The sequence below is a fragment of the Lonchura striata genome, chromosome 5, assembly GCF_050655825.1.
Source record: "Lonchura striata isolate lonStrDom1 chromosome 5, ASM5065582v1, whole genome shotgun sequence".
In the NCBI taxonomy this organism is placed as follows: Eukaryota; Metazoa; Chordata; class Aves; order Passeriformes; family Estrildidae; genus Lonchura; species Lonchura striata.
The window spans coordinates 18291735-18535527 of NC_140707.1; the positions used below are offsets into that span (position 1 = coordinate 18291735).

Below are 243793 nucleotides of genomic sequence, written 5' to 3' on the forward strand. Positions count from 1 at the left end.
CATATGCGTAACCACTGCTCAAAATAGTTGCCTCATTAATAAATAACATTCATCATTTAAAGAAATGCACACAAGGTCCCAAAAGTTAAATGGCATTCATTGAACTTGTTTTACTGAAACTGAGGGTGTAGAAAAATATAAGCATGCATCTCCTGGCTCTGAATTCTGAGGCTTAACTACTGTATCTGTAGCAAGTGAGTAAAACCTGATCCTTTAATTGCTCTGCAGCCTTTGTGAACCAAGACTGTATTTGCTATTTTCTTCCCAATTCCAGGTCCTTCCTATTTATGGTCTTTTTTCTATACCTAGTAAGAAGAATCCAGTTAATGAAATGTGGTTAGAAAAAACAAAATTAAGGAATCTTTTAGCCTGGATCCAAAATCCTTTGGTTTTTTATTGTGTCTTCATCATAGTGCTATATATTCCACAGAAATTGTTTTTATAGCTATATATTTTGTTACATTATGCTTACCCTACTATCATAATATTTCCAAAAAAACCCTCAACCAAATAATATACATAAAAAATAAAAAGTATGTATTATCCACAAGTATGTATTGCATTATACAAAGGAAGGAAATAAAAATTCCCAATCAGATATTTTTGCAGTCATTCAAACACTCATCAGCTCTGTCATAACGGAAGATATGTTTCTAGAATAGATGATTCTTGTCAGGGCAGCTGTTGGAGAGAAAAAGGAAATGAAATGCAGTTTTATCTTTTTGGGGGATAAAGGGGCAGCTATTTTATTTCAACTTAAAATTCATCTTGCTGCCATTATGCTAATACAAAGGACAGTGCTGAATTACAGCTTTATTGAGTTTCTCTGAAATATTTTCGGTGTTACTAAAGTAATTAATAAATACAAAGAAACATGATTGGGGAAAATATCAGTCTTGACTTCAAGGTCATGACATAGGCTATTGTGTGTAATTATGTTAGATGTAAAAATAGCTTATCCTACTTGTGCTAGTTATCTGGGACTGTATTCAATTCAGTTGCTACCTCTCATAAGTACTGAACTCAAAGAAGACTTGCAGCAGAGCAGAAGGTGAAAATTCTAGTAGAAAGTTTTTGGTCTGTCATCAGCAGGTAGCTTTCATTCAGGTGGATTGTATAAAGGTGTATCTACATACATTGTATGATTTGATATTGTTGTACCTGGTTGCATGGTTGTTTAAATCTTTCATCTTTTCTGTGAAATCACAAAGGACACTAAGCTTTTAAACAGCCATGAAACTGATGTTCTTGCCCCTTTGGGCAAGTGTTCTTTTTTTGGCTAACCAGTACTTTTCTCTTTATGAAAATTTTGGTTATCAGCCACTGTTCACACACTGGATCCTCTGTGTATGGGGTTTATCATTTTTTATTTTTTGCTGTTGTTTTTAAGACATGGGCAAGGTTGGTGGTGAAAACTCTCTATGAAAAAGAGCGAGGGATGGGAAGTGTGATCCTGTGTATCCTCATGGGCCCCCCATTCTGTTGGATTACTTAGGGTCTGTAAGATTTTCAGACCTTTCTGTGTTCTGACAGTTGGTACTGGAAAAATTCTAATGCTTATAATTTATTCCATATATAACTATTCAATGATTTGTATGCAAGACAAGTTCTGAATATAACAAGGCTTAAATTGAAAAATAATAAAAACCCCAGCAGTGGAACTAGCATGTGCAGTCAGCACTGAGAGAAGTATGTGTCAATAAAAAGAGGCTCTGACAACAGATTTATCTCTGAATTTCATTGTGGAGAAAATCTAACAGACATAAAGAAACATTGGTATGGAAAGAAGAAATCAAGGAAATTAGTCTTGCAGATTGTTTTTTATTGCAGAAATGCATTCAAATTACACAAGACAAACATTTACCAGTGAATGAGAGCAGAACTATACATTGTAAAAGTAGGTCACTGTTGCTATAGGTCTATACAGTTCAGGATCAGTCTGACTATGGTATAATTTTATTTTTACTTTGCATAATACCATAGACTCAATTCTCAGTTTGTCATTGAATTTCAACTTACATATAAAACTGGAATATTTCTTCTTTTTAACTACAGTTAAAATTTGAGTTCAAGGCACTAAAATAGCCTGGAGTGTGCTGTGTTGGAATACAACAGAATTATTGAATGTAAAAAGTCCTTGACCAGAATCAAATTTAAGTTATGATTGGAACATATTTTGCCCTTTACTCTTGATCAGTATACCGCCATACTCTGGGGTTTCTAGCTGAGTTGAGGTAATGATAAATTATATGTAAAAATCAAATGTATGGCAAAAACCAGCAAGTAAAGAGTATTTAATAATATTGAAGGCTCAGAACTTGAAGGGAGAATAAAAATGCAGAAAGCGAAGGTGAAAATGACAGGAAGATTTCAGAAAGGGATATGGTAAAAAGATGGAACTTATGAGCAACAAAGGTCAGTAATGGAGACAGCTAAGCATCTGTTCAATTGCAGTTCTGATTTACTAACAAAAGAAATTGGAGTGCTAAGAAATTAAATGAATTCTGTTTCAATGCTTGCAAAGGCAAAAAAAAGTGAATGCCAGAACCAGTAATAAATTTCCTCAGAGCGAATAATAGAACTGAATAATCCACAGGTTGTGCCAAATGAAGCACTTTAGAAATTAGAATTTCTGAACCTGTGAGCTAGATAGATTGCAGAGCTAAAGCTAGTCCAGAGCTGTGCACAGCTCAGGGAACCTTTGTCCTTTTCTTGATAATTTTTATTTTTCTCCTCCCTGGAGGGGGTGTCACTGTGGTAATTGAGGGGAGGTTCTGCAAGGTCCCCTCTGTCTCCAAGCAGGAAGGAACACTTTTATCCTCACTTGGTTTTTATATTTTATAGAGAAGTAGTTAGGATTTTTTTTTTTTTCTAATACAGTAGTTGTGCCAAATATATTATTCCTATAGCTATACCACACCTGGTGGGCATTTAGTTTGGGCAGTTAGAGAACAGAGAAATCTCTCCAGGGAAGTAAAGGAAATGTGGTATATTTTGTCTGAGAGAGAAATAGGGCAGTTGAAGATGAATAACCAAGTGGGAGTATGAGTGTGTGTTGAATACAGAATAGGAAAGCTTGAATAAGAATGAAGTAGAAATTCAGAGAGGTAGAAAATGTATTTACAATTTAGGGAAGGGTAAAAATGTTCTACAAGGTAATTGGCTTCCTTAAGAAAGAGGAAATAATAGGAACAGAGGAAACGTGGAACGCTTTTGGAACATGTTACAGTCTTCCTGCTGAAGCTGAGCCAGGCTCTTCACTTCCATTGGTTTTCACCCTTCTTGTTCTTTAGGATCTGAGTTAGAACTGCTCTGGCTTGGGAGGGATCCTGGTGGTCTGAAGGCGTTCATTAACAGCCTTCCAAGTCTTTTGCTTTTCATGACAGTCTGTGGAAAAGTGCAATAAAGCTTGAAGCACTAGCTTTAAAAGCACTGCACTACCACCTCTGGTGGAGAGGACTTAACAAAGGATTTAAATACACTCACCTGCAGTAGTTAGGAATGAAGCCATCTAATTAATCTTGTATTCTTTTCTGTGGAGAAGATTTTGTAAGTCATCTGTGAAAGAAAATGTAAAATATTTAAATTTTAAATTATTTCCTACAAGTAAAAATATATAAATGTACTAATAAAACTTGTGATAAAATATTATAAATTTGAAGAAATCGTCATTGTTTTGTCTCTGGAGAAGATGCAGCTTCATCTAAATAAGTCTATCCATGCTTTGATAAGACATTTAGGGGAGGAAACATTATCAATTATTTGTTTGCACTCAAGAGCTTCCAAGCTTCCTCTTCCGAAGTTTCAGTTTACAATCTGCTGGATATGGAATTAAAAATCTCCATAGATCTTCCAGACAGTCTGGAATTACTGGTTGGATCCTGACATCTTACAACTCTATTTGCTTAGGGTACTCACAGAGGAAACCTATTTGGCTTTTAGAGTGTGTGGGTGGGAGGGGAAAGGAGCTGTCGTTTTCTGGTTTTTAGCAAGAGACCTCTGAATTCATTGTAAAATTGGAAATGTAAGATATAGCCAGACAAAACCTTTACCCACAGAATATTAATTAAAACATATTAAAATGGGTGGTCCTTCATGATAAGTTTTTTGATAGTGGTAGCAGAGCAGTCTCACGGCATTGTTAAGCACTTCAAACTATCACTAGGCAATCCTGTCTAGTGTGCATCATTATCATGTTCGTCATCATAGTCAAATTAAACAAGCTGTGTGCTTCCACCCACTCAGATCACAAGGTGTGAATATTTTATATATGTATATATATAAAAATAAAATAAGTGTACATTACATATATCTTTTTAGCAACAAGAGCAGCATCAAGCTTTGATTAAACACGCTGGGCAATTCTTGCTCTTACTGTTTATTATTTTATGAAGTAATAAAAAGACTGCTCTTCAGTGAATGAAATCTGACCTGGTGTTGAAAACCCAAGTATGGTGAGAACACATTATTCTGTTTTGCTGGTGCTCAACTGCTTTTTTAAAATTTGTTGAAGTTTAAACTTTTGACTCTGGGAATGCAGAGAACTCTGTGAAAGTCATGTACAGTTAATTGCACTTGACAAGGAACTTGGGACTCTAGAAAATGAAAGATCTTGTCTTCAGTTTGTCTGTCTAGAGTGTGTGAAATCAGTTGTCCTCTGTAGAGGCTTCATTGACTGTAGCAATTACAGGGAGGGTTTAGACTTTACTTTAGGTGTTTGTAATTGGTGTCTCCATTGAGCTAAGATGAATCTCTCAATATCTTTGGAATAAGAGAAACAAAGCAGACCTTGCCATTGTAACTGTGACTTTCCTAATGGCTACCTTGCTTCATATTGGTAGTCTTTAGTAATTGCTAAATATATTTGGAGGACTACACCAGATGAAGATTAGTAAATAGCTTTGGAGGTTTTTTTATTATTATCAGTTGCAGTAATTTTTTTTCCTCATTCTGAATGATTTTTTTTCTTCTTTTGCTGTTTTGTCTCTCTTTGATTTTTTATTTTTTCATCTGTCTTCATTTCCTTCCCTTATGCTTTTTTTCTGACTCTATCCTTCCTTTTGCTTCCTGGCTGGAACATCCAAATTGGTGTTTTAATCAGTGAAGAATCGCAACATAAAACACAATCTTTCATCTGCAAAATCACAGATACATATATGCTATGAAGGAGCGTGCTAAGAAGACTTTCGATACTGTTTCAGGTGCTGTTTAAATCCTGTAAATAAGTGTGCAGCTAACAAATGTTTGGGTGTCCTGGGCATCAAGAGGAGAAGGAGTTCATTGTGCAGTATTTCTTTCCCTAAGAGCACATGAAAGGTCACAGTTTTTAATATTTCAGTTTCCCCTGCACAGATGCATGAAAATTCTTTTGTTTTATGTTATTTTGGACATTATTTTCTATGTATAAAGGTTTATCCCATCTCTGTTTTCTGATAATTTTTTTTTTAATTCTGGCAACTGAGCTTGTAGCTTCAGTTTTCCTCACACAGCATTGTTTGGGGAACTGCTGCCTCTTAGACATACTAATGTCTGTCAGACAGTTGATTCATTCTGCAGCCTGAAACAGTTTGAGCTCAGCAGAGTGCCAGCATTCCCAGAGTGCCATGGACTCCCATTCCAAGGAGCTGTCACACCACGTCACTCACAGCTCCCACATAGTATTTCCCATATTAACATCTCCTCAGAGCTTCCAGTTGGCAGCACTGGCTTCTCAGCACCCGAGACTCCAAGGAAAGAAAGCAGCCAGTAAAACATTTGCCAATTTTTTAAAATAAGGAAACCCCAGCTAAAGTGAACAGTAAAGCTACGCTTGGGTAATGAATAAACATTCATTCAAATTTAAAGTTTGTTGCCTCACTCTATTTATTACTGAAGTTGATTGGTGCTACTTAACTCATTGGAAATGAAGCGTGGTATGTGTCAACAGAAACAGAAGAACTGGGAGAATGACCATAATTTTGCAGAGTTATGTGTTATGTTTGATATTCAAACATAATGGTATACACTTGAAGAGCTGAGAAATGAAAATGAAAGAAGAAATGTCTTCAACAGTGCCGAAATGCTGTGATATTGTGATGGAAATATTTCATCAATGCAAAAAGAACTGGTCCACCCAGAGGTTGCTAATTTTTATATATTTTAAACTGCAATAGTATAGGGTATTATTTGTGTAATGCATTGTTTCTGTCCTTCCAATATTTTTCAGAAAGGCTGTGGCCTTCATTGGGGGAATAGAATATTCACCTCTCCCATTTAATTTTGTAGTAATTCTTCTATATTTCCTATGCATTTTTTTAATGGCATATAAAATCATCTTTTGTTTGCTAAGCTGGGAGTAATTATTTATTTAGTAATATTGTCAATTCATTTGAACCAAAAAAATGGAAAGCCTTTAATTACAATAGAAAAATATGATATTTCTGAGGAGTTCTGCATGTCTTATGTGCTTATATAGAATATTTCTATAACATCTTGGAAGCTGTTGCACAGTAACATTTGATCTCTAAGTGTACACAGCACAAAAAATCAACTACAGTCTGTGTCTAAGAAAAATCTGCAAGCGATTCTCTATAATTTTTTGGTATTGATATATTGATGTTAAGATGCACATTACTCCTCTCAAATGAATATTATAATTACATTCTATTATATTGGCTTTTTGCAAATATTAAAACGCATACTGTATGTTTAATGTTAAAGTAACTTTGCTATAAAGATACAGCTTCTATTTCTGCTATTAACTAAACTTAGACATAAAATAGTAGTGAAATAGCTGATGTAGTTATGCTTGTGGTAATTGAACTGCCTGCTTGGTTGGGATAACATCCAGTGAATATATGATGAAGACCCCTGCTACTGACACACCAACTATCAGCACCTACTGCCTGTAGAAAGTACGGACCAAAGTCCAAGCTGGAAGTGGGAATAAGAATGGACTAAAACCACAGCCCAGGAATGAGCATCCTCTAAAAAGGCAGCCCTGAGGAGGAGCCATGCTAAGCAGTTCTTGGAACATGTAATCTAGTTTGGGGAAATGTTATATGCAGAACTGTTTATGAATATGAAATGCAAAGGTATGTAAAGGGTGGCTCTGAAATAGCAGGTGTGCCCTTGGCTGAATGCCAAGCACCTGGCCATTTAGCTTTGCTTTATTTTTGAATCCTATTGTCCTTTATTAAACATATAAATTTTTCCAGGAGAGTGAACCTCGTTTTTCACATAAACAACTGACCAACCAACCAAAACACAAAAACCCCTCCAACTTGTCAAGATCAAGGTGATTTATCTCAATAGGAAGGAGGAAAAGGATGCTTTTTTTGTGTCTTTAGGCAAGCAGCTGGAGTACAATCAGGTCTGACAAGACCAGCATTGAAGATTAAGTGCCTAGCCCTTAATTACAGAAATTTGCTTCTAAAAGGGCAGGTTTTCCTTTTTTCCCACATGCATTTACTGCTAAGCATTGTCTTCACAGTGATGCAATTGTACCTGTGTCTAGCTCAGTATTTAGGGGTGCAATTGGTGCAGTCTCTGCTTAGCCTGGCTGTGTATATGCTGTGCTCAAGTTGATTGAGGGTTCCTGTGGGCCAGTCTGAGTTGGGAAAGTTTGTTACAAACCCTGTACGCTGAGTTCTTCAGGTATTTACAGGCTCAAACTGAGCTGTGATAGTCTTTATAGGATATTCACATCAGAGCAGAACTAAAGTCACATTGCTGGGAAGCATGAAAGCTTCCTCGTTGTTCAGTCAGTTCTGAGCAGGATGGAGAAATTCTGCATGGAATGGCAATGTTACGTCTGGGTGATGAAGCACTGTGAGCTGCAGATTGCCCGTGCTGAAGTCACTCCACCGCTTGTGGAGAGTCTCCCATGCAAGCCTGCTAAAACCCCTTGAGGTGAAACCAAGAAGCAGCAGTAGGCCTCTCTATTCCATCCCCCACTTCCCAAAGAAAGGGGCAGAGCAGTAACAGGATTTAAAAACAGTTCCTCAAGTTGAAAAATTTCACAAGGTTACTTAAGACTACTCAGCATTTTTTTACTGCCTTGATGCACCAATACCTTCCCCTCTGTTCCACCCTCTAGGAATGCACATAAAAGGAAGATAAAAGAAGTATTAGCTGCTGGTAAATTACTATGAAGTGCCTGGTAGACTGGAAAGGCTGGCTTATTCTAGAAGAGAAAATGACAAGCTAACAATTCTTTTTATGACCTTTTTACCATGCTATCATAAGTATCCATGGTAACATGACTGTTCATTCAAGCTGGTACGTAGCATCAGCATAACAATAAATAAAGTTTTAAATGAATGTGATTGAACAGAATGTACTGCCAGGTGTGCTGGAAAAGATACTAGAGTTGGGATACAGAAAGTCAGAAATTAATTATTTTGTTCCTTCTTGGCTGTGTATATCACCTTTTCATTTTTTCTTTTACCTCCCATCACTCTCAGTTTGCTATTGAAGGATGTAATTTATTAATTTTGTTTGTATTCACCATGTACCTATCTTATTAAGGGACAATACTAATTTTAAAAAGTCTTCCATTCATTTCAAACAGTGAATTTCTGTTTTCTGTGATGGAATACAAAATTACTCTGCAGTAAACAGCTGAATGCAAATACTAACCAGTTTAAGCTAAGGAAATTTTTGGTTTATGTTTGTGATGTATAATGTAGTTTCTGATGTATAATGGATGTCTTTCGTAAGAGCAGAGAAGCCCATAGGTGGCCAGACACCTTTCTTGTAATGACCACAATTCATTCACTTGGAGACAAGTTTGTTTGATTGGGGTTTTGCAGTATTGCAGAGAAAGATTCCTTCTGTTTAAATGTTACACTTTCATATGATTTGCAATCAGACGAACCTGTGCTAAGGTAGGCACTTATCTACACACTGAAAACATTTTGAACCAAATTTGCTGATTTATGTAATTTATGATTAAGTTTGGGAGAATACAAACACACGAAACGGGAAAAAGGATATTTATTTCTTTGAAGGTCTTGTATGGACAAGGGCTTGTATGTTTCATGTTACGGAGGGCTTAAGGATATTTATTTCTTTGAAGGTCTTGTATGGACAAGGGCTTGTATGTTTCATGTTACGGAGAGCTTTTAGAGATGGCATTGTTCTAAATCCTATTCTGGAAGCTATTTGTGCTCCTACCTTCAATCGATACGGGGTGAATGACTGAAACAGTAGGAGTAGCAGGCTGCGTGTTCCTGCTTTGCAGATGACACGTGGCTGTGTGTAGTGCCGGGCTCCTCTGGGGCTCCTGCCTCTGGATCACCTGTCCTGTGCATCACAGCACATAAAGATACTAACTGCAGAATACTGCTGTTTTTACTGCGCTTTCTCAATTTTTTAATTTTGTTTTTTTTCCTTCCAGGAAGGATTCTCGGCCGTGCCCCGGCGCTCCCAGGGAACCGAGCTTGGAGCAGCGCACGGGCGGGATCCCGGCGCTGAGGGGCGCGGCCTGGCGCAGCCCGGGGGGCGAGCTGGAGCAGCGCGGGGCGAGCTGCGGGCTCTGCGGTTTCTCAATGTTTAAATTTCTTTTTTTTCCCTCGCAGGAAGGATTCTCGGCCGTGCCCCGGCGCTCCCAGGGAACGGAGCTCGCAGCAGCGCGCCGCGATCCCGCCCCGGCCGGCGCTGAGGGGCGCGGCCTGGCGCAGCCGGCGGGGCGGGCCGGAGCGGGCTGGGGCGGGCCGGAGCGGGCTGGGGCGGGCCGGAGCAGCCCGGGGCGGAGCAGCCCGGGGCGGGCTGGGGCGGGCTGCGGGGCGGGCTGCGGGGCGGAGCAGCCCGGGGCGGGCTGGGGCGGGCTGCGGGGCGGGCTGCGGGGAGGGCCGGAGCAGCCCGGGGTGGGCTGGGGCGGGCTGCGGGCTCTGCGCTCCGGGCTGGCGGCTCTGCCTCCGGTGACACGCCCGCAGCTCCGGCCCCGCTCGGAGCTTCCTCACGCCCTCCGCCTGTCCGCGGTCCTTCCCTCGGAGAGGTGGGCTCGGAGGAGCGAGGAGCCGGTGTGAAGGAAGCGGAGCAGGGCCGGGATGAAATTCCTCGCTGCTTACTGCGTGCTGCCCCTCTTCCCTGCGCTGGTCCTGGGCTCTGGGTGAGTACCGGCAGCTCTTTTCCTTAGAGTGCTCCTGCTTTGTTTCCTTTCTCGGATTCAGCGCTTTGAAGAGAAATAATACAGATTTCAGGTGTTACTGAGGTATTAAGTTTAGAGCAAAGATCGTCTCTGATTCTTGTCTCGCGCCGGCTACTGATCGTGTCAAGATTGATTGCTCTTGGTTGGTTTTTGTTTGTTTGTTTGGGTTTTGGCTTGGTTTGGTTATCGGTTTTATTATTGTTATTATTATTATTTTAATGCTGAGAAAGAGATGCTCCTGTGTAATTTGATCCACAGCTTGTGGGGTGTAACAAGGCAGTGACAAATGGAGGCTTTATATATAGAGCAGTTAAACCAGCCGGACTCTGTTTCATTGTGAAGAACGACAGACAGGTGAAACTGAGAATTGCTAACGTTTTCCCTTATAGAGTGCAAAAGATTAAAAACACTTGAAAAATCTCATCTCAGGATTCTCTATCTGAATAATGACCGGGGACTTAATTTTTTTTTTTTTTTTTGCTATAAGGTATTTCTAGCATTATCTCAATCCCAGTAAATGTATAAAAAGTTGCTGCAATCTAGAATAATTCCTTTCTGTGAAAGTGTAGGTGTGAGGAAAACATGAACAAAATCTGTTGCAGCTTAAAAATAAACCTGATCTGACCATGCAGTGTTCTGATAAGATTATTTGTTCTGCTCAGTTGCTCAGAGATAGTATATTGTCTATGTTGTCAGCAAAGAAAAGGTGAAGCTTTGTCCCGTTGTCTTGATGTACACAGATGAGAAATTAATGTTGGATACAGACCAGATCTATTATGATACTACAGTTTAGACTGCTCAACTTCCAGTTCCTCATCAGTAGATCAAACCAAAATTTTGACTATGGTATTTCTCTGCTGTGTTGGAATAATAACACAGAAATAAGTGTGTAATAAATAGAAATTAGTCTCTAAGGCATGTTCTTGGAGCATGTTCTTGTAAAGCGTGTGCACATTTTTTCAGGAAAATGTGACTTTTTCTTTTATCCTGTGTCTCTTCCTGTGAAATGGGCATCAAAGCAGCCTTTTGCAGAAGCACTGCATGTTTTAAGGCTTAAAACATGAGGTGTTCACTGAGATGTAAAAAGGAAAGAAAAAATATGTGTGCCTGCTACATAGTCAAGTAAGGAGCAGCAGGAGCGCATACACAGGCAAATAATAACTGAAAATTTCTGAACAGGAAAATGTCTGAATGCAGGAAGAAATCAGGGCATTGCTTCAATTATCCAGTAACAGCCTTACTTTAGAATGAATGTTTATTGTTATTTTTTGGTGACATTTCTGGTTAGGGGTTCCACAGTGCTGGTCTATGTGAGCCATGCTGATGTGCTTTGGAATATATGCTTGGAGAAATAGATTGTGGTTCAATTCTTCTGATTTAATAAAAGGTCTAAGGAAACTGTCACTAGCAGTCATGTGAATTAATTTGGATTAATAATTTTGTGCTCATTAAAGAGTGATGCATCCTTGGAAGAAGAATTAAAATGGAGAGGAAGCACCAAACTGGCTTTTGCAGACTCAGGTTTGTATCTTTCATGAGCTTGTGCAGATTAACCTGTACAGAAAAGAGATATAGAAAGCTTAAAAACTGCCTGAACATTCATGAGAGTCAAGGTATTTAGTGTGGAGCCCTAAATTGAGTCCTTATCTTTTTGAGCAAATGTTACCAGTATGAGAAATTAAGCTGGATAGTTCTAAAAAAACTTAATGCATTCAAATCCTCCCTCAACTTTCAAAAAATCGTTGGAAAGAATATCAAGAAGTTGAAATTGGCATGTGGATGCTAATTATGGACATCATAATTCTGAGGAGTATGTCTATTTTCATAAGAGCACAATGTTGTGGCCTGTGATGGTTATGTAATTGAGAGATGAAAATGATCAGTGGGAGAGAAATTCCCCTTAAAATTCCACCCAAGTATAGTATGTGTTGCAAAGTGAGTTTTGGTACCAGATTGGTCATCTCATTGCAAAGGGGACTGAAATTCTGTCGTAGAGTTGGAGATTTATAAAAGTCCTGGTCTAATCTCCTCAGCAGTCTTCAGACAGTTTTTAGCTGGCTGTGTAGAAGATAGAGCTCAACATTTCAACAGCACATACAGGAGTTTAAAAAATGCAATGCTGTCAGCATGCCATTTAATGGAAAGAGATTATGCTTTAATCTCTTTCAGCAGAAGGCAATTCTGGCTCTGACAATTAATGCTTGTTGTAAACCTGTGCCTAATTGATTGGTTGGACCCGACAAGGTAGGTTTGCAGGACTAGTTGTTCTTGAAGTAAAGCAGGGTACAATATCTTGCCATGTGAAATTGTTTAGCTAAGGCAAAATACTAACTTTACAGGACAGAGTTTTCCATCATGAGGATTCATTCTGGTAAAAGTTTGTACTCCATTTCATACATTGGTACTGAAAATAGTGAACACAGTACTTGCTGCAGAGGTTGGACAACTCCTGGATTTTTGTTCCTTGTCAGGCAGTGATGGGATCCTTTTTACATCATGTTATGCTGATAGTTTTGAAAGATCTCAGCATGTCTTCAAGCCTAATTGCAACCAAATATGAATTAATGAGTTAAGCTACGTTAAGGCAATATGTAATCTTTTTTTATTTGATACCATTGTTAAGAAGAGGAAAGCTATCACCATTATTTCATAATTGTATGTAACTTCTAAACTTGGTCTAAAACCATACGCATTAATCAATTGCCCATAAAATTACAGAAAGTTCATGATTTTGAAATGAATGATCTTTTCTGCATTATCTAAACTGGATTTTGGTATGGCTTTGAGACACAGTGATAAGTCTTAATCATATTTCTGGTTGGTTGTGGTGCCAAAGTGGTCATAAGATTGAACTGAATTTGCCTATCCAATTAAACATGTATGTTTTGATGGCAAAAGTAAAAATTACTGCTCTAAAATCTGTCTTTCAAAATGTAAAGAGGAACATTTTTGAAGATTAATTTAGCTTGGTAAAAAATATGAAATTGGTGTTTTCCTGTCCACTTTTCCATTTCCTTTGACATTTCAATTTTGGCAGATTTAATGTGGTGTTATAAATTGATTTTTTTTTCAAATGATGCTGAAGACAATAGAGGGTTTTCATATGGCATCAGAAATGAGTCTCACTGCTCTGAGAGTTCAGGGGGTAGACTTGGTGCACAATAAGCTCAGGGTCTTATTCTGTGGCCACTTGCTTGCTTTTGTGGCCCCAGACACCTGAATGGTCTGGCTGGAATGCTTGTAAAAGGGAATCTTACATGAAGGCAGTCATTGGGGTCAGTAACTATGGTCCAGATGATCTTGTCTAGTGAGACCTCCCTACTTTTAGCTAAAAGGACAGTTCTCTGAATATTATTTGAACATTACTATTGAAATGCTGTATACCAATTTTTTTTTTGCCTAAACAACAAAATACAGCTCCTTAGAAGAAGCCTCATGTGAAACAGAGCTTCCCTTTTCTTTTTTCCTTTTTTTTTTTCTTGTGACAGTGCATTCCTTTCTGTCCACATGTGAAATATGACAAAGGTACAAGACACTGAATAATTTGATTGCAGTACAATGCTTCTTACTAGAGAACAGGACCATAAATGCAACAAGATGCACTTCACTAACAATTGTAATAGTTCTGCTACAGCAACTCAATAAATAAATGTAAAAACAACAGGGATGTAAATGGCAGAAGTTTTTAATTGTGGAGAAGTAGCTGGTAGTAATTTTTTTTCCTAAAAGTATAGTTCATTGTCAGTCTTACTGCACTGGTGTTACAAAGCAATCTGTAATACAATGGCTTAAGAAAAATGCATCTTCTGTAGCAGGATAAAAGTAGTGTGCTTATTTCAGGCTGATTAATGAATGTACAGTGTTGATCTGGTATACGCCTATTGTTGGAAGTGATAAAAAATTATGAATTTCTTATTTAACCTTGAGAATGGTTGAGCTTTCCTTGGATGTATTTTTAAGGTCAGCTATTTTCTGTGCATGTGTTGGGTTTGGTAATTATTTTTAAGGGACTTGAAAATAATTTTTCCCTCCTTTCAGATAAAGGTGTGTAAATAACTCAGCCTGTGACTTGAGGAAAAGATACAGAGGAACCTGTCTGATGTTACTGTAGTGGCATGGAGAGAAAGTTGAAAATCTTTGTTTCTAGTTTTTAAGATCATTTTGGTCATAAAAGCATCATCAGATGTTGAAAGTAGCTGTTTTTCATTTAGACTGATATGAGAGTAGATGGAGCCTTTCTTTATAAACTTTGAAGTAAGAGGCTCATTGAATGTTAATAGCCAGAACTGATTCTCACTTGTGAGATCTCAGACTGAGGTCCAGTAGTGTCCCTTCTCTTCCCTTCAACTGAAGAGTATTTCTGCACAGTGGTAGTAGGCTGCTTATTTAGGAGAAAATGTGATACCATTTTTTCTGTAGGTTCTTAACATGCTTTCTGAATTATTTCAGAAATGCAGGGTAATAAGTACAATTTTTCTCCTGTGTAGGGTTCACAGTTTTGTTGTCCAGATTTTCTGGGCCCTAAAAGCTTTCTGATTTCTATCAGTGTGGATGATGATGATTGTTTGGTTAATGGCTTGTAAATATTTATTTTTTAAGTACAGACGTAGTATTTAAATGGGATGTGACTTGTGGCCTTACTAGACCTGTAAACTTTGTGCTTTTGTTGTGGACTGTGTTTAAGTATAATGGGTGCTTAAACCAGTGGTGCAACTACATAATTTCATGGCATGTGATTGGCTTGGTGGCTTTATTTTGATGACTTACAAGAAAGTGCCTAATGCAGCAAACAAGAAGTTACTTGCACCTTGCTGCCAAAGGAACGGAGAAAAATGCATTGGCAATATTGATGGTGCTCCATATACCTAAGATGATGAACCTAAACTAAAAATCCAGAAAGAAAGTCTCAGTTTGGCCAGAAAAACTAATAAAAAAATTCTTCTGTGATGCTGGAATTCTGCTTGTTATGCTGTGTATAATGCACTTCTGCCCAAGAGACTTGCCAAGGAGTTACTTCTGACATTTTAGTGTATTCTTTAGTGTTTAGAAAAATTAGATTGCTGACACTTTTCTGTGTCTCATTTATTAATTTACAGTCAGGACATAAGATAAGGATATATTAACCTGAATTGTAATCCCTTTTTCAGTGAGATTGTGAACTCAATAGTATTTTCTATATTTAATAGAAAACTGTTCACAGTCAATGTTCCTTATGATGTACCACTCTGCAGACAAAGAAATCTCATTTATGCCACTTGTCAAAGCAGTGTTTCTTCCCATTGTCTAGTTTTGCACAATGCGTGTGCTGTCTGTCTTGTAAGGGTCAGGTTGTAAATATTCTCTATTTGGAAGTCAAGGAATATGTTCGTCAGAAAGCAAAAGAAAATTTTCATACCATCCTTCAGTATTAGTATTGTGCAAAGGTTTAAGATGTGCATTGTTATATTTGCTATTTCAAACACATTGGAGGGCAAGTACATTTTAGAAAAACTGAAGAATAAATATGATATTTCATCAAATAGCAGTTTTTATGTACTTTTATGATTTTCTTTACTCTTTCCTTACTTGCTCATCTTCCCCTTTACATAGTTACGGTGTTTTTTTAATGTTTACTTTTACTGGTTTTTATCTTAGCAGTATTTTTTTTGTAGTGTTCCCTCTTTTTCTGCTGTATTTGTAGCTACAACCAATACTTCAGTCAGTCATTAGAAAAATTAGTACATGGATGTTACAAGCTGAAGAAATAGGTGTGTACAGAATTTACTGATATCTTACTTGTTGATATTGGTTAATAGTTTCTATGGAAAAAAGTAGAGAAGTGTCAAAAAATTCTGGTGTATTTTTCATGTGCTGTCTTAGGAAGAAAAGACTCATTTGCTGCCAGCTAGGGTGTATTACCCAAATTGTTGATTTTTCCAGCCATTTACATAGTCTTGTTGTTATTTTTGAATGGTCATACTTGGTCAATTTGTGGTCAGTTTCCTTGCAGGAAATAGGTAGATTTTCTTTGTTTTTCCACTTTCATAGTTAGCAATGCAAAGTAAATCTGCTTTGGACAAATTGAACACTTAGAAAATGGAGTATGTATTTTCTGAGTCACATGTAATTGCAGAACTAAAACCTTTCCCTTTTAGCTGGAGATGGAACTGCAGGAGAATATCTTTCTAATGTCTCCATATAGAAGTCTCCCAGGCCACCACACTTCTATCCATGACCCAGATATATGCTCTTGCTTTGACAGTATCAAAACCTTCTATGCAACTACAGGGAAACAGGGATTTATGGTGGGGCCCAGTCTCTGTAATTTCACCACTGTAAAATCATACATAAACAAATCATCAGTAGTTTTTATGGGTGTTTATGTAACTTCCTTTGGTAGTGAGAGGGAGACAAATTACCTGGTGTACCTGGTAAACAAAATAGTTTACTCATGCTTTATATTTGTTGAGTTCTCTATAGTTGATACAGTTCTTCAGGTGGTTGTGTTGTTGTTGATATGAAAGACTGCAGAAGTAGGAGCTGTGACTTTGTACCTCAGAATTGCTCAGTGAACCGAGAGCAGCAATAAACCCAAAAATTACTCTATGCCCACCATATATGCAACATACTCATCATGTTTGAATGACTTTGCAGCCATGTGTTTGTTTCTAGTCTGTGGCAATAAACATGGGGAAGAAAATTGAGATTTTACTGAAATGTGGAAGAACAGAGCTGACAAGACTGGAAAGCAGCAGCTGTGCTCTGGGTAGCATTAGACTGTTAAGGAAGTTTCTTCCTCTCGAGGCAGTGTAATGAAATGTGTGCTCGATGTGCAAAGAGAGACTGTCTCACTTGAAAAGGGAGAAATAAAATTAATTTTTATACTGCTTCACTTAGTTTTTTTTGTTAAGAAGTATTTTTCAGGATGAGGTGAAACTCAGCAAGAGTGCAGTAAGTTTAGGTGCTTAGTAGCTGAACCTTTGAGATACTATGCTGAAGCGAATCAGTTGATAATTAATTGTTACTTTCAGTGCCAAAATGTCCAAAATAGCCACTGTACTCTTACTGCTTATCAATGGCTGCATAATCCATCAGTCCTGCTGTACTTTTACCCGTCTGTTCTATGAAGAGTACAGAGGCTCCTGTTACTTTTGTCTGAAAATAGATACTGTTGATTTTTTTGTTGGTCTTGATTTGTTTTCTTCCTCCTTCTGTGACAGGAACCAACATTTGCCAAGGGCTCAGATATTTTTGAGAGGCTTAATACCTGTAATCTGCAATGGATTTTCTTTCAAGTGAGCTGAAAGAGTCTAATCTGGTGATTTTTGAATTTCAGAAGGAGACAGCTGGTTGACTTCAGTAACCTTTTGAAACTCTGAAACAAGAGCTATATTCTTTTAAACTTACACTATTCTTTAGGTGCCAAATGGCATGGGGGATTCCAAATAGTTGTGATTGTTAGGAATTCATTCTGACCTCTTTTAGGAAGTTCAGCCTTGCAGCTGTCTTCATTTTACCCTCAGCTGAGGAATAAGATTATTTGGCTTAATGGAAAGGGTAAGGCTTGGGTAATTAGTCTGTACCAATGGTGCCTCAATGACAGTGAAGTGAGGAATAGTCAGAACCTATTATAGCATTGCTGCTTTCCTTCTGTTTCCTTAAGCATATTTAATGTTGGAATTAGTGCAGCCTATGCAATTTAATTTGGTGAAAAATCAGTCTCAAATATTGCTTTCTGTGAGATCACTGCATTCATATATATGTGAATATATGCTTTCATATATTAAAAAACCACTGTCCTCAAGTGCATAGATAGTGAATAGAGACTCATCTGCTTTTTTGTTTACTTGTAAAATCACCATCTGCTCTTTGGTACAAAGATGTGCTGTATTTGACTCAGGGAAGTTCATGAAAGCAGACATTTAATTTAATTTAATGAATTTCTTTTACTCTGTTCCTGTTTCAAACATTCTAGTTTTTTCCCTAATTTTTACTCAGATGGAGCTCCTTTGCCACAAGGGCAAATTGTTATCTGTTCCTGGGCACAGAAAGAATTAAAATGCTGTAAGAATTAAATAGTAAGACTAGTTTTAAAGAAATAATAGTCCATTTGACTCAGAAAAAACCTTGCATTTCTGTCTGTTTTAATGTCCCAGTGTGTACTATTGTCAGTTGCATATGTACCGAAAACTGACAACATTTAAATAGCTTCTGAAAAGAACTAGGAAGAGATACAGGACATGTATAGCAGAACCAAGGATTTAAGGAGTATCTGTTTCCTTTGTATGAGATGACTGCTACATCACTGGCTTATAAAACATAATTGTAAATGTTTAAGACATTCCCATAAAACAGGCGATGTACAGAAGGTGATACTGCAGTCAGGTTTTAATATTTTAGTGTTCACTCAACATTGTTTGTTTCTTTGCTGCTTAATCTTGCTGGTAATGTCACATGTTAAAATGGTATTTTTAAATGTAATGGGAAACTGTTCACAATACTATCCAGTAATTACGAAAACATGGAAGTTTTTATCACACTAGATTAAACTTGATGATACCTTGGAATCAGTATGGAATAATTTAATATGCCTTAATTATTTTAGTGTTTTAGGGAATTAAAGGATCCTTAATGTAGCTTGCACGATTCCTTTAGAAGAATATTCAGTATCTGTAACAGAGCCTTTGTGTTATTATGTGCATGGACCTATCTGGAGAAATAAGCAGATGTGTTTTCAGAAGTTTAACTGCCAAGTAGGCCAGAAACAAACATACATGTCTGAGCAATCCCCTCAACCACCTGATATTCAAGGAAACCATTGAGAAAAATCACTTTACAAAGTCAGATTTGTGAAGCTGCTAGAGCCATTCTAGGACCTGATAGGATGAGGTAGGATATGAAAGGATGGTGATGGGAAAACAGTCTAATTTCAGTGCCTATTAGAAGGAGGTAGGTAAAAAGGGACATTGTGTAGTGAATGAATAAGTTGAAATATCGCTGCTATTCTGATACTATTCACATTATTTACCTGTATCTTACCAGATGCTAAAGGTATCTGGTGCTGCTCTTTATAAACAAAGATTTTTAAAAAATGCTGTTTGTGTAGAGAGACAGTATTGGAGAAGAGACTTGTTAGGCTCTTCATGTTACTGTTCAGGACTTAGAAATTATAGTATTTACATAGCTTTATTCTTTAAAAGCTTAAAAAATGTTTTAAAAATATGTCTTGAAAGTCTCCTAATAAGAAAGCTGTAAAAAAACTAGCACTTTCACTTCAATTTTGGGCAATAGAACAGGTTCTCTTGTGCTACAGATATCTATTCTCCATACATTTTAAACTTCATAGATATATATAGATTATATATACCTAGTGCTAAAACTTTAGGGGTTCTACAGATAAAACTGTTCTATAGATACTGTATATGTGTGGAAATCTGAGTGTTCATTACTAATGAGGAGGGAGAGAACTCCTACCTGATTCTTGTTAATTTAATGAAAACAACTGGCAGTAAGACTCCTCATCTGGAGCAGATACCAGAAGGTCATTGTGTAATTGTGTATGCTGGTAAAAAGAAATTAAGAATTGCAGAATTGTAATAATTTTCATTGGTATATATCTGCTTCTACAGAATTAAGTACCTCAAGACAGCTGAATTTTTTTTCAACAGCTAAGGCATCAAATTTGACTATATTTTTGCAGATAAAAATACCAAATTATTTCTACAGGTAACATTGAGGGTTTTTATATCGTACTACTTCCTTCAAATGCAAGAAGTTATATTGGAGACAAGTATGGTTTCTGGTAAATATATTAACCTGGAATTATTCTGCCAACTTCCACTTTTGCAGTCTTTCAGTTGGACAGTCTTGCATTTCAGTGTATAAAAAGATGTACACTTTCTTTAAATTTCTTGTATTTCAACAGAGTTTTATATTTATGTTGATGATGGCCATTAGTTCCTGTCATTATAGCATAGGTCACACTGCTGAAAGAGAAACTAGCAATTGGTGTATTGTTAAATGCTCACTCAGCTATTGGTAATTTTGGTGTGTGTTTCTTCGTGGCCCAGTTATCAGTATAACCTCTTGTTGCAGCAGCGTGTGACATCCTGAAGTTGTTCCAAATAATTCTCACAGGGGTGTTAAGCAAAGTCTCTCTTCTTAACAGGCTCTGAAGCTTTTGCAAGGTTTGCTTGGAGATAACCTTCTAAATCTTCTTTATAGAAAGATGTGAATCTTTCCAGAGCTCCAGTGCTTTTATGCTTCAGCTGAATATGGGGAAGAGCTTCCTTACTGTTCAGGCGACTGTGCACTGGAGCAAGTGGCCCAGCCAGATTGTGGGGTCCCCCTCTCTAGAAATCCGGAAGAATTCTCTGGACATGGTCCTGTGCCATGTGCTCTGGGATGACCCTGCTGAAGCAGGGAGGTTGGACTGCATGACCTGCTGTGCTCCCTTCCAACTTTACCCATTCTGTGATAATGGGTAAGAAGAGTGCTCATTCATTTACCATCACTTCATTGACTTGCAGCATAGTTTTCAGTCAAGATAATTTGTAGCAAATGAAGCGGCTTATGTTTGGCTTCAAAATCTTACTTGTGTGGAGGAGAAAAGCGAGATGATTGCTTTTCCTGTTTTCTTTCCTTTATTTTCTTCTTCCAAAAGCTGGTGTTGGAATTAATATATAAAGCTTGTTTTAGGTGAAAAAACTGATGAAATCCTGCCTTTATAAAGAGGCAGCTATGGTTGTTTATGGGCACGGTAAGGTTTGCTTCTTCTGCATTTGATTTGTATTTTCATCTTGGAGCTAATCCAAGGATCATTCTTAATAGGCTTGTGTTAATGCCTGTGTCTTAAAATATCCAGAAGACCTGGAATTTCCACAACAGCTTCATTTGGAGTATAAAAATTTTTTTTAAATGGTAGAAAACAAAATTAATTTATGTTTTTTTATGTGTCTGGATAAACTAAACTGATTCTCTGTTTAAACCTGTATAATCCATGTTTGTTGCTACAGTCTAGGCTATGTATAAGAAATGGAGATTGGTTTTGGAGGTTGTTATCTTCTCGTTATTGAAACAGGAATAACAGAATAACTCTTTCAGTAATATATTAAAACATATATATTTATATATTCATAGTGAATGTCAAGATGCAGTCTTTAAAATACTAACATTGAAAATGAGGGAGGACCACTGAGTTTAGATGTTTTAGCCTAAAAACAGCAAACCACCAAAACTCTTGATTTGCACTATGGATTAAGGTGTGACATCCCAACCTCAAGTGGAAGGGTGCACCCAAGATCCATAGGTGGTTATGGTTAAAAGAGGTGACAAAAGTCACAGAGACCACAAAATCTCACCAAAGTTTTATTCTTAAATGACACAATTGGCATGGAAATTGGTATTTTAGCGCCTGTCCTACTGTGTAAGGACATGGGAGTGTGGTAAGATGAAAATGAGAGGGAGGGATGTTGAGCTTAATGAGGGGATGCCTTTCTACAGGTAGCTCTAGGGTGGGAAAACCTAAGCTCCTCACTTTCTGTTCAAGTTAGTTCCCATACTCAGTCCATTCTTTCAGATCTTTCTGGAAATGGGTCAGAGGGCTTCAGAGGTCTTTGGTTGTCTTAATCCCACCTTTATAGTCCGTGCCCACTTCTTGGCCTCATTCTTGCCATTGAGTTGCGCTGCACTGTGCTTATTTCCAAGAACTAGAATAAGGATGTTTGCCCTGGAAAAGTGCTGCCCTGCCTCTGCACGGCTCCCTTCTCCAGTAGCCTCTTTTTCTTTCCCACAGTGTGTTGAAACACATTATACCATCTTTTGGGATTCTACACAAGGTCATGGGAATTTGCCTAGTTCAGATGATGTGTAGCCTTGAGAATATTAAGTGGCTTGACAGGATTACACTAAAGTAAGACTTGAATAACAGTTTGTAGTTTTAAGTAAATTATTTGATTACCTTCAATAATTACTAAGTAAATCACATATTTGATCCCTTTGTAGTCATTGTGACATCCATTGAGTTCACAAATCCCTGCTGATGGTATAACGATATCCTAGCATATTCCTAGCACATGTGGAAAGAGAATAAGAAATTAGCATTCAGTTTAACAACACCAGAACCAAGACAACACTCAGACTTTTTAAAAGATATAATTATGCTCTTATTTAAATACAAGAAAGTTACAGACTTTTTTAAATTCAGCCTTTGATAATTTGCTCTAATTTCTCTAAAATCTCAGGGTTAAAATCTCAGAAAATCTCAGGGTTAAAGCTTCTTATGTGAAAATCAGCTTTTTAATTTTTTTTTTTTTAATTTGCTTCATATCTAGATCCTTGAAGTACTGAGACATACATTGAGTGAATTCCAGTTCTTCATTCTCTATAGCCTTTATATTTTATTAATGCACACTGGATTTACTACTCACTTTAAAGTCTGTGGAACAACAGTAACTGTGGAATGCCTAATATACAGATATGTCTTTTTTTGGTCAACAGGTTTCTTGTTTTGTAACCAGCTAGCATATTTAACTTGAGTTCTATGGGAAAAGTTCATGCATCTTGTTCATTTCATTCTGGGGAAATAAGGAAAAAAGGGATGCTCTTGATGTAAGATTTTGTCACTTATGTTGTGGAAGTACTCTTTCAGGCTTTGCCCTCTTCCCATTTTACTTTTAACATTTGGTATTCTGACTGTTCTTCAGCAGTCTTACAACTTATTTGTGTAAGGAGTTCAAGAATTATCTGTCCCAATTTTATGGCATCCCACTGCCAAACACACAAGAGCTCTCAGGTATACAAACCTTTCTAACTTGCCTTCCTTTTATATTTATCTGAGAGTCATCTTATTCTGGGAAATAAAAGGCATTGTTCTTCCAAGTTTGTGCAATTTTTTTTTTATTTTTCTCAATGATATTTATGAAAATTTTGTGCTTAATGAGTACCTTAATTTTGCTCTTAATTCAGTACCTTAATGAGTACTGAATGGGTGTTGCAGTAGTTGCAATGCACCTAGTGTCCCAGGTACAACTTTAACAGCTCCAGTTCATTTATTAATTTAACATTTTAAGCCTTTGTTTTAGAAGTTGTTTTCCTTTTGTTTTTCTAAATGTTTTCTGTTTAAGAGTGAAATAGGATATTGCTAGCCCTCTGCATAATATAAGTAGGGAAAATACCAGCACTCATCAAATTAGTACTGAGTTTAACAATGTGCCTTCTAATATGATAAAGTGAAGAATGCAGCCATGGCACGGCTGTATTTCCATTTCTCTCAGAATTAACAGGCAAGGCAAAAAAAATGGTATGTATCTGTAAGTAATTGGGCATTGAAGTCAATAGGAAGAGTTGCACATCATAGCTGAAGGATGTTTCTGTTGAAAATTGAATCTAGATATTTAATGTTTAGATTGTGGCACTGAGAAAAGAAGAAAACAATACTCCGCATATAAGACCCACTATCTGAGGTCAGTGACATGGTGCTCTGTGGAGGGCACTTGGAGAAGGAGTCATCCCTGTTTGAAAGAAAAAAACCAATATGCTAAAAAAGTCTACAGATACAATTGTCAAACTTGTTCATATAGCCTGTAAAATTTTCCAGTTACAGTATAGATTTAGACCTGTGAAAGTGCTGTAGAGGTGTCAAGTACAGGGAGGAAAAAATAGCAAAGCAGTCCAACTAGTACTTGTGCTATGCATTTAACCTGCACAGCATTCATGAAGTAATGAGGACTGGGTAAGGCTTTTAAATAAGTTCACCATGAAAAAGTCTAGCTTTTAAACTCGGGAATCTTGACAGTTTTTAAGCCACCCACTCTTCTGGTTAGATAATACCAGCTGTCAGCAGTAGGACATGATGTAGTTGCCATCAGAGAAGTGTGTTGGGATGACTTACATGACTGGAGTTCGGCAATGGAGGGCAACAAGCTCTTCAGACAAGCAAGGAGAGGCAGTGGGGTGGCTCTGTACTTTAGGAAGTATTTTGACTGTAAGCCTTATAGGATTGAGCCTCTGTAAGAATTAGGGGAATGCTAGCAAGGTAGATACCGTGACTGGGAGTCTGTAATAGACAATCCAACCAGGATAAAGAGGGAGATGAACTATTCTGTACGTAGCTGGCTAATGTTTCATGATTCCTAGCCATTTTTGTTTTGGGAGACTAACTTGCCAGATGTCTGTAGAAATGCAACATATCAGAGGCAAGGTGGTCTAAAAGGTTCCTTAGTGTGTGGAAGGGAACTTCTGGACATAGCTGGTGAGAGAGCCTACTGGGGTGGTGCCTCACTAGACCTCCTGTTTACAGAAAGAGAGGAGCTGGTGGGAGATGTGGTGGTTGGAGGCTGTCTTGAGCACAGTGACCCTGAAATGATTGCTTTTGTTTTGTGGGGAGGTAAGGAAGGGTGTCAACTAAATATCTATCTTAGACTTCCTGAGGGTGGACTTTGGCCTGTTCAGGGCAGTGGTTTGGAGAATCCATTGAGACGCCGTCCTTAATAACAAAATGGTCCAGGAAAGCTAGAAAGAAATACTAAGAAAGAAATCTTACAGGTGCAGGAGCAGGCCATCTCCATTGTGCAGCAAGATGAGCCAGCAGGGAAGAAGACTGACCTGGCTGAACAGGGAGCTTTTGCAGGAACTCAGGGAAGAAATAAAAAGAGCTTAAGACTCAGAGTACAAGAATGTTGTTATGCCATGTAGAAAGAAAAGCAGAAACTCTGAAGCTCAACTAAAACTCAAATCTGGCCACTGCTGTAAGAGATAATAAGAAAAGCTCTTATAAATGCATTAAAGAAGATGCATGGAAAATCTCCATTCTCTATTGGATTTAGAGGGAGAACAGTGTGACCAAGGATGAGGAAAAGGTTGAAATACTTAACACATTTTTTGCCTTGTTCTTTAAAAGCCCGGTATCTTCAGGGCAATCAACCCCATGAGCTGGTAGGCAGGGCCAGGGAGCAGAATATATTCCCTGTAATCCATCAAGCTGGGTGGGGGTGCTGATCTGCTAGAGGATCTGGACAGACAGAATGACAGACAGATAAATAGGTAGGTAGATAAACTGACCAACAGAGGCCAGTGCATGAGGTTGAACAAGGTCCAGGTCCTACACTTCAGCCACAACAACCCCTCCCAGCACTACAGGGTTGGGGAAGAGGGGGTGGGAAGTGGCCCAGTGGAAAAGACACTGGGGATGCTGGTATGTAGCCAACTGAACATGAGCCCGTGTGTGCCCAGTTGGCTGAGGCAGCCGGTGGCATCCAGACTTGTATTAAGAACAGTGTGACCAGAAGGACCGAGGCCTTGGACAAGCAATTGTCCCTCTGCACTTGGCACTGCTGACACCACACCTTGAGTCCTGTGTCCAGTTCTGGGCCCCTCACTGCATGACAGATGTGGAGGTGATGGAGCGAGTCCAGAGAAGGGCAGTGAAGCTGGCCAAGGGTCTAAAGTCCCATGGGAGACAGCTGAGGGAGCTGGGGTGTTTAACATAGAGAAAAGGAGGCTCAGGGGTGACCACATCTCTCTCTGGAGCTACTTGAAATTACAGCAAGGTGGGGATCAGCCTCTTCTCACAGGCAGTTAGCCTCAAGCTGTGCCAGGGGAGGTTCAAGTTTGATAACAGGAGCAATTTCTTCACAGAAGGGGTTGTTAAGAATGGGAATGGCCTTCACAGGGAGGTGGTGGATTCACCATTCCTGGAGATGTTCATGAGTGACTAGATGTGGCACTCAGTGCCATGGTCTAGATGACAAGGTGGTGTTCTGTCGAAGGTTGAACTCTGTCTCAGGTGTCTTTTCCAACTAATTGATTATGATTTCCCGTGCAGGTGTGGTTTCTCTAGATTACTAGAAATAAACATAACTAATAAAAGGTATGAAAAAAAAGTCAAGTGCACAATATGTTCCTTATGCTTAATAAGATACATTTACATTAGGGATCTAAAGCAGTTGTTACAATGTCATCCAAGAATCAGAAATTAGTAAGATGTAATATTGTACCTTTCATTTAAATCTAGCTAAGATTTTAAGATCAAGATTTTATGTTCTGTCTAGAAAAGCTCTAGGAAAACCTGTTCTCACAGGAATATGCATTGAAATTCGTGCTATAGCTTTACCATAAACATTTGCCAGTTTCAGGAGTTGTAGCATCTTGTGTCAGCCCTGTTCTACACTGTGTCTCATGCTACTAGTATTATGTACTGTGAGTAATGGTAGATCACGTAAATGTTACATAAAGATTGCAAATTAATGTGACTAAACATCACAGCATATAATACTGATTTTCTAGTAACACTGTTAACTAGAGCCAGGGTGAACAAATCTTCAGAACATTAATTTGTATTTATAATTGTGCTGTTTAATACAGACTATAATGATATTGACCTTTGTGCACAAGGATAAACTAATCCTCAGGTTTAAAGTAATTGCCACACTATATTTGGTATTGACTAAACAGTTACATTACCTTCAGCATCAAACAGAAGCAACTTGCTAGACTTAATCTCAGACAATTTTAGTTTAGCAAATTCTGATTTTTACGCAATTATTAAGATTGTAGACTTTGAAGGATACCACAAAAATAGGCCTGACTTTGAAATTTAATTTAGACTGGTAGACCCAAACTATTTGGGAAGATACTGTCTTTCCCACATACAGAGGAGTCCATTTCATAATGGGCTCCTAGCTTTCAAGCCTATTTGTCAGAGGCAGAAGAACTAATTTTTATAATTTCTAGGCTAAATGTTTGGTTAAATGTATATATATATATACATGTAGAGGATAAAGGATTAAGCATATGCAAATACTTGTAGAGAATTCCTGGAGTGTACTTAAAAATTGAAGAGAGAAAATACAAAGACTGTATAATGACGTTTCCTTTCTCATGTTGGATGTTTGGCTATTTTGGTCCTACCTCACTTCTTTTAAGTGAAAATGCTGCTTTTTCTGTTTCATGGTGGCTCGGCTGTTGCTTGTAATAATTACTTCGGACGGAGGGCTATTCAGCTTTGGAATAAAAAAATCTGTCTTTAATTTTGGCTATTCAGGGGACCATAGAAACTCTTCTGTTGAGAACTAAAAAGAAAAATTGTTTGAACAATTTGAACAGCTGATAACTGTACTGACTTCCCCCGTAAGGTTTTCTTGATGATCCTGTGATGGGAGTAGAGAAATTGACCTGAAAGTGAGGAAATTTTGTGCAGAAGTTTTGTAAATGTTAGAAAACATTATTATAATTAATGTATTAACAAGAGTATTAACTTTCCATAGTTTTTTGTTATGTTTTTTCATAACTTGATTGTGCAGATTGTGGTTGTTGTGGTGTAGAAATCTATCTGTGCTGCTTTCCTTCATTGCAAAAACAGATCAGCTCCAATTCTTTCCCTTTCAAGGTGATAGATCTACTTGCAAATAACTGACTTGCAAATAACTTCCATCACATTCTCTAGTTCTATTTTTTTTACACAATCAACCAGTTTTGGAAGACAGAGGGCAGGAAAATGGGCCTGATTATTAAATGAACTGTTTTAGCATATATGTTATTAGGGTATTAGGGTTATTAGGGTGTTATGGGATTAAATGGGGATTATGACTTGGCATGAGAGAGGCATTATGTAGATAAACAGTTTTTTTCATGACTTGTTCATTTCAATTTAGTACTTAGTCATTTGGTTTAATATCTTCCAGTTTTTCAGAGAAGTGTTTCCTAGTTAGTACTAAGATTCTTTTTTCCTAAACCAAAGAAGGGATTTTTTGGTGGTTTACGAACTTCCTTGGAATGAAAATACATTATTTTCAGAATTAAACAAAACCAAACCAACCAAGCAAACAAAACAAAACCCTAAACAAACAACAAAAAACCCAAACAAAAGCACACAAAACTTTCTAGAAGCTCGTTGTCAATGGTAGGGTTTTGATTGGTTGTTGTTTTTTCAGGGTGCTGGGTGTTGTTTTTTGTTGTTGCGGTCTGGGGTTTTTTACTTTGGAGGAGGTTGTGATATTTCTGACTTTGGGGGGTTTCTTTGGAAAGAGGTTTTTTTGCTGTGTAGAGGGAGGGTTACTGTCTGGAGCAAAAATGCTGTCTGGAGCATTTTTATTGGTAGAGGAATTCTTACTGAATGAATGGCTAACAAACATAATGATCCTTGAAAGATTGTTTTTTCCCCTTCCTTCTGTACATAGGTGTTATGGAAGTAATGTAGTTCTGTGAAAGTATGTTTGTGAGCTCGTTTAAGGCAGAAAATATTTAGGGTTCTCACTGAAGGCTTAAGCAACTTGACTCCTTGAATTGTTGAAATTATGCCAGAAAAAGTAATTCATGTACTTGGATTGTTCTGGTTCTTAAGAAGGACTGGAAGTGTTCAGTAGTACCTCTGCTAGGATTCTCTGGTGGCACCTGCTGTTTCTTTAGTTTCTGTGTATCATTTAATCTTGTCTTTACATTGGGGTTAATCTTAGCGTAAAAATACTCTATAAATGTAAAATGTGCTTAAACTTGCTGTATAAGAAACAATAGAAAACAAACCAGCTAGTTTTGCTTTTACCTCTTTTGTTGTGTATTATTTTCTGTATTTCTTCCCATAAAACCTCCTCGCATAGAGTTACATAAGGACTGAAGTAATTTCAATCTCTTGAGAGAATAATAAAGTTCAGGAAAAACATCAAATAGTACGGAAGACAAGAATTCAAACAATGTGGGGTGTATTTCTAATTCTGCATATTTTTTTCTATGAGATTGTTATTTTTTATTTATTTCTTCTAGTGTTTCTACTGTTCTTTAGAGTATGTTTATGAAAAATACTTGAGGGTTCAACAGCATTAATTGACTAGACAAAATGCTTCATGTAGCAGAGGACATATCTGTTGCAGCGGCAAAATGTGAACTAGCAGACCAGTTGAACATTAAGTTATAAATTATCTAAGAGATAGCAACTAAATTGTGGGACTAGAGACAAGCTGCTTTTTGGTTTGGGGTTAACCTGAAATCTCTGTATTCCATTGCAGAAAAATAGTAGTTTCAGGTCCAGAATCCATTCCCTGTACTTCTAGAATACATTTGGATTGAAATAAAAAAGAGAATTTAATGTATCTGAGCAGAATGGTCAGTTGTTCTCTTCAAGCAGAATGAAGTAAGAAAGCACTGTCACCCACCTTGCATAAAGCTCAGCAATCAGTTTGAGGCCTGTAATATTTTTCATACTAATGTATTTGTAAGACCTTCATAAAAGTAGTGTTTTGAGTTGTTGGAATTATTGCTTATATATTGTTACACTGAGTCCTAAAAGTTAGACCTTATTTTATACTCCAGAAATTATTCAAAAATGCAATTTTGGAACACAAAGTAATCTTGGTTAAATATAAAGTGAAGCTGAACAGTTTTTTATAATTGGTGTTAGTAGGGAATTAAATTTTTCATGCGTTCCTTAAGGAAGCACTAAAAGCTATAAATTTTTTTTTTTTTTTACATTGTATATGTATATTCTATGTGCATGTATTTATTGTGTATATATATTCTAAGTAAATGTGTTTATGGAAACTTAAAAACTCCAAAAACTCTGCTCGAAGTCTCCAAAGCACCTACCCATAACAGCTGGTGCAATGCTATTTGCATTAATAGAAATACATGACAGATACAAATTACATGACAATATTCAATTCTTGAATGTTCTATGTTTAAAAATTGACTGAGTACACATTTGATTGTGGAAACCACTGAAATGTGTTGAGTCTCCCCCTCAAAAAAAGAAGTCATAGTTAGTGTGTGTTTGCAGGAATTTATCTTGGAGCTATCCTGAACTGGTGAACATGGTCAAGAGACAGGAAGAGTAGTCAGGAAGATCACCAGTGCAGGCAGCAGAAGAGTAAAAACCCAGGTCCTGAGTCACAAGATGAGGCAAGCATTCCTTTCATCAGTAAAAAGTCATTTCCAAGAATATCTGCTTCTGCACAAGACACTTCAGGTTTCTGGGATTGATTTGTGAAAATGCACTGTGAAGCAGTTAGAAATATTTCAAATATGGAGCAGTCCTGCTGTCAAACTCAATGGATATCACCAAACCATCCCATGAAATATGCACATTGCAAGCTTTCTTCCACAGTTGTTCTACTAGCTGGAGGATATTTAGGATATGTTGTATGAATAATGTATCCCCCGCAGTGCTTGAAAAAATACTAAGCATAGCAAAACCTGTTTATTATAAAGAACCACAGTAAAATAGAAGTAGCTTCTTGCACAGCTGATGCTGTTGAGGGAACAGACTGCTTTCAATATTCTGCCTGAACAGTGTAAATTTTGTATTACAGTGTAAAGCAAGTATTTAGAAAATATAAGAATAAGATCTATGTGGCAGTGTTTGGCAGTGACTCTTCATGTAGTATGAAAATAAAAAGTGTAAAAGTTATGACATTGACAGTTCCAGGGAGAAAAAATTCATCAACTATCTAAAGTCAATATTGCAATGGATTTTTTTCATTTATTAATGAGCATATTAAGCAAAATGACATTATTACAAATCATTACATTACATTATTAATCATTACAAATGTGAATATATTGGTCAGGGAAATGCTAAATTAGAGACATTCACTTTGGATATTTTGTTTGATTACTATTTCAATACAGTAAACAAGTTTTGTTTAAAATTCAGTGTGCACTAGAGAATCTTGACAAAAGAAATCAGCAAATGAAGCTATATGAGCTTCGTGAGATTGAAAATATGGAGAATGTGTACTGCAGAGCACAGTAATTTGCTGAATGTTCATACTCAGAAAAGTGATTTAATGGAAAGTAAAAACAAAACTCCAATCTCCTCAAACCCCAAACCATTTAATGTGTTTTAATTGCTGAATTCTTGCTTAGTGCCATGTTGTATTCAGTAATCTTCACTTTATGAGATCTCAGCTGCTCACAGAATTCTTAGGATTGGAAGGAACCTTTGGAGATCATCTGGTGCAATCCACCCTCCAAGGCAGGCTCACCCAGTGCAGGTGGCACAGGAATGCACCCAGGTGCGTTTTGAACATTTTCAGGGAGGAGACTCCACAACTTCCCTGGGCAGCTGTTGCAGTGCTCTGTCACCTTCAGCATAAAGTTCTGCCTCACGTTGGGGTGAAACTTGGTTTATGTGCTGTCACTGGACACCACTGCAGAGAGGCTGGCACCATCCTCTTGGCAAGTGACCTTGAGATATTTATATGCATTATTGAGATGCCCTCTCAGTCTTCTCTAGTTTAAATAGCCCCAGCTGCCACAGCCACCTCATAGGAGAGATGCTCCAGACCCCTCATTATCTTTGTGACCTCTGCTGGATCCTCTCCAATGCCTTCTTGCCTTTCTTGTGCTGAGTAGCCCATAGTACTCGAGATGCTAAAGCTTACTAGAAATCTGATTCATATCAATATGCAAAATCCCTTTTTTACCCTGACTGTTGCTCTTGGGGCAGAAATTTTGTACCTATAAATTTTGTTAACTTAGAGTATAGGTAAATGTTAAGGTTCACTTTTTACTTTCTGTAAGTAGATGTGAAGGATAGAAAAGAAGTTTGAAAGCTCATTTTGACAGGTTAATCACTGTGTATTTGTAAGAAACTAAAAAACCAATTTTGTTGGAAGAATAGATTTGTCAGTTATTTAATTCTATACATAGAATTAACTGTACTTGCTCTGATCTAAGTAGATATGGTTACTGGACCTGGAGCTTCTTGAAAGGGCTTTTAAAAAGAAATTGAAGCATGTTATGTGTTCTTGCAATGTAATTTTAGACTGGTGTTTTAGGCTTTAAGGTGTTAGTGGATTACCTTCTAAAAATTTTGCTGAAATGTGGAAATCTGAGTAATAGCCACCCATGGTTACTTTAGCATTGTAATACTGAATATGTCTGTAAGTGTTTAAGGCCAGGTTGGATGGAACTCTGAGCAACCTGGTCTAGTGAAATATGTCCCTGGCCATGGCAGGTTGTTTGGAATGAGATGATCTTTAAGGTTCCTTCCAAACAGGCCATTTTATGTCTGGTTGAGTACCACTTTTTCTGGTTTCTCTCAAATCAGAAAATATACTTACTTGATGTGATAACACTTTCTTTTGCTTTTTCCCTTTTCTACTCAATGAGCAATTAAAGAATTATCATTTTAAGTTAGATGGAGCAAACATGTTAGAGCAGCATACTGGTCATGGATCTGTACCCTACAGAAAAGCATTCAACCAGTTTATCTAGAAGCTGCAGCCAGTTTTGAGTCTGGAAAATAGCCAGCATTTTGTGATTTAGTCTGAGGTAAAACACCAACTTAAGCAATTGTAGTTCATAAACTATGAAGGAGGGAGGAAAAAAAATACTACAAACAAATCAAAACCACACAAAAACAAACCTAAGGGGTAAAAATCCTATCAAATTCAAGTAGAGGAATTAATAAAAGTTGAGTTTTTCTGGTGTGGAGTATTTTGAGATGCCAACTAAATTTTCTTGTCAATTTTAAGATATAAAATTATTTTTCAAGTGCAGTATTAAAAATATTATGGTCTAACTGGCGGTTTGAAATACCTTATCTTTTGGAAAGACCTCTTTTCTATGCCTAAGTGTCTTTCCAACTGAGAACATGTCAGATTTCATGACTGTACTTTAGTAACTGATTGTAGCATATCAAGCAGATTAATTAGGATCACATCTATTTCTTCATATTTACTAAATGTTTTTGATTGCATGTACATCTACTGTTTTCCAGCTCTTTATGTGTATGGTTCATTTTTCTGGTAATTATATCTCTCCCATAAGGAGACTCTTCAGTGTGTTAGCAAGTTTTCTGGCAATAGAAAGTTGCAGCTGAGAAGGATGTACTGATGTAAGAAAACATTAGGAAAATACCATGAGGTCCTTCTTACTTGTGCCATTTCTTGTGCTCAAGCTTTTGCTTCCTCTGTGAGGGTGGGCTAGTGAACAGTGGAGATTTCAAAGTAAATAATGTGTATGTGATTGCCTAGCAAGCCTCTCTGTCCCTGTTTTGGGGACCAAGGCTTTCCGACTGTGTGAGTCCGTAGAGCTGAATACAGGCACTCAAAATAGCCAAGAGTAGCAGACCTTTTAGCAGAATTATTTTAGGTCTGTGCACTAGCTGCACAGGTTTTATTGTTGCACAGGTTTTATCTTTGTAAGCAGACCTTTCAATTATTTGAGCAAAAGTTGTCAGAAGAGAACTGGGTATTGATGGCTGGGCTCATGATTGAACAAGAAAAGCCCTATTACAATTATTTCTGGAGGAAGGGGAAGAACAGAAATATCTTGTAGCTTTGTATCAAATATGTAGTAAGATTGTGAGGCTGTAAGGAAATACCTTATTTACTAACACAAAAAAGAAGAAAACCCAGCCTGCTTGTCTGCTTTGCACATGTGAAATGTTTTTTCTGGTCTTCATTCTGATGGAAGCTCCTAGGGTTACAGGAATTGTACTGTGTTTTAATAAATAAGATTGCATCCTGGTGCTAACAATGCTACATAGAGAAGTGACAGTGCTCTGCATTCAAATGACTCTCCAGAATACAAGAAATTGAATATCCCTGAGATGGTCAAGGAAACGGTAGAGGAATCCATACAGTCTGCCTATTCAATGCTGCTCTGTAGAAAAGAATGAATAATGCTAGAATTTGGCATGATCAACTAGGTTCCTAAATGATGTGCTAATTAGGAAAGCAGACAAAACAAGAACTGTAGAAGCAAAAATGTAACTTTAAACTAAAACATCAGTTGTATGAGTTGATACGAATAGGAGGGGTTTTTTTTCGTTAAAGAAGTCTGCACTGGGTTGATATATCGTTTAGTTTTTTAAAACCTGTTATTCCTTGGCAGGCCTTCTCCAAGGAAGAGATAATCAGCTATTTCTTCAGTTAGAATGAAAAATCTGTGTGGTGTGATTAATAAACATGAAGCTGCAATTAAGTAAAAGAGAGAGGTTTGCGTGGTAAAATAAAATAGGAAATAAAAAATGGTCCTTCGCTCATTTTTGCTCTTACAGGTCTCAGTGGAGTTGTCCTTACGTACAGGGATCTACATCTCTTTATTTAGTACCTGCAATTATAGACATGAAGTACCATGTGAAGAAGCACTAGAATAAGACTTCCAATCTTTCCAGTGCAGAAGCAGAGAAAGTGTTGTCCCAAAATAGGTTCTTTCACCTGGTGTGCAATAGGCCAATCCACACTCAGAGTTGGGGTATGATTTATTTACAGTTAAGCATTAATGTTCATTGGATACAAGGTACCTGGTTCTTTTGTTAATTCATATTGTCTTACTGTTGGTCAATATTTCTCTCACTTCTCATTCTAAGTAGTCTGTAAGTACCTCTTTCTCTTTTGTGTTGGTTGGTTTCTTGGGTCAGTGGCTGTGATCTTTCCTTGCCAGAATTATTTTTTACCCAGCCAGAGCTGATTCAGCAGTTGCTGAGTTGTCCTTACTAGTTTCTTCCTTGGGGGTTCTGCCAAATGTCCTTCTGGCCTGTAAATTTTGAATTCTTTGTGTCTGCTCTCAGTGGTACATCCTTCTTCCCAAGCTTTGTTAACCTCCCCCTAGGTCTGAGCTCATTGAAGCATCTCCAGTCCGAAGTGGTAACAAAGTAATTCTGCCAACAAGTAATTTGCCTTTCTAACACCTGGATCTCACTTAGATATTATCTCCTCTCTGTTCCATGATTTAAATCTCCCTTCTTGTTGATGAGGCTTGAAAAGTGTATAAAGAACAAATCATCCTTTCTTAAGAAAATTTTACATCAACCAAATTTTGCAACAGGAGGAATGCCCTTACAAGTACAAATCACAGCTATAAGAATGTAATATAAAACTGTATTCATAATGCTTGCACATCCATTTTTCATTTTATATTTTAATCTTTGCAGGGGAATAAGTTCACAGAACTGTACAGTAGGTAGTGCTATAAATCAAGCAAGGCCCAGAAAAAGCATTCTTAGAATGTTGAAAATTTTAAAATCTGTTTTGAGAGCAGCTATCAGTACTCCATTGCTCTTAGCCACTACCCATAAAAGCTCAAACCATCTCCTGTGCAAAAGGCACTTAAGTGTCACTAAAGCTGGACCATAGAATCTCTTTCTGGATAGATACTGAGGCTTGTAAAAGCACAGTTTACCCTAGTATAGAAATCTGTCCTCTCAAATATGAAGTTGGATGTGTAATATAAAAATTCCAATTTTTTGCTAGTGTAGAGGGTTTCTCTGAGTACCTTAAACTGAGGAAACTATCCTGAGCAAGGAGCTGTACTGGCTCAGGCACAGTACCTTATTTCACCTGAGTATCTTCTACTGCAGTATAGGTAACCTGCACTTCCAGAAAGCTTGCCCAGATTGTCTTTATCTCCTTTCCCCTTTTTTGGCTCAACTTTTCCATCTCACATAAAATCTCAGTAATTATTAATATGAATGTCAGCTTTCAGGTAGGTGCAACTGTGTTGTTGATGTAATTTCTTCTATTTTGCTTGTGATCTCAGTGAAGTAGCTGTTTTCTGAGGTATTAGTATAGCATCTTGGGAAACCTTGATCCTTGTCAGACAGGATTTTCATAAACAGTAATAGCAATATTTGAAGTAGAGAGACAGAATAGCTGCAAATGGAACTTGATAGTTATAAACATTCCAGATGCTTACAATTCAGTTTCTTTCTGAGTGTTCTCAGGGTTTTCTCATGGCTGTGGTTTGCAAGGATTTTTTTTTTGTCATTGGTTTGGAGTGGTTGTTTTCTTTTTCAAACTAGCACCTAATTAAAAATGAAGGCACTTATAATGTTGGTTTTTTTTTTTTTTTAATTGCTGTTATAATCAGGTAATATCCTCTAAAGGAAAGTAATAGGAATGTTAGTTTAGTAAAGCAATCTCCCCTATACTTTTAGTGTATAGTATATAATTTTAGATATAAATCCTGAAAATTTTGGAATGACATTCAGTGCGTAGGTTTTTGGCCAAGGTTATGAATTAGTAATCATCCTCAATGTAATTATTTTAGAAGTCAACGGCCTTTTACATGCATGGAGACTGTCATTTTTGTACATCCTTTATTAAAGAGTTCTTATCTAGTGAAGCTATCATTGTACCATCAGCTTTTGAAGGCTGGAAAAGGAAGATGACTGCTAATCCTAGACATGGTGTTGAAATATTTCTTCACTTATCAAAACCTTAATTCTATAAAGGACACACCTTTTCTATCCACTTGATCGGCTTATTTTAGTAAATACAGTAGTCCAGTTGATACTAAGATACTCAGTCCCTATCCTCAGCTCTACTGCAGACCTGCTACATAACCTTGAGCAAGTTACTGCACTCGCATATGCCTCTCTGGGCTGTTTGTCACTTGTGTGTTTTATCTGTTAAACAGTGTAGGGTAGAAAGAATTACTTTTCATATGATATGGAGTTAAGCCTTTGTTATAAGTGCCTAAAGAACAATGTCAGTATTTCAGTCCTATGGTCTCTACTGTTGCGCAACTAAGTTTAATATTAACAATAATAGTAGTAGAATTTTGGATGGTAAAGTGGAAAGAATACCTGAGTTCTAAGTTTTTCACAATAAATTATAACGGAAACTTTATCTTGCTTTTACTGTATATATTAGAAATTGTTCCCTTTCCTTTGTTTACCTGCAAACCTTGGTTATTGGAAAAACAAAATCAGAAATTAATAGCTTTAATTTTTAAGGCTCGAAATTTATCAATGAGGCACCTTACCCCATTGAAGATCATGCCACCTTAGATTTTCATTATCTTTGAAAAATTATAAACTTTATCTTAAATCAAGACTAGACAGGACATACATTTTCAATGTATTCTTAGTGTTATATATATGTTATATATGTCTTCAATGTCTACATTTCCTGAAAAATCTCTTTGAGTTCTAGCTAGTGCTTGTTTTAAATTCAAACTCGTTGCTCAGTAAGACTAGTGCAGTTGTATTAGTGGGAAGTAGTTAACTGTGGTACTTCATTAGTAACAAAGTTGAATAGACTTTGCGTAGCTTTTAAAATAATGTGACTTCTTAATGGATTTGTCCGCTGTCCTATTTTTGATCAGAATTAAAAGCTTAATTCAGGTGAGATTAACATTTAATATTTGTGGCCTTTTAGCATTGATATCTTTGTGTTGTGTTTAGGAATAATACTCCTCAATTCAGTGCCCCCACTGAGATTCTCCCAAAACAAACGGCATTCGCTCACTCCCCCTTTCCATTCCAGTGGGATGGAGTTGAGAATTGGAGGCAAAAAAGGTGAAAAATCACAGGCTGAGATAAGACCGATTTACTGGAAAGAGCAGTGATATAAGAAAAGGAATAGTAAAGCAACAATATTAGTAACAAAAGGTATATGACAAAGAAACTATTTACGTGGAAAGACTGTGACAAATCACAGCTGGCTCTCTCCCATTATGCTTTCTCCGGAACAGAAAGTGTGTCCTTCTGGGAAGCACGAGTCTCTTACTCCTGCCCCTGGCAGTGACATGGTGGTATGGAATTACACCCACTCTGCATGGCAGACCAGAACTCCTGGGCTTCGGTGATCCTATGGGATCATTCTCAGTAGCTGGGACTGCAAGCCACTATGCCCAGCTACTGTAAGCAATTTAGCCGTGTCCTGGCTGAAAGTAGGACACTCTGGGAAATGGGTTTGGTAGTTCTTTTCTTGTAAGGCCTGTTCTCATTTACCCACTCACCCAGTCTTAGGTTGATGTTATGGTGTTCTGTTCCTGATGTCTGCTGTGAGTCTAGAAAAGGTTGCTGTGAATTTAAGGTGGGTCCTGGGGAGGGACAGGAGCTGTGGGGGCTCCTGCAAGGGCTTTGTTCAAAGCCTTACTCCCAGGATTGCTTACTGTGGTGCAGATCGGTGGGTACTTTGTTGCTTAGCTAACTTGGGGTTTTATTAGCTGAAGCAAGAAGTTTCTTTTTTTCCCCGCATTGGCCTGTAGATAGTGCAGCAGCAGTCCTTCAGCCAGCTTTTGTTTTTTCTTGAGCTGTTTGGTGTGCTCTCAGTCCAGTATCAGACAATCTCCAAGAGATTGTCAGTGGGGACCTGCAGGGAGTTATGGCAACCACTCTGCCTGGCCCTAGACCTCAGGAAAAGCTGAACCAACTAGAGAAAGATCTCCAAAATCCACCTGCTGTGAATCCAAAAGCACAAATCCAAAATCACCAAAATTCATCTGCTGTGAGGAGGAGACCAGTGCCAGAGGTTCAGCAGGTTCCCATCTGTTTTGCCTGAGCTGCTGCATGAACTTTTTTCCTTCCCTGAGAGAAAAGCAGGGTGCCATTTGTTCTCCCACCATGCAGCCAGCCAGTTTGTTTCCTCCCCTGGAGTTTTTTGCTCTGCTGTGGGTGGGTGTGTGGGGGCTGGGAAGTGGGGTTCTGATGGTTTAATATCTAGCATGTATTCAGTTTTTTTTCCCATGCCATGCCTGCACATTCTCAATAAACAGTTGGGCTTTTTCACTTTCATCTACTGCTGTTCATTTTCACTTGGTAGAAAAGGGATAGCTGAAGCACTTTTTCTTTGGAGGAAACACTTGTTCCAGAGTGTTTTCCCCTAAACTTGCCTCTAAACCGAGATGCCCAGAAGGATTAATTCTGGGATAGCTGAGAGTAGCAGAGTGAATGAAATGTCTCATTTGATTTGTTGATTCTGGAATTACACTTCAGCTGTTGTTTGCTGGAGAAGTTTGCAATTGCTGTTTTAGTTTAAACTGAAATGGAGAAAAATGTCCATCATGTACAGCAAATCCACTGCAGTACATTGCTCCTGGTTGGCTTTGCTTGAGTTAACTTATTAAAAAGAACTTTAAAAAAAAGAGAGGAAAATCAATTCTATACGTTATATGTAAGGTTGATAGTTCATATGATGGAAGAAAGGCAATGCTGCTATGCTTGGACAAATATTACTTTTTAATGTTTCTAATCTGAGATAAAACAGTAGATATGAGCTTCTCAGATAAGAAATTCAAGATAAAAATCATACTCAGATGATTGTAATAAGCTTCTTATCACCTCTGTTTTTTTTGCTGTGCATTGGAAGGAGTAATAATAAACAAGTTCTATAGAAAAAGATCCAGTACTCCAGGAACAAGATTTACCAATGCCATGAAGTGAGAATGCCATGGAGACAGAATGTCTGTATTTTCAATTACTTGGAAAACTGGAATCTTTGATTTTATGCTGAATTATAGTCCCTTCATTTAAATGAAAGAGAATTAAAGACTAAAGTGACCATTTGGAAGGGGGAAAGTCTTCTTTGTGTCTGTGCCTAATAGGGTTTTATGTATAACAATATTAGGTACAGCTCTTGGGTTTTATATCAACACAAAGTAAGTATGAGTCCAGGGTGACTAAAAAACATGGAAAATCTCCAATCTCCTTGTACAAGTGTATAACTGCTTGCATGAAGTAGAGAATGGTTGAGCTTGTTTTCCTGCTTATTTATTTCTTAATGATTTATTGAGACCTTTCTAGTACACTTTCCTGTTCCCAGTATAACATCATAGTTCTGCAGGAGAAAGATCTGTCTGCAAAAGACACATAAACAGTTTTGGACCGATTCCCAAAGTACTTTTCCTGAGTCTCTTCAGAAGATAAAATGCATAGCCCTCTGCAATTCCTGTCACTTAGCTTTGGGAAGTATGAGCCAGTACACCTTTTGTTAAAGTTCACATGTAGGCCATATCACTTCAGAGTGGGAGAAAATTATTACAAACCCAAATACTTTTCATGAAGCATGTAAACAAAATATCTACTCATTTTCGGGGATGTGTGAAAACAATTTTTTTGTTAGTGCTTTTTACAGTGTGGTTTTATTTTTTTTTTTACATTTTCTTCTGGGGAAAAGTTTTTCAACAGCAGGCTCAGGGATGCAGGTTGGTCACTGGTAGTAGAAATAAAAATGGAGCACTATGGACTAGTTTCCAGTCTTTCAACTTGAATCAGAAAATTTGTGTTCTTGATTTATCCTAACTTTTTCTTCTGTGTATTTTCTGGAATGACTAAACCTTGAAGGCAGTTATTTTGGAGCTGAACTCTGTTTTGTAGTTATACAACCATCCCTTTTTGAGTTCCATGATATTGTAACGATTGAAATCTGTTAAAAGGACTTGCAAGTCTTTTCCTTTCTGGTTGATCTGTTGTGATTCGTCATCTCTACTGCAAGTTCCTGGAAGTGCTTATCAACAAGACAAATGGTGGCAAAGGAAATACTTGTTTCATGAGGCATTACATTCAGTTTCAGCAGTGATGAGACTTTTGTGCTTCCATAGGAAAATAGTTCTCAACCCCTCTCAAATTTTTCCTCTAAAATGGGGCACAATGTCTGTGATTTTACTCTCCTCCAGCACCCTTTTGCTTGCTGAACTGCTCAAATTTTGTTACTCCATCTGTATTAGCTCTCTGACTGTCTTTTAAATGGCAATTCTGGTTAAAGATGAGGTTGAATTTTCATAGCTTCTCAAAAGTAAAGATGCTTCATTTTTTTTGTGTGGATGATTTTATTCATAGACTCACTGTCTTTTATAATTTTCCTTTTGAGTGGTGAAATGTACTAGACTATTTAACTTCTACTTGTTACTGTGTCAGACATTTGCTACTTTATGTCTCTGACATTTTTTGATACTGGGTCACCTAATAGATGCTGCCTTTTGTTTTGCACTAATTGATTGCAAATTATGCTACTCATGCATGTGTATGATAAAATATTGAAATATTGCCAGTTATGTAATTTTTCTGATGCTAGAAAGAATGGCATTTCCTATATATTCTTGTTTTTCATTAACTGGGGTATAGAAAAATCTTTATCTGAGAGATAAAGAATGGCAAAAATCTCTTCATCTCTTCTGCCAGGTGATAACTTGACAATCATTTTATATTTTCCTACATATGCACATTAATTTCGAAAGAGCTTAATAAATATTCTGATTAAATTCTCAGATTACAATTAAAAACTTAAATAACCAATTAAAAATAGAGCAATGTGGGAAGCTCTTTTTTTTGTGGGTTCTTTCTTTAATTCATTGGGGTTTGGTTTGGGGGGAGGGAGTTGCATATCATAAATATAATAATATTTGCAATATAGTCCTGTAACTAAAAAAAGGCAGGACAGCATTAAGTTTCAATTTTATTTATTTGGTACATCCACAGATAATTTGACATAAGATTAATATAATAAATATTTATTAATATAACAAATAATGAATTTGTTCATAAAATGTATTGAAGTGTTTGAATTCCACTGTACTCCTACCGCATAAGCTCCTAGATGATGTGATTTTCTTTCCTTTTAAAAATTGTGTGAAAATATGCAACCATCATCATTGCCTGAAGTGTGTTTATATATGTGTATCCCCATACATTATTTTAATTTAAAAATACTCAAAAAGAGCTCTTTTTTTCAGCAGGTTCCCATTATTCTGTCTCTCATATGTCCATCACTGTGCAAATAATGTGCAGGCAAATTCTTCCTGTTATCATAGTAATTTTTATTAAAAGTAACTTACAGTTGGTACTCAGGGTAGGCATGGCACTAGAAGTGAAAGCAAACTCGCTTCTGTAAGACAATACTTTGCCCTACTGCTGTGGGAGTTCTGTAAACACCAAGAATACCGTGTCACGAAAATTGATTACATTAGTACTTTTGTAATTCTGTCATGTACAACTGACATAAATCTGGCACCAATAGGTGCAGAGTTAGACCTTAAGTTAGCAAAATCAGAGGCATAGACATTAATCTAGATGTTTTGATTACATGATCACTGAGCAGCTCACTATAGGTCCTTTTGAATGGTAAGAGTAATTCCATACAGAGGTCTCTTGCTTGTCTAGTTTATAAACCAAAATGACTAACTCTCAAAGCAGACACAGCTTTACACCACTACATTTGTGTAGTTTAATTAATGAAATGGAGGAATTAACTGCATTTTAAATAAAATTTTAAATGCACTGGGAAATATATCTGCTACTATCAACATCTGAATTGCTTGAAGAATATGGATTTATGCTTAATGCGCAGTACTTGAGTCTTTTTAATTGATGAAGAGATGGGTGTTATGACCTCTTAATTTGTTTATCTGTGCAAAATATGAAATACTGCTTTATAAATGGAGTAATAGCAATGGCTTAAATTCATGTTTGCAGTCTTTGTAACTGTGGAAACTATAGGGACTTGAGAAGCTCTGAAATTTACAGCCTTTAGGAATATTAATTGTAAGGATATTATAAGGTTTGGTTAAAACCAAGAAAAAAACCTAAACCAAAAACTGAAAGGAAAGGAAATATATATAACTTCCATTCTAAAGTTGTATCTTACCGTTTATCTCTTGTATTTCAGTATAATATTAAAAAAGGATGTTTAATACTGCAGAGGACCTAGTTATGAAAGCAATGTCATTAAGTTATTGAGAGCCATCCATCATTTAAAAATAATAGAATCTTCCTGAGGAATTACCTGCATCATATTTTTAGAGAGATTCTGTTTTTCAGAGTGACAGGGACAAGACTAAGAAACTAGAAACAAGCTTCCCAGCAGTAGGATCTGTATGTGGAATGTGTGTTTTTAGGTATTTACAAGCTCTAACATAATCAGATTATTTTGGAGTGAAATTTTCGATGCCTCACTTTGCTTCCTAAATATTAAGATTTTTTTTAATATTAAGATGTATCCTTTCCTAATTTATAATAGGAGGTCAGGATGTTCTGATTGACTTTGGGTGTTTCCTAGGTAAGTGACACCAACTAGTTTGAATATAGCCTTGGCTCAGAGCTTGATGGTATGCTACAGCTCAGTTATGTGTGTGATGAGCATTCTAGGAAAGGATCACAGTTTATATTTAGCTCCAGATATAATTAGCATATCTCTGCTTCCCTAGAAGGAGGGAGTAGTAGCAACATCATGTTATCTTGTAGATTTTGTGGTGTAAGGCTTGGTCTGTTAAAGGTTGTCACTGGCCAAAATGTCAAAGAACAAATACTGGAATAATGTAAAAAAATTTCCCTGTGTGTCCTATCTTCTGTGACTTCTGCAAGTGTTAGGTCTGACAGACATTTTGAAACATGGATGAGGATGTCGACTATTGTCCCTCAGAAGAAAATATTTAGAGATATCTATGTGCAGTCTTGCCTTTCAAAATCAACACCACCACCTTTTGGGTGCTCTTAGTTTAGTTGCTGGGTTTGGTTCAGACCCTTATTTTCCTTTCTTCCATCTCTATATGTCTTCTGGACAAATGTTTTTTTTTACTTGATTTCATATTTTTAAAGTACTGAAAAAGGGGAGAGAAACCTGAAGAAATTAAAATCAGTAATTCTAGCTATTTGTATCTGCAGTTTATTTGTCCACATACATATTAATTTGACTCTGCTATGAGATTACTAATATAAAGGGCTCCTTATCAAATTTTGAAAATGCTGTTTCTCCATTAAGAGCCACACAGACCTGGGTACTTCAGCAGATTCTTTAGCAGAACTGATGACATTTGCTTTGAATTAACTGTAACTGATAGTTCTGCAAATTATCCCATTCAGAAAAACAGTGTAAGTGTTAAATTTACAAGGTGGCCTTACAAGGAGTCAGGAATGAGGAAAGGAAATTGAAGTTTTATTAGAATGTTAGGTATGATGGCTGAATTTAATTATTTTTTTTTTTTACTTTTTTTTTTTTTTTTTTTTTTTGTAATTTACACATAGTTGCTGATCTGTATTCTTGCTAGGGAATAAGAACTGATTCTTGCCAAAGGGCCTAAATAGTACTAAATCTCTTTTTGGTCAGTGTTAATAAACATAAGTTGTATGTCTTCCTGGCTTTCATTTGCAATGAAAATGAAATGTGTAGAATAAGCATATTGTAACTATTGTAAATGAACGGGTCAAAGATCTTCTTGCTAGCATATACTCATGGAATAAATGAGGCAAGGGTGTGGTTGTGAAAATCAAGAGGAATCTTAGTTCTGTTATAAATCTAGAGGGATGCTGTTTTTCTAGGCACTTGTGGATATGTTTCACTGGTGAGCTTGGCAGTGCTGGGTTAACAGATGAACTCAGTGATCATAAAGGTCTTTTCCAACCAAAATGATCCTACGATTCTATATTGAGTTCAAAAACATTTATTCTAGGTTTAGTCACTACTTGATTAATTGCAGCTGCTGTGTTCCCCTGCCTGCTCAGTGATGTAAAGGAGTTAAACAAACTGCACCTACTGCTTCTCATTGCCTTAACTTGTGGGACATGACTTAAGTTTGCAGACATTGTCTGTAACTCATATTAAATCTCCATAAACCAATCTGTAGACCTGCAGCAAGACAGAATGTGCAAAATGTACGTTGTCTTGTATATTATAAAATATATTTAGTCTGCTTCAGAGAGCCTTTATGTCTGAATTTACTAAAACAAATTGCAAATCAATTTTTGGTGAATATTTGTTAAACTTCTCACAACTTCTGTGAGTATATTGAGTAGGGTTTAAAAGTTTTCTGAGGCACAGGTTTAAAAGTTTTCCCTGCACAGGAGGAGGACACAAACTCTTGTGTGCTGCTTCTTCTGGTTCCATTTATAGATGTAAACACTCCATCTCCATCACATGCCAACATTGCAGCCTATTGGAGATGGTCATATATGTTTAAGAAAGGGGCAGGAAAATGTTGCTGAAGATGTGGAGGAGGTGGCCTTGGAAGTTGACTGATGAAGATGAGTTGCCGTAAATGTGGCTGGAAATGTGTAGTGCCTAAGGGGGCATTTCTGAGGAGTTACAGCTGTGGGTCACCAGCACTAGGTCAGGGACACACCTGAGGAATGGCACCTGTGGGCCACACATGTCAGAGTGGGACCACCCCGGGTGACTTCAGTCCATGGAGAACTCATACTGGAGTGGAGAAAAAGCACCAACAGACCATGAGCAGCAGGGGAAGGTTGCTGTGCACTGCCCCAAAATCCTGTGATTCCTGGAGGGGCTCAAGAATGACCTGCCTTGCACATATCAGAAGTTGAGATAGGGTGTAGGAGAAAGAAGAGATTTGGTGCAGGGTGATATGGGGAAGAGGAAGGAAGAGTATTTATAGGAGTTGTTTGGTTTGTTTTTTTAATGCTCCACTCTTTTCTAAATACCCAGCTCAGCAATCAGAAGTGGAGGCTAAATAACAGTTAAATTAAGAAAAATCTTCCCAAACTAAGACAGTTTTGCCATTGACAGCCCTTAGCAAAAGAAAAACCAACACTTTGATTCAATTACTGCAGAAGCAGAGTTCCCAGATTCTCTGCTGAATGAACATGCAGATAGTCCTGACTTAAATTTATATCTCAGCAGGAAAACTTTTGCTACTATGGCACCATTGGGAGCTGTAGAAATTAAAAGACAACTTCAAGGTCAAATCTTTATTTCAGTTTCTGATTCAATGTATTTATTTAACCTGAAGAAAACTAAGGAGATATAAAGCATTTGAATTCTAATGTGATTCTTTTACGAGCTGATATATTTACACTTGTACAAAAAATATCCAGTATAAAGGGCAGTTGTCAAAAAACTATTATATAATGAAGCTAGATTTCCAATTCTGATTTCAAATCTAAGATCTTAGTCCAATTAAAAAATAAATGGCAAGTGCCCTTGAAATCAATCTATTTTGGGTCAGGTCACCTTTCTGGAGCTCTTAATTTCATGATGTCACACAAATTTATGGAGTGATGCTCAAAAGTACAGAAAAATTTCATGAAATTTCATTTTTTGGTGAAAATATTTTTGATATTTTCACGTGTATGCATTTATTCTTGTACAAATGTCCTTTCAGTAATGGTGTATCAACAATATTACTAGAATTTGTCTTTCCTTTGAGAATTGCAAACAAAAAAGCTGAAAGAATTATTTGTAGCTAGTACAAAAGGCAAGCAGATCTCTCAAAATAATTATTTTTGTAATTAAAACTATATAGTTCGTGTTTGGTGGAGATGCTTGTTTGGTGTTCATTGAATCGCTAAAACAAATGTTAGCACACAGATTTCACTTAAAGAGGTAACATCAGCTGGGAATAAGGTCCAATGCTTGTTTCTACCCTTCCTAAAATTTCCTAAATAATGCAGTGATTTAGGAATTGTGATTCCAAGGAAGATGTGAGTCATCAGGATTGTGAGAGTATTTTCTTGTGCATGAGATGGTTCATATGTGTCTGAAAAGACAAATAGAAATGGCTGGTTAATGGAAGCAAATGCTGAATGGTTCTTTGTCTGAAACTGTCAATATGGGAATTTAAATATACATATATGCATATATACTTTTGTTGTAAATATATATATTTAAACTGTAAATGTATTTAAAAGAATAGCTGAATTGTAGAAAACCCCGTAACAGTGTCTGAGCCTCTCTGAGAGGAGATAGGGAACTAATTTCTGTTATGTGCAGGCACACAGCTAAAATATTTCTACTTTGACTTGGTTCTGTATTAAAGACTTATGATATGCTTTATCAAATACTGCAGGTTTTTTTTCTCCTTTACTAAACGTGGAATAAGTATTTAAAAGCCAAGTCTTTTATTCCTGTCAGCAAAATATGAATTGAGAACACTCAAGGCGGGTAGCAGGAGTAGGACAGGGAACCTTTATAAAAACTAATTTTGTGAAAATAGGAAAAGCTTTGAGAGATTCCATGATGTACCTAAAAATCAATGCATAAACAAGAAAAATGCTTAACAGATTGCTGGGAATACGTAAAAATCCTTTGACATAAATGTGTATGTACATGTAGTTATTGGTGTGGCTGTATTTGAGTGTGTATGTATACACATACATATACAAAGTAATTGTGTTCCCCAATGGGAAAAAATGTTAGAAACTACAGTAAAAGCTAGTACTGATGAAGAGTCTATATGAAATATTATGAAATTATTTATGATCACGTTTATTTCTCCCATTGAATGCTGCAGAATACCAGCATTCCCAGAATACAGAATTCCCAGACACTGGCAGAAGATGATCATGTTGAATTTAAAGTGCCAGCATATTCTAAGAACAGAAAATGAATTAAGGACAAAGGGCTTGAAACAAGAGTCTTCTGTGCGAAGTCAGAATGTGCAGAAGTAGAATATCCTGTTGATTTGATTAACAGAAAATCTTCTAGTGTTTTATGTATATGCAAATGTTATATTCATGTGTGAGAATCAACGTTTGTCAATTTAAGTACTTCTGAAGATGTTTTCATTATTAAATTTGAGAAAAATTCTACTTCAGTGTACTCTTGAATCATCTAAAGATACTTGAATTTTCAAAGGCCAAGTGCTGCATGAAAATCAGTTTGCTTTTGGCATTTTTTTCTAAGACAGATTCTCTAATAATCTATAAAATAAGTTCAGGTCAAACTTACAGCTTTTCAGCTTTTTCAGTAAAGGTATTGCTTCTGAACTTATGTTCAATCCCTAACCTCCTCTCTGTTGCAGAAATCTGGAGGGATGGTTGTATAGGAAAAAGCTTTTGTTCATGTACATCTAATAGTGAATTACACATCTCAACAAAGGAAGTGGAAGAAGAGGATATGGTGACTTACTGATGATGAAATATTACTGGGATATCTCTGGTTCTTAATGTGAAAGGTAGGAAGGGTGTTACAAGATGAGTTATATCTATTATATATAGTTATTTTTTTTTTAACAACTTTAGCTGTCAGAGCAAATATCTGACAGCTTACATAGCTTTAAAATTATCTGTATTGATTTGATCAGGTTGATTATTATATTTAGAAAAGTATTTAGATGCCAGTCTTCTACATGGTCTAGTTCAGATTGTCTCAGACATAAGTTTATTTCTGGGGTACTGTAATGATCCGATTAGCATAATCTTAGTATTATGTTATGAAAATAAATTATTAGTGTGTTTTGGGGAGAATTTATGAGCAAAATAGTTTTCAGTAGGTGAAAGGGAAAAATATGATAATGGGAGGGGTAAATTAACAGGATTTCAGTTAGAATTCATTAAGTTAAAGTTTATAGATGTGTGTTCTGTATAATTTCTGAACCTATTGAATTTAGAAACCAGCAAAAAATCTATTGATTTGTTCTAATGGTTCTTGTGCGGTTCCTGAGGTTTAGCACACAGGGCAGAAGGTGGTGTTAAATGTCAAAATCAATATACTTCATGTGATGCTCTTCAGGGTTTATCTTATCATTAATAAACAGGTCTATTCACTAACGATAGAAGTGGTAGGCATTATTTCAAAGAAACAGATGAAATCTTGTCTTTTTTATGGCAACTACTTACTGTGGTATTGGCAAGGCTCTGATAAGGGTGAGGAGTTAGGTTGCTTCATCTAATTCAAATAAATTTCTTGAGCTAAGTAATCAAACCTCTATGTACTTTATGTTGTGGTTTCTTTTTTTTCAGTCTAGTTTTTTTTTCTTTTTTTATTTTCCTTTCTTTCTTCTGCATGTGAATTCCTGCCATATGAATTTTAGTTTCTCATTACCGGTCGTAGGGAATTCAAGTAAAGCCTGGTAGCAGGCAGCAGAATGAAGAGTTTCCTGGAAAGGAGAGGGGACTCCTTAGGTCTTTAAATAGATGAGAGTTTTCTCTGTCTCTTGCTCAAATACAAGGATGAACAGTACTGGTAATAAGTGGGATATCTGTACCCTTCTTAAAAAATACTGTGTAGCTGGAGACTTCAAAATAAATTGGAACATTTTGGGGTGGCAGTGAAACACTTCTCCTGTTAACTTTGTGTTAAACTCATGGTTCTGCAGTGGCAGGAGCTAAGGGTGACTCTTGGGGATCATCCTTGGCAAGGCCAGGGGCTAGACTCACTGATCCTTATGGATCCCTTGAAAATCAGATTATTCTGTTCTGCATTCTTTCAGTTTGCCTTTTTTTATTTGGTAACCTGATAGATTCTGATCCTCTTTTCTCTTTCAAGTTAATGAGTACTATATATGTTCAGTACAGAACAGAAAATAAAGATTAGATTGTTAGATAGATAATATTTTAAATAAATGCTTCTAGGTCAATATTGGGATGAAGTTGTTTCTTTGTTACAGATCTAGAACATAATAATTGACAAATCTACTCTCTCCTAATTTCAGAGTTTAGGTATACCTTTTAAATCTGTGTATCAGAAAAATTTGTGTTTTCCTTGGTCAATATAAGTGCAAAATATGACTGCCATCTTAATGGTGCTTCTGCATTTTGCTTCTTTTTTAATTTAAAACTGTTTTTAAAAATTATTTATAGGGAATGAAATAATAGAGCCTATATTTTATCCTGTTGTCAATTCATGGTTTCCTAACTTAAAAAAAGAGAATTTGAGAGCTATACAGATTTACATTTCCTATGTTTTCCACACCATAATTATTTGAATTTAAAGCAGACTTACAGATTCATAATTTGCATAGTATCATATTAGCCTCCTTCATTGTGTTTGATAGTTCTCTGAAGGTGTCCTTCACTATGATGGAAGTCATAACATCGTCTGTTTTCAAGCTAGTGGCCATATATAACATAAAAATTCAGTTCCTTGGGGTGTAAATTGTTTGTACAATTCATATTAGATGTCAATTCATAGTTGTCCAGTGTACCTGGAATGCTAATTATAACAGTAATAAAAATAGTCTGTTTGTACCTCTGGAACCTACAGTCTGAGAACATCTGAGGTGGGTTTATGTATGAAGAATTTGACAACCAGGATCTGAATCATTAATAAACAGATTAAAGAAATTAGCCTTTGCACCTTTTAGCATAAAATTAATAATAAAATCCTAGCTCCTGAATACAGTGCATTTTTATTTTTTGTTCAGTTGCTAAAACCCTGATGACAATTACTTTTTTTATGTGTTCCTTGATAGTGTGATGTGCTTACTTAGGGGGGCTGTAGGCAGTGCATCTGAATTCTGTGAACTGAGTGCAACAAAAAGAAAGTGCAGAAAACCTGCTTAACATAATACTAGATCATCTGTTAGTCTTTAAAAATATCTTTTTAACTGATAGCAGTATTGTGCTCAGGATTGTGAAAATAAAATGGACAATACTTCCTAAAAGAGACGCAGACTTTTTTTTCTTTTTTTAAATAAGGTTTTATTTGCCTGTTTCTTCCATGATGTACTTAACAATTCTGCTCCATTGGTAGATGAAAGAGTAGTTGCAAAAAAGGCCTCCAGGCCTTAGGGTTCTGCTTTCTGTACCTATCATCCTCACATATACTTTAAATATGATGCCGTTCCAACTGTTTTCTGGTTTTCAACTTTCAGAGAAAGAGGGTAAGAAACATGGTGGGTGGACTTAATTGGCACAAGGTGCTTCACTGGCTTTGGATTTCACAAGTTAAATTTTATGGGAAAAAAAAAAATTGTAATCTTAACCAGACATTATTATAGCACCAGGAATAGGTTCTGTCTTGCATTTAATACCTACATATTACAGAGCAAAGAAAACTTCCTCCTTGAGTTTGTCTCATTAGATGAAAATAATGTCTGTGAAAGATATTCTGTTTTAAGATTCATCTTTGAAGCCATCATACCCAGAAGTTTCTCCTTTTCCGCTCAATTTTTTCTGCTAATGTAAATATTTTTCATGCTGTTCTAATTAAAAATCTACACTACATAAACAGATAGCTTTGCTAAAGATATTTTTAAGTGCAAATTATAATCGGGATTTACAGGGCCAAGCTTAAATACATAGATGAGAAAATTGCATTTATCAGGAAGAGTTCCAGTTCATTAGACAACTAGATTGTTTTTTGCTGGGAGCAATTAAAAATGTAGCTCCACAGCTCCCTCTGCTAAAAAAAGAAAAACAAAACAAAACAAAAAATCCCAGAAAACCTAAAACAAAACAAAACCAACAAAAAAAACCCAACGAAAAACAAAGCAAACAATTGTACCAGCAATGTTTTTCCTTTTCCTGTCTTTTTTCCCTGGTAATCACGTGTGCTGAAGAGTCTTAACTTCACAAACCATTTCAGACTGTGCAGTAGAAAATGAATCATGAATGATGTTTTGAACATCAGTTTTTGAACACCCTGGGTTCACTGATTATAATTGCTTTAGTTTTGGATACATTAAAAGCAGTAGCATTAAAATACTTAAATTAAACTATATGATATTAATACCAGACTTTAAAAAACAGATCCCAGTGTGACTGATAATGGCTGTTAATTTAAAATATCTTTGGAAACTGGGATTAGGGAACTATTAAGAGATCTCTCAAGGAAGTATAAGCTTTCTGAATGCAGCGCTAAAGCAAAGGCTACATGCACATAAAGTTTATATAGAAATTAACCATTTACAGCTGTCCTGTTGAAAATAAAACTCTCCCCCACACTCCTCTAATTTTTGCATGTCTGATGCTAGCCAAAGGCACTTCAGCTGTGAAAGTTTGATAATGGTGAATCACTTCTGTACAGTTTTTATTGTAAAATGCTAGTGTATTGCTGATAGCAGAGTGCTTTGGACACTGCCAGTCCCTCTTTTCCCAAAGAAATTTATATCCTGTATAAATGATGTTGGAGAAGCTATCTGAGAAACCAACCACACTTAAGATACTCGTTAGATATCTTTTACAGAAAGTGAGGGTTATTATTTTATGGACTGTTCTGAACTAATCCAGATTGCAGTTCATGTCTGTCTTAAAATTTGCAAACACTGACTTCTGTAGCTGTTAAATAATGCAGAAGGGAAATTTGCTTTCTAATTTGTAGATCTGAATTCAGAACAGTGCCCTTTGAACTCATCAATGCGTTCAAAATTTGGGACTAAACCAATAATTTTGTAAAATAGTTGAAGAGATTGACAAAAAAAGTTATTGAATTTTCTTTTAAATTACTTATCAATATTTGATTGCTTTCCAAAGGTTTGTCATACTAATTAGTGATGAATAATTAGAAATCTTTTCAAATTACCTGTAAGAACAGTGTGTATCAAAAAGTTGCAGTTGAGGAAGTTCTCGCTTCAGACTTGGAAACACATAGACACTAGGCTGCAAACACAAAATAATTGACTGGTCCTAGTCCACCTGTCTTTTATCTTCCTTAATCTTCTATAGCTAAGCAGTAAAAGTGAACTAATTTGAGAAGAATTTGAAAAGTCTTCAACAAAAACTTGGTGTCAAATGTGTTACCTTCAGTGAGCTGTGCCATCTTACATAATGGGTAGTCTTTCCTTAGGGCTGAAATAAAAAATTAGCAGAAGATGCCAAAGTTGCCATTCCCCTAGGAGCATGCCTGGGAAGGGTTGTGAGGAAGAATTAGTATCGCACTGCACTTGTTTCTGAAGCACTGTTAGCAGGGCCCTGCATGCCAGGTTTTGACTGTTTTAACTAAGTATTTCAGGACTAAGACACTTTTTCTCCCTTCCTCAGACATACTGTACCAGGATCTTCTGCCAGCTGGCTGTTGATTTCATAAACCTTTCTTCCAGTCATACTCACCTAAAAAGAGCAAAATTATTGAGCCCAATTTTTTATCTACCTATGAGTGACATTTGTTTTTCTTACCCTAAAGGTATATTGGAGTCTTGGTGTGATTACATCCGGTGAAAAAGTGTATCAAAACAAAGCAATCTTAGGAGCGTCAAAGGAAACTCCTCCTCCTTTCTAGGGTTAGGGGTTTTACAAATAATAAGCTGCATTAAGCATCTCCTATTTTTAAGCATAAACATTTTAATATGGGTTAAAAGTAGCAAGGAAGAATGTTAATTGGTTCTGATTCCTTAACTACGACATTCTCGCCCTCTGCAATGTTCCAGAATCTTTGAAGTGTTCTCTGTGTTGTGCTGGGTGTGGATTTGTACTACGCTTGACGTTTAATATATGAAATAGAAGCTGCTCAGTTACTTGCAAAGGTGTGATGAGGTACCCATTGATCCCATCTATTTAGAGCTGGTTTACTATTTTACCAAATAGGCTAATACGTTGCAAATGGTTCTTTTTCAAAGAGCCATTCACATGAGATGAGATAGTTTTACTCCTTCCATGACGAATGCTTAATTCTCTATGAAGTGTGAGCCACATTGGCAAGAACTCTGGTGTTACCTGTAAGTGCTTTAAAACTGTGTTGTTTACATTATTACCAGAGGTAAGAACTAAAGGAACTGCAATATTATCACACATCTCCTACATACTAATAACTGGGTTATTGAATATGAGGGTTACAGCTCTTCCTCCTTCCTTACAGATTTGTTGAGACTTTTTACTTCCAGCAATAGCCATTTAATGAATCAGATCAAATTAAAATAGTTTTGAAATTGCTCATACCTCATCTTTTAATGTTGTAATCTCTCTTTTCTCATATTTTTCCAGCTGGCAGTAAAAATCTGTGTGCCTTCATAAGACGATTTATTGAGTGCAGCAGGCTTCTTTGGAAAGCATCTAGTGACGCACCATGACACAGTGTTGCATTACTGCCCACTTTGTGCATGCAGACACAGCACTAATAATAGTGAGAATGGCTTTAGGAGCAAGAGTAGTTCAGCTATAAATTGTTAGAAATAAATAACTGACCCTTTAAGAAAAGACATTGCCTACATGCATTATCCTAAAACTAAGTGTTAATTTAACAGGCTGTGTAAGGAAAACAAGGGAAATGCTGTCATATTTTGCATTCAGAACATCAAATGCACAGTTGCTATGGGAAGGCACACTTCTTTTCATGTCTAGAAGGGCTGTGAGGGGAAAAAGCTAATTCTAAAACTGTTCCTGTTTTTACCTCTTATGTTCAGAAAGTTCATCACAATAGAAGGATAAACATAAGAACTCCACATTTTTATTTATTAAAAAAACCCCAAAAGATAGTAAGTTAACAATCACAGAGTTGTGTAAAGACTATGTAATTTTTGGTGACTGCCACTGGTTTTGTAATATAAACAGCACATGTTACACTGCAAAACGTTTGGATCTATTTCACTCAAGCAGATTTAAAGAAGTTCTGCCCCTTCATGTCTACAAGATGTGTACATGTTTATTTTTCTTGCTAGACATCTTGTTACTGAAAAAATGTTCTGTATAGTATTATTTCTGTAAAATTCCATTAAAATATTTAGAATACTTATTACCCTTAATATGCTGAACTGTCTGGGATTTTACTGATGAAAATGGAAGATCTTGACTAATAATGAAAAGTTTCATTATGATTGCGACAAAATGTTTATTAGGGTGGTATGGTGCTCAACAAACTTTGACTTTAAAACCTGACTTTTGTTAGTAGCAACCAGTTTTAATACTAGGTGAACATAAATTATTGATGCATAAGTATTCATTCAAACAGTCACAGATTGTTGTATAGCTCCTAATGTACCTTCCACTGAGGTCAATGTCAACCACACTGTTGACATAATAGGTAAGTTTTCCTCTTTGCTGTAAATGATGTGGAAATATAGTCAGTTTTGTTGAGAATGTGAGAGATCTTGAATAATCTAAGTGATTCATGATTAGATCACCAAAATTTACGGTTTTTCACTTGAATTGCACTTCGTTAGTTTAAATAACACAAGTTCTTACTGTAGAAATTGAGGTGACCAAAACAGATGGCTTGATCTGAGGGTTTGTGGGTTATCACATGGGTGCAGGGTTGAATTTCGCTGTATTCAAATTTATGGGTACTATTCTTGGACACAATGCAGAGTCAGAGTTTGATGCTAGAGATAATATTGCCCAGAACAGAAAACCTTTGAGACCTCAGTGTTAATTAATTACTCTGTCTTGTATCTCCATTCCTGTTTTAAAAAAAAAAATCTTCTAATAGTTTTGCAACCCATTCCTGAAGGCAGGGTAACTGAGGTTTGTGAGGTATCCCTTGGGGAAGCAGATTAGAGTGAAAGAGCACTGAATGAGTTATAGATATATCTATTAGAACAATTTGATTGCAACAGGAAGGAGGTATGTAACCATTATTATCATCATCTGTAGTAATACACGTATAAAGATATCATTTAAGAAAATGTCTAAGGGAAAAAAAAGGAAGTGTTAGACTAAATAGTGGAGAGAAAAAGTATCACTACTTGTGGATCCAGTAACGAAACCTGATTGTTGCAGTTTCAGTATCTTGTTAAAAGTGACGGTCACTGTCCTGATCAGGGTTGGGGGAAACCCATGAGACAAAGATTTCAGTGTAAGCTTAGGTGGGAATGCCCAGCCCCCTCCCCTGAGGAGGTTTTAACACTGTGGATCATGCAGAGTTCTCTGGTGGAAGACTCCAGAAATGAGTATGGAGATGCTTTGATGGTCATGGTGGCTGCAGGTGACATCTGTCCCAAAACTTGGGGTGATATGTCCATAAACAGTGGCTTCCTTTCCCACAGTTTGCCCCAGTGGGAATTTCTGTCTGCATGCATTAACCAGGATGTGCTCACCAGATCTCACACACACCTGCCAGGCCTGGAATTAGAACTTTCCTGTTGTGAATCCCTCACTTCTGTGCTTATCTGAAGTTTCTGTTGTGGTGACTTTCCTTATGGCAGGTTCCTTCTTGGCAGTGTTTGAGACAGGCAGCTGTGCTCTCTAAGTCCTTACAAACAGTTCTGAGGGTTTGATTTGGTTTGTGACTCACTGTGGTAAATTGGTGGTTGGCTTTTTATCTGCACCTTTCTTCACAGTGTGTCATAGAAGATAATATGAAGGAAAAGACAAGTGCATGCATAATTGAATTAAATTTTTAAATTCTGTAAATCTCCCAGGTTATGCAAATTGCTAATTATCAGGTAATAGAGCAAAACATGAGCCAACTGACTACCCATGGGGCAGCTTGGGATGGACAGATGACCATTAAATGCTCAAGCATGTTTAGGGGACAGAGTGTGGTACTTCAAAGTGATTGCTAAAACACAATGTTACCACCAGCATGTAATTATGTAATTTTTTTTTTTTTAAAGCCCAACATAGCAATAGGAAAAGGAGACCATCAGGACTAATACACGTTTTTCTATTACTTGAAAAGGAATGGAAGTTATGATCTTATTCAAACTACCTGATCAGTTTAGCAAGAGGTAATTCCTCCTTGAACTCTGTTTATAGGCAAATTAAACTGACGGTATTCTCTGAAACGTGTCAGGCTGACTGCACATAATGTCAATGTTAAGGTAAGGCAGCTCTATTACAGTGATACCTTCTTTAGAATCATATGTAGCTTGCATGGAAAAAAAAAAACTGTAGGTGTTCCTGTATTACACAGAATATTTTATATATATTGCAGGTAATAATGAGAATGCTTATATTTATCATTTATATTTATCTAGCACTAGCTAATTTTGAGTCATATTATTTTATTTATACAATTCGGTAGAAAAAAAATTGAACCAAAAAAAGAAACTATAAATGTAAATAATGCTAAATTTGGAAGGTCCATAATTTTGGCATACACATTTCCTGTAAACCCATGTGAGTTTTGCTGCATGACCTCTATTAGAGCTAACTTATTTTTGATCATAGGATCATAGGATGGTTTGGATTAGAAGGGAATTTCAATTCCAATCCCCTGTCATGGCTAGGGAAACCTTCCACTAGTCCAGGATGCTCAAAACTCCATTCAGCTGGCCTTGAACTTGTTTTGATAACATCCAGTTATCTAGTTATTTTATTAGAAAAGTCAAGTCACTGTCATCACTTCTAGTTACTTAAAGTATCATTTAATATAGAATAATTTTCTGTTTTGCTAAGTCTGTCGTATTTTGTGAGGTGGTCGTTTGCTAAAGTAGATAGTACTGATATTAGATAGGACATTTAATTTGCTTTCCTAAGTTTCTCTGCTGAAGTGTGTATTCAAAGTCCATGAGTGTTAAGATCCCTGCTTAATCTCAAGGTCCTGAATCTCCAGGTAAAATACAACTTTTGTGCTGCAAATTTGAGATTTTTCCCCTTCTTTTAGAACTAGAAGTACTGCATGAAAGAAAAAGAAATTAAGTTGCAAAAGGAAAAGGTCTTTAAATTCGCTGTTTGGTGTTTATCAAAACAGCAATTTTAAATTAAAAGGTATGTTGCGTTAGCATTAATTGTGAAGTTTACCTGCTTTTCTGAAATGGAATATGAGAGCTTGATCTGCATTTCATTTAACCTCAAGCAATATGGATTGGATTCATTTCATTGGGGATTTTATAAAAACTTGAAAATAAAAGGTTTCATTCCAAGTAAAAGTTCCATTTTGAAAAGGATAGGCTTTTTTACTTATCCATTAATTAATAACTAAGTTTGATTCCACTGAGCATATTTGTCAGTTCTAGTTTATACTGTAAGATTTAAGCGAGAAGAAATTATAGAATGAGTTAAACTTTATGATTCAAAGAATTCCAGTCCACTGTAAGGAGCTGTAAAGTAAAGGACACCTTTATTGGCCTGGTCAGTGGGAGCATGTGGCATGCAGGGGGTTGATACCCAAAAGATAGGCTGGAAATAAATCCCCCAAGACTGATGTCTATAGAGCAGGTATTTGCTTATTGCAGCGCTGGTGGGTGAGTGGGATATCTCCACCTTGCTCACCCACCTTTGTCAAGTGCTGTGGTATTTATACACATTATGTAGAAAGTTTATATCAGGTTATATTGGTATAAAAAGCTATGATTCAAGTTACATAACCTATAACCCTTTTATATTTATATAAGTGTATAAAGTTATAATTCAGGTTATATTGATGTCTTGTTACTCAGGTTGTATAAGCACCTTGTAACATTGACCTAAGCTGTATAAGCAGCCTGGTTAACACCACACCTCCACATGCATCTCTGTTGTGCTCATCTTACAGTGGTTATTTATTGCTTTACAAGTTTGGCACCTGCCCTGTTCATTTATCTAAAAGTTGCAATCTTAAGGAGTTGGAGTCAGCCATAACTTGTGGTTTTCTTATCTTACGTTACAAACGTGACACACTATTCTTATCCAATACTTTCATCACACCTATTTTCCTAATGCTTACTTGTATTATTGCACACTTTATTGCTGTATCAGTTATACTTCATCTGAAATTGTGCAATAATTATGTTCCTATTCTTTTATTACATTTTTCTGTGCTTTGTGACAGCTCTTCTATTAGTCATAAAAACGACCAGTAGCAGCTAGTAAGCGTTCTTCAGTATTGCTTAGTGCATGCGGGCTAAGCCCTTGTCCTGCAGAAAAAGCAGTTAGCCAAACCCATTAGCTCACATTCCTTTCCCTTATCATCTCAGTCCACTTGTTTTTGTTTTTCTCCAAGAGCAGTTAGCATTAGGCATAGCACCTACCATTTGCTTATCATCTGGGACTAGGCTTCTTGTTTTGCAAAAGCTGCTGGTAACACCTGATTTTTATTAATCTATGCTTTATACTAAGGTGTTTGTGTTGAAGGAGTGCTGTGTTTCATTTAGCAAGTTATAATAGATATGAATTGTTCTTACTGATGTCTCAAATCTTCATACTTACCAAGTTTTTCTTTGTTTCTTGTATGGTATATGTTTTAAGGTAAGAAAAATCCTCACACTGTCACTCATGCTAAATACATCCCTTTATGTCTCCCGCTCATCACAGACGATCCATCATTTGCAGCGTTTCAATCTGGTAATTTGCTCACACAAAATCAGGACATCATTTTAATGTATAAAACATCTACTTATCAATATTAGGAAAAATTAAGTTCTACAGGTGAGCAAGGGGACATAGTGCCCTTGAAATCTACACAGGGTGTTGGAATTAAATTTGGATGAACTAAGATATGTTTTCAGTTGCATGGACAAATGTTGTGAAATGATCTCATGTTTTTATTCTTTGTGTTAGACAGGGCTATGAAGAGCTGGAAAGACAACTGAAAGAAGTCTTTAAAGAGAGGAGCAACATACTTCATCAACTGTTAAAGACTTCTAAAGAACTTCAGGGAATTAAAGTAAACCTCCAGGTTAGATTCTGTCTCAGTTTCTATAACATTACTTAATTACCTCAACATTTTCTTTTTGGTGTTTTTTAATTACAAAAAAATATGTTTCTTTTTAAAAATCATTAAATATTTGAATAGTTATTATTTTGTTTATTTTGTTGATCTTCTATTAAACATAAACCTGATCGTTTCATAGAAAATTTCATCCTAATGTGTTTGGGCCTTTACCAACTCAATAAAAATAAAGAAAATATGAAAATAGAACATACAAGGAGGAAGGGAAGGACAAGAAATACAGAGTATTAATGGAGCTGACACATTTGAAGCACAGACAGATGACTCTTCAACTACTTAAAGTTGAAAATAAGGATATTTTATTGCAGTGCTGGACACATGTGGAATCATTTCTAGATACATGTCCAGGACTCCTGCCCTCTATTTTTACAGAAAAGATTTTACATATCCAGGCAGTTTCTAAGGACGCATAATACATAATCATTACGTGCCCACTTCGTATTATAATCAGCTGAATATTCATTACAGCTGAATTGTGTTGGTGGGAGTTTGAAGTCAGGGAGGGGTCGTATGGGAGGAAGAAAGTTGTCTTCCTCATGGTGAGCTCTTAGCCTACAGCCAGTTAGCAGGACCTTTTGACCTGCTGGTCACAGTCCGAGCCTCTCTTAACTGTTGGATTATTCTTGAGGCGAGGTATTTCTATGGTCTCTGCTTCTTCACAATTGCTTCATCTGTCTTTGTCACTTCTAGCTTCTCTTTCTTAATGTATTTGTTACTCTTTAACTGAGGTACGTGGTCTTTGCTAGCTAACTTAGTTTCTTAACTCATTTTAAAATCTTAAGTGAAATTTGTAATCATCTACCATCCCAATTATATCCCCAGCTGGCCCCTTGCCTCACATTTGTACTGGCAGCTACTGAAAAGGATGGCCTTTGCTGTTGCAGGTTGGATCTTTGCTGCTGAATTCCATACACTCAACTTAATTTAGTTGCTCAGTTTACCTTTCTGACATGCCATCTACACAGTCTGACTGGATTTACTGCAGGGCATTGATTTACAAATTGGCTGACAATCTGTGCTAGATGAGCCTGAAGTGAGAGCTGAGACTCGTCTTCATTTAACTGCTATGCCATGGTTAGGCTGAAAGGGCAATAAAATAACTCTGAACTCAATCAGCTCCTCAGAGGAAAAACTAAATTGAAAGTGCTTCCCTGGATTTGAGATATTCAGCTGAGGGAGCACCTGTCTTTTCCCAGTAGAGTCTGTTGGTCTGGTGAAAATATTTAGACTCATTATCAGTTAAAATTGGTCTCTGTATTTCATGCCATTTTAAAGCAAATTATTTTTCTGACAATACGTCTTTGTAAGCTAGCTGGGAAAAATAAAAGGAGAAGAAGCACTCTTATCTGTTCCCAGGAGAATACCAGTGGTGTGTATCAGTACTGGGCTATATTATAGTATTGTGTTATATTTTCTTATGTTCCAGACTTCCCTGGTTTTAATTAATCAACCTTTTGATCTTTGGGGTTTTTGGTTTGGGAGTTGGGTTTAATTTGGGGATTTTTTGAGTGCTTTATCACCATTACTGCAGACTTTTTTTTTAATAGAAATATGCTCTCCTTGTAGCAAATTTATTTTAGAATGTAGCACAGTTGAAGGAAATATTCAGCAAAATTACACTGTGAAATATTTTAAACTCAACACTACAGAGATCTTGATATAGGCAAAGAGCTGTAGTATTCTGTATATATACATTTACTTGGTCATAAAATTCTAATGCTTTCAGTCATTCATCTGTTTCTAAATCTGCTTGTATTTATCTCGCATTTGATGTTTCAGAAATACAGAGCTGTATACAGTTAACTGTGTTTGAGCTACAGTAAAGAAAAATCAGACTATTCTTCCAATTTTCTTAAGTGGTAATGTCTGCAATTCACCAGGACCATTTTAGGAACAAGGGCTAAATACTTTTACAGATTAATAATAAAAATGATCTCTTAATAGAGTTTTTTTGTTGTTGTTGTTGTTGCTATCAGTCTTTAAAAAATGATGAAGCATCAACCAAAAATGATGTACAGAAACTTCTGGAAATGGGCCAAAACCAAAGGTAAGACCCTCACTTCCTTCTTTTTCTTTCCATTTCCTGACTAAAAGCTGTCAGACTAGCAAATTTCACCTTTCCTTTTACTATAAACACTGCTGTATTCCAGAATCTGCTAATTGTAACAGTAAAATAAAGGCAGGAAATACTCTTTCTGAAACAAATGATGATTTTACTGATGTTTGACATATGATAGGAAAATATATTAAAATGGTATGGTAAGGTATCTGCTAAAGAAAGACATTGAATTTTAAAGGAAAATTTAGTCATGAAATATTCCTTAAAAAATAAATTCAGGATTTTTAGAAAACTAAATTACTGAAGTGTCTAAATCTCTAAGTTTGGATATGATGACATTTATTCAAAGCTCTTAATTAAATGTTTATATGTGTAGACACTCAAAATCACTAGTCCATGTGCAAACAGGAATACTTCCACTGGGTATTAGTGATGAATGGAGTTAGAAAGAGAAAGGAGTATTTATTTCAAATTATTCATTGAGCACTTAAAAAGTTATGTCCCATGGCTGGGAATGCAAGTTCCCAGCCCAGTCCTTAGTCTCCATTTCCCTAGTGCTTCATTGTGAGTAAGTCTCATCATTCTGTGTCTCTTCATTTTTAAAATTTAGTCCAAAAAATAGCAACATCAATACAATTTTAGTAACAAGAAAACATAACTAATGTAGTGACCACTTTTGCTGGAAAAATAGTACATAATGAGTGCATCTATACTTCGTATTTCTCCCTAGGAAAAATGTTTAGTAAGAAAAATTATTAAATTCATACTTCCTTCATTGTTGGAAATGCAATAATTAAATTCCATGGCCATCTTACGTCTACATTCAGTGTAGATACACACATGAAAGTATAAATAAAATTGCATTGCTATATAGAAACCTTGTGAGAAAATTATCTTCATATCTTAAATACCCAATATATAAGGTCTGCAATACAATACCAGTGGAATTTCTTATTTTTACTGTGATCCATAACAATCTTTCAGGTATTCCAGACAAATAAATTCTAGAGGAACGTCTTTAGCTACTGTCCTATTTAAATACTTACGTGGCTTGAATATGACTGAAGCTGTAACATCTCAGCATCATAGCTGTCCTTCACACAGACAAAATCCTTCATCATACATGAATGCAGTTTTTTGGTGGTTTGATTGTTGTGCAGTTTTCCTTTATGAAATTGAGACATGAATTGATGAGAAGTATTAATGGACTCTTTAGTAAATAGATCTTAGTTGCATATGGGAAAATTGAGTCTGCTGAAAGAAAATTTTATTACATATTTCAAATATTCTTCCTAATCTCCTCTGTAAATCACCATTCGCTGTCTCTCAAGTTCCACCCTAAAATATATCTTGATTTTGCTTCTAGGGCATCCAGACATTGAGTGTACTGCACAAGAGCAGTTCCCAGAAATAAAAAGTGGATCAGTGCAATCTGCTGCTGAGCAGCCTACTCCATCATTCAGAAAATGAAAGGTTTTTACAGTATACTACAAGGAAATGCTTTGGGGCTATACTGTTGCCAGCAGTTTACAGACTTACTAGATTTCATTTCCAGAGAGGTGTAAAAGTTCAGTGTATGAAAGAGGAATTTAAAATGTGCCAGGCAATCTTCCTCATAGAATTTCACTGGGGAAGGGTCACAGTTTATTTGCCAGGGTCCTCAGGCTACCTTATATCTGCAGTAAGTAAATAAAAATGAACATAGTATTATGCTTAAATCTATTGCATTGAAGCCAAAATTCAAAATACATCCCAATATTAATGTTGTAATCTTTCTTTGAACAAACATGAGCTGCAGACTTGGTCTGAGCACAACTTTGATTATACTCTACAGTACAGTAAAGTTTAGAGTACTAGAATGTCAGCTTTTGTAAGTAAATGTTCTGTTGACTTCAAAATAGATTTTTTTTTTAATTCCTTTTGTGCAAATTGTTCAATAATTCCCAAGTTCCAAGTAAAACTTAGTCACTTACTATGATGCCCCCAGTTTTATTCTATCTGTATCATCAACACTGTGCAATGATGGCATCTTTTAGTGCTGATGGTATATTGTTTTCATGCTGCTCAGTCACTTTTTAAATTAAATCTGTTCTATACTAGTGCTGCCAAAACTGCTGAAAGTAGTAGGGGTTATCAGCTAAAAAAAATTATCCAACAGGTAGCAAGTTCTTTTAAAATTATGTGGTTTCCATTCAGTTTAGTTTTCACAGGACTAAATTATTGTATGTTACTGTCTATAAATCCAGTTGTCTTGGTCTTCACTGAGAGTTTATCCATGCAAGCAGCAATCCTTCAAAAGCCCTGCAGCTGTTATGAAATCTGTCATTTTACTACTTTGCTACATCTCCGAATTGTTTCATGTGCTGTGGGTAGAAAATTACCACAATTTGGAGAAAATCTCTGGCTGAATCAGTAATGCAGAGGGTTTTCACTTGATTCAAATTAACCAAATCCAAGCAATTATCCTGCTCTTTTTTATTTTTATACCAGAATCTTCTGCTGAATTTTTTGTTGCTTGTCTCTAGAAGGTGCCATATGAGGTTGAATTTTATCAGAGCATGATTTATTTGTTTATTTTAAAGCAGATATAAACTAGTTCTTATTGATAATAGTATGTCTCGATGACAGTGGATTTTCACTTGCCTACTTTTCTCACTTTTTTGGTGTGAATCATTTTTGTTGGAAATTATGCACTACCAGATGTTTTGCACAGCAGGCCATTCAGCAGACATAAACGGTGGCCACTTTGCATCAGAGATGATTTTTATTTTGCATTGGCACTATACTTCATGGAGTCATTATGACTTAATTTGGGAGACTCACAGACAAAGTACATCTGTTTCCTACTCTGAATAATTAAAGGTCCATTTTTTAATCTGAATAAGTATTTCCTAGTGGACACTTGTGTTGAAGTTTGTATTCTGTGTTTTCAATAACCTAGGGAAATGAAATCTCTCCAGGAAGCCTTTCAAAAGCAGCTTAATGAGGCAGCTGAGAAGGCAGAGAAGCAGCAGGCTACCGTGAGTGATTCTCTTTCTTTCCTTATTTTTGTTTTTCTTCTGTTTTTTCTTAATCTTGCCTTGAGAATTTATTAGCTTAAAAAACTTTGTAAAAAAAGAATGGATTTCATATATGTGTTAGTACTCTGCAAACTTCAGAAGAAAGGATCTGGAAGAAGTTTTAATGTTCTAAAATATTAAGATATCTTCCCTTATTTCTGTGGAGTTTATGGATGTTTATACACTTCTGGAGACTTTAGACAGGAAATTTAGGCCTAAGTCTTCTCCCTGGGGAGATGATCTTTATGGACCCTCATGTCTCATCTATACTAATGTAGGCTGTCATACATCTATTGACTTTTTAGATATTACTATGGATTTTCAGCGACAAAATAGAGAGTAGAGTATCTGATTTTGACCATAGTGGAACTAATTATCATTCTAGAAGGTATTATTAAGTCCTATTAAGATTTCATGCTTTATTGAAATTCTGTTTCTGGACAAACTGCACAATTGTTTTGATTTTCATGTAGCAATGTGATGTTTTGTAGCAAAAATAGACACATTTTGCTACTGTAGGAAAAAAAGGTAGAATCATGTTTACTAAGATAAAAAAAGGAAATTTTTCATATGCTGGTTATTAATATTCCTGTAACATGGACACAACTGAGCATAAGTTGACTAGATAATCTCCAGAGGTTCCTTCAAACCTTAAGTGTTTTATGATTTGAACTCTGGATTTGAAAACAACCTGCTAGAAGTGTTTATAGATCTATTTTCTATTTCATATTGGATAACTACAGATTTCTTTACTAACATTTTGCTGTCTTCCAAAGCAAGGGTTTGTCCAAGACAGACAGTGTAATTATTAAATTCAACAAATATTTACAGTGCCTTATTTCATATGACTGTGATTTATATGTGGCTTTATTCCCTTGGTGAACAAAATGTGAGAGTGTATGTTTTCCTACCTTCTAATTATAAACTGCTTGGATTGTGGACCAAACTATTCCTATTGTAGGTTTCTTTCAGTTAATCTCATTTTTGAAAACAAATTTTTCCCTTTGTTGCTCAAAAATCTGAAGAGTAAAGATACTTCCTGTTCTTGTGTACCATACAACATAAAATTAGTGTATTTTTGGACTTCTATTTTTGTCTAGAGAAAAAAAAAAGAACTTTTATCCTCTTCAAGAGTGAAAAGAAGTAATCTGAAAGCAGTATTGAGTTTGAAAAGGACAGCATATTTTGATGGTCTTTTTAGCCAGGACAGTGTATCTCCAGAAAAAAATGAAACAAACTGCATTTGTTTTAAGATCCTTTTGTACTGAGGCAGTCTATAAATTGTCTATATCAAATACTAGAGTCCTAGACTGTTAAGGGGTTGGAATGGACCTTGAAGATCTTCTAGTCCCACCCCACCATGCCCGGGACAGGGGCACCTCCACTAGGGTTGCTCAAGGCCTTTTTGACCTGGCTTTAAACTCTGCCAGGGTTGGGCATCCACAGCCTCCCCAGACAAGCTGTTCCAGTGCCTCACCTGGAATAGACCCTTGTACCCTTTACTCTTTGCCCTGGCACTGCAGTTCTTGAAGGGTCTCTCTCTGGCTTCCCTGCAGGTCCCTTCCCATGCTGGAAGCTTGCTCTGAGATCTCCATGTAACCTTTTCTCCAGGCTGAACAGCTCCAGCTCTTTCAGCCTGTCTTCAGAGGGGATGTGCTCCAGTGCTCTTACCAGCTTTGCTGTCCTCCTCTGAACTGGCCCTGACAGTTCCGTGTCATTCTTACACTGGGGACACCAGAACTGTGCACAGTACTCCAGGTGGGGATTCACAAGAGCAGAGCAGGGGGAAAAAATCACTTCCTTCAAAATAGCTCTGAAATAAGGAAAAAAATCAGTATCTAGTAGTCTCTGATACGTAGTCAGAACATACTAGTTGAAAGTTGACAATTTTCAGGTGTATTGAATGCATTCCTCTTGACTTTATCAGCACAATGAATTCTAGTCCTACAAATGGAGGGTGGAAAACATTTAATTATTGAATCTTTTTATTAGATTTTGATCCTCAAGACTAATTCAGGTGTGGATTGCATAAATCTCAAATACAATGAATGGATTTGTTGGTGTTACTGCTTTTCTTGTTTGAGCAACAGTGCCTTGTGTACATTCAGTCCCAGTCTAGCACTTTGAAAAGCACAAGATTTGTTCTACATGAAACAATATCCGCCATTAACTGGTAGCAAAATACCACCTGGTGTAGAAACCAGGGAAAGCTCCTGTGGGAGCTTGGAGGGTTGCCAGGTGCTTAAAGAATCTGAATTCTTGAGCTGTATTCCAATACTCGACACGAATAGTCTATTAAACTTACTAATAATTCTAAGGAAATCAAAACTGTGTCCTTGGTTTGTGATTTACTTCTTTATTCCTTGGAACACAATGTACATAGTGAAGCTCAGCAGTACAGCGAGGCTGAATGAATATTCAAACAGTACCTCAGGATCCTCAGATGAAAATTGCAATAGAAATGGAGATAGATTTTATTACTGACACACAAGGTTATTTTATACCTGGGTTCTCTACGTGTTCCACGTTTTTCTGAAAACAATGTGAAATCTATGAAAGAAGGTCTAAGTACTTTAATGCAATACTAGTGAGAGCTTGAATTTAATTCTAACTTAATTAATTGCTAAACTTGTTTCTAGTCCAATTTAAGCACATTTTATATTATAGGACTTGATGAAAGAAATCTTGATTTTCATCAGAGTAAATGAAAGTAGAATTACATTTCACAAAGACTAATGAAGCACTGGTGGTAGGGGGAAGAGTGGAAATACATCTCTCTGCATTTGCACAGGAGACGTAATACAATGCTTACTGCATGTATGTAATTCAACATGTAACACCTGCCTGAAGGTGTTCTTTATTAGGCCAATGTAAAAGTGCAAGTAAGAATTCACAAGAATTAAGTAAAATTAAATAAAAACTAACTGGGAAATTACTCAAGGACTCTGACCAAAACAGAAGAAAAAGGGAGTCACATCAGCTATTCATTAGACTTTACATTCATGCCTTCTGGTGCAATGTGTGGCAAGGCTTTTTACTAGTGTTGCAAGCAGAGGTATCAATGTTGTTATGCTTGCATAACCATTTTTCTCACCCTTTAAGGCTAGACAAATCAAGAACTGCAAGCAGCAAAAAGGTTGCTGTTCTGAGCAGCTGCTCAAGGGATGGTGGGGACCGGCAGAGGTACAGGCAGAGGGCAGCTGGTGCAGCTGCTGCTGGGTAGGAAACAACCTCCTGAGGATGGAAGCAGCAGCTGAGGCATGTGGAACATAAAAGGACATGGAAAGACATTCCTGTCCTCCAGAGCAGTGATCACACTGAGGGATCTTAACAGCAGTGAGTGCTGTCTTTCTGGGTTGTTCCTGCATCTCTAGCACTAACAAAGAGCAGCAGCAGTTTGTCTTGGGACAGGCCTTTCCTAGAAAACTTATGGCAGATCTCAGATACATTTATGCCTATTGTTTCAACAGCTGTGTCTGGGATAATAAAATGTGCAGAGAAACACTAGAAAAACTTTAAGGATGGTTTAAATCTTAGACTTGTTCTACATTACAAACTTCAAGGTCACATACAGTCTTCCAGAAAGACTTTGGTTATGAAGGAGCTTCTCTACAGATGGTCTCACACTAGAGCAGTAGATTATTTTTATATCTAAAAACATTTCAGAAGGACCATACTGGGTTTAGGTGTACAATATGCATATAAAATATGTAAGACATCATTCCAAATAACCCGATGTCCTCTTTAACAATCATTGAAGGTTAAAAAAGTTCTTTTTTCTGTATTTAGCATCAAATACCTAAGCAATTCGTATTAAGTTTTCATGCAGTGAAAAATATTTAAAAAACATTAATAAAGTCAAACTATTTTCTCTAAATGTGAAGTGGAGCCACTTCTTCCAGAAGCAGAGTTGGAGATCATAGACTGATTTTCACTTTTGTTAACTAAAAGGCACAGAGCAAGTGGCACATGTAACTTGAAAGTGTCTTGTTTTGTTTGTTTGAGGTTTTTCAATGAATTTGAATAAATAGAATAAGTATTGATTCTGTATGTCTTCATTAGGTTAAAAGGCTCTTAGAGCTTTTGGAAGACTGACTCTTTGCTTGGCTGTACTTCATGCTAATGTTTGCATGTTAAGAAGTAGTTACATTTTTAGCAAGTTTGAAAACTTATTTCCCATTAACTGCAGTTAAAGTTTATATAAAGAGCTGGCTGGCTCTGGATGAGGGAGAAAGAGAAATATGGAAACACTCAAAAATAGTTTGGCTAAATAGAGTAAGTTTAATCTACCTTTTCTATTTTATTCTGTTGGTATTTTATATCATGCTAGCAATTTTAAAGAAGATACGCTAATGGATTATTTGGCAGTGCAGTTACAGTACTGTCTGTCAAAATAAAGGATAAAATTTGTCTGTGTAATTTCCTTTTTTTCCTCAGTGTTCATTATGAGAAATGAGAATTAAGTAACACTTTATATATTACTTATTTAAAGGAACCATAAACAATATGGGTATTTTTAAATCAGTAGGGTTTTTCTAGTAATAAAAGATTATGCAAATAAAAGGTTTTCTTTTATTTTATACAAATAAAAGGTTTTCTAGTAATAAAATGTTATAATAAAGGGTTATGTAATAAAAGGTTAATAGAATATGGGGAATTTGATTCAGTATTATCCCCATAATTGAAAGATTTTAATAAAAAGTTCTGAAGTTCTTTTCCCTTAAAAAAATAATTTGTTTTTTTCTAGTAAAAGCTTTTATGACTATTCATAAAGTCCTAAATGTTCCTTTGATGGAAGTTTCATTTACTAATCAAATTATAACTTGCAGCTTAAAAGTTACATTCTTCTTAGAAAGACTAATAGGTGAAATCTATTTAGCTTTGCTTTTAAAAGTATTTAGCGCTCTGTAGAACACTTTTTGCCAAAGGAAAGAATATTTTATGTGTTTTACATAATAGCCTAGACAGTTTCCTCTGAAGTCAATCTTTACACTATATTTTGAAGTCAATTTTTACATTGTATCTTGAAAAGTAGACGAGGAAAATGAACATTGAGTATGTTAGGGTTTCCAGATATGGCCAAAATAGTCAGATGTTAATGGATGAATTCAGTCAAACCTTAACTGCTCATTTTAGTCCTGAGCAAGATACACGAGTTTGGAGGTAAGCGAGTATCATTGCAGCTGAGTCCTAGCTGTGCAGTAATGATGTTATATTGGGGTTTTACCATCCTGTCATGGATAACTACAATTGTCTGACTCTTAGAATTAGGTCACTGCCATCTGCTAAAGCATTCTCTATTTTGATGGGGGGAAATTTAATTTAAACATTCCAAGGTCACCAACTGCTGTGAGTAAAGGGCACTGGATGGAAACTGTTGTCTTTAATAAACATAATGAGCTCTGAAACACACAAAACTCTGAGTATCTTGGATGACTCTCTCCAGGGTATGGAAGCAGTGTCCTTGCTTAGTACTGAAAAGTTCAGCCTTAAGACAATATATTTTCATTATGTACTGTCATAATTGCAGCCAGAGAGCAATTGAAGACAAACAACATGTGGAAAGAGGTGAATGTTGTTTTTTCACTGGTAATTTAGAGCTGGGTATAAAAGTCAATTCTTGCTTATTATACTCTCAGGATTTGATGACTGAAAGGATTATTTTTACATCTCTTCTGGAAAATTGTCTTGTCCTTGAGACTTACTAAAAGCATCATACAAATGGTGCAATACAGACTGATCTGCCTTAGAACATGAAGCTATACATATGGGTACACTTAAATGGAGAGATGAAGTTATCCCTTTAATGGCTCTAGTAAACAAGTCGTATACATCCCTCCTATCTAACTCTCCATACCTATACTTTGTGACTAAGTGGTTCTTCATGTGTTAAAGATTTAGTAGAAGACCCTTAAAATGCTGTTATAATTTAAAGGCAAAAATTAATCAGTTCCTAAATAATTCTTCTATTATTTTTGAAAAAGGAAGCAATGTAAAAATATTCTTAATTTTTTAATTTGTTAATTCTTAATTTTGGGTTTTTTTTCAGCTAAGCTAAAATGGTATGCTTACTCTATGTAAGGTGTCCATATCAGTGGTATAAGATGCATGTGTATGTAAATAGTAATTAACAAAATTTAACTAACATATATTACTGGATAGATTTATAGTACTGGACTGTCTTAAATGTCTCTTCCCTAAAAGATCCAAGCTATGTAGAGATAATAATTTTGGTATCACATCTCTTTAATTATTTCATATATATTCATAAGTAGAAGTGAAGTGCCTTGAAGGAGTATTAATATTCCTGAGAGATAGATCTGAGGAAGGGAGAACTCTTTAATAGAGATCAGTATATTTTTTTCAGTATTTAATGGTAGGTAGCTGGCAATTCCTTTGAACAGCTGAAAAAACAAAGTAACCACAATAAATAGCTGTATTGTGCTTCTCTCCATTTATCTTGATCTGATATTTTGATTATGACCTTTACTTTTTGTTGTGCAAAATCTTCATATTTATTATCTATACATGTTCTAAATTTCTGTATTTCTGGATGTCATTACTAGGCAGGTGCTGAATAAAGCATCATTCTCTTCCAGTAGGTGGATATGAAATCAGTATTTCCACAGTCAAAGCACTTAGAACTTTGGAAGAGTTTGTAAAAGAAATTCTATTTATGTATGTCAGGTGGCACTATTTTCATGGACCCCCTACCTACATTTCTGTCTTAAGTGATGATAGCATTCTGTGACTTCGCTTTTGATACAGGTGAGAGTGCTGTCATTTCAGTGATGTTTTTTAAATTACTGACATGTCTATTTGAGTGGGGACATGATTATAAGAACAGCTGTCCTATCATGTAAATTCAGTGTTCATTTTTTTATGTACATGACATCCAAACCATTAACCTTTGGGTCAATGTCTCTAAAATCTGAATCTGTTTTCTTACAGGAGTTTTGTTTTTCTGTTGCAATGTCAGAACAACTGTAGTTTCCCTTGACCATGTGTAGAGCTTTGTATCAACAGCGTGGGACATAGGGTAAATAGGGATTTTGCTAATTGAACAATCCAAAAACATCTTCCTTCAAAGTAACCGAAATGTGTTCTTTTAATCCTAGTTTATAATTATGTCCTCCTTCCTCCCATTGTATTCCATAAGCTGTGATTAAAGCTCAGATCTGAAAGAACTCTTTTGTAAGAATAATTTTTTAAACTGTGTTTGATTAAATTCAGTCTCAAGCATTGTGACTGGAATTTCTACTTTCCAAGTCATTGACTTAAGCAGGATCTAAAGGCCATATTTGAATGCTTTCATATATAACACGTAATTCCACAGGTGGGTCTGACTAGAAGCAAGGTCTTTATCTAATTAGGACCAACACTGTAGCATTCAAATAATATAACTGTGTTAGAAACCTGCTCTGATAGATATGTTCTTAGAGGGGAAAAATATTTTTGTTAGAAAATCAGTTAATATTGTTTTAAATATTAGTTCTTTGAAGATAACATTGAACTAGCTTATGAAAAATAAACACTATGTCTACTGGTACAAAACAAAAGTAAGCCTATTAACATACAGTAATTTTCTTCTTTTTATTATAAGCTTTCTAGTAAATATGCTGAGTGTTTAGATTTATCAAATACTTGACTGTGGCCTGTACCAATTTGGTGTGTAAGCAAAGATTTTGATTTGGAAGTTGTTTTTTTTCCAAAACGTTTAAAAGCATCAAAAAATAATTAGTGCTTACTATTACTTCTCAACAACTCCAACTCAACATTTCTTTAAAATTGTAGATTAAGTTTTTGAAGACTGAAATGGAAAGGAAGAGCAAAATTATACGAGATCTCCAAAACGAGGTAAGAGGAACATTTGATTGTCATCTCAATTCAGATTTCATATTGGAAGAGAGTGTGGTTTGGCTTCATATGTAAAGCACCTTATTGTAGTAGGCAAAAAAGGCACCAGTGAAATTCTCTGAACAGAAATGCAAACAAAAATGGCTGTGTGCATATAGAAATAGTGTTTCATTGAATGCAGTGGTTGACTCCATGCTAGTGGTGCTTAGTTTGATAGCACACTTCTGTAATTTTAGCTGCTTTTTCAGAAAGGAAGTTCTGTCGGTTATTGACACACAGTGAAACTTTGTTCTTATTGCTTTAGAAATAAACAGCAAGAGGAGGAAAAAGGAAATGCAATATTGGAACTGAGATTCTTAATAAAATTGGAAAAAACCTCAAACTCCTAAAACATTTTTTTAAGCTTTGTGTGCCATGAATATGAATCCCAGATTGATTCCAGAATTCCAAATAAAATATAAAACATGTTTTAAATAATGATTATTGGTATTAAACTGAGTTTATTTTGAAATTTGGTCTTCGTATAGAAATATGAAATATTTGAGCAGCATTATATTTCTTTTCCCCCTTATCCCTTTTCTTCCACATAATTTGCCTAAATCAGGATGCAGTTTCTCTTTCCATTCCTTCATTTTTGCAAAGGATGTTGCACTTGAAAATATTTTATTCATATGATGCCTTGTTCTCTTGCCAACCAGGCTTCTTGTCTTTATCTACTTTGTTCAATTATTTTGCTTTTCTAAACTATTCTGAGTCTATGTGTATGAAAACTTGATCTTTTTAAAGCTGTCATATATACAGGAATCCCTGATTTCTTTGGCCTATGAGATTGTAGCTATATATGGTCAATCTGAAAAATGCATACATTGGTTTTTGAGTCATAAATGTATCCTAATTTTGGATTAATTTTTTACAGTAGTCAGGAAGGGGGCATGGATGAGCCATAATGTTATTTGATCCCATCTTGCATTACTTGCCTGAGGCAGGAAGAGGAGACTCTCATTTCTGGGTCTGTTTGAGAGGGAAGGGCATGGTGACTGAAATGGTCTGGTACTCTTTTACTTGCCACATAATTGGTTTTTCTTACACCTTTTGTTATTAATATTGTTGCTGTTACTGTTCATTTTCTTACCTTATTGCTAGTTCTAGTAAATTGTTCTTATCTTAACCTGTAATTTTCACCTTTGTGCCTCCAATCCCCAAATCCTGTCCTGGAATGGGAAGAAGGTGAGCGAGCAAGCTGGTTTGGGAGAGTCTCACTGGGGTGCTGGATTGAGGAGTACTATCCCAAACCACAGCAACAGGAAATGTCTCTTTCAGTTGCTCATGTTATTTAGGTCATGCTCTCAGTTGCCTTTATTGACAGTCAAAAGTGCCTTGCTTTCTATTCTCATCTGTTTTCATTGGATGCTTTTCAATTGCGCCTTTAAACTCTAATAAATCCTATCAGTCTCATCCTATTGAGCAGTCATTAAAAAATCTTTTCTCTTACTGAATACACATATTCAAACTGTCTGACTGTTAATGATTTGCTTAGGTAGGTCAGTAGACTTCTCTAGTATTTACTGTATTTATAGCAAATTTTAGAAAATATACTTTGAAAGGAATCTTTCTTTTGGCACTAAATATCTGCTACTCTGTGGAAAAGGAACCAAAAGCTATACCTATCTAATGGCTTTCTATTAAATTTTTATACCATGTTTATTAGTTCATTGAAAGTAACCACTTCTCTCAGTTTTTTGGAAATTTGACTGAATTTAAATTATTTGATTTTGAGAAGATATTATGTTATTTAGGTCCTGCCTCCAAACATTGACTACACATTGCTTTTAAAAATCTCATAAATTTGGATGTGCTATATATTTAAATAATTGATAACAATTGATGTGTAGGTTTTGAAACAATAATCTGCATACAGCTGTATAGAAACAGATAAGGAAAATGCTTCCTTCATAGCTGCTCTTGTTCTTTTGAATATTGCATTCACCCTCATTTTATATTGCCAAATTGTGAATTTTGCAATCTTAGGCTCTTCTGTGACTGTAAAAATAATTTCCTGTTTAGTTCTGCTCTTTCAGCACATGCCCTAGTGCCATTCAGCTTTGCCATTTGGAGATACAAATAGATGGCAGCAGCCTCCCAGCTGAATGCAGCAGGTGTCATGTAGTGTGTGAGGAGAGGACATTGTACAGAAAGGCAATTTTTAGCCTATTCAAGGCTTTGGTGAAAAAAATTAACACAAAAAATTGTCTGTGGTACTGAGGAAAAAATGTGCCAGGTAGAGCAAAAAGGATTAGTGTCTCAAAAGCATCTGTGCTTTAGAAGGCTTTAAGTGCTTCCTGCAAATACCACAAAGTATCTGTCAGACTTCCAGCTGTAACATCACGTGGATTGTGTTAATTTAGTCTTAAAGGATTGGCATGTAAACAGATATGCTCTTATTTCAAGCAATTTCTGTTACTGACAGAGAAACCTAGAAGTTTGGAAATGCAGAAGCACCAGTAGAACTAAGATACTTGCAAAAATGTAGAATAAAATAGAATATGTATAAAAAGAGATTCTTTAAAAATTTTCTCCTTTATAGATGGCCTGTTACAGAGTGAGCAGCTCACTTTTAGCATATAATATGGTTTGTGGGAAATTGTGCCTGTATTGTGTCTGATAGTTACTCATATTTGCCAGGAATATAAGCTTGTAAATGTTTCTATTTAAATCCTGAACTGCTGGAAATTTGGAATGACACAGCTTTATCATGAAGTTTGGACTTTGAGAAATAGTTATGGGTAATGAGACATGCAGCTTTTGAGCAGTAAGTTCATTAAAAGATTGCTTCTCTGAAAATTCAGCTGCCTTCAAAAATCTTGAAATATACTTTGCAGATAAAAATGTACCACTTTTAAATAATGTGCATAGTCAGCTGTTAAGAAACGTTCATGAGAAGTACACTTGCTGTGACCTAGACCCAGATCTTTGCAATAGTTCTGAAAAGAATATAAGCATGAAAATTAGGATATTTCCTGGCTAGATTGGATTGTCTGCCTATGACTGACAGATCAATATTCAGTTTGATATAATTGGCTGGATAAATTGCATTTTTATATCCCTTCTTTTCCAAAGAAGTATTATGTGAAATCTACTGGCAGTCAGATTTGCTTTCTTGCCCAAAGCTATTAATGATTAATTTCAAGTAAAAAATCTAGTATGTATTGAAATGTACCTATTGAAATAGATAATTTAGTTGAATTTAAAAAAGGTGAAAAATTAATCCACAGATTTTTGTGGGTATTCTGTTAGACTAATTGTCTTCAATGATTTTTTTGTTTTGTGCAATATGGAAAAACTTTCAAAGAGGGGATTAAAATCTCTGTGCTTTTTCTTTCATGACTCTGAAATACAAAAAAAATCAGGACTAGAGCATCAAATCTGCACTCACTAATTTGTAATTTGAGGTTTAAATACTGTGAATTGAAGGACTAGAGAACAGAGAGAGGGAGAGAGAAGATGAACTAGAATGTATGTATTTAAAGCATCTCTGAGAGTGGTTACAACTTTTTAGGTGTGACTTGTTTGGATTTCACATAATATTGAAAAACACAAGCCCAGTAAGACCTGCTATCCAACACTTGCTTAGCCTTAAATCACTGAAATTCATTTATCTATTTTCAGCTAAGCTACCTGACTGTACAGCAATTATTCAGATCAATATTGAAGATTTTTTTTTTGTATTTGCACTGTTTTGGGGTTTTGTTTGTTTGTTTGTTTGCTTATTGTTTCTCAGTCCTTACTAGCTAATTTTACTATTCTCATGATGTTCCAGAACCTGCACCTAAATAGCATAGTTGACATGCTTGGTCTTTCGTTTTCTGTGTAAGGCTTTTCCTCTAACAGAACCAGTTTCTACATAATTTACCTCCCCACGCATTTGTAGATGAGGCATCACTCACATCTGTGTGCACATGGGTTTTCTTAATGTATTTGTATTTCTTAGATACATAGAATTGTTTGGGTTGGAAGAGACCTTAAATAGCATCTAGTTCCAACCTGTCTGCACTAAAATTTCAGTGTTTAATTCAAGGCCCTACACAGGAACGATGGACCTGGTGAATAGTCATCTTAAGTAACCAGAGAGACAAATAAATCACTTCCCTGGCCTCCTTTTGGTCTGACAGTTTGGGTTTGCTTCGAAGCTATTTTGTCATCACTGATGATGTCCGTGTGTCCTCGCAGCAGTGAGCTGCACTGCTGACTGGTGCCTGGGCAGAAGGTGAGTGCAGGTCCTGGCAGACACAGCACACACTGATGCAGTCCCCAGAGGACAGCCTGTAAGGCTCTTTCTCTTGTCATTTCCTGGCCTTTCTTAGGAGAGATTTGTCTTTTTCCTTTGGGGTATGCAACACTTTTGTCTTAACCAGATGAGGTTTTTAAAGTATCCATTATAGTCCTCCAGGTTCATAAACTTTATTCAAGTTTTCCAATCATCAGCATGTAGTGTTTTTTTTAATCCAGAAGGTATTTCAAGAAAGCACAACTGGTTAATTCCGATATAATTTTATGGATCAATTGCTTCACTCAGCAGATTATTTTGCATTCTGATGATAATCTCAAGGAGGAATATAAGCATTCTTTATGCACGTTTATAGGCCTCTGAATATTTTAGTGGCTTTGAGTTGAGGTAGAAGTGAAGAATTATTTCTCTCATTCACCAGATATTTTTGGTTCTATTTTTAGTATAAAAGGTCCCATGAAGGTTGAATCAAAAGTCAGAATAATTGCTGTTACAATTAATAAGCCTATATTCTATTCAGCAAAATAAGCAACAGCAAGCTCCTGTTTTTCATAAAGCATGTTTACAGACCTAAAAATGCCTTGCCAATGTATATAGACTGCTCTTAATCTAGAGAAAACATAGTCAAGCAGATTTTGTTAATACCATTTGAAAAAAATACTGAGTTAAATACAGTTTTGAGTCATCACATAGTGAGAGTTGATGTTTTGCAAATATTAAAGTAAGGAACTAAGCACTTCTAGAAAGTTTCTACCTGCAAACCACTCTCCTGTGCTTAAAAGACAGAGCAGACTAACTTGGAAAGTAAGAGCATAGCAGCATTTTACTTAGTATGCTGTTTACCACAATCTGCTTTGCCTGCTTTATGTTTTGAACTATAACCATTCAAGAATGGATGTAAAATCATGCAGTTCCTTTTAAACTTCTTAAGGGAAGGTTTTAAATACTTTGCAACACAGCATTTAAACTCAAACTATGAAAGCAAAGTCTTTTCATTTCTACCTAATGTAGAAAGAGTAGTTCTTGCCCTACTTTGCAGATCCTGGCAGCTCTGTTCTCTGTTATTAGATCTTGCCAAGCTTTCCATGTGGCTTTGGCTTGGATATTTGTAGCCAGGAGAAGTGCTGTAGTCTCAAGGGAAAATCTAGACTCCTTTTAATGGGCATCATGAAGAGCTGAACAAATGGGCCATTGTTGGTTGATAAAGTAATGGAAATGTTCAGCAGTCTGTTTTGACTGAATGGTGGCTCCCATCCAGAATGTCAAAAATGTTGAAATTATAGCTTGTCAGGGCAATAGTTATTTTCTGTTTTAAAACACATGTCTTCAAGCATTTTGATCTGCCTATACAGACCTTTACATCTGCCAGATGACTGACACTTGGTCTGTGAGGTGAGCAATGCTCTTCCAGTCTAGCTTCTCCTTCTGTGTGTGTATGGAGTTGAACACATTTATCGTTGATATAAAAAGCTCCTTCTTCTAATTAATAATTTGTCTTTATTACATTGTTTGCAGTAAAATTACACACACTGGTATATACAAAATGCAGTGTGGATATTTACACTAGATATGCTGAAGCTAATAGTAGACTGGCTGAAATGCCAGTATTTTTATTTTGGAAATTTCACCAAAAGTGAAAGTTTTTTTTGATCTTAGCAATGCTTGCCAAAGGTGATCACAGGAAAGTCAAAACAGAGTAGAATGAAATTCATTTTGTCATTTCTCCTCTGCTTTGGGAAGGTGATAGTATGTCAAAAAAGGGAAGATGCTGGTTTAGAGATGCTAATTCAACATGCCAAGCATTACAAACTAGATGGACTCATGGCTGAGCTTTTGACATATGAAGTCTGACATGCTGACATAAATTCAGTAACTAGAACTGAAGAGATTATCATCTAATTTATGAAAATAGATGTAGAGGAAATGTTGGTATCAAGCAGTCTGAATTTTGCTTTTTGCAGAAAAAAAAATACAGGGAAAAATTTTAAGTCCTTCAGTAATTTTAGAGTTGTTTTTTTTTACATTCAGCTACAGTAAATAGCTCCAGTACATAGAGCTTAATTTCTTTTTGTAGCCTTTGCATCAATGCAGCTGTTCAGAGAATATTATCTATAATAGGTGACATTTGGAATGTGCACAAAAAGCAGGATGCCAGGAGATAACAATAAAGACTAATAGTCTGGTTAGAGGGGAAAAGACTTCTTTGACTATACTAAAAGATATAGGAGAATATTAGTAATGCATTTTACTGAAAACAGAAGCATGTGCTTTTCTTTTCTAGGCACAGTTCACTGTCAAACTGTGGAGGTATATCTTTGCCAAATATTATAGTGTGTTGGGGTGGATATTCAGAATGGAAACCAACATATTTTCTTTGGCTATTTGGGACTTTGTCCTTTTTAATATCATTCAGCATGGTGATCTATCTAATTTCAGTGTTACATAGTACAGCCTCTGTTTTTAAATAATACATTGTCTGAGGTAATGATCAACAAATTACCTTTTTCCTTTGCTGAGCATAAGTAGTGAATCAAGATATCAACAAGAAAGGTTTAGTGGAAATGATATTAAAGAGCATTGGATTATCACATCACATGAAATACATCTAAAAATTACTAAGAAAATGCTTATTTCTAAATATGCAATTGTTACCATTTTCAGGCATGACCCCAATCTCCCTGAAATGCTTCCTCCTCGACTTTGCGGTTTTCACTCAGGTCCATATTCACAGTAGGATGAATGAAAAGGTGATATCCATGTCAGAACTAGGAACTGATCAGAAGATGATCAGACAGATCACCTTGTGTTCCAGGTGTTCTTAGCAGCTACGTGTCCCTTCATAGATTAGGCTGGTTTATAAGTAGTAAGAAATGTCGTCTCCAGCTCTCTTTTATGCTAGTCCTTAACTTCCTCAGTTTTCTGCTGAAATATTATTTAGTGTGCTTGGTTTGAGGGTTTTTTTTCTGAAAATGTTTAGTTAGTAAATACATGCTATTTACTCTCAAAAACCAGAGAAGTTTACTATGTACTCTGAGCCTTCTTTTTATTTTTTCATAATACTTAGAAGCCTGATACAGAGTATCTTATCTGATATTGCTGTGCTGAGCTTAAATACTGGGAAAGACTTTTCAAAAGCAAAGAAAAAATAGCTAATTTTAAATTAGAATATTCTGCTTTCTTACCTTTTCCCAAGACAAGGGATTCTGGCATAAAATGTAATTCAGTATCATGGATAGGTCAAGGATGCATGAAGACACAGTGTTAATGGCTCAGAAAAAGTCAGTTGGATCCTCTGAATTAGGTCCTACTGCTGACTTCGCTTCATCTTGTTAAATGACTTTTAGGAGATCATTAAATATGAATGGTGATGAAATTGGAGTTCTGTGTCACTAGATTAAGAATACCCCTAGGTGCTCATCCACACAGTCCCATGTCTGTGTTTTTTTCACTAAGTGAACTGCTGATGGGCTTACTGGAAGATCCTTGCAGAGGACAGAGTTTCCCTGCTAATGCACTTCAAGGCTGAAGGTATCTCAGGCCCTGCCAGCTTTGAACACTGATAGAATGTGTTGCTGCCTGCACAGTAGGACATGGATGATACCTGGCTTCCACTATTGACGTTTTGAATATACAGGGATTTAACTTACAGTTTTGGTACATACATTCTTACTTGTGGTAAATTGCTACCGTGATTTGCTTATCAAAATACAAGAGAATGTGACTTCAATTTTACTCCATTTGTTCCAAAGATGGAGCTAAACACCTTGCCTCTTAATGCCAACTCTATGCTGAGAAAATTCTCATCTTTCAAACATCGTAGCACTGGTGACAGTGCTTGCATAGGATTTGTGAATTAAAAATAATATTTTAGAAAGTGCTGGAATATCCTAATATGGAGGTATTATGCTTCTGGAAATCATGTTGTGTTCTCTAAGTGTGGATAGACCATATCAGGATGGAAGTAAGAAGTATTATCTAGTACGTATTGTGTAGGTACTTACAGCTCTGTACATTGAATGACTATGGCATGGTGAAAATACATTTAGTATGTGAATCAATCTGGTAAAACTGCCTCAGGAATACCTCTTTTTCTTACTGAAAGATATTGTAGTAGTTTCTTCAATACAGCTTATATAAATTTCAGATGTCTGTAGACTGAACTTGCAAAACTTCTTCTAAAAATTGTATATATTTGCCAAAAACTTCTGTAGTAACAAATATTCAGCATAGTGCTACTGAGAGAATTCAGGAGACAGAGCCTATTAAAATTAAAGCATAACCGAATGGTATGACTCCACAGAGAGCCACATAAATATATTCCTTAGTCATCTCCTGCCCTTCTCCTTTCATAACTTCTATAATATGTCATTTCTGGTTTAAGACAGATGTTTACAATTCTGCTTAATTGTTTCACGTCCTGCTGCTGTACATCAGAAAAAATGACATCGTAGAAAGTCATGACCCTTTACTACTCGTGATAAAGGACCTAATTTTTTCAAAGTGAGAAATATGTTTTATATTTAAATTATTTTATTTACATATTTGTTTACAGCACATTATTCATTCCTGTAACACTAACAGATTTTTATTTTTAAAACTCAACCTACAGCTTGCAGCAGCACCAGCTTCTTGTCATCATTCTGTTCACAAATGTCAAACAAATGGAAAGACCTTCAGGTTAACATCTAGGTGTTCTGCTTCCTTGATCCTGCAAAACATCCACAAGACACTTAGCCACCACTACCAAAAGGAAAGATCCGAGAATTGCTAGGATTTTTTTCTCAATAACCTTGCATGAAAGGCAATTGCCTTTCATTGCAAATATAAATTCTGTACAATAGAGTTCTGTATCTAACATGCTGCTGTTTTTACTTAGATTGTCTGACACAGAAAGTATTAGAAATAGCATTTGTTTACCCATAGCAATCATTGAAATTATTAGAGCATCAACACAAACACAACCAAGACAAACCACCTGCTTAAAGCTCGAATAGAAGATTTTTGTGTGCTGCTTATCAACTTGCTCAGGTCAGCTGGACTACATGAAAACAAGAAAAAATGAACCTCCTTTAGCATTAGCAGAGATAAGCAGCGAAAAAGAAATATATCCTGTTTGCTGTGGAACGCTTCATTCCCCGAGTTGCGTTCGGTGTTGCGTTAGAATTGCAAGGTGCGATACGAGAAGCGGCCGGAGGGGGCGCTGCAGCAGGAGCGCGACCACCTTGCTGCTTGCAAAATGGCGGCGGCGGAAATAGGTGGCATTGCTCACGGGAGCGCCATTTTTCCGTACGGAACACGTCTGCCAGGTGCCGCCATTTTGTTGTACGGACAGCTCCTGCGTGCAATCTCTGCGCTAAAAGAAGAAATCTGTGAAGAATTCCTGCGGTACCGCGGACTGTGCGAAGGGAAAGGCTGTCGGTGCTGCCGAGATGCCTGAGGACATCTAAGGACCCGGGCAGACCCCGGCTGCTGCCGCGCGGTCTGTCGGCGTTTGAGAGAAAGCAGGCAGCGAAGGAAGAGTTGGCGCTGGTGCTATGAGCATTAGTGAATCACCGGTTGTGATTTCTGGGTTTGCGTTTGCAACACCCGGTCCGGAACCCGAACCGTGTTCCCGTTCGTTCGGTCCCTGTTCTCCTGCAAGCTCCGTCTGCTCCCGGCTCGTCCCCGCCGGTCTCTTCGAACTTGCTAAAGGCAAAGCTGTGTTTGTTGCGTTTAAAAATTGCCGCGGAGCCGCTGAGCCCGCCCCGCTGGCACTGGGCACCGTCCCACCAGCACCGGGCTGTGCTGTGTCCTTATTTCCGCTGTTTGCGCTGGCTGCGCACTTGGCGTAGCCAATGTGACTGTGCAGCTCCCGGCTGCGCTATTTTCTTACTTCCGCTGTTTGCGGTGGCTGCGCACTTCGCGTAGCTTGATGTGTCTCTGCAGCTCCTGGCTGCGCTGTTTCCTTATTTCCGCTGTTTGCGCTGGCTGCGCACTTTGCGTAGCTTCACGTGTCTCTAGCTCCTGGCTGCGCTGTTTCCTTATTTGCGCTGGCTGCGCACTTGGCGTAGTTGATGTGTCTGTGCAGCTCCTGGCTGCGCTGTTTCCTTATTTCCGCTGTTTGCGCTGGCTGCGCACTTTGCGTAGCTTCACGTGTCTCTAGCTCCTGGCTGCGTTGTTTCCTTGTTTGCGCTGGCTGCGCACCTTGCGTAGCCGATGTGCCCGTGCAGCTCCTGGCTGCGCAGGTTGCGTACCTTGCGGCTTTCTGCGGTCTCAGCTGGGGTCGCCGCAGGGCGGTGCGCCCGCTCTCGGCCGGTCCCTGTCTATGGGGAGCGCTTCCGCAGGGTCAAAACGTCCCCTGTCCCCAGCTTTTGAGAGGCTAGCCCCCATCCTGGTTCCTTCACAGCTTACCCGACCCTCCGGGTCTGCAGTTCTTGGGTCTGGTCTATGCTGCGACCTTGGAATCGGCTCCTTCCACCTGGGTCTCCGAGTTGCAAACACCGGGATGTTCATCTGAGGAGGAGTTTTCCTGAGTTCTGGTTTTCCTCAAGCGTTCCTGGCACAGTTTCTCATTAGTGAGCTGCCACTTTTACACAGAGGCAGCAGTTATGGGTTTCTCGAGTCGGAGTTGAAGGCGCTGGGGACGGTATTTAACATTCAGACTCAGGTGTTCATTTCTTACCTGAAGTACAGTCTCACCGCTGTGAGCTCGGCAGCTTTTTCATTAGCAAGGCACAGAATGGCTAACTAACTCTTGTTACAAGGTCTGCTAAAACTGAACTATCCAATTAAGAAAAGACACCTAGAGTATTTTCCCTTTTAACCCAGTAACTGATCCCCCAAAACCTGCAATGTGGACTTTTCTGTCCAGTCGCGAAACATCACCCAAACCCATGAAGAAGAAGGTAAAGAAGAACAACCTGCCTCTGCTCTAAAACCTCCACCTTGCTTCATATTTATTTCTATATTGTAAAATCCCAAACTCTTAAGTTTTCCACCCTGTGGTACTATGCACTTTTAACCAACTACACACCTGTAATCCCAGTGCTATTAATCAATTTTAAAAGCCTGTTCCACAACCTCAGGTCAAATGCAATGTTCTCTTGTGGGTCTGTACCTTTAAGCACAGAAAGTTTAACGTTCTCAGCATCCAGGATTCCAACAGACAAATTCTGTGTGTATATATATAACTATATACTTTTGGATTTTTTTGGTTTATTTGCCACAAAATTTGGAAATTGGACAACCATCTAGTACATTGTGTGTCCTGTTGCCACACAGTTTTTCACATTCTGGGTTACTGCATGGTATTCTCAAAATAGCCTATGTAGAAATTACTTAGAAAATATTAATGTATTAGTAGACGTTATTTCTTATAATAGTTTAACACTGGCAAAAGGAAGATAAATGAATCAAAATGTAGTGATTACAATTCCTACTTTCTTTGCTTCTGAAATCTGGACAGAGTGCTACTGACCCAACCATCACCAGCCTGTAGAAGGACTGGATGATAATGAGTTAGTCAAACCAAAAGGATGACTTGCTATCCTGGGTTAATTAAGTGCAAGTCCCTAATGAAACAGTGCCTTTGGCACATCTGTTTTAACATCATCCCAAAAGGTGATGCTGATCTTTATGTCAAACCATTAAGATGTGTGTAAAACACATTCACTTTGTGTTCACAAGTACAGTGTGTACCCCTGGTGAGCAATAGATGAGTCAGGTGTGCTTCATGTCTTTGATTTTCATTTTGTTTACCTTTGTTCATCTTGTATCTGCTATACAGTTCCAATTTTTCAGAGCCGGTTGTCTAATTCAATATTTTTATAGTGGTTAGTACAATAGGCTGTTTATCTTTGGCGAGCTTCAACATAAATTTTCAAACAAAGAACTAAAATAGGTAATTGACTGTGACACTTACTAGAACAACATCCAGCTCTTTGCAAATCATGTTTTCAAAGATAGAATCCGGATTGTTGGATTGTCTCATTCAAAATAACATCCTAATTCCTTACTGAATTCTGAATCAGAGAACTATGGGCATCCATGTCAAACAGCTGGGAAACATTTATTGTTTCTGCAGTGAAATGTGAAATTGTGTCAGGTCTCCTTATTTTGGAATTATGAAAGTGAGTTTTCAAATAAAATTTTAGTTTCTTTGCATTTGCTTTTAAAAAAAAAAAGTTGGTTTTTTTTTTTCAAGAGAAACTCAAAGCTTCCAATTCTGGAATTAAAGCTTCCAGTGTTTCAGTGGGATGCAGAGCCATATTTGAACTGGATGGAATTACGTTTTTTGCTCTAATGACAGCTTGTTCTTGTGCAGGAAAGCTATTTCTGTTCAGTAAGAAACATACTGAAATGTGGTGGGTTCTGTTTCTGTTTGTGTATTTACATTCATTAACGCAGGAATAGTTGGGTTTTGTATTTTTTTTTTCATGTTTTTTTTTTCATGTTCAGCAGTTGTACATCTGCTTATTGAATACTTACGGTTTTGACCAGTTTTAAAAGATGTTCACACTGCAGAGAAATCTTCACCTTTGACTGTCAGTTATGGGATAATACGAGTGAGGAATGGAGAAATAATTACTATGAAGAATTAATTTTGTTAGGGTTTGCTATTTTCCCTGAAAATGAGAAGAAAAGCATTTAAAACTCCTAAATGAAAAACCATATTGAGTTGGCAGAATGCTTTCAGGTAACTAACTTTGTACTGGTTTTATTATTTTCAGTTTTAAATTATAAAATTTAGCAGAAACACCCCTTGATTTTGATCATCAAGGTCAAGTGATGAGACCTTGGCCCTTTTACTCAGATGTTAAAATGATTTACAGAAAATGATACTGAGCTATGGAGTTGATACCAAGAAAGGATTAGAGGGTTTTTTCCTGCCCTAATGTGCTGCACCTCAGCGTATTAAATCTAAGTTGCTTTCAGTTGCCAGTGTTCTGGGAAGGTCTCTATGGGCAGTCCTGTTCCTGCTGAAGCAAATTGTAATGCAAATGCCTTTAAGAATTCTGTAAGAGGATACTGTGCCTTGATTAACCTCTCTTGTTTATTTCTATCTTTATTGGTGAATTGAAGATGTTATCCATTTTAAAAATAAAGCCAGTATTGATCAAATAGTTAAAGGGTCTCTTAATACTTTGTAACACTAATAAGTTATTTTGGCTTTTTTTGTCCCACTCTCAGAACAAAAGCCTCAAAAACAAGCTCTTGTCAGGAAACAAGCTTTGTGGTATGCACACAGAAGAGGTAAGGAAGATTCTTCTCTGTTCTAAATCTATGTACCCAAAAAATTTGCATCCAAGTATTTTGTACTGAGGTTCTGGTGTATCATATATATATACACAAGAATATATATGAGTACAGAATATATATTATGCTTATATGGTGAGTGTTCCTGAAGTGCTGTCATCTAAACTTTTGTGACTTCACAAGAAGCAGCTCAAATGTATTAGAAAGCAAGTTGCAAACTCAAGTTTTAGACTAATAAAATAATCTAGGTGTGCCTATGATATAACTCTGTAGATATATGCATCTAGAACATATATAAAACTGATTTCATTTACATGAACTCCATGTCTACACTAAGCCAGGAATTGCCAAAGGCCTGTTTTGAAATTAACATTGAGACAGGAACAACCTATTACTACTGATTGTTTCCTTATTTAAAGGGGAAAAAGATCCTATTTTTGGCAAATTCCTCAATGTAGAAGTACCAGTACTCATATAAGCATTCCCTTTATTTTTCTTTTAGTTTTAAAAAAAGTTATTACATGTGAATCTGATTTACTCACATTACTTTAGTCTGGGTTTTTTGCATATATAATTTCTCACCTTGCCAGAAAGAAACCAAAGCATATAAAATTTCCTCTGTACTAAAATTTTACTAATGATGATTGAAAGCATTTTCTTCATTAGAGTCTCTCCCTGTAATTAATAACAGCTCATGTCCAAAATGTGTAAGCCCAGCTGCTGTTCTTTACAGTACTAACTCAGGTATGTGCTTTAGTTGTGTGCCATTTTGCATTTTCCTCAGTACTTTTGGTTGATTTGACTTGTGAACTGGAAAAGTAATCGAAAATTATTTGGAGGGGGGCATTCTACATTTTAAATCTGATCTAGATTCTGCTGTTCTCAGAATTCACAATTTTTTTTTTATATTTAAAATTTAAAAAACACAAAAGCTGATTTGATTATCTTCATTTTCAGTCAAAAAAGATCCAAGCCCAGCTGAAAGAGCTTCGTTATGGGAAAAAGGATTTGATTTTTAAGGTAAGTTTTATTTCACTATAGTTAGCTAAAGTATTAGCATTTATACAGCATTGTAGTGAAGTAGGAATATGATAGCTGCCTTTATTATTGCAGTTCTCAGGAATAAGTTTGTTCTGAAAAGAGCTCAAAGCATCAAGACAGACTTAATACCATAATGCATTTTCAGAAATATAATATACTTATATCTATATTTTTGTGCTTGCAAAAAGCAAAATTCTAGGTTACTGCTGATGAATAAAACCTGTTGCCCTATTCCATACATTCTGTAACATCTTTCATCTTTTTAACTGAATGATATAATATTTTACAGCTGCTTCTTGTTTTTCCTTTAATTAGTACTCTTCCATGGCAAAGTCAACTATTGTTAACATTTAAAGTAAATCTCTGTGTTCATGATAAGCTTGAGCAATGTAGTGTTCCTTAGGTCTGAAGATTTAAGAAAAAAGAAACATCTGCTGCTAAAACAAACCAAATCAATAGTCTGCTCTAGCTAGCACATTTTAAAAAATAATAAAAGTTTTTAAAATAAAGGAGGGCATGACAAAATGCTGAAGGGCATCTAGTCCTTGTTAGCACAGGGAGAAGATAATCCCTGTTAAAAGAAAGAGGAGAGAGATGTGGGTCATCTGACCGATGACTGTTAGTGGAGTAGTCCTTTTATATATTCCCAGCACAAAGGATGGACATTAAGTAGTCATCTTCCAAGTTACTAGACCTAGAATTACTTACAAGTCATTCATGTCAATATGAGTTCCAGATTGTCTTCTGGAAGCATTTAACTCTCTCTGCTGTTTCTCTATTGTATATACAGTGCTGTGAATATGTAAATACAGAGAATAAATATAGTGGGCCATTAAAAAGACAGTGTGATTTCTGTGCTTTTTTTTTTTTTTTTTTTTTTCTCCCTGGATTTTGGTTTTGTTTTTTTTTTTTTTAGTGCATAGGTTTATTCCAAGATTCTTCAGGGACATTTATTTCTGGTCTCCATAGGACCAAAACCAGGGAAACAGATTTAGAGACAAAAATTAGGTATATTATAGATCTAGGCATTTAACTTTTAATGGTAGTATTAAAAAAAGTAACACATCTTTCTTCAAATTCAGTATCATGGAGAACTTGAGGGAGGTTAAGATCAAAAATTCTAATCTTGCCTTGCTGTGAAAGTTTGTTTTCTTTGGCTGAAGCAGTGGGATTGCTCAGCACTATTATCTTCCTGCTGTTTTCATTATGCTAATACACAGTGATCCCAAAAAAGGATCTGAGTTATGGTAGGGTGTTTACTAATGCTTAGCAAGGGAACTCCTGCCAAGTACTGCCCACCTGAAAAAAGCTTACAGAAGATGAAAAAGAAAACGGGCACATAAACAAGTGAACATGGCAGAAAGGCTGTCCAGCAAGCCACTGACATACGTGCAGTGAAATCCACCCTCTCCTAAGACTGCTTCAGTGAACTGTGGCAGTGTAGGAGTTAAGGCACACGTGGGGAACTGCAAAGGCAGGAAATGTGTCTCGTGTGAATAGGAATGGTTTCATCTGACTGAATATGGCATTCTCCATTATAGTCTCCGTGTCAAATTCTTGGAGGGTTATCTTCTGAAGACTATGTCTACATTTGACCACATGAATTACACCTTAAAGTCTTTGATTTTTTTTGAATATACATGGTTCTTTATAGGACAATACCCTTTTCCTGACCCAGAGATAGGGCAACTGAGAGGTGTTTAAAAACTTTTATTCCATTTTCGGTCTCATGAGAAGGGTGACACAACACAGATGTTTATAATACACACCATCACAATCAGAAGCCAGATATTTCCTAGTTAAAATATACTATAAGTGTTTCTTGGCCTAGCTTTTTGCCATGCCATGTTGTAGATGCCTTAAATCTAATCATCTGAAATTACCCTTCATGGGTCCCACTACAATACATCTTTCATAGTTTTCTGTTTGTCCAAAGTAGCTAGTCTTATTTGCAAGGCCATCTTTTGAAACTTGTTTCTATTTCTCTCTCAACAATATCTGTCCTATTCCATGGCATTTCTAAATGAGTAAGTCTTGTCTCAAAGTTTACATATGGATGCATGCTGTGTGGACCTTCTGTCAGGCCCTGAGAACTTTCTACAAATCCATTTTCCACTGTTCTTGATTATGAATGAACACTAGAGCCACCAGCTGAGATGTAGGTAATGGTAGTGTGGGTTCTCCTCTGAGTGCTTTTATTGCAAAATAAGGATAGTTACTTGCCTTCTAGGTAAGCTATGATCTTATGTAATTTAAAAAATTCTAAGAACTTTAGATGGAGAATGTTGATGAATTGTGAATTCCAAAGCCCCACACACTAAGAACTATGTATTATATATTTATATGTAAATAATTGAAACATCTCTCGACAGTGTGCAATTCTGTATGAAACTGAACGCCTGCTTTGCTAATATTGCTATATCCTTTATATGTAACCAGAAATATTTTTTGCAGGTTTATTCATAAATACTTTTCCTGTCCAAGAAAATTTGATTTGTGAAGCAGAGGGAGCAGCAACCTTATGCTGTTCTCCTAAATCATATGAGATGGGGGGATGGTAGGTTCAGTGTGCTTGTTCATGTGTGTTTCACGTCTGAAGACACACACACTAAGCAGAGTAGAAGCCATTTCGTATAGTCTGGAAAGTTTTTTAAGTATCTGCTTGTGCTGAGTGGAAGGTAAACCAATGGAGGGAATGAACCCCACACAAGTGCTATGTGAAAGATTTCAAGTCAGGGCTACAATTTAATAGGAAAATTACAATAATGGCAATAGTACAGAAACACTGGTTTAAACTGACAAAGTCAGAACACGACCTGATACCCTGTTGGTCAGCGTGGTGGTAGCAGTCCAAATGGTGGTAGCAGTCCTATTGGATGTGGTCTTGTCAAAGCAGTGAGCCTATGGGAAGGTCTGGTCCTTCTCTGAGGTCCAGTGGTGGTGGTGGAGAGTTCTTGTGGTTCTTGGGGGTGCAGCAGTACATCTGTCCCAAACCCCAGGTTATGTAGAGGCAGTACCTCCCCTAGGGTGGGGGAATTTCACAGTGGGCTGATGTGATTCTGTGAGTCATGCTGGGGAGTCCTTGATGTCCCATTAGCAGAGATGACCGACCCCTCAGGGTGGCTGCTGTTTCCCCAGAAGGAGTTACCATGCTTGAGTCATGGCAAAGATAGAGAAACAGTGCTCCACCCACCTTAACAGTTCATCAGAAGGTAATGTAGGTGGTGGTAGAATATAAACCTCAGTTGCACCCCATGTTGTAACCCAGGACACTGATCAGAGAGAGGCTGCTAGGTTTGGGCAAGAACAGGTGATATTTCATTTCTAATTGCTTTAATACTGGAAACAGAACAGATTTAATGTTAGCATTGCTGTTGTGGCTGGTTTATGAAGCTGTTACTCTTTCTGATAAATGAAATAGGTAGTCTTCCTGTTGGCACAGCATGAATGTTTGGGATAAAATCCTGGCTGCTAGCTACTTTCACGTTACTGGACTTTTACCTTTTCCCCTGCCACTCCCTTCCCATCCCACTAAATTTTATTTTCTGTGTGGCTTACTGAGGATTTCAGGGAAGTCTGCTCTCAATATAGATCTAAACACTGCAAGCTTCTTGGAGCACTTCACCAGAAGGATGTAAGCTGCGGGCTATTAGATTTCTAAAGGGCATCAAGGAAAGCTGCAGTTCGTGTCCATCAAAATAATTCTTTCTCTGAAGAAATAATTCTGCAGCTGTATGTGAAATAAATAGGGACGGATTGTTTGATTTTTATTTTGCATAATAGACATCAAGAAACTATTTCTTAAATTCTGGTACTTATTACTGTCAATGGCTCTGGTCTGAACTGGACCTCTGGGGATTAAGTGGGAGAGGAAGTTAAAATGGGAAAAAGGCAGCTTTTTCCTTAACATTCCAGTGAATTGGTAGATCATATCTCCTTTATCATATCTTACTTACACTTCTTATGTTTTCAAAGTATTTTACAATCTAGCTGATTAATGAGGGAGCATATGTGCGTATGTTTATATTTTTAAAACTCTCCCTATGTGATATAAAGCCATGGAACAGATGAGTAATGAGCATGACAAAAATTAATTTGTTCACCCAAGGCAATAGAGCTTGTCTGTATCTCTACTGAGGTCATAATTTGAGGTTCTGTGTCTTATTCAGATCTCAGTCTCTTAAAGCATTTAGCATGTCATCCTTAAAGAATTGACCCAAGTTGAAATTTGATTTGTATTACAATGTGAAAACCAAGAAATTATTAATAAAAATTGCCACTGAATATTCTTAATTTTATCACTGTATTTGTAAGTAGGTACTTACTAATTATGAATGACACTACTCTGAATTGCAATAATTTAAATTATCATCCTAAACCCCAACCCCTGATTCAGTGAAGTACTTCTAAGTTTAAGTGCTCTGCTAGATTGAGGTCTGCATTTATTTAAGACATTTCAGACCACTTATTTTTTAAATTGCTTCTCCTTCATTAACTGCCTTCCCATTATTAGGCTGTATTGCCCTGGAAGAAGTCTCATGTTTTACTAAAATAGGAAAGAATTGTAAATAGTTTGGTTTTTTGTTCATGAAATGCATACATGTATATATGATAGTAATAAGAAATGAGTAAAAATAAATCCAGCAATGATTTCCAATGTCAGTTTATACAAGTATCTTGTATTATTGACATTCCTCTTGTAAATGTAAAAGGTGACCATGCTTCAGTGGCATGGTTTGAGTATATCTTTGCTTTTTTCTAAAGCTTTTGCTGCAGATTCAGACATATTTGATGTACCACTTCATCTCTTTTCCTTTTTGTTCAAATTCGAAGATAAAGTATCTTGATAGGCAGTCCTAGAAAAAGAAGAAAAAGTTCAAATGTGAGTAGCAACTAACAGCACCTGGCCTAACAATGTATTAAATGTTTGTTCCATGGTAGAATTTAACTTAAAATAAGCAAGCAAATAGGATTGGCTATTATAACAAAAAATACAACTTAGTACCTTAGCAAACACTAGCTGACAGCAAGTCAGGTAACTGCTAATATGTATTCTGTAGATGGATTTACCGTGAGTGCCTGGTTTATAATTTGGCACCTTCTTCTGAGGAGCAAACCATGTGCAATGCAGTTGGGTACACAGACATGATCAGTTCCTGCTGAAACGTTGTGGTCAGGGTGGGTGTGCACTGAACAAAGATCTGCTCTGGGCCCTGGGGAGTCCCTGGGGAGTCCCTCAGGCTTCTCCACATGTTCAGAACCCCCAGGTGCCCAGTTAATAGTGTTAAACTAGAGGATGTCTGCCACGTCCAGTGCATGGCTGGAGTCAATGACATCAGGAGCAGCAAAGACAGAGGTGTGCAGATATGAATGGCAAGCAGAAGGCAGGCAGGAATTGTAGTGGGGATGACTGGGAGAGAGGAGCAATGGACAGGGAGGAGGGAGGGTAATGGAGAACCTTATTCCCAGCACTTGACAACCTCTGCTGCTGCTCCTTACAGTCGTTTTAGCTTGTTCCCATGATGATACTCTTGAATGCACATCTTTCTTTGAAGTGCAGCTTCACAAAATAACAGGATTGTAATTTACCTTCAGTACTCTTACACTCCTCACTAATGTTTCAAGTATTATGAGTGCTCAATGCCTCTAAAGAGCTAAGGACCATATCACTATTGCAAATTTAGTGTCAAGACTATTTTCCACATTCTTTGAAACACCTAGTTCTACACAAATTAGGTCATTATTTGACATGTGAAAATCATTTAAATAATTGCTGTGGTAGAGTCAAATACAAAACTATGTGAAATTATTTTTGCATCGTATTGACTGGATTTGGTAAATATCTGTACCATTCCTCCCTCTGAAGTAAAACTGATGCCATGTGTGTTTCCTTCTCTATTAGCAAAGTTAACTACGCACCACAGTAAACTGATTTCCTGGAATTTTAAATAATTTATTTCTCTAATGAAGGCAATGAGACTCCATATTACATACAGAGAAAGAGATGAAATAATGAAAGAAAAACAATGGAAGAAAAAAACAAGCAGAAAACCACCTGCTTTGGCAGAGAACTTGTGTAAACATTAGGATTGCTTTCTGGGCTTGTAATAATTGATTACATATTTTAAATTTGTGATAAATTTTTACAGAAGTACTTTGTGTACTGGCACATATTTGAAGATGCAAGTTTCAGGCTTTCTAATACAGTTTTATTTGTATACTTCTGGTGACTAGGCTTGATCCTAAGCCACCCCATTCCGCATATGTACATCCACTTCCCCCATGATTTGCCTCTGACTAAAACCACCTTTCAGGGAGCTCTAGGGAGTGATAAGGTCACCTCTGAGTCTCCTCTTCACCAGCCTAAACACCCCCTGATATTAAAATTATCAGCTGCAGAATTCAGCTAACTTTGCATATATGAAAAACTAGTCCATTTAACAGATTTTAAAGCATTCTTCATTATGTTCAAAGTACCATTAAACTCCTATTTTCCTTGCAGAAAGCTTTCAAAAAAAGAAAAAAAAAACGGGTCACTTTCCTATAATTTTATTTGTGCATTTATGTGTCTATCTCAGAAAGAATGCTCTTATCTTTGTGGCTACTTTTATATTGCCCTGTAATGGTAAATACAATTTCTGTAGTTCAGTCTTTGAAGGAGATGATAAGAGAAAACTGGGAACAGTTTCCTTTTTGGCTTGTTGTACCAACTTCCCTGAGAGAATACTGCAATTTCTCTTACTTTCAGACAGGATCTTTAGTCTGGGGTGTGTTTATTCATCCAGCGTGTTTTTTCGGCATCTGGATCTTGTGCAACCTGCCTTGGAAAGTTTACCAGAACTGTGTAGGAAAGACATAACTGAACTAAAAAAACTATTATAAAAATACCAGTTACAAATGCAATGCAAAGTAGTAGAGTTGTTATTTTTTTTTTCCAGAGATTTTGCAACACATTATTAGGGATAATAAGTTCTATAAGCTACAGGCTGACTTCATCATGCTGCATAACAACTGATAATGGGCTATTGAATGTCACTGCATGATTGATAAAAGTTACAGCATCCCATTGTGAGAAGCTTCACCCAGAGGGAGGAGCCAAGCATTCCTAACTGGATATAATTTGGGTTTTTGGGACACCAGACTCAGGCTTTTCCACTGGGTTTCCAGAAGGACTGCAGCCATTCCAATTTGGATGGCTACCAACACCCTGACCAAAAAGGGTATCAGGTTATATTCTGACTCTCTCAATGGTTTTGCTTTTGTATTATTGCAGGTATTTTGTTTACTTTTCTCACTTTTCCTAATAAATTGTATTTTTGATTTTGGAGTCTCTCATTGGTTTTGTTTTCAAACCAGAACAGTAGTCAATTCTAACCACCACTGCCTGTCTTCTGTCAACTACCAAGACTTTCAGATGCCTGTGTAATGCATGTATTGAAGGAAACCAGACACCCTCTAATTCATAGCTGTAGCTCTGGTTTTTCACTGATTTAAACTGTAACACTGATGGTGCTGAAATAAGAAGCTGTATGGTCCTCACCATCTTCCATCTGATTCTAATTCTGCACACTATCAGAGGTGCCATCCTCATGTTTGTCATATGTTATTTTGTGTAATTTCCTTTTTAGTGGCAATTGAAATTACTCAGCTTTTCAAATCTTGATTCTCTTTGAGAGTGTATTAATTTGTATAGCTGTACTGAAAAATAATTTATTAAGTAACAGTATAAAAATGTTAATGATGTCTGAAATGTCTTACATAGAGTCAATGTTCAGTCTTTCAGACATTTTCTGTGTCCATGTTTATTGTGAGTGAAATTGTATACCATATTAAGGAAAAAAATCCAAAAAGTTACTGAATTCTAGCAATTTCTTATATCAGTAATTTTTTTCTCTAGTAAATCAGTAATAATTCCACTTAAATGTTGCAAACTGATAAAATGGAAGGATTATTTCTGTAGTGAACTCTCTGATGCCAGACTAAAGGGACAAACTAATGGTCTGATATGTATGTTGTGACAGTGACTGGTGTTAGCTGTAAGGAATGTGATGCAGTCTAAATTATGGACAGCAATTCACAAGAGACTTTCCCACGTCTAAGTAACACAGTTGACTTCCACTTTGAAGGAAGTTTGGTTTTGACTAATGAAACTGTGACTCTGGTGATAAATCTGAAGATAAATGCCTAATCCTGTTTTAAAATGCAACTACTCAGTTCTTTACATGAGTTGGGAACTGAAAATTCCAGGCTTTTGACATTTCATCTGGCAGTACAGACTATGCCTACTGCTAATGAACATCACATTAGCTGTCTGCTGAGGACTGCAGGCTTGCCTAAGCCCACCACCTCATCTATGACATGTTCTGGAAGGACTGTCATTACCCCAGCAGAAAACAAGTTAACCTTATAGGATTTACACTAAACAGCATTTACATAGTGTGGCTATCAATTAAGCTATGCTACAATCAGCAGCGTGCGGGAGATCTTGAAAGGTCTGTCAAGAAAAAATTGCTGTCTGGGATTGAAGTCCAGAAACTTGAGGGCAAGGAATGGTGTTGAGGGAAAATGCACTTGCAGATATTGGGTTGAAATAAAAATGTGGTGCATTTTATCTGAAAATTGACAATTTTATCCTATTATTTTGCATATACAAAATGTATATTTACCTAATCAGAATTTCAGAGAGAAAAGATAAGTGGCTAGTCCAGTGTCCTTCTCTATGGCTCCCTTTTCAAACAGGGAAAACAATGACTAGGCTGGATTTTTTTGCAGGTACAACAGCAAAAGAATCCTTATTTCTTTTGGTTGCATAGTAATGCATTATTAATGACAAGGCTGACAACTGCAGGAATCTGCTTTCCTGAAACAGAAAAGTCTTGCAGAGAATGTATTTCCTTCAAGTGAACAGGCTGGGTTTATACATCTCCTAGGGAAAGAGAGAGAAAATACTTGTCTTTATTTACTGAACATTTAAAAACATCTTCTGTTGCTTTTTGTTTTGGGCCACTTACTTAAAAAGCATCTGCTGAACTCCTGTGCTCCATGAATGACAAATACATTATACAGAGCCAGAAGTCCTTCCACTTGGGGTGCAGGCTACCAGCCTGATCCTGACTTCCAACAACAAGTCTCCCAAAATGCTTTCCTGCTCTGAGTTAGCTATTCTTGTGCATTTTCCTTCTCTATTTCCAGGAAAAGACGTGGAGAAAAAAAAATCTGGAGTTACCTCCTTGTATAGTAGTAGGTAGTATAATTTCATACGGTGCCTGCATGCAAGAATGTTTGGGTGTTTTCTGATTTGTCTGTTTATGCCCAATTAGCTTAATGCTGGCGTTACAATGTTTAAAACAACAAAATAATTTTCAAATTGCACTCAGAAGTCAGACAAATGAACAAAATTATTAAAAGACATTTGAATACCTTGAATTTTCCAGAAGGATATTATGGCATAATGTTAAATATTTTATAGTATGGAATTAATTTTGCTATTGATATTTAATTCTTATAAACTTGCATTCACATCAGTGGAGCACATTTGGCCATAATTTTTTTTTCCTCAGGAAAAGCAAATCTGACCCAACCCATATATATTACTTGTAAAATTTCTGTTCTTTCCTCTCTCACATGAAAAAATGCATTGGAGATTGCATCAGCTTTTTTTTCTTGATCCCCACAGGCACAACAGCTAACAGATCTGGAGCAAAAACTATCAGTTGCAAAAGACAAATTGGAAAACGCAGCCCTTGACAAAGTAAGAAGTGTCATGTAATGTAAGCATGTTTACCTGTATCAGCTGTGGATGTTTCGGTGTAATTTGACAAAAACAAATGAAAGCCTTGCAGTTACTTAGATGGGATACTCAGTTGCATCTGAATTGTACCTGAGATGCTACTGAAATCAGTGGAACTAATTATGATACATGAAGTTAACTACATCTGCAAAGTTATTTAAGAAGAGGATGGTCAAATTACTAAAAAAAAAAACTCAAAAATTTTTGCACTAATTTTTAGTAGATTTAGGTATTTATTGAACTATAGTTTGTGCTGACAGTAGACTTAGTGTCAGTCATAAGTTTATTTACACTAGGGCAGTTTTCTATTTCCCACCATGGCCCTTAGAATGTTTACAAATTTTGAATTACCAGACCCCAGATACCAAGAGTAGTGTGGCCAGTAGGACTAGGACAGTGACTGTCCCCCTGTACTCAGAACTGGTAAAGCCACTCACTTTAAAAAATGGCATTTTAGTGTTGGAGTGAGTTCAGAGAAGGGCAGTGAAGCTGGTGAAGATCTTCTGAGGGCATCTGGGGGAATTGGCCTTGTTTAGTCTGAAGAAGAGGAGGCTCACGCTCATTGTTCTCTACAGCTGTCTGAAAGGAAACCATCATGAGGCAGGGGTTGGTTTTTTCTGCCATGTCTCAAGTGGAAGGATGAGAGGAAATGAAGTTGTACCAGGGGAAAGCCAGATTAGAAATAAGAAATTTTATTTTCACTGCAGAAGTGGTTAGGCATTGGAATAAGCTGCCAAGGGAGGTGGTGGAGGTACCATCTCTAGAAGTGTTGAAGAGGCATCTGGATGTGGCACTTGGGTTTAGGGGTGATTAAAATGGTGCTATGTTGACAGATGGTCTTAAAGGTCTCTTCCAGTCTTGATGATTCTGTGGCTCTAGCCATGTGATAGGACTGAAATAGATCAGGGACATATGAAGAATGCATCATATGTGGACAGTATTTTGGCCGGTAAGCAGCCTATTTTGATCACAATCACATCTGTGCAAGGTTATAGAGAACTTTGTCAAATTACATCCCTGGTTCCAGTAGTGTTTCTTTCACCTGTGCTTTCCTGATGTTCATTTATAGATCTCCTATCAGCAAAGTCAATACTGAATGATGCTATTCACAGGATGGAAACAAATTTATTTGTTGTTCTTTTACCTTTGGAATAGCAAAATTGGAATGGCTGCTGCCAAGGAAGGATAAGCACTGGATAGCAGGATTAAGAGATGAGAAATTATCCAGAGAAATTTCTGGATGAGAGGAGAGTAATTTCAGATTGTGCAATCTGCAGGAAGCACTAGGGTTATATCAGACTAGATTGACTGAGTCCATATCATCATGCAAAATTAGATAGTCTGCTACCTCTGCCCATTTAACCATAACAAATGGTGATTTACGCTGTCTGTGCAGTCACTAACTTGAAAAGTTAGAATTAAAGACATGTTACATTGAAAAGAAGTAGGCTAGTATCTTCTGCTGCCAATTAGAAATTAAAGGGTCCCTGAGTCAAATGGATAAATGGATGGGCAAGAAGGTTTTGGAGGAATTTAGGAATAAAAAGAGGATGTATCATCTTTGGAAGGAGGATCAGGTCTCTCAGGAAATTTTTAAGGGGACTACTAGAGCATGTAGGAAAAAAATTAGGGAGACCAAAGCTCAACTTAAAATGGTGACTTCTGTAAAAGATAATAAAAATTGTTTTTACAAATAGATCAATGGTAAAAGGAAGGGTAAAACCAACCTTTGTGCTTAATTAAACGTGGGAGGGAACTTAACTGCAGATGAAGAGAAGGCAGAGGTGCTTAACGCCATCTTTGCCTCAGTTTTTAGTGGGAAGATGACTTGCTTTCAGAACAACTGACCTCTTGGGTGGGTTGGTGGTATCAGGGAGCAGAATGATCCCCCTGTTACCCAAGAGAAGGCAGTCAGAGAGCTGCTGAGCTGCTTGGATATTCATAAATCCATGGGACCAGATGGGATCCACCCCAGGGTGATAGGAGCTGGCAGATGAGCTTGCCAAGCATCTCTCCATCATTTACCAGCAGTCATGGCTCACTGGTGAGGTTCTGGATGACTGGAACCTGGCCAATGTGACACCCATTCACAGAAAGGGTGGGAAGGAGGATCCTGGTAATTACAGACCAGTCAGCCTGACCTCAGTACCCGGTAAGGTCATGGAGCAGTTTACACTGAGTGTCACCACGCACACTTACAGGATGGCCAGGGTGTCAGACTCACCCAGCAGGGGTTTAGGAGGGCTAGGTCATGTTGGACCAACTTGGTCTCTCTTTATGAGTGGGTGACCTGCCTGGTGGATGCAGGAAGGGCTGTGGATGTTGTGTAGCTGGACTACAGCAAGGCCTTTGGCTCTGTCTCCCACAGAACACTCCTGGAAAAGCTGCAGCCCACGGCTGGGCCAGGAGCACTCTGTGCTGGGTTCAGAACTGGCTGCATGGCCAGCCCAGAGTGTGCTGGTGAGCAGTGCTGCATCCAGCTGGGGACAGGCACCAGTGGTGTCCCTCAGGGCTCTGTGCTGGGCCAGTTCTGTTCAATATTTTTATTGATGGCATGGATGAGGGCATTCAGAGTTTCATCAGTAAATTTGCAGACACTACTGAGCTGGGAGCATGTGTCCTGTTGGAAGGTTGGAGGGCTCTGCAGAGAGTCTTGGAACAGTTGGATGGATGGGCAGAGTCCAATAGGATGAAGTTTAATGAATCCAAGTGCCAAGTCCTGCATTTTGGCCACAATAACCCCTGCAATGTTATAGCCTGAGGACGGTGTGGCTGTTCTGTGTCCAGGCAGAAGGGGACCTGGGGGTACTGGTGACAGGCAGTTGAACACGAGCCAGCAGTGTGCCCTGGTGGCCAAGAAGGCCAAGATGCTGGATCAGGAACAGGGTGGCCAGCAGGAGCAGGGAGGTCATTCTCCCCCTGCCCTTGGCACTGGTGAAGCCACACCTCGAGTGCTGTGTCCAGTTCTGGCCCCTCAGTTTGGGAAGGACATTGAGACGCTCAAGCACATCCAGAGGAGGCACCGAGGCTGGAGAGGAGCTTGGAGCACAAGCCCTGTGAGGAACGGTTGAGGGAGCTGGGGGTATTTAGGCTGGTGAAGAGGAGACTCAGAGGTGACCTTTTCACTCTCTACAGCTCCCTGAAAGGTGGTTTTAGTCAGGTGGGGTCGGTCTTTTTCTCCAGGCAGCACTGACAGAATGAGAGGACACAGTCTTAAGCTGCACCAGGGGAAATACAGGTTGGATATTAGGGAAAAGTTTTTTACAGAAGGGGTGATAAAGTACTGGAATGGCCTCCCTGGAGAGGTGGTGGAGTCACCATCCCTGGATGTGGCACTTGGTGCCATAGTTTAGTTGAGGTGTTGGGGCATGGGTTGGACTTAATGATCTTGAAGGTCTCTTCCAACCTGGTTATTCTGTGAATTCTGTGAATTATTGGCTCAGTTGTAAAACTCTTCTCCCCAGGGAAGGTGTGGGGACACTCACATTGACACAGGACATTCAATAATCTTGAGGGTGTTAATCCCTTCTGATGGGGCATAACTGGCTTAACTATGCTAATGTGAGAGGCAGCTGTCATGTCTTAAAAGGTGTAATAAACCATCAAAGGGGTAATAAATCATCAAAGATGCCCACTGTATCCCCAGACTCTTTCTGGGACCTTGCATCAGAGGACTGTGCATTATCCGCAATGTTGCACCAGTCACTGTAAACTGTTCCCTCAGGAGAGGTACCCTGGGCACTCCCACATAAGCCTAAACATTGAACTCTGTTTTCTGGGCTTCCTCACCTCCGAGGAAACAAGACTGTGGATATCACTTTGACCAATGGACATCAAAATTGCAATGATTAAGTCTCATAACTGGATCCAGGGGTGGTGATGTCTTTTTACTTTTATGCTTCCTTTTCCCTTTTCCCTTTTCCCTTTTCCCTTTTCCCTTTTCCCTTTTCCCTTTTCCCTTCCCTTCTTTTTCTCCCTTCCCTTCCCTGAACTTCTTCCTCATTTTCTTAAGTTCTATTTTTATGCTTTTATATTGATATGTTACTGTAGGTAATAACCAAAACAGTTACATATTTGCTTTCCTCTGCAACCAAATTGCTCTACAATAAAACATATACAAATAATTCTGTGGTTTTCACTCTAATCTGCCCCAAGGGATCTATTAACAAGAACCTAAGTTAATGACTTAAGGGGCAGGTCATAACATGTTCCATCTCCCATTTCTTTAATTTTCCCTATTGTGCTCTGCATTAATGGTCTTTCTATGGTTGTCTTTTGTCCTCCTATTGAAATACACTTCTACTAACTGGGCTTTGTTTGTTTTCTTAAGAAACACTCAGTTTTTTCCAGTTAAGAGATAAATTCCCTGTTTTCAGTTCAGGGCAAGTTTATCTGAGTTACAACAAAATATTTGTAATTTTCTCAAAAATATTTGCTAAGAAAATAAACTAAAACGTGCTGTATGCCATTGTTTAGGATTAATATGACTATGAAATATTTTTATTTTATATGCAATATTTCACATACATTATATGTAATGTGTAATGTTATATACACATATTCCACCATATGTACATATGTTTTCCACCAGCTTTTGCCATGGTATCCCTTGATTTATATACCTTTAAAAAAATCTTTGATAATTCAAATGTGAATGCGTTCTGTATTTACAGGTGTATTTTTAATAAAAAGAAGAAAACTAGAAATTAAATGTTTTTTTAATGTCAAATGCTGCTGACTCCCCCTGAAGTGAGTGTAAGAAGTTTCCTCAATGGCTAACATTTGATACATGTCTTGCTTTGATGAAATAAAGATTTAAAATATTATTTCCTCACTGCTGTAGTTATCTCATTGTTCTTGCTCTCTCAGCTTATTTCAATTACAGACTTCTGTTTTCATTAATATATCTGTCTATGTTTCTGAGAGTAAAGCACAAATGTTCTATCAAGAGTTGCAAGCACTTCACTGCTTAGAAGTTTTATTTTAGCTTAATGGACAGTAGTGGGTCTGGACAAATATATTTTTAACTGTTAAAAAGTCCTATGCTTTTTTACTATATAGTGCAAAAGTATAATATGTCCATGAGGGAAGCCATCTTAATTGGATTATAATCTGTGTATAATGTAGAAAAATACCAATTATTTGGAATGTTATAGACAAAACTCCATGCAAAGTCTGTGCCTTGCGATACTTAAGACTTCTCTGTAGATATTATACATAAAAGGCTGGACACTGTATGATATTTTGTAAAAAGTATTTTTCTTTTCAGAAAAAATATATTTAAGTACTGTTTGCAATAATCAGTGTGGATAAAACTGCTTGAAGGGATGGGAAGAGAGTGCAGTGACTTCCTAGGCAGTTTGGTGTCTAATGTACTGTAACCTAATCACATAAAAATACTGTTTTAGACAGTCTTAATTCCTTCCATCAATAAGAAAAAGCAGCAGCTACTCATAAGTGTTTGGTTTAATACAGATGGAGAATGTAAGCCATTGTGTTCATCACAGCACATCACAGAGAAGTGATGGTTTCTTATTTCCCCAGGAGTCCCAGCTGAAAGCTCTGAAGGAGACTGTGCAGCTTTGCCTGTCCTCCGTTCTGCACAGTCAGCCTCCCACAGTGAGTCTGAGCTCCTCCAAACCAGCTGAGAAGCTGCCTTCCTCCAGTGCAAAGGGCTCCAAAGCCTCATCTCTAGGGACAAGCACCAAGGTATGATTTCACTCTTGGGTGGGGTCTTTTTTAACATCTTTGAAAGTTTGTCCTGTAAGAGCATCAAACTGAAACTAAGGAGGATTTCAAATTCATTGGAAGATTATGACAAATTTTGAGGATAATTCTAACACTGTTTCTGATGTCAAGTAGTTTTTTTTATTTGGGAAGCAGCTACATTTTACTGAATAACAAAACTCTGTCACTTGGTAAATGGATTAATAGTGTCTGCGCAACAAATCTACAATGCAGATGGATTTGCATTTAAAATAAATGAGGGTGCTAATTCATAGGATCATTTACCTGTCAGGCACTGAAAGTGAGTTTGTGGTAATACAGCACTAAACAGTAATATGGCGTTTGCATATCACAGTTTCTTTCAATGAAAAAAAAAATATATATAAAAACCATAAAATCATCTGGGACACCCAAATCAAAATTTCCAAAATGGATCGATGAACTTGACAGTAGGGAATAGGGAATCTTCCAGTTTTGCAAGATAAGAAGGGCAGTTTCAGGGAAAGCATGAGGAAAAAAAAAGATGTTAGGAAATTCAAATATTATAATACAGTCAAGATTCATGTTGATTAACAACTGTCCTAGTAATTTCATCTCCAGTGTTGCATTTTGCTCCTGAATTCAACTGATTGAATAGATAGAACTAGAAGAAATCTATAATTTTAGTGAAAAGGAAGTTATACAGAGGAATGACTGAAGGACACTTCAATGTCCTCTTTCCATTACAAAACTGAAATAAAAATAGGAATTGCTAACTCATAGCCAATTTGCAGTTTGTATATGGCAGTTGTTGGTATTTACTGTTATGGCACAGGCTGAAGCTAAAAATTAGTAATCTTTCTATATGTAATTAAAATACAATTTCAGAAAGCAGGATGTAATTATAAAACTGAATGTCACATCGCTACTCTTAAAATTATGATTGTCAGTTTATTAATAACTGTTTTGCAGGAAAGACCATCATTCCCAAAAATTGTTACCTCTGGAAAAAAAAGCACTGTATTTATGATTAGAAGCACATAGGTATGATAGTGTTAATTTAGATTAAGCTCACTGGATCCATGTTCTACAGGATGGCAGACTTTGCTTTTGTAGGTCATGCAAGCAGAGCAGCTCTCTGGGATCTCAGGATCATATTGTTCCTAATTAATGTGGCTGTAGAATTGTTTAGCTTGCTCTTATTGTCCTTTTCTTCAGGTTGGAAGTGTTCATGCCTCTGGCATGAGAGGAGTACTGAAGGATAAGGGCCAGCTAGACAGCATGTCTCTGTTTTAAGATTGGTCCAGGGTCAGAGCCTTTGGAGAATTTGGGGTCTCCTTGATGTTACATAGGGACATGAGAATACAGATAGAGATTAGAATTCGATTTTTGATATTTGACTGAAATACAGAGTACTCTTCCTTCTTTTTTTTTTTTTTTTTTTCAGTTATCTGAATACAGTCAAGGGAAATGGAAAAAAGTACCTGGTATCTCTTTTTTAGTCTGTAACACCCCCTCCCAGCACGCGCGCATACACACGCACACACACAAAATATCCTTTTCCTTCAAGTTTTAGTGGCACAATCTTTATCTTCAGTTCATTAACTCTTTGACATCACTCCTCTTTGTTGCAGAGTGTAAGTAGCTGGAGTGGCCCATTACCTCAGGGTTCAACTCTGAAATTAGCAATGTGCTAATGGGTTAAAGAGGTAACTTTTAATTGTTTATTGCTGCACTTTTTGTGGTTGTTAACTGCAGATCTGTTTGCCTGTAAATTAAAATGACTCCATTATCTTACTCCAAATACCCTTTTTAAATTAACTCTTTAGCTCTCAGATGTTTCAATAAAGTCTTCTGTAATCTATTACATATTGTGTCTCAAAATACTGTGGATTACTGCTTGACAGTGGTAGAAAAGGTATATGTATATGCAAAATTTAAATTTCTTAAGAAATATTTTAAATAACATCAAAATCCAGATTGTTAGGTATAGTGATTGGTCTCACATGGACCTGTGGATTAGCATTTACAGCATACATACAGTTTACCTGATTTTGCTAAACTAGGGCAGCCTCAAGTTTGTTGTGATGCTCAGCAGATTTCAGGACAAGCTTTTACTCTATCAGAAACAGAGAAGACCTCTTAATTACTTTTCAGATGTTATTATTTTAGACAGATCTTTTCTCACCTACTCACATAAAGTGATTTTTAAAATATTCCTCTTTTTGGCCTGGTGACAGCAGAGAGAACTGGTAAAATGTACACTATTTCTAATTCTAGTTGAAGTTGCCTTTAGCAGAAAAGTAGTAATGTATTTTTTATCTTGACTTTCCTACGTGATGTGTTTGGTACATGTTCTGTTAAAAAAATATGTGCATGTGAGCGGTGACAGTAAGAAAGAATTTATGTGTCTTTGTAGTTGCACATTAGTAACCCCATTCTCTTTAATATTAGCAATTTTTTCTATGGATGTTCTGTGTAAATGAACACAGAAAATGTGCAGAGGAGCTAATGGATCATTTTAAGTGGTTTACAAAATAGAGTGTAATTTTGAAAGTATGCCGGAGGGAATTTTGCTACCCAAGGATATATTGAAGATTTATTTTTAAATTATTAATGCATGTATACTTTATAAAATATGTATTATTAATCTTACATAGTTTGCCTTGATATGTGTATAGGCAGCCAAATGGGAAATATTAGAAAAAGTTACAATTCTTATATGTTAAAAGAGTTAAGATCCTTTTCTTTGATTTGAGCAAAGATGTTGTTTGGAAAATATTCATAAAGAAAATATTCATGGGGCATTTTGGCCATTATTAGGAGTTTTCTAGTAAATTGATTTAAAGTATTGCATTAAATCATAAGGCATAAGAATTGAGGAAGGAATTAGTGATTAATTCCAAGCCATTTAAGTTCAATTTAGCCCTGAGCAATTAAAAAAATTACTTACTACCTTGCACCTGGAATCTCATCCAAAATGGTTAATCTCCCCCCTTTTCTACATTTATTATTTTATGCTAAAACAACAATAGATAAAATGCAAAATAAAAAGTAGTAAATTAAATATCATTTAGTCTGAAGGAGTGTGCTCTCATATGGAAAAGCAGACATTCATTTACCACAAAAAACTCCTAACATCAAGTATATTTTGGTTCAAATCCTTGAAAGTTATTTGGATGGTTCTCAGATTGAATGTTTGAAGCAGTGCAGTAATATAATTAATTACTATTAAATATTTAATAATTGCATATTTCAAGGTAATTTATTAATTATTTCAAGTCCTTCTTTCTCATATCTTTTTAAAGACAATAGTCTGTATCTCTGTTGGTGGAACTGTTGTCATGTTATTATATTGTTAGGTAATTTGGGACTTAAAGAGGCAAGTAGAGGGTTTTTTTAAAAAAGTTTCCTCTTCAATTTCCATCAGTAAATTTTAAATCTGTAAAATTTCCATAATTAAATCAATAAAAATTTCCATACTTCAATCAATAAAAAAGCCTCTTTTAAAGAAGAATTGCAAAAGAAAAGTCAAAGCCTCAAAAGGAAAAGCATTTCTCCAAGTGACCTCATTTATGGAATTCAGATCATCATTTAGATGGGTTCCAGCTTCACCAAGCTGGTCTTCCTGGGGTCTGTACCTCATCCAGGGTTAAGCATCTTTGACTTTGTCTTCCTGGAAATACAGATGTTCATGTCTCTGTAACTTGAACAGCTGTTTCATTCATTTGGGAAGACTGTAATTGCCTATAAAGTGCTGGTGTGTATTATTGCTGCTCTGAGTGTAAGTAATATTATACAGTGTTCGTTGTCCCATGGTTATTTGCTTTTTTTCTTTATGATAGCTGTAGAAAATGAAGAGTATTGTTGAATGAATGTGTTTATTTGGTGGCTTCAGTTTCTTAAGTATTGCAACATCAAACTCCCACACACAACTGAAGATGCCAAATACCCCTCTCCCTACAGTGAAGGATGAAGGGTGCCTCTTTAAGACTTCAGAAGTGGTGGAAAAATTAAGCAGAAGGTATATTTATATATATAATTTATATATATATATATTTACATATATATATATAAATATATATATAAATATATATATATTTGCAAGAGGATATACCCATATTTCTAGCAGTCCTTGAGTTTTGCATATACAAAATACTAGGTATTTGAACTTGTCCACTCTATAAGAAAAAATTATATTAAAATGTAGCTATTAATAAGGGACTGTGAAATTACAGGATTAGATATAATCTAATATAGGAAACTGACTTTATAAAAACTTACAAATATTTTTATCCAATAATAATATTTATTATATGCATGAGTATTCAACAAAACTGTATGTTTTCAAATGTAATTAATACTATTTCCTTTTCTTTGTGTTTTAGCTACAGATAAGTTTAAAAAAGACATCTAGAGTTACTGCTAAGCAAATGTTTATTAGAAAAAATCTGAAGTGAAATGATCCATATGAAGTGAGCTAACTTCACTCTAGCATTTGCCATAAGTGTTCATGAGCAACTAAGCCACTAAAAAAAAAAGGCTTGCTTTCTATCCCCACTCTCTGATGCCATATTTTGGAATGACTGATAGTTGCTTTTTGCTGTGAATTTTTAATATCATCATACACATTAAGGACAGAAGAAACTCCTGTGGACATCTTGTCTCACCTGGCATAATATTTGCCACAAAGATTATCTATACAATTCTTGATGTATACACCTTGAAAGATTTTTTTTCTACCATTTTACCACTTGTATAAAAACTCCTAGATGATGCTTTCATTCCTGAATTCAGTAGAAGAAATTTAGCAAAAAATGAGCTATAAACATTAACTCAGACCTTTCCTATTTTGCATGCTGAGATCCGGTGTAACAGAAGTCCAGATTTTGCCTGTTAGTACACAGACATTCATTACAGAAAAAAAAATTAAAAATTACTAGGTAACTCTGAAATCCAGTCAGCAAGTAAATCTAAATCTCTGTCAATAAGACATAACAACCCCAGCCTGTGTCGAGATACATCATCTAGAGATTAAAATGTATATATTATTTCTTGGAGAAATTTTAGTGGTTGGTTTATTTTTTTCTCTCAACAGTTTTTTTTTTTCTCTTAACAGTTTTTTTCAACAGCATTCTTTCCAAAATGCTAGGAGGTCCAGAAAAATGTAAGATACTAATGGGATAGAATATCATAGCTTATGATACAAACATAATACAAATGAAAGTCCAGGTTCACCCTGCTGCTATACAGCTTGCATTGTACAAATGATGTGCAACCTGTGCTTTGCAGTTGGATATTTTTTCTTTTTTTAAGTGTTATTACAGTGTATTTCTAAAGTTTTTCTGTTCCTATGCAGAATGTAAACCACAGTTTACTTGCTATCTTGATTTTTATTTGTTCCCATTTTTTTTATTTTAGATGTGTGAAGTCTCAGAAAACCAAAAATGTATTCATTCATTTTTCATGTTCAGGGCCTGAAAAAGGACATGTATATGTTTGGGGATGGAATTATTTCTGTATTTTGCCATAACATTCTTAATTTTTATGGACTGCTGTTTAATTTACTGCCCCTAAGTAGGGTAAGGGCTGGAAAATGCAGCATGGGCAACTGAATGAAACAAAGCTCTATTCCTATTATTTGCCCTAATCAATTTATCCTGCATTTTGCCACACAGTACTTCTGTTTTCTCATTTATTAAATCAGGGGCACGGTTCACTGCAAAACACAGTAGGTAAGCGCTTTCAAGAATGCTGATTCTTCTCAGACCTACACTTTTTCATGGTTCCAAATAGGTTTTGATTTATGTGACAAGCAACAACTAAAAACCAGGAGACAAGATGAAGACAACATTGTGTGAATATTTGCTGTTGTTAGTGACATGCAGGCATGTTATCAAAACAGACCATATTTTCTTTTTTGTAGCTTTTCATTTGTCTCCAGTGCCTCTTTGTTTTTCTTCCTTTTTTTTAATATTGCTATGGATGCCCTTTTCCTTATATGCTTTCTGCTATCTTGTCCTTCTTATCTGGGGTTTTGGAAGGTTGGTTGGGGGGTGGGGTTTTGCTTCATTTTGTTTATTTTAATGAGTAGCACTATCTAGGTGATGAATTTTCAGCTATCCCAAGGCTCTGATTTGCATAGGTCTGTTACACAGTGCCCTATATCTATCTTTGTAATTATTCAGCTATTCTGACTGCTAAATTGCTTATGCATGTGGGTTGGTGCTTGCAGGTGGCAGTGTAAGTAGGGAGAAAGTATAATATCAACAGTGGGAGTGTTCTCCAAGTACTGGGAGTAGCTGTAGGGGACTCTGCAGTCTTGTTGCATATTCAGGACTACAGTAGTCAAGGTATATTGGGGAAAATATTTTCAGATAAATTTTTATACTTAGCAAGATCTCCTGAACAAAAAAAATGGTGTAATCTATTACTAGACAGTAACAGAAGACCCTGAAATCTGAAGTTTATATTCAGAAATGAGACTTGAAGGACGCTTTCGCTACTGTCAGACAGAAAAACATAGTAGAGCTATCCTGCCTTTAAAGAAATATTATCTAAAGAAATATATCTAAGTGTTTTTTTATCAGATCTGTAGCAAAGATAATATTACACAGAACTGAACCATTAAATAACTACAGGGCATCAAAAGTGGATGCAGCTTTTGCTACACACAAAGCCAGTTATTTCTCAAGTTGCCCCAATTTTTTGTTTGACTGAGGAAAACAACAAATTAAAATTTCATAATTTAAATAGAAAGGATTAATGATATGCATGACAAAAGTTTATTACAAAGTCCTTTGAAAGAACAGTAATTCAAGAAGCTCTTGATATGTTGTGTGGCAAATCCAGTCATATTTCTGGGTGAGTTACATAGACCCTTCAGTAATAAATGTAATTCCTTCCTTGCCATTTAGAGGTCTACTTTTCTATTTTTCCATTTATCTTGGTATTATAGGCTCAAGTATATTTGCTACAGTAAAGTGCCTTGAAAGCAATTTAGGAATGGTATGTCTATGCTCTTAAATACATCCAACAGCATATGCATGCCTATACAACATAAATAAAAGGGTTTAGGACCCTGTTCTCTTAAGATACTTATGCAAATGATGCCCATGGACCTTAGCAACACACTATCAGATTAGTTCTAAAAACGACCATGGCATAACTTTATGATAAACAAGTGGCCCAACTGTAGTGCCATGAGACCTGAACTCAGGACTCCAATCCTGTAATGCTACACAAACATTTTCTTTGAAGCATGTGCCAGATGGAAAATTAATCTCAGGAAAATGTCAGAACAGAAATGTCACAGAAAAATGCTGCATTTGGGGATTAAATCAATAGAGGCGAGGAAAGTCTTACAGGAAGCCCTTCCTTTTTTGTGAAGGCAGTGAGCCTTCTCAGCTTCCACTGAAATTGCTGTGCTTGTGCTTAGACTTTAAGGACCAAACCCCCAGTGTGTCATCGACAGCTTTCCCACAGCAGTAAGTCTCCTCCAAATCCATGATATGTATTCAGATCACACATTGCTACATCATTAGAAGCAGCACTGGCTTTTGACAAATATTTTTCTCATTAGCCCTGCTGACTTCAAAGAATGCAAACTGAGCAGCAATAGAGCATTTCTTTTACCTATTTAAGACAGAAAACTCCTGATGTGTAACGTAGTATCATCTACCTACAGAGTAGTAGAGGTCTAATAGGACTTGGTTAAATTTTTGAACTGGATTATATGAATTATAATTACATAATTTAGTTGTTTTTTAAGGCACAAGCTTTCATATCTTGGTATATATTCAAAATATAGATGCGTTTCAAGAGATACTTTTCTCCTCTTTAAATATCAGCCAAATGATTAAAGTGAGACAGAAGCTGTAGGTGGCTGTGGGAACACCTGCCTCATTACAGATGATCATAAAAAGCAAGAATTTCACCAGTTTCACTGGTTGCTCTTATGGAATAAAATGTTGCTGATGGTAAGACTGGAATCTTGTATTGCTTACAAGATGTAATTTCTATTTCCATGGACTCATTTTACAGATTCTTACCTATGTACAAATTTTAATCTGGTATTTATATTAGCATTTTTTGATTGAATTTGCTACATGAAGAATAATTTAGGCTATTTTTAGCAAAGGAAAGCTTGTTTGGGTTTTGGCTGAATGATAAGCCAAGTGTGCTTTAAATTCACTTTGCAATTACATCCTCTACAAAAACAGAGCAGGTAAACAATAGCCTAATTACTACAGGTAATAAATGAGAATTTTGGAAGATGCAAATTACGGGGCACAGGTGCTCTTGTAAATGGTATCATTTGGAAAATTTTAATGTTCAGTGACCCATAAAGATGAATAGCCACATTTTGTAGTGATGTTATGGAATTTCAAGTAATATTGAAATAGCATCTGTTCGCAAATTTCAGTAATTTTTCTTGTATTAGAATACTTCCACATGTATGTTGCTGCAGATCTCAGTTCTGTTATCTGCAGAAAACTAAAAATGTCTTTTTTTATTAAGAATATTTCTGGTAACTGCCCAAAAGTGTGTAGCAGTAGAACTGCCTTGTACACAGCACATACCTGAATATCCTCCAAGGTAGGCTGTCAATAAATTACAGACTTTTACAGGTTAGTTCTCTTACCAGCACATTGTATCAATCCACACTTTAAATTATTTCTTTTCTTTCCTTGGTTTATTTTTAAGTAGTAAAGAGGCATGCTTTAAGTATGTGTGTACTAAGCACTACTTAGAACAACTTGGATTATTTTTTGCTAGCAATGATTGATTAAAATACAATTTGGGCTGTAAATGTTTAATCTCACTAGGCTACAAAACTGTGTGACTTGTGGGGTTCTATTCAGCGAGAACTTTCCTGAACAGCCAACCTCAACAACTGACTCAAATAATTTCAGGTTTTCATTGTCTCATACATTTCATACCAATATATGCTATGCAATAAGAAGATGATGATGTTTTGTCCACAGTTTAATAAAATTATTTATTATTCCACAAAGTTAATACAAGGAAAAAGTATTTCTAAATTCTGTTTTCAGTTAAGTAATGTTATCTCTTTCTCTTGTATAATCTCACCAGAACTTTGATTTGTTTCCTTTTGTTTATTTTTGTCTAGGCATGTGACTTAGATAGTCTCTCTTTTGTTTTGGCAGTTGAATAGAACTAAATACATCATTCTGACTCTGTTGAAAACTGAGGTACAATGAATCATTGAGATGTTCTTATTGATACAGAAAAAGATGGTTGTATATATACATCTTCACAGGGGCTTTCACAGTCTCAGCTGCATGAAAATACAAATAAGAAACTGCAGTTGTTCCAAGGAAGTGAGGCAACTGAAAGTGTTGGTTTAAGGTTCTATTAGAAAACTGAAATTATCTCAAATATGCAATGCTTTCAAACTAAGTGTATTAGAAAAAAACAGCAGAATTCAGTTCACAGTAACAAACACATGGAACTTCTTTGTATGTGTAGGCAGGCATTTTTAGAATTGCATTCCTCTCTTGGGAGTCTTTTCTCCTTTACCAGCCCCTTGCTATCCTGGAGGCATTTGGGGGTCACCCTAAACACTAGCTGCCTGAGAATAGTTAATTGACTTCCACTGCATACTGTAAATTCAAATACATTCTGTATATTACTAGTGGAAGGTGTCCTGTTATTATTTTTAATCTTCTGTTTCTGTGGTACTTTCTTATCTTTGAGCACGTTTGTGAGTTTGCTGCATGTCACGCTGGACTGCTTGGAAAGGATGCAAAGCTCTGGGCTCTGACAGACTGACATCCTCCAGCTCGCTGTAGTCCAGGGATAGTTCATCCTTTCTGTATGTGCTAGCTTTCATATAGAAGGGATGTTCACTTAGCCATGAGATCCCCTGCTTTGAGGTGATTAGGAACTAGTTTTTTCCCCCAAGGAGACTGTTAGTAGAAGACCTATTATGTAGGAAATACTAAAAAGAGTATTTGAAAACTTCAGTATCTTCCCTGGCTCTTGACAAACAAAACTTTTTTTTTTTTCTTTTAGAATAGTTTTTTTTTTTTTTTTCACTCCAGAAGACTTAGACAGTAAAAATGTAAATTAATAATGTATATAATGTCTAACATAATATGAGGCAGTTGTATGTATGAGGAGAAATTCTGCACTTGTAGATGAAAAGAATTATTCAGGAAATTTACATCTAAATATTTCATCTGTCATCCCAGATGATCTATTTAAAAGAAAAGTCCTTTCACTTTGATGGATGTTTAGCTATTTGAGATCATTGTGGATGTTAATCTTGGAGAAACTCTTTTATAACCAATACAAATGTCTGTGAAATATGAAGAAAATGAAATGTGATCCATGTTGAATATATCCTAACAATTTCCACTTCTAATTGGAGTAGAGTTGTTCTAGAATATTTGCAAAATTTAGACCCGTACTCAATGCTGTGTGTTGGCATAAAAGTACGCAGCTATTTTCCACATTCAAGATAGCTGAATACAGTGAAAATTGGAATAAGAAGGAAATAACTATAACGACAAACATGCTTACTTTCAGTATGTAGAAGTTTAAAGATCTTGTACATTATAGGCTTTTCAGTCATTTATGAATTGTCTTATAAAATTATATCTCTGTAGATGTGCATTAAATAGATATAAAAACTAAAGTATGTCTCTCCCACTTACTGAATAATATTGACAATGCAATGGAGAAAAGCTAATTATCTCTACTCTAAAGCATGCCAAATATATATCTATACATATCCAGTGACCTTCACTTATGGAAATATGTCATTTTATTATTTATTATTGTTGTTTATATTGACTTCTCATTTATTTTTGCATGGGAGTTACTGTGGAAGATTTTTTTATCAGGATGCAAAGAAAAAAAATACAATTTTTCTTTTTATATATCAATATATACATATCAATTACATATTTGTCTGTGAATTCTGTTGTGGAAAGCTATACTAGATACTCAATTACTTTACAATGTCTCTAATTTGGAATAAGGTGTTCTTTAAGGTCCTGTCCAAACCAAACCAGTCTATGATTCCATGAAACTTGTAGGGCTAAGAGGATAACTCCAAAGTCTATAATGCACTTCAAAATTATGTGAACTTTTGTAATTGCAAATGATGCTACTCCAAAAAGAAGAGTTGAAGGAAAAGGTTATAGGTTAAGCACCTTTTCCTTGGCCAAAATTAATATATGAGGCATTAATGTGGCAGCTGGCCTGTGTGTGTATGTGCAATGTACAGACGTGGTTTCCAGGAGCAGTCAGAACTGACTTTGGAAAGGTGACATTTCTGGCTCTTTAAGTGCTACAAATCGCAGCAACCTGTGACCTCCTAGACATGACAAAAGCCACTTCTGTCTCAAAAGAATAAGATATGTCCCAGAAGAATACAAAACTGAGTGCACTGAGAAGTGGGGATGACCCCTGCCTAAGCTGTTCCTTATTTTTAGCCTCTTGGCAGACCATCGGGTTAGTAATCTTGGTGGAGGTCAGTAAAGAGGAGCAACCCCTGTGCAGGGAGATCTCTCAGACTGGCATTACTCCTCATGCCAAACAGATACCACAAAGTGCAGACAGGGGCAGCTGGCACACCAGAGACACGCTGGCAAGTGTTTTCTGGGTAGTTTTTGAATGTTTGCAGTTTGGGTCCGTGAAAGCATCAGTAGTAAAAAATGTGTTTCTGGACAAACTCCATGATTTTAGTATAAGTTCATAAAAATGGGCATATCAAGACATTACCCATCATTAGAGGAAAGCCATCATGGCCATCGTGAACTGGGGTTTTTTTGGTCCTCAGGTATCATGAACTTGCACTCTGCCAGAAACTGCTTAATTTGTTTGCTTACGTTGAAAATGCTGTGCAATCCCTCTGTTAGATCAGTATGAGTGCACATAATTTTTTTTTTGTTGTTAATGTGGAAATTGATTATCACTAGAAACCTTAGTGTAGAAAAGATTAATCTGTGGCTGTCTGAGTAATAGGGAAAAATTGCATTGATGTGACCCATATTGTGTTGGCAGGTTGTCTGGCAAGTCCTGTTCCTAGCACTCCAGCATCTCACATGAAAAACTGCTGGCTACACAGTAAGGATTGTGTTGTTATGCCAAAAAGTCATGTGAGTAGAAAGAGCCAGTAAGACTATTTATAATATGGCAAATATTTGAGCTATATAGCAAAGTTTTAAAATCTTCTGAAAGATGGGATTCAGTTGACCTAATTTTGCAGTTTTATTTAGCAGTGAAGATGAAGGTATTGTAACAATAGTGCACCCTTTGAGGAGAAAAGCTGTTTGGTATTAGAAATGAAAAATATATCAAGCATAACTGAAGGTTACTTCAAGGGCATGAAGGAGAAGTGGGGTATTATTTATTCCACTGCAAACTTTGGAGTTTAGTTTGCTTCCCTTCAAGTATTGTAGCAATTGTATGCAAGTTTTGCTGCAAGCAAAGCAGTCATCAACAGACCAGTTTCCTCTGCAAGCACAATTATTTCAAGGATCTGAAATGCAAAGCTTGGGTTTTAGTCAAGCTTGTAAGGTCTCACCATGACGATGCTTCTCAATTATTTCAAAGAGAAAAACAAGATAGAAGATTTTGTGTGCCTGGAAAAAATATTTGCATTTGAAATCCCATACTGAAAAGATTTGATTACAGTTTAGAAAGCTTTAAGTAAATTGGGAAGGCGCTCATAATCTTTATCCAAACAATTTCACTATGGAAAACTTGATGTCACTTTTATTATGTAAGGCGTTGTTCTAGTAAATAGGCTTCACTCAGATAAGTAATAGCATATTCATTTTTATATGAGAGGTTATTTTTAATAATAAAGCATCCTGTCTGCAAAGTCTTCCTGTAAGACTGACACATCATCAGCAAGTATATAGGTCTCTAAACTTTTTTTTCTTGTAAATAGTCAGTGTTAGTCCTAAAATTTTTCAGAATAAAACTGCATAAGTAGATGCAGTATGCCCTCTGGTGTTTTGGCCAGAACTCAGATTCAAGGGGCTGTGTTGATTTGGCACAGCTTGGGCTTTTGGTAATTGCAGGGGGAGGGGGGGTCCCACAGGGGTTGATGCTGCGAGAAGCTGCTGGGCGCTTCCACCATGTCCAACAGAGCCAATCTCTGATGGCTCTGAAGATGGGCACGCTGCTGGCCCAGTTAGAAAGGTTGGTAATGCCTCTGAGATAAGGTATTTAAGAAAATCAAAACAGCACAAGGTCAGTTTTTCCCAGGAGCGGCACGGCACCTCTGCCAGCGCTCACCCCTGGTGCAGGGGTGCACCATGGCTGCCTCCGTCGTGGTGCAGCCTGCAGCAAGCCTTGCCTGCCTGGCAGCCCCAGCAGCCACGCTGCAGCAGGGCAAGCTTCTCCCTCCTGGTGCCACGCATGAGGAGAGGCTGCCTCTGCCCACGTGGTGGCCAACGCTGAAAACACAGCAAGTGACTCCCCAGCATGGAACCTAGATCCTGCAGGAGTCTTTGAATTAATGGAACTTGTTTGCAGTGGTACCTATGAGCAGCAGTTTTTCTTCTAGCCAGAGAAGAGGAGGAAGTGAGGACTTAAGAGGGAAAAATAACATGGCCACTCCAAGGTCAGTGGAAAAGAAAGAGGGGGAAGAGGTGCTCCAAGCATTGGAGCTGAGATTCCTCTGCAAGCTGCAGTGAGGTCTATGGTGAAATAAGCTGGCCCCCTGAAATGTATGAAGTCCACAGGGAATGCAGAGATCTGCTTGCAGCCTGTGTGGGAAAATGCTCATGTTGGAGCAGGTAGATGCCAGAGAAAGCTGTGATCCAGTGGGAGACCAAATGGAGAGAGAGTGCCCCTACTCCAGGGATAGAGACAGAGGGCATCTGCTTCCAGACTAGAGCAGCCTATCCTTAGAAGACTGTGGACGACTGACCCACATCACAGCAGTTGTGGGAAGACTGTTTGCCCATGGGAGCATAGCAGAGAAAAGACTACATAAGCAAGTAGAAGATCTCGAATGACAAACTGGCCAAAATCCCCACATGCTGTCTCTCTTGCTGCCATTGGGAAGGAGGGAGGGGCTGGGAAGAAAAAAAGGTGTATTAAAGGCTTCTTTTAATTTTCATTATTCTTCTTTGACTCTCTTAATAATAAATTTACTTTATACATTTAAATGTGAACATGTTTTGCCCTTAGGGTGTTTTTCTCCCAATCCTTATCTCAATTCATGAGCCCTTTGTTAATTTTTTTCTCTTTCCTCTGTGCAGGTAGCAGGAGGGGGTAAGTGAATTACTTTCCTGGGGCCTGGCATTTGGCCCGAGTCAAACCATGACAGGGACCCAGCCAGGATCTTGCCCTCTTATTCTGCTTTCCTCCTTTGGCCTTTGTGAGAAGTGTGGTGGTGCTTTAACCTTGAACTTAAGACATGCAGATCAGTGTCACCTTAGGGTAACAGTATGAAAAGTAATTGGAGATGATGGCTGTGTGCTAGATGAAGGGATGCAATGTCCATTAATTAGAAAATGGAGGGAATGAAGCAGTCCCATTCACTGGTCCCAGGTTTGGCTGGTGTCTGTGCAGTGCAGCTCTGGTAAGTGATTTTAATAGTTTGTTACAGAATCTGATCTTACTGGCTAAGGCAATACTATAGAAATTGAAAAACCTCATAAAATCTTGTCTTTTGTTTTGGGAGAGAGGAGTTCTAGTATGTAATAATGGACTTCAATCTTTTGAAGATTAAACAGGAGACAGTTGGAAATTTTCCCATTTTCCAATTTCTTAGAAATATGAAATGCTTTAAACACCTGAAAATGTGACACTTGGACTCAATATTTTAATAACTTACCTAAAATCTCAAACTTCCCCTTATTCTGTAGAAATGAGTACAACACACTGCGAAATTCTGTATCATTTGTTAAGGTACAATCTTAAGCAAGAATCAAATTCTGAAATAAGTACTGTGCATACTATACTATACATAAGTATACTATACATAAGAAGTACTATACATAGGCATTTATTCTCCTCAGTCAGTAGGGCTTAAAGCTGTCTGGTTTTGCTGGCATCTCATGGGATTTCACTATGTCAGGTAGTCAAGAAATCAAGTGAACATAGGTTTTATAATTTATTGAACATACACTTCTTTTATTCAATGGGAAGAAATTTAGATTTGAAGAACTGTAATTTCTTTCAGTCCAAACAGACAGGTCGCTCAATACAGGTATTAAATGGCATTTATTTAACAAAACAATTATTTATGTTGATCTGTTAATTTGTTTATTTCCACATTACTTCCTCCCATAGTCAGTTGCTCTATAAAACTAACAAATCCTCATTGGAGAGCTGTTAATCAGAGACTATTAGTTCAGAGACTAATAGTTCACTATCCGAACTATTTTTTTTCAACTATGAGTTGAGCTGTTTTTCATGGTTCAAGCTAAATTGTAAATAGTGACCTGCTTAGTTTGGTTTGTCCTGTTCATAATTTCTGATCATCATTTATATTATTTAGTAATTCAATGCAGTATAAGTTACATGAGAAAGGTTTCAAAACTGGTGTCTGAAGTTTTAACTTCCCTTTACAGAATGAAGAGTTTCAATTTGTCTTGCAGACAATTTGATGCTTTCAGGATAGTTTCAGTGCATGTCCTCATTTTTTTTTTTTTGTCCTTTTGAATCTTAAAAGTTTCAGGAAATACAGAAAATAATGCTTGAACAAGCAGCAATTCAGTGGAAGGAAGTTCACTGCTTATAAAATGATATTTGATTGCCTTTCCTGTACAGCAGCCCATTTTGTGTGTAAGGAGAGAAAGGCATGAAAAGGAAAATGTTTTGCCAGCCTGCAGCTTGGGAGGTCCCAGCAGAGAGGCTGTGGACGGCTAAAGTAAGCTAAAGCAGTTCATAAACACGTCAACTCACAGCCTCAGTCTTTCCCAGAATCCACAAATGTCACAGGAATATGTGTTCTGAAAAGGCTTTTTTTCCCCTCCTTTGGCATTTAGAATATCTTGATAATGTATATGGAAGTAATCATTTACAAGGGAGTGCTGTAACAAAAACTGTATAAAATTTGCTGAAAATGCAGTATATAAAGTAGTTAACAGTTTGCAGTATATGACCTCTTGGTTTTTCATTGTTATCCTCAATTTCCACATGTGACTTATTTGGTACTTTATCTCAATTATATAAATGTTTTTAAATTATTATTTTATATTTTTATTTTTCAGGTCTGGCAAAATGTCTCAGCAGAGAAAAAGAATTTTCCTGTGGCCTTGAAAAAGGAAGAAAATCAAAGCACCCAGGAGTGTGATTCTCAAGATGTAAGATTAGCTCACCTGAAAAACAAGGCCTAACCTAGGCTGTATGAAAACATGAATGCTGTAGGCAACTGTCAATGAGACTTTTCCTATTCAAGATGATAGAGATATTTTATAAGCCTGCTATGTTCTGTATTAAAGTGCTGAGGAGCAAATGCTCTTTGCTGTCAATCTGTGCATATATATTATCAAGGATTTTTTTTTAAAAACTGCCTAATAGAACTGGTAAAGCTGTTGCAGGAAGAGCAGTGCTGGAAAATTATGTTTGATGTTTAACCATTTCAAAAATTTATTTGTTACTGGTTGAAGTGTTGCCTATGTTATAGTGAGATGAAAAACCCTTGTTTACATATCATTATATTTATTACTAATTTATTTACTTCTAATAATTAGGCACAGCCTTCACAGATGTTTTGTTTAACAAAGCAAAGCCTTTGGGGAGATGTAAGACATGACAGCATAATAGATGAAATAATGTGATACTGTTCACTGCCAGTCTAGAAAAACTGTAAGCTGTGTTTTTCTTATGACAGTTCTGACAGAAAGCTAAATCTGGTGCTTTTACTGAGCCAATACACTCAATCAAACAGCGTGGTGTGAACTCTTAACAGAAATCTCAAATACATGTATTGTGGCTGAAATTATAAAGATACAAATAGAACAGGAAAAAAAACAGAGAAAATGAGCGAGACAGATTTTGTTGTGAGAGTCTGCTCTGACTGTTGAGGACTTTCTGCTCAATCGTTCAAAAAGTATAGTGCTACTCTAATTTGCAGGTGAAATATATATATATCGAATGTTCAATATATATTGAAAATATTGATATATCTCGAGATAAAATCTTACGGAGGAAAATGAGTAGCTTGCTGTTAGTGAAGAAAATTCTGGAAAACAGATCTTAGATAATTCAATATACAATAAATTTTTAAAAAATTATATAGCATCCATTTATTGCAAAAGTGTTACGAGTTTGTTGAGTTATAAGTTACCTCCCTTCTACCACATCCTCTACAGAACAAGGAGAAATTACGAAAATCCATATGAGTGCATACTTTGCTGTTGCACATTTCTTAATACCTAAAAGTAAAGGAAACTTCAGTTATTAATGAAATTTAAAGGGGAAGAAAAACTTGTAAAACTGTGAAGTTGGAGTGAACTCCATTTAGATTATGATTAGAGGTTAGTTATTGCTTGGAAAAGTTGTTTAAGGCTTGATGAAATAGTAGAATACTTTCAGTTGAGACTGAAACAATTTAGGCTAAATACTTGCATCAGAAATTTTAAACAGCTCTTTTATACAGAAGTGGATACATTAAAAGAGAAAGAAAAAGAAAATAACTGGTAATATATTTCAAAAGTCAAACCAGTATTTAATTTCTGTATCACGTACTGCAAGGAAAGACACCTAAAAGATTCACCCTTCCATAAAATCAAGGTTGTAGTTATTGAGATGGTGGTTTAGTTATTTAGGTGGTTGTTTTTTGTCCTTCTAACAGCTCGTATTTTTAACTGTTTAGTCAGTCAGCAACTGTTCAGTCCGTCAGCAGACAGACACACTGTCCATCTTAACATAGGCTAAAATGGCCATAAAAATAGTGCAGGTGATGACATTGGTCCAACAACCTTTTCTTCATCATCATCTCACATTAACATAGAGAGAAAGAAAGACACAAGGAAGAGTTCAAATTATTAGCTTTGAGAACTGAAATAAAAATGTTCTTTCCACAATTAGCCTTCATATATTGGCATTAGAAATACCACTTTAAGTTCTGAAAGAACTGGAAGGAATTTATACCCAAAGGATCGTATTACTTAAGTAATTCAAAGCTGCAATTTGTACCTGTGAACACTGTTACTTAGAGCAAATGCAACACTTAGGAAGATTTTTAATTGTTTTTTTCATTGCTTGACTGTGTGTAATTTTTTCTGAAGTTTTTACAGCTTCTTACATTCAAATGAAGGAAGATTAAGGTTGGATGGTTAAGGTTGTAATGCAGCATTTTAAAGAAAAATTAGTGAAGATGTACTAAAAACTGTGTTGCTTAGAAACCTAATATTTCAGTAATCCTTTCGCAGAACTTTACAAAGATCTTTTATTGTGTCTCTGATAAACAAAATGAGATTTCTATTTAGAAAGAATTAAGGTAGTGAAGACTAACTAGAGAAGAATATGCAATCTTATAGATACTGAGGCAAAAAATAAAGCAAAATGGTTAGCTGTTGGTTCCCACTGGTATTGTTAAGTCTGTATGGCTAAGCATCTCTGTCTTAAAGTTGTGATCTTTCTGCAATTTTGTATTTATGGGGCTTATGCCTGTTCAGAGTAATTAGTGTTGTTTACATTAGAACAAATACTGAAATACAAAAATGAAAATTTATTGGCAAATGCGATACAGAGTAGCAAATTTGGAAATTAGATATTGCTGATATTTACCTGTAATGAAATTTGGCCTAGGACCAGTAATAGCCAGAAATAGGTAGAATATCCTGTGATACAGGATCTGAAACTCATCAAACCCCCCCCCCCAAAAAAAAAAAATTACCTTCAGTATTGTTGTAGAAGTTTCCATTCTTTTGATTATTTGTACTTTATTAGAGGCATCTTGTCAATACTTCTTTTCCTTAGCCGTATCCAGAGATGCTTCCCTATGTCTGACTCCTGAAAGTCTCTGTGCAGAACCAGAGTTCTGCAGAGCTTTTTCCCCTGTATCCCTTCCTTTTTCTGTCTTCCCAAAAGCTTTTGGGATTTTGGCTTTTACACCATCATTTACTTAATTGCATTTTCATGTCACATAATTCTTACGCATATAACATATAATTTTAAACCACCTACTTGGTATTGCTAAAACATCAAAGAATTTATAAAATTATTCTTTGTTCTCTGTTGTCATATTACATTTTTTGCTTTGTCCTTACAGAATCTTCTCTGATAAATAGAAGTGGCAGTGCTTTTTCTTTACTGCCTTAATATCCTGCAGTAGAAAAACACTATATGTTCATTAATCATTCAACGACAAAGGATATTCAGTATTGGAGCCAAAATTGTATACATTTCTAAGCAACGACAGCATTTTGCTTTATTTTCTTAAATCAGTTTCAGAGCTTTGGTCAAATTACACTCTCCAATTGTTTTCCAAAGGGTGTAATAAGAGAAAAAAAGAACCATTTTTATAAGGAAATTTCAAGCTAATAAAATCCTTAAAGTAAATTTGATTCTGTAAATGAGGACTAGGAAGAGAAGAGGAAGGTCATAAGAAATTACATCATCTGAGTTTAACCATCCCCTTAGCACACTGATCTAAAACAGGAAAAGTGTATGAAAAACTGCAGAGGTGTCTTCTGAGAAGGTATATGCACATTTCACATACTTCTTGCTCTGTATCTTTCTTCTAAACAGTGATTAAAGCAGCTCCCAGTACAGATCTGTAACAAATTCATGAGCAAATCTGATAAAACGTGTCTTTGAGTAAACAATGAACCTAACCTGACAACTAAGATAACTAGTTTGTCAGTTGACCTAACCACACCATTCGTTTCTCCTGTATCTGGTTTATTTTCTTCAGAATTAACTCAGTACTTTCTCCTCCATCGTGCTTTACAAACAACCTCCCTATCTGCTTTTTGTGCCCTATGAAGCCAAGAGGAGCAGTGATGCACAGGAACACGGAAACTCCAATGTCTGGTCAGCTAAATCTGGATGATGCTCTTTAGGAGCAGCAGAATTATTTTCTAACTGCAAAACCTGTTATAATACCACTTATTTAAACTTGATTTCCTGTTCGCTTGTGAATTGATTATTTGACCTTAAATTGTTATGATATTTTTGACCATAAAGCCAGTTCTGATTTGCTGAGTTGATGCAGTAGAAAATACTTATATTTACACTGTTCAGCTGTTCGCAGATAAAGTTGCATGATTTAATAGCCACTGGACATGCTGAGTTCTGACTGGCTTGTTAAAGTTTTTTTAATAAAGATGCACCCTTCGTTTATCCACCTTTGTCATTTATACATCCAGCTGTGAAGCTCTCCAGCTTTGCAGTGTTATTTACTAGGACAGTTGAATACCATAACTTCCCAAATTTTGTATACATTACCAATCAATATGCAGATTTTATAGCCATAATTTCACACACAGATAATTTGTTAATTGGGCTGCATGCTAAGCTGAGGAAAGCAACACAGCAAATAGTTTTTGCTTTTTTGATAGTTTCTGCCACGTCAAGCTCTCATTCTGTCCTTTTGTAATCAGTGTACCTCTCATGGGAGGGAATCTGTCAGACAGAAAGAGAGTCACACAGACAAACATACAAAACAATCCACTGTTTAGCATAGAGGGAACTAACAACAATAACAGAAGTTTAATATTTTGCTTTCTTTGTCTGTCTTTAGCTGAGGGACACAAAGATATATGTGTTATGTGTGTTTGCATATTTATGTGTTTATATATGCATATAGATATAGACATATAAAAACACAAATACACACGTGGGAGTGTGGGGGTGTATGTATATGTATGTATTTATTTTTATATATATATATATATACATATATATATATGCCTGAGGTCATATGTGTGTGGGATTCAGTTTGTGTTCTGTTAAACCCAGCCCTCTGTGTGTGTGTGTTTGCACCTCGTCCACAGGAGCTGGTTACAGTCCTGGCTATTGAACTGTTGTTGTTCAAGCTGTAATTTATTTGGTAATCATATACATTGTTTCACAGTGACAAGGAGTCAATAATGAATATGTTATGCTTTAACATGATAAAGAAATCCTTAAGAAAAAGTCCCTATCTTTCTACAACAGTGATCCATATGGTGTGCTACTAAAAGGAAAAGATCTCTGAGTGAACAAATGTGAAATAATACAGACATAATTCTTTATTGCTCTTTTCCTATCAAGATAGCCTTTGTTATCTGACCTATGAAAAGAGTATGCAAGACTACTCACTCATACAGCATTGTTTTATTGTTCACTTTTATTTTCTCTAAAGCAGACTTTTTTTTTTTTTTTCCTTTGCATATGTCTTAAGAAGTTGACCTTTAGCTTTATTAATACAATTAATAGTTTTTGCTTCCTATCTCCTACAAATTATGTTGGTGAAATAGGTCACCTGATTTCATGTTCTAGTAGGTACAGTCAGAGAAAATTCTGGATATGTAAATTATCATATGTAATTAGCATTATTTCTATCCTCTTCATTACACATTTTGCAATACTATTTGATTGTTGGACCTATAGTATCTTTTGTCCTCAAACCACACACCTAGAAGTCACCTAAATATAATAATATAAATAAATATAATAATATAAATAATATATATATATATTTTTAAAATCTAGATTAGGAGTGAATAATTTAAATGGAAGTTTTGACAGGACCACATGTATAAGGTTTTGAAGTATTACAAGACTAAAAAAAATTGCTACTCTGTCATCTGCCTTTTTAGTCTTATCTAAGACATAAACCACGTTTGTTTGATGTTTTGTTTGATTTTCTGTCATAAAAGGAGTAGGTGCTTTATCAATAGACTTTGTTTTAATCAATACTGCCTTGGTTATTCCCTACAGTAATCCAATTTTTATTTCTACTGTCTAGAGTGGGAAAATATGAAAAAGAGTTCCCCACATCAAATCCATCTGCATCATCTGAGAGGCTGCCTTCTGTAGCTTAAACATGACTAAACCCCTCCCACTGTTACACTGGAAAGAGTCTTGATGACTTAAAACTTTAAAAAACCCTTGTCATTTTCACTCCATTTAAATGTGTCACTTTTAATAGCAAAACAAGTAGAGAAATTCCAGTGTGAACTCATTTTAGACCAATGACCAAGTATTATGAATATTTGACTGTATTTCATCTTTGAACTCCTTTTCTTATGGCATCCTTACTCCTACTCCTGAAGGGACTTGGATTTAAGTACAGTAGAATTTTCAGTGTTGAGTAAATCTCTGGTTTCATATCTGAAGATTTCCTCAGTTCAAAAATCCACTTTGTAATTAATTTTATTTATGCTGTGCAACTCTGTTTTCCCAGATATTAAAAAGCATATTGACAAAGAATACAACATTATTTCTTGAATAAAATGACAGCAATTAATGCAATAAGATTTTCTGCCTTGAGAGTCACCTGACTTCTCCATTCAGTGACTTTATATTCCTATTCAGGGATTATTATACCTAAGAGATCCAGAGTATAGCCAAGAGAATAGTAATAGAGAAGTTCTAACTGTAATGCTGATTTTCTACTGTTTGTTACTATTTCCTCACCCATAAAAGACACTTGTAATTCATTTTCTGTTCCCTAGGACCACTGTAGAAGTAAACTTCACTATTGGTGATGAGATGAAGAAAAAAAGCTGGATAAGTATCAAGTTGTTAAACTTGCTGTCACAAGACTATTGTTGAAGATTGTTACAGGGATGATGGGAGTCTGGGATAAGCTTAGCTATGAAAATTTTGTTCCGTTTCATCAAGTAGGCTTAAAAGAAGACCCAAATTGGGATTTTTGGATATTTTGGGGTTTTTGTTTTTTGTTTTTTTTTTGAAAACAGAATATTTTTTGAAAAAATATGAAGTAGTTATCTCTGACATTTCTATTGACAGTTGCCAAGACATATTTGGGAAATCATAATGATTCAACATCTCCTTTGAAAGCAGCAGAAACAGAGACAAGCTTTCAGGTATTCTCTTCCAGAGTAATTTTTGGGGTTTTACTAAAAGGTCTCATGAAATTCAGTTACTTAAAGTATACTTACACATTCTTCACCAAGTTCTGTCTCAAAAGAGAAGACTACTTAATTCAGACTTTGACTGTGTCTGATTGTAACTGATCTGTTCAAAATGTTTTCTGGCTGGTTACAATTTGCAAACTATTCAATATTTGGAAAGCTGGTAGTCAAATGAATTAGTAGTCAAATTACTTAATTTGACAGTGTGATGTGTATAGCCCTGGAAGCAGGAGTAAGGAGAGTTATCCAAAATAATTAAATATTAAATACATATATGGTTGTTATATATATATATATATATAAAATATGCAGTGATATGAAGCTGTACCTAGCATCAGACTTGTATGGTTTTGCACTGTGAAGGTTGTTAATTATGCTTTCTTTAATAGAGATCAGGACCCTTTTCTAGGGGCAATTCCATTGCCATGGAATTTTAACAGACTTCTTTCTTTCTGTTTATGTAAATATGTATTCTATGCACCATGTTTTTACCTTTACATAAGTTTCACAGCCCTCCATGAACTAAACTTGAAGATGAAAAATCACCTGAAAAAAAGAGAAAAAATACAAAGAATCAGTTAGTACACCAGAATAAAAACTCTAAATGCTTCTAACCTACACTGAAAAATGCCAATCACTTCCATTTTCATGTGCTGCTAGCACAAAGGCATGAAATGTCCCAGGTTTCTAAAGCATGCATTTTGCACTATTTTCTGAATGTCTGTAAATTAGTCTCGAACAGATCAGTTAGTACCTTACAGCAATAATAAAAAATTGATGTTTGAAGAAGTGCTTTGTAATGCAGTCCAGTTTTTGAACACTTGTTCTACCTTATCAGTAATTGTATACTATAAATTACCTTTTTTGTAAACAACAGTCATTCTCAAGTATATTTCTCACTGTTTTATTTCATGTAATTATGTGGCAGATTAGGTTCTAATATTAAGAGGCAGTCAATGTGGAGGGGGGGAAGATATCTGTGTAACCATAATTGAAGTACAATCCTTAAGTGCAACTGTAAAAAGAGAACTCTGTCGGGGGTCCATGTGTACTTACCTTTAAGTAATTCCATCTCAAATCTACTTACACAATAAAATATGTTTATTTTGTTCTTTTTTTCCTCAGTGCTATCTTAACTAGTTCATTTTTGAACACTGAAAAGCTGACAGAATTTGATTTTAAGGGATGCAGATGGAGAGAATCATTACTTTAAGGATTCAAGCAAAAAAATGTGCAGGTGGTACTGAGTTACAGTGTCATAGCTTGGATGGCAGCCGTGGGAAGTCGGTTTCATCCCTTGTGTTTGTGCTGATCTCAACAGGATGAAATATACTTCAGAGGGTAAAGCCCTGTTTTGTCCACTACAGTTGGCCTTTGATCACTCCATCAGGGAGGATTGATTGGAATCAGCTCTGTCACTCGTGGATTCTTTAGTTTCTCCTTAGTCACACTCTATGACAAGAAAGCAGAAAAGAAAGGGAGAAGAGAGAATGTTTTTCTTTTTTGGGTGTGTGTCATTATTGGTCTAATTTAAGAATTCATATGCCATATCTTTTTGAGATGCAAATCTTTCAAAAATGGTTGGAATAGTAAACTGCCTGATGCAATGCTATCTATCCCTAGCAAGAAGTGTCTTAAGCATTTGTAACTTGTAAACTTCCACCTTTGTCTTAATGCACACCTCAGCAGATTTTTTACTAGATTTGAAGTAGTTTTAATAATGTACTTTGTCTTGCTTTGTATCAGTTTAAAAGCAAATAGACAAATCTTTTATTTGACTTAGTGATGCTCTGTCTTCAGTTTTAGCATTTAAGACTTTACCTCTCCTTCAACAGTCTCCTTCAATACCTCCTTGTCCTTGCTGGTGTGAAGAATGCATATTTTATGATTGGCTTTTCGCAAAGGTTATAATGAATATTATATGCATAATATTAGAAAGTTATACTGTATTAATTCTCTTAAGTAGTGTGTTAAATACAGTTTTAGGTTCTAACATAATGTTAAAATAGAGACTATGTATGTGGGGAAGTTTTTTTTTTTTTTAGGAATGAGATACTTCAAAGAACACCTAAATCTTCCAAAGGAGACGAATTTATGGCTTCTTATCAGAAGAAGCTAATTTCTTCAAGCATTACTCAGACTCAAAGATTAAAGGGATTAAAGGAAACAATTAACATAAAACAAACAGAGTTTCTTGTTTAAAATAGAATGTATGCATAACCATAAAGGATATATAAATATGCAACAAGTGTATTGGTTAAGGGTGATTCCTTTATTCACAAGTCATTCTTTTCTTAACTTAGTGTCTGAGAACACCTGGACGTCCATAATTCTTTACTTTATATTGTCTTGTAATTGCCTAACTCTAAACTTTAGTACTCTAATGATATTATTATTTTTATAACCATTTTATTATTATTAAACTTTTAACATTTTAAAAAACAACCGATTAGGGTTTTTCACACTGGTATGAGTAATCTTTCACCCTGACATTTTGTATGTGCTCCTCTACTCAAAGATAGATAGTTGCAGTTTCTCTGCCTTGAGAAAATACAATTTTAAAAACTAAAAAACCTCATGAGCTGACCAAATGATGACAAAGTACAGCTTAAGACTATCCATGTTAAGAGTCAAAAGACGTGAAATAGTGGCTACAAAATTAATCAGGTAAGACATGCGGCTCTTTGCATTTGATCCTAAATCTTGCTGAAGACAGCTTTCTTTCAAAATTTTCAGTGGGCAAGAGACTTGTGATCTTGTCATATCTACAGCTGGCATTAATTTCTTGTGATGCCAAAAGCAACATTTCTTTGCATGTGACAGACCTTAACTGAGAAGGTCACTGGAACTGTTTCAGTCACCTGTCAAGAAAGGATCTGCACTGCACAGTGGTTGAAGCCCTCCAGCAGGACAAAAGCCTAGGAGCACAATGCTTCCTGTAGCTTTAGAAAGAAGCCTTTGTCAGCAGGATCCCCTTTTTCAGGCAGCCTGTAGTAGATACTATCCACAGGGCTCCTTGGCTGCCTTGGTCACTGGTTCTTACCTACAGGCTTTTGACTTGCTCATGGCTGTTCTGCAAACACAGCTCCTCATGTGGAATCCACTTCTTGATGTAGAGGGCAATCCCTCCATCTCTCCTTCCTCCCCTGTATCTTCTGACCAGGCTGTAGCTCTCAGTAGTGACACTCCAGTCATGGGATTCATCCCACCAAATTCCAGAAATGCAAAAGGCCGTAACTTTCCTGAAGCACAGTGGCTTCCAGCTCCTCCTGTTTCTTGTCCGTGCTGTGTTGGTTGAAGGCACCTCAGCCTGCCTGTCAGCCATGTCACCTTCTCAGAGGAACACCCCTTTTCTTCCTTTCTCACAATTTTCTGGTGTTTTCCTGTCAGCTTTTATTCCCTTGGCTTTCCTGACAAAGCCAACTCTAGACTTGCCTTGGCCTCTTACCGCTCCCTAGCACTTCATTGCCTTGCATGCCCATCTCCCGCCTTGCCTTGCTTACAGCTTTTGTCCCTGGCCTTGCTTGGCTGTGCCTACCCTTCCTTTGCCTTTTCCCCTCCCAGCCATGCCTTTCCTTGCCGACCCCTCCGTGTCCTTCCCTTCCTGCCGCTCCCTTGTCTTTGCCATGGACGGACTCGGCGCCTCGACTTTCCCGCCCTTTTCGCCGCCATCTCGGGAAGCTGCAGCGCGTCCCGAGCGGCGGGGCTGCAGTGCCGCGCTCCGCCCACACGGCGGCAGCACCGCCGCAGCCGCAGCCGGGGCCGCGCTCGCCGCGGGGCCGCGGGCAGGGCAGGGCGGGCGCGATCCCCTCAGGAACATCTGCGGCAGCGATCCCCTCAGGATCATCTCCCGCAGCAATGCTCCGCTCAGCGGGAGGGGTCTGTCCCGGCGCTCCAGGCTCCCCGGGACCGTGTGCCAGGGAATGAAGCCCGCGCCGCGCTCCCAGCTGCGGCGCCGCGGTTCTGTGGGCGGGCTGGGCTCTGCTTCCCGGGAGCAGCGGGATGGGGTCCCTGTGCCACCCCCGGGGGTCGCACGGAGAAGCTGCTCCCGTGGTACGGCCGAGGGTCAGGGGGAAAACATGAACAGTCCTGATGGAAACCGATGGGTACACCAGTTTGGCTCGGTTTTGGACTTGGCGTGTTTCCCCTGACCCCTGCCTAGTCCAGGTGTTTTGCCTTAGGAAACAGGAACAGGAGATAGAAGGGGGAATAGAGAAAAAGATAATTCATTACCCCAGAAGAGACGAGCTTATTTCTGTTTATTTCCTGATGCCCCTGGAATGATTTGGGTCTCAGGAGGCACCTGGGAGCCTCCGTTTGTGTCCTGGGCGGGGCCGTGGCTCTAAAAGGGGTAAAGGCTGGAGGAAGGGGGGTCCGGGGGGGAGAGGAGCAGGGGCTGGGATCGGCGGTGCCCTGGGCGTTTGCATCTGGGAGCGGCCGCCGGTTTCCCGATGGGAGCCCTGGAAACGGAGCTCGGAGTCCGTGAGAGATGCGAACGCTGCAGCTGGAGCGCTGAGAATGGAGGCTCTGCCGAGAATGTCGTCTGGTGAGTCTCCCGATGTCCCGTAGCTAATGCTGTGCTGGCACCGAGTCGCCTCATTGCGATTTAAACTCTTGAAATATGCTGAAATTACTAACTGGACACAAAATGCACGTGGGAAGCTTCATGTTCCTAAGGAAATGCTTTAGGGATGTGCAGCTTCTGAACTGCAGCAACAATCCCCGCTCCCACAGAAACCTGCTGGGCCGTGGTTCTAGGGCAAGGGTGCCAGAAATGTGGCACCTTCAGTGCCACCCTAACAGGGATTTCCCTGGGAGCTCTCAGGCTCGGGAGGAAATGGTGTTCCTGCCCCTCTGGGAAAGCAGGGAGCGGGATCGGTGCTGCAGCTGTGTCTTTTTCCCGCTCTCCGCAGCTGTTCCAAGGATGCCCTGGAGTGCTCTGGCTCACGGCAGGATAATCGATCTGTGTGCCTGCGTGCGCAGCTGGGTCAGTCACTGGGCTCCCGTGGAACCCCTGAGGTTGGAAAAGCCCTTCGTGCTGCTGAAATGGCCCCAGGACAAACCTTCCCAAGCTGGAAGCAAAGCCAGGGGCAGGGAGGGAAATCCAAGAGGGTGGTGGGAAGGGCTTTCTCCCAGCTCTGGACGCCCTCAAGGCAGGGGTGATTTCTAAGTGTTGTTAAATGCTGCAGCAGCTCTGTCCCTACGTGAGAGCTGCCTCAGCTTGGGCGAGTGTGAGGATGTCCAGCTCTTCCTCAGGGCTTGGAGCACGGCAGGGTGCAGAGCTCAGGTTAAATCTTGTTTAAACACTTTTAATATCAAAATGCATTCAAACAGAGACTTTGAGGAAATAACACACTAAAGTCTGTTGCAAGCATAGGTGCAAGCTGTCTTTATTAAAGATCCACATTGATGGATGTCCTGTCAAACCACTCTGTGGACAGAATGTGTCCAAAAAGCTTCACTAACCCCTTGTTCTTCTGCTGGTAGGGCAGCGTCTGACCCCAGGTCTCGGGGGCTGCGTGGAGATTCCTCCTTGGAGCAGGGTCACCCCATGAGGATGAGCCACAGAGGTTCAGTTCTTGGACCAGGTGAGGAGCTCTTTCTACTAGTAAGTGCTTTTGCTGGTTTTAATGTCACAGCTCCAGTGTTCCTTCAGACACTGTGCCCTGCAACAGCACTCGCAGCTCCTGTGCTGGGCTGGGAGCAGTTCTGCTGTGGGAAATGGACTTGCAGAAAATTGTCAGAGTTTGACAGAAGGTTTACATAGTATGTATCTGAATGGAAAATTTGAGATAAGAAATACTGACTTAGAAATGCCGTGGAATAGGACAGACATTGTTGAGAGAGAAATGGAACTAGAAACAAGTGTTAAAGGATGAGTTTGTAAATAAGACTAGATACTTTAGAGAAATAGAACTATGAAAGATGCGTTGTAATAAGATTCATGAGGGGTAATTTTAGATGATTGATTTCAAGGCATTGACAGAATAGTATAGCAAAAGCTAAAAGGCCAAGAAATGCTTATAATGTAATTAGGAAATAGTTGGCTTCTGATTGTGATGGCGTGAATTATAACATCTGTATTGTCTTACCCTTCATGTGAGACTGAAAATGGAATAAAAGTTTTTAAAAACACTTCTCAGTTGCCTTATTTCTGGGTCAGAAAAGGGCATAATCTGATAAATTGGTGCATTGTGTGAGGAAGATTTATCTCTCTCAATGTCCTATTCCATAGCATTTCTAAGTCAGCATTTCGTATCTCAAATTCTGCATACAGATGCACACTATGTGAGCCTTCTGTCAAGCTTTGAGAATTCTCTACAAATCCATTTCCCACATTCCGGGCAGGGCTTTCAGTCCCATTGGTGTCCATTTAAATCAAGCTTGTGTCATATTTCCATGAGTCTCTCTGGTCTGGCACCCTGGGTCCCACGGGACAGAGCTGTGTGAAGGTTCAGTCCCATCTGTACCAGTCCTGCCAGTGTTTCCAGCAGCAGCTGCTGGAGGCACCAAGGGCTGCCCTTGGAGCCTGGCTCTCCCCTGGGGTTTTACAGAGCGTTACAAACTCTGCCCTTCAGGATCCAATGTTTATTTTGAACACTGATCCTACAGCTGGATAGTTCAGCTAGCAGGGATTAGAGTCAGCTCTGGGGCCCAAAACAGGTTTTGTCCCACAAAGATACACTGAACTTCCTGAGATAGCACACAGATGATGCACTGGACTTTGGGGCTAATAGTTAGCGTTGCCAGGTGATTATTGTAAGGTTGAACTGAAGTAATCTTATGGTTGAGAGCTGCATCTCCCCTGCTTCTGGCAGAGGAGGCACAGCTGGGACAGGGCAGCTCCTCCATTCCTTGGCTCCACCAAATGCTGTTTTTCTTCCCGGGGCTGCTGCGGCCATGGGCTCCCTAAGTTACAGATAAGAGTTGTGCTGACCTTGGATTCATGGAGGAAAGCTGGGCTGGAATGTGGCAGAAGATGCTTTATGTGGAATGTGTTCCCGAGGGTGTTACAAGTGCCTGGCCTTTTCTGTGGGAAGCTTTATGGAGGATATTGTTACAAGGTAAATGGTCCTTCATGTGCAAAGTTCTACTTTTGTGTCAGAAAGCCTTGGGAATGCTCAGGAACACAGCCTGGGATGTTTGACCTCTGAAATGGGTCCTGTTTGGTATAAAATACCCATTTTTTAGTGGTTTGTGTTTTTTGTGACCTTGGAGGAGTGTGGAGCTGACTAGTCAGGTTGGTGTCTGAGAAGGGGAGGGTGTCTGGGTTCCAGCAGCACTCCCAGGGCTGCTGCTTTGGGGTGTGACACAGAACACAGCGATATTCCTGCTGTGCAATGTGGCAGGGAGTGGAACAGCAAGTGGCAAAGTTAGGTTTTGCTCCCTAAATCCCAGAACAGCTGGGTTTAAGTTCCATCAGCCAGAGGAGGGAATGAGCCCTGGTGCCATCCCTCCTGGGGGCACTGGACAGGTCTCACTGTTTCTCTGCCATCATTTGCACGGTATGATTCTCCCTTGAGCAGAGAGGGCAGAAAATGAGGCAGGCAGGGAAGCTCATTTTGTTTCTGCGAACTCCAGGCTTGGGGCAGCTGCAGAGCACTTTGGGTTCAAATAATCCTGCCCAAATACATCACCTCGAACCTCTCTTGGGCACTTTTGGATCCCTCTGTGCCACTACTCCTCTGATCTTTTACCTGCGAGGTCTGGGCTAGAAACATCTGCCTACTGGATGGGTTTTCACACGTACAAATTTATTTTCTTAGAAAAGCCATCAGGGGTAATGAAAATCTGTGGAGAACAGGTGGTTGGTGCACTAGGTGATGGTAGGTCTTGGGCTTTTCTTCTTCTTTTCTTTAACCTGCTTTTAAGAGGACCCCTAAACTGGAAAACTGAAAGTTTGGGGGTGGGGAGGAAGTTGCTTTTCATTTTTTAAGTGTTGCTGTGGGTTTTGGTATGTCAAGTGACCCTACCAAAACAGAATTGGAATAACTGAACTTCAGGACTCTGCACTTAATTCTTTTAATGTGTTTGTGTGGGTGCAGGAAATGCCAAACCCCAGCGCAATTCTGTGTCTGTAGCATTCAGTGCAACATCTTTAAAACCAAGTGCTCAGTGTGGGCTTTTCACATGGATGCAGACGGTGTCAAAGCCTTTCCTGTGCCCCAAAAGCCAGAAGGAGCCTGCCAGAAGCAGCCTTCACTGCCTGTCCTGGATTTGAGTTTGCTGCTGGAGTCTTCCCTCCATCTTCTCTCGGGTTTTTGTGCCAAAGGGGATCTGGCCCTGGAGCCACCCAGGGCGTCTGTTGCCTTGATAAGTGTCAATGAAATTTGCCAAGTCTGTCAGGAAAGCAGAAACATCCTGGGCTTTGTTTGGCCAGAGGTGGAACATGAAGATGTCCGTACCAGTGGTGGGTGTGGGTGCTGGCAGTTTTGGGTTGTGTGGTGCCTCTGGTCCCTCAGCAGTCAGGGCACGGCTGAAGCAAGGAGGGAAGCTGCAGGTGAGGGCAATATTGGCATTTCTTGGTCCAGAACTGGGAGTGCTGGAAGAACAGCTTTCTTCCTTCTTTCTCTCCACCACTGAGCAGAACATTAATAAGGTGCTGCACTAAGCTCTCTCTTTTGTGGGTTGTTGCTTGCTTGTTTTTTGTTTTTTTTTAATGTATTTCTAAGTGGTGCAGTGAGGAGCAAGTTGCTGGGTTGCATGACTTCTGACTGACATATCACAGACATGGGCGTACGTGTGTGCACGTGCTTCCTGGCAAATCCAGGTGTGATGTGGAAATCCTAAGTGAGGATGTCCAGCCTTGGCTACACGTGACACAGGCTTCTGAAAATGGAAATGGCCTTGGCAGAGTAGCAGCTGTGAAGCAAAGCAGAATTAAAATGCATGTGAGCAGAAGAACCAAGTGAAATGGGACTTCTGGGTCCTGTGTGCTCCTCTGGCCTCTGCCTGCTGTGAACACTTTGTGTTGCAGCTCAGTGTAGTCCTATTCAGTGTTAGTTTGGTTTGTTTTTTGTGTGTAACAAAAACACTGGTCAGTTACTCTAAACAACTTCCCTCCTTTACTGGACACATCCTGGAGTGGGACCAGACTCCCCCTCACCCTGGAGGAATTCACTGCTGCTCTGGAGAGGGGGTGAAGCCAAAGCTTAGGAGCAAAGGCAAACCACCAAACCAGGGGCATTCTATATATATCCAAATAAGGGACTCTGTCTTCCTGCTTTTCCTGTAGTTCTCCTTTCTGGTTTCACCTGGCCTGGAAGGATGGGCATGGCCTCTATTTATCATATGAAAGTGGTGTTACTAATCTGTCCAGAAGTTCTTATTACAGACACTCATTTTCTGCCAGAAAACATTTTCATTTCATTCTTTTCACCCAGGATGGCTGTCTGTGGTCTCAGACAGTGTTCCCTGGGAGGAAGGGCAGCCTTTGCCTCACCTGCACAGCTCAGGTGGATGTGACAGAACTGGTGTGGCCTGACAAGGTATGAGCAGCTGTCTGTGCACTGGAGTGCCTTGAGACCTTTCTCTGTGGGGTGTTGGACACGTTTCTCTTTGGGATTTCTGGTGACACAGCACCCAGGTGTCCCTTCCTTTGTATGAAGTCCTGTGGTAAAGGAATGAATGACTGACAAGTGGGGCCTGGGATAAAAATGGTTAAAATTAGGCTAAGATTGCAATAAGAAAAATGAGCTTCCTTTTAATGTCTGAAATAGTTAGGAATAAAAATGCTGGAAAAGGGCACTTTTATATTTGAATTGGTGTCACCTCTCATGGATAAAACCCCAGAGTGAGCAACCACAGCAGAAGTGTGAAAGCCAGGATCCTTTGGCTTCCACAGTGGACTTAATGTTTTTTTCCTCCTCTCTTTCAGGACAGGAGAAATCATTAAGCTCCTCCCATCTTTGCCAGAAGCTTCAGTGTTTAAGCAGCCAAAGCCAAGAGGCTTCAGCACCAGGGGTGTGCACTGGAGGGCTCCTGGTCCTGCCCACGCCATGGGGTAAGTCAGAGGAACACAGGGTTCCCCTTTTCCACTCTGCTGGGATTAACTGCCTCAGAAATGCCATTTCTGGCAGCCCGGCCCTACCCCTGTGTGCTGGGAAAGGGCAGCAGGGAAGGGGCAAATGCCAGAGTTCCCTGGGGATGCTGGAGTTGTGGTGTTTGGCTGTGCCCAGGGGGGCAGGCTGGGCATTGTTGTGCACCCAAGGGCTGGTCTGGGGCTCGGAGCCCGGGGAGCCGAGCTCTCGGTACATTCCCAGCTCTGCCAGCTGCTGCAGGGCTGGGTGACAGCCTCTGCTGGGGCTGGGGCAGGAGCTGCAGGGGAGGGCTGGCAGGATTTGGGGGCAGAGGGAGGAAAATGAGGAACGGTGCTGGCAGTGCTCAGCCTGTGTTCGTGTCAGCGCAGCTGTGCAAGGCGCTGGGATCTGGGTTCAGCTCCAGCTCTCCTGGGGTGTAGGGGCAGAGGGACTGGGTTTATCTGGGTTTATCTGTGGCTTTCCAGGCCAGCAGGAACAAGGGGAATGTGGGGCCAGAGCTGTGTCCCATCGGGCTGCACTTCCCTCTGAGCACAGAGTCTGGGCTGAGGTGAGATTGCTGCAAGTGTCCCATGAGCAATGCAGGGAACTCGGAATTGTATCCGCTGCTGGGAACGCTGCCTGAGCTCTGCTCAGGCCGTGTCTGCAAGGAGTGGGATTTGGGCTGCAGAGCTGCTGCTGGGCACAAAAAATGGAGTAAATCCTCTCCAGGGACATGCAGGGATGGACAGTGCGGCAGGGAAGGGGAGTATTTACAAACTATATCAGTATTTCTCCCAAAACTGGGAGAAATGGGGTGGAGCAGATATGGGGGTGGTTTGGTTTTGTCTGGGCCGGTTATTCCTTGCGCAACGTTTTAAATCTGTTGTAGGATTTACTCTCCAGTATCTTTCTAACAAAAGCTGACAGAAATTTAGGTCCAGGGTTAGAAGTTGGGTCCATTCGCTGCAAAACCTTGCCCAGGCTGGAGGACTGGGGTGATGGCTGCTCTCAGCAAAGGTTACCTATGAATACTGTGTCAGATTTCCCTCAGTGCTGGGCAGGACAGGTGAGGGTTTGGATCAGGAATTCTGCAAACAAGGCCTGTGTGATGTTGGTTTATTGTGTTTTTCAGGGAGCCAGGGCTGGCACAAGGACTCGTGCAGGTGCCGCTCTGGCACGGGAGCCGTTGCCCTGTGGAGCCATTTTAAAGGTGTGATTATGGACATTTTGGAGGCCGTTTCTGGAATTCCATTTGTAGCTGGATCTCGCTCCGAGTGCAGCGGTCCAGGTGAGGGTTCTGACCTCTCCAGACTTGTGCTCACCTTGGTACAGCCTGTGGCTGAAGCAGTTTTCCAGGGAAGTGGAGATGGCTGAGGACCGGCGCTCTGGGAAGCAGGGACCTGCTGGGATTTGCATTTGCAAAGCTGACGTAAAGTTTGTAAAAGCGGCCCGAAATTCTAATTCCTGCGGTTTCTGGGGAGGAGGTGCAGGTCACCCCGAGAGCGAGATCAGAACTTGTTTGTGGCGAGGAGTCTGAGGTCTGTAGGTGCCACACCTGGCAGGAGCTGTGTGCTCAAGGCAGTCCCAGCCCCGGAGGGAGGCTGACGGGCTCTGCTCACGGCTGTCCCCAGCTGTCCCCAGCCCGCTGCTCAGCCCTGGAGCTGCTCTGGATCCGGGCTGTCCGTGCTGGAGCGCCCTGCTCCCCGCAGGGCCCTGCCCTAACCCACGCAGAGAGAGCCCTGCCGGCCAGAGTTTCCTTTTTTCCTTTGCGATCGCTGCGCGCTCAGCAGGGAAGGGCCGGGGCTGCTCTTGGGCCGGGGGCACTCGGGGCTCAGGCAAACCCAGCCCCGGCGCGTGGGGGTTCACAGAGCGAGCAGCTGCCGGGGCTCAGGAGCGCTCACGGCTCTTTGTTCCGAGGCAGCCGGAATTTCTGACCCCGGCCTTTATTTGGCTTTTCCAGCCCAGCGCCTTCGCTCGGCTCCGCTGCACCGAGGGGACTTTTGCTCAACGCCTCCTGTCAGAAGGTGCAAACTCTCCGTTCAGCCCACACAGCCCCAGCCCTGCCCTGCCAGCCCTTCCCCATCGTGCCCACACAGTTTCACTCAGGGCAGGCTCTCACTGACAGCCACAGAAACAGAAGTTATTTTATTTCATTCTTTTCCTGCTTAATGCCCGCGTCTTGTACTTGCACATCAATCCCAGCTTCTCCCGAGGCTGCAGATCAAATCTTTCAGTGTCTGTGGGAGTTTCTGGTTTTCCCATTCCCACGTCGCCCCTCTCTTTCTGTATTAAAAAAAAAATTACTCATGGATTTGTTAAGCATTTGTTGCATATATTAACATAAAGAAGATATTATCATTAGTAGTAGTATTATTATAATATAATAATATAATTAAAATGTATAATTTTGTTATAAGGTTTTTAAATTATGGTGTTAGATTTTATTTATTGTTATGTTTTATTACTTTTTCTTATTTTTGATATTTCTTAAAGTTGTACACTTTTATAAGTAGATTTTGTGTGATTAGATAAATTTATACATTTTATTAAATTTTTATATTTATGTTTGTGTGTTAATAAAAGAAAATCTATTGTTGTTTTTTTTGTAAAACTGTGTATTTAATATTTTTGATATTTGTTTAAAAGTTATTTAGTGTGAGGGATGTAGAATTAGATTGTTTATTTAGATAGTATTTTAATTGATTGAATTGTTTAAGTATTGTTGTTGAAGTAATAGGTGCTATAAAAAGTGATGCTACCATTTTTATTTTAAGTTTCAAGGCTTAAAATTACTTTTATATTTTGATTACTTTTGATGGATAAATTATTTTTTTGTTTTAAATTGGTAACTATTTTTATACTAAGAGTTAATAATGTAAGAGCTTTTTAATTATATGGATTATTTGTAATGTTTTTTATTGGTATATTAAGTAAGCAAGTAAAGAATGGATTTTTTTGAGTAGTGCTAGATAAATACAAAGTATTTAAACTTGAAACTTCAGTTAAAGTTACTTAAATGTTTGTTCTAGGTTGGTTAATTGGTAAAGTGATATAATTAAAAGTAAATAAAGTAAATAGAGTAGAAGTATAATATTTGATATAATTTTATAATTTGTAAGTTATTAAATAAGATTTTTATAATATTGATTTTTATATTTATAAAGAAACTTAAAGTTTATATATTTTGGTGGGTGTAGTACAAGATGTTAGGTGTAAGTTTCAATTCTTGTGTAATTTACATTTGTATTTACATAGTTGGGTTTTTGTACTTGTTGAAATATAAGTAAACTTTATGTTTTGATATGAGAAATAAAGTATTGTTTTGTTTTATAAAATTGTATAGAGATTTGCAAGATAAGTTATTATAATTTTTTAGTTATAAGTATGAAGAAATATAAGAGTAAAATAATGCATGTAGTAAAGAAGAAATTGATAATAATTAGGAATTACTTAGATAATATCTATAATTAGTAACATAGGTGAAATTATATAATTAGTAAGTATTAAAAGATTGTACATTATTTTAGAATTTATAACAGTTGGTAAATGTTAAATTAGTGGAAATTGGATAATTATGTGTGGATAATGATGGTTTAAGTTTTTTTTTATTTGTTATATTGATAAAGTTAAGTTGTTAAGTTAAAATTATTTGGGTTTTTGATGTAGAAAATATTTGGGTTTGTTGTTAATTATTTTATTTAGGTAGAGTTAGGGTTAGGTTATAGTTTAAATTTTAATTGGTGAATGTTACTTAATATATTTTATATAATGTTTTCAAAAATAGTAGTTAAGAGTAAAAATGTTAGGATTAAAGATTAATTACATTATTTAGTAATTGCATTTTTTACAAGTTTTTTTAGAATACAGATGCTTTGAATATAGTAAACTCTTCTTTTAAAGATTTGAAAGTGGTTATGCACAGGATTGTAAGTTTGGATTTGGATATTGAGAGTGTGAAGGTGGAGGAAATGTATGAGAGGTTGATTACTTAGTGTGAAACTTAGAAAAAGAAATTAATGTTGTAGTTGGATTTAATATTGAAGTGATTTTGTAATAACTGAGGAAAGTGATTAACAGTTTGGAGGAGGTTTTTAATGAAATATCTTGGTTTTAATCTTGAAAAATATTTAAAATTATGAGATAACAGGTTAAATTATAGAGTTAGTGTAGAGATTAGTTAGAGAGTTAACTTGGTTTAAGAGCTGTATAAGTAGAGAATAAAAAAGTAGGAATTAGAATTTTTTGTGTTTTTTAGATCATTTTATAAAGAGGTAATAAAGTATATGAAAGTTGGTTATAAATATAATAATATTTAATAAATATTGTTTAATATAAAAATTAATATATTTATATTGTATAATTATATATTAATATGTAAATGTTAAATATAAAATATTTAAATATTTATAAATATTAAAATATTAATATATTGATGTTATATAATTATATATATAATATATATATATATTAGTGTGGGTCTCAGATTCAGTCAAAGAAAGAAACTGAGAGTTTCTAGCCAGGCAAAAGCCTGGGAAAGAGCTGGAGAGAATGTAAATAATTCTTTATCTCTCTTGTTATTCACACTGTTTATAGTTAAGTTCTATCACTGTGCATCAAGCACTCTGCACCAATGCTGTGGGTTGTTTTCACTTCAGAACTAATGGAGTTGGTCCTTGTGGAGCTCTGTAAAAAGAGCAGTGTATTTTGAATAAATTGGAGTTTTACTCTCAGCAGCCTTCTGACTCAGAGTTCTCATTCCCGTCCTGCTTCGACGGCGACATCTTAGTAGTAAGTGTTTGAAGAAGTTAGGATAACTTTTAAAAATATTTATATATTAAGTAAATAGAGTAAAATTTTTAAATAGTATGATATTAATAATAATTGCTATTTTTGGTGTTACTTATAAAAGATAAAAAAGAGTAGAGATCATAATGAAGAACAGAATTTTTGATGAAATTGATGATATAATACACTATTTTTTTACTTCCGAATAGGTGTTTGTTAGTGTTTTCTTTTAGTTGTTTTAATTGGAGTAGTTTTATTTTTTTTAAGAAAATTAAGCATATACTGTATAGTTTAGATAAATGATATTTAATAAACTTTAGGATAAGTTATATTAAATAACATTTAAATTTAGACTGAATGAATTTTGATAGTAAGGAATAATAAACTTAATTTTAATAGATAAAAAGAAACTTGATGTATTTATTTAAATGTATTCACATTTAATTTTGTTTGATTTTATTAACACTTAACATATTGAATGTTATTATTTATATATATTTGAAGGTTTTTTAAGTCTTTTGGTTTTGGAGAAATTTTAGCTTGTTGAGTTATGATTATTACTTATATCTTTACAGGGTGGTTTTATTTATTGGGAGATATGTTTCTTAGTAAAAGATTTTTATTTATGTTACATTTCAAATGGTACTGATTTGTATAGTGGGTTTTTTGACTCCCATATACAAAGTAAAACCCCCCCTGTACAGGTGCTAAAACCCCGCTGTACAATACTAAAAAATTTTTCCCTCTAATTTGTAACTACTTTACTATACTATCTAACCCTTTGTGACTGCCTGTTCCACCTTCAAAGTCGGTAACTCATTCCATGGCTCAAACTCAAAATCTCAGCTGTTTCCAGCTGCCTGCCAGGGTCTTACCAAGGCCTGGAACCTCTAAAAGTGTCTGAGGGACATTTTGAGGTCCAACATTTGTATCCTTTAGTCACTCTGAAAGACAACCATGTAACAAGAAAAGAAATAGCTGAAGGAAAATTAGCAGTATTTTATTTGTCCTGAAACTAAGAATTAAGAACCTTAAATTTTTACAAACATGGTTTTATACAAACTGTAGGGAATGAAGTTTTCCATCTCCACTAAAGAAATGGATGTGGCTTACCCACGGCTGCAGTTCCCCCAAGGCTGTAATTGCTCTGCCAGGGGTTCATCCATGGCCGTGGCTCTCAGGTGCTCCAGCACGACCCCATGCACAGGCACTGATGTTTCGAGGGCGACCTGCTGAGCATGGCCGAATCCACAGCCACGGAGGCTTCAGGTTTATCCCTGGGCCACAATCCCTTCTTGGGCATGGACATAACCATGGCCACAGGTACTCTGAGAGATTCCTGCTCTGCCATGGGCTTATTCCCAGCCACTGATGCCTGCGGGTGTCCTGCTCCTGACCGGGCTTATTCACAGGTCACAGCTCCCTCGACTGGAGCTCACACTGGAGTTGCAGCAGCACAAAATCAGCAGCGATGCCCTGGCTGCCTGCCAGCCCAGGTGTGTCACCATGTCTGTCATCCATATCCCCAGGTACAGCACAGGGAGAAGAGAAACACTACAGCCAGCAGCAAAATCAAAATCAAACCCCTAACGAGCCCCATGACAAGCACAGGAGCCTGATGACTCAACAGCACCCACAGCTATAAATCCAATCCAGCACATTCCAGCCAAAGCTGTTCTTACCTCAAACCCTTCAAGCTCCATGTCAGGCACCAAAAAGGACTGCCATGGTTTAACCTCAGCTGGCAACTCAGCCCCACACAGCTGCTTGCTCACTCCCCCACAGTGGGATGTGGGAAGGAATCAGGAAAGGGAGAGAACTCACGCTTGAGATAAACATGGTTTAATAGGTAAAGGAAAAACTGCACACAAACAAAGCACAATAAGGGATCTACTCCCCACTTGCCACCTGCAGGCAGATGCTCAGGCATCTCCAGGAAAGTAGGGCTCCACCACATGTAATCGTGACTTGGAATGACAAATACCATCACTCCTGACATCCCCCCACTTCCTTCTTCCTCCGGCTTTATATGCTGAGCATGATGTCATATGGCCTGGGATATTCCTTGGGTCAGTTCGGGTCAGCTGTCTTGCCCTTGTCCCCTCCCAGCTTCTTGTGCTCACCCAGCCCACTCCCTGGTGGGTGGGGTGAGATGCAAAAAAAGGCCTTGATGCTGTGTAAACACTGCTCAGGAATAGTGAAAAGATCCCTGTGTTATCAACACTGTCTCAGTTCAAATCCAAAACTATGCCCATAGCTACTAGGAAAAAAATTAACTCTACTCCAGCCCAAGCAGCTCAGCCCAGTAGTTTCACAAAGTCTGGTTTCAGTAGCAAAATAAAACTCAGTTGGTCATGTTCTCTATTGTCAGGTGCTGAAAAGCACTAATTTATAAGTTTTCACTTCTGTTTTAGATTATAAGTTATTTCAAACCAGTTTCTTCAGTTCAATATTTCCACTGTTCATCTTTGACAATAAATCAACAATCAAACCTCTTTTGCAGCTGTTCTCAATTGCAGGTTCCGATGGCCACAAGCAGCTGCATCAGAAAACTTCTTTCCTAGAGAGATGACAGAACTCTTTTCTTCTCTCCTGAAGCACTGCAAACTGCTTCCAGAACCCTGCTAACATCAAGGGTAAGGCCACTTCCCAGCTTTGGGATTTCTCAGGAGTCTCAATACATGCATCTTTTCTTAAACTCCAAGTTAATTTGGGAATGGGGTGGTTCAGAGGGGTATTCCAATTGAAAGAGTCTTCTAAAAAAATGGGGTAGTTCAGTGCCTCACTTCAGTTACTTTAAACATGGCATGCTTGCATATTTCTTCTTTCTTCCTTCCCCTGCATCCTGGGTTAGCCTTAAAATATGCTGGGTAGGAGCCGGTAGGGCACTGCAGCAGTGTAGCGCTTCCAGTCCTTCCCATACTTGCTGCTGCAACGGTGCTCATCCCTGATGCAGCGGTGGGTGAGCAGAATGGTCATGTAAACGATGTAGAAGTAAGGCAGTATGTGCTCAAAGCCACAAGCCAGGCAATAGGCCAGCGAGCCCATCAGGTCTCCTGTGTAGTTGAAATGACGTGCCCAGCCCCAAAATCCCGAGGTCATCAGCTTGCTGTAGTACTTGGTGCCATCCACAGACATATAGGAGCACTCGATGTACTCAGGCTTCTTCCCCCAGATCCTGCAGTTGCCGTTGGTGCGACGGAACAGGTCCTTCTGGTGGTTGGTCGTTCTGAAGATGTAATAACCCAGCAAGCCCAACGTCAAGACCCCTACAGCATGAGCTGTGCACAGCTGGACAGGGTGGTAAACCAAGTACAGACCCTGAGGAGCACAAAAACAATCAGCCATTTACTTCCAACAGAGGATCAGCATGCCAGACCAATTCCTTGACTACAGTGATCCATAAGAGACTAGAAGAAGGGAGCAGAACAATCTACTGCAATAGTAAAACTGCACTAAACTTTCAGAAAACTCTGCATCCTAGAGTTTCTTTTTCTCGCTCCAAAATTGCACTTTGTGAAACAAGAAGAGAGAAGTTGCAAGGATGCAAACTGGACAGAAGGAAAACCTAAGGAACAAAACCCAAACAAACCACCACTAACCAAAAGACCCTCAACAAGCAGGAGTAAAAAGAAAGGAAACAAAGAATTTAGAAAAGTACACAGCCACAATTGTCAATGACAGAAAACAGGCAAAAAAGAAGGGCAGGCGAGGTAAAGATGTCAAATCCATGCAGGGACAGGAAGCCTTCCTATAGGAGAATTGTTACAAAGAATATTGAAATAATTTCTTAAGAGTGGGACTACATAGAAACACTTCAGGTACAAATTAAACTGGCTAGAAAGAATGTTTCTGGAAAGTTTCACTCCTGTTAGCCCAAATACACAGTGTATTACATATTTTTACCTGCAAAGTGTAGAGGTAAGGCAACCAAACACAGTCTCCCCAGCCCAAATACCATCCAAAATGATCATGGCAGATATCAATGGTTTTCAAGTACCAGGCTTCATTCCAAAAGAAGTCCAGAACATAAATACCCTGCAACAGAATAATTTTACATTAATTACAGAGCACTGTCAGCAGTAACCCTGTTTAACAGCATTAGCCTAATGTCTGTGCTGCCATATGTTATGATTTCAAAATTCATTGGTGTTTTCATGTTAGCACTTCAAAACCAGACATTTCTGGACACGGTTAAGAAGAACTATCTCTCTATAATCTCTCTAGACCGATAAAGCAATCTCTCTATCTCTATAATCTCTCTAGACAGATAAAGCAATAGGATGACTAAGGCAAGTGTACAACTCAAGGACAAACACTTGGGAAGTGAACTCACAACTGACCCTGATTTCATTCAGCTTAGAGTCACAGGGTTACAAAGAGGAGGGATAGAACTTCTACTGAGCAGGCTTCCATTTACACAGATCAGGGAATAAATGCAAAGAAGTCCCATCACTGAATGAGCTTGTTTCAGGCCATGAAAAAATGCTTCAGTCTCATTTTTCCATGGAAGGAGTTTTTTTCCTTACTTTCATACTAGCTTATTTCCAAACTTGTTTCTTAATGTCCTCCTCAGAATTTACCTGGAGCACATTGACAAGGATCATGGAGTTTGTCACTTCACCATACAGCTCCTGCTGTTTGGCAGCAAAGGAAAGGTTGATTAGAGTCCAGGCCACAATCCCAGGGCGCCCATTGAAGAACAGCTTGAAATCAAACCACTTCCCTATTCGAGGGTTAAATTCAATCCCCATCATATAGTCATAAAAGAAGTTGCCAGTGAATTTGCTGTAAAAAAAATGAGAAATGCACACAGTTATATACAAATACAGGCAATTGCTATTCTGACTACACAATTCAGTTTAATTTGATGTAGTGATAATAAAAATCATAAAACCATGTAACGTCATGCAAGGTAACACAAACTGACCTGACCAAAGTTTTACATCAGTAGACATAAATTGTAGAATTTTAGAGGTGCCTGAGTTTACTCTTGTTAACACTTCTGAACAGTCTAACTATTCTTAGGATGGGTATATCTGTGACACTGGGGCTGCCAAACCCATGGTATGCAGCATGAAACACAAGGGATCATGCTGGTGAAGCAAAGAATCACTGCCATACACTCTCTGTGCCAGTGAAATGTACTCTGTCGTACAATTTATATATCTGATTTTTATTTAACGATTTTAATCTCTGATACCTAGTATTCTCTCACTACTAAAATCCACATACCAGTCTTTTGCATTGGTAGGGAAAAAGTAGCCTTTGATCATTGCAAAGGTGGACACTGCATATCCCAAGATATTGGCACACCACAGGAGAGGAATCCAGTTGTCAAAAATGATGGTAGGTGAGAAGAAGTGGAAGTAAGAAGCATTTGCAAACCAAAGCACATGGGTAATGATCCAGGCCTGAAGTCCATTGATTTCATATTTGTTCATGACACCTAGAATGTGAAGAAAAAATGGAGTGTTAGTTACCCTGCACTAATACAGCTTTTAATTAATATGGGTATGCACAGAATACACAGAAGCTCAATCAAGTGCTCATGAAATGACCTCTTTCTCCTCATCTCCTAATACCTTGAGGCAATTTTCTGAAAGTTCCATTAGACTCTGCTGTACCCATCATGCTTTGTTAGGCTAAGTTTTTCTCCTCACAAACTGAATTTAGACTTTCCCCACAACTGACTAGAGTAACAAGCCACCAATAACAGTTCACATCACACACTTTGTCTAAGTCCCTTGGGTTAATGGAGCTTGAGCAGATCAAACTATCTTGTCAAATACCAGCAATAATACACTGACAATTTTAAATGCCACAGCTATCAACCAGTACTTTTCCATTGCTGGTGTGGTGCCTACCAGATCAACAGTTTTATTAATTATAAGAGATAGAAATGCTACAACTTATTCTAAAAGATGGCCTAGATTGCTTTCTAGTTTTGTTTGAACTGAACATGTGAGGAAGGTGAGAGCATTTATATCGACGTTTCCTCTGGTTACACATGGGTTTATTAAAGACTCTAAGAACAGAAATACTATCATTTCAGAAACTTGCATGGTGTGCACGTATTCCAGGGAAGACCTTACCAGCAGGGGTGATAGCACCTTCTTGTACACCTCCTACATATCCAGAGAGAAATTTATGGCAGAAATCAGGAATGGACACGTACAAAAACACCTAAAAGGGAGAAAATGTATTCACAGTAAATACAGACAAGACAAAACTCCTCAAAACACTATCACTTACATACATATACCAAATATAACATTTCTCTTAAGTTTCTAGTAAGTATTGGGTAGGCCAAAATGGCAATATTTAGCTGTTGTGATTTTAGACTATTCTACAGCTCTAAAGATGTATTTCATGTAAGGCTGTCATCCCTTTTTGGTGGGGAGGCAGGACAGTTGGTAACTACATTCAGATCCTTGTCCTTTTATTTTGTTTTTCATGTATTAATTTAAAACAAATGGGTAGTGTTGTTATATAGCTGCTTTTTCTTAAGAAACCTCACTAAGGAATATGTCTGTATATTCCCATTTTACTTATTTTCCAAGCATGTAGGCTTCATTTGGAATCCAAAACACCTTTGAAATTTTGGAACGCCAAAGAGTAAATGCCAGTGCAACATTCCACCATCCTTTGTGCAAAAGGATTCATCCAATAGCTGTGGAAGAAACCAAACACGGCATCCAGATCATAACTCAATAATGTACCTGGAAAGCGACCCAGATGGAATAAATGGCAGCAGCCCTATAGGTAAGCATGGGAGTCCTGTTCCAGATTTCAGACAGATGCTTATTCCCTGTGAGCAAGTCCAGCAGTGGATCAGTCAGAGAGCACTGGTACTGGGCACAGGACATGATGAAGTAATACACAATCAGTGGTGCAAACGTAAGCAGGAAAAGGATGCTTGCCAGGGAAAACCAGTCCACCTCCCTGTAATCCAAAACAGAGCATTTTGTTTCCCCAGGTTTCAGGCAGATGAGTTACATCAGACAATTTTTTCAGTGCACCTTCTAGACTTAACTGGATGAAAACTGAAAATGCGTTCAGGGCACAGACATGTCTGGGGGTCAAACAGCCATAAAAAGCTCAGCACAGAACATACTTTGCCACAAACTGCACTAAAACTATGCTTGTTGATCAGAGCAAGAGATTAGATAGAATCTGCCCTCCAAAAAACAGATTATTATTACAGACCTCACATTTCTTGATGGCTCTAACTGGTGGAGTATTCGGTTGGAAGTGATAATGGAATCCCTAGAACATTATGCACGGTTTGGAAACTTGGAAAAGACAGACCTTGGACAGCCATATGTTGAATTTTCTGTGCCACTGTTGCTGTTCCCAGCTGCAGTACAATGCCCTACTAATACCTGCCCAACTCCTTGGGAACTGGGATATGAGTCATAAATCTTGCAACAGCAGGACTTGTCAGCTGGGAATGCCACAGATGTCAGAATCTTTATTTCCTTGAAGGAACAAGACATGTTATCAATTCTTATTATTTGCTTTCGTTTTTTTGCAAGGAGTGTGTTTTAACCCAAACCATCTTGGAAAACTCTCTGCCATAAAAAACTTGAAGAACTCTTCTTCAGCTCCTGTTGCTACAACAAATTACCCGTGAGCCTTCCAGAGCAGGGCAACACAAAAATCTGTTATTAACAGAGGGAAGTTTAAAAGGAATACAGCATCTCTAAGAGTAAGAATGAAATTAGAAATACAAGGACTACTTAGGATCATTAGCTTCTCTCACCATGCTCTTCCCCACTGGCCTTGAGATGCTTTATAATTTTGCATGTTTTGGTGTTTTATTTCTTCAGCAAGTTTTTTCTCCTGATGGGCTACCATGATGTCCTCTAGGAAAGAAAATACGAATTCTATTAGTCCAGCTGGTTCTCAATAGTTCTCATGCCTCTACAAGAGAATCTCAAATAAAAGTTACTAAAATCTATTATATAAACTTCAGACCACACAAAATTTAGGGGTGGAGGACAGGAAGCAAAAATTTTCACCATTTAATTCCTTATGAACTTGCATTCAGCAAAACTTAATCAAAACACTGATATCAAAGTAATCCATTAAACTACTTGCTAACTGGGAATTTCTTTTAGGATACATAAATAATAAATCACTTATTACATGTAGATGCAAAAGGAAAAAAACATGTTTCACCACACTGCCCTAAGCCTTTGTAACTTAACTGCCTTTTTTTAATTTGAGAAATTGCTACTGCTGTAACATTATCTGTATGGGACCTTGTCAGCTGAATACTTTTGCTCAGAGTCCTTGCTCCATATATGTCATTTCCACCATAGAAAACAAGATAAAATCCATCTGAGTAAAAAATCAGTGGAAATGGAGAATGATTTACCTGGCACCACTTAACTCTCAGTGCAACATGCTTTGTATCGTTCTGATCAAACACTTATGCTAAAGAAAATCATCCTATAATCGGAACTATGGACTGACATCCCGGCTCTATGTGCCTCATCACGGTGAACCCGATCCATTATCTGCACATGGACTGAGCCTGGCCATTCCCTCTGCATCCACCTGTTCCAACAGCGAAAAATTCCCACGCATCTAATGGGAATCTCCCCTACCTCGCCTTTAGGCCATTTCCTTTAGTCCTCCCCTCCTAGGCTTCTTTCCACTAGCCATGCGGGGGGAAGGGGGCTCGTCGGTCCCTGTGCCCACACGGCTGACTGCCTTCCCGGCCCAGTGCCCGACACGGTAAGGAACGAACGCACTCACCTAGGGAGCCGGGGCCGCTCTCCCACCACGGCTCGCCGCCGCGCCGCGCCGCGGCCGCTCCGCCTCCGCCGCACCTGCGGCCCCTCGGGCGGCACCGGCCCCGCCCCCGCCTCACGGCCTCAGCCAATCCCCGCCGGGCCCCGCCCGTCCCGCCGCTCCCCATTGGTGGCGCGGGCTCGTCCCATGGGCCGAGCGCGGGCTCCGCCCCCCGCCCGGGACGCGCGCTCCGTCGGGAACGCGGGCCGGGGGCAGCGCCTCTGGAGTGGGAGCGGTCTCCAGGGAAATAGGGTGCACCTGCGCTGGGGTGGCAACGTGGAGCCCCTAAGCCAATCTGGGCCGCCTTGAGTCGGTATTAAACTCTCCACGTTCCACTGTTCTCTGCAATTTCCAGTGGTCCCGCAGGAAAAGACCTGGGGGTGCTGGCTGAGAGCTTCTGAACACAAGGTGTGCCCAGGTGGCCAAGAAGGATGATGGCATCCTGGCATGTGTCAGCAGTAGTGTGGCTAGCAGGACCAGGGCAGTGACTGTCCCCCTGTTCTGGGCACTGCTGAGGCCCTACCTTGAATTGTGGGGTCAGTTTTGGGCACCTTAATCCAAGACATTGAGTTGCTGGAGTGTGTCCAGAAAAGGGAATGGATCTGAGGGGAGGGAGGAGGGGATGAGGTCTCAGCCTGGAGAAAAGGAGGGGATCTTACACATTACAACCCCCTGAAGGGAGGCTGTAGCCTGTAAGCCCTTCTTCCAAATGACAAGCGACAAGAGAAGAGGAAATGGCTTCAAATTGCACCAAGGCTCAGACATAAGGAGTTTCTTCATGGAAAGTGCTGGCAGGCATTGGAACAGACTGCCCAGAGAGGTGGTCGAGTCACCATTGCTGGAGGTAAAGGCCGTGTGTATGTGGCACTTGGGGATATGCTTTAGTGGCGTGCTTGGCAGTGCTGGATTTGTGGTTGGGCTCAATGATCTTATAGGTCTTTCCCAACCTAAATTATTCTGATTCTAGTACAGAAAGAAATTAGAATCCCGTGTGAAAGGCGGCTCACAGCAGCTAAATATGTGACAAGGGACATAAGAGAGGAGATTGGACTTTGAAGAAGTCAGCCTCTCTGGGGTCAGCACCCTGAGAGCTGTCGAGAAGATGCTGAAATGAGAACCACACAGAAGGTTGCACCCTGTTCCAGTTATCTTCATTCAGCACCCGCACTCTGAACTCGGTTTGAGGGACACTTCTTTAAATAAGCTGCAGGGCTAAGAAACAAGTTAAGGCTGCATTCCCGTTATTCAAGGCTCTGGGGAGATAAAACCGCCGAAGGTGCGTAAGGGAGCGCAGCAGCGCCGGAGGAGCCACAGCGCGGGTGGACACCGGGTCTGCAAGGATCCAGCGCTTGAAGCACTGGCGGTACACGTGCTGCTGCCGGGGCCGGGGGGAGGGACCGGGAGGAGGAACCGGGAGGAGGGACCGGGAGGAGGAACCGGGAGCAGGGACCGGCCGCAGCAGGGACCGGCCGCCCCGGCCCGGCGCCGCCCCGGAAGCGGCGGGGAAGACGGCGGCGCCGCCATGGGCCGGGCAGTGACCGTGGCCACCTGCGCCCTTAACCAGTGGGCTCTGGACTTTGAGGGCAACCTGGAGAGGATTCTCAGAAGTGAGTGGCTGCTGTCCCCGGCTGTCAGGAATCCTTTTCCGCTCCCTTCTCTCCCTCCTGCGGCGGGCGGGGCGGCGCAGACAGCGCCTGTTTCACGCAGCGCGCTCCCAACACTCTTCCAGGTATCGACATCGCCAGGAGCAAAGGAGCCCGGTACCGCCTTGGCCCAGAGCTCGAAATCTGGTAAGGGAGCTTTGCTGGCGCTAGGTTGGTGCGATTCCGGTTACCTGTGGAAGAACAGTCGAGAAGAGCATCAGCCCCGTGGTGCTGCAGTGCCCAGAGCCATACTTACCGAATGGCGCTGCAAAGGAAAGCGCTGTAGTCGTGAGCACCGGACTGGGTCTCTTGTCTCGGAAACCTGACTGGTAGCGATAATTTTTAACCTATGCCAGTGAGTTTTCCTCCAGGGGAACTGTAGTGCTTTGATTTCTGCCTGGGCCCAGGCTGCTGTCCTGTAAGGAATATCATGGGGTGATACAGAATGCTGCAGAGTTTTAAATGCAGTAAATAGGGATAGTGTTGACAGCACTCCATCTTCATTTTCTATGTAAATTGCCTGTGTGGGTGAAATGCTCCCTGTCTAAAGTAATTTTGGTTCTCTGGCTGCATTTTTGATTTCTCCTTGTTTCTATACACAGTGGTTATGGCTGCTCAGATCACTATTATGAGTCAGACACACTCTTGCATTCGTTTCAAGTTCTGGAAAAGCTCTTGGAGTCTCCAACTACTCAAGATATTATCTGTGATGTGGGAATGTAAGTTTTTTGTTTGTTTGTTTGTTTTTGTAAACCTGTGATAAAGGGATAAGTTCTTAGGGAATGCTGCTTGTGCCATGCTCTGGATAGTGAGGGCTCTGCACCAAACTGTCAAACTAGGAACTGCACTGCTTTTCCCCTTTTAATTACCATGACCAGGACTGCAACGTGTGGGACACTTTCTGAAATATAATCCTTCCAAAGATTGCTGGTGGCTGATCCCTTCAAGAGAGAAATAGGATAATTGCAGTTATCTATTGGAAACCTTAAAGTCTGATATGTATTGCTATAGGTCAGACTTTGTATGAGGTATAATTTAAAAAGGCTTTATAAATTCACTGTCTTGTGGGAATGCAGGGGCTGCTTTCACTGACAGACATTGTAAACAACATTAAGTGTACGTGAAACTCATTGAAGCCATTGTAAGCCTTGTGCTGACATGGAAGTGTGGCAAATTATATCTGTAAAATTAACATGTTAGAACTGATATAATTGTGTAAAGCTAGTTTGATTTTGAACTAGGTTGGCAGTATCACAGGAGGTCACATTTTTTAAATAACATGGCCCAGCCATGGGGAATCTTCTGGTATGCTCATGTTACTAAGGCTTAGGTAGTAGCTGATATATCTGAGATTGAAAAAATCTGAGTTACTGACTGTGGTGTCAAACTACTACTTTAACTAAAAAAATAGAAGCTAAAACTTCATATATTGTTTTACTTGATTCCCTCTAATGAGGTCTTCTGAGTAGTTTTTGCAGTAAAGTAGATTCTGTAGCTTTTTATAATTTCATTTAGTAATTGTAGTTACTGCATATTTTGGTTCTTACTTTCACAGGCCTGTTCTGCACAGAAATGTTCGCTACAATTGTCGAGTGATCTTTTTGAATAAGTAAGTAGTTCTTGATGTGTTTTGTGAGGTAATATATTCTCTTTTAAGACACCAGTTCAGTCTTCAAGTAAGATTCTTCAGTGCTGGAGTGATGGATTTATCTTCCTGTTAGCTAAAGTTTGAAAGAGATAACTAAGGTTTCTCATTATCTGTTTTTTTCTTTTCTGATTTGTGGAAACTAAATTCCCACTACTTTCTGGAAGAGTTAAAAAAAACTCCTTGAGTCTGCAAGAAACTTTAAAAATGTTACATTATAATAGAAAAAAAGAAGTTGTTCTTAATCAATGTTCATATATAGGCTTGTTTGGCTGTACATCATGTGTAAACTCAGTTTTTCTGTTTTGTTTTATTTAAGGAAGATTCTTCTGATCAGACCAAAAATATCACTGGCAAATGCAGGAAACTACAGGGAACTTAGATGGTTCACCCCATGGAGCAAAGCAAGGTATGCTGGCAACTCTTAAGAATTGTGTTAAAAAACACAGTTTGCCATTTGCAGCCACAGCAACAGGGTTGAAATATCCAGAGCAAATCCTCATTGGCTGCTACAGGGAGAGCAGCAGGACAGAGTCAGCCAAGCTATGTGGTTGTAGGAAGCTTATTGAGCAGTCAAACGCTTGAGTAGCTGAGCTGGAAGAAAAAGTGGGGCTGCTTGATCCTACAGCCAGTGTAAAGTGTCATTTTCCTGGTGTGTGCTTTCTAAGAACAGCCAGCTCAGGACTGGAAAGGGCTGTGTTTATCTCCTGATTGCTGCATCCTGGTACTGAATTGGCAAACACTGAAATGGATGAGCTCTGTCAAAACTTCAACAACTGCAGTGAATGAAAGCTGCCTGCCTTATGATGCTGCAGAACATGTCTGGCACTTGGCTCTGATGCTGTACACTTATCTTGTAGTCAGGGAGGGCTTCCAGCTCGAGGGTCTCAGCAAAGCACTTCTGGTCCCTCCTCTGAGCCCCAGCTGGTTCTGAGCTGCTCGTGTAGTAGCCCTGTAAAAAGAGAAACTTCCACCTGGCATTTGTCTTGCATGGTGTGTTCTTTGTTAGGTCTGCTTGCTAGCCAGGATGGGGCGCTGCTTATCTTGCCTTTCTGAAGCACAGATGTTGCTATCCTAAAATGTCAGCATTTCTGATTAATTCCACAGAAATGTGAAGGTGTTTTTTTCATTTTTTAAACACACACAGCGCTGTACAACTTCAACAGGGTTTCTTTAAGCAGCGTTAGAAGGTGAGATGAGAACCAGTTTATGTCCTGTGATTTATGTAATGATGTATTCACACTCTATAAATTTGATCTAGGCATGTGGAGGAATATTTTCTGCCCAGGATTATTCAGGAAGTGACTGGACAGGTAAGCTGGTTTTTTTGGTGGTTTTTTTGGGGTTTTTTTTGGGGGTTTTTTTTTGGGTTTTTTTTGGTTTTTGTTTGTTTGGTTGGTTTTTTTTGTTTTTTTAATTTAGCATCTTTCAGATTCAGCAATTAAAAACTGTAGTCTCCAAAATTTTGCTGCCAGACATGTTGTGGATTCATATGTTTTAGGATGGTTCTAAATTGTAAATTGCATTAAATGAGAGCATAATTTAACATTATTTAAGTTAGTATGTGGTAGCAAAGCAAGTAAATTTTAAATCTTCCTCAGTTATTTGAACATACAGAACCTTGATTGCCATATTTTGCACAATTTTGGTAGAGTTTATCTGTGCTTAAGACTAGAATTGAGTATGTGTTTTTAGGTTAAAAAAATTAAATTTAAAATTGTTTAAACCTTACTTGTTCAGAAGGATCTAAAATTTATGTTAGTTCCCATTAAAGCATGAGTGTGATTCCAAACAACAGACAGTCTCTGTTTTGTAGATTGTTTAATTCTTGTCCTTAATCAAAGCACTGCATCTGAATACTACTGAAATTAAAACATGAAATTTCAATCATTCCAGAAATTTGCATTTCAGATTTTTTTTTTACTCCTACTTGATATGAAATGAAAGAAGGTATAATGTGATTGATACTGTGTCACTAATTTCACATAAGTAAGCATTCAATTTTTATATTTTCTTAAGATTTGTAGTTAAGTTTTTGAATTGAACAGCTTATTCTACTGCATATGTGTAAGAATGTTCTTGCTTTTCCTCAGGAAACTGTTCCTTTTGGGGATGCAGTGCTGGCAACCAAGGACACATGCCTAGGGGCAGAAATATGTGAAGAACTCTGGGCACCAAACAGGTAAAGGAGAAAAGGAAATAAATGTAACCTAAAACATACATTGGTGCTGCCTGAAATAAATGTTTGAAGAGATCTGCTTATTATTCTATGTAATTTATCTTTCAGAAAGTGCCAGTAAGATAAAATATAATTAGGAGCAACAAATACATCACGGGGAAGATGTCATTAGGCTAGGTGCAGGATGGCAAAGAAATGTTGGTTGTTAAACTAAATCAACTTGAAACAGGAAGGTAGGGGAAAAATACCAAAAAGAAGTAGAATGAGAAGAGTGACCCAAGGAAATAAATGACAGGTAACTCTGGTGCTCACATTCCTGATACTTTTCCAAATCTCCCAGTTACATTAATTTCCTTGTAACTGCAGAAGATGTGGTGTTTTGAAGATGTGATTTTTTTTTTTTTTAGTGTTTATTTCTTATGACATTGGAAAAATAAAAAAAAAAAAAGCAATAAAAATCCTCTCCTTGTGGTTCTGTTTTTGGATTTACTAAGAGACAAGGAAAATGGGACAACTGACTTAGCAGTGTATATCCATGTTGCCCTTTCAGACCAAGATTATGTTTTCTCTCTTTCTTTGAGACCTGGCCTTCTATAGAGTAGAAGGCATTTTATTTAGAACAGACTGAGCAATAGCCCTCCTGACCTCTGCAGCCACTGCTGGTTTTTGACAGAAGAGTTGGGCAATGCAAGAAAAAAGAAAGTTTTGAAAGCCCTATCCTTGTTTGAGCTGAGACATGCAGAAAACTGACAGTGACATAGATATTTCTGTTTGTCAGTGATTTTTAATGACATTTGCAGTTTTCACAGCACAGTAGTGATTTATTTTTGTGCCTTTTGCCTTGACAGCCCTCACATTGAGATGGGACTTGATGGTGTGGAAATTTTCACCAACTCTTCCGGGAGTCACCACGTGCTGCGGAAAGCTCATGCCCGGGTGGATCTGGTGAATTCTGCCACAGCAAAGGTGTGGAAAGTTCTGTTTGTTTGAAAAATGAGAAGACATTTATTATTTGCTCTGTAATCCTATCTAACAATGATGGGAACAAAAGTAAAGCAATGAGTGTACATTACACTGTGAAAAAGATGCTTTGTCATTGTAATTTAAAATGCTTTGTTTATATTTAACAGTATCTGCTTTCTCCTCTAATATCCAAACACAGCTGTCATCACCTTCCTGCTTTTCTCAACCTCAATTTGAACTCAGAATTTCAATTTAGAAGTGCAGCTCTCTCTCTTTGGGTTGAGGGAATGACTCTTGTTACTCATAGTGACTCCTGTCAGGAGAGGATTCCAGCCATAAATTATTCTCAATGTAAAGGGAGAGGAAATTTGTAAGAAGGGCAGGAACAGAGAAATAACATTTTGATTTTTAACATCCTGTCAGGTGCTACATTCTGAACAGTTTTTTTCTCTTCCCTGCATGTTTGTTTCCCTGGCAGAATGGTGGTATATATATATTAGCAAATCAGAAAGGCTGTGATGGTGATCGTCTCTATTATGATGGTTGTGCCATGATTTCCATGAATGGAGAAACTGTTGCACAAGGATCCCAGTTCTCACTCAATGATGTGGTAATGTATTCACCTCATACTGCTAGGACACTTATGCTCAACACTTCCCAGATATTCCAGACTAAAAAAGGTGTATTTTAATTATTATTCAGCTAGATCTGAGTGTTTTCCTAGTCAGATTACCTACAGTAGCTCTCCTGCTTTTGTGAGGAAGGAAGAATTGTCACAGTGGAAGAACTTAATGAAAACAATTTTGTATGCAGTCACTATGAGGAGGAGAGACCCTGTTAATTGAGATTATCTTATTTAAAGGAAGAAAGGGCAAAGACTGCAATGTTCTAATTAAGACCCAATTTTGTGGACACAAGCTTTCACTTTGATTTTAGAAAACAGTAGATTTGTCATCTAGCTTTCCTCATGTTATGTGCAAGCTCCATCACTTTCCCCAGTAACGTTTCTTGCCTTTTCCTTTGCCACAGCTGATGCTGAATCTTTTGCCAAGCATTGTTTATCTGTTTGTGTAGAGTGATCTGATGTTGAAAACCTTTCCACAGGAGGTGCTGGTTGCCACTCTGGACCTGGAGGATGTTCGAAGTTACAGAGCAGAGATTTCATCTCGCAACTTGGCAGTAAGAACTCTTTGTGTTTGTAAACTGTGCTAAGTTTGAATAGTAATTTGTTATGGTTTGACACTGGCACGATGCCAGTGCCTCTATGAAAATGTAATCTCTCAAATGAATGCTGTGAAATGCAATCGAGAGCAGAGCAAAGCAGGCCCAAGCTTAATAGAAGGAAAAAAAACTTTATTAAGCTACTACTATAAAAGAAAAAAAAGAAAGGGAAAAAAAGGGTCCCCATGGTGACCCTTCTCCTTTCCATGACCAGTGCTCTCACCACCAATGCATGGATGGACAGACTGCTTTTAGGATTTTTCCTTTCAAGGATGTCCTGCCAAGGGGGGAGAAAACAACAGTTCAGTTTTTCATTTTTTGGGACCACAGTCCTCCCTCCATTTTTCCCTGGGGCCAGGGGCCCAAGAACAGAGATCTTCTCTTCTCCTTCTTTGAGGACAGAGGGCACCACCACAAACCCCCTGATTTTTTCTCTGTTCGTTCCACTTCTGTCTTTTCCCAGATAAAGCAGGTCTCTTGACTCACTGGCATCCTCCTAAAATACAGTCTCTCTTGGAGGAGAAAAAAATTGGTTCAGTTTTGTGGCCAACACGGAAAAGTCCAGCCAAAAGCCACTCCTTGTCCCCCTCCCATCTAGAATTTCTCCTTCTAACATCCCAGGGTCCAAGGTGTCTCTTTTCCTCTCTTTCAAACTGAGGAGGGGAAAAAGAAATTCACAAAGCTTTAATTTCTCAAGGAAGGGTTAAAAGTCCAAACTCCCAGGATGGCTCGATGCCCAGACTCCGGCTCCCACACGGCTGGGCACCTTGCAGCCCCCCCCTCCTCCTTCCCCACGGTGAAACTGCTGACAAAAACTGCTGGTGTCTTTCTCTCTCCCTCTCAGGAGAGAAACTCTGGTGGGGGGAATGGAGACATCCCAGATTTCCTCCACCCTTCCATCTGCAGGGGCCAGCCCGGTTCCCGTCCCTCCACCTTGGGCCCACCTCAGTCAGGCCATGAGCTTTCCCCTGCTCTGACCGGAGCCAAAGAGAGCGAGTTCTGGGAATTCTACTTTTAACCCCTCTGTGTTCTCAGAAGCATGTCTACCTTCAAGTGATCAATATCCAAATTAACCTCTTCTTTCCAGAAAAATTCTTTTTCCGTGTCAAACCACAGCATCGTTGGATGTAAGAAGTATTTGCATGCCTTGATTTTCACGGTATCTTAGCTGATATTTTTTTTAAACTGTGTTAAAATTGGTGTCTTCTGAATTCTTCTGTATTATTGCTTAGGCAAGTAAAGTGAATCCTTATCCCAGGATAAAAGTGAACTTTGCTCTGTCGTGTCCTGATGATTTAGCTGTTCCTACTTGTATGCCAATCCAGTGGCGACACCACAGTCCTGAGGAGGAGATCAGGTAATCAAATGCTGCATCTGTTGCTTGAAAATTATTTTGATTTTAAAAAAACCCTCCAAAACTCAAAGAAAGAGATAAACATAAGATGTTGTTCAGATTTAAGTAAAGGAAACTCTCATTGGAAGACCGCAGTAAATATGTTGACTTGTTCTAACCTTCTTAGAACAATCATGTGTTGTGTAATTTCAGCCTTGGACCTGCATGTTGGCTCTGGGACTATTTAAGGCGCAGCAAACAGGTAAGAACAACTGGGTTTGTTTTTCCCGTGGCATACACAGCTACTTTTTTGCACAGGCACAATCAAAATTGTTTTTCTGTGCTGCTGGTAACCCAAACTGATCTTAGTCCAAGGTGCAGAGTCTGAGTTTTTCACTGGTAGCTCAGTCAGACTTAAAAATTGTATTCCAAGTGTGACTTCAGTATGCTCTGTGCACCCTTCCCTTAGGAATTGCAGCAGAGTGACATGAAGTAGTTATTCAGTGTAATAGTAAAGTATATATGAAAAATGTAATCCTTTTTTTAGCATTTCTGTCTTGCTAGAGGGTAAAGACAACTGGAAGTTTTTCTAGACAAAGGGTTTTACAGTGACTACTTGTTTGATTGCCCAGTTGATGAGAGTTTCAGAGGATTTGCTCTGGGTGGTTTCTGTTTCTCCCCAGTACAATATAAGCCTTGAACAACATAAAGCCTTGAACAATGCCTGTCATTTTTCTACTGGAGTGTGTTTCTGAGTAGTACAATACGTATTTTTTTTCTAATTTTACTGTGTGGAACCTCTTCCTTGCTCTGTTTCTAAGGCAGGGTTTCTCCTACCTCTGAGTGGTGGAATTGACAGCTCTGCTACAGCTTGCATAGTGTATTCCATGTGTCACCAGGTTTGCCTGGCAGTCAAGAATGGCAGTAAGTAGGTCTGTGTGGCTGGCCATCTGTGTTTACTAATGGTTATGGATAAGTTAATATTAGCTGGATGGAGTAGCTGCAAGAGCTTATTAATGGCAGACCCTTTTTGTGTCATTCTAATGGAGTCCTTTGTATCTCTTCAGAAATTCCAGTGAAAATGTGTGTCCAGATTCAGATTCTCTGAATTGGCATAATAGTTTCCATTTTGAGTTTAAGAATTGGATGTGGAACTCAGACTCTTTTCTGTCTAGACGATTGTTCAAATGTTGGCTGATGCAGTCTTCAATTTATTCTTAGAATTTTCCCCTTCTATTAAAAGCAGCACTACAGTGCATGGTTAGGAATGGTTTAATTTCTTTTAGTTCTGGCTTTAAGCAGACTTCATGCTTTTAGCTAAGTCTTTGTACATACTGGATCATGTTTTCTATGAAGATTCTTCAGTAGATCTAAGGGATTTAAAATTTCTGTGCTCAAAATCGGGAGCAAAATTGGTAATTCTTTTATTTGATAGATGAAAATTTTTTTGGGACATTAGATGTAGTCATTTGTCATGGGCACTGTAAAGCTGAATTGGAATACAAAGGATGTACAAGCTATTTGCATATCTTGCAAAGGGAGGAGCACAATAATTTCCACTCCTGTTCTGTTTCTTCTGCTCTGTTCTCAGATGCAGATGTGCTGGCTGATGCACGCAGGATTGTGAATGATGAGACCTACATCCCTGAGGATCCTCAGGAATTCTGCAGGCGTGTCTTCACCACGTGCTACATGGCTAGTGAGAACTCCTCCCAGGATACCTGCAACAGGGCCAAACTGCTGGCTGAGCAAATAGGCAGGTACAAGCTCAGAAAGTGGTGGGAAAAACCAGCATGTTCTGGCAAAGACTTACATCTAAAACATTCAGTCTTAAAAAGGGGAAAAAAATAAGAGAGGAATAGGAGGTGGGTTAAGTAGGAATGCTACAGGTAGTATTACTAAAGTGTTAAAGTGAGGCAGACTTAGAAGCATTTGGCAAAGGACATGGAATTTTGGAAACAGACTCTGAAAAGTGTTATTCTTTCCTAATTTTCTTCCTACCAAATCTGAGAGTTTAGCAGCTTTAAAGCCTCATTTGATGGGTGGAATTTTGGTGTTTTTTTCTGTTTTATATAGTCAGATTGTGCTGGCTGAGTCACTTGTGCTTGAATTCTTCTCAGCTACCACATCAACCTGAACATAGATGTGGCTGTGAAAGCTGTTGTGGGGATCTTCAATGTGGTGACAGGTCGAACTCCCCGGTTTTCTGTCTATGGAGGGAGTAGCAGAGAGAACCTGGCACTCCAGAATGTGCAGGTATGTGTCCTGTAGGCTGAATCGGGCCACACTCTTTTGGTTCTGTGGGTTTTGGGTTGATTTTTTGGTTTTCCAACCTAACCATCAATTCTGCTTTAGTTCCGAGTGTTGGTTATCCTGTTTGATAGCTTTTGTTAATTTGAGGAACTCGATCTTTCTCTCTCTGTTACTGGACAAATCCAGCTGTTTGCTCTGGAAGCAAACATTGAATTCTTTGTCAGCTTTTTGGTAGCAGGAGAGGTTTAAGTCACAGGGGAGTCTGGATATTGGCTTAACATCACCCACAATTGCTGCTGGAGCTGAAGGCTGGATCCCAGGCATTGTTAGAAAAATTGTTTCAAAATGGGGACAAAAGCAAAGTAAACTTTTTGCAAATGTTTTCTATTAGACTAGAGGGATTTATTTACACTATAAAAGAATACGGTTTATCTGCATGCTTCTTCCATCATGGATCCTTGTTAGTGCTATCAGAGGTAGCAGATGGCACCTACTCCCCAATTTGCCATTGGCCAGGAGAAACTTCCTCAGTTTGTGGCAGTAGCTGATACTGAACCTGGATTTCCTGAGTGTGCTCAGCAATTTCTCCGAAAGACTATCCTTCCTGCAGTCATGCTTACCCTGCCCCCATTTTGTTCTTCATGAGCTTGTTTAGACAACTGATTAATGACTGGAGAGAAATCACTCTGCTATGTAAATTTTGCTTTCCTTTTCATTTTGCTTTGCAGGCTAGAATAAGAATGGTCCTTGCCTACCTGTTTGCTCAGCTGACACTGTGGGCTCGTGGGATGCCAGGGGGACTGCTGGTGCTGGGATCAGCCAATGTGGATGAAAGGTTGGTAAAAATTGAGAATCCAAACCCATGTGAAACAGGTCACTGTCATGTCCTGCAACTCTACCAAATATCACTGTAGATTGACTCAGAAGAGGTAACAACCTAAGTAAGAATGCACTGGTAACAGTGAAATCAATGAAAATAGTTAAATCGGCTTGAGTGGGAAATGGTGTATTTTTCAGAGGTTTAGCCCAAAGGATTGTTATAGCTTTCCCATAAAATTCTGTTGTCAGTAGAGCTTACCTGTGCATTCCTTAGGCTAACTTCCCAATTTGTTGAATTTTCAGTAACTGCATTAGGAATGAGAATGTGAACTTTGAGCTGAAAAACCAGCTTAAAATCTGGAGTACTGTTACTAGAGCTAGCATTTGAAGATTAAAACAATCCCTGTAAAACTGTGGGAGTGGTAACCTCTAAAGCTGTGAGCTGGTTGTGTGGATGTTTTGAGATTTATTGTTTTAATTAGCACAATGTTTTAACTGTTTTGCCCATATTGCCTTAGCATGGACAGTTTTGCAGTGCTTTATGATTGTTTAAAGTTATCATCTGAAAATTTCAGGGCTTTAGGATAACCCTGTGTTCTGGTTTGAAAAGCAAAACCAGTGAGAGGCTCAAAGTCAGAAATACAATTTATTAGAAAAAAGGGAACAAAGAACCAAATACAATAGCACAAAAGAAGAACCACTGATAGAGTTAGAGATACAATCTGATACTTGCTGGCTAGAGCAGTGGTAGCAGATATGGTTCTGTCCAAGCTGTGGTCCTGTAGACTGATGTAGTTTCCTTCTGGAGGTCTGGTGTAGAGAAGGTCTCAGCTGTTCCTCTTGGAAGAGGGGATCTGTAGAAGGGTGTAGTTTTCTCTGAAGATCTGGTGATGGGCCTGATCTTCCTCTGGGAATCCAGCAGAGAGGAAGACTGCTTCTCTGGGAATCCAGCGAAGGGCTGCCCCTGATATCCCAAAAATGCTGATTTCATGAAGGTAAGGATGCTTGACTCCTCCCTCTGGGTGGAGCATCTCACCATGGGATGATGTAACTTTACTGGTCATGCAGTGAGTCATTCAATGGCCCATTAACACAAGATGTCTCCCCAGAGGGAGACATTGTTCTTGGAAGAGATAAGAAAACTGCCCAACCTCCAACAGATGGCAAATAGAACACATGCTTATTTTACAAGCCAGGACACCCTGCTGCAGTTAAACATGTTGTCCTTTAGTTATAAATACGTTATTAATCTGCAGTCTGTTTCTCCCTTTCTTCATGCTGCATATAAATTCTCTATAGTGTCAAGGATTATAAATTATGCTGCAGTTACATTATTATTAACTGTTGCTGTATAAAATTTCCTGTTTTGCTCAGTCTCCGTGGTTACTTGACCAAGTACGACTGCTCCAGTGCTGATATCAACCCCATTGGTGGCATCAGCAAGACTGATTTGAAGAACTTCATTCATTACTGCATTGAAAATTTCCAGCTCACAGCCCTCAGGAGGTGAGCAATGATTGAGTGACTGTGTTTGTTCATTCCACTGGAGGAACTATCTGAGCCAGGTGCTTCATTTTTGGGATGAAGCGCTGTTTTAACAAACCAACACTAATAAGACTGCATGGAATCCACGTTTTTCCTTTTTCCTCTCCCTTACAGTATCATGTCAGCTCCACCCACTGCGGAATTGGAGCCCCTGGTGGATGGACAAGTGGCTCAAACTGATGAGGTAATAATGGGCAGTGCCTTTAAAATGCTTTAAGCCTTCCCCCAAAATCTGGGGTTTGTCCCATAGGTGTATGTAACCATGCTTTCTGACAGGCATGTTATAAACAGTCTTAAAGCTGCCAACATTAATTCCCCACACTGTTCACAATAGTTGACAATAGTTTCCAAAACAGCAAATTAATTTTCGAACTATTTTATACTTTTGGACACTTAGAAGGATGAGTATTGTAAAATGCAGTTTGTTTTATGGTTTTTTTAATATCAAAAGAAAGTCAGGGCCTTGCTGCTATAAAAATGACTGGTGGCAAAGCACTCTTCTGCCCACATCCTTCTCTTTGCTATCCCTTTGGAGAGGACAGATAAAACTACCTCTGTGGCCTCCAATCTCCCAGTTCAGAGAGATTCCAGTGGGTTTCTTTTATTTCTCCTCATAGTATTACTATGTCTTTTTGACTTTGACAATTTCATTTTGGTGTTTCTTTGATTTAACTGGGTTGTTTTAATTGCTTCATGAAAGTATTAATTAAAATTTGCACAGATTTTCTTTGACATTCTGTGTGCCTGTTTTCAGGAAGATATGGGGATGACATATGCAGAGCTCTCAATGTATGGGAAATTAAGGAAAATTGCAAAGGCTGGACCATACAGTATGTTCTGTAAGCTGATTAATATATGGAAGGAAATTTGTACACCAAGAGAGGTAATGTCACCCTGATTCTTAAGATATTTTAAAGCTTTCTGAGTTTACATTCTGTTGGAGAACTTTCCCACACAATTTCTGTAAACAACATATTGTTTACATTCTTTTATGGGGGTGGAGAAACTTGATGTACTAGTAATTTGTCCAGTGTCTTTGGAGAAGTGGCCCATTCACTCTCCAATCTAATGTCACCTTTGGGAAAGTAAAAAAGTCGGAGTCAGAAAATAAACTTTCTTCTTTACCTTGCAAATAGCAGGTAGCTCACGTCGTGCTTTCATTTGTCCTATAGCGACAAGGTAATATACCAAAGAGAAAAAAATATAAAATAGTTTAATGCTTTTGCCAAAATAAAGTATGTTTGGTGAAAGGTCAGGTTCCTTTTAACTGAAAGTAATAGTTTAATTATTTTGTGTTTAGAGATTATTCTACAGTTGCAGCAGAATATGTTGGAAAAGCTGGTCTGCATCTCTTAAATGGAGCTTGCTGTCTTGTGCTGCAAATTTTTAAAACAGTTGTTAATTGGGTAATTTGAAAACAATTACTTCAGAATTACACCTCAGGGAAAATTGTTCTCTAAAATACAGATGACCAACTACTGTTGAAGCCTTTTGTTATGTGTTCTGAGACTCGTGCTTTGAAAGAATATCTGGACCATGTCAAGATAGAAAAAAGTCTCCAAAATACTGTGCTCCTCTCAATTTTTAAATTAAAATACTAAGAAACTTCATCTAGTTAAAAGCTATGTTCCTTGTACACCAGGTGGCATTCAAGGTTAAGCATTTCTTCAGGATGTATTCAGTCAACAGGCACAAAATGACCACCCTCACTCCTTCCTACCACGCTGAAAACTACAGTCCAGATGACAACCGTTTTGACCTGAGGCCTTTCCTCTACAACACCTCGTGGTCCTGGCAGTTCAGGTGTATAGACAAACAGGTAAATCTGCTTCTGGAATGATCTTGCATTGAAATTATTCAAAGTGGGTCAAGCCTGGTTCCAGTGAATCTCCAGTAAAACACAACTAACATTTAGGGTAGCAGTTATTACAGAAATAGCTCTGATTGTTCCTTTCACACAACTGTGATGTTAAATCCCCTGATTTCAGTGTAGGCTGTTTAGGTTATTTTTTGTCATACTGCTATGAAAATAAGAACAAGAAAAAAAAAAAAAGAATTGGTGTACTGAGGAGAGAAAGTAATAGGTGTATCCAGACTCATGAAGTCCTGTGGTAATGGGAGAAACAAGCTTTTGTGTTTTGGTTTCAGTTCAGGGCCTGTCTTAAGGGATCTGCTGAATTGCAGAATTAAGACTTTACCTACATCAGCGTGGAGAAAGCCAGTGTAAGAGGCAGCAATTCACTTCTCCCACCTGCTTCTGCATCAGTTCCTTTTTTGAAACTCAAGTTAGCTGACTCACAAAGTCACGTTTGCTCAAACACAGAAGCAGTAATGGTACCGTGCTCAGTTTGAGCACTGAGATGGGGAGGGGCCCAGGCGATTATTGGAACCATGCTTAAGCCACTCCTTCAAACTTATTTTTAATGCCTCTTTTATGGCACATATGCTGGGGTGAAGAATTTTAGCACCCCTTAAAGTTTTTTCTGCCAGAGATTTTTTTTCTGCCAGTTGCTTTTAAAACTATGTTTATACATGTAATAAAATACTAATTCCTTCATCTGTGAAATGCCAGACATGTTGTAATAGTATTTTACTACCTTGAAACCTGGGATAAAAGCTACTATGTGCAGTACTTTATTGTAAAGTATGTATAGTGGGGGATTTTTTTACATTATATTGAACTTTTTTCCACCGAAGTCCAGGAAAAAAGTTATCTTGGTCTGAGTGGGAGTCAGGCAAAATATTTTTGTAGGGTCTGGACCAAAATAAAATTATTTTATGCTTACAGTAAATGTGATTAAGATCTTTTAATGATGCAGATATTGTTGCATTCTATAACTAAATTTGTATGTAATAGCAGTTGTGCTCTGCAAGGATAGTGGCAACTTATTCCTGGAAACCACGAGGCAAGTTTGTGGAAGATTTTATTGAGTAGATAAGAGTAGCCTGAACTGATAACTCCTACAGCTCTTTGCAAGACTGAAAAATAATAACTTGCAGTGGTTTGAGTCAAATCTGCCCTATTCAAGGAAAGGAATACAGGAAGAGTTTCCTCTTACTGTAGGTGTTCAGCACAATTGTAATTCTGAAGAGAATCACTCTAGGACAGTGTCCCACTGATGATTCTGCTCCTGGGACTCAATCTGCACGTAAGATTTTTCTGGCATAGTAACAGGACTGTGAAAATATGGCATAAACTTGACATAAAATCCACTTTTACTTAGGTAATGCCAGGTTTTCCTATAGGAGAGTCATGTTGCAGCTCAAGCTCATTTGTGAATTGAAACAATTTGGAGTGCTAATGATAGAGAAATCTGTTGGATTTGTAGAAAGTACTTTTCTGCTTTGGATGTCTGTAGTGTAGTCAAGTCAGTTTAGTTATCCATCCATTTTTAGTGCAAACTTCCCTTTGCATTTGCTGTAGAAGGAACAGGGGTAAAATGAATTTAAGATCATAGCACTTGCTGGGAATTACCAGATTTACTCTTGGAGTCTTCATGTCATTCAGCTCTACCTGGCCAGGGGGTTTTGCAACAACCCTTGGAACTCTGGCAATGCTGTCTGTAGCTTCTGCCTTGGAGCTGTGTCTGAAGTAAAGGATTTGTGGTCAGAGCACCAATGATGCACTTCCAGGTGCCAAAATATTCACTGGGATTTTAATAGCTGCCATAATTTGAAGGAACTGTGATGCAGCTCAGAAGAAAGCTGGCACATCTGCTTGTAAGGATGAGATATCTGCAGGCCATTTTCTGCTGTTTCCAGTGTTACACCATAAGATTAGATGCATTTGGTCAAACCAAAAGATTTGTCCGCTTCATAAAAACCTGATCTTTGCGTGTCTCTTTTACATCCAGTAGGAAGAAGAAGCTTATTTTTGCTACTGAGTTGTTTTCTTTTTTACTTGCAGGTATCCAAGCTAGAAAAAAAGGAAGGAATTTCTTTAGTTGAAGATACGGACTGACTTCCTGTCTTGTTAAACTGTGGAAATTAATTTGTCAAACAGAATGTTCAAAACTGGATTATACTGTGATAATGAGCACGGATGACCTGCTTAACAGTTCCTGAGCTGACTGTTGTAATAATTTTTTTAAATTGACTCCCTCTTTTACACCCAAATATACTTAAACTGTAGTTTGGCTAAGAGATCATTTATTAAGGATTTTCTTCAGCTTCTTGAGTTAATTGCCTTTAATTCAAAATATTTGGATAATGGTAAATAAACCCAGGATAGTCTTTTGTTTGGTTCTGATAATTCAGATATGACTTTTGAGTAACATCCAGCTGAATGTGTAAAATTTTAACAGTTCTGGCATGTGCCATTGAGGGGGAGAAACTCACCTTACTTTGCAATAAACCTGTAATTTTGTCATGCTAATTCACTCAGTTCCTATTCTGCATGTTTTTTTATTTACCTGGCCCTGGCTTTGTAGACTGGTCCAGTGTTTTGAGTGGCCACAAAGTCAAACTTGGCAAGGTATTGGAAGCACGTCTGTCTTGAAGCAGATGGGTAATCTTCATGTTAGTGGGGTCAGATTTAGAATTCAGCTTCTTGTTTTGCTGAATATTGCAGAATGAAGTATAAAACCACTGTCCTCTGAGCTCAATTACAGTGTTACCCACATCCCACCTACAGTTTGCAAAAACTTAATTTTTAACTTCATGGAGCAATAAAAAAGGATAGGCTTATTCCTTTGTCTAGTTCTATATTGCCAAGTTGTATAAAGACATGAAAGCCAATGATGTAAAGTGTCATTACTAACATCCTTTACAACTGATCCTTCTAGTCTTTTAACCACATTAGTAACATAAGCAGAATGTGTAATTAAATTAAAAAGTTGTGGAAAGAGCTGAAAACCCCAAACCACACGGGCAAGTTCAACAATTTGAGGAGATCTTTCTATTATTTGGACATCTGATTCCCAAGCTTTAGTTGTTTGGTTCAACCAAGTTATGACAGATTTGTGACTTTTGCCTGATCCATCAGTGAAGAGAGTTATTACATTTAAAGGTTCTTCACTTAATATAGGTTATCTCTAAAACTCAATTTTACCTGCAATAATTAGTGAGCTAGGTAATGAACAGAACAAATACCTGGGAAATCATCAGAATTTTGCATTGCCCAATCAAGATAATATTTTTTCAATGGTAAATAGATAACTGCAAATTCTTGACCTGCTAAATGTAACAGTCTTGCTCTGGCCCTCATTACAATTTGTGCTATCATCTCTAAAACTGTAAAAATTGTTTTTGAAACCTGTTGGGAAGAAAAACCCATTCTCTTGTCAACAAAGGATTTCTCTCAGAAGGGTGCCATTGAAAGATGAAACCATCAAGTCACATTTTTTAAAAAAGGAAGTCCATGACCTCAGAAGGTCATGAAGCAACCTCCAGGAGTCCAATGTCTTCTTGTGGATGATGAATACTGGTGAATTCCAGGGACTCTTCGTGAGTGTGATGTGACTTTGCCGTAATTGTTCCTTTACCAATCTTTTAAGGATATTTAATTTTTTCTCTGTTAAAGGTCATTGATCAATTCATATAGGATGATCAGCTTTCCAGTTTAGCTTTAAAGTGGCAGGTTTTGATGTGGTTTCCATCACAGTTCTACTTCCAGTTTTGCTCCCCATTGGAACAGGAGGTCTTTCCCCCAGACAGTGAAAGGCTTCTGAACAACAAAAGGATGCACTGTTGCTGTCTTTCCTTCAGGACCATTAATGTTAATCATGGACGCACTTTGCAAACACACAGTAGCACCTCCAATCCCTGTGAGGGAACCTGCAGGAGCTACCAAATCCCAATCATAGCACCAAAACCTGTGAGTAATTACAGCGACATCTGCACTGCTATATAGCATACCTGTAATATAAATTGTTTTATCACAATGAGTCAAACTACAAATCAATTTTGGTTGGCTGTGGTCCAAACATTGCAGCCAAAAGACCTGTACCAAATGGCACAGACATAATTGAATTCTCTGTAAAGTAGTTTTGCTTAGGTGTATTAGTGGGTAAAAGAAATGCAATAGCTATAAGTGTTTTTGGTGGAATTATCTTAGGAATTAAGTGCAAGAGCTAAAATTACTAACTCCTCACTACAGTTTACTAAAACAACAGCTGAAAGGACTGAAAGTCCCAAAATTTTGTTGCTGGCTTTGCCTAGAATAAAAAAATCTTGTCTTTGTTGAAAAAAATTGATAATTCCAGTAGAAATGCTTTCATAACAAAAAAATATTTAAAAGGTGTATCAATTTTGAGGAGGCCAATTCTAGCCTTCCATTTGGGAATTCCAGCTGGGGCTATTTGAGGAGTGGTTGACTGAGGGATACATGACTGAGGTACCAATACCATTTGACTGTAAGGAGGTACCACTACTTGTGTCAAAGCGCGGCTCTTTTTTTAGTTTAATGACAAAGGTTTCCCATCGATGTCAAATTGAGAGTGACAGTTCTTACAAGATGCTTCCCTTTTTGACATCAAGGGCAAATAGGAAGTTGTTTAGATTGGATTGTTTTTGTAGGACAATCCCTTTTCACATGTCCTGGTTTCTCACAAGCAAAGCACCAAGCCTTTTTATCTGAGTTCAACTGTACAGTACCAACAGATTTTTCAAAAATTTTTGTGTTTCTACGGCTTGTTTGACCGTTTGTTGTTTCAAATTTTCTCCCAAAGCTTTTGCCAAATTATCTCCCAATGTTTTTCCTAACTTTTCTTGAGATTTTCTTGTGCTTTCTAAAAGTATTACCTTGCACATTAGCAAGATGTTGTGGAGAGATGAGCTTACTGCAAGCTGTTAGCATCTGTGTTACAGTTGGAGGCTGATCAGGTAAAGTTAAAACAATTGTTTTACATTCTTATAAGTTCTTTGATATCATGGTGAGAAGGAGTTTTGTATTGTGGATTTACATCATTATGACAAAGGCAAGGAAGAGTTCATCTGAATCCAAAATTTTTCTCTAAAAAGAGCAGGGGGTTGCCCAAAGGAGGCTGTGAACCTGTGGGAAGCCCATGCTGGAGCAGGTGTCCTGATAGGACTTGTGGCACTGTAGGAAACCCACGACAGGCTGTTCCTGAAGAACTGCAGGACTTGAAGAACTTCTGAGGGAAAGACTTGTGTTGGAAAAGTTTGTGGAGGACAGTTTCCTGTGGGAGGGAAACCCCCAAGCTGAAGGAGGGGAAGGACTCATTGCCCTGAGGAGGAAGCAGTGGCAGAAGTAACAAGAACTGACCGTAACACCATGCCTGGCCTCACTATGCCACTGAGGGAGAGGGGTAGAAAATCAGCAATAAGTTTAGCCCAGGAAGGAGGGAGGGCTGTGATGTCTTTAGGACTTGCTTTATTTCTCATTATACTTTTTTGTTATGATTGGTAATAAATTCAAATAATTTTGCTATGTAGGTTCTGTTTTGCCTGTAATGGTATTCAGTGAGTGACCTCTCTCTGCCCTTAATTCGTATTTTCTCTCCATGTCCAGCTGAGGAGGGGAGTGATGGAGCAGCCCAGATCAATCCATTGCACAACCATTATGGTAAAGATAACATCAAAGAGTTTTTGTTTTTATCTTCAGCTGAATCTTACCCTGGCTTATTTGTAAGTCAGTGTTAAACTTATTTTTTGACTAAACAGTGGTGCAGATGAAAGCAAAAGCTACCCCATTGCTATTTATTGCACATATATAAAATTATACATGTTCCTCTCCGAGATAAATAAAGGTAGCCCTTAAGAGACCAAACAGTCTTCTGTCATTTGGCTGAATTTGACACATCATAACTGTAAGCTTATTGTTATCTGTAGGGATACCACCAGCACTCTGAAAGAGAGCTGGCCTATTGCAACACCATTGTCCACAGCGAACATTGCTCCCTGGTCCATGATTTTATTTGCAATTCAACTAGTTCTTACAATTAAGATTCACCTTATAATCTTGGCTAGTAAATGTGTAAAATATTCACTGAAGTAAAGAGCACCTCATTTGATAAACACGTAGCTTTAAATTAAAGAGCAACGGATGGGCCTACTTCCCAAACTGGAATACTAAAATGAGGGATTGATAAACTCTTGTGTTCATTATTATGCTGCCGCAGATCCCAGTATGAGGCAGCAAAGCGTTGGTAAATTGTCCTGGTGGCTCTTTTGAAATTGCAGCTGTATGAAACTGTGGAAGGGTATGAAGGGGACCGTGAGAAAAGCGGACAAGTAGCACAAGTGAAGCATCTTTAACAGTGAAAGCAACACGAGTGAATTTCATGGCTGCTTATGGAATGCTTAGGTGATTAAACATAAATTAAGTACTTTCTGCGACCAGGGATGCAAATGGTTATTTAGGACTGTGATATATGCGGGAAGCGGCCCTGCAGCTGCCCTGAGGCACCCAGCCAGGAGCCTGCAGCTAGCCTGAGGCAACAAAGATGCAACTCCTTATCAGGGATGTATTTTATAATCCATAAGCGACGTGTGGGATGTGAAAACCCAACACCTTTCTCCGCCATACCCCGCTGCTCCAGCAGCCAGGGGCGGCTGGGAAAGGGCGCCCGGGGCGGTGAAGGCCGGGCGGGAGGAGCCCGTGAGGGGCGGGGGGAGCCCGTGAGGGGCGGGAGGGGCCCGTGAGGGGCGGGGGGAGCCCGGGAGGGGAGGGAGGGGCCCGGGGACGGGAGGAGCCCGTGAGGGGCGGGAGGAGCCCGGGAGGGGCGGGGGGAGGGGCCCGGGAGGGGCGGGGGGAGCCCGGGGACGGGAGGAGCCCGGCGGGGCCGCGGCTCCCGCTCTCCTCGCCGCCGGTCACACGCTGCGGGCGGAGCCGCCCGGGGCGGGCGGAGCCCGCTCCCTCCCGCCCCGCTCCCCTCCCTCCGGCCCCGCCCCGCCCCGCTCCCTCCCTCCGGCCCCGCTCCCTCCCGCCCCGTCCTGCCCCGTCGCAGCCCGGTGGCGGTGCGGTCGGCGCTGTGGATGGAGGCCGGCGCTGAGGTGGAGCCGCTGCTGCCCCCGCGGCGCTGGCGGGCGGGCCGGGGGCTGTGGCAGGAGCGCGGCGGTGCCCGCTCGGCTGGCGGGGACGGTGAGTGCCCGGGGCGGGAGGAGCCGTCCCTTTCCCGCAGAGCTGGGGCGCTCCCGGGAGCGGCAGGAAGCTCCCGGGCTGCTGCGGGGCGGGCACGGCCCCGGGGGAGCCGCTGGCGCTGCGCTCGGGTGCGAGCCTTGCGCTGCTGCTGCAGCCCCAGGTTTCCTTATGTAATTTTAGGGTTTTCCTCTAAAGTGCTGACAGGGTTTTCTCGAACCCGGTGGCTGTCGTAGGTCTGACATCGCAATTCCCCCAGAATGGAATTCTTTGGAGACCTCAGGTTCTCTCTTTTCAGGATATTGCATCGCCTAAGGGAGCCTTCGCTTTTCGTTCTTTCGTGCAGTTCCCGAAGTGCAGCGGAGTCTCGGATGGATTCTGTGTGCCCAAAGCGAGCAGTGCTTTAATCATCGCTTGTGACTAACTGTCACTTGCTGTGACTAAGAATTGCAGAATAAGTTGGATATCCATGGTAGAATGCATGGAGAAATTGCTATAGTAAACATTTTTGGCTAATTTCCCTGTTTTATTTTTATACTATGAACGGCCACTTAGGTTCTGCTTTTCCAAAATCCTTGGCATCAACACTAGTGACTTGCTGTGTGCTTCAAGTACCTAAAGCTTTTGCTGTTCTTGCAAGGCTTTTAGCTAGTGGTTCCTTTAAGCAAGTTTTGTTTTTATCTCACTAGTGTGAAATGTAAAAAAAAACAGTCTTTACTGCATGAGCCTGGCTTGTCTCCTATTTGTGGTCAGATCTTTCTTGTGTCATGGTTCATAGCAGGATCAGTACAAAATTGTTGTTGCTGATGCTCAGATAAAGAGTGACATTTAAAAACTGTTCGCAGTCTTTGTAGGAAATTGATGCTGCTGAATCATGTGGAACATAAAATTGTCTGTGACTCTGATCAGTGGTGTTTTTGGCGTTGCTTGGTGTGTGGAGGAGGGCATTTTGCTGCTGCTGGGATGGCCTCTTTTGTGTAGTATCCCGGGCTGTGATTGCTGTCTCCTGGGTTGAGATGGTATGAAGTGCTCCTTGGGACTCTTCCCCTGTGGGGGAAGGCTACACTAGCATATCTTTTTCATATCTAGAGTCCCCATCAGCTTTTTATCTCCTTTTTTTTTCCTTCCTTGTTTTGACCTTAACTACCTTTATTTCTCTCCTTGGCTTACTTGCCAGGTTAGTTCCTGAAAGGTCTTACTTCAAGTAAACACAAGTGGCTGCCTTTTATTTTTTATGTGTCTATCTTCACATAGACTTCTTAATTATGGGTTTTGAAAAGTGTCATAGTAAGTAATTCAGTGGTATTTTATTTCAAATGGTGTTCTTTCACCCTTGCTGTGTCTTGAGCTCTGATCTGTTTGATATGGTAATAGTAACTCTCAGAGCGAATTTAAAAAGCACTTAATTTAGTTTTCATATGACTGGAGATTCCTGTTGGTTTTGGAGGAACAAGATCACTCTAGACCGCAGTATCTTTATTAAACAAAAATAAAAATTGCTATAATAGTAGTGCCTGATTTTCCTGGCTTCACTTGACTGTATACTCTGTCAAAGAACAATTTGAATCTCAATTATTTTGCCTGTTAGGACTTGTCTCTGTATACTTTATTAATTACTACACTGGTACTTAACTACCAGTGTAATCTGGCTACTTAAACCTAAAAGAGAACCTTTTAACAAACACAGAAAGGTGCATGATGTGTTTGATATTATTACTTATTTAATGTAATGCACAGTGCTGCTGAGAGTAGATGTGGCAGGAATTCTCTCTTTTTGTGTGTGTGTACAGTGCCCTTTGTGTGAGAACAATGACTGTGCACCTTCTGTTAACTGATAAGTGGGTTTATCCAAAATACAGCAAGAGATTTTTATTTCTTTTTTACTTCATAGGTGCTGGAGCTGATAATGACCTTCATATAAACCAAGCCATAGTATTTATTGAAGATGCAATACAAGTAAGTAACAACGTTTTTATTAGCTGTTATGGTTCCCATGCTGGATGTTTGTGACACACTCTGCCAGTTTTTAAGTTCTTCTATGTTCAGGCAACGTTTGTAAGCACCATCTCAATTCACAAAGCAAAATCAGAATTCCAAATTCCTGTGGTATGCAAGTCTCATTGAATTTCTGCCTAGGAGAAATATATTTTTCCCCACAATTAAGTAATCTCTTTAAGGATTTGAGAAGACATGCTGGTTTGTGGCGTGATTTTCATGGTGGTTTTTTGTTTATTTACCTGTTTGGGTTGGTTTGATTGTGGATGTTTTGCTAGTGACTAACCTACTGCTAAGATAAACAATTTCAGCAAACCCTGTAATTTGCCTCTCAATCTGACTACTTGCACATCTAAAGAGCTGGTAAAAGCTCAAGAGTTTAAGGCTGGCTTTAAGCATGAAGCTGGAACTCGGCTTCAGCTGAACTTGGTGCCTTTGGAAGTCTTGATTCCCTCTTTGTCTCTCCTTTACTGGCCATTACTGCAGGTTCCTAGATCCTGTTTTCTCCCAGGCAGTGGGAATGCTGAAGGGCAGTTCTTGAGTTCTCCTGCTGCATCTAGATGGCTTTTGGTTGGGTGATTTCTGGGGCCAGATGTCCTTAAGGTGTAGCCACCTTTCTGGAAACATCTACTCAGTGGGGGCAGATTGAGAACAGCCCAGGAGCTGTCCCAGAAGAGGGACATATTTTGGGGATTCCTTAAGAGTCACAGGCACTTCCTGATCTGGAAGCATATTTTATTCAAAGACATAGGTTGCAGTCTCTTCTATTCAGAATTAATTTGTTTGCATCTTATGGCCTGTTGGAAGAGAAAGACAAAAGAAGATCCATGAGTGGAGTGAATGTTGGAGAAAGGAATTAAGTGGGTGGACCATTTTGGCGAGTACATAGAATAGTCACTGAAAAATCACTGAATAAATGCTGTTATTTGAAATTATGACAGTGCTTCCTTGAGGTGACTGGCACACAGTTGAATTATCTGAGCAGCTCTGTGGTCTTTAGATAGCAGAATGTCTTTACAATCTTGCCTTTTTCACACATGATAGAGTACCTCTGTGGTCAGGGTGACCTGATACTTTAATAGTTAATAACATGTGCTAATCTGGTTTGCTTTGGTCACTTGATACTTGTTTTTGAGACACACTGAATGTAATGTTTGAATTAGCCTTTTTGTTTCCTGCCTTCAGTACCGATCTATAAATCACCGTGTGGACTCCAAATCCCTGTGGCTTTATCGATGGTACTATTCCAGGACTTGCCAGTGGTAAGAACTTGCTTATTCTCTTTGCTTTTTTGTTTAGGAGTTAGTCTTCCTGAAAAACTACTCTTCCTCTTCCTTACTTGCTAGATAATTAGGTAATTGTGTTTTTACCTTTATAAGAACTTATTCTGAGAAGCAAGTTCTTGTGGCCACATGTGAACTTGATTGAAGTGGAAAGCAGAAAGTTTTATGGAAGTATGATGATGTAGATGGCTGTTTGCAAACAGCCACAGGACTGTTGCATGAGTGGACTAATTAGCATGATTTAAAACACTGTGCTTTAAGAGTTTTCAAAGTGTCTGTTTCTAAACATGTTGGATACTAGCAAGATTGTTTGGTGCTGTTAGTTTCAAAAGGACAACACCTCAGGTTATTTGGTGGTCAGCAGTTGCATCTCCAGTGCAAGCAACAACATGCTAGTCAAGTGCTGCCTTGTGGTCTAACCCATTTGAGTGAAATATGGTCTTAGAAAGCTTGGTTTACTTCAAAGAAAATTGCTTAGTTGTAAAGACTTTGTTATTATTTTGACTCATTTTGTGGCTATTTTATGGGGCTTGTTTTGGGGTAGTGGTTTTTTGTACCTTTTTTTAATGGTTTTGTTGGTTTTATTTTTGATTTAATCTCTGTCCAAACAGGATTTTGAGCTTAACCATTACTGTAATCTTGGCTTTGGCTTTCATTGAAGAGCCTTCCTCACTCACTGTCACGTCGGATGTGCGGTACCGCCTTCCCAGCTGGAATCCTCCCTGTGGCCTCACCGAGAGCGTGGAGCTGCTCTGCTTCCTGGTGTTCATGGTTGATGTATCTGTGAAGGTGAGCATCTCCTTCATCTGGTACTGAATGAAGCAGTAGGTGTGTGATAGAATTGTTTTTCAGATCTTGAGTTTGCCTTGCTTTATTAGAGTCTCATTTCAGAAGAAATTAGCAAGTGTATATTTACTTAAGACATGTATTCCATTTTTTTTAACCTAATTTTCCTAAGTGAGTGAATTAAATTTTACTGAGAGTGCAAGTGTTCTGGCTTAGCTGCTTGTATTAGGCTATAAAATCAGGGTATATAATAAATATGTGTCAGTTCATTTACACAAAATAAAAGTTGTTAGAAACTGACATTTCTTTGGATACTTATTTCTGGAAATTCCTTTTTTATGTTTATTAAGTGGAGAATTTTCTTGCATGCAAAGGATTTCTCTCTTTTACTTTTGCTGACCTTTATTTAGTTGTTGTAGAAAAAAAAATCTCTCAACAATGTATTTTTGTTTGGATTTTGGAGAGCTTTTTAAGAGCACTAATGTATAATTGCAGATAATTGGAAAAAAATTGGTGCTGACTTATTAGGTTATTGGATTTTATTATTAAAGTAAGTTATGGTTGTTCTTCTTTTTCCCCTTATCCAGAGTTACTTAATTGGATGGAAAGAATTTTGGAAAAATAAATGGCTAATGGCTTATATACTGACATTAATTGTTTCCCTTGCTGATTGGATTGTGTCACTGAGTTTTTTCTGCAAAGAGGTAAGAACAGCTTTACTTTGGTCTTTCATAGCTGGATAATTCACTGAAGCACAGAAAAAGTTTGGTGTAATGTAGCTCAGCAAAGAATTCTGTTTGATTCTTAATCTAAATTTTGTGTTGGTAAAATTAAATAGCACTCATGGCTTTAGTTTGTCAGCAGTTGAAGAGAGCAGGGAAAATTCATTGCCTGGCACCAATTTTGTCATGCAATTGGAGAATTATGTGCTTAACTTGACTGAATGGCAATGCCTCTGTAGTGAAGTATAAGAAAAAGGTAATCAGGTAGTTTAACATCTGCTTTCTAACCTGAAGGTGAGGTGTGCTGTGTTCAAAACAGTTGTGTCCTGAGAGGAGCATCAGGCTTGGAAAAGGTTCAAGAAGTGCCCTCCTTGATGTAATACTGTACTCTCCCTTGCAAATGTCTTGACTGCAAGAATCAAAAAGATTATTTACTGCAGTGGTGTGGGGAAAAAAAACACTTACAGCTTGAGTCTTGTCAGAGACAGAAATTGCTAAGTAATTAGCAGGCCCTTTAGTTATAAAGCAGTCTGAAAATTGAAGTTAAGCATTATTTTTAGAATATACATTTGTTTTTATGGAAAGTAGCTCTCTATTAATCCCTTTCTTGAAATGGAGCTTGGCAGAATATACTGAAATGCCATCTCTTGCCAGATTGTTACATCTGCTGGGCAGTAAAGTTAGATTGTTTCCAATTAGTGGCCTGACGAGACTATTGAAACGTCAATGTGTGTTTTTAAAGCAATCTCTCCTCATTTTAATGAGGTGTGGAATCTTTTTTGGTGTTTTGTGAGCTCAGAAGAGAAGAGCTTACGTTCTTTTTCTGTTCCACTGTTGGCTTAGTTGATGTGTGTGTCCAGTGCTTTCTGACAAACTTGCATTCAGAGTATTTGAGCTGCCAGTCTTGCAGGAACTCAGTGTCTGATCTGTTGTTTTTTGCAGAGTGTGAGAATAAGAAGAATCCTTCGCCCGTTCTTTCTCCTCCAGAATTCTTCTATGATGAAGAAAACGTTAAAAAGTATCAACAGCACATTGCCTGAAATGATGAGGTGGGTTATAGCACAAAAAACATCCTTTCACAGGATGGCTAGTAGCAGACAGGTTGTTATCCTTTGGGTTCTGGTGTGGGGCATCTGAGCAGCTTCCTTCTGGATTGGGTAGCTAAGTGCTCAGTGAGATCAGGTCACAGAGGGTGAAGATTGTGGTAACTTTTTGATTCCCCTTGGTCTGTACAGGATCTCTAGACTTTGACACACTTTGCAGTAGTCAGCAGGACCAGCAGTGGTTTTTTAATGCTAGTGGAGTGGGAGGTTTTGATTCTGCTTTTCTAAGCCCTTTTGTAAGGGAAGAACTGAGGCACATAAGTGTGATTTTTATTTTCTACCAAAACCCCCATCTCCTCCTGTAATCTCCATATAACTTCTTAAAAACATCCCTGGTTTTCTTTATATGGCATAATTTTACATTTTCAGCACAGTATATTAAGAATAAGTCAAAGTTACTATTAATACTTATGATATATTTCCTTTCCAACAGTGTTCTTCTACTACTGGCTGTTCATCTGTCTCTCTTCACCATGTTTGCCATGCTGCTCTTTGTTCGAACAAAGGTAATCAATTATCTCGTAGCTCTGGGTGCCTTTTTTCTGTACTTGCACAGCTGCTTCTTGTCTAGTTTTATAGTCAAACTAGAGAAATTTGTTTTCCCTGAAAAAGGTCACGTTGTCAGACGTGCTGAGTTTGAAGTCCATTTGGAGAGCTCTAACATGTGCATAGTATCATATGCAGGAGACTTCCTTATACATTTACCCAGTTTGATCCCTTGAGTTACTTTCTCTGCTTTTGTTGAAACTCTCTGTGCTGTTCTGTCTCCAAAGCTCTTATCACTCTTAGTTTATATTGTCACTAATTAATTTTTTTATCCTCTCTATCTAGCTTTTTGCTAACTTTAGTTTCTTCTGTGTTTTCTCACCTTTCAATACTGGTATTCCTACCAGGCCATACCCTGGTAGGTTTTTGCGTCTACTAGTTTTGGTTTCTGATCCCTTTGGGTTTTCCTCTTATTTTTCTCTTCCTGCTTCTGAAAAGTAAAATTGAAATTTTGTGGTTAAAATAATTTTTGTGTTCCGGTAATCTTGATATATACTTTCTCTTCTAAACTTCCTGTATCTTAATTTATCACACTCAGATTATTTGTGGGTTTTTTTTCATTCTTACTTTGTAAGGCCTTCCATAAATATGTTACTGTAAACACAAAAATTTCTTGCATGCTTCTCCCAGTAATTTTGGTGCCGTCCTTAATCTCTGTTTTGCACCTTCATTTCTGCTGTAATTTGCACTTGAGTCAGCTTCTAGTCTTCCTTATGATCTGCAAATTCCCTGAATTCCCATGATACAGAACCTTTGGAATTAGAAGCAGAGGTCTTTTCCCACTGTTAAAAAGCAGTTTTCCCACTGTTAGTTGTCTTCTGGACCCTTGTATTATCTCTGATTGTCACATCTAATTTCAGCTATGAGCTTTCCCAGCAAATGTATATTTATAATTTGTATACCTAAACCAATCACTTGTGTGTACATTGAGGTAAAAAAAACAAATTAAAGAGTGACCTTTCCTATTTTGGTGTGCTGCTCTGACATCTATACAAACTAATTTTATCTAACATGGCAAAATACTGCAGGCAAGTTCTAAAAGTAGGTTTTATTAATGAAATTAATGACTCTTTGCATTACATTTTGTATGTCCTCTAGGGTTACATATTCCAGTCTTTGCAGCAGATTAAAGAGCTGTTTGTCCTGTGCTGCCTGACTCATGTTTGTGTTGTTTGCACTCTGCATCTTTTTTTATCTGTCTCTCCTTGACCTCCAGAAGAAAAAAGTATGTGGTGGATTCAAGGATCCAAGATCAGCCTCCCAGTGTGTTTTTGATGAAGGTTCTTAGTTCCATATTGTCTGATTGTGGCATGATTGTTCTGGCGTCTGAGGTGCTAACAAGACATAACTTCATGTAGACCTTCCTGTTCTTACTTGTGTTTTTAAATTGTTATTAATAAGTGATGTGATTGCTCTGTATTCATACCTATTATTTTAATTTTTACATTTGGCTTTTGCTTTTTCCATGGGGTAGATTTGATTAAGATTTGATTTCTTGTGTGTAAGAAATTGTTGACTGATGTTAATTGTTAAAAAAAATTAGAATTTTTCCCCCCTTCCTTGGTATTTCTCTTAACAATGAACACATCTTTGCCCAGGATAACCAGCAGGATAAGGAATGGGTGGTGTATTTCCGGAATTTGCCGGATTCCCTGACGTCACTGCTGGTCCTGCTGACCACTGCTAATAATCCTGATGGTGAGCAGTCTTTCAGAAATAACTCTTGTCTCTCTTTTTGAAGAACAACAGAGTAATATTGCTCTGTTCAGACTACTGTAACCATTCTTTCAGCTGCTGGTTCTTAGTACAGCCAGAGGAAGTTTGTGTAAAGGTTTTTCATGCCTTTAGTAGCTTGATTCTTGCCTTTCTGTGGTATAATTATATATGCCACTCTAAAATCCAGCTGTATGAGAGCTTTTACTAGTTACCAAAAGTTCATAAAGGTCTCTACCGTGCATCTCAAGCATTAAAATACTATTTCCTATTTTTGTAAAATTTGTTACAGTGATGATGCCTGCATATTCTAAGAATCGAGCATATTCAATCTTCTTCATTCTCTTCACTGTATTGGGTAAGTTACCTCTTGTCTTCAGTGCACTTCAACTTTGACACTTGTGTATACCATCTACAGTCTTTTATTTTTCTATGAAAGTTTAGTCATTAATTCCTAACTTTTGTGTTTCTTCCAGTTATTGCAAAATGTCTGTGAGATCATTTTCATGGAAAGTACTTATGGTTTGGAATTTCTTGGTAGCATGTCACAGGGCAGTGGATACTTTACAGTATACTAAAACATTAAAAACATTTTGGAAATCAAACACAAGAAAACTAACCCTCTTTAAGTTTTACATTTGATTTACTGCATACGTTGGAACTTCCTTGATAAACAGATATTTTTCAGTAAATTTTACTGCCTCTTTTTCTCCAATAGGCAACTTGTTTTTGATGAATTTGCTTACAGCAATAATATACAACCAGTTTCGAGGGTATCTTCTGGTGAGTAAAGCAATCCTAATTTCTGTGTTCTGCCATAACCTTGAACCTTTGAATAATTAAGTTTCATCTGTGTATTAAAGGAGCCTTCCCACTCTGATTGCAGATACAGTTTTAAGGTACTAAATGTTCTTTGATGCAGATACTTCTCCCTTTATGTGCTGTTACAGCTTGATCCCCTCTGGTCACAAAATTATCTTCTTGCATATTTCCAAGAATGCTGTGGATCTGCAGTTTTGACTATTGTAGGAGAAAAAAAAGGAACTGTTGTGTGACTGGACAAGGACAAGTGGCTGAGTAACTTAAACTGTCTGAAGGAAATCTGCTGTGCTGTTTATATAGCTGCTGTTGTAGATCATAGAATATTAAGGGATGGGAAGGGACCTTACCCAGACTGGCCCAGTAGCTTTTCTAGTAGAGTTCCAGAGAGAAGGTGAAGTTTGTTGGAATAATAAGCCCAAAGCAATATTACTCAGAATGAATGGCCCCCACCTTCTTGAGGCAGAGGAGTGCATAAACAGAATGGGTGCAGAAAGGATTTTTGGTAATCCTTTCCTCCTCCTCTGTTTCATCCCTTCTTGCTCAATTTTCTTCTTTCTTACATGACAGGATGACATAATCTGGCTACTAATAAAGTAACTGAGTTTGAAAGTGATAACTGTAAATAAAAACCCCATGAATAAGCATAGCTCTGGATTTGTGATTTTAGGCAAGAAGCTGGAGTAGGACAAGTTCTCTAACTCTTCTCTCTGCATGCTAGTATGAATTTCTGTGAGTGCTTAAGCTTTGCTGTTGCAGTGTCTCTGGAAGAAGCATATGCCTGTGCACTCCAGAATTGAAAATAAACCATAACCTGCATGTTTACTTGAATCCCAGGGACTTGTTTGCTTACTTGCTTCCTTCCTCCTTGTACACAGTGTTCTTGGAAAGAGTGAAGCCTAGGGCAGTCTCCTGTTCTGATCTCTAATCACAAATCTGGGATGTATGCCCAAGGATCAGTATAATATTTAGCCATAGGACACAGTAGTGCCTGAAGTGTGAGTAAATTGTTTCCTCTGTGGTGTTTTTACTGCTCAGAAATCAGTTCAGTCCTCCCTCCTCAGGAGGCGGCTGGGAATCCGGGCTGCGTTTGAGGTGCTGTCTTCCCTGAAAGAGACTCCTGCTAGTGGACAACAGTAAGTGAAGGATCTTGAAACAGTAGATTATCTAGTAAAAAAAAAAAAATAGATTTTGGTCATCTTGTTTTGTTTTAATATATTTACTGATGTTCCATTCTCAAAAATGGCAGTTTGTTGTTCATCTCATTTATTTTTTTTTTTTTTCTGTAACTGGATGTTCTTAACACACTGTTTGTGACGCTTATGGGGTCTGTTTCCTTTTTTCCTGCTTCTAGTTTCCTTTGCTTTTCAAAACAAGAAAGAGTCAGGAACACATTTGGAACAGTTCAATTTGCCATCTGTGAAGTTGTCTGTAGCAGGGCCCATTCTGTTTTCATTTAAATAGGTCCTGTGTCAGTGTTGGGGCCTTACTGCAGGTGCTGCAGAAAGCTGAGATGGATTCTCGCTGCAAGCAAGCCATCACGAGAGTAAGAACTGAATTTTCTTAGCCTTTATGTTGATGACTGTCAATCCTGACTAGCAAATCCAGAGATCTGCTCTCTGTTGCAGCATTCCTTGGATCATAACAGAATAGTGGCAGTACTACATGGGACTAAAATTTAAGTTAGTCAAAAGAGCATGTGATCCCAGAGAGGGAAAATAGAAGAGGCCAGACATGTCCTCAGTCACTTGGCAGTGTCATGTTAAAGCAGAGCAATATTGAACCTTACTCCCAACAGCTTGAATTACATCTTTATTCCTAGATTTCCAAGGTAGTCTGAGGGGTTTTGGCAAACTTTGCAGATATTCCTATTGCAGATGTTGATCTGAATGTTTCTCTTTCATGTGAAGTCACTCAAAATGTGCTCCTGTGACCAGCTGTCAGCTGCCCAGTTCCAGAAGCTCTTTGAAGAACTAGACAAAGATGCCATTAAGCAAGTATGTATGTGATCATCATTTATAAAGCATCAGAAGTTTTCTGGCCTTGTGCAAAAATAAGTGAGAGTACTCTAATATAATGTGTATAAACAAACTTTGCAACATGTGAGCACAAGGTGTGATCACATGGCATTGAATTTTAAGCTTTTTGTAAGCAACTTTTATAGCCACAGACAAAATTGCTCTGGGAGTTCTACAGCATTAGTTTTGGATTGCCAGGTGGTGTTAAATGTACAAAATGCATCTTTGTTTATTCTATCAGCATTTGAAAGTGAGGTGTTCAGGCAAAATAGCTCAAAGTCTTTTTCCTCCAATCCCTGAATGAAGAACAAAATGTGGATTCTCTCAGTGTTCAGATGAAAATAGGCAAAAAGCAGTTTTCTCCACTTGAAGAAAGAAAAAAACCAAAATACTAAATTATTTGAGGGTTAGGAAATGTTCTCTTTTATGTTTGCATGTATCTAAGACTTGTGAATAAATGTTGGGAAATGGGGAAGGGATGTATACAAATAGTAGCTTGGTGTTTAGTTATTTGCTTGGGGCATTAGAGAGAGGTTGGATTATCTTCCTTCTTTGCCATTCCCTTGTGTTGTGCCATGGAAATGGCCTCTTGCTGTTAATAGCCACAGGTGGAAAACGTTTTCCTGATGACATGTCAAAATTAGCCTGTGGCCCTGAAGTTTTGCTTTGAAACTGTCTGGGGTTTTTTAAATTTGAGATGGGGTGTGTTTTAAAATTTATTGTATTATTTTAAAAAAGCTTATGCTTTGTAACTAAGCAAATCCTTTGTGTTCTTTTCAGCACCCTCCCAGTCCAGAGTACCAATCCCATTTTATGCAGAAAATGCAGTTTGCCTTTGGCCATCCCTACTTTGGCTACTTGGGGAATGTGATAGCCCTGGCAAACATTATTTCTATTTGTGTAAGTAAAGGATTTTTTGTTGTGGGGCAGTGGTTTTCTTTCTTTTTCTTTTTGTCATTGTTTTGTGGTTTTCTCTTCTGAATTTAATTTCTGCTTTTGTTCTTTAATTTTCTTTAAATAACTGCTTTTTCTAGCAGTTGGCTTTTTGGCATGCTTTAGTCATGCGAAATGCAGTTAAAAAGGTGTTTTGAGCTGCTTGAAAAGCTCTGTACAAAACATAAAAGATTATTCTTATGCTTAAAAATCTGTTTAATGTAGCAGTAAAGCTACATTAAACATTGATAAAATAATTTTTTTTTAAGGTGGTTTTGGTGATAGATGCAGATAAGCAGCCATCTGAAAGAGATGACTTCTTCCTGGGGGTAAGATAGAACAATATTCCATGCAGTTATTGCTGTTCCTTGAGATGTCAGGAATTCTAATGGTTGTTTTTCTTTTGGGGGGGTGAAGGCTATCAACTGCTTCTTCATCCTGTACTATCTGCTGGAAATGTTGCTGAAAATCTTAGCAATGGGCTTGAAAAGATACTTGTCTTACCCAAGCAATAGATTTGATGGACTTCTGACTGTAATTTTACTGGTAAGTGCTTTGTTAGCTTACACATTCTTGGATTTATTGGCTAGGGAGGTTAGGGGACTACAGGAGCTGGTGGGATTGCTTTTTTTCCACACTGATCTGCTGAGCTGAACAACATAAGCCAGTGTTGTGGGTTTCTGTGGCTGGAAAGTTTTTATGGTAGCACATGATTCTCTTAGGGTCTGTGTTCTGAAGATAGGCTTATTTAAATCCATGGAAAAGGTGCTTTTCTGATAAGAAACCTCTTAAATTTTATTTGGAAAATATTCAGCTTCTGGAATAATTGCATGAGGTATTCTGTTTCATAGTTTAAAACCATTTTTTTTCTTTATATTAAAAAAAAAAAGTCAGACTATTATTATTTGGTCAAACCCTGATACCCCTGTGGCAGATTAGGACAAATTCATGGTTAATGGTATTCACTGTATATCCTTTTATGAGTCAGTATTAGATGCTCTATGTACATTTGGTCGGTTTGGAGAATGACTAGGCAAATATGATAATTCAGAGCTTTAAAGTGAATTGTATTAGTGGCTTAAAGCCCTTGAAAATGTTTCTTGTCAAGAAGCTTAAATAATTTCTGGTACGCAGATTTATAGAGTAAAGTTTTGACTTTTTTTGTTTTGTTTTTTCTTTCCTAACTGAAGATTCTGGAGATTGCAACTTTTGCTGTGTATGGATTTCCTCATCCTGGCTGGTGAGTAACCTCTGTGACCTGCTGCCCTTTGCTCAGTGGCTGGGGTGGGTCAGGGGAACACACACATTGTCATATACATGTCATGATGCTGTGATTGTCAGCCCAGTCTTTACCAAATTTGGTAGAATTTTGCACCCCTGTAGTCATAAGAGACCATGCAACATGGGTAAGTGAAAGAATTTTATTTTGTTCCTAGTGTTTCAGAGTTCTGTGTAGCTCTTCCGAGAAGGATGCATTTGTTTAAATTGTAATCTAATATAAAGTAATATCTTGGCAGGTGTGTGCTTACCAGGGATGTAGGAGTGGGAATTTGGTACCGCATAAACAACCTGATATCAGATTTCAGTATCAGATTGTCCATAAATCCAGTTATATGAACTCCCAAACAGCTGATGAAACCTCTTCAACCCTGTATGTAGATTAAAGGCTGAGGTTTTTCTCATGCTGTAAAATGTAGTAAGAAAATTCCCATGGACTTAACACTCTTTGTTGGTATTGTAATAGCAAGCAGTTGGGTTTTGTTTTTTTTTTTTATTTTCTTAAGTTCAAACAGCTTTTGGATAACTATCCTGATTTCTTTTTTGTTGTAAAAAACATAAAAATCATTGCTTAAGATTTAAAAAGTGTCTCCACAAGAAGAGAGGAAAGCAAAGGAATTCTGGAAGATTTCCTGAATCTTCACAAGTGATTCCTAACACATTCTGTTACTTTGTGTATTCATGCAAGCTGACACTTAAGACACTGGCACTCCCTGTTTTTTCAGGATATTTGTTATGTTGCCATCAAGAAGTTCTCTTAATTTACACTAGAAACTCTGAAGAGAGTTAAACAAGTCAGACCTTATGGTTTTAGAAGGGTTTTTATTTGAATACTACTTGTATTCCTATCACCTAGAAGTGATAGTTGCCAGAAGAGTAATTGCTACAGACTAATTATGTTATGTTATCATTATGTTTGTGTTTGATTCTGCCCTTTGATTCTTAAATGTAGGCAATTGCTTGCTCTATCATCTTGGAGCACCAGTAATTCTTGTTAGGTCTTTGTGTCAGTCACTGCAAGCAGGTTACAACCCAGATGAGTCACTCTTGAGTCCTGATGTGTGCTGCTGTCACATCCACAGACCAAGCAGGACAATGATGTTGCTGTTACCTAGACTGTGCCTTCTATGCAGTGTTATCTTAGATAATTTCTTTCATGACTGGGGATGAATATATTGGAGGTAAAAATCACAATTTAGCATCAGTGTTACCAAGTCATTGACAGCTTTAGCTCCCCACCACCTGCCCTCCTTTCCAGCCAAGAAGCATTCAGCATGCTCATGTAAAAGCCAGAATTCAGGGCTGGGTTTTGAAGTGTATGTCCTGTGAAATGTTAACACACAAGGAAGAAGGATGACAAGACAGTCCTTTAACCTTGTGCTGTTTTCAAACCCCTTCTTCAGCCAGGCATGTCCTGAAGGATTAATGCTCATCTTTGTGCAAGTTCCTGAAGTATCTCCCTGTTGGAACTCAAAATGTCCCTCACACATTTTTGGAGGTTCCAGGCCCCGGTCAGAAGCATTTGAGACCCTGGCAGGCAGCTGGAAACAGCTGTGATTTTGAGTTTGAGCCATGGAATGAGTTACCAACTTTGCAGGTCGAACAAGAAGTCACAAAAGTTTAGATATTATAGTAGAAGTAGTTACAAAGTAGAGGGAAGAATTTTTTAGTACAAGGGGGTTTTAACACCTGTATAGGGGGGTTTTTACTTTGTACATGGGGGTCAGAGGTTTTAAGATGGAGGAATGTAGGCTGGCCCTGTTCCTCCTCTTTCTTTCTTGCCTCCATGTTCTTGGTGATGTTGGCACTTATGGATTGGTGTAGAATAGAAAAGCACCATTTAATATAGATAGTAGGTATTGGGGGAAAACTGTAAACATGTCACATGTAATGTATCACGTAAAAGAGAGCAGCAGCCAAGGGTGGGGAGAGAGAAGAAGCAGACAGCAGACAGAGAGGGTGTCAGGCGTGTGTGTGCCTCTGCCTGAGCTGCTGAGCAAACCGCAGTAGCCAGAGAAGACAATCTTTTAAATAGCTTACAATAAACTGCCTTGAGACTGAACAACAAAAGGCTGCTGAGTTTTCTTTGGAAGCACGGGTTGGAGGAGAGACTTTACCACCACACGGAGCCCCTGAACCAGGCTGGGGTTCCGACACCTCCCTCTAGAAGTCCTTTTGATTCACTCTGTTTTCTGAAAGGACCCTCTTTGGTGCCTTCTCCCCAGCAGAAGGCGCAAATGTGCACTTCAAAGAGCTCTCTGTACATATTTAAGAGGCCAAGCTAAAGGGATTCCTTCCTTCATCAGTTATTAGTTTACTGTAGCTGAGATTCCTGCTAAGTAAATCAATGTATCTACCTGTAGCCAGTAGATTTAACTGTGTTGTTCTGTCATTGGCCATTCTTCTGATTTGTTACTTTTTCTGCCTTTTCTAGGAGGCCCGAGTTCATGGGCTTGTTGTCCCTGTGGGATATGGTGCGGCTGGTGAACATGTTAATTGTCTTCAGGTTCCTGCGGATTATCCCCAACATGAAGGTGATTGCTCTTCCCTCCACAACTTGCACTTCTTTCTTGGTCAAGCTATAAATTTTGTTAGAGCCTTTCAGGGTAGGTTGTCGCTCTGATTTTTTAAGATTTTCTAAGCCTTCTGAGTTTATATTCTTGTAGAAAACTTTCTCACACAACTTTCTGTAAATAACTTATTGTTTTGCATTCCTTCTTAGAGGAGGAGAAATTTGATGGACTGGTAGTTTTTCCAGTGTCGTTGGAGAGGTGGCACTTTCACCCTCCAAACCACTGTCACCTTTGGAAAAATATAAATGTTTGGGTCTCCTTTTTATTTTCACGCCCTCTCTCTCTCTCTCAGAAATTCTGTAACACATGCATGATGTTTTCTTGTGTCTTACAGTGACAGTAGGTTGCAATTCTCTTGCACGTGAGTGGAATAGCTCAGCTCTAACTGTCTTGACTTTTGCACAGCCCCTCACAAAATCACTTACTCTTGCGTGCTCCCTCACCAGAGAAAACCAGCTCAGGTTCTCTTGATGTGATTTTTTGTCCTTTTAGTAAAAAGTTGATATGGATTGGAAGTGTGATGAATTTCATAGGTACAAAATTCTGCTCTGTTTTAGTTCATGTCTCTGGTTGTTACTACACTGCTGGATCTGGTGAAAAACTTAAGAGCCTTTGCAGGAATCCTTGTGGTAAGTCATGATGCAAGATTGTAATTTCCTTTGTTATAGTTTAGTAAGGGTATGTCACCAACAAAGTTAACAAGGTTCTTGTACAATCACCACAAGCAGTAACATTTCACCTTAACCAGCCAGTTCTCTCCAGGGCATGTCTTGGAAAGCTGCAATAAACTGCTGGTTTGTGATGGCCAGCACAGGAGTGGCAGTGCCTCCTTCAGGAGGAGTATCTTTAAAAGATTAATTAAAGCTTCCTTTGAGTGTCTGCCTTAACTTGGGTAGTATGGATTCAAATTAAAAATTAATCCATGCTAAAAGTAGACCAGTTTTCCTTACCCTGGTTTGCATATGTTAACTTAAATAACAAAAAACTTTAAAATTTTGGCTGAGAAGGTCTTGAGGTGGTGTGTGTGGACATGATTTTTTAAGAACCTCTGCCATCCTGTTTTAGGTGTGTCTGTGTAAAACATAGACTCAACAAATGTGATTTAAGGGTGGATCACAATGTGTGATGTCCATTACATAAATTCTCCCAACTCTTGAGTTCCTGGCTTTGCAACCAAGTCTTCCTGGTAGGGCAAAGAAGTGCCTGGGTAGGTTTGGTTTTGCTGTTGTTCCTGGGTTTTTGTAGGGTACCTTAATTTGAATGGTTAAAGATCAATGATTTGTTGTTCTAGTCTATATACCTGGTGTACAATTTACCCAGAATATTTATTTCTGTCATTAAAAATCTCTGCTTTTATCTGTAAAGGATAGGCCTTAAATGGGCTTGTGTTGCACTTTGAAATAAAGATATTGGTTGGGGCAAATATGAGGTGGTAAAAACCTTGTTGTGCTGTACAACTCACACTTCTGAGACAAGTCTGCCACAGTGTTTGCCTCTTCCATTAATTCAATTTGCTTTTACTTGAGATTACATGGAAGCTCTCACTGGGCTTCTGCTGTAGTGAAATCTGACTCCATTGCCAGCTAATGCAAAATATCTTTCCTAATGTTAGCCTGGAACACATATGCAGATAAAATAATGTAACAGATTAGTCAATTTCTCAGGCAGTGAGTGTTTTAAATACATCTTTTTTCAAAGAATAAAATTAATTTTATTGCCAAGCCTGATACCCCATCTTCTGGCAGGCTGTGAAATGTCAGCTTCAGCTTACTCCAGTGGTGTTCAGAGTTTGTAGGCCAGGGCATCTCTCTTCTGTTCCTTCCAGACTTCCCATTCTTGGGTTTGTTTTGTAGCAAAATACAAAAAAAGCCAAAACCAACAAACAAAAAAAAAAAAAAAAAAAAAAAAAACAACAAAAACCCCAAAAACAAACAAAAAAAACACCCACACCAGACTTTTTGTTTGAAGACTCAGCTTGCTTCAAGCTTTCCTGGGATAAATGGCTCCTTCTCAGAGAAGCAAAGCAAAACTGTGGGTTATTTCTAGAACAATCTTTTTAGGATAAAATTGCAGTATTGCCTAGGCAATGGCTAAAGACTGAAAAGTGTCTCTTTAAAAAGAAGTTTGTATTTCTAAGAATTAGAAGACAGAAGTTCCCAAATCCTTTGTGTTATTTAAAACTTTATTTTTAGACTAATTAGCATTTTAAAGGAAGTTGCTGATGGAATATAAAATAATGACATAGTTTTGTCTTTAGTAAGGTAAGCATACTAAAAGTTTATTTTCAATGACTCTGGCAGAAAACTCAGATATTTGGGTTGTGCTTTGTAAATGCTGGTACTGAGCTTTGATTTTAAGTTGCTGTTCTGCTATATTTGTGGTTAAGTATCAGCATTCTGAGACACAGAGAAGTAAAATAGATGATAAAATTATTTAATGCATTTTAATAACTGAAAAATTAGGTAGAATATTAAAAAGAGCAAGCAGTTGAGAAGTATTTTCTCTTTAAAAGCTTCAGGCACTGTTCTTGATACAATTACCCCAACTGTGGTACTAATATAAATTCTGTGTTAATTGTGTTTTGATTTCTTATTTTGTGGCAGAAATATTCAAAGCTCATAGTTGGTTGTGTTCCTTCCAGGTGGTTTTCTATGCATTTGCTATAACTGGAATAATACTATTTAAAGGTGCTGTTGTTTCCTTGGGAAATACCAGGTAAGATTCTAACTATCCCTGCTCAGAAAGAATCTGTTTTTCAAAAGCATTTGCACCTTTGTACCTTTGAGCTGTTTTGGTTAGTTTTGTTGGGTTTTTTCCTCTTTCATTCTTGGAGCCACCCTACTTTTAATGTTAAATCATACAGCTTCGTTATCTATTACTCTTTCTGTTTCTTCTTGCTGCATTGAAATTGCAGGAATGTTTATCTTAGCTTGGAGTTTTACCCTGCTTTATCTGAAATATGTTTTTGAACTATTTCCCTTGTTTTCTGCCCATGTGAGATAATCTAACTTCCTACAAGGGGCTCAGAGGAATTCTAAAGCAGAGTTCACAGGGAGCTGTGCTCACATCAGCCTGTAATATCTTGCAGTGCTGCCAACAGCACACATGGCAATGGCACTCTGAAGTGTGGGACCTATGAACAACTGGAATATTGGCCCAACAACTTCGATGACTTTGCTGTGAGTCTGATCATGGATTAAATCCCTCCTTTTTCCTCTCTCTGCTTGTCTTTCCTCCTCATTTTCTGAGGCTTGGATCTGTGGTACAGCCACTTAAACGCTGTTCTATTTCTGTTATTTAGGCAGCAGTGGTGACCCTCTGGGATGTGATGGTGGTGAACAACTGGCAAGTCTTTTTGGATGCATTTTCAAGATACTCAAGTCCGTAAGTACTTTAATATTTGTAGTAATACTGATGAAGTCCCATATAAATCCAGCTTATAGTGTACTTGAACAAGAAGTATACACATAGCACAATTCCTACCATCTGCTCAGAAGGGTGCTGCTTACCTTTCTTTTGGACCAATTTTGATATATAGGAAATAAATTTAATGCTTCTGTGTTTTCTGTGTGGATGAAGAATTTTTTCTTGATTTAAAACTCTGGACATATCTTTCCTTTGTATTTACTGACTTCATGGGGAATGTTTGAATGAACTGGATAGCGCCTGGGTTGAGCTGTTCCAGTGACCCTTGGCTGGTTAACCCAGGAGAGTGAGTCTGTTTTGCTAACTTAATGAAAAGCAAACATTTTTTATTTTTAATTTTTTGATTCAGGCCCCCTTTTCCATTAAGGAAGTAGTAGTATTATATTGCAAGGAAAAAAAATGTGATTTCATGGTGCTCTGCTCAGGCTGAAGTTACTTACTGCCTCCTTTATGTATTGTCTGTTCATCTGATATGCAGGTGGTCAAAGATCTATTTTGTAGCCTGGTGGTTGATCTCCTCTGTCATCTGGGTTAATCTCTTCGTAGCTTTACTTCTGGAGGTAAGGAAGTATGTTTATTTGATGTGAGATCCTGAAAATGGGTTCTAATTTGTGCAGGAAATGAAAAGAACCCAAAAAACTTTGTTGGGTCTGTGTGTGTGCTTACTTTATCTTTCTTGCTGCCCTATGCCCAAGGAGCTGAGGAATTGTTTTTTTTTCCTGGAGAATTGTATGTTTTATTTGCAATTTTGTCACAAACCTGGTTGTATCTCATTGGGTATGTACAATTTCATTGTAATACTCTCCTTATTATAAAAATGAGATATACTTAAAGTATTATAAATTTGCTCATCTCTTATACATTACCATTTAAATTCAGCATTAGTTATTCAAGCTGCAGGCTTTTTTGCATATTAGTTTGTCAGCAACTGAAATGAGCAATTTAAATTTAAAATTTTTATTTTATTTGGTTCTCTTATGTTTCTTCCCACCCCAGTTTGAATTACCACCATTGTTCAATGCTACTCTAGAGAAGTGGAACTGTGAGAACCCCGGCCTTGCTCTGGGGTCTCATATGGTGATGAAATTCCTCCTCCAACCCGTGCTTCCAAAGAAAAACTCCGCAGGCTTAGCTGTTCGGTCTCAAGGCAGTTTATTGCTAGTTATCTAACAGATTATGTTCTTGGACTGCAGCTGTTTGATCAGTGGCCTGGGTAGAGGCACACACACACCCTGACATCCTCTCTATCTGCTGTCTTCTTCGTCTCTCCCCCCACCCAGGGCTGCTGCTCTCTTTTATAAGATATATTACGTATAACATGTTTACAATTATTCCCCAATACCTACTACCTACGTTGCCAAGTGTTTTTCTACTCTAAACCAATCTGTGAGTGCCAACATCACCAAGAACATGGAGGTAAGGAAGAAGAAGGAGGAAGAGCAGGATCAACCCACTTTCTTCCATCTTAGAACTTCTGACCCCCATGTACAAAGTAAAACCCCCCCTGTACAAGTGTTAAACCCCCCCTGTACAATACTAAAAAATTTCCCCTCTACTTTGTAATTACTTTTACTATACTATCTAACCTTTTGTGACTGCTTGTTCCAACTCCAAAGTTGGTAACTCATTCCATGGCTCAAACTAAAAATCACAGCTGTTTTTCAGTTGTCTGCCAGGGTCCAAAATGCTTCTGACCAAGGCCTGGAACCTCTAAAAATGTCTGAGAGACATTTTGAGTTCCCACATGGAACTATTACTTATTTTCAAGAGATCATATTCTAGAGTTTTTCAGAGAAACTGTGGGAGTGCAGTTGCCTGAGCAATGCCATGAAGAACGTGTGGTTCTGCTAGTTACTCATGGCATACTTTTCTGCAAATCCAAATTTCTGATGGAGAAGAGAATGCTAATCATAATCATCTCCTCCAGGTGCACCATTGTAGACTTCTCCTATAGAAGGAGTGTACTGAGAGCCTGTAGAGGGCACTTCACCCATCTCAAACCCTATGAAAGTTTATTTTGGACATGTTCTTGACATTGCTGAGTGTACTGAGTATTAAAATTTACTATGGTAGGAAGAAGGGAAAACTTTTGGTCTAGGACATCTTCTACCTGCTTGTTTCTGCAGGGCTGTGGCTAAATGCAACATTCCATAGCAGGAGAGCAGGGTGTCACGATTTTTCTCCTTTTTTTATTTCTTTTCCTGAGCTGTGTGTATAGTCCCTAGGTATTCATCTGCCAGAGTTATTCAAAATGTGTAAGGGAACATGGCAAAAACTGGACAAGCAGTATGTTTATATGTTGTTGGGTTTTTAAAGATGAAGAAATTAAAATCAGGTGAAATCTTGTGGGTAGTTCACACAATCTTGTCTTGGGGAGGCAGTCCTTGCTAGGAGCTGAAGGTAGCAGGGCTGTCTTCTGCTCTGCTCTTCTTTCAGTTTGTGATGAGAAACTTACTTCATTGCTGAACAAAGGTGTAAAGTAGTGACCTGCAGCAAGTAAATAAGCTGATGCCTAAATAAATCAGTGTTCTCCATGTAAAATCAAACCTCACCGCCTCCTAAACCTTATCTGCACACATAGTGACCAGATATAACCCGTTTTCTGGTGCCATCAGAAGAATTCTTTATATCTTTTGCTGTTCCTTGTACATTTCAGAACTTTATTCACAAGTGGGACCGTCGCTGCCAGCGAGAGTCTCTTTCAGATATTGAATACCAGAGGACAGTTGAACTCATGTTCAGGTGAGTTGGGTGGGACTTGATAATCAATGTCGTTTTTTTTTTCTTTATCTGTTTTAAAGAATGTGTGCTGGCTGCAAGATGTCTTCTGTTTCCTCCCTCTGAAGCAAACTGTTTCATCTGTTAGTTTGGAGAAATCCAGCAAGTGCTTTAGTTAGGCCTGCTTTAAGCTGACATGGTAGCCTAACCTTTATATGCTTTGTGCTCATGGTAGGATGGGAGAGGAGGTGCTGGGGGTGAGGGGAACAACTGCAGAGGTGGAATAAACAAGGGAAAGAAGAAAAGGGAAGATGAGGGAAGTGATGCATGTTCTTGGCTTATTATGAAATTGTGGGTGGTGAGTTAATACTTGATGATTGTGCATTAGTGGAACTTGTGGTGCATGTTGGATACTCAATAGTAGCATTGGGAGCATGTTCTCATTTGGGAGTTTTTTTCAGGAAAACAAATCTACTGACCTTCAGTTGTATTTTACTGTGTACAGGAAATTGCTTCCCTGTTTCTTATGGGAAAACAGCTGCTGGTTTCCATGACACATCTGTAGAGGATGGATCACTTGCAACTAGATGCATCTTTAGGGAGCATCAGCTTATTGTAATTTTAATTCCTTGTTTCATTCCTGAAACAAGCACACGTTACATCTCTGTATGAGCAATGCAAAAACAAATGCTGGGAAGCTCTCTTTGGCTGCACCTAACAACTCATGCTTTTTCTTTGTAGAGATGTTTTGGAAGAACCTACAGAAGAGGAGTTGATGGAAAAACTGCACCAGCACCCACACCTGCACTTATGTAGGTGACTAGTGGGAAGGACTGATTTATTTAGACCTCTGTTTTCTTGAGGTTGTCAGCTGGAAGAAACTGAGTGGATTTTCTGTGAGATGTTGTTAGAAGGGGGACTTGTAGGACACTACATGAGGTTTTGCTTGGGAATTCTCTGCAGAAATGTTTTTTTATTTTGGGTTCATATCTTTTTTTTGAAAAAGATTTGAATCCTGCCAGCTTGATTTTAAGTTGCAATTTTAGAAGGAGTATTGCAGCTGTTATTTTTGTAGGGTGTTGATATCAGGTTTTATTTACTTTTTTTATTAGGGAAAGTCTCTTTAAAATGACAGTGCACTTTAAAACATGAACTTTATAACCACTAAGCCTACTACTTTTTTCAGCACAAGGAGATGGAGCTGCCTTTTTTGGCAGGCAAGTGTGGCAAGGACTGTGCCCTGCAATTCATGAATGGATTAGGCAGGACCAGAACAAAATCCTTAATCTTCCTGTAGTGAGAGCTGGATTGCTGCTTTTATTGTAATGTGACACCAGCATATTTTACCAAATTTTCAGGAGTTAATCATGTTGGAGCACAATCAATTCCAGCTTAGTAACAGGGACTGCCTGATTTGCACATCCTCCTTTTCTCTTTGCTTTCCATGGGGGGGTTCATGCTAATTGAGCCATTCAGGTCACTGAGAGCAGTTGGAACCTGGACTGGAGCAATTGCATTCATGGTTTTCAATGTGGTAAAACTAAGCTCTCTTTCAGAGACAATGTTCTCATGTTGCTCTTTTCTGAACCTCTTCCTTTTACTTTCTTCCAAGTCATGTTCTACACTGTGTTGTATTCCATGAAAAAGCTAATGGGAATCATCTTTGGCTGGAATGTTGTACCATGATCAGTGGAGTTGCCCACTCAAAGGGGAAGGGGAAAAAAAAAGGTTGAATGGGATAATGAAAGTACTTAACAGTTGAAATTTTAATTTGAGCCCGTGGGAATTGAAGGTGCTCAACCAGTATTGCAGGATCACATTATTTTATGGCTTAATAACCACTGTACCACTAACTTTCACCAGGGTAAAACTTTTTGGTTTCTCAGCAAATCCAAAGTGGAGGATTCACAGTAAGCTGTGTCCACATGCTTTTTGCTATCCCTTAGTGTTCCTCTAAAAACTGATTTCTGCTTGAATCTCTTGCCACATAACTAGTAAACTGCTATGAAGAATAGAATCTACCACAAATACTGGTTTTAGATGTAAAAATGAAACTGCCTGTTGGGGCACTGCCTTCTCATTGAGACACTTGTCACCAAAATAGACATTATTGTGGTCATCTCGGTATTGACAAAGGATTGGGCGAGGTAATTGGCTACTATTTATAAGTCCCTTGATTATTTTTCTAGTTAAAAAGCATTTTTTGAAAGTGCCAGTCATCTTCTGTACCTTTGCTCATATTTTTATTTCATTTGCCATTTCCCTTGTCTTGCATGAAAGAGAGCAAAATACCCAGGATGATGGTGCTGATGTTTTTTTTTTTTTGAGGTCAAAACCATGTTTTTGCCTTGTTGTCTCAGTGCTCAGAAATCACTTAATGATCCTTGTCTTTCCTTACCTTTCTGCTTGTATTTCCTTTGTGCTGTGGAGCAAAATATGTTGTAGCTTTCATATGTGTAGGACAAATGTGAGCTGAGTTCTGAGCTACTCCTGCAGTTTATCTTTGCTGCTCTAATCCTGCTTCTGAAGCCATGCCCTTGTCTGTGTGCAGTCTCTTATCTCTGTTGCAGATTAAACCACCCAGTAACTTATTTGCACTGTTTCAGTGGCATCATCATGCTTATTGTCAGTCATGCACTTAAAACACTCAACATGCCAAGCTGATAAAGGCATCAGCACTTGGTTTTCCTAGTTTTGAGTTTGTTCTGTTCAGTATGTCTTCACGGCAGGATAGTTTCTGTTCCTTCTAGCGTGGTGTATAATCACTTCCACCAAAGTATTGGGACTTATTAGATAGTAGTTAAACACTCTTACTTTACCTTTTTACTGAAAAAAACATTATTTTTGTTTTCCACTTTTCTGAATACTTGAAGTAGCTTTGCCTTGCAAAAAAGAAAGTGTCCAGTTCTTATCAGCCTACAAGTTTGATTATTTTTCCTGGCCTCTTAAGGTTCTGTGGGGTTTTGTGATTGATTTTTTTTTTTTTAATTTTTTTTTCCATTACATTAAAACATCACACTACAATCTACCAAAGCAACACAAATAGGTGTGGGATTACCATAAAATCACATTATGCCATCTTTACATCTGGACAAATGTGGAGAAGGAGTTCTGAAGGGAATAGCCTGTCTTGCTCTTGTTTCACAGTTGTGTAATTGACTGAAAGTGTAACTAGAATTTAATACAAAATTGTGTCACTTGAACTGGAAGATGTAAATGACCACAAATCTTATGCAATAATTGTATAAATCATGGAAATGAATGTACGCCATTAGGTAAAATTTGAGGTTTGTATTATTAAAAAAAGTTTTTCTTCTTAAACCATGAAAATAATTGAATTTTGTGGTTTGTTTTTGCCTTTCCCTTGCTATTGATTTCTGTAATGCCAGACATTTATGCTCCCATTGTTTTTGCCAGTTAAAGGCTGGGCCCACGGAGGAGGTTACGTGCAAGTGGGACATAAGTGCTTAGTTTCAAAATGCAGACCTAGAGGACGCTCCTCTGTTATTTTCCAGTTGTGGAGGCACATAGCATCATTTGTTGGTACTTGGCACACCCAATGAAACCTCATTGGAACCGAGCATTGATGGTTTTGAGCAGGTTGATTTTCATTTGCATTTCCATTTCTACACACCAGGTATTCCTTCATCTCTCTTTTCCTCAAGAGACTGGTGGAAAAGCATCCTCATAGCACTTCAGCTGGGGCAGATTGCTCATGTAATTTAGCAGAGTCCGTGGTATTCTTTAGTAGCACGTCTGGTTTAGAAGATGGTGGGGTTTTATTAAGGACGGAACAAAATCTGTTCTGGAGCAGGGTGATGTCTCTGGCAGTGGTTGTTGCAGAAGCTTAGGTGGAGCATGTGAAAACCAAAGTAAAAATATTATCACCTTGTGTTATTAAATCAGAATCAGATTTTTCTAGCTTCTGAAGAAAGACCTTGATCACCTAATTAAGGCTAATTTGAGATTCTTCATGTATTTTTTTTGCCTTCCTGATTTGCTATGAATTTTTATTGCTTAAAGATTTAGGAGTGGAGGGAGAAGAAGGATTCAACTGAAACGTTCTTGATTCTTTTAGTAATAATACAGAAATACAGTGATGAACCTCACAGGCACACTCAGCTATGAACTTGACACGTTTTGGGGAATATTTCTGTGCATCACTCCAACACTTCTTAAAGTGCAGGAAAAAATGAAAGAAAATAAAAGGACATAGAAAGCTAGAAGAAAAAAGAGGGCCTATAGGAAAATGGTGCAGGGTATAGATTAATTACCTTCACCTCACATTTCAGAGCTATGTCTTACCATGCTAGATGGCTTATCTTTTCAGGAGTGTTACCCCAGCTTTTGTAGTTTAACATTGTGCTTTCATCAGATCAGTCATTCCAGTGCTCTGTCCTGGGGTTTTATTGAAAAAAAAAAAAAAAAAGCTGTTTACCTGTATTGTGCATGTAGGTGTTAATGATTTTTATTTCCACTAGATTTTTTTTCTAATTAAAAGTGTATATAACTCTTGGGAGCTTTCCAGAAATCAACTGGTTTTGACTTAATCCGACATTGTTATAAATATGCAAGACCATTTGTTTTCTGAATTCCAGGTAAGAATAATTTGGAGTTCAAGGGTGTAGGGGTAAAACTGGCTTTTTAGTCCATCTCTAAGCAATACACTCTATTTGATACTGTTGCAAAATCACCTTGATAAACTGGGGGAAAGCACGAAAATTAGTGAAGTAAAATTTGAGATAAATGTGCACTGTTACAATTTACCAATACATGGCAGGGAAAAAGTAGTATTAGGAGACAAATATTGTAGAGCTGATAGTGTACTGCAAATTCAATGAGCTAACAGCATCTGAAAGAGATCAAAATATAATTGCTTTGCTGTAATTTTTAATAGTGCTTCCCTTTGTATCTCTCTGTCCATTTTGGGCCCTGCATTTTAAAATACATAGTTGGGGGAAGGTGTTCATTACAGGACAATAACAGTGTCCTTACGACATATGAAAGGTGTGAGTTTAGAGGAACTTTAGAGTTCTGTTGCAAATTCACAAATAAACACCAGATCATCAAACTTCCTTAATCTTAAAGTTCATATTTAATTATGAACTCAAAACCTCTTCTATATTTGTAGAGCAACAATTTTCCCAGCATAAAGTGAAAGAAGATGGTCAGAACAAACATTTTGTTCAGATCAACAAGAGACAGGCAAATGCTTTTAAAAACAATACTCGAAATATGTAAATGGCTGAGAGGAGTGAAGTGTTGATGCTGTGTGAGGTTTTAGGAGAAGCTGTAGTTTGGATTTGAGGCTGCTCCCTAGCTCTGAGCACTGTATCTGAGAGGGAGCAGGCTCCTCTTTGCTCGAGAGCTGTTTCAGGAGGGATTTGACAGTCACCTCCTACAGCTTTGTCTGGATGTTTGTGAAGCTGCCCCGTTGTGGTGGCTCAGCTGCTCCCTGAGATCCTGTCCCACCCACCTGTCTGTGCTTTCTCTGGGAAGAATTCCCGTGGCTGTAACAAACCTCGCTTTTGTTGTTACAGCATGTTCCGCTGGGTCCAGCTAATGGCTAACAAATGTTTACAGTGCAAGCGTTGTACAAGTAGGGATAGCAAAACCAATATTATGCTCCTTCAGCTTCCCATTATACACAGGAAAATGAGTTTGAGCTGTGTGTGCTGTGTTGCTGGTACTTGACTTTGCACTAGCTCCCCGTAGTTCTCCATGCAATTCACTCTGCTGGGTTCCCTTTAATCTCATTTCTAAATCCTTTAGCTTTTTGGGCAAGAAGAAGGCATGTGTTGCCCTTCTTCCAGTTTGTGTTGGCTCACTGACAAGACAAGTAGGTCGGATAACTTAATTTTTCCCTTGATGAGGACACTTAGTTCAGGCACTCTGCTCTGCCTGCTGCCGCATGTCACAAAATGCATGGCATTCATACCTCTCACACTTCAGCTTTTCTTTCCAACTTGGTTTGGTGAATGAATTCAAAAGTTAATACCAGGGGACTGATGCAGCATACATCCTAGGAACAACTAGGAAACTTTACAAAAATCAAAGATACAGTAATTAACATTAATATTACAGAACCTTAACTTACCAAAGGTAATGATGACTAAAAATTAATTTTGTTAATTGAAATAGGTCTGATGTTTCCCTGGATCCAAGGCAGAGTAGAATCTGAAGCTTTTCTTGGTTTCTTTTCTGCATCCTCCAGACATACAAACTCTTTTTTGAAAAGATAAAAGAGATCATGAAGTATCTAAGTCATGAAGTTAAGGTCATGGGAAATCTGTTACAAATTCAGAGATAAACACCAGATCATCAAACTTCCTTGATCTTAAAGTTCATATTTAATTATAAACTCAAAACCTCTTCTATATTTGTAGAGCTACAATTTTCCCAGCATAAAGTGAAAGAAGATGGTCAGGAAAAAAAAAACCCTCAAGACTGAGCTGGCATTTTTCAAATGCTAAATACATGGGGATATGTGCAGCAAGCCACTGGAAGAGCCACCTATCATTATGTCCCACAGAGAATATGAGAAAAATTTCAAAACTGTATAAAATGAAGTCACAAGGCATAATAAATGCTTTTCAAAAGTGTCTTAGTTAACTAAAATTGTTGCAATCCTCGAGGAGAAACTGTGGTGTGCATTTACCTCCATCATCTATGAACTTGTTTGCCAAAGGAAGCAAAAGGATATTTTTGTCATGAACAATGTATGTTGCCCACTATAAGAGAAAACCTAAATATTGCTTTTGATGTGGAATTCCAGCCATTGATGTAGTTTATTTCCATTATTTTCTTATCTAGTCCTATACTTAAATTTTTCTACAGTAATTGTATGAAAGAATGGTTCACTGATGCTGAATTTCTTAACTGTAAGCCAGAGGCAATTATAGCTTGTTCTTTAATGCTAGAAATTCCTTGTAACAGTGTCAGTCATCTTTTTCCCATTAACCGGTGGAGCAGGTGTTGTCTTTGTTCTGTGCAGAGACTTTCATGGACCCCATCACTGCAGTGAGTGCCTCCCAAGGACTCTTCTGAAAACATCCTGCTGGGATAGGAAAATATTGCTATCCTTATTTTGTAGATGATCAGCTGAGATATTTGGTGATCTGCCCACAGCCGAGCTTGAAATCCATGGGAGAGTTAAGAGTAAAACCTGCAGTCCCTGCTCACTGCCTTTGCTAACACACAATGCTGCCTTCTTTTTTCTTTTCTTTTTTTTTTTTTTGTTTTGCACCAGCTGTGAGCTTCAGTTGGATGTTTAGAAGATGATGTTGACTTTTCCACAGTAATTGGTTTTTAATTTTGTTTCTGCCTATTCTTGTATATAACTTTTTTACTTTGTTTCAAAGGTATAAAAAAAAAAATCCTGGAACCTCTAAATTTCTAAATCTACTTATTTCCTATCTTATCCAAAGAGGAGGAAGGACTATCGCTGGTTTGCCATCATATTTATAAATATTTAGGAGGAATGAGCTGAGGCTAACACACGTGCTGGAAGTTTGGTAAGTGTAAGTGAACTGATAGATTTTGCTTATTAAGTCATGACTTCAGCTGTACAAGCTAGAGGAAAAATACAGGATGACCACCCTAAGCAACAGCTTCAGCAGTCTGTTGGACCTGAAACACACTTCAAAAATGCTTTTAGCCTCATCTTCCTTTGTACTTCTTGTATTTTGTTCTTGGAGGTGAGTAAACAGTCTTTTTCAGATCTAGTGTGCGTTTGCAGCATCACACTGAATGTGGAAAACTGCCCAGGAGGCCAGCTGCCCTGCATAGTCTCACTGGCAAAGGATCATGAGCATTTAAGAGGGTGGAGATTCCCATCAAAGAAGAAAATTGAGTGCATTTTTAAGACCAAGTTCTGCTGTGTAGCAGGTGTGTGAAATATGACCTCTAATACAGCCCCAGGTTGCTGGGCTGGATGCAGAAATTACAATTGAATTGTAAGGACTGTGTTATACAGCCTGTCACGTTAGGTAAGAGCAGAAGGGATTTTGATTTTTTTGCTTAAAATTAGGGTTATTGTGTAGGTTTCTGGCTAAAAGCAGACAGGATTTGTTAGCTCCCAGGAAAGAACTGCTGTTTTGTGTCTGCTGCAAATCTGTAACACTAGCATTGAGCTGGGTGGAGGTGGTGGTGTAACAATGGCCTTGCATAAGGAGCATCCTTCTAAGGTGAGCTGGGAAGCCAGTCTGGCCCCTACTGTGTTATTATGCTAGGTCTTCTTGCCTTTACGAGTGAATTGGTTCCTCACATGATGTGCTGAGCTGCTGACAATGCTCTTTTTTTTTTCTTTTTTTTTTTTTTAAATAAGTACTGCTCTTAGAAAGTAAAACTTGAGTCTTTAATGTGTCTTCCCATACCTGTTTAATACCAGTGAAAGTAATCTTGTATTTCACCAAAACTACAAGTGTTCAGTTCCCAGCATCCTGGATAATTGGTGGTTTCTCTGAAAAGACTTGGACAATTGCAATAGGAAAATGCCTCCAAAGAAGTTCCCTGTGAAATCAAAGGTGAAGGTGTTAAGCCCAGACAATAAAACTTAGATCAAAGTAGCCAGCAGAAGGGGCCACAGAGGAACAGGTTGTCCTTTAAGCTTCACTGTATTGTGTGAGGTGTCACCCCTCTCTTTCTGTAATCAGACTTCATGAAGGAAGCAAAGCTATTCTTTCCTGATATAATTCAAACAAAGCCCTCAGATAGATGATCAGCAGAAAAAGCACCTACCTTCCTTGCTTTAGATTTGATGATAGACCCCAGTTTTTGATAGGAGTTGGTTAATCCATAATCCAAGTATGTGCCCACAGCAACACCTGCCACGCTGGTGAGCTTTTAATCTTGTTAATATACAAATATAATACAGATTTTTGTACTAACCTCACACACATACACACCCACTAGTAAATACCACAAGTAGGAAAATTTAATAAAATAAGATTATAAATGTGTAATGGACTTTTTGTTGGACAATAAAGTTGCCCACATGTTGTAACTGAGGTCTGAGGTTAACTTGCTTGCTTGAGGCCTCTTTAGGGTAGATTACACAGATTAAGAGAGCATGTGAAAAAATGGTTTTCATGCTCTGCTTTTCTTCCTGTTTTGTCCACTAGCCTTTCCTCCTTAGCTCTGTCTTGGGTCGGTGCCCACTGTAATATCTACTGCCATGAAACACAGCTCTTTAAAATTAGGCACATGTTTGAAACATCTGCTTATTTGAGACCCTCCACAGTGACTATTAACTTTTGCCTCTGACATTTTCCAAAGCCCTTGGTTCTCTTCTCATCTCCTGAGGGACCCTGATGCAGTCCTCTGGAGATCTGTAAAGCAGGCTCCTCTACTTTCTAAGTGCGTAGATATTGGAAAGTGAGGTATGAGGAAAGTTTGGGTTCAGGCTTAAATGTTCTAAGGCTCACATGCATTGTATAGGTGGACCTTGTGAAATGTAGGTCTGAGGCATTCAGATCTGCACTGAATGTCCATGTGTGTTGTTTCTGATCTGCACAGAGAAGTGCTACCTGGCTTTTCGCCAGACACTCATGACCAGGTGTTTGGGGGAGGACCACATCTAGTTCATTAAATGAGGGAAAGCTGAATTATATCCCAATCCCACACAGATAAGATGGAAGTTTGGACTGAAAGGTTTGTGGCCCATCAATGCATGTCTGAATCTCACTTGTGGTGGTGTTCAGGCTTAAGCAGAATATGTGTTAAACAATGTTATTTGAGCTGGGTTTACCAGTAGGGTTAATGGAATAGAGCCCTCTGACCAGCAAAGGCTGCTTTGCCAGCTTTTATGCTTCAGGTCATTTTACAGAGTTGCTGTCACAGTCCTTCTGACTGTACAATATCTTCTTGGCTGTTTAATTGTGATATAGGAATGAATATTTCCATGCAAGATAGTAGTAGGTCAGACACAATGCTCTTAAAATAATTATGGAAGAATTTTAAAAAGCTGGATTATCTGACCTGTCACAGAAGGCACAGAATCTGCTCTGTAGGCTCCTTGGGGCAGAATTCCTCTCTCTGGAAATTGAGATAGATAAAGAGAAAGAGCACTTTCCAGGGAAGAAACTGAGCCAAAATGACTTGGAGCACAAAAAAATCTCCTAGGATTGGGGACTGAACCCCATATGCCACTCCATTACCTTTAGAAGACCTTTCTCAGTAAATCTGACCTAAAGTTGTAATTTTGGTCCTTCTCAAAATACATCTTAATTTGCTACTCTGATGGTGTATTTTTTCCCAGCAGTTTTCCATCTTTTTTGTACAGACTGGTTGGTGTTTCACCACAGTTACCATCCTCTCTGTGATCTGTTGTCAGTGCTTAAGAAGGAAATTGTTCAGGCCTCATCTGCAGAGCTTCCCAGTCACAGACCAGTGTTTCATGGGAGGTCAGGAATTTTCCTTTCAGGTACTGCAAAATTGCTTTGAGATGCCAACAACTAAAAAGATGAAAATCTCTAATGAGGAGGAAAAGATTCTATTTGTTTTATTTTTAAAAAGTTTTTTATATACTTTCATTTTTTTGGACATGAGAGGATTTTTGAACTCTTTAGCTGTGTTTTTAGCCAGCAGAGGGAGTTCAAGCTCCTATTTTACACTGACCGTACAGGCTGGGCTGTGTGATCAGCACTGCTGGATGCACTTAATGGAACATTCTCAGCATGTTAACTAAGAGCTTAACTAAGTGCTGGGGCCTGAATCAAGGGGGTTGTATTACAATCAGATTTTGTTTTTTAAAGGCAAAACATAAAAAGGTATGTTTTGAGGCAGTGAATTATCAGTAATACATATCTGTTTGTACCAAGATGTTTGTATCTGTAACACTTCTGCACTGTGCTTGGAGTATGAAAATGTAAGGGTAAGAAAGTGGTGCTTCTTATAAAGCACCAAATCCAGTTTTGTTTTTTGTGGTTTTTTTGAGCCATAGATAAATACCATTAACTGTTAATGAGCCTCAAAACAATCTCTGATCTTTGAGAATCACAGAGAGCAGCAGTGGACAGGATGTTTTGGAAATAACTTCTATCTTTTAATGCAGTGATCAAATATTCTTGTAGATGCTTATTGGGAAAGAAGTTAGTTCTTCCTTTAGGTTTTTAATGTATCTGTAGCTGTTCTGGCGAGAGGAACATCCTGCTACATTTTGTGTGCCAAAGCAAGAATAGTAATGAAATAGATGAAAATAAACCAAGCCCTGTTGGGCTTCCTTTAAACCTGTAATTGTGGTTCCTCTGTGACAATAAATTTTCAATTGAGCATTCACCCCTGAGCAGTCAGGGTCTTTTATATCAGTTCAAGCTGATAACTGAAAATGTAAACAACATTTCAAAGTAATTCATTGTATACTCTGGGCTGACAAATGTTAAATTACACTAATTTGAGCAGATGCACATGTTGTTGCCCTAGAATTCTGGACAGGTTCTTCAGAACTGAGCAGCTTGTTTTTGTGTGCAAATACATATTGACAAAAATTACTTGCCTAGTTTCTTGGATTTCCTCAAACTGGCACTGTACAAATGTCTATTTTTACTGCACAGAAAGCTGAAGTGTTCATACTTTTGAGGACTTAATTATAGGTGGGGTGAACCTCAAGGCCCACATTACAGCATTTCCCCTTTCTCACTCAAACCTGATGGGTTATCACTTGTGTTTATACAGCATTGCAAGCTAAATTTGGACGTAGTAGTAAGGACTAAAACAAATTGCACTTTGTCAGGAGGGTGAAGAAAGGAACTGAGCAGTGAAAACAGTGTTGGGGAGTCGGCGTGTCTGGCATTGACACAGCACTACAAAATCAATGCTTTGATGGCCTATAAAGCATAATAACAGCTGTGTGAGAGGTTTGCTGTGCTTAGCTGGAATTATCTCTTGTGCACAGGAAAGTACATTGTAAACCAGTAAAAATTAACTGCCACAGCACAATGATGGTTTTGTGACTGGGAATTCAGATAAAGCTTTGCTGCTATTGGCGGAATGATGAAAAGGACTGGAGCCATTTATATACAGGTGAGGAGAGGTGGTGATGTCCTGTGTTCCCCAGAGGTATGCAAAGTGCTCCAGCTCTAAGTGCTGCCTTTAATTTAACCTGATTTTTTTTTTTTTTTTTTTAACCCGATTGTAGAGTAGGAGAAAAGGTTCTTGTGAAAGGATCAATCCCAGGAAATGTCATTGGGTGGCAGCAGAACATTTACCACTTGCTATGGCATCCCAGTAAAATAAAGCCAGAAAGAACTGCAGTTCCGCATGTTTGTGATAGAGGTAACTGCAGATGACATCTCAGAATAGTATTTATGGTGAGACAGCCTTTTGTGTTTGAGACACAAGATTTCTCTCCAAAAGTGCATTTGCATGTGTCTGTGTGTCTGTGTATATATGTAAAAAATACATTTTTATATATAAGCATGCATATGCATGTAAACATAAAAACAATGTCTCTGCAGGTGAGGTTTGCTCTGTGATAGTGAGTGAGGAGCTTTAATGCAATAACTGCAACTACCAGCTCCCAAATTAGATCCTATATCCCTGGCAGACCGAGCTTGTCCCCAAGAGATACATCTTGGAGCTGGTGTGAATAAAAGCATGTAAAAGTTCTTTATTTTTCTACTGGAAAGAATCAAGTGGGTCTGTGAATGTTGCCAGAAAAAGTGATTGTTTTTATTAGTAATTTTTGATTTTCTGTAGCAAAATTGACAAACAGGACAGTATTTGTTATCCTGTAAGGCAGAAGCTAAGCTCTCTATTCTTCAGTGTGAGTATTTGGAGTTTTTGGAGAATGTAGACAGTGCCTGAAAGGCTTCAAAGATCTGTTCTATATTTGGATCTAGGAGCTAAGAGTGTTTTGGGTGTGTTCATTTTGGTAAAGAGAGCATTTGGTTTTCTTTTTTTTGTGTTTTCCTTTAACACCTCACCATGTAGCTCACATAAAGGATTGTGTTATGGCCTTAAGGAGAACACAAACTGCAGCAGGCATACATACAAACGTGCCTGTTTCCTTTATGGACTTACATCTTTGTTTGCTAGCTTTTTAAAAATTGTTTGTGAGTTGATGCTATTGTAAGTAAACCTCTTACCTTCCAACTGCCCATTCTGCTGTCACTACCATGGAAATGCCATCAATCTCCTACTTTATGGGCAATGTCGCTACAAATGTGGAAACTCAGTGACTGGAAGGAATTTAACATCTTTCTTTTGCTACTTTTCCTGGGAATAAGAAAGTTAAAACTGTCCCCATGGACTTCTTTCAGGCATCTGGGACAGTCTGGCTTTGGGAATTGTTTGTCCCTGAAATAGGGAGGGACCTCTGTGGTTCACTGCTCCTACTGAGCACCAAATGTCAGCTACCAATCCTTACAGTCTGGCCTGATGATCTTGCCTTAGTAATGCTGAGGTTTTTCTGAACTACATTGATTTCTGTTGGGTTCAATCCCAAGGCCCCCAGTCCACAGAAATAAGAACAAGCTCTGAACAAGAGCTGTCCTGTTTTGGAAGCTCTTACTGAGCTCAGGATTCAGTGCTTGCTTCTGTGTCTCCAAAAGTTATGATCTTGCATGAATAAGAGGCAGCATTTTCTGGATCCCAACTCCCTGGAGCCCCCTGTTTGCTGATGGCATATATCCTCTTCAAGGAATAATGGCTTTTGGTTCCTGCAGAGCTTAATAAAGCCTATTTTGATACCACATGTGAGTACTGTTGGGAACTCTCTGAAGAAAGGTATCTCTAAAATTATATTGCTATTGTGATTGTACAGATTACTGCAAGAGGTTCTCAACTGATGAGAACTTTTAGTGACTAAGACATCAGATGTCCCTTGTCTTGAAAAGCTTGGAAAATTAGGCCAGAATCAATGTGAGAAAAGAAACCTGTTCTGTCATAGGAAGGTTCCTTGTATTTGGACTGGATGTCATGAGATAATTACTTTAGGTCATCTTGGTTCTCTCTGCAGTGATTTAACTACAGTGAATTGGCTTAATTCCTGAATTTTTCTCTTATTAGTTGAAGTAATTCCCTTGTTAGTTGTTGCACCTACACAGCTCTGGGATTGTCTTTATTTGCCTATAGATGGGTGAAATGTCACCTTATGCAGTGTTCCATTATTTATTCCATTTATTCCATTTTGCAGAACTTTAACGTGGTAGACAGGAAATAACAGGAAGTGTGGTACTGAAGGTCAAATGTAAAAACTGTTGGGATACCCCACTTTGGCACTAACCTAGGAACACAGTCATCAGCGATAATGTGATGGTAAGTAACATCTGTGCTTTTTATCTGTAGGGAATTGATTAGAAGTCACTTTGGGGTTATGGTGGAGGAAAATATTGGTGATTAATGGGAATGTTCTCATTTTTTTAATTTGCAGTACATGTAGCAGAATTTTCTTACTTTGTTTTGGACAAAGACATTGCTTGAGAAAAGAGGCTGATACTGGAAAAGCCTGTTTTATTAGAGAAATACATTATACCTGTTCTAATACTGAAGTTTAATGTTCTGTTCAAGGCTCTGTGCTGCTTCTGTCTCTTTGAGGAGTCAGCTCTCTAAATCTCAGCTTTATAACTCTTAGTTAATTAATAGTTCTTTGGAACACACTGCCTCTGGCTTTCATTTTCCTCACATTCAAGGATTTGCCAACCTACTGCAGAAAAATCATGGTGCCTGTTGTCCTGTGCCTATTTTGCATGCTGACAATGGGAAAACTTGCTTTTTTTCCACAAGTTTGCAATGACACCCTCATCTTTTCTAGAGGTTATTTCAAGAGGACAGCCACCATTTCCTCCCAGTTCGGCTTCCCTGTGTCAAAGATACTCAATAGTATCCAGTGGGTGGAGAAGGGCAGTTCGCAGGCTGATAATTCCACATGTACCTGTTTCAAAGGATGTATCTTGGGGCTAATCTCCAATAGGCATAAAACCATCATGTTAACAAAACAACATGAGGATCTGTAAGGTCAGCACTGACTGTAGAGCCCTTACAGGCTCAGTGACTACAACCAAAAGCCATTCCTGTTAGTAACACTGGCAGGAATTTCAGGAGGTGACTTTGGAACTGCTGTGGATGTGGCAAAAGTCCAAACCTCACATGTTTTAAAAGGTTGAATTTTGGCCTCAATGGCTTGCTCCTTTTAATGAAAGCTTGTTTTAGCTAGAAAGTTTCAGAATGTGCAATTAGGGAAGACCCTACACAAATTCTTGAGCAAACAAAGAGGAAAGAAGGTACTGCCATTGTGAAGGAAGGCACCTGAAATCATAAAAACCTTTAATGCATTTTTGGGACACTTTGTTCCAAATTAGGGTTTACCCTCTTTTCCAGTGTACCACAGACCTCTGGAATTTCATGTGGCCCTATATGAAAGGAAATCATTATGTATTGTTCATAAAATAGTGTTTCAATAATTTTGTCTGTTTCCCTCAATTCACCAGCAGAGGGCTGAAGGCTTGATCACCTATTTAATTTGGGGTGACCCAACTGTGGCCTCCAGTACCTGAACAGAGCCTGCAAGAAAGATGGAGAGAGACTTTTCACAAGAGCATGGAATGACAGGACAAGAGGGAATGGATTCCGACTGAGAGTAGATTTAGATTAGGTATTAAAAAAAAATCTTTATTGTAGGGTGGCGAGGCCCTAGCATACTCTCCAGAGAAGCTTTGGCTGTCCCATCCCTGGAATTGTTCAAGGCCAGGTTGAATGGGGTTCTGAGCAACCTGGGACAGTGAAAGGTGTCCTTGCTCAGAGCAGGGAGATTGTAATGAGATTATTTTTAAGTTTCTTTCCAATCCAAACTATTCTAGCATTCTATGATAAACACAGGTTGACAACATACCTATGGCCTAACCTCTTGGATTGTCCAAGAGCTTTGCCACTAAGAAAATGAAGTACATGGTTGCTGTAAAATTATCAGTAAAAAAAAGAATTAGATGTTAAACATGTTCTGAATCATTTTTTTTAATGGTTTTTTTTGGTGTCTTCCTGAGTATTTTGAAATATTTCTATATCCAATTATGGTCTTTCATAGGAAAACTTTTGCAATTTAAATGTTCTTCTAATTATATTCAGGTAGCTCAATGAAGAGAAATGGGTAATTATGAACAGGTAAAATTTACTCCTAAGTACCCTGAAAAGATACAAGAACAACACTCAAAAATAAAATGTCCACCTTGTTTAATATTTCAGAGATGCATAGAATAAATGTAATTCCATTTCATGCTATAGAAATTGTTTAAAATGCATATTTTTCAAAAGAACTGGTGATTTAGGTTCTATAATGTTTGGCATATTTTTATGTGCTTTCTGGGGTTCCTTTTACAAAGATGGAAAAATATGATTGATATCCCTCTGCAGAGCATTTACCTAGGGCAAAGATAGTTCTCTTTTTATTTGCAATTTCTTACAGTAGTGCCTTGAGGCTGGTTAAGATCCAGCTTGTGGTGTGTGAGTACACAGAATAGTAACTAATCCCTGTCATAAAGAAACTTTAACCTAAAAAGGCAGCATGAGAGGCATAGAGAGAAGTAATAAAATAACATTCATTCCAGTGTTTTGTTTTCCTGTTGAGATAAGGTGTGTTCTGGGAGAAACTAAGAAGATTGGTTGAGGAAAGGAGCTGGCTGAACCTTTGCAGGAGGTAAAGGATGTTGGAAGGAAGCTGGGGTAAAAGACTGAGAAAGGTGGCTCTTTATTAAATGCACAGGGATGAGTCAGAGCCTCTGGATGAGCCCTGGCTTGGGAATGATTTCCTTCCTGTTGAGAAGCATAGGATGTTTTACACATATATTTATGTGTACTCAAGAGCAGACATCTGCATGAGCTTCACTTGTGGTTTCTCAGAAAGAATACCTGTTGGAATATTTAGCAACATTCTTATCACTAGGTTTTGATGGAAAGGTTATAAAGCCTCTTCAGGTTTTATCTGTTCCACGGAGCATAACAACAACTCTGGATTCTGAGATCCCCAAATAATTTTTAAAGCTGTATGCATTTTGTGTCTCTTTTCAGACATGAGCTATTTCCTGCACAAGGTTCACCATTCAGAAATTAATTTGAGGTGGTGAGGATTGTTGTTTTCAGTATATCAAGTGTTATCATCTAACCCCAAAATTTGAATTAATCTCCTCCTCATTCGTTGATGGGGAAAAAGAACAGGGAAGTTGGGAGCTGCCTTGATTTTTAAAACCCAAAGCGCACAAAGGCCTGTTCTCTTTGCAGTAGCATCTCTGCTGAAGTGCTCAGAAAAAAAGTGAGGGGTGAAACACTAGATTTCATTTCTTCTGTCTTGCATCTTCGAAATGGGTTTGGAGAAGGTTTTGTTTTTCACTTAGCCAGGAAAACTGATTATTGTTAATAATGCTACCTCTAATGTTTCGTTATAATCTTTTTTTAAGGAAATCTTTGGGCATGAAGCACTTTTTCCCACAGCAATGAAACAATGTACCTTTCCCTGCCAAAGATCACATTCACTTATATCCTCTTCATTCCTGTAGCTGGAAGGTGAAGCTTGGAATTTTTCCAGTGGTCCGGCTGCCAATTTGCCATCATTGATCATTATCAGGAGCCATTTGGCTGAGATGTCTCAGGTATAGCAAAGCATGTTCTTGCTGTGTGTGATGTATTTATTACCTGGGTCAGGTCTCAGGGTCCTGCTTGTACTGATTTTTGGAAGGCTTTTTCACTCCATACCTGGCTGTAGTTTGCTAAGAGGTGGCTCCTATGAAATAATTAATTCCTAGTGCAATGATTGGTTAGGGTAAGCAGACCTAATTCAATCCCTTAGCACTCTGTGTAAATGCAGCTGTTGAATTCAGTGAGAGAAGGTGCCTGCCCAGTGCTCTTCTGACTTAATATTCAGTTCTGCGCCCCCAAAATGTTGCAGTGTCTGTTAAGAAAGTGATGGGATTTTGTCATTCACATGGATTTGGTATAATCCTCTGTTAAGCAGAAACATAAAAAAGAAAAAGGGGAGGAAAGTGAAGGTGGAAGAAAGAAAGACAGCTCTAACTTCAGTTGCAGAGAAATCAGATTTTTGTCATGTGAAGGTACATGACAGTATATACTGCTTTAGGGTTTACCAGTAAGTGACACTGCAAGAGCTCATCACATCTTGATAATACACAAAATGCTGTAAGTGCTTTGCATGCTGATTTATTTCTAAACCCAAAATTTCATCCCAAGTGGGATTTAATTTTTGTTTTTTCTGTGACAGCTAAGCACTTAAACTCGGCATCATGCTTTTAATCAGTGCCTTGTTTTACCAGTGTAGCTGTTAAGCTGAGATGCAGGAACAGAAGGAGTTTTAAAAATTCAATTCGTCTTAGTACTTTGTGATCCATCTAGTGATGATGATTGTTGCATGCATTTTGAGTTTTTCAATTCTGTGTTATTAGCATTACATACAACATATGAGAAATGGTGTAAATATCATTTTCATTGAAAGTAGAACAAAAACTGGAAATTTTTCTGTTAGTCTAAGGTTTTATAACAACTTGTTTATTCCAAGTATAAATTCAGAGACAGATTTGTCTTGTACTTTAATAAGAGCCACAGAATACTGCTAATAAATGCTGGAGAACTTGTCAATGCTCAAACAAGCTTGAAGATATTTGAATTATTTGCCAGACTTGGAATTTACACTGATGGAGTTTGGGCTAGAATATATGTTCTAGATGGATGATTAGTTAGTGTTGGGTGTCAAGCACCTATTCTTAATTTTTGAAGTTGTCTATGCTTCTTTAACATTTTCATAAGCTATTAATCATTATTAATCCTTTATAAACCATTCATAAATGTACCCTGAATAAGAAAGTGTGACCATTCAGGACTTTTTTTCTCAAGTTTAATATTAAAGGCAAGTCCAAGGTCAAGATGGGCACAGGGAGGCTTTAGGGAGCTGATGTAGTTTATATTTTGGCCAGTCAGCTGAGGAACCACGTGGAACTAAAATTAGTAAAGTGTGGGCAGTGAAGAAAGTTCATACAGTGTAATATGCTGTGGGCAGTATTAATGTTGATTTACCCAATCTGTTAATGCCATGGTCTGTCTAGACCTTTGGAACATTCCTCAGCTCCTTATTTAATGTAGGAGGAATCATTTCTGAAATTAGCATATAAATTGTCCAGAGTCATCAGTGTTTAAAGCAGTGTTCTACCCTTGTGTTATGGCACAGTAACTGTTCTGAAAAAAAGAAGTTTCCCAGTCAGGCACGTTCTCATGAAGAAGCTCTTGACTTTGCATTGCATGCTGAAAAAATGCATAAATCTGAGAAAGTTAATTAAGTTTAAAATGGGGAAATGGTCAGGATTTGATTTGGGTGAGTTGTATTTATTTAGTCAAGTTAACATGGGGAAGTGGATTATGATAAGGAAACACCTGGCAAGGTCTTTCCATGTAGATTTACATGTATGTAGTTGAAACTGAAGGCTTTTCTGACTTTGACATTATTTTTTTTTCCTTTCCTTGGTCTTCCACATGATTTGTATCAAGCCATGCTGTAAGGTGCACTCATCCCAGGGCTCACTCTGACTGGCACTCATGTGAGAACAAGTCTGCTCCTGATACCTGGCACTGGGATGCTGCCAAAATAAGGTGCCAGGAAGCTGATGTAGGCAAAGCCTCTTCCCTGGCTTTTGTTCTTTTGTTTCATCTTCTGAAATCCTGTACTTACTCCTTTCTGCTTTAGTTGCCAAGAGTAACATTCAGTGCTGCCTTCTAGGTTATAATTTTCAAGGGAAGATCATAAAACATGCATTCATCCTGGAAAATCCTGCAGGAGCTGGGAACTTGCTTTTTAGAAAGAGCAGGTGTAGCCAGAGATGAAAAATAAAATGTCAATATGATGTGGAAGGTTTATTTGGCATGAATCTGAGATGACCACACTGAGCACTGAAGCCAATGAAATCTTTGTACTTGGAAATCATGTGTTCTGAGCATGCCATGCACTTTGCAGAAGAACTATTCCAGGAATGTTGCTTGAGAGTTTTATAGGTTTATTTGGTACTTATTTTTCGTCTCCCTTGCTCCAAAAGCCAGGTGCTTTAATCACAATGAAATTCACTGCCCAGGTCATGGAAGGAAAGAAATGGAAAATAATGCAATTACAGCAAGTCCTAAAAATTATCTAAAATAACATTTTTATATGCAACTGAATAATAATTTTAAGTTGGAGTATTTCCTTGCCTCCCCAGGGTTAAACAGTGAATTTCTTACAAAAAAATACCTTATTAAAAAGCTTTTTTCCATTCCAGAAAAGTATGGCATATGGCCAGGAAAGCCTCCAAGATGCTGGATCCTAAATTTGTCATGGTCCCAGTGTCCATCCTGTATGTTGCCCTAGTATTCTGAAGAGGATATGTATCAGAAGAGAGGGGCAGATAAGGTTTTTTTTCCTGATTGAATAGTGAAGAACTGTTCAAGAAGGTAAAAAAAGCCCAACAAAACTATAAAAATCAGCTCCCTCAGAACAATTAAAAAAATATTAAAAAAAAAGCAAAACTCATGTGGGTAAACACAGGAGTACTGATAGGTACATACTACTGCAGCCAGCAGGGTTTGTGTTCTGTGCTAGAACAGGGAGGCCTTGGCTGAAGGGGCCTGAGCTTGACACAAACCAAAAATCACAGGACAAGGTGCCTGGCAGAGGGAATGGCTCGAGGGGGACCACGGGGGGCCACGGCCTGTGTGTGGGTGCTGCAGATGGGGTGGGATGGGCACACGGAGCCTCCCCTCCAGAGTGAGCGATAGCAGCTATTTTGTGGTGTGAGCTTAGCGACCCAAGGCTTGCGTGTGTTTCACAAGCTTCAGGGTGTCTGACCCAAAAATAACCATGCTCAAAGGTGTCAGAATGTACCAGAAGAACCAGTGCAGGCTCGTGGGGGTAGTGCTTTGGGACAGGCAGGGGTTGGGGAGGTGCTCTGTGACATCTCAATGCACTTCTCTGCTGTAGCTCCTGGGAGCTGCCTCTGCCAAGCTTGGGGTAGTAGCTGTGCTTTTCACAGGTACCTCTGAGGGACCAGACTTGGGATTATCTCAATAAACTTGTGCCCAAGTCAGCCCCAATTCCGTGACACAAAAACGTGGTGTTTGTTGGGCACAGTGTCACATTCTTATGGTCTGCATTTGTTTGAATGGTCCCCAGAGGAAAAAGGGTTTTGAGTTTTCTTATCTGTGCTCCTGTGATATTTTGTAGCTTGTGGTAAAGGATGTATACTTGTTTTTATGTTTTCCCCTAAAAATATTTCTGCTTCAGTGGCATTTTAAATATTTGAAGGGTTTCTCCCACCCTTTGTACTCAATTTAATTGGAATTATGGTGCCTATCAAAAAATATTACTGCAAGGTGACCTGGAAATAATAATTTCCTTTCATCTATACCAAACATTTGTAGATCATTAAAATGTCACAAATAAAAAGACTCTTAGTCACAAAGAAAATGGTCTTATATGAGCACAGTAAAATATGAGATTTCATTATATACAAAAGGGCTATGTTTTGTATTCCTTGTTCACAGAGGAATCCTCCAACACATGTGGAATGCATGGCAGGATGTAGGACCCTCTAAAGGCTGTGTACAGATATGTGAAGGGAAAGAGGAGGGGGAGAGCGGGGAGGAAAAAAAAAAAAAAACAACAACAAAAAAAATAAGGCACAATGGTTCTGAGGAAACGACCCCTTTCAGTAACAAATGGAGCATGTGCTCTGGGTGTGCGGGAGGATTTGTGCAGGGATCTCACTCTGCATGTGTGCGCATTCCTCTGAATCAGACAGGTGTTAAAGTGAAATGGTGCCCAGGGGACACAGCACCTCCCGTGCTATCAGCAGCCCGAGCACATGACGGATCCAATGGCAGCCAAGCACAACTGCTGAGGGCTTTGCTAAGGGGTTTAGATGCCAAATGCTGAGAGAGAGTATCCTTGCCAGCTTGGCACCTTTAGGCCATGTGGCTACTGCTGGCATGGAGTTGTCATTGTAATGTGCTGGGAAGAATGGAACCAGAAGCTGTCTTAATAGTCCTGTGTGAATGAAGCTCTCTTATTGTTGCAAATATCAAATATTAATTACCTTACAAATGTTTTTGAGTAGCTGTACATGACTTTGGCACCTGACCAGACTGGCAATGGTGAAATTAGAGGATTGCCTCCTGGCAGCCAAATTTATTTATCCCCCTTCCCCTTCCCAGCATCACACTGAAAATAAGAGGGGAACTATTTGAAAACAGTTGACATGTGGGGGAAGATGTTCATTGGCTCCTGGGATTTGGATCAGTCCCTGAGCTGGTGCCTGAAGACTGGATTTAACCCATGCTATAATCTTCTGGCACCTGTTACAGTTTTTGGCAGTGGCACAGGACAGCTTTGATTGCACTGAGACTGGAGTTGTGAACATATGCCTAACGCTCATCCCAGAAAGAACAACTTAGTGCCCTTAATGCCTTTCCTATTGTTTTCTTTTCCACTTTCTCTTCTCTTATTCACCAAGTTGATGTTAATAGTTATCATTACATGTAGGCAAGCACCCACCAGCATCTTCAAACAAATCAAGGATGAAGCAGGAGGCAAACAGGAGCAGGGAGAGTTCTGTCTTATCAGAATCCAGCTACTTTCTGCCTTTGATTTTCAGTTGTTTGTCTGGCTCTGAATCTTTAAGAAGTATGGTATTAAGGACTCCAGAAAAAATTATACATATGCCAGTGTCTGAGATGTAATCAGAAAAAGAGTATTTGGTTTTCTAAACATGCTAATTGAAATAACCAAGTATGTGTCTTCAGGAAGAGAATTCAGAAGGATCCATGAAAGGAAGTCTCTGCCTCTGTGTCTCTGTACTGATTGTACATCTGTAAATGGCTGTCATCCAGCAAAGCTCTTAAGTGCATGCTTAGCTCCAGCACAGCTTGGCTGCAGCAATGTTGCTAGCTTTGGCATGTTTGGGGCATTCACATGACTGCTTAGAGGCACATGCTCATGTGCCCTTCTGGGTAACCAACTCTTCCCTGTATCTGACAGGCCTGTGGCCATGAGCGTGGCTCCCGTGTCCTGTAGGAGGTATTGAAGATGCCAGTAGGGATGCACTTCATCTGCAGCTCCATGGTTTTTATCCTTCTCTTGGACATCACTGGAATACAGAGGCACAGAGTGCTGAAAAATGGTCTGAAGCCTACCAGCAACACGTGTAACTTTACCTTGCCTGGTGCCTGTGCAGAATTTAGTAGTGTTTGTTTAAAGTGACTCCATACAAATTTGTGGCAAAGACTGAGAGCACAGAGGAAAAACATCACACTCAGATATCAAAAAGTTAATTAAAATCCACACTGCTGCATCACAGTTGTGGGTGTTAGTACAGAGGGATAGCTCAAGGGGTGCGTGTGTTAAAATTCATCACCATGTTTGGTGCCTTGTGAAAAGTCAATCTTGAGATCTGGGGTGATTGATTAGGTTTGAAGAGAAAGTCCTTGTATACTTATGGTGGTTCTTGGAATTACAATATGGCTTGTTTATCTAGGGAGCCAACAGAAGACTTTGGGCTTCTTATCTTCCCACAGATAAACACTGGTAAAGGCTCTTGCATTGTAATAAATGCAGATGATTTAATTAAATATAATCCAACCACTCACTGAGTACCTCTGAGTACATCTCATTAAGTACCTCTGTCAAGATACCTGATTTAGGGGAAAAAATATAACGGGATAGGAAAAATTCCATCAGTAACAAACAATTGTACCCATAAAGTGCAACTCATACAGTAAAGTCCAAGCAAGCAAACTCAGTGAAATATTCTTGTGTCTGCAGTTCATAGTCCACTCAGATACTTTCCAGACTATCATCTGCATCAGAAATTTGCTCCAGTAGCTCCTTGGTATGCCTGAGGTGGAATTCCAAAAGAGGAATAGCTGGCAAGTTGTGTTTTGTTTTTACCTTCACCAAAGCCTGTTTGAATTACAGGGATCATAGTGCATCTCTGGTTGTTGGAACCTGCACTCATTTATTTTAAGAAAGTTCATTTCTTGGGGATCAAAAAAAAAAAACCAGATGGGGACAAGCTATCCTGTTGTGGGAAAGTTCTTATCTGGTTCATTGCAACAATTGAAAATGGCTTTTTAAATAGTCTAAAGAAGTTCACTTATGACTAAGACCTAAATTTCTTGGGGGAAAGAAAAAAAAAAAAAAGCAAATATGAGAAATATTTTACATTATCTTTGTCCAGCTTGTTGCCCCTGGAGGAGGAAGTGAGACATTGAGAAAACAGCACATGTGACAGATGCTGCTCAAGATGCTCCGCACATTACTTAAAGATGCTCTGTGACCATCATGTTGTGAGTACTAAAAGAATGTGACTGGGATGGAACAGTCCACATTTACTGCAACCACATCTGTTGCCTCACCACTCTCACATGATGGCCAACAAATTCCTGCCAGTTCCCGGAGTATTCCTAAACACATCTGGGCAGTGCAAAGCAGCAATGAGTTGGGGAGCCCTCCAGTTACCTCCAAGTGAGCTGGCACGTCTGTAGCAGTTTGCCACACAGGGACAGCAGCGTCAATGCCAGAAACAGTAAAGCTCTGTTACTGCCATACATAGTTAATTATCTCGGGTGTCACAGCGAGCAAACATGGCTATATTGCTCCTGGTTCTGCAGCAAAGTTAATTGAGACTGGCTTGGGGATCTTTGCCCCAGTGTGTGGTGCAGACATACCCAGAAATGCACTCCTATTGTTGACTGAATACTGTATTTTCACATAAATGTGGCAGGAATATAATTGCAGGGTGGAAAGAGAAGGCCAATATACATTCACTTCACTTTAGAAACCAAATTAAACCTTTGACTTAACTCACTTCTATACCAGCTCCCTGCAGGCATTTCTACAGGCTTCATTAGAGCCAACCTAGAGGCCATGGAACAGGTCTTACAAAAGACTAGCCAGGAAGCCAGTCACAGCCCCAGATCCTGCTGCTACAGAACACAATCTGCCTCTTGGCACCTCAGGCTTGCAGCTGCCAGGCACTCTCCTTATGTGCTCACTGGTGTTGGCTCGGAGGCTGGGGCAGATAGATGAGGAGGGCTGAAGGGGAAACACATTCATCACTGCCAGCAGCGAGTGGAGTCAGTGCCAAGTCACTATGTAACCAGGCACATGCGCCAATTTGCTCAGTAATTGGATTGCTATTTGAGAAATTAAAGTGGTGTCTAGAAAATTCTAACCTCTGCATTTATGAAGTACGAAGTTCGTGACTGAGAGGCTGAACAGGAAGAGTGGAGGGGATCAAGCAGAGGTGTTTAAGGAGAGCAAATGTAGGGACTAATGTGATTACTTTCCAAAGTGTTACAGCACCTTCAGAAGCAGCCTGTCAGTACCAGAGAGACAAAGAGCAAGATACAGTGCAGTGGAGAGCTATGGCATTATGGACAAGCTGTAACCCATTGCTGACTATGGAAAATCAGTGAAGACTTGTCAGCTGAAAGCCATTTTTATAAAGAAAACATCATTGGAAGGCAAGGCTTGATATGATTATGTAAATAATTTTTCCCTAAAAAGAAAAAAGGGGATTATTTTATATTTTCAGGGTTTTCTCAGAGCCTGTGAATTGTTGCTTCTGTCTACTGTATACATTACTCTCAAATACATTTGGTGAACAAATTCCATTAATCATAAGTGATACTGAATTATCCAGCTACAGGGAGAATTTGTGATTCAGTAATATGCTTCTGCCATGAATTATTTCTGCTCTCATTGCACTCAAATTCAGACTTTGCTTTGACTCCAGCAGAAGCACAATTACATCCAAAAATATAGTTACACAAGTAGTCCTTCAGACATTTCAGTATTCTTTGTAGTTGAGCTCAGTGGTAACCCTTATTCAGCTGAAAACTTTGAGCATATGGGGATGATATATTATAAATTGTTCCTAAGATAATATTTGTAGTTTAAAGTATAGTCCAGGTGCTAGTAGGTGTATAAAAGTGGTGCCAGTATTCTTCATTACTGTTAAGTGGAAACTCAAGCTGGAAGCTCTGTATTTAAAAAAAAAAAAAAAAAAAAAAGGCAAAAATCTATGGACATTATTTCTCATGCACTCAGACCTGGTAGAATGAGGTTAACACATGTCAGAGGGAAGGCTAAGGAAATTTTGAGTCACACTTCTGCCCCTAGATGGAGTATTCTGCACACTGGGTTGGTTTTTTTTATATATATTTTGGGAGAATGAAGCTGTGTTAGAAGACTTGAAATGCCTCTTGTTCTGAGTTCCCTTTACAGTGTATCAAGTGCTGCCCGTTGGGGCTAGACTAACTGGGTCCCAGAGACCATTTAGAAGAGAAAAATCAAAATAAGGTTTGTTTGTATAATTAATTGAACACTATAAAGGCCACTGCACTTTCTTAGCATCTCCTATTTGTTGGTGATAGATATGTGTGTTAAAATGCAAGAAGCCTATGCTTTACAAAGTGTCACTAATTACTATGAAACATCTGATATTTGCAGCTTGCAATGCTGGATGTTTCTGTGATTTTCATGGTATTGCCTTCTATGAGTATGCTGTGAATGCCATGGTAACCTTAGCTGCTTGTAAAACATTTTAATAGTGACCCCTATAATATAGTGGTTGTGTGCAAACAGCATACACCACTGCTTCGGAGGTGTTTGGAACACTTTGTTTTGGTCACAATTGGAGTAAAGTGTTGCCAGACTTCAAGAACTGGATCCTAAACTTGCCAAACAGGGAGCTGGGAGTAAGGTCTCCTGTTCTCCAACTCCTGTCTTTGATCATCTCTGGAGTTTCATTGATATGTTCCTGCCCAGCACTCACATGCTTAGTGAACCATGGCTCCAGAAAACTCAGAGTTGCTTGGGAAAAGCACTTGGCTGCAGGCACTGGATTTGAAGGGGGTGGGTGTCAGATTAGAAGCCAGCTTTTGAAAAACCTCGCTTGTTTTGCATGTGTGAGTAAGAATTCAGCTGTGGTCTCCTAGCTCAGGTATGTTCTCATGTGGGCTTCTGGTTTAGCCCACTCTTACAGGAGGGACCAGCTGTAAAGTTTGTCCCTGAGAACTGAATTCCTGCAGAATCCGGGATTTTCGTTTGGACCTTTTTAGATATTATGTAAATGCCAGCAGCTTCCTAACAACTGTTCTTGAAGCTCGGAGCAGAATTTAGAGCAGACCCTTGTGAGTTAGGGAATTGCACAAGATATCCCTTCTCAGAAGGGAAAGAAAAGGTCCAACAAAACCTTAGCCATCTGACTGGAGTCCTGAGAAATGCTTTCCAGCTTTCAAAGAAAGAAAGGGTCTTAATTCAGATTTGCCAGAATTGTCTAATTAGTCCCTTTAATGCCATGCACCTTATAGTCTGTGCCACCGGATTCGTCCTATAAATGAGATGATGGGCTAATTCATCTTGGCAGCAGTGAACAGACCTTATGATTGTCCTCCTTACAAACACCGGCCTGATTTTAGGAAAACGCTTTGACCAAGCCTGTGTCCCTGCTCCCTCCCCCGCGATGCCCCCTCTTTTTCTGAGCGCTGCCTGTGCTTCTTGCCCTCCTTCTTCCCCAGCACCCCAGCCCAGCCCTTCTCACACACAGTGACATACCTCACACATTTGCCACTGCTAACAACAACCTGTCAACTCTTTCTTTGCACCGTGCTAGGCGCCTTTTGTTTCTGCAGCCCAGCAAGCCTTGCAGCTGTTGTCCGAGGCCTGCTCCGACAGCCTGTGATCAGTCAGCTGCAAAATCCTCCCTGAACAACTCGGTATTCACAGCTCTAATCGGGCCAGCGGACTGTTTCCTTCTCTCTCGCAGTAAATCTTTATCACTTGCGCTCTGCTCGTCAGTTCGTGGCGCCAGCTCTTTGGGCTGGCTGCTCGATCCCTTTCCCATACTTTGCTGGGCTGTGTGCTCTGAATGCTAACTCCAGCCTTGTTTAGACTCAGTGCTGCAATCCACATGCTGGGAAGGTCCGAATTCCAGCTCCCTCCACCTCTCGGTTTTTAAGCTGGATGTGCATTAGGGTTGTGTCGCCCCAAAGGTGAAGCTATCAAAGGCTCCCTCCCTCCTTCCCCTCCCTCGGCCCGTTTCATACTTTGTCCATATAAGTTAGTTATGTGATTATCTCTCTGTTTCCTCCCAGCAGACTGTCGTGCTTCTATTTAAGAACTGTCTTTGGGGAGGAGATGAGGGTGAACTGCCCAGCCTGGGGAAGCTGCTGATGGCAAGGGAAAGCCTGGGGGAACTGGCACAAACCTTAATTTGATTGCATGCCCAGGGCTATTAACCCTCCTCCTAATGGTCCCCCCACAGAGGAGTTGGAAACACGTTTCCCCCATCCTGTTCCTGACTTGATGCCCTCACAGTCTTGTAAAAGATTTACATCAAAGATACTGAATCGTGAAGCAAATTTCTAGGAAGAAAAAGAGGATCAGAGTTTGCTTCCTCAGTATCCTCAGCTGAGCTGAGTAGAGTCCTTGGAGAGTTTAGGGTGGAGGTTTCTGTCAACGTGGAGTTCCTGAAGATTTATTCTGCTGGAGCTGAAAGCACAACTTTATCTGTGCCTGTTAGCTCTTAGGATACAGTGTGTAAACGCCTTCTGCCTCCTTTGGGGAAACATTGTGGGTTTTATTTCCCTGTGTTTGGGCCTAGGATTGTAGATGACAGTCTAGTTAAACCTCAATTAAACAGCACATTTTGCAAGGAGATTCAGCTAGCTCTCAGGTAAAGCTTGCTGGAGACCACTTTTTAAAAATATAAATTATTCAGGAGAGTTATTTCAGTTTATAAGGAACCTGGGAAACTTTTGTCTGACCACTTGCATGAGGGACAAAAAATGATGAGATTTAATCTTCTCTCTGAAACTGAATCCATCTTTGGCACTGGAAAACCCATTTCTCTTTCTTCATCGGTTTTCCCCACCTTTAAGTCTTTGTTTTTGCTGTTCCAGGTGTGTGCATGTGCACGTGTATGCAGGGGTGAAAATTAACCAAATACAGAAAGTCCTTCAAGAATACAACATGAACTGGCTTTAAAAATGTTGTTTCTTTTAGCTTCATGAGGCAGCTGTAAAGTAGATGCCCCTTGGAAAATCTGGGCTCATTTCTGTTCAGACTTTCCACGCCACAGTTTCTCATCAGTACAGTATTTGTTTGGTCAAAGATAAGCACGTGGTTATGAGATTCTTACCATTTTGGCCTTGGTGGTCAATTTGAGTCTGTAGGGAGATACCATCCTGGTACGACTCTGTTGGCTTCCACTGATGCTTCCAGGTGGGACATGTTTTGTCTCTGTGTAAACAAACAGACCTGTAAACCCCCTTTAGGCTTCATTTGGGAAAATGGCACAGATTTTACTGGATTTTAAAGATTTTTGCCACCAAAGTGCCCTTCTGAGTGTGTTCTCTAGTGAAACTGAATGTGTGTGAACAGGATCTGAATATTGGCTCTTTTTCTGTAGGCTGTCCCCAAGGGCAGCATCCTACAAATAAGCTGATTGTACTAGTTCATAGAATGGAATTATAAAGTAGCTTGCAAGGGACTTTTGAAGCCATTTTATTCTATTGAGTGGGAAGCTACTGGACATAGTTATTTTGTGATATGATTGACTTCTATTTTGTGGAACACTGGTGCTTCACCATGCTTGGGGAGAGCGGGATAGGCAATCCACCTGCTGCCCTCTGCACAAAAACCAGTTGATTTTAAATTGTTCTGAAAGAACTTGATATCCTTTAAACGTCCTTGTACATCCTAATTTTTAATTTATTTGTTTACTTTTCAGAAAACTCATTGGTAGCTAGAATTTACATGTTGCCTGATAAGGTAGAAGGAAATATTTTGGCTTTAAACTACAATGGAAGATTCTGGGAGTCTGAATTGAAAGGAAATGGAACAAAGAGAGAAGACTTTCTCAAAATTATTATCTTTTTTTTTTTTTTAATGAAAGCAACTCAAAGCACAAAACATTGTTTTGAGTTTCTTCGTGCATAAGTACGCAAGGATGTACACAGCTTGTCTCAACTTTCCATAGTAGGTTGCCACTGTCCACATGTCCTGGTTCTCCTCACCTACTGATGTTTGTGCCCTGAAGTGAGGAATTTTTTTGAAGGATGCAGCTGGTGCTCACCTTGAAATTGTTGTAAGTCTGTGGTGGTTAGTGATGTGGGCTTAGAATGGTTGATTGGGAAAATGTCTGGAAGGTGTGACATGAAGTTTTTATCTGATCTTTTCCTCAGAGCTTTGTACCATAGGGGAAGACTCACAGGAGGCAAATATTCCTAATGGGGGAATGTATTGCTGTTTTGAGAGGTAAGTTCAATCCTCATTTTTACCCAGACAACAGTGAAGGCTCTGTACCTTTTTCTGTACCTTTTTCTGTTGGGTGGCTGCTAGAAGAGGGCTCATTCATGGCTCTGGGATGAACAGGAATTTGAGAACAGCTTGTCTGTTCCCTGTTCAGATTGGAACTGGACTTGACTCACTTTTCCTAATGCGTCTGGATGCATTTATTGGAACACGATATTTTATCGTTCTGCTTCTTTATTTTTAAGGAGCAATGTCAACTGTTTTTTCCTAGCTCCTCCCATAGCTGTCTTCTAAGAAAATCTCAGATGCCAACAACTTTCTGTTTGATTTTTTTTTACAGAGTTGCTGATAGTATGCTTGCACAGTAATTCCATTTGAAAATAGTCTTTTAGACTAGGAATTTTCTTGTCTGATTTGCCTCAGACTTTCCAGAAAAGTTCTACCTTGACATAAAGTTCGCACCTGTGGAAGTTCAAGGAAATCTGTTTAGCATTTGCTTTGTGAGGGAGGGATTCTGCCAAAATTGAGTTTCTGATGGAAGACTAGTGTAAGCATGGATAGACTGCTTCCTTCATTACTAGGTAATATTAATGTATAATCAGTCTCATCAAGAAAAAATATGACTGAATGGATTTTATATGCCTTATAAAAATGATTTTTTTGTTTCTTCTTTGGCTACTCAGGGTAAAATATTTACAACTAACCTACCATGTTTAATTTTGTGAGTCACTTTTAGTGTGCGTATTTCCTGTACATCTTGAACAAAACCATGCAAAAGATGAGCAGGGAAGAAAGGGGAAAATTATGAATGGAACCATGTGACTGCCTCCTCTACAGATATTTTTTTTATCCCCTTACTTGAGAAGTTAAGAGGGAATGCAGGGCCATGCAGTGTTTGTTAAAGCTGATGGAATATCTTTCTCCCTCTGGGTATCTCTTTAATCAATGTTTCTTTATACCATTAGGCCATCTCCTCTTTTTTCATGGCTTTTTTTTAAATTCTGAAGAAGCCTTTATTGTACATTTCCGTACATCTTGACTTTTGTTCTAAGAATTATGGCCTGATCCCTTCCTCTCTTTCCCTCAAAATTTCTCTCATTTATCTATATTAAGTGCCAGAGCACAAAGATAACCCCATCATAGTTCTCTCATTTTCCCCAGCAGTTCCCCCCCTCTCCCTCCCTGCAATGAAAAAAAATGAAAGATCTCATGGTCTTACAGATTTTCTTTATGCTTATTTTGGCCTACTTGCAACCCAAATACATCATCATGCTATAAGACAGCTCTCTAAGGCTCTTGGATCAATTAAAGGTAGCCCTATTCATTGCCAGTACAAACCTTTGCCTATTAACGCTTTCAAAGGGCATTTGTCATCACAAAAAGCTGTGGATGCTGTCTGGGTAAAAAAGGTATTGTTTAAAGGCTGCTGATTAAAAAAAGGTATTGTTTTAAGGCTGCTGAATATCTTAATTAGTTGTAATCAGAGGGGAGCTTGTGTCTGTAAAGTTATACAGTTACCTTTCACCTACTTGCTTTCTTTTCTGGGTTTGTTTTTTTTTTAAATCTCAGATGTACCTTAAGCATGCTGTTTTCAGGGTACAAGAGGAGTGCACTTGCTGATCATGCTGTAACTGATGACATTATTTTGTAAAGCCAAATATTTGTTGTGGTAACCCAGAATGCATCTCCTTGGCCTGCAATCAGTCAAGAGCAAGTCAGTGGAGAAATATTGCTCCTTGCCAGCAGCCATCCTGCTTCCCTTCCCTCAGAAATCCTGTGTCTGTATCCTGGAAATGCAGAAATCCACCCCAAATCTTCAAGCACTTGCACATGTGCTCAGATCAAGCCCACGGATCATCCATTACTGCAGAGTGTACACAGCCCTGTTTGGCAGGTCAAGGTAGAACAAGGTAACATTTTTTAGACCACTAGTTCATTTGCCACAACTGTTGTCTCAAATGCTTGAAACAGTTTATTAACATGCTCTAAATCACTGGGAAAATGTCCATTTCTGCTGTTCCCTGAATCAAAACTTTTCTTGCAGTAGTTAATCATAAAAATGTGTTTTTTATTCAAGGAGACCCTTTTGAAAATGAAAATCAGCACTTTTCTTTGGTATTCATGCAAAGTTTTGTTTGTGCTTATTGCTTTCTTGGTTTATTTTTTTTGAGCAAACAACATAGTTAATATTTAATTGAAAATATTTTTTAAAATCAAACATTTGTTTTAATGTGCATTTGATGGAGGCATTAATATACAGACAGAACCCTTCCAGTCATATGGCTTGATGGCACAGCAATGGCTTTTATCATCTGACCCTCAGTCTCTGGAGGTGCAATTCCAGAGGAGAGGATTTGGGAATATATGCTTTTCTTTCCATATTTTGCAAATATCTTCTTACATGGAGGAGGAAAAACTTGATAAAAACATAAGTTACACTTGATAAAACATGTGTTTTTGTGCTTTAATAAAATACTGGATACAGTGGTGATAATAAATAGTATTTGTTTCATCATGGGAAGAGGAGAGGATGCAACTAGAGTCTTACTAGGGACTCCGCCTTTTCTGGGACAAAAATTCTTTAGAAAATACCTTGTATACAAACCATGGATATGAAATGGCTCATACAGTTTGGTCATTTGGAAAGCAGGGCAGTGCTATGGCTGGGAACCACCAGCCAAATGAATCTCCAACACTCACACTTAGCTGGTGGTATGCTTGATGAATTTTGTTACAGGAAATGCCTGCATACACAAATTCTCAGGGAAATATGGGAGAGTCATGTAAATACGAGTGGTATTGTCCTCAGTCTCTTATTTTCCAATGAATAAGCGTACTGGACAATGTATGGCCTGAAGTGAGAATATGTTTAGGATTTATCTAATTTTTTCAGAAGCCAAGATGGTACATGTATTTCTATCCCAGGAAGATTTTTCTCTCTGTCTAGATCCTGCATGAAGTATTTCTTGTGAGTATTTTATCTCCTTTTAAATTTTTTTTTGTTACAAAAATGCTTCAAAAATTTAGTTCTGGCTCCAAATTACTGTACAGTGAGAGCCTAATATAATCTCCATTTCACAGATGAAGAAAACCAGCCTGAAAAATATTAAAGTTACAATTCAAGGAGAGGCAGAAGCTTAAGCACATCTTTTAATGTTCCTGCAATTTTGGCATAAGCTGTTATGAAGAGTTTCTCTGGGAGGCCATTAGAGGTGAAAGTAGCAAATGCTCTGAGTTGCAGACAGTACCTCAGCCACAGTACTGCAAATTTTCCTTGTTATACTTGATAAAAAACATGATGCAATGGAATTGTCGTAGAGAGGTTTATTTTTGTAGTTAGTTATTTAATATATACACTGTGGTATTGAACCTCATTTTAGCATGGAGGTCAATGAAGTTCTAACCTTTTCCTTCAGCTTTATAGATTTTCACAGAAGTGTGTAGCATCTTTTCTTTGGTCAGGTGCCTCGGAAATAAAATCAGATAAATAAATCTGCATAACTCTCCCATGTCTGTGATAAGCGTATGTATTCCTATAGAATGGCATTGTGTGTCATGCTCTATGTAACATTTTTAGGTGTCTGTAGAAGTAGGACATTTATGAAGTGTGACTCGTTTTTCCTTCGCCACACTGTTCCAGTGGAAGAGCTCAGACTGTGATGAGAAAAAGTAGTACACATTATTAAGAATTCTGATAAAGTAGGCTGAATAAATTTGTTTTCTTTGTGAGCCTTAATCCTGTGTTGTATTGGCTTCTTGGACATGGCTAATTTATTTGGAATTCCATTCTGTTCCCGACAGCATTCCTGATTAGCAGTTTGATCACCCAGAGCAAAGTTACATACCAGCTTTCAACTCTTGTAATCTAGCAGTGTAATTTTTTCAAATGGACTCTTTTCTTTCCTTCTTTGCCCCAGCTCCCCTTCTTTTTGTGTGCAAAGAGACTTTGAAAGTAAGCAGGATAACCTGTTAGTAGAATGAAAAACTTCTTCAAAGAACAATGTAGTTTGCTGAAAGCCCGACTTTCATTTTTTAATAGAAAAAATGAGGTTTGGAGCAGTGTCAGTACAGCATGTGAAATGTTTGCCTTCCATCACTTATAAAGGGTAACAGTTCTTTTCAATAACTGCATTTTATGAGTGGGGTGATATAATGTTAAAGTAGTTTCCAAGGTTTGTAATTTGCCAAAGCACATTTTGCTTATGGTTAGTTTCAGAAAGTTTGAATTTTTCTTTAGTTGTTAAGTTTGTCACATGGTGGACCTTGTAGGAAAATGGCAGCTGTGTAATTGTTTGCTTCTATCTGTATTGGCTCGTGCAGTCAAAACAAAGGATGACCAGGACACCCAAATTTAATTGTAAACCAGAGGCAAGTTTGGGTCTGAGCTCTTTTTGGTATAACGCAGGCAGAGTGTAATCCAAGTGATCTGGTCTGCCAAAGACATGGAGTTGCTGATGAGAGGGAAGTGAGTTTTCCATCCTGTGACATTTCGGAAAGTCACAGTCTGGTTTGTGCACAGTGAAAAGGAAACAAGGATCTTAAGTGAAGGGAGGCTTGGGAATAGCCCAGAGACAGGTGACCACAGCACTCGTCAAAAGGCTCAAACTGTGGTTTTATGCATGAGTGCCTTGACTGCATAATGTTTGAAGACTGTGATCTGTCTGATTTTTACTGGTCTTGAATTTTAGGACTCTGAAAAGCAGCTCTTGGCAAATACTTTGTCGAAACTGAAGCGTGTTATGCCAGCTTTCTGTGTTTGAAAAAGTGGCATTTTGTTGAAACATTGTTTTGTCAAAAATTGTATTCATTAAATTCTCTGCTGTATTGATGTGAATTCTATTAATTCAGTGGGGGAAAAAAAAATCTACTGATGGAAGGAGAGCACCAGGAAAAGTTGGTTTAGGACTAGATCATTTTGCCTGGTCAAATTTGGTGATAATTCCTTAATTTCCTCAGCAAAAAGCCCTGAGGTTCTTTCTACCTCAATAATTAGGCATCTAGCTCAGTGTGAAAACTTAGCAAAATTGTGTATGGTTTCTCTGATCACTAAAGAGATAATAAGTACTTGATAACAAGCTGCTCTGAACTTTATAAGGTAAATCTTAAATATGTATCTCTGTTTTTTTCTGTTAAGTCACAAAGTATTTTTGTATTTTTATATTTATTCACAATTAGGTGCACATTTTGGGCATTGCTAATCTTTTAATTGGTTGGTGCCATTAAGTATCATGGCCTGTATGTGATCTATTCTGCTACTGCTGGGTCATGTTCTGATCACATTCCTAGTACAAAATTCCCATAAATGAAAGGGAACCAAGACGTGTCCTGCTGAGCATTTCCCCATCCAGCAGCACATGGAGGTGGTCATGGAATGAAGCAGAGGTCTCATCAAGTCTTTTTGGAAATACAGATGTCTTTGTGTAATCACTTTTAAGACTGATTTATAAAGTTTTGTTTAATTTCATCCTAGTACTTTCCCTTCACTTTTATTGCTGTTTCCTGCAATTTGTGCTCTTTTGTTGCATTTAAATCTCACTTTTGACGCCATTGAGGATGGGGTTTTACTAATACTTCTGGTTTTATGGAGGCTGAAGTTAGTCTTAAGGGATGAAATATGTAACAAATGAAGTATCTTCTGTCTGTTCTTGTTGTTCTTGATCATGGACATGGGCATACTGAGCTGATTGCAGTGGGGGAGGAGTGTTTTTGCTGGGGATTTTCCAGGAGAAAACCCATGGGGCAGGTGTTGACTTTGCTTTGACTCAATGGAGGATTTAATTATCTTGATATGTGCACGTTATCACAACTTAGGTGGAGCAATAATTGACTCTGAATGTCAGATTTTGTCCTCTAAAGCGGTGACTTCTTGATCTGACTCTTTTTTAAGTGGTATTTTGTTTTCAGTGTGATGTAGAATGCTTGCTCAGGAGTTTCCACATATGTAACCAGGAGCAAGGTGCCTTTTTGGCTCTGATAACTGTAGAAGGAATGTGATTCTGACAGATAAGTGCTGGTCTTAATTTTTTCCTTTTCTTTTTTAACAAAGAACTCAGAACTTCTTATTAGCCTTACCAACACCTGCAACTCTTTGCAGCTTCCTTTGGTAAATATCCTGACTTTAGAATGTGTGGAAAATGCAGTAAGTAAAATATCCTAATTTAATTCTAATTTACTTATTTAATTCTAATTTATTTTATTTTTAAATTCTGATTTACTTACGTTTTGGGATATATTTCAAAATTATGATAACAGTGGGCATTTTAGGATTATTGATATATTGTCTGCTTTGCTTGTAAGTTTACTTGATATTTTAAAATTTTGGGAACATAGTGATATTTTAGGAGATTGCTTTATAACAGAATTGAAAAATGAGATGAAATCTGCGAAATCTGTTGCCTTACATTTTAAAAGTCAACAAGACTGCACAATATGTACTTTTTTTCCCCCTAAACTACCCTTCAATGGGCACTTACCAGGACAATTAATTATGTGACAATTTAAAAACAAAATATGAACTTTGTTCTGGAAATAGTTTCACATTAGAGAATTTTAATAAATATTTCTAGCAGAATAGGGTAGTAATATTGGTTGTGTGATGAAAACATATGTTAGTAATAAAATATTACCCATCAGAAATACTGTTCTATCATGTCATTGTTCCCTAGAGAGATGACTAGTTGAAAAATGATTTTAATAAAATAAACTCTGAACAGAAAGGATGCTTTTATGGGTGATACAGCACACATTCTTCAAAAAAGGCCCATCATTAAAAATGGTGCCAGACACTAGGAACATCTCTTGTGTGAAAAAGTAAGTTTGGGAAAATCCAAATAATAATGCTCAATGTACAGACTTTACATAGTGCTTTTCCTCTCTTGTTCTCAAAATACTTTGCAAAGAGGGGAAGAACAGCTTCCCATGTTAAACTGCATTTTCCAAAACTCAGCCACACCACTTTTAATTTGGCATTTAAATTCACCTTGCTCAAGCCATGCCATTAATTTTCCGTGGGAGAAAATCTGTCCCAAGGAGTGAAATCCAAGCAGGAAAGCACTGTCCTTCTGTTTTGGGCAGCATTCTTGCGTGTGAATACAAGCGGGGTGCCAGGCTGCCAGCCATGGCGTGTGGAGCCAGGGAGCTGCCGTGAGACGCTGTCCTGGCTTTGTGTCAGTCTGTCCTGGGCACATCCTGGTGCCAGGCACCCGGGATTTGCTGCCTCTGTTCCAGCCCTGACACCTCTCAGGGACCACTGGAGCCACCGGAGAGCCGCTTGTGAGTCCAGGCAGGAGGAGGCACCTGCTCCCTTGGCACTGGAATGAGCCCCCAGTTCACCCCTGGAGTGTGCCCTTAAGTAGCTATGGGGCTTCTCAGCACTAGCAGAGTGAGCTGGAGCTGGTGGCCAAGGCATGGGATGTGCTGGATTACAGCTAATGCTGAAATCAGTGGTTTCCAGCAACGCTGCTGGAGCACGGACAGCTGCATTGCACCACGCTGGAGAAAGAGGGTTGTTACAAAAGAAGTGCTTTCCTTGCAGCCATACAGATATTGCTTCTCGAAAAAATTTAAGATATCATCACCTCAGCCAATAATGAATTGTACAGCTACAAAATGAGCCAGTTGCCCAAGTGAGTGCATACTGTGGAGTCCCCATCTTGTAGGGGTTGTGTTGCAGCAAGATAGAGGTTTGAACACTTTGTCAGACTGTTTTTCCTGCTGAAATCCCTTTCAGATGAGATGATTATTTCCTTTCTTCACATCTGTGTGGGTGTAGATCTCTTAAAAGAAAAGAACAGGTTAGGGAAACAGCTGTCAGGAATGATGTAATTGATTTTGCTTTAGGGCAAGCTGGTAGACCTTTTGGGCCCCTTTTATCCTTTTTCCTGTAGCTGTAGGTGACCCTAGTAACATATACATGTGTATTTATTTGTTCTCTCCAGCCTTATGCATTTTTTTCAGCAAAGTCTTTGCTAGTTGAAAGGAGCAGTCCCTTTAAACTCAGCAGCTTTTGGAATCTGTAGGTATAAAAAGACATTGTTTGGTGTGCCTCCTCAAAGATTCCTCCTTAATCCTGATTTTGTGTACTCATCCCTTGGTTGAGCCTTTCTGTCCAGAGGAATTTGAATTGATTCCCATTCCTTCACAATTGCACGCAGGGCAATATGTCAGACTTTCTTGCCTTTTAAGCAATCTGATCCGTTTTGACACTTTCCACCTCCATTAAGGAATCCATGTGGTAGTTGAGAACACCCATTAGTGTGAACAAACTCCTGAAACCCCTGAAAGTATTTGCTTTGCCCTGCCATTTAACTGTTCACAAAGCCCAGGGCTTTGCTTCTGATACACATTCAATAAAAAGGAACAGAGTATTTTTTTTTTTTTTGTAAATGTGGTTCTGTTGGCTGTGTAGTAGGCAACATGTTGACTTTCATGCGGTTTCCCAAATCAAGGACCAGAAAGTGATACTTTGAGAGGATACTGTCAGTCAGTATTTTGGTATGACATTTGGTTTAATGCAGAATTTTTAAAAATCAAAGAAGCAGCTCTGACACAGGGCTATTGCTTGAACCATATCCAAGTCATTTCACTTACTACTGATCATTCCCATTTTTGCCTTCATAACTCCACATTTCCAGGCCCAGGTAAGGAAGTGCTTAAATATCAATAACAGTTCCTTGTTTTCTTCTGAACTGGGTCCTGGAGTTTGTGCTAGTTCTAATGAGGACTTAGCATGTCCAAGGACCTCAAGGTATTACTGTACCATGAATTTAAGGGAAGAAGAATGTAGAAATCCCAAAGCCTTATGTCTCTGGATCAGGTTTTAATTTCTTTTTAGACAGAAAATGCAGGAAAGGAACTTGCTAGTTAGTAAGTCTGAAAACATCTTAACAGTTCCAGTAATTACTCATTTCATCAATCCATCTATATTTAAAGTGAGCTAAACTGAGTTCTTTCCTATAGTGTCTACTTCAAATAATGCTGCTTTACATTTGGAGAGCCAAATAAGGAAACATAGCATAATCTTACAGGAGTTTCGTTCCCTTTCAGTTTGCATGGCTCAGACTTGCTGTAACAAGAGCACTTCTTTCTATGAAACCTTTTTAATATATTGGACTAAACAAACTATCTCCTAAAAAAAGTAGGAGCATTTTTTTGTGTGTTTGTGTGTGTGTGCTTTGCTCTAGCCTTGGCTGTTGAGGACATTTCTGCATTTTTCGATGTACTAAATGAGCGATTCATTTTGGACAGCTTCTGTGTTCTGATTTGGTTTTTTGTGCTTTTTTTTGTCTCCCCCTCTTCCCCCTCCCCTTCTTCCCCTTTTCATTTGTCTAGGGGGAAAAAAAAACAACTCCTCCAGCATTGTTTCCTGCAAAGACCATTCTTAAGAGCTCGTTGGACAGCGCAGGACTCTTAAAGTGATAGCTAATTGAAAGAAAGGCCCTGATTGTCTTGAGGGAGCTGGAAAGTGCTGCGTGTGCTGCTGAAAGGGACTGGGGAGAAGGTGCCTAGTTTCGCTGAGCAGCTGCTGCTGGAGATATTTGGAGATTACATCAGCACTAGAAAAGAGGGGCCAAAAGAAAAAAGTCCAACTTCACAGAGACTGAGTTTATGGAGGTTTTTTTCCCCCTTCCAAAGGTCTTCTGACAATACTGTCATTGTCAATATAAGAGTTGTTAATTCTTTATGAATAGCACATGGGGCCTCTTGACTAAATAGTACGTTACATGTCCCAAATCTGTCAGCTGGACTCTTCTCTCACATGCTAGTGAGATCACTTTGATTGGAATGTTAGAGGAATTGCTGGGCTGGCTATGCAGAGCTGAATACTGCATTATATAATTAGATCTCCCAGGTTATATTTTTTCACATTACCTCATTATTCTAGCTTAAATATGGAATCAGTCCTTTTGATGGTTTTACTTGTTGTAATTATATTAATACGATTAATTCTGTGGTCCTGTCTTAGTGCTTATATAGATTATAAACTGTCCCAAAGGTTTCCTGACGCAAAGAAAGAGGACTAAGAGACTTCAAAAGGCTTGTTCAGATGTGAATTGACAATGGGGAGAGCTGGGTAAGGTAAATGGAGCTAGAGCAGTTTTTGCCTTGGAATCTGATGAGAGAGAAATGACCTGTTGAGACTGCAGCTGAGTGAAGATCCTTCAGAAAGCCTCACGCTGACGGAGGGGAAGGAATGGCAACTGATTGAGTCAAATGACTTTCTATCCAACTTGGGCATGAATTTGATGTTGGGAACAGACTTCTGTTGGGACTTCTGCCAATTAAATTATGTGGACAAGCTGGAAGGAACCCTCTTGCTGGACAGTCCAAGAGTGCTCAATGTCCATGTGCCATGCTGTGGGCTGGCAGGAGCGGATTTTTACCTGGCTGCTTGCTTTGTTACCAAATTCCTCATGGCTCTTCCCAGCCAGTCAGATCTGAAACGGAATGATTTTATCTGACCATAACATTCCAAATACTCACATTTCTTAACAAGTGATGTATATGAGTCCCAGTACAAGGTTGATACCAGAAATAATCTGTTCCATGGAAGACAGGTTTGTGTCTCAGAGATTGTCTGAGGGACTCTGGCTGTGCTTCAGCACCAACAATAGGTGGGGTGACAACATGAGTGAGTTTTGATACCAAAGCCCTGCAAGTAACCTTCATATCTAGCCTGAAACAAGCACCCAACTAGGACACTGGAAGATTTGACTACTTGCCCAAGGACAAAGGGACTTGGGATTTCTTGGTTAACTTACCTGGCAAAAGGAAGTTAATTTTTTCAAATGAATTGTCTTCTTTAAAATAGGTGTTGTATTAAGTCAAATAATCTAAATCTTAGAGCAACTCAGTGTAACACTGTCTTTTAAGAATTGAGTTTTTCTAGAGTAAAGGTAGAAAAATTGTATTACTTTGCCTAAGAAATGCACTATCCTTGGCCTAGTCACTCTTTAAATCATTATTTTTTTTAAAGAATCCTTTTTTTGTTTGATCATTTTCTATCTCATGTGAAAGTGAAGGTTACCACTTAATATACTGATTTCTATATCTCTTGGTAGCTCACATGGTGATATCAGAGTTCAGCTAGGTAAAAGCCCACAGTATTCCCATACAGAGTTTCTGGCCCATTCATGACTCACACACTCCTACAGGCTTGTCATTAGTAACTGTTCATCATCCCTTGTAATTTTGTCTTTTAGAGCCTCCTAAAAATCAGACATGAGACCTGGTATATGCTTAGGCACTGGAGCAGGGTAAATGTCAGGTCAATTGATTTCAGCCTCAGATTTTATTTATTGTGGATGACCAATCTACAAAACAGCCTGTAATTCATGAAGGTGCATGTCATGGGCTTGAAATCCTGCCAGACAACAATAAATTATATGTAGATATAACTAACACCTAGTTTGTTTCTCTGATTCTTAATAGCTCTGTCCTTTTCTGTTTCCCCAGCACCAGCAAACCACAAAGGGAAGGTGAAATGTTGTCTACTTGATGTGCAGGCATACCTTTTATAATGAGTAACTGGAAAAATAGTGACAGTGATCCATTTTTCTTCTTTCAGTTAATCATCACTATTCTGAGCTGTTGTGTGCAAAACAAAGCTTGTGGAGAAATTGACAGTGCCCTTAACAAATAAATATTCTAATTCTTTAGTTCAGTCCTATTGAAATTGCATTTGACAATGTACTGTCTGTATGAATTGTTTAGAAGTGGGAATGTAATGAGAAGCTGTACAGGTGAAGTTGTGGTTTACTGCCTTTAACATCTGGGGGTACTGGAACTGACAAAAGTGTGGAATTCACAACTTTCATTTTTTTATCCCTGCAGGGCAATGCTTCAAGTTTTCCCTGTAAATCAGAGCTTGTGATCTTGTTATGGACCATTCCCAATAGACTGGGTCTGTTGGTATTTATGTATCTAAACATTTGATTTGGACCTTATTTGAGTCACATGAGTTGCACTCTGATTATAGGAGTGGTCTGGCCAAATATTATTTGGCATAATATTGCTCTATGTCCTACAATGGTAAAATTGGCTGAAACCCCAAGCAGTTTATTAGAACATCCATGTTCTGAGGCGCATTTCATTAATTTAATAATTATAAAAATTTTGACTGAAGAGTTAATTTAGATCTTGCTGCCTACTAAACTCCTTATGTGTTCAAAGCAGTTTTAATAGCAACTTGGTTAATTTCTCATTGCATTCATATAGTTGTTTCCCATCTTGCTTGGTGTGGGAAGCCATCTTGTTTATCCTGCATTACAAAATTAGGACTATCAAACTTTCAGGAGTGTAAAATATAAAGGAGATTGAGATCTTCCTCTTTATCCCCATAGGTCTTTTCCCTCTCTCTTTTCATGGAGATAAGAAAAATCTAAGCCCTTTAAGTGTGGTATGATGTGAAAGTATCCGCTGATATTTCCTGGTATTTCCTATGGAGCAGTGTGCTAGCATTTAGATATTTAAAATATATTTATACTCTGTTGATTTTTTTGCATTTAAGGATGTATTAAAAATAAACAAGTGCTTAATGTCAGTTTTGAGCTTTGGACAGAGTGAATGAAAATTACAGGGGGAAGCCCCCTTTCTAGATATGAAACAAAGGTATGTGTAAAGAAAGAGAAAAATAAAAGTGAAATACTATGATATTAAAATCCTTGCTGATGTAAAATTATTTGTATTTTTATATACTGATTAAAATATACTGTATATAAATCTATTTTGTATGTTTATATTAATTTATATAATTAATTAATATTAATGACATAAATTATTATATCATGACCAAATTACCATGTAACCTACTGAGAAGGAGCCCCACTCTTTGCCTGAAGACATTATTGTGATGAACCTTTAAGATGGGGATATATACATATATATGTATATATGTATATATGTATATATGTATATATGTATATATGTATATATGTATATAGATTAAATAGAGCCTATTTACACATCTATATCAAAAATAAAACTAGATGACGTATGGATGCAGAACTGGTCTGTGTTTGGCCTATTATTTATTTACTTTACCTTTTTTGTGGTACCAATGGTACCAATAAAACCAAATTTACTCACTAAACAAATAGCCATGTTCAAGTTCTACAACTGATACTTCTTCTTTTTTTCTTCTTTTTTGACCAGGGATAAAACATCTTTCTGAGCTGTAAAAACTCAATTAATTGTAAATATCCCAATCATCTGCAAATGCAATTCCTATCCCACATCATGTAACGTGCAAGAAGCTAGCATTTTATGGACTGCATTATGGTATGGAGAACTAATTACAGCAAGCTCACGGTCATCTGAGCATGTAATTATATTTATTGACTAAAATAATGCCACAATTTCACTTTGCAGTGCCATTACGCTGGTACCCACTTAAACAATTCCTGCCAAACCATGTAAACCGGAGTGCTGAAGAACTCCCTTAAACGGATCTGGTGATGCAACAGGTGGCCTAATTACTTTAGGTAGGTCCATTACAGCCAAGTTTGGGGAGGAGAAGCTGAAGATACCAGTAGGGCTACGACTGACTCTCGAAGAGGGAATCTGGACAGCTGGGGGCCTGGTCACCAGCTGTTTGCAAGGAACTGCCACCCCATAAACTTGTGACATGCGTTCGTGTTCTGTGTCATGGCCCTGGAGAGCAGGGAAGTGTTGTGAGGGTCTCCCTGTCAGGATTTGTGTAGGCACCAAATTGTTGGACAATTAAATGACAGAAGTGCTGTCTTGGTTGGTTAGCAGGGACATGGAGTTACTCCAGAAATGCAGTTGGGTTATGCTTGGTTGTCACCACGGCGGGTGACCTGATAGGGTGGCCCTTTCACTGCAGGCAGGGCTTGTAACAGCATCTACTGCTAAGGCTGCCAGGCTCTTCCAGCCCTTAAGGCCTATTTTCAGCTGTTCACAACTTTGTCAAAGTAGCTTTTCAAACTAAATTTTTCCACGTTTCATTTGGTGTCTGCCTCTGTCTGAACTCTCTTCAGAGGGTTCCAGCCAGAACAGTTTAATGTCTTCCAAAAACAAGACTATAAAAAAATACATTGTTTTTCTCATGCTACAAAAATATTGGATTTTTTTTTTTTTTTTTTTTCTGAAAAGATGTAGTTGTCCCACTCTGGGAGATAATTTTTTCTCAGCCTGTCAGGGCTCTTGTTCATATCAAGACATAACTCTTGTTCACATCAAGAAAATTATGTAGCTATCTATCACAGATTCAAGGGGTAGAAGATCAGATATGATGTGGAGAAATGAGGATAAGGAAACTGACAGGGAAAAAAAAGAAATTACAGTGAGGTTTTAGCTAAAGAGGATGAGTGGGATAAGATAATGAAAGGCAAGCTTGACTGCACCATGTAGGAGAGAGAATTGGCTCCAGGAGTGAGTGAGAGTGGAGACACTGATGAAATTAGGATGGTTTGGACTATCAGCAGACAGGACAAAAGTGGATTTGGAAATATATGGCCTACAACATTCTATGACTCAGGAGACTTAGACTTATTTAGCAAACTGCTTTGAACTTGGAATAAAGAGTCCAAGGAACTGTCAAAGGGATAAGAACTGGATAAAACTTTTGCTGGATTACTATCCCTTTAGAATATTGGTATAAATCCTGGAACCTAAGTATCTTTTTTTTGGCTGTTAGCAAATTTCTGGTTTTGCTGGTGGAGCATTGTATGCTGAGCATCTACTGGGCTGTATTAACAGGATGTAACAAAGTTGAGCACTGAAATTAAGAAAGTAATAGAGTAAAGGATTTATATGCAATTTTTGCTCTGTTCCCTGAGTATCATGGCAGCTTCTTTTGCTCACTTGGTTGTACAGGAAGAAGGGCTTTGGGTCTGAAGCTTTTGCAATTCTTTGCAAAAGGAGCAATTCTTTGAATAGCCCAGAAACAGTGATAGTCTATGAAATGCAGAGCTCTAGGGCGACTCAAGTTTTGAGCGCAGTGATGAGGAAATTAATTCTTTGTTAATTAATTAATTAATTAATTTCATTGCATTCTAAGTGAAAACACTTAGAGATACTTATTCTTTGCTTTGTGGCTGTTTACCTGAAGATGCTGGGCCTTATTTGCTAATTTGCTATTTGCCTTTGCCAATTACCATAAACTCCAGATTGTCAGTTTAACAAATAAATTAGTACCAGTTCAACAAACTAACAAGTACACTGAAAAATCAAATTCTGAGAATCTGAAGTAAGATGTGTAAAATAAGTAGATTCAAAAGGAGGAATTATTCTGTAGTTTGTTTTTTATCGCAAAATGAGATAGTGTGGATATATGCAAAAGTGTTAATCAACATCTGGACAAAATGCTGAAAATGAAGAAAACAAGAGAATTTATAAAGAAACCACTGTCCATCCTGTCCAGCAATTGTGGCATAAACATCTTGGAAAAATAATCTCTGTGGCAAATGAATATAACATAATGGAGGAAAGGTACCTTTTCTTCCCCATATGAATGAGAAGAAACCAATAGTTTCTTCTCTCTAAGGTGCTAATGAGTGCCCAGATATGTGAAACCTTTTCACAGTTGACTATCCCATAGTCAGCTCTGAGATGTGGGTGCTCTGGGTGTATGAATAAATGAAAAAAAATTATTTAGAATGGAAACATCCACAGCATTTAGCTATGCATGGGAGACTTAATTTTATGTGCTGACCTTAGATCCCCAGACTACATATCAGTGGTACATGTCTAAATGGTATTTTTTTGAAAGGCCCAGGTGAATTTGAAAACTAGGTCCTGTATTTAAAGGAATACTTGAACCTAGGTCTATAGTGCATGAGTTTAAGCCGATTTCCTGCCTCCCCTTTGAGAATTGGCAGCCTTAAAACCCTTCATCCAAGTTTCTAACTAATACTTATGAGGTGGAGAGTCCTTATTTTGGTCTTTCAAGAATACCTTTTTCTTTGCCATAGAGTTTTTAAAAACACCATGTAATTGGTGCTCTTTTCTGGGAATTATTACCAAATCATAAAATCTAAAATTAGTTGTCTCTCCTCCCTAGTCATTGTATGAAGACAAACTCATGCAAGGAGGCTTCATCAAGGGCTATTAAGCTCAGGAAATCCTTGTGCTACAGAGTGCTGAGAGCTGAAAAGGGTATTGAAGAAGCATCAACAAATGCTTGTCCTATTCTTAGTCTCTTTGAAGACATCCCCTGTCATTATGATGGGAAAGGGTGCAGAGTTAGCTGATTCTGCAGGGTTCCTCTCTGCTGGTCCAGGGCACAGTATTTCTCATTGCATTTGAAAAATAAGAATCTGTCAATGATGGTACTTAGACTAGATCACTGGGACAAATATTTTGAGAGGGTTGGAAGAACTGGCTTCAACTGTCAGTGGCCTGGACAAAGCAGTGCTGTACTGAAAGGATGGAGAGGAGGAGATGGCAGGGAGAGCTGGGAGCTGCCTGCAGATACATGACTTCCACACTGTCTTTGCTGATCACAGAGCAGGTACTTCCAGGAACATCCCTGGTGGTGAGATATCTGGTTTTGTGTTTTGCTCCCTTGTCTCTATCCTTAGATGTGCTTCCCTTGGTGGGCACCTCAGCCTGAACACAGTGACTTCCAGATTTTCATTCCCTGCAAAATGTCTCCCACCACACCTATGTTTAAAAGGGCACAGGATCCAGCCAGCTAATTTGTTCCTAGGTGGTTAAACTACTTCATTTGAGCTCCAGACCCTGGAGTAGGTTTAACATACTACTTAAAGAATATGTAAGCAGTGCTGTGCACAGGGACAGATCTGTATCTGCTTTAGAGCGATAATCTAATTGGAGGTAGTCCTTTGTGTAACCCTCTTAACATTTTTGACTATTCTGGGAAACCTCATGTCCCAAGTACTATGGAATGTAGTTAGGAAAAACAGTGTTTTCTCAAATATTTCAGATGTGGAATATTTATTTTGTAGCCAGAGAAACTTGTTACCAAGTAACTGACCTTGAGTAAGATCCACTGCCAACTTGAAAAAAAGGAAAAAAAAAAAAAAAAGGCGTACCTGCTCAGGCTGCATGTGAGAATTACAATGCAAGGAGAAGAAATTTATTACAAAATAAACATCTGTCAGGATTCATCATTAGTGTCTCAGATCAGTCAGGTCTTTTCCCTTGCCTCTGAGAAATATAATTGACAGAAGAAACCACTAGTAAAGGTATTGGTCCAGGAAAACCAGTAATTTCAATCCATTTTGAAGAGTGTATTTTCAAAGCCCTGGATAATGGGGTTTGATTGTGCATTCTTTGCTGGTCCAAAACAAGGCAAGGACACAGCCTGGAATTCTGCTGAGATTATTTTATTGACTGAATATATTTGCTTGAGCAGGCTTCCAATGGCTCAGGTATTATTTGTTTTTAGAGTTCAGGTACCCAAGCTGTTTTTTAGAACGAGCTAAAGATGCTCAGCTTGCACACAGTGGATGAAGCCCAAAATGGGATATAAATTGCTTTGAAGGAAACTTGGACCAGTGTGGAGTAAGTGTTCCACACAAGAAAAGCATTCCCTACTGCACAGATCTGTTGAACGGGGAGAGTCTGACTGGGGAGTTCTTGGTAAGCAAAGCTGCCCATCTCACTGGATGCATCAGGAGCAAAAAGCCTTTCTGGATAAATTCTGATGTCATGGAGATTCATTCCCTGCAGTGGAAAGGCTGTGATCAGTGCTTCCACCTCTGCTTCTGGACTTTACCAGCCATACTAATGGGGGAAAATGTTCTTTAACTGCTCTTTTCAAAGGTTAGTGGCCTGTTTTGCCACAAGTGGGCACAATAGAAAATGCCACCTGCCTGGATAAAGAGGAAGGGGAGAACATTAATGTTGCTTGATACAAGAATCAGGCTTGTAGAGAAGTCTTACGGAGAAGTGAGTCACAAAACTCTAAAAAGATCTGTGAATTTGGAGGGTTTTAGAGCAGTCTCAGTGGTGTTTCAGAACATTTCACAGGATATCTGAGCACTGTTTTCTCAAAGCATATATCTTCAGGGGTTCCCCAGAGACACCCAGAAAGCCCCTGTTTATCTGTTAATCTGTTTATCCAGTGTGTTTTGGTTTATCTGCTCTTTGTTGGGTGGACAGTGAACTTCCATGCTTCACTGCCTACTCTGGAGATGCTGCTTGGGTTTTTCTCCTCGGAGAGGTCAGATGTCGAATTCTTTCTGTTTCCAAGCACAATAGGAGCTTGCCTGTGAGGCTGCTGCTCAGCCTCCCAAAGCTTCCTCTCCAACCTTGGCTCTTTCCATGTTGTCCCACTCCTTCAGAATAATGCCTGTCAGTTGACCTCATTTAGCAGTCAAGGCCCCACATGGTGGCATCACCTGTTCTGCAGCTTGGTCTTCAACTGCTGCTGGAGATTGTGTGCACACATGGTGGCTTGGCCAGCTTCAGTGACCACAGATGATTTTAAAATTGCAGTGTGCATCAGGCATTTTCATAGCTCCCGGGAATTAATTGGAAAGTTCAAATGGTGGGTTACTTAAAAAAAAAAAAAAGCCCAAAAAACCAAACTATTTAAAATATATTTCCATCACACAAGAGTAAGGCAGGAAAAGATCTACTGGACATGAAGATAAATATGCTTACCAATTTTACCAATTTTCTGGTGTGCTTGGGGGAATTAGTCTCCTCCTATTTCTACTAATGATATTTTTCTCTAGCTAAGAGTATGTGTACCTCCTATGCTGATTAGTTTGAGATTTTTATTAGCATAGTTGTATTTTGGAAAAACTTTTGAGGTTTCAGGCTGGATTCCAAAAATGTAGAGTTAATCAAAGTATTGTTCTCTACCTTAAAACCAGATAAATTTACCTTTGGTGCAAAATAGTGCATGATTATTAGTGATTAATTGAGTTTCTGTCATCTACATGTTAGAGTAATATTATTAGCAATAAAATAAGCTCTACAGATAATGTCCACTGAAATGTATAACGTTTTTGATATAATTATACGTAGAAATGGATATATTCTGAGCAATCTTTGTCTCTATCAGTGTCTCCAGATCAAGACTGTAAAGACATGTTTGGGAAGTAAAAGAATTTTCTTTTCTCATAAATATTAATATTTTTTTCAGCAGAAGTGGGGTCATGGTTCTTTCCAAGTTCTCCCTCAGCCAACTACTTGGGAATTTTGTCTCCCAGAAATTCCTCACTGGCTAGGATCAATCCTGCTTGTGTTGTGTGTGAAAGGGAGAAACCTTTCCTGGATGTATTATTTCCTTCAGGTCTTCAGATCACCCTAATTTAATTTATAGGAAAGCTGGAAATCCTGGCAGTTCTTACTCAACTCATAGCTCAATGCATTCCACAGGTTGAGCAAAATTACTAAAATATGTGGTCTCCTCAGCTGTCAGTTACTTCTCAATATTTACTTCCACCAGTGGAAAGCATAATTTTTTTGTTTCTTTTTTTGTTTTGTTTTGTAGTACAGGGGATATAATTTCTCAGATTTATTCAAGTATTGACATGCTTATGGTTTGTACTGAGTATCAGAATTTCAGCTTAGCAATTTAGCACCTTGACCTCAACAGAGTGGATGCCACTTTGCACTTGGTATCTATTAATTAATTAACCTGCTTTCTCCTTTTGTATAGAATTAAAAATTAAATGAATGCTAAGCAACATAAAAGAATTTTTTTTGATGACAGGATTTCAGTTTATTTCCTGCAAATATTTTTTTTTAAAATCACTAAGAATGGCAGAAATCTTCAAAATAATCTTCAGATTTTGCCTGCTTACAGATCCAGTCTGGAAATACTGTTCTGTCATTTTGTTGGCATCACAGAGTAGCGTGAGGAGGGAGCAGAGGCAAGAGGATGTGGTTTTGCTGTCCAGTCCTAAACAAAGATAACAGCTTGATGAAAGTATGACCCAGTCCAGTGCTTTGCCCAAACCCATGATCAGAAACACTGTTGCACGTTTGTTTTTACAGATAATTTTGAAGAACAGATAGGACAAGTTTTTGTAAGATTGGGAGCTACACATTCCCACTTTTGATCTCAACAGCTACTGCAAACAGTACCAGCTGGAGATTTCCCTGGTCTAACACGGGCACAGTGGCCGGGGTCCTTTGTGCATTGTTTTGTTTGCAAACCCCATGTACTTTGTGCTCTCACTACGTGCAGTGGCTGCACAGAAGCTCATCATTACTAATCCTGGCCGGGGCTACTGGCTGTGCTGTCGGAGGTTTTGCTCTGGATTTGCACCATGAAAGTCACTCTGTAAGAGAGGCAATCTATTGTAAATGCAGGTGAACCCTGTGGGAAGAAATGATGATGTCTGACTCCAGTTCAGAAGTCTGAATGATTTCTTTATTATAACTAT

General features: G+C 38.4%; 5 protein-coding genes and 1 long non-coding RNA gene across 10 annotated transcripts; 4 read left to right on the top strand and 2 right to left on the bottom strand.

Annotated features, from left to right (window-relative positions):
* The first annotated feature begins 9830 nt into the window (after window positions 1–9830).
* LUZP2 (leucine zipper protein 2) lies at window positions 9831–127474 on the top strand. 3 transcript variants are annotated; one of them, XR_014955500.1, is made up of 12 exons: window positions 9831–10093; window positions 58797–58914; window positions 60945–61015; window positions 63969–64047; window positions 71881–71943; window positions 85397–85459; window positions 86420–86482; window positions 96180–96254; window positions 101838–102002; window positions 118208–118300; window positions 124607–124981; window positions 126155–127474. XR_014955500.1 is itself a non-coding variant. In XM_085579892.1 (11 exons), the coding sequence occupies exons 1-11, from the start codon at window positions 10032–10034 to the stop codon at window positions 124637–124639; spliced, it is 885 nt and encodes a 294-aa protein (XP_085436018.1). In that variant the 5' UTR covers window positions 9831–10031; the 3' UTR covers window positions 124640–125818. The 3 variants fall into 3 exon arrangements, 2 of the variants coding, with proteins under 2 accessions (XP_085436018.1, XP_077640494.1); XM_085579892.1 differs by lacking the exon at window positions 126155–127474 and having other exon boundaries at window positions 124607–125818; XM_077784368.2 differs by lacking the exons at window positions 96180–96254; window positions 126155–127474 and having other exon boundaries at window positions 118208–125818.
* LOC146767261 (uncharacterized) lies at window positions 124822–128718 on the bottom strand. Its single transcript, XR_014955501.1, has 2 exons — window positions 128073–128718; window positions 124822–126481 (listed from the first exon to the last, which is right to left on the bottom strand). It is a non-coding gene; the product is annotated as an uncharacterized LOC146767261 (long non-coding RNA).
* Window positions 128719–141659: 12941 nt separating this feature from the next.
* Window positions 141660–148646, bottom strand: DHCR7 (7-dehydrocholesterol reductase). Of its 2 annotated transcripts, none has more exons than XM_021528541.3 (8): window positions 148600–148646; window positions 147599–147701; window positions 146556–146778; window positions 145929–146019; window positions 145069–145282; window positions 144417–144621; window positions 143740–143871; window positions 141660–143154 (listed from the first exon to the last, which is right to left on the bottom strand). In XM_021528541.3, the coding sequence occupies exons 2-8, from the start codon at window positions 147691–147693 to the stop codon at window positions 142690–142692; spliced, it is 1425 nt and encodes a 474-aa protein (XP_021384216.1). In that variant the 5' UTR covers window positions 147694–147701; window positions 148600–148646; the 3' UTR covers window positions 141660–142689. The 2 variants fall into 2 exon arrangements, with proteins under 2 accessions (XP_021384216.1, XP_085436021.1); XM_085579895.1 differs by having other exon boundaries at window positions 148449–148646.
* A 1476-nt stretch (window positions 148647–150122) lies between these two features.
* Window positions 150123–166611, top strand: NADSYN1 (NAD synthetase 1). Of its 2 annotated transcripts, none has more exons than XM_085579894.1 (21): window positions 150123–150242; window positions 150365–150425; window positions 150881–150997; window positions 151834–151887; window positions 152219–152332; window positions 153185–153236; window positions 154017–154105; window positions 154951–155068; window positions 155544–155675; window positions 156170–156244; window positions 157519–157643; window positions 157833–157881; window positions 158441–158543; window positions 159211–159379; window positions 159740–159875; window positions 160601–160707; window positions 162066–162197; window positions 162351–162420; window positions 162991–163119; window positions 163879–164055; window positions 166144–166611. In XM_085579894.1, the coding sequence occupies exons 1-21, from the start codon at window positions 150158–150160 to the stop codon at window positions 166195–166197; spliced, it is 2148 nt and encodes a 715-aa protein (XP_085436020.1). In that variant the 5' UTR covers window positions 150123–150157; the 3' UTR covers window positions 166198–166611. The 2 variants fall into 2 exon arrangements, with proteins under 2 accessions (XP_085436020.1, XP_021384217.2); XM_021528542.4 differs by having other exon boundaries at window positions 152243–152332.
* A 4506-nt stretch (window positions 166612–171117) lies between these two features.
* TPCN2 (two pore segment channel 2) lies at window positions 171118–196519 on the top strand. Its single transcript, XM_021528549.4, has 25 exons — window positions 171118–171279; window positions 173168–173232; window positions 174457–174533; window positions 175166–175343; window positions 175928–176044; window positions 177005–177111; window positions 177599–177671; window positions 179310–179409; window positions 179717–179782; window positions 180143–180207; window positions 181282–181379; window positions 181708–181789; window positions 182154–182240; window positions 183042–183161; window positions 183464–183523; window positions 183612–183740; window positions 184385–184434; window positions 186907–187006; window positions 187603–187674; window positions 189687–189760; window positions 190134–190224; window positions 190347–190429; window positions 190950–191031; window positions 193128–193213; window positions 193931–196519. The coding sequence occupies exons 1-25, from the start codon at window positions 171174–171176 to the stop codon at window positions 194007–194009; spliced, it is 2247 nt and encodes a 748-aa protein (XP_021384224.3). The 5' UTR covers window positions 171118–171173; the 3' UTR covers window positions 194010–196519.
* Window positions 196520–196666: 147 nt separating this feature from the next.
* SMIM38 (small integral membrane protein 38) lies at window positions 196667–236471 on the top strand. Its single transcript, XM_085579919.1, has 2 exons — window positions 196667–223299; window positions 223397–236471. The coding sequence occupies exon 2, from the start codon at window positions 233357–233359 to the stop codon at window positions 233486–233488; it is 132 nt and encodes a 43-aa protein (XP_085436045.1). The 5' UTR covers window positions 196667–223299; window positions 223397–233356; the 3' UTR covers window positions 233489–236471.
* The last annotated feature ends 7322 nt before the right edge of the window (window positions 236472–243793 follow it).

Excerpts from the sequence above, each read along its gene's own strand:
- SMIM38 (XM_085579919.1), top strand. The coding sequence starts at position 233,357 with ATGGAATCAGTCCTTTTGATGGTTTTACTTGTTGTAATTATATTAATA.
- NADSYN1 (XM_085579894.1), top strand. The coding sequence starts at position 150,158 with ATGGGCCGGGCAGTGACCGTGGCCACCTGCGCCCTTAACCAGTGGGCT. Across the intron at positions 157,644-157,832 it reads AGTCCTGAGGAGGAGATCAG|CCTTGGACCTGCATGTTGGC; the intron begins GTAATCAAATGC and ends GTGTAATTTCAG. Across the intron at positions 160,708-162,065 it reads TCAGCCAATGTGGATGAAAG|TCTCCGTGGTTACTTGACCA; the intron begins GTTGGTAAAAAT and ends TGTTTTGCTCAG.
- TPCN2 (XM_021528549.4), top strand. The coding sequence starts at position 171,174 with ATGGAGGCCGGCGCTGAGGTGGAGCCGCTGCTGCCCCCGCGGCGCTGG. Across the intron at positions 176,045-177,004 it reads TGAGTTTTTTCTGCAAAGAG|AGTGTGAGAATAAGAAGAAT; the intron begins GTAAGAACAGCT and ends TGTTTTTTGCAG. Across the intron at positions 184,435-186,906 it reads GGATTTCCTCATCCTGGCTG|GAGGCCCGAGTTCATGGGCT; the intron begins GTGAGTAACCTC and ends TGCCTTTTCTAG.
- DHCR7 (XM_021528541.3), bottom strand. The coding sequence starts at position 147,693 with ATGGTAGCCCATCAGGAGAAAAAACTTGCTGAAGAAATAAAACACCAA. Across the intron at positions 144,622-145,068 it reads CCTACCAATGCAAAAGACTG|CAAATTCACTGGCAACTTCT; the intron begins GTATGTGGATTT and ends TTTTTTTTACAG. Across the intron at positions 143,872-144,416 it reads TCCTTGTCAATGTGCTCCAG|GGTATTTATGTTCTGGACTT; the intron begins GTAAATTCTGAG and ends ATTCTGTTGCAG.
- LUZP2 (XM_085579892.1), top strand. The coding sequence starts at position 10,032 with ATGAAATTCCTCGCTGCTTACTGCGTGCTGCCCCTCTTCCCTGCGCTG. Across the intron at positions 85,460-86,419 it reads GTGGTATGCACACAGAAGAG|TCAAAAAAGATCCAAGCCCA; the intron begins GTAAGGAAGATT and ends CTTCATTTTCAG. Across the intron at positions 86,483-96,179 it reads AAAAGGATTTGATTTTTAAG|GCACAACAGCTAACAGATCT; the intron begins GTAAGTTTTATT and ends TGATCCCCACAG.